At 37.8% G+C, this 243793-nt stretch overlaps 2 protein-coding genes across 3 annotated transcripts; one reads left to right on the forward strand and one right to left on the reverse strand.

Annotated features, from left to right (window-relative positions):
- Positions 1-95622: 95622 nt before the first annotated feature.
- LOC102225705 (muscarinic acetylcholine receptor M2-like) lies at positions 95623-175126 on the forward strand. The gene is made up of 3 exons (XM_023349931.1): positions 95623-95886; positions 128963-129113; positions 165992-175126. The coding sequence occupies exons 2-3, from the start codon at positions 129105-129107 to the stop codon at positions 167540-167542; spliced, it is 1560 nt and encodes a 519-aa protein (XP_023205699.1). The 5' UTR covers positions 95623-95886; positions 128963-129104; the 3' UTR covers positions 167543-175126.
- An 847-nt stretch (positions 175127-175973) lies between these two features.
- ptn (pleiotrophin) lies at positions 175974-220291 on the reverse strand. 2 transcript variants are annotated; one of them, XM_005799971.2, is made up of 5 exons: positions 220110-220291; positions 190811-190905; positions 189941-190114; positions 184691-184852; positions 175974-176828 (listed from the first exon to the last, which is right to left on the reverse strand). In XM_005799971.2, the coding sequence occupies exons 2-5, from the start codon at positions 190902-190904 to the stop codon at positions 176773-176775; spliced, it is 486 nt and encodes a 161-aa protein (XP_005800028.1). In that variant the 5' UTR covers position 190905; positions 220110-220291; the 3' UTR covers positions 175974-176772. The 2 variants fall into 2 exon arrangements, with proteins under 2 accessions (XP_005800028.1, XP_023205700.1); XM_023349932.1 differs by lacking the exon at positions 220110-220291 and adding an exon at positions 192648-192669.
- Between the last annotated feature and the right edge of the window lie 23502 nt (positions 220292-243793).

Raw genomic sequence — 243793 nt, forward strand, 5'->3', positions numbered from 1 at the left:
ATTCTCAATATTATGCACCTCTGAAGAGTACATTGAATATTTTTTTTATTTAGATCACAATTCTGCACAATTTGTAAGCAAGCCTTGATGTGTATTTCTCTGGGAGTTTTCAATGAAGACAGCTGAACTTTTATAGTTATCTTAACATTTTGTATCTCATCCCAGACAAGAGTCAACTCAGGACAAAGGAAACTCATTTAAAGACGGGAGTGACAGATAGTGTGAGAACCCAACCCTGAGGAGGCGGCCTTGGGTTTCATCTTTCTAACATCTACAGACCTAACCCGACAGTTTCATGGAAACTTGCATATTGAAACGTGACTAAAACAGTGGACGTGTTGGTTTCTTTGGAGATTCGTTAGGATCGTCAATGTCAACAACAACAACAGGGATCTTGATGTCCTCATTAGTGCTAACAATGGCCTTGTTTCTGACCTTTGCTGCCCTATTAAAAGCCTAATGCTTCCAACCCACGTTTCAGAAGTCACTTGGGTCAGAGGTGAAACATCTTCAAGAGAAGAAGCCACAGATGTCTGATGTGGATCTTTCAGATCAATTTGAGAAGAAATTTTGATCATATTTCACATATCATTGTGTCATGTGGCGCGGGTCTTGGTCTTGAGGTCTTGGGTTAGGTGGTTCTGACTACGTCCTTGGTTGCATGTAAATCTAGATTTAAATTGTGTCACAGAGAGTAAACACAATAAAAACATGCTTTATCTGTGGCATTGTTCAATAAATGTATTAAATGTATTGCTGATGTATTAAAATGAAATACGATAGGTACACTTGATATTGTATTAGCGATTAGGTGTTACATTAAGCAAGTACTTTTACTTTTAATACTTAAGTATTTTTAAAAGCCAGTACTTTTTTACTTTTACACAAGTACAAATGTAAATGTGGTACTTTCACTTTTACTAGAGCACATTTTTGTCTGTTTATTTGTACTTTTACTTAAGTACATTGTTTGAGTACTTTCTCCACCACTGGAAATGATATAAAAATATTTTTGCCTAGTTATCCTTTCAACCTCATCAACATTTTAAATGCATTCATTTTATCTTTTTGTGTAACACCAGTCAAGCAGGCCTAACAAGCTTTTCTCATTTCTTCATTTTCTCCTCGTGATCATCTAATTATGTTGCTGTGAGATGTGCTGATTAGAAAAATCACTTGCTGTGTTTGGCAATAGCCACACAGCTCCGGCTTAAAAACCGCCACTGCTTCAGAAATAACAGCTTCTTCATTTAAGCCAATTTTTTTTTTACGGCAATAAACAAACTACCAATATATTCATGAAATCTCAAAGAAAGAAAATGGGGGTGAGAGTCGGGTTCAAATCAAGAATGCAAATTAGAAATTTCTGATGTGAATTAATCTGTTAGATTACAGAGCAAGTGTGCCCATCATGTGGCGAGAAGCTGAAAACCGAGATAAAAAAACGCTTCTTTTCTTTTCTTTCACAGCAATTCTCCAACACACTTTGAAGATGAGACCCTCAATTCACTGGTAGGGTGAAATTTGGAATATTAACCATGCTCTGTGGGGGTAACGATACCTGTGGAAGGAAGAGGATGAGATGGAAGACGGAGACAAATGGGGAGATAAATGTGCTGGCACAATTTCCCTCTGGAGGCCCGGGGAGATATTATCGGGAATGCTCGCTGCTTTATGAAAGAGCTTTTACATAACGTCTTCAGAACCCTCAAAGTTCTCCATAGTGTTGCGTTTTCACGCTGTGATTTGGGCACCTCACGATCCCTGTCAGCAGAATTCGGAATGGAATGGGCATTGCCTTCGCAGAAACTTGAAAAGCGGTCTGACTTTTAAATACGTAATGAAAGCAACGCCCGAGTCTTGTTTTTTCTGCTCTGATGTCTTTGTCGGCGTGTTGTGCCTCTTTGAAGTGTACCACGATGTCGGAAGGTGTCATCATGGCGTGTTTCTTTGCTTGCTGATTTTAGCTGGTCCACAAAACACAGAAAGAAAGAAAAAAAAACAGGCTGTGTATCTGCTCCAAACATACTGCGCGAGCGTTGTTCTTCTGCGGGGATGGAGCGCTCCACTCCCAAGCAATCAATATTGGATGCACCTACAGGGACTAACCAAGCAAATGGCTCGAGGCTAGACCCAGTCCCTTCCTACTATTTTCTATATATAAAACTATCCTGGCATATAATGAAAAACATTACCTGCCACCAGAGCACATAACTCCTCTGGCAGCAGGCGGAGGAGTTATGGAATGTGGGCCAAAGAATGATCCAATTACACAAATAGTGTTTTTACAATAAAGTCATTCATCACCATGCACTACATAGAGAAATCACTGCTGCGCTTTGGTTTGAGATTTATTGAACAGAAATCACTCAATAATAACAGATAAAGAGCAGCGGTCTCACCTTCCTGGGTTTTAATGTATGTGTGCATTTGTCAGTGTGAGTCAGTCTGTAAAGCAGCCGAACTGCATCACCCCCTTGAGATAAAGAGTAGGCTTTCGGCTCAGTCACTCGAGAGGATTGGTCTCTCTCCTGCTGTGGCTGCCTTGTTCCCGGTAAACAAACACATATGACAGATGTCAACATGTTACCAGTGAGCCCTGCTGTGTGCCGCCGTCTGCTTGGCATCCTGCTTATGTGAAGTCACTGCGGAGTCGAGTTCCTTCGCCTGGTCATTTACATCGTAAAGTGAAGAGATGCGGCACACAGAAACCTTCCTACGTTAGAAACTTTTCCAGAAAAATAAAATAAGTTTATATCTAAACTATAGTGTTGTAGAAAATTAAACAGTCAAATGATAAATATGTGCATTATTAATGTCCTCTTAAGTGATTTTTGATGTTAAGTAAGGAAATGTTGATGTTGGCTTCAATTGACAATGTGAAAAGCATATACTTCATGTAGGACCAAAGTGCAGACAGGAGAACGAAATGTTTATATTAGCCAGTGGCCAAACTTTTTGACATCAGTGCCAAAAATGTCAAGTTGTAAGTATTCTGGGGCCGCAGAATTTTTCCATTTTCCTTTTTAATAATAATCACAAAATATGTTATGTTTTTTATCTTTACCTGCTCAACAAGACAGTATCTTAATGAGTTAATCATTGTAAAAAAACATACCCAATTTTTTTCAGGTTGATCATATTTTCTAGAATTTTTTAAATGTTCATGCCCAAGTCTGCATTTTAGCAAATTTCACTGGATGTTTCTTTTCTTCTTTTTTTATTTTTATTTTTTACTATAAAGAAAATAAATTTAAAAAATGGGTGAATATTGTGTTCCACCTTTTCCATTTGCAAGACAAATCAAAATTAAGCCTTTCTTGAATTGTGAAAACTCAAGTATAACAATAAAAATCAAAATAAGAAAGCTATACAGGGAAACAACAAAAGCAGAAGTGCACTGCTGGAAAGGCTATGACAGTAAAACCCGTCGTCTACTTTCTGAAAACAAATACTTTAATACCTGCTTCTATTTAACATCAGCATTTCCAGTCCCTGATAACTGTGTCTAATTTTACATCAAAGTTACCCCCCCCCCCAAAAATAAATCATGCTTCAAGGTTTTTTTTATGCTTGAAACATTAGCATCTGACTTTTAGTTTAGTAAGTAGCCTCAACACAAATAGGAGCCAGGTAAGATCACTATGTTGTGTAATATAAAAAAACAAATCAAAGAAGAAATGACTTAAACAACGCTAGGCAATGCAGGCAAAGATACTAGCGAGATATCAGGAGGGTAAAGAAGAATTTGGAGGATTTCTGTAAGAACTGGGATAAAAGACACTATTCAGTGATTACTACTAAAAAAATGTAAGTTGAAAGTTCGTAGAAAGCCCCACCTCAACAATAAACCAACACACATTTTTCTTAATCTTAAAAGTATTTAAGACTGGGTATCTTACATATTTTTATATAGAATACAGAAGAAGAAATGTTAATTGGTTGAAAAGTATATAAGCTACATACAAAGCACACATCAAAACATGGAAGAAATGCAGTTCAACCACAAGCTTAAAGGAGCCAACATGCTTAAACATTTAATCCTCTATTCAGTGGTGTAATTGCTCTAAGCCATGTTAACATGTCTGATGACAATGCAAACTACAAGATCTTTGACAGCTCAATGTTAAAGTTATGGACTAATCATAGTATACTATGCTTGGAAGAGAGCCAGCTGTATTATATGTTTTCTTTGACTGCGTGACAAGAATGTTTTAGGCTGCAGGCGATGTTTGCTGCCACCGACTGTTGCTCCAGCATTCTTGGTGACAAACATTTCCGTCAGTTTCTTATTCATCTCATCAAGGCAGCTGTGCCCTGTGCATTCAGAAAACTTCACATCGAGTTGTTTCTACTGCTTTATGATTCCACCTGCAGCAACATCCACGCAACTGGTGTAACACAGCAGGTCAAGAGGTTTTACTGCTAGATTAATCACAACGCGGCCTAGTCAAAGGTTAATTCCTGACTCATTGTATTTGCAAATAACATTCATATGGAGTCACTAAAATGTGTGTTTTTGTAAGTGGAAACCCCAACTGAACTTGGTCAAGTTACTTTAAAGTTATTAGCTGTTTAATTTGTTCAAAAAGTCAGAGGGAAAAGTATACAAAGCTAGAAATGCAAATATAGAGGAGATAATCAGGAACACAGTCCTGAAAGTCAATGAATGCAGTCCATGTAGTCTCTAAGACAGTAAAGATACATACTGTAAGCAATAACGTCCTCTTTCTGTCCTTTGACCAGCTGCTGTTTTACATTTGATGTAACCTTGCACATCACCTTGTGCAGAACAAAACGGTCCCTGATGAACTGGAAAATGCAAACTGATCAGTTCAGCAGAAATATACAGAGACTGTGGATACCTAAAAAAACCAACACAATTTAAAGTTTGTACCATTTGTTCATGTTACAATCTAAAATATTATATTTTAGTGGGACTTTGTGTGACAGACCCACACAAATAATACATAACAGTAAAGTGAATAGATCGCTACAAATAAAACCCCCCAAAGTGATAAGAAACTTATCACGATAGAAGCAGATATCACTGCAGCTGAAATGATCATGACCTTGGAGAAGAGACAGGAAATACACAGACAAGCCTGAGAAGAGAAAACACGAGTTAAGCATTAACTTTGCTTTGTTTAAGAAAAACACTCGGGCACTAGGTGACATTCATGAATCCAACAGTAAAACGTCCAGATTGTGCTGTCCAATTGGTCACTTTGTGTTGGTCAATCACAGGTCCAGTCCACAAGAGATACTGTCCTGAAACTTTTTAATGCATTTCTGCTTCAACACACCTGAATAAAATGGCTGAATTTCCTAATTTGCATCCCGACATTCAGCTCAGCAGAGGAGTAATGAGTCATTGATCTGAGTAAAGCTTAAAGAAGCTCTCAAATACTGGATATAGGCTCACATGGGTGCATTTCCTCAGTTCATTGTTTGTACACTCAGGTTCTGAGTTGTTGTCTCAACCCAGTTTCAGAAAAACAACACAAACAAGACAAAAAGCCCTTATTTAAACTAGAATATAAAATAAGAAACTTGTCTCCTATAATTAAAGTGAATATTTCTTCCAGAATGTTCTACCTGCTGTTATACAGTTGAATGCAAATGAAATGTAGAGGGGGATTTATCTGTTTGTACAGAGAGGGAGAAATAAGGCTTTGAACTGCTTGAAATGATCTGATTGCTTTGAAAATACTTTTCCAGGCTAGAATATTTTTTTCTATGTAAACATACCTGCGGGTCATTCCTAGAACTGTTTAATAACGTCGGCATGCTGAGCAAAAAAATCTACATCATGTTGACATTCTCAGTTTCCTTTTTTGATGCTGTTTGTCTCTAAACAGCAGCATGTTTTTTATTTTACCTCAGGTAATGGTATAATGGTTTAATGCAGTTTAAAAGCACAAAAATCCCATATGCATGACACAGTATTTAGTGTATATGGATTATGTTGATGCATTTTAAACTGAAAATTACGTCAACATAAATGCATGCTGGGGCGGAGATGTGCTGAAAAGTTTTGGAAGGTGTGGTTAATGTTTCTTCACACTTCATGGGCCTTTCCCATGATGCAACTGAGCGTTGCATATTGCTTTTATGATTCTGCATCAGCAATTCAAGTAGAGCCAGCGTTAATGTGGGAAGTGGGTTTGAAGGGGAGTGATTTCAGTGGTTTGAAAAACTGTTGTGAGCTTCTCCCAGATTGTTCTTTCATTTTAAGCCTGTGTGTGTTTCTGAGGTACGTAAAAAAAAAAAAAAAGATTGAACTCCAAAATACTTTAGATCCCGAGTTTTTCAAAAGTTGGCTGCTGATTTGACTTCTGAGTCTCCAACTTGTGTTTTTAATCTAAGCTTCAGCACAAACTTCTAAAACTTTGTTCATCTGGAGACAAACCCTCAACCAGCACGATATCAGGCCTTTCTCAAAACTAAGTATTCTCGTGAAAGTGTTTTTGAACATATTTTAAAACAATAATCAATAAAATGGAGCAAATCTTCATTCATGGAATACATTTGATCAATAAAATACATATAAAGTTGCATTTAAAGATGCATTCTAGCATGAAAACACGTCATTAATTAATATGTACAATTCAGGAATACGCAATAAGAAAATAAGCCGCATAAGGAAATGTTTTTTAGAGGTTGGCTGCCTCACAATGCAACAAAAATGGCAGCTAAAACAGAAATGTCGAGTAAACTGGGATCTGAATAGCAATGACATGTTTGTAGCATTTCATAAATGGGCAATTAAATCCCCAACAGGACTGCAAATAAGATTCAGTAATATCTAGAGTGGCGGAGCATTGTGGAATACCTAATGGAATATACAAAATAGCTCTTCATATTTTGTTCTGCCGCCTTCGCCTTCTGCTGCTTTGTTAAAATCTCTAGCAAGAAAGAAATCAACTGGAATTTTGCTTCGACGACAAATGCAAGTTACTACTGGATGTGAAAGAACTGCACACGTTCAATGGGTCAGTAAATGTCTGCAGAGCTGCAGCAGTGGCTTTCTATACGAGAAGGATCCGTCTCTCTGTGTGTCTCTGGTGGAGTGTGGGATGATGGGATCTTTCTGTAAATGAGCTTGGGGAGTGAGTGCAGGTCACAAGTGGAGAAGATAAGGCTTTGTGCAGATGAGGCCATTTTTCATGTGTTTCAGGGCCGGGATGGGACTGTTAGCTGATCTGGGCTGTTTGACACAACGTCATGAATATTTATGAGAAAACTCATAACTATTATTGTACTCTTGTAATTTTGCATAGTCAAACAAAACAAAAATACTTATAGCTAATCCGCTCGCTAAACAAATGAAAGCCAAAATCTGGTTTATTAAACTGGGATTCCCCCACTGGAAAAGTATTGGAGAACTTTCTATTTTTTAGTAGGCAAAAAAGCCAAAATACAACTCTTTCAACATATTTTATGTTCTGTGAAATATATTGATGGTAAAGATGCACAAGTCATCCTATGTCTTTAGTGATTTCATGATGCTGAAATTAAATTAATTAAATTTGTGATTTTAATCTGATTCAAATCCAAGTGATGTGGCTCAAATCCAAACTTCTGGAAAAGAGACGATTGAAATCCAGGGACTCTTTACGAGCAAAGGGAGAAACTAACTGGATATGATGATTAACACATTATAAAAGTAACTTAGCAGGATATAGGAGCTTGTTTTAAGTAAATTATTTCTTAATATTGATGAAAATGTCTAGTTCCATTGGCACATTATTTCACTTGGGGAAATTGTCTCCTTACAATTAAATTTACTGCCAATGTAACTGGTACTTCTTCATCAATGTCAAGTAATTATTTACTTAAAACAAGCTCTTATATTTTGCTGAAAAGATACATGCAAGTCACTGTAGTTTTGTCTTATTTCAAGTTTATAAAAATATTTGTACTAAAAATACTTGGTAAGATTTGATGTTTTTGCAGTGTAGAAAAGCGATTTATGAAGTAGTTTCTGTATCAAATAGGATTTTGTGCACAAATAGCAATATATTACTGTCTTAAAGGTGTTAAAAAACACCTTTAAGAGCAGTCAGGAAAAATAGTGTGAAAATGCAACTTGGTGCCAACACAAACAGTACAGATTTTACTTATAAACACTCAGTTAGTATAAATACAACTTGCCACTGTAGAGATCATATTTTACAGTATAATCAACATATCCGGCACAATATTTTTGCAAAAATCTTGGCAAAACATCCCAGCAATCTGGAATGTAAATAAATAATTTCACTGTGTAGGTTTACAAGTGAGCTGCATGCATTTCGTTACAATCAAAGATAATCCAACAACATAATTGAGTCTTCCTTTTTTTCTACAAGGCAGTTTCTTTATGCTTTTAAAAAGAGCCTGAACTGATCCATGACAAAAACTCTTTCCCCCACAGCTAATGTCAAATACTAGAATAAATGTTTTGTTCTGCTTTAAGATCACAAAGGTCACATGCAGTCGGAAGACACCCTTGAGAAGAGGACACAGACGTCCCAAATCTAAATATCTAATCATAACCTTCAGCTCTACTGTAGGGATGATGCATTTATGTGACAGACGTAATCGGAGGTCCAGAAGGGTCTGAGCTGAGGGAATGTACCACTGACACCCTTATCTGAGCCTCGACAGCCCTCCTCTGCAACACAATCACACTCCAATATACCCCCAATTTATTTCAACAAAACAAATGACATTTACAATTCCAGCAGATAAGCAAAGGGAGCAATGTGTGAACTAGACCAACAAACAAAAGGAGGGCTAGACGCAGCGGAGGAGTTAATCTTGGTCCGCGGCCGGATTAGCAGCAGGGCTCATGGTTATTTTTCTTGGCCAGTAATAGAAGAGCTCCTGGATTTTATGAATAACTTCGTCCAAAACAGCAGCACTTCTGGCAATGAAATCTGCAGAGAGTCGATGAAGAGGGAAATGACTCAGAAAATGGAAGGAAGCTTGTAAACTGATTGGGACCATATTTTTATTTAGTGGCCCATGGCAGCAGCTGTGGGCTTCCAAAATATATTTAGGAAAATTTCAAACTGCGACTTTCTACCTTTCTGTAAAGTACACTTGCTATGTTGACACTCATCTGGAGGAACTACTTTGTTTACTAGGAAGTTCTAAAATATGAACTTGGACCCAACTCACTTCTTACATTTTTAACAATGTGATAAGAAAAAGATCAACATCACCAAGTTTCATAATTCTTCTGCAGGTAATTTTGTTCAGAGGGACAGAGTGGGATGAGTTTGTTCAATCCAAATCTAATTGATAATTTGGAAAAATATAGTTTAGTGTCTAACCAATTTGACTGAGATTGAGTTATTTTGCAGGAAATGAGCATAAATATCAGCAGATGTGGGAAAACTGATACAGATATCACATGTTCTACAAAATGTTGAGTCAGGGCAGCTAAAGAAAAATGTATGCCACATGTTTTTGTATCTGTACAAAAAAAAGACAACTTATGATTTATTTAGAGAAATGTACTTCATTGTGAATTCAGAGAAATGCTTTTCTTCAATTTTGTTTTTAAGATTAGCCTTGGGTAACGTTGCAGTGCTTCAGTTCAAAAACCCTTCTTTTCTCTTAAATGATCCACAATTTCTTTATTTCATAAAATTTTACTCATTCGGTAATACATATAAGGCTTTTAATAATGAATTCAGTTACTGTATGTACAGGCGCTCGTGCCAAAGCGTTTTCTTTCCCAGCTTTATATCCTTCCATGCTACAAATTCAGGACAAATGAATCAAGCGCTGAACCGTCTTCTGACCTCTGAAGCTTTTCAGGATGATGGAAAACAGAAGGAAAACTGTTTTGTGTCCGTTTGCATTGCTGTCATAAATCAAAACGTGTGTCAGCCATGCAGCCGTCACGTTGGTCCGGTGGAGCAATTACCAACCCACCATTCATCTAGCGTAAGCACATTTGTGTCTAATTACAATTAATATAGGAGAAACAGTGAGAACGGCACACATTTAAGAATTCATGTTGGCAATAAATTACTTTGTGGCAATCTGTCTGATTAACGATTTGAAGACATAAATTCTGCGCTTTATATTGCTGCAATAATTTTTTCATGCAAGTCTTAAATCCAGAGTGATCAGCTAACTGGAAAACACACAACCTGAACATAAAGTAATGTTTTGATGCAGAATCGACGCCGTTTGAGACAAAAGCAGCCAAGAACAGCATTGATTCCTTTTTTATTTTCTGCTTTGGATTGATTGTAAATTTAGTTTTCTTGTGAGTTAAATGTATGTCGACTTCAGGCAATCGCTTTTTTTTAGTGCGTCAAGTTGGATTCTCCAAAGCAGTGGTAACTGGCCCAACAAGAGTTGGTCCAGCAGTAGATAGTAACATTTGGAGTGAAAGAAAAACTCAAGATCTTTTGTGTAGATCACATCAAATTGTCTCGTAGTCCCATAAGTTCAGTTAAATCAAACTTTTCATCTGGAACAACTTTAAGTCTGATTGGTTGACCAACGTCTGCTTAATAAGTCCACCCTGACAGTGAGCTCAACTAACAACTCATCAGAAAGGAGGTGATTGCTCTCTTCCCAATATGAGCTCATCATTTATTTTGAGTAAAATTTGTGTGAACTTGGTGTGAAGAAGGCTAAATTCAGGCTGTGTTCGCATTTTGGTGGTTGGAACCACATGTAAATCCAATGCCTGTTGAATGAAGGAGTGACATATGGGGCATCACTAATGCTACTTAGGAAAACTGTTCATTTTTCTTGGACGTAATTTCATTTCCTTTCAGAAAGCTTTGATATTCATTAGTTCAAAGTCAGTGTTAGACCTCCCTGCCAGCACAGCAGGACACCAACAGCAGGGAAAACGACCTTCTGCTTGCCAATCTGGCATGCAGTATTTGTCCTAATGTCACTAATTATGGATATTGTCAGCTAATGAGTAGATGAAATAGGAGAATTACAGTTCATCGCTAATGAGTTTACCTAATTGGAGCATTCATTAACTCCAGAAGAGGTACGTCAGGGCGGGAACTTTGTTGCACGTGTCGTTTATTAAAGACAGCCAAAATAAAGTTGTGCAGAATGAGAGGGATGCATTAGGATCCTGTGTGACCCCCTTTAACCACACACCTGTTTCCACCTTAATTACTAAGCCACTTTGTTAGAAGTACATGGAAATATACAAACAACTGCTTTTAAGATGGTGCTGTCTGTGAACATCATGTGAAGAAGGTGATAAAGGTGCTGTTTAATAGACAGCGCTCAGTTGTCAAAGGTTGGTCTTCTTTGTAATGACTAAACACTGAATGAGGGAAAATCAAAAGCACAGACTTAAAGCAAAAGCTAGTTTTTTCTTTTTTTCAGATTTAGTTTAGTATCCTCAAAATTAACATAAAAGTTGTGGAAGTTTTTTTTTCTTCCTGACATATTTAGATTCTCTTGAGCATTTTCACATTTTGTCAAATTAAAACCACAGGCTTAGTATGTTAATTAGCCTTTATCCAAACTAATACATAATTGTGAAGTTTCAGAAGAAAGACAGAAGTTTGCAGGTTTATAACAATTTGATAAAAAGTATTTTATGTATTTGTATCTTTAGAACCACACCAAATCATTTCAAATCTTGAAACAGTTTTTTGTTCATCTGCCTTTTCAAAATGGCTCCAGCTCAATACAGGTTAATGTACAGAGTTAGTTTTCCACCACGCAGCATTTTGGTGATTTTGTTCTAGAAGAAGAGCCATACTTTAGCCATGTCTGGCTAAAAATGGGACTTTCTCCTCTCTGGTCTTTAATAAAGATCAGATTAGTGAATTTTAGGTCTTGACATTGATATTTTATTCTGTTTTTAGCAATTTCTGTAAGAAAAAGAAAACTTTATTCTCTCGAGCAAAACATCACCGGCATAGACATCTATACAATTTGACAAAAAAGATGCAGTGCTTTCAGACGTCAAATAATGCAAAGTTCATATTCCTTCATAAACAACAAAACTAATGTTTTAACTCAGGAAGACGTCAGAAATCAATATTTGGTGGAATTTACATGAGATTTTCAACGGGGTTCAGTCTCTTAATTTTTTCCAGAGCTGCATATCAAATTAGCGTTTGCATAATTTGTGTGTGCAGCCATAATTCCTCCACAATACACATTTATAAGCTTGCATAACAATTTGTCAACCCTTCTCTTTGTCTGGAAGGCTTGATAAGTGAGGAAGGATTGCAGATATCAAATGAAGGGTCAACCCTGTTCTATCTTTACCCTGGCTTTAATTGAATGGCAAAAAGCAGTTAATTAAATGATCAACACTGAGAACATGGGGGCTATCGCAGAACAAATGCTTCTCTGTTGTTGCCGCTGACCTTCCCTGGGGAAAAACTCTTTCAGCTTCACAACATGCGGGGGTCCGAGCCACTGCTGACACCAAAAGAATACCATTCTTTAGATCTCTGTTGTGAAATTTTGATTTAAATTCTAAATGAAATGAAAGAATGAATTTGTTTCTTTCTTACTGTAGGCATGAGTAAAAAAAAGAAAAAAAAGCTGAAGATTTTAAGTGATCAATAATGCATGACGTCAGGCTAATTTGTGCATTTGATGTATTTGTAGATCAAAGTGTCTTTGTGCTTTTAACTGAGAGCCAACTGAGGTCACTCAGTGCATGATCTTAACTCAGTTTCTCCAAACATGTAAATAAATACAGTCAGAAAAAAAAAATCTAATTTTATTAATAAAATCAAAACAAACAAACAAACAAAAACGGTTATAATTAAAAAAGATGGGGCTTAACTAGATTTTTATTTCTTTTTTTGTTTTCCTTCTTTGTGCTCACATTTTCAGACAAAGTAGACAGGACAAAGCTTCAGTAACTCGCTATAACAGTTGCTGTTGCTGTTAATAGTTGCTTAAAGGTATGACAACTAAAGAACTAAATGAGATTTTAGCAAAACTGCAACGTTTTTCAGCTGTAGTGGGGAAAGTTATGGAGAAATCCTTCAGAAAGTGGGTTTCTCTTCCCAGTTTTATGGCACTTGCTACATCCCTGTAACAACTGCTGACAAGATTCAATAACCAGACTATAAACTGTTGAGTTTACTGCAAAAAAAGGTGTGAGAAGCTCATAATAAAAACCAAACATAAACATTATCTTTGATCACAGGAATAAGTTGAAACTATAATTTTAAATTCAAATTTAACCTATTTTTAAAAGGATAAATGCATATCTAAAAACATAATGTCACCACTTCAGCTTTCTCGTGAAAAATTATACGACACAAACCTGGAAGTGTTTAGATGTGGGAGGAAAGTGGGGCACCCAAAAGGAATCCACGTCAACCCATGAAGAATGCATGAACCCCTGATGGAGAGGTGGCAGTGGGGTTTGAACCCAGGAACTTTATCATGTGAAGCGCTGAGCCACTGTGCTAAAATTAAACCTCAGACATTTACTACAAAGGTCATCCGGAGCAGCAGTGAGAACGCTCTGTTCAGAAAAAGTTTGATGCTACTGAGACACTTTTCGGTAAGCTTTGAAACGCCAGGCAGTTTAACAAATCGTGTCTAGTTAGAAAAGCTGCAAAACACAGATTTTCTTTGTTTTCTTTTTATTTGAATCCTGCAACCAGCTGCTCTAATCAGATTAGTTTGTGTACATCATGAAATGAACACTTTACACCCAATCTGTTTATATATACATCAAAGGTGACTTTCAGTTTGCTTGTGTTGACTCGCCTGGTTTGAGGTTCACTTTCTATCAGATAAATCATAGTAAATGTAGAGCTAGAGCCACAAAGTAAATGGTTTGCATCAAATTATATTTATATTTAAGTGAGCCAATCAGAGCCCAGACCTAAATTAGCTTGAGAATATTTGGCAAAAACGTAAAAATGAATGAGATAACCTTAACTTAATCTGAGTTACAATGCAAAGTAGAATAGGCAAACAAATCACTTTACATGTTCAAAGCTTGATGAGACATTATAAAAAAGTATTGAGTCAACACAAACCAGCTTGACATCATTCATTTTACTGCAATGTCCAACTTTATGTTGATCTGCCACAGCAAATGACATGGATTATATTGAGGTTTGTCCTTTAAATGCAACAAAATGTAGAGTAGAGATAGTTACTGCATGGATAACCAGCTGGCAACTAGTTATTTAACCCTGGATGATGCAATGAGCAGCTTCTCATTTCTACAATCAGTCATTCTGCATGGGATTAAAGAAAAACAAACATCTTTACCATCAAGAACCACTCGTTAATCCTGCTTCCAGTTGGATCAAATCAAAAACATAGGACTTGCATCATGTGTGTATTTAGATGGGTAATTGAATCGAGTCAACACTGCTGTTGATATAACCAAATAACTGATTGATAGGACCGACGTCAGAGAGAATTGCAGCATCAGATCTCATCTGGTTCCTCTCCTCACAGACGTGGTACTGCTTTACTCCGTTGGATTGTAATAGTTCTGTTTTAATGCCAGGTAGAAGAAGACAGCGGGTTGCTGTGAGCTTTTCGGTAGGACACACATGGGGTGCTTGTCGACCCTGGAGCCTGTCACCATAATGAAGCATCAAGAGAGAGGCTGTGATGCCATTATACCAACAGATGTGAGGGATGGGGGGGCGAAACACGCTTTGTGAACATGTGAGGGCGATGGGCGGTGGAGCTGCAGTCTGTTACCAAAATGGCATCAAGCAACCAGTGTGTCAGAGTTGAAAGATTGCATTTGTATTCTCTGTCTGTCATGGAGCTTTCATGACTTACTGTGGGTGGGAAAGAGGCATCGTTATTCGGCAACGAGCTTTGTTCAAAAGAAATATATCGCTTTTGTTTTATCCTGCTTTGGCATTAAAGGTTTGGTCAAGTTTGTTATCCTGTTTATGTTAAGTTTCTATAGAAAACGGCTGTATTAGTTTGATCAAATTGTGTTCTTTGCTCTTAATTTTGTGAAAATATTCTGTCACAGCCATTGGATAGATTTTTGAGTTTGGTAGCTGTTTGAGTCTTTACTACTACTAAAATATTTGTGTCACAATTTCCCGCAACTCACTATTTTCAGTTATGAGATCTTGTAAATCCAAAGAACAAGAACTGATTTTTATTTACATTGAAAACCAGGAAAGATGCCACCCACCTAAAGATTTCAGTATTTCCTAATTTGTAAGACTCGATTTAAAACCACAGAATCGGGATTTTTATAGAGCTACAAATACTTTTTCAGCTAAATAGATGAAATTATTTTGTACTTTTGGACAAATGTTAGCAAGATACACATCATTTAGTGTCATTCATTTAAGCGCCATGCAAGCACTCTTCATTTTCCAGAAATCTTTCCCTGTCAAATTTAAAACATATGTCTATACGTAACCTATAGATTCTTGGAAAGCACTTTGTAAGTAACAGAAATTTCTTTGTAACTTGTTTTCATGAGAAGTAGCAGATCAGTATCTGAGACGTTTGCTATACTTACAAAATAGTCTTACAAAAGAAAGAAGTGGTACTAGATTGTTTCTCTTTTAAAGTGGATTCACACAATCTTTTTTTTAATGATTTTTACAAACAAAACTCCACAAACTCTGTCCATTAGCAGCTTAAGTTCACCAAAAGTTGCAAAACCAGCAGTAAGGCTTCCAGGTCCTGCAGCACATGCAGGGTGTTGTACATCCTCAGACTGAAGGTCACCATGCAGTGACGAGCTGCTTCCGGAGATAAATGTTGGTTCAGAAAGTGACAGTTCTGGTGACAAGTTTCCCTATAAATCAAACTGAGGGGGAAAGTCAAAGCAACTGAGTGTGAAGAGGAAGGACTGATTTTGGAAGTTGGGCTCTAATCATTTTTGTTTGTCAGTTAATTAAATTAGCACCACAAGCTTTTTTATATAAAAAACCCTCACATTTCCTGTTTAGTGGAAATTGTATCACTTCAGTTAAACATTTGGAAACATTTATGCCAGATGTTCTTCTCGCAGCTGTCAGGAATAGCAATGCCTTATCTGTTTGACCGCATCATTTCTCAACGCGTCGCCCTCCTCTCTTCTCTAATGATAATTAATAGAACTCATCCTTCATCCGGCTTTAATTTCTGAGATGATGACGCACACGCCATGCACTTTCCACAAACTTTACTTCACTTTTCCAGCAGCCTGAAGCATGACAGTGACTGATGCTCGTCTTCCTGGCTGTGACTCGCCGTGTTTGATTGACACCTGTATCCTTCAACTGAAAATTCGGTTTCTAGTAAAGCCCGGTTTACATGTATAATTAATTAGGCTCATCTCGCAGCTGAGGCGTGGCAGGTAATTATTAATGACAACTGCTATTCTGGAGCGTTTAGGTGACTGAAGGAGAGGGACTCTGGCACATCACTCGCAAACATTGTACGGATAAATAGGGGGAAAAAAAGCTCAGGGATGAAAGGTGTCATCTTCTTGAAATCATTAAACAAGGTTTTCATTTTGTGCGGATGCTTCTTGGAGAATTTTCTTTCGAGTTGTACTCGGCTCAAACGTTTCACATGACTGGGTGTTGTAGATTAAAATCTCTAACAAGTATTCTCAGGACAGCCTCACATCTTTTGCCAAGCCATCTGAGTGTGGGTGAGCATGTGATGGGGTCTGCCTAATTAGACGGGGAACATCCTATTCATGTTGACTCTAAGCTGGAGCGCCTGTGTCTCTAAATGTCTTACTGAATGTGCATGGGATCTGTGGTGTGAACAAGTTTGACCGCTGTAACACATTTACCCACTAGCAAAGTCCTGTTTGCTCCAACAGATCCAACAAACTCTACAATTATTGCTGTATGTTCTTTCAGAACCGCGCAAAATATTTCACGCCTGTTGAACTTTATCCTGACTTAAAAATCAATAACTCTGTTTCCATTGACCATAAAATTGTGGAATTTGGGATTATGAAGATAAATTTGCTTAATGGAAAGACAGCAATTTTGAAAAAAACAACAAAAAACTCACATTTTACTATACATTATTCTGTTTAATCTGAGGAGACACTTTTAATAGACGGTAAATAACGAAAATAACATGCTAGATAATGAAAGTTACAGTTGTTATGGATAAATGGGCATATATACTTACTCACAGGACATTTAAAGGACTTGCTACAGTTAAAATAAGCAAAAATATCCAGGCAGAGATTTGAAACTTAGGCCTTAAAGGGTTAAGGAGCTTTTCGCTCCAACGCCTGAATAAGACACCAACCTCTCCTTTGACGAACGCTATCATGGCTGAAATATGAATACGTCTCATGTAAATGTTTAGATTTTTAATGACTTATCACGTGAACAAGATTGCATTTCTTACTCAATGGAAACCTCACAATTACAAAATTGTGCTTTTTCGACAGTATTCCTGTTGGTTCTCCAACGTTTGTGGACATTTTCATTTCTACTGAACGATTCTTTGGCTGTACTGTGGAAAAACTTCATGAAGTCTGAGTACCTCGACAAGTCTCTGTACATTCATTGCACATGTGAGATAAACATGAGTTGCCATTTAATCACAGGTTCATTGAACATGTGTGGAGCAGCAACTGTTTTTCACGCTGCTGCAATCAAGTGTCCCACGGCGTTGGATCACAAAAAGTAACTCCATGACTTTATGCAATCTATTAGTGAACTGAAAGGCAGTCTGATATTTGCGATGACATTGTGTGTTGGTGTTTTGCACGGCTGCATCACAGCATGAAAGCTGATGTAAACCCTGACTGGGATCGTTCTCCGTGAAATTAAATTAGCATGTTTTCCCTATGCATGAATATGTTTCTCTCTAGGTAACCTTGCCACTGCACAGAGAACAACAGATCTGGGAGTTATAAAACTAGGAAATGCACATTTATTTTGTTTCCAACAAAGTATAAACAAAAGAACATAATTTCAAAGGACGTAAATTAAAATCAGAACTGTTGAACTCTCTTTGAAGGAGCTGTCAGAGCATAGAGATCAAATTAATTCTAATTTTTCTAATTCTTAGAAAGATTTTATCATTCATATTTATTGGGGAATTATATTTTTAGGATTTTATTCCCACAAAGTGCTTGAACTACCTGTTCCAACCTTTCTTTTAAATTAGCGGAATTACCTGCAGGGGATGAAAAAAATCTCCTTGCATAAAAAAAAAACAAAAAAAGCCAAATCCAGTTAATTCAAAAATGTTGATCACAGAAAAAAATAGTTTAGAATCTATTAACACTAACTGTTGCAACAACGGATTTAAAGTAATAATAATAATTTCAAAACTTTAAACTTCAGTCTGTTCTACAAAGATGCCACCACTCAAGCGAGGATAAATCGAGGTTAAAGGAATTATCTTATACAAGTCTTATCCTTCTTTCATTTTGAGCTATAAATTAATTTCTTTGAGAACAAGGTTTGTTCAGGGTCACACTCCCCTTTTCGTGAATAACAGACGAGTTATTAAATGGCTGCACCACAGAAAAACAGCCCACTCATAAAGGAACCGTTTGAAGTTACATTGTGATGCTCTCTCATTGTTATTTAATGAACTCAGTTCATTTTTCCTCCAGCAAAATCCATTAAAATCAATCATTTTTTGCTTCATTTTTTTTCCCCCCACTGCTCTTTTTCCTCTTGCAAACCAAACTCTGGCACAGGAGATGAGAGAAAACTCTGAGGCACAGAGTCAGTAAATCAACTAATCTAACTGCAGCCTTCATTCAGATCCAATTTATTTGCACATATTGAGAAGAGGGAACACCACGTACATCAACAAGTCCAATCATCACCAACTCAAACACCTATGAATGTGTAAGACGAGGCGATATGAAAGGAGGGTAGATCACAGATACCCTTTACCTTTGTTGTAGATACCAAATGCCATTTGGATAAATGCTTAACACATGGTGCTGTTTTAACCCAAATTACCACCATGCCTTAGATCTCAGAATTGCCTAATTAACAGAGAGAATCCAAAAGCCTTTCAAGGTTTACACTTTAAACAAAGCCGGTGATCAGCATCAGGAGTCTGTTGTTCTTTTTTTGCACCTGGAGGCCTGAATGAGTGGTGACAGGAAGGGAACACTGATTGTAGCAAAGCAAAACCTTCTTCCTGTTCACTGCCTCATTTCCAACCTTTCAGAAACCAAAATGTGAAACTTAATGGTTTCAGAAAAAGACTCACAAAGACACAAGTAAGATGAGAGCTGGACTTTTGTATCTGTGTAAGTGTTGCAGAATTGCTGAGGAGGTCATGAGAGTATGCTTCTCCGGCAGATTGTGTGCGTTTCGTGGAACAGGAGCAGGCCTACGACCGAGCTCTCTGAGGTGTTTAGTTGGGGATCCTGCAGGAGTATGGGGGTATGACACTTGACATTTTGCTTTATATACGTCAAAGTCAGTCTAGGCAGGCGTTGAGAGGAGACTCCTTGGCATACGTGTCCCTCAAACTCTTCCACCATCTCCTGCATATTTTGTCTAAATATTTAACGCTTAAACGTGATTCAGCGTTTTTGCTGGACGGATTTGGATAGATCAAATGCGGGGAAATATTTTCAAATAGTAAAAGTTAGAACTTACTGGACATTCCAACTTCCTCGCTGATCCTCTTCAAAGCAAGATCCTTCTATTCCTGTCTCTGTAGTTGTGACTTGATTGGTCAGAGATTATAGGACCAGAGCAAACAGTGACAATTAGTTTAGCCTCCATAGTGTTTATTTCCTCAGAGGACATCAGAAAATACAAAACTACAAGTGGCAAACGTTCAGATTTTCCAACTCCAGTGTTGGACGCAACAAACGCTCCAAATGCTTCAAATCGCGCTGTGCTCGACGTGCTTCTGCTTTGACTCTGTATGTGAACCAGACGCGCCTGATGCTCAAAATGCATTCAGGCTGCGTTCACACAGCAGGCTGAAGTGACCCAATTCCGATTTTTTTTGACGTATTGCGACCTGTATCTGATCTTTTCATGACAGTCTGAACAGCACAGGTCTGATTTTTTTCGAATGCGACCCGGGTCACTTGGGTATCCGATACGTGTCCGATTCAAACGCGACCTAACGTCCAGGTCGCATTCATCCGAACTGAACGTCACTGATACTGGACAAATCTCACTATTCTGCATCCTGGTACACGCAAGAGGGAAGAACAACAACAACCACGACGGACTATAATGATGATTAAGTTGTTAATATGCTGCTCCGGTTGGACAACAACTTCAAATGTGTTGAAGTTAGCCTCCATGTTTACTTCCCCAAACACTTCTTCTTTTTATGGCGGTTGGCAGAACACGGAGAACGCTGACGCTATTGCGCCCTCTACTGCACATGCTGGGCAATTTCAGATCGTTTGCCCATTCAGGCTGCAGAACACATACAGGTCGCACATATGTGGCAGTGTGAACGGCTCCAGCAAAAAAATTTATTTGACAAAAAATCGGAATTGGGTCATTTCAGGCTACAGTGTGAACACAGCCTTAGTGTGAAAGCACCATCACGTTTACTTCCTTTACTGTTGGGTGGAGTAACACCGATGGGTTAACTTTTACTCCTCATGCCACTTTAGTACTGTATAAACCATACAGAGATGGCATTAAGACAGCATCTCAGGTCTGTGATGTCTAGTGAAAGAAGCCACTGCCTGAGGTGATATTTTACCTTTTTGGATCAGAGTGCATGTTGAAAAACACACTAGTTTCTCACACTGAGACTGAAATCACTGCATACCTTCTTATTCTTCTGGAATGCAGAGATGAAAAGTGTGAAATGAAAGCGAACAAAGGCAGAGGGTGAAATAAAAGTAAAATACCCCTTGGCTTCAGAGGACACATTTACAAAAAGCTTTGATGTTTGAAAAAAAAAAATCTCATTCTCTCATCCTCCTCATCTTTGCTCACCAAGTTCAGTTGATTTCTTTTTCAAGTGCTATTATATTTATTCCCTGCACCTTGGTCTCTAGTGGTTTCATCTGATAAGACGGCATTAAAGTAACCAAAACCAGCCGAGCAAAGCATGCAACAATGCGAGAAGAGGTAGAAATCAATCCAGCATTTCAACTCATTCCCCTCAAGGATGTTGGAAAAAAAGAATGACTGGTGGCAGCAGGAGTCTTAACATGGAAGAGCAACCAGTTAATTGAAGGGAGAAAAGCTCAGCACCTAATTCTATTATCAGGCTGTCCCTGTAGCAGACAACGTGTGTGTGAACTTTGGAGTATTGAGGGTGAAAGAGAAACACTTTTTATCACCATCTCAAGACTGAATAGTAATATGTTTTCAACATTAAAGAATCAAATAAATAAGTTTTTCTTTGATTGCTTGTGGTTGGATCTTTTTATGTACTATTATACTCTTGTGTTTATCTAACTTTCCTCATGTCTTAACATCTGAAATGACTGATAAGGAAAATAAACTACAGATGATTAATCAGAGAAAGATTTTCCACCATTTTATATTGGGTCCCATTTGTTGTCAGTTCTGTTGTCTCTGACTAACTGATCCTTCATGAATTTGTTTGTTGGAACCCAACTCCTTGTACTTGTATCTTTAATTCATACAAAACAGCTATCTAAAGCTACTTCTGCTAAGAAGAATGACGAGTGTGTGTGTGTGTGTTTTTGCAACAATGTTTAGTTTCACAGTAAAATTTTAAGTAATGTCCAAATGACTTGGTGGGAAGAGGCAGCACTGGTGTAGTCCAAACCCAATGGGAACCAGACCGGTACTTTATCCCACAAATGAACATGTCTCACTGACTTTGGCTATTGATGACTCTCAACCCTCCACAAAATACATCCAAGGACATGATGTTTAGTTTTCAACAAAGGGTGGGCTGTCAGACTTCGATGTTTCTATTGATGGTTCAGTGAGAGTAAAAATCTAATCTTCTGTTCTGTGGCCAGATAAAAAGCCAAACTGCTTTGTAAGAATTCAGAAGCTCAGTTATTTCTCAAAGTCTCATTCAAGGACAATACAGGAACTTTTCCAGGGAGATTAAAAGTTAGTCTCTGCCATGGTTTACACTTACTAAATGACCCAGTCATGAAGATTTAAAGGCCTAGTCATTTAAGAACTTCTGGGTTTTGTTGTTTTTTTCAAGCCATGAACTGAGCATGAAGTGGCTACGATGTCTGTCATCAGCTGCAAGTCTATGGAAACTGGTATGGTTCTCATATGGTAGAATGTGGACTGCTTCCTCCAGAACCAGAACTTGCTGATTGCAACACTGTGGCTAACGGTTTATGTGTAATAAAACACAGTGAGCTTTGATTCCGATTGGACTGAATATCTGCAAATTACTTTCCAATTACTCAGACTGACTCATCAATAAATCCTGCATATATATTAAACTATCAGACATTTGAATATCCTCATCTTCATTTTGACAGGCAAGAATTCAATACCAAAGTCTCAAACATTTGATCTAAAATTATGATTAAATCTTTTCTATTTGATTTAAAATCCATGTGGCACCATAATGAGCCTCGGAGGGTGAAGCTTAAACTGTGCATAAACATGCATTTTTAATTTTGCAATCTGCTAGAGCTTAATTAAATGTTTTGTTGCTCATTAACACGTCTTACTGCTGACTGGAGTGTTTAATGGTTTCTCAATGCATATTTTAATCACAAGAGTTTCATTTTCAGTTGCAAAGAAATCAGTTCGCCACAATATAACAACTTTATTCGCCTCACCATAAATTTTATTTGTGGCACTTTAGTCTATATATTTGCAAGTAATATAAACCATTAAAATGAACACGTACAAATAAAGAAGATAATATAAAATTTGATTAAAAAAGTGAAGAAAGTTAAGCTGCTGTACAACAGCTGTACTTTTTGTCACATTTTGTCACAGTAAAGCCACAAACTTTATTCCAGTTTATTGGAATAAACAACACAAAGAAGCACATAATTTTGATCTGTAAGGAAACAGACTTCAAAAATGGTTATAAGTAAAATGCGGAAGATTTATTTGAATCCAGTAGAACCACTTAAGCCTCCAAGTCATCCAGGACATGACAAGTACTTAAATACGAGTCAACTGTACTTTTTTTCTCTTATCCAAAAGGTTTCTTCAGTTCTTAACATGGTTGGAAATCAAAGGCTAATAATCTGTTCTGCTTCGGCCTCAGAGGTTTGTTGAAGAATACTAAGCTGCATATCTCACTATGTATGATGGTATTTTAATTGTTTTATGGATCCTGAAGAGGTTTTCCCTATATAATGATCATATTCTGAGTTGAATATGTAAACTGGGATCAAATGTTTGTTTTTAAACATACACAGAAGCCGTCTACAGATATTTTCCAGCCTCAATGAGGCCAAGCCATTTTTGCAAAGAAGAATCAGGCAAACCTTTCAGTTAAAAGTACAAAGTATTGACTGAATTTTAATAAAATGGCATCAGACATATGTAGCGCTTTTTTAAGACACTCAAAGATGCCTGACAATAAATTCAGTCATTCACACTTAAGAGAAAAATGATACGATTGTACTAAAAACAACCACTAGGACGCTACTTAATTATTACTATAATCTAAAGTTTTTTGAGTTTTACAAGAGACCACTTTATAACAGAGCTCTCATGACATGTTGTAATAACATAATGCCTCTCACTTTGTGCAGAGCTTTGTGATATAACACAACGTTGGCCACATGTGAGTGAGTGCTGACAAAGTAGATGACAAAATGTCACACTGAGAGTCACGGTGAAACAGCATCTCTCCATTTCCTCTCTCCCCCTCAAAACAAGCTAAATAAATCCGTAAGCATCATGTTGGAGCTCACTTTTCTACTGTCACCATCACTTTATTCCCCCGTTAATATTTCCCCTCCTTGCACCTCGTCTCGCTCTCGCTCTCTCCCTCCCTCCCTCCCGCAGGCCCTGCTTGCCACATTTGCTCCACAAGCATAATATCCACCTGGTCCTGTCACAGCGCCTGACATTTCATTCCCACAACGGGGTAGATAGGCAGGTATGGGTCGTAATTTAAATTCCCAACAGAAAAACTGGGCGAAAAGGTGCAGTACAAGTGGAAAAAAAATGCCTCTATTGAGGAGTATTACGCCGGTCATGTGACTCTGAATTTATGAAGTATGCAGATCTTGTGTAGCGTATGCCACCGACTACTTCTCTCTCTTCAGCTGTAGAGAATGGGATGACTCAGCGATGAAGGTTATGAGGCGATCTGCTATGGCAGAGAAGAAAAATGACAAGGAGGTACAAAGCAATCAAGCTGCTTCTCATCAGAAATAGAAACAGAGCTCCAAATAACGTGATCTTTATGGTGCTGCATGATAGAACATGACGCTTTATCAAGTTACATTCAATATTTTGAAGTTCCACTTTGCAAAAAAGGCTGAAGTGGTTATGTGTGTGGATGAACCTGAATAGGATTAGTCCTTAGATTTTCCAAACTAACCTAGTAATGACCCTTTGATCATATTTTAACGTATGGACACATATTAAATATTACATTCACTTTATTAGCTTAATTGACAATCAAGAACGCTGGTTCCAAATAAAAATATATTTAATCCTACATAGGAGAAAAACGTAACCATGTCTTTACATTGTGGTTACGTTTGTTTTGTCTTGTATTAGATCACTTTTGGAGAAAACTTTTACAATGCTAAATCACTTTAAAAAAGCTCATTGAAGTAACAACACATTACATTTTTCAAAAGTATTTATCAGATTAAACAATTTCAATTAAATGTATTTTATTGGGGGTTTTGTTATAGAACCAAACAGATTTGCACATACTTATGAACTGTTGATGTATAGTGAAAATTGACCAAATCTAATACTGAATAAGGAAATAAAAACAGTCAGTTAATAACACCTGATTATCCCTGTTTTCACCATTGGTTAATCCCAGACCAGGAGTCCCAGTCAAGTCTCAAGTCTTTAGGGAACAAATCTAAGTCAAGTCTGAAGTTTTATAAAAATAAAACTTGTGACTTATGCGATACCTTGAGTCTGATTCTCAAACCCAAGATCTCTTGTCGTCTCGTGTAGCGATGGGTTTAGCAAGAAACACTATATTATCATAATCATGGATGAACAATTTGGAGATGTCTAAGAGTTTCACTGGTCTTTTACGCAGTGGCGTTTAAGGGTTTTGCATTTGGGATCCACCTTTACTTCCTTCGCAAGTTTCTTTCTGCCGTCTTATGGCCTTCTATGTAAAAACCTCTGGAAATGTTTGACATGACTTATTTCAACTGAACAGCTTGTACTTTTGTTTAGCATATGCTTAAAATTTAACAGGTATTAATCCGTGTCTTATCTGCAATCCTGAACTGCAGAAATGGCAACTTCTCTGTTTTATGTTTTATTGGCCCAGACATCATGTCTTTTAAACCACGATGCTGGTGACAGATTTAGGCCTAAACTCTTCTTACACACAGAAAACTTGTGAGGCTGTTAAAAGTATGACTTGTCTCTTAAAAGCACTGAGACCTGACCTTGAAGCAGTTAATTTGACTGATAAGCGCTCCCTCTGGGTTGTGATTGCCTCCTAATCCTTATCATCTCATGTCCACCTGATTGTTTCAAGACGGCTGGTTGCTTTCTGTGATTGAAGGGGAGGGAAAGGAGGGACAGTTATGAGTGAAGCACCTTTAAATAGAAGCACGGCTTTTCATTTCCCTTTTCAAGGAATATTGACGACCACTTGGGTGCACCAGCTGCTGATTTAAGACTTGAGGGTCATAATGTGGCTGGCCAGGGTAGAAAATGATGCATTATTTGGTTTTGTGTATGAGGTAAAAAGGTTACAATAAATGCTCATATATTTCTGTAATGCTTTGGAGTTTTATGTCTATTTCAGCAGTTGGTTAACTTGTTTTAAAAAATAGCTTGTGCTGCAGTAGGTCACCATATCAAACAGTAGCTTATTGAGTAATGTACAAATCAACCCTAAAAAGAATTGGGAAAATACCATCACAACTCTGTCTGTCACTCTTCTTCTGTATTCAAATCCCTGCAACAGTGTTAATATTACATTTATGCAAAAAATCACATAAACATAACATCAGTTTTTGCCTGTAACTGTTGTCTTTATACATGTGAAAAACTCAAACAACATAATCAGCACAAAAACAGTAAAAAAACCACAAAGATTTTTCTGCACAAGTATAGATTTGTACATTACATGGAATTTTGTAACCGCCCAGAAAAAAACAAACGAACGAACAAAAAAAAAAAAAAACAGGTATATGTGTTGTTAAGCTCTAACTGTAATGTGAGGTTAAAGGTCAGATAACAAAAATGCTTGCAGGCAGAGCCATTTATCAACTTCACTTTTATGACTGCTTAAACAGCTCAAAGGGCCGTGACTTCAAAACAATAAGCAATACCAGTTTGAAACCGCAGTCTGCTGGGAACGAGGCCGACTGGCGAAGCAATGATATTTCATGGAGCTTTTTTTTAAAAAATAAGGTTGATGAAAATGCAGGAGCAGGGGTTTAGGAGGCGTAAATTATGTGAACCCCCTCTGGCCTGAGCTGCCATGGCCCAAAGCTAGCTACTCATTACTGTCACCGGATAACACTGGGCAGGAAGAGAGTTTCACAACCTGCACAAATTATTACAAATAAATCAAGATTCAAAAACACTCCTCTGGCCTTCCAACTGGATAGTTTTTCTAAATACATTCTCCATCTTATGATGCAGAAATCCAGAATCACTATCCTGTTCCCAACACACTCTAACCTAAGCCGCTTTGATTGAATCCACGTCTGCACTTTCTAAAGTTACCTCAACTTCCATTTTCCAATCACAGACGTCTTTGTAGTGGTCTTCACTCAATTTCTTTTCAGAATTTACCTGGTACCATGACAACAGACAATCATGAAGGTCGGAATAAAATAATACACTGGGATGTCATTTGGTTGCGCTTTTCGTCCTTGTACACAAAGCTAGGGGAAACGTGCAATACTGTGCAAAAGTTTTAAACCAATCACGGTTTCTTTATGTGTTTTAATTTTAACGGAAACCGCTTGTCTATGACGACTAGAGCTCGTCATGTTGGTTTGTGAGAAGAAAACATATTCAATTTGTCAGCAAAAGCAATAAAGCCCAACAAAAAAAATACTATTTTGGCTAATTGAGGCACTAAAATGTTTTATGGGGCTGACTTAATGTTTTCTACAGCTGTGATTGCAGGTCAAATTTATATTGTTGGATAAACAGAAACTATGGTTCATTGTCTACTAAGGTGTGAATTAGTGGCTCTAGGCTAAAGAAATGTTGCCTGAGACAGCTCAGGTTCCTCAGTAGTAAAATAAAACCAAACATTTTTTGATAAGCTGTGTAAATTCTATTATGTCCTCAATGTTTCATTGTTCTCTCTTATTTCGTCTCTATGAAGACGCTGGAGTGCAGTTCATTATCTGTAAACTCAGCCAAAGATATTAGAAAAACCACGCTTACTGCCGTTCCACAAATCAGTTCAAGGAGCACCAAATTAGCTCCAGCGGCACAACATTCAAGCATCTGATCATGGTTTCGCTAACAAAAACAAACAGATAATAAATCCACCCACAGTAAGTCTGGATTTGGATCCCTACAGCAACACACTGTCTTTCAGACTGCCAACCAATGGAGCTAATCAAACTGTGCCGCCTGAGAAAATGGCTTTCATTTGCCAAGTTGACCTCAGGGATGGTAATGTTCATTCAGAGACATCTAATTGTTGACTTCCCTCCCTGAAGAGTCTGCAGCACTCCTCTAAGAAGAGCACAGGGTTAGCCACAGGCTGAGCTTAGCATATGTATGAAATCACTAATGTGGCAATAAATGCTCTGACTGAAAGTCATGAGAGCAGGAAGTCCTGAGGAAGCAGAAACAGCAGCACCTTTGCGACTGCTACACTCTGTCTGCATGAAATTATTTCACAATGACCGTTTATGGCTCAGCTGTGACTGCAAAAAATACAGCAGCGGCCTCAATCACTCACTGTCTCAGTTTATGGTTTAAAGCATCACAGGAAGTCGCTTTGATCCCTTTTATTGTAGACAGTTGAAACTAAATACGTGAACTTTTAAAAAAAAAATTCAGATTAAACATTTTCTCTTAGATCAGTTTGGATGACCCAGATTGCTAAAATTATGAGTGAATGTATCAGGTTGCTGCTGTGATTGGAGCTTAAAAGCATTTGAACAACTTCACCTTGTTCAGTGGCAGATGAGTTTGTGTGGCATCGAAAAACAGAAAAAGTCAGAAGAGAAGCCAAGTGAGCCATTGGAGACGGAGCGTTTCTGCAACAAAGCAAAACCAGATGTTTTACATTCTCTACAAGTTACGTTACATAAAACGCTGTTAAGATTTGCAGCTTGAGGTTTTTTTCTTCCCTGTTTTCAGCCAGGTTGCTTATCAAACATACATATGGGCGTCACAAGCAGTTCTGCCTGCAGCTGTTCCAGAGGAACCCATCATATCTGCTACTTGTTTCAATGTGGAAGCCAAGATTGTGACTGTTTCCAAGGTGTGAAGCTTTATGTTATAGCAGCATTATTCCCTACTTCTTTTACAATCTGTAGATATTTTAGTGCAATTAATGATTCAGCTAGTTCTTGAGAGGACTTTTTTTTTTTTCTTTAGAGGAGTAGGCATTTATCGTATCATTTATTGTTTTTCATTAGAAAATGTATTTATTTTTGACGAATAAATTCAAATTGATGATGTTTGAAAACTGAAATGGAGTCAACAACCCCCCCCCCCCCCCCCCCCCCCCCCTCCCCTGCTCACAATAAGGTTATGGTGAAATAAAAATAATTAACCCCCCACCTTCCAGAAATTCAAAGAAATTCACAACATTATTTTGTTGCTTGATCAACAAGGACATCAGTTTCACACAGCAAAAACAGACTAAAAGTTTTGAAAGGTTAAGATTCAGTCTGCAGTTAATTATAAGGGATCAGAAGCAGAAGTCACAGAAAAATTAATTTGAGTTTTTCAGGAAGTGACAAACATAAAACAAACGGTGTCTGCCCCAACAAGCCCTGCACTCCCAAAATACTAAAACAACATAGTTGACAGTCAGCAGCAGGATTGCTATCGGGGCAAAACACTTTGAGAACAAAGAGATGACAAAGTTAAGTTCAGTAGACCCTACTGCTACTGGACATGGGTAATTGTGATATATTGCATACACTTCTATATTCTAAGATTTTTTGAAATATTAGCGTTACAAAAATGTCACAGTTTTAATCAAACAGCAGTCACTAGTGACCACTGAATGGAGCACTGAGTAATAAACCTTTGGACAAAGCAGTGGAGTGGACAGCTTCATTTGGCTTCACTAGCGCAGGGAGTCTACAGGAAGAGTTGGCGCCCCCATGAGGAGAACTGCATAGACTGCAACAAGGAGGTGAACACAGAAACACTAGCTAATTCCCTGGATCATAGCAGATTGTCATGGTTTATATCTGGAGGGATCCTTCATTATTCCCATTGGTTTTAAAATTTATAGTCCTGTTTCCCAGCAAACATAGAATTTACACTTCAATTATGAGAGAATAAAAGAGCAGAAACACAAGTACATATTCAGAAACAATTATGCAACTCCTGGACCTTCCAAAGTCATTAATGCATCGACCATGAAAGAGTTCATTCAGTTCAGCTCAAGTCAGGATTTGTGTAGATGGACATGGAAGTAGGTTGATTATGAAGAATCCTGGTTGTTTGTTCTGAATGATAAATATGCTGAAAGTAAAGCTGGCTGGTTTGAGTCGATTATTGGGACTTTCTAACTGAGGCCCATCGTCTCCATTAACCCGGATCCAATGAGCGCTCATCCTGGCTGCTGTTATGTAAACACAATGAATCAGCGCCATCAGCAGATTCACCTGGTTTTCCTACATACTGGAAAACCAGGTGAATCTGTGTTTCTGTTAGCAGAAACAGTTGCTAACAGAAACACAATGGACTCAGCAGATTCACTCGACTTGGTTACTGACTGGTTTGCTTGATATTCAGGCAAGGACTTACTGGAAACACTGCGGACTTAGAGTCGGAGCTGGATAATTCACTGCATCTTTCAGGGAGCTCAAGAAAAAAAATATAAAAAATATACTGATACAAAATACATTTGTTTTGTATTTTTAGTTTTGACTCAATTGATCCAAATCGACATCCTCAAGTTTAAATACTTATTTTTGTCACCAGGATTTACTCCTCTGGTATAAAGTTCATGACAGAATTCATGCCAACAAGGTCCAATTAAAGACAAAGCCTTTTATTCAGACACATACCTTACCTTATACACACATTTTCAGTTGTTTAAAGTTTGAAACTGCTTATGTGATTGTAAATATGGACAAGTTAAGAAAATTATGGATTTTATGGTGCTAGATCAACACTCATCTGCCCCACACGAAAGGCATCTCCTCTCATCTTTCCCCATTTTGTATGAGTCTGTTTATACCACAGAAACACAGTCAGTGTTACTAGAAACTCTGATTACTGTAAGAGTTAGAGTATAAACTGGAAAAAAAAGCTTTGGATATGTTTTGTAGCAGCAGCAGCTGGTGGCGCCAATAATTGTCAAATCAAGTTGATTTGTATAGTATATTTCAGCAACAAGACAATTCAGAGCTTTACGTAATAAAAACATAATAGTAAAAAAGAAACATTACATTGTGGAAACATCAGAAACATTTACTTGCTACCACTCAAAATTTTCTCCAACTGAAAATGAATTTTTATGAATGCAGATCATAAGATCATGCCAATACAACAAAAGATCAACTTATAACAAGGCTTTTTATACTTATTTACCATTTATGTGTTCCAATAAATGTGGAGAAAGCTGTGCAAACAGAGCATCCAAGTGAATGTGGCTCCTTTTAAAGAGCAGACAAGGAAGGGGTAAACCTCCTGAACGACTTCAACAAATAGTTCAGCTGGTTTGGATCGCAGAAAATCTCTTCATACAAAGAACAAGACTGAAAACAAATATTAAACAGCTTCAATATTTGGGTCATTGAGTGAACCTGCAGTAAAATTATAGCATCGTCTCAGGAAAACCATTAAAATTCATCGCAAACTTGGTAAAGTGACTCGAAAAACTATTCATGCTCCATGAAAAGTTTAACATTTTTGCACATGACAGCCACAAACGACAATGTTTTCTTTTGTTAAGGTATATTTTTGACGGTCTAAATGCAAAAGCACAAAGCCAGATAAGGTACAGGTGAGAAATTTAAAGGATATTTTTCTGACATTTCTGTGTTTTACAAGCATTTGTTCCTGTTCAAACTGCTTTTAGCTCAGCAGAACATCCTCCCACTCAGATATAATTTTCACTACAGCGTCATGGGGGTAATAATGCACTGGTTTATACACCGTCTACTCAGTGAAGAAGAAAAGAATTGAAAAATAGAGACTAAAGTATTTCCTACACAAAATATTGTTGTAGTTTTGTTCCCCTATAGAGATAAATGATCTAAACTGGTAGAAACAGCAAATTTCTCTTCACTTTATTTCTGAAAAACAAAACCTTTGGGGTATTTTCTCCTCATATCTGACATGTTTTCTGCTGTGCGTTTGGTGCAATTCTTTAACTGGAAAAAGTACTGCCTGTACTAACTAGGAGGTATGACCTATGACCTTTAGGGGCAGCTGAGTTTCATGATGCCCACACAGCTCCAGAAACATTATGGCAATATAATACAACAATCATCTAAAAGTAATTATTTTGCTTTGAAAAAATATGCTCTTATTTTGCAACGTTTCCCAATTATTGTTCCTTTTTCTGAAGTTGAACAATTAATAGAGACTTTCTGGAATTTATGGGTTATATTTTGGATAATTTTATAATTTACTCTAATGTAGAGTAAATTTATGTTCTTACAGAATATATATGGAGGTATGTTTGGTTATCAGGTGAGTTTTCACAGAGGAGCAGAAAGTTGTGGAGGAATCCCTCTAAATGAGACGTTCAGATAGAAATGAGGTAAGCAGCCAAAAATAACTGTAAACTTAGTTCTTACAGCACTCAGTTATCACACTATTGACAACTTTCAAGCTGAGTCTGAATGTCCTGCTGCTCCTTTTAAGCAGAGTCCTTGAGAGGAAAGACTCCAGCTGGAGAGTTTCACAGCAGCAGCCGCCACACCCACAAAGCCAGCAGCATGAAGAAAACACAGGCAAAAAAGCAAAAAAGGGTTTTTTGGGGGGATTTACAGTGACAGATCAGAGTTTTTTTTAATACGTGTCCCCAAAAGCTGTACATGTTTAGTTATATCAAATGAATAGTTATTTAGGCTGATAACTGTGGAGTATGAATCCTGTCAAAATTGGCAATAAATATAGAAATAAATAAATAAATAAATGACTTTATAAAGTAACTAATGAAGAATATTCCCAATGTGTCATTATGCAGTGAAACATAAGTCAATATTTATGGTATTAATTTGACATATTCACAGTTAAATCAATTTCCATTGTATTTTCAAACATATTGTTTTATTAGTTTTTTTTAAATTCATAATTTATTTATTTAATGTGAATTTATTGTCACATTTCATTTTTTACTTTATACGTTTTAATTTATTGTGACCTGTTTTTTAAATTATATATTGATTTATTTTCTGCTTTACTATTTCCTCTTTGCATTCTCTCCCCTCCTTTTTGTTCCGCTTGTCCATTTATTTGTAGATTTATTCTTACAATATTTGTATGTTCGCAAAACTTCCTTTCTTCTTACTGTTCCAACCTATTTACTATTTATTTTATTTTTACCAGCGCCCCCTTTCTGACCTTTCCTGTTGTGTTCTCACAGGTGAACTTTACTCGCTAATTAAGTTGTTTGCAGTCCATCTTATTCAAGTATATCTCAGTAAAAGCAACTGAAATAAAACAAAATGAAAACTTGATTTGTAAAGATGTAAAATGCAGGTAAGATCAACATTTTACTTTAACATAAAACTCATTAACTACTTTGTATTGCAGAGATGCAGTCGTGATCTGCTAGTTAGAAAATGTGTTTCAATGAAATCACCTTCCAACTGAGATCAAGAGCAAAAAATAAAAAATAAAAGACAGTCAGAGCTATTGTACCTTTGGATTATTATATCAAAGGCTGTTCATGAAGACTCCCAGACACCAAATGAACTTAACCATAATGCAACTTTTTTTCAATTCCATTCTTTCTTTGATTCATTGGCAGCGAGCACCAATTAACTTCTGGCCTTCAGCAAGTCATGAACAGCATGCTTGAGCCAAATACTTAGTTATGCACCCATATGGTGTCGGTTTTTCCCGTATTATCACCCTGGGGGACAATAGCATTAGCTAAATGCCTTGAAAGCAAATACTGACACCTTCCAGTAAAAAGCTCAGGTCCACAGATTCATAGGGAGAAGGGAGCCAGCTGGAGGGACGGGAAAGGGGCTAGGATGTTAAAAAAAGAAAGCAAGAAGGAAACGTGTGTCAAGTTATTTCCTCAGACTTCATGGAACTGAAGCCAAGATGCTACAGTAACCAGATGGACTTCCTGAGAGCCATATTTTAGACTTCACACCATAACCAGTCAAGTTTATGAAGCACTGCTTTGACAACATCTGGTGGAAAGACTTGACAGTTTGGAATATGTGCAGATTTTGTAAGTACATTCCCAAACTCTGCTCAAGCATCATATGCTGGACTTAAAGTTCACTTTCTGAGCAAAACTTCTCCTTGCTGGCACATCGTCTCACCGAGGGGTTCTATTTCTGTTTTGGTGCAGAAAGCTCACTAAGCTCATCCTGGCTGGTGACATCCTCAGCCTCACCACTGTGGAGCTATATCGAGGTGGACAGACGGTTGGTCAGCACCAACCTGGATGTTTTCTACCGTTCTGATTGGGCAGATGACACAGATTTGGCAGGACCAGTTTCTGACGACTTGGTGAAAGTACATTTTCTGTCTCCCCCCCCCCATTTTACTTGGTTGGTTTTTCTTTTAAAGACATCATCATAAGACGAAGGCGAGCTGCTGTCTCAGACATCAACCATAAACTCCTCGTCTGCTGAGATCACCTGCAGGAGTCTTTTGACTTATTGGAACAATCTGAGTGATGCTTATTTATGCCGACTTTTTAATGTGGCCTTTCCCAGTCATACTGCTTTGGGTTTGCCCTTCCTTCCTTTTTAACCATCATTCCATCTAACAAGAGATATTCTCTTGGAAACAGATCTCTTAGTACAAACTATTGGTTTCAAATAAACAACTACACTGCAGAAAGCAATATAAAGAACAACCAAAATACACAAGAACTTGAGACCTCCTCTAAAAACACATAATGGCTTATTTTATAGTTCAAACACCAAATATACCCTATTATGTATTAAAGCTATTTTGACACTTCTGCACTTGAGGGTAAAGCTAATCAGTGATAAGGAAAATGAATAGCAAAAGAAGCATTGTGCCAAAGGATTTTAGATTCACAAAGTGCATTTTTGACACGCTCCATCAAAAAATCCACAAATTTTCCTCAAATAATTCATTATTACGTTCCACAGAAAAATCCTTATACATGTCTTACTATGCAGTCAATGGGATAGTGCCTATGTATTGAGCTTAAAATGTTTTTTTAAGTATAATTTAGAGATTACTACTTGATGCTAAATGAACTATTTCACTTTCTTTTAAAGAGCATGGGGATCTTTGTACACCTTTAGCTTAAGGTCAGATTTTAAACCAACATACTGAGGTTTCCACAACTTACAGAGCACTTTTCAATCTATCACCTAAAAAAGTTACGTTTTTCAACTGAAAACCTCGAAGTGCAGGCTATGGGAATGGGTATTTCTTCAACATGAGCTGTGAGGCCAGACAGAAGAAATGAGAAGATGGATGGAGTTAAATGCAGGGCAATGCTGAAAGAAAACCTGTTAGAAACTGCAACACTGGACACACAACCGAAGCTCATGATTTAAATCAAAGTACAGTAAACCTGTCCATTCAGTTCGGATCTAAATCCAAAGAGAATCTCTGAAAATTGATGTTAATAAATGCTCTCAGTTCAGTCTGACTGACCTTGAGCTGTTATGCAAAAAACAAAAAAGAAAGGATAAAAGTGTCTACTGATGTGCAAAACTGATAAAGACAAACCCCAAAAGGACTGGGGTATCGGTGTATTTTTTCCTCTAGGTCACACACAATAACACACAAATTGCCTTCTGTGCTGTTGTAAAATTGACAGAAAGACAACTGTGAGGTAATTTGGTCGGCGGTTTGCTGCTCAGAGGACTTCAATAGATTTTATTATGAAATAGAAACCATAAAAACCTGTACTTATTAATAATAAGCTGCAACTTGAGTTCCATTAAAGCTTCTGATTTGTCTTCTTCAGCAGTTTCATGTCATCTTGTTTGTTACAAAACCTAAAAGCTACAGAACCTAGCAAGGCTTTATGCGGCTCTGATTACTAATAAACTCTTTCTTTCTTACATCCAAATAATGAAAAAGACAGCAGCATTTTTTCTAGCCACCACCAACTGTTCAAAATTCTGTTTGACTTCTTCTGTGCACTGCTGCTTCACTTTCCCCTTCACTTTGCCCACTGATATGGATTATCATGGCAATATATAAAGGCTGTGAAAATATGAGATTCATCTTTCTTCTGCACATTTCTAATAAAAGTTATATGCAAAAAAAGGGTTGTTGCTTATGCAAACATGTCCAAAGTCAACATAATAAAGTGTTTTTGAAGCACTTCTGTTGGTTGTTAGAGTGAAATAATTCTAAAAACAGATCGGTTGTATCAATAGAAATACTTCCAAAGCTATAATTAAGGTTTAAACCACAAACTGTAATGTTTTGGGGATGCTGGACCACTGCGCTCAGAGTTTATATTTTAAATAAGTCATTTTCTAAAACTATTTTTGCTCCCCAGAACAGTGGTAGAGGCATGCTAATTGTAAATCCTGTGTTCCCACTTAGTTTTGAAGATGAGGGGTTCCGCAGGCAGCTTCCTCTTGCCATATGTTCAGCCGACTCAGCTCCGTCTTGCAGGAGCCGCCTCAGCCCCTCGAGTCTGCAGAGGAAGCCGACATAACAGCCCAAAGTCATAAATGACACAAAAACTCCCTGAAAAAGACAGAAACTCTGCCAAAACCGCTCCCAGCGTCGGAGGGTTTGTCTGCTCATGCCGTTTTCAAGGTGTTGGTGTCCTAAAATACAACGGCATCCAAATACCTTACGAACTATGAGCTTCATTCCAAATGTATCCACACCTCTTGTAATTTTTCACGTTGTCATATCACAGCCACATTCTCCAGTGCATTTTATGTTGGCTCAGTGTGATAAGCCAACAGAAACTGGGAGGAAATTACAGTTTCTTTCTGTACATTCTTCTTGCACAAGTCGCAACTTTTTAGAACCGCTTTTACTGCACCAACAGGTCTCAGTGTCTGGGAGTTTGTGCATTTTGAAACCGGAATATGTGAACACTTTGATAAAAACCTCAAGCTCAGTCAGATCATATGGACAACATTCAATTTCAATTCAACAGCTGTCCTTTCTTTGCTGAAGAAATGGACTAAAAGCTGTCCTGTCAGCAGTTTCTCACACTTGTGCAAGCCTTCTGCAACAAAAAAAGCAAACTTAACATACCAAATTATGAAAAGGAGGCTTCATAGATGCAGATCAGAAAATGTGGAGGGAGTTCAAATCATCATCAACAGTGTCTCCAGTCAGAGGCCTCTTCAGATTTGTCACAAGACCAACAGCTACTGGAGATCCATTGCTATACCCAATGACTCTTTGAAGATACTTTGATTGCACAAGTTATGGCAACAGTTAGTTTCCCTGCAGGATATATAAAACATTTTTGACTTGAATTGAAATATTAAGATGGAGATGTTTGGATCTGTCATCTGCCTTCATAACAGGACAGAAGTGTTGCTGAAGGAGTGAATATCAAGAATGGCTGATCATCTTCATGCATGCCAGATTGCTGGTGAGCTGAGAGGAAAAAAAGTGATAAAAACACGCTGGGTAAATTACAAAGCGCGAGCGTCCATTGTTCCATAATTAGCACCAACAGCTGGTGTTACACAAGGAAAAGTATCTATTCACACTTTGCACCACAACAAACAGTAAAACACCCCTGATTCTAATAAGTTTTGAGACTCAGTGTGTATTTGAATTGATTGTTACCTGGAGATCAGAAACACTAAACACAACAAAAGCTTCTTTATCTGTTGGCATGAGCCTGTTTTATCTCTCCATACCGAGCTTCCTCATCGCATCTTCTTACACTCTGAATTGAATTGAATAATCCTTTATCAACTCCTCTGCTTATCTATTGTCAATCATGAATTTACTGAGCCGCTATAGCAGGTGACTGTTTGCCACAGTAAAATAATAAGGAAAACTTTGCATCTCAGCGGGATGACAAACTGGATGTTAGTGTCCCTGAGATCCTGACAGCTCAGGGGAAACTAAGCCCAGCTAACAGGCAAGACTTCAGCTGCTAGAGCTGCACAGAGGGGAGTAAATGAGTGCTTAGCCTCATTTTGCATCATTTTATGAATGTGAATATTAAACCCATCTGGACTGAATTTCCTAGCTGTAATATCTTGTGAAGTTTCCACACTTGCACAATGCTTCCATCACGTTACAGCTGGGCTTTTAGATGTGATAATTGTTGTGAAGTGAAAGCAAAAACGATTGTTTTTAAACAATTATTTTCCAAAGTCTAAGCTAAGACGTTTTGTGTCCATATCAATTGAAAATATATACTGTACATTTTCAATCAATTTAACTAAACATGAGGTAGCATGGACTGAATACAAAATACACACAACCTTCCTGACTTTTAGCCACACAATTTGAAAACTTGCATCATTTTCATTCTATTTCAGAACTTTTCACTGCTGGTTTTGTCTTCCACATGAATCCCTCTGTCACCTTCTTTTATTGTCAAAATATAAACGTTTAGTTTAGCCTGGATCGTCTTTAAAATTCCTCCATTACAGACCCCGACTCTGAGCTGGAGTCGGGGTCGTAACACTGTAATGCAACATTTACAGAACAGAGCAGCCACATTGCATCTGTTCAGAGGAAATATACGGCAGGGAAATGGCTCCGTGAAATAAGGGTGAACGGCAAGAAACTAGAAAATACGACTCATTTGTTCAAGGAGCAGAGTTCTCAGCACTTGCATGTGATTGTGAATTATAAACGAGTCAACTGCACTCCTGCGTAAGTGTTTGCGGGCGTGTGCGTGTGTGTGTGAGATGATATTTACAGAAAGGCAGCAGTGACTCTTTCAGAGTGATCAGAGTCCTGCAACTTGGAGACGTATTGCTGACATAGTGAACTCCTCTACTGTAATGAGGATTCTATGTATACAAAAACATAAGCTTACTCAAAGCATAAGTGTATCTTATGCTTTGAGTTGTATGAAATGTCCCATTAACTCGAAGTGACATCTGATTTATGGCTATAAATGTTCAGAAAGGGAAAGATGAGTCAGGAACAGGTTGGTTAATTCTAAAGGGACGGCAGCGCAGGTTGTCTCTGCCACAGAGGAACACATCTGCCTTTTGGTTGCCATGTTTCACATCCATGGATTCTTCCAGTGTTGTCCTCAGTTTAGTAATTTCCATTCAGGCGTGTACAAAGGATTGATCTCTCTTCTTAACAATTAGAACACAGATCAGTGGAAATCCTGAGCGGTTTGGAGGTTATGCAGGTAAATTTGACCTAAAGTAGAAATGCATCATCCACCTGAAACCAAACTGTTTCATAAGGCAGTCTTATGACAATGTGTGTGCATTTGGGCGGCTGTCTTGTCTTCCTTTCTTGGGATCCAGACTGGGCCTCTGCAGAGGAAAAGTGTGAGAAATAACGCTGGTAGGCTGAGATGAAGCGTTTGTGTGCAGAGGCCAGTTGGCAGTTTGCTGTAGCTGCTAGATGAAAGCTGAAGAAGACCACTGATCTGCTGTGCAGCACACTGCTGCAGGAGAAGGATAGCTCCCCTCTCTCTTCTATTTTCTCCCACTTTGTGTTTCTCTCCTCCATACCCAGAAGCAAGTGATGCATCAGGGTCAGGCGTGGTTGAGCTTTGGGGGAATCTAACCGGCCGGCGCCTACTCATCGAAGCTCGACACACATAAGGAGCTCAGGAAAGGAGAAAAAGAACGATGCGATGCCGAAAAAATGAAATCCGAGTAACACATTGTATGTGACTCCATATTTAGTTTTTACATAACACAATTATGAAAGCATTGAAATTATGGTTAGAATCCGACAGTGGAAACCTTTTCACCTTTTCTGCAAGAATGTCCCGACCTGCCGCATGTAACATGTAATATGAATATAATGGTTACTCCACTTACTAAGTGTACAAAGTCTTTACAAGGATTTGAATCATTGCAGCAGCAATAAAGAGATATAAAAGCTTTTATTCATTCATCCAGTCTTAATAAAATTAAAAACAGACAATAATTGAAGTATTTTTGACACTGAAGTTGAATCAGTTGTCAAAACATGCCTGCTTCAATGTTTAGTCTTTAAACTTGGGCCTTAAAGAGAGTCCTGTCAACGTAAACAATTCATATTCATTCCATCTGCATGTCAGGTAAAATTTCTGCTCTTCAGTTTGGAGCAGTGTGAACTGTATCCTCGTCTTCCGGGCGTTTTCCTGCTGCAGCCCCGTTGCTTCAAGGTGCAACATTTGCTTTTGGAGACGGTATTTCACATGCCCTGGATGTAATGACTGCTTATTTGAGCCACTGCTGCTTTTGTCATCTCAACCCAGTGGCCATTCTGCTCTGACATCAGGAAGTCGTTTTCCTCCACACAGCTGTTGCACTGCTCTCTGTAAACCAGGGAGATGGCTATGTCTGAAAATAACCACATAGATCTGGAGTTTCTACAATACTAAGAGCAGCCATGCAACAAAAGTCACTTATATCCCATTCCATGCTTTTTAAATTTCTTTTTAACAGCAAGTTGACAAATTAACTAGATGTCTCATGTTTGGCTGATTCACTGATAATGTTAACAAGAAACTAAACAGGTGTACCTAAAACAATTCTAGTGAGCGAATGTGGCATTGTAGTATCTCATTATTTATGGACAAGGTATGGCCAAATGTCTGATTCCAGATGATTTATATAAGTATTTGGTACTAAGAACCTTGGTGAGGCATTTTTACTTACATCTCTTCTGTGAATCTAGTGTGCAAACATTGTCTTTACTTCCAGTGCTTGTTTAAATTTAGACAACATAAATGGTTTCATTAACAGACTAATAAAATTTACAGTTGGGTTTTAAAATAAAATGTTTTTTTTTTTTTTTAAATCTTTATTCAATGAGTTTGGGCTTATTCACTTAACTCTACATCCATTATTCAGTGCTGAAACAGTCGACTCCCAATCGCTTCTTATAACCTATTTTTATTCGTTGGCATTTACTTGAGGCTTGATACTGTGCCAGTTTTCTCTTTTCATCAACATATTATTCTATTGTGTTATTATTTTTAGACAGCACTTTGGAGCAGTTTTAGCCTGTTTTTAAAGGTGCTATATAAATAAATTTAACATTAGTAGTACATTGAGCCCTTGGGTTGCTGGTTTGCAAAAAGCTCAATCCTCCAGATGTAATCATTTCTAAAACATTGAGAACAAACTGTTTGTTCCTTGAACGTGTCCTTACTATTTGGCAGTTTGGGAAAAAACTATGGTATCTTCTGGTTTATTTTAGAAATCATTGTGTGAACTCATTAGATGCATGATCTTCTCTCTCTGACTCACTAGCCAGGAAGCTCAGCAGGAGGAGAATGCGTCCTTTCAGGAGTTACTCTACAATACCAGCTATCTGTGGAACGGCCAACAAGATGAATGGAGAAAGGAAGAGATTTAGCGGCAGAGATTAGAATCTCTGTGAACGACCTTTTTGCTGTTCAATTTAGGCAAGCTTTAATATTTACATTCTTATTTTCAGAGCCTTTCACATTTTTATCTCATTTCTCAGCAGGCTTTTAAAAAGGATGACTTTTCTGGAGAGAAACCTTTTCTGTCTGAGTTTACAGGTTTTTCTAATTCTTCAGGGAAAACAAGAAAAAAAAAACAGTGTTCAGTTTTGCATTTCAAAGCTCCAACAGAAGGGTAATGAATGGTTCACAATGTCATAGGATCGCGAATATCAGTGACAGGGATCTGTCCTTCCTATTGTTTTTCTCCGCTAATGTCATCAGTCACTAATTAGTAAATAAGATCAGTTGACATGCTGCAGCTTGGTGCTAATGAACACAAGAGGTGCTAAACCACAGGAGATTGAGTCGCAGCTATAATGTGGAGGTGGGTGATGAAAAAACTAAGTGGTTGTGTTAAAGCATGGATTGTCATCACGCTTTGCTTTTTATGACTGGATGATTCCGCATAATAGTGCGTAATGTGGCTCTAATGCTCCTCAAGGACGTCAGGCTGACAAAAGAACTCTGATTGAGATAATAACTGGTAAACTGTGCCACGTCCAAGGAAGGAATGTCTTTCAGGAAAGGAGAGCGGATGTTACTGGGGAGGAGGAGGAGGGATATGGGCGGGATTTGGGAATCTGTCAGGTGTAGAAGAGCAACACAGCAGTAGCACAGAATGAGGAACAGGGCTGCCTGGGATTTGAGGGAAAGACATCAGTCCTTGGTGACAAGGACAGAGGTGAGAGAAAAAACGGGCTGCATTCTGCTGGACCAGCAGAGACACACACAGGGGAAATGCTCAACACTTTGTCTACCACCAATGAAGAGACTAAAGACTTTGGTGTGGATCACCTTTGTGGGTTTGCGTTTTTGGTCAAATACACACCCTATTTCAAGCCCAGAACATGTTGGTTTCACTTTGTTACATCTTTTTCATAATCCCCCTGGAAAATGTGTGAAACGAGTTCTGAAGGTTTGTGACTCGCTTCTGTGACTGAAAAAAACTTTGAGAAAAACGGCGAGTGACTGAGGGTCATTGCGCATAACATGAACCCTGTAAATTCTAGACACCAACAGGTACCATAGAATTGCACAAAAATCCGTGAGGGACGGCGAAGTCTGTGAGCGAAATTCCGTGAAAGAGGTGTACGGAGCCCCGTACCAGAAGCCCATTAAAATGCTGCCTACATCGTTTTAAACTGCGTGATTGTGAGCGTGAGTGGGAATAAAAATAGCAATAGGTATTTTGTTCCATATAACACAGTAGGTGTGTAACAGGTAAATCTTCTATGGATGCAAACTCGACTAAAAACCCACTTGTTTAGGATTGTATTTGAAACGTAATCAATTACAAATTTATTGATGGAACTTGACTTGATGTCGTGTTTTGATTGTTGATTCTATGTTGCATTGTGTTTCTGTGTTTGATGTGATGTAAAGCACTTTGAAATGCCTTGCTGCTGAAATGTGCTATACAAATAAAATTTGATTTAATTTTGATTTGATTTCATAGAAGAGGCAACCACATACCTATAAAATATCCTTTACGACCATTTGAACTCTGTGTGATTGCATCAAATCTGAAAAACCTACTTTTAGAGTCAAGTCAATTACTGTGCTCTTAGTATTTCATCCTAACATGCTGCTTCCTCCACAAGTCAGGTCTGCTCCGTTTCCTCCTTATCTCCAGAATTTTCTAATAAGTAGATGAAGAGGATGGAATATTTTTCCCTGCACAAATCAAAACAATGCTTGAAGCACATTTTCCCAGGATAATAAAAAAACCTTTTGGCTCCAAGACCCAAAACTGAGGTGATTTCGTGGATGTCCTTTATGAGGTAAAAAAAAGTCAATGTTTTACTTGGAGTTTTTTCTTTTACACTCTCTGAGGCATGTCAACAGACTGCTCTCCTTTACTCACACTCAACACGTTTTTCCTCTGTGCCTGAGCTAAATTAATGAGGAAAAATGGAAGTGCAGTTGCAGCCTGATTGTGTGGAATTATTTTAACGTTCCTAACATCAAACATGTTTAGCATTAGCTTGAAGTCTCATTTTAGGGCCAGACTTATGGGGTTTGACTGCAGAGACAGAAAATATCTATAGAATAATGTCTTACTCAGCATCACAGTAAAACTATTACAAGCAAAACACAGACTGGTTATATTAGGCACCCTATAGTTTGCCTAATATAAGAAATACTCAATGGTGACACAGTTATTGAATCAAACTTGCTTATTCACACCTGTGTGAATAAGCAACATAAGTGCTTATTTACCTGTGTTTAATAAGCACAGGTGAATAAGCACTGCTAGCCAAAACTGCTTGTCAGTTTTGGCTAACAGTGCTTATTCAGAATGCTAGCCACTTTTAATGCTAGCTAGTCAGAATGCTAGCCAAAACTGCTAATTGCTTTTAATTCCCTGGTTGGGGTGCTTGTTCGTCAAGTCTCCAAGAAATTGCATCTTTAAATTTTGTTGTCCAACTTTGGTGTTCTGCACATATCATCTATCTTTATCATTTTTTGGCTTCAAAATCAGTGTTGTTGTGATCCTTTTCTGTAAGTTATATTTCTCAGTTTGATTATCATAGTTAATTAAAACTATGATATACTGTATATCTTTTAACTTAGACTTATATGAAACAAATTCCATCCTTAGTCAGTTTGTTGCATTCCTCACAGAGGTTAACACCTTTGCTACTCAAAGTGACTAATCCTTGTTTTGTTAAACAGACAATTATGAGATATATTTGTTTTGCTTTGATCTCAAAAAGAAAATACATGTAGTAAATTAAGTTATCTGAGAACTGCCATTTTTAGCAGAGTTTACATCCTAATGGATCAATGGGTAATGTAATCGTCTAAGTGAAGATTTTTTTACTAACTGCTGCAAACACATCCCTAATCCCGTAAGTGATTTTAGTAACAAATAGTGTAAAATGTCCAAATTGATATGAAAAACCATGTTGATCTTCTTAATTATGACTAACAGGAAAATAAATGGCAGTGCAACTTGCCCGGTCACTGGGTCCTCGCTGAAGCATCATCAGTATTCTAGACGGGTACTTGGCCTGTAAACTGAAGAGCAGCCTGTGTCTATAATCTGCGGTGAAAGCTGAGTGCTATGAAGGAAACATCTCAAGCGTTCAGTGGGTGACGGCTGCCTGCACCTTTTGCTACAGTCAATCTCTCGCTTGACTCTTTCCTCCTGCTCTGATGGTTATAGTATGTGTGCCAGTGTTTCAAAGAAACACGAGTACACCCCGACTGATGGAACACACGCACACACAAGTACAGAAAAACTCTGTGAATCATCCATGCAGGGTGAGTAAACCCGCTATGCTGCTGGTGGGAGGGCGCCAGCTGGATGCCCGTAAGTTGGGCTGAGGTGGAGTGTGAGGGTTGTTCGGCTGTAACGATTTGCTTTGGCTGACTCGCCCTTTCAAACTGTTTCAACATCTGATTGATCAGTCTTCAAATGGAGCCTTTATGAGGTCTAATAACACTTATTCAGAAAAAGTTTGAACGAAGTGGCAAATGGAAAACTTGCCTGAGGGCAGATTTTGGGAGATTTTTCTGCTTCATAGATTTTTCTCCTTGAGCTGACACCTGGGCTTTCAAGTTTAGTTTTCCTGAGTGGTGAAAACATGCTGAACTATGGGAAATTGTAAACTGATGTGCTGCATTGTAATGTTTGGATCTGAACCAGCGACATTTCATAACGTATACCGAGAGGTGGATGGTAACTAGGAACATTTAGTCAGCTAAAATTAATTGATTAACTTTTCAAAAAATAAAATTGTCTTTGTAGAAGTTAATTTACTTTACCATACTTTTTACTTTTACCTAAAACTGGAGTAACTGTAATACACATATAAAAAAGTTTACATATTTGTTAAAATTGCTAATATGTCGTAAAAGTACAGTATGGGGAAAAAATAGAATCTGGTATCTCTCAGAGATACAGTAATACAACCAATCAGAGCCAGGAGGCGGGTCTTAGCACTGCCAATCATGCTCATGTATGTGCAGCTCACAACTCCCCATCTGTCTGCTATGCTACAGTTCCTTTCTGATAGAAAAGCCAGCTCCAGGCTCAGGCTAGTTAGCCTTAACAATGATGGCGGATAACAACACTTTCTCCATGTTAAAAGTCAAATAATCTAGTTGAACTGAAACTTTTTCATCAATATTAAGGAATTATTGAATGAATGAAAGCTTCTACATCTTGCTGAAGTTCAAGTACACTTAAAATAAGACAAAACTAAGATATTTTGCACTAGAAACTCGGCTAAAATACGGCTAAAACCTGTGCATGAACAGGGAGACGTGGAAAAACCAAAGCAACATAGCACAACATTTAAAGGTCCGTAAAGTCCGAAATGCAAAGGGTAGGAACATTTACATATATGCTCAGGTTCTTTGACAGTTTTTAACAATTGGACAGATGAGTTTTCTAGAAATAAAAAGCAAGCATGCAGAACTCATAAGCGAGAGCCGTTGAAAAACAAATATGCAGGTACTGAGTGTAAACCATGAGGTATGAAACAAATTCAATGCTGCCTGCATGTGTAAAAAAGCTGGCCAGCAGAGAGTGTTGGAGACACCCAGAGGGACAGGCAGGACAGCTGGAAGGAGATCACTGTGTTACATTCACAGCGCAGCTTCTAGCAGCTGGCCACCTCTTTGCTATCTGTCTGTCTCACACACACGCGTTGGCACAGAGGTAAGCCGTGTGTATACTCAAGAGCAGGGAGACAATCTTACGGAATCAAAATGAGAAGGAGCAGAAAATTGCGCAATATGCCTTACAGCAGACACAGATGGTGGTGCTAGCACTGAGATGAAGTGTCATAGTTTAGCCTTCTGAAGAAAGGTTCAGCCGAAACAAAGATCCTGAGAAGACGGTGAAGACAGGAGGATGTTAAAAGAACGAAAAGCCATAATACTCCACTCCAATTCTCAGCACTAAACTGAGTGGAGTAATGATTTGTTCACCATGAAACCTCCATGGAGCTGACATACGCAACCACATGCTACTGAAATCACCAAATGGTTTTCTTTCACCTGTCAACCTGACATCAAAGTCAGCTTCCCGTGTTCATCCTGTCTGAAACGATCTCTCTTATTTCAGTAAGAAGACACACAGAGTGAGCAGCATGTGTTCTGTGTCGACCCTGCTGCCATTTTCAATATGCCTCAACGGGAAGCAACTGTAACTGATAACGTAACTCACTGGTCCTGCTGGGTGTAGACTTCATTTCAGAAAGTGGTTTTAATTTAATTAAACTAAAGCAAAACACTGAAACTAAGTTCCACATTTGGATAATACTGTGAAAGAGATACATGACATTTTTTAAAATATATAAATTTGATAAATGACCTTGTGCAGAGTTTTTAAAGTTGACCTGTTATGTTTCCTTGAGCAGGTTAGGATAGGTCTGTGGGCTTTACAAAATATGTTCATTATATTTTTTTGCACAAAATCAGTCAAGATTTTAGTCTTGTCAGTTCTGCCTTCCAGAGTGAGATGTTTTAGGGCGTCTCGTCACTTTAAATGTAAATAATCCACGCCTCCCAACTCAACGTTTACACTCGGACATGAAAATGGCTGCAAACAGATGCACAATTATACAACCGCACATCTTTGAAAAGCAGAAGTGGAGCCTAATGCACAACCAACAAGAATGCAGCAAGTGGTTTCTGGATGGTAAGTCAACAAGAAAACACTTTTCTCCAGCAGCCATTGTACAGCGCATGCAGCGGTAATCCAGCTGACCAAATGTGCTAGGCTACTAGGCAACAGACTGGAATTGCTGGGGGAGTGGCAGTGCCTGCTGATTTGTGACATTTTTGAAATGAATTATTTTCTAGAGAGCAAAAAACCATCAACTTACTGCCAAAACTGGCTGGGTGTTGTGTTTTTAAGTGATTGGGTTGTATTTAGAAGCAGTAGAAATCAAAATGGAAGAGCATACATGAAAATATGTGAATTTTACGTCATACTTCCTATTTAATCATTAGGATGAAGAATGGATGAAAAACAAAGTCACTAGATGCGTTACCATTGATGATACAATTGCCCAAATTTGATATTTTGAAAATAAATTTGGTTAATGGAAACAGGACAATTTCTTTAAAACAAATTCTAATCTTTCAATGAGAATTTGCGGCACTAGGATGCGGTGCACCATTAGACCCTGAAAACATTAAATTTTTACTGAAAGGTTATGAAGCCACAAGAATTTCATGAATGCTCATACATACTTCAGACTTCTGTCCAAGTTTGAAAAGTCTCTCAAAAGCATACACTATTTTTGAGTGGGCTGGTTTTTCCATATTTCTGGCAATGTTGCCTGAGTAGATTTTTTTTAAGCACATTGGATGAGTTAGGCGAATTGCTCTCTTGAGAAAGCTTAAACAAAAATATGCTTAAAAAGTAATTCTGGCAGTAGACTTTGTGCTTATGCTGCTAAAATCAGTGATGAAAGTAAAGAACGGCTTTTGATTGTATCAGATCTTGATTTCTGAGCTCTTCTGTTCACTTCTGGGTCATAAGATAATTCATAAAAAAATCATTAAGAAACTCTGGCAGACGCTTTGGCTTTTTGTCATAAACTAAAGGTTCATCACTCAATGTTGTTTAAGGACTAAAGAGAAGAGAGTCTGTGCATAACGGCTAACAGAACACTCCAGTTGAAGCAGGATTCAGGTGTAAATCTCTGGCTTGTCTGAAGCAAGAAAAAGGAGGCTGCAGTTTGTGAATTTAAGGCAAATATCTGATTCTGGGAAGGAGAGATTGAGCTGCAAGGTAGGGGAATGGTAAAGTCTCATTGTGAATCTGGGTACTGCAAAATACAGCACAAGGCGAAGGGAGCAAGTTTTTCCTTGTAGACAGAAGCAAGAAAAGAGTATAAATTGAAGAAATGCTGACAGCACTACTGAAAAGCAAAAAAAAAAAAAAAAAAAAAAAAAAAGGCTAGCTGGAGGAAGGAAAAGTGGCCAGGAAAGGCTGGATCCCACAATTGCAGAAATATGGTTGAGATGAGGCCAGAATATACAAGGCAGAAAGCAGTAGCTTTCTTTAACTTACGCTGACGTGTGTGTGGGCGTGCGGGTGTGTGTGTGTGTGTGTGTGTGTGTGTGCTGCAGTGAAGCCTGAGGCTGTACCCACTGAGAACAGTTAGACTGGGAATCACACTGCTTGTTGGAAGCAGATCAGCACAGACTGCTAGAGATGTATTCATATAGAAGCCTCTGAGAACATGCATCGTATTGCACGACCACTTAACGCACAACATGGCAATAATTTCTCCACATCAAGCAGTCATTTACATAAAGCAAAGGTTTTGGACACAGTATTGCTTACTTCTAAAAATACTCTGTGCTGTGTGTCAGCTAGCTAGCTTGGAAACAGATAAAAAACGGGTGAGGAGATGGAAGAGAAGGAGCAGATGGTGTTTTTGCATGCAGGACTGTGTGCGGATTTTGGGGTTTGAGTGTGTGCAACTAAAAATATCTGATGGGGGTCACTGGTAAATGCATTATTAAAAAACGTGAGCATTAACACCTGTCGCACAGCTAAGTGCTGTAACAGATAATTAGACAATGGTTAGATCCCAGGAGAAGGACCAGTAGACGGAGGAAGTGGTTATGACTGAGGTACAAGTCAAAGATATTTGTTGGAGAGCTTGGAGGTTCCTGGTGCAGCCTGTGTTTTGAAAAAGTCTTCATACCAATGGGCCATTTTGTAATGTTACAACCACAAATATAATTCTTGTTTTGTAAAATGGAGCAACAGACAGTTGTTTATTCATGTTTATTATAAAAGACTGCACTGAACCTCCTGGTTATTCCACCAAATACTGATTTCTGAACTCTACCTGAGTTAAAATATTACTATTGTCGTTTCTAAATGAATATGCACTTGTTTTCTTTGCATTATTTGAATTCTGAAAGCCCTGTACCTTTGTCGGTATTTTGACCATTTCTCGTTTTCTGCAAATAAATACTAAATTGTTCCTTGGAATTTTGGAGCCATGTTGTCAGTAGTTCATAGAAGAAAATAATGTTTATTTTACTCAAACGTAAACCTACAAAAAGCAAAATCAGAGAAACTGATCATTTTAACTTGTCTTTATATTCTTTTACAGAGCACGCCAATTAACACGCCAATTTTGAATTTAAAAAAAAAATCTTGTTCTTCAATAAAACGTTTTAGTGCTAGGATAAGGTGTTTTTTTTGGCTGTATTTGTTTATTTTGCAATAAAAACATGTTTTTCACATCACACAAGTCATATGACCAACAACTGGATGTTTCCACTGGCACAAACCACAAAGAAAATGACAGAAAGTTCTTGGAGGACCATGGCGCTGCATGTTTTTTGATAACTTATTGTTTAAACTTATTCATGTTTGATTTTAATTGCCACAGCAATTGCAAAACTTTGTTTTTCCACAATAGGGGAATACTGACAAAGTTGTTTACCCATTTCTAATGGTAATGAAACTTGTGACTGACTTTTTTTGTTTATTCTTTTTTGCAAAATACCTGAAGCTCAGTCATTCTAGGTGGAAAACAAATTGTCGGATTCTTAATTTTCCATTCTCTTTGGATTGCATTGCAGCTCTGATATGTCTTGTTAGTTATGTTGTCCTGTTGAAAAGTCTGAAGATTTTCATTGCCTCCAACTGGTTTCCTTTCTAAATTTCCTGTATTGTAGGCTAAAATATTCCGTTTTGTTTCTGGTGACCAGAACATCTTCTTCCACATGTTTGTTGCGTCCCTTATGTGAAGACCTAATCATTCTTTAAAGTTTCTCCCTGATCTGCCTGTTGTGTTCTTTGTTCTTTGCTGTTTGTTCATTAATATTCTCTAAAAAACCAAAGAGGTCTGCTGGATTTATAATATTAGTAAATTAAACAACAGTGGAACAATTTATCTGTGACTTCAGAAGAATACAGATCATTCTCCATATCTTAACAGCAGCATATGGCATGGCGTTACGAAGCTATTTTGCTTCAAACCTTGATTTATTACACACTATAACAATCTGGCCACCCTTATAAATATTTTATGAGGCTCTCTGAAGGAAAATATAACTATCACAGAATGAGAAAAGGTGTTAGCAGAAATAAAAGTGGAGGTAGCTCCTCTTCTTTATTTTACCGGTAATTCTGTAGCAATAATTACATGTCCCTTGTATTTCTTTCTTGTACCAATTTGTCTCACCTCTGAACTCTCTGTTGAGGCAATGCCAGTGGAAACAGTGACTCACCACAACATAGAGGTTTAAAAAGAAAGGAATACATGTGTAGCAAAGTTGCTCGGAAGTTGGGTTGACAGTAATTTAGGGCTCATAGAAACTGTATTTTTATTCAAATATTTGGGAAATTCACTTAGTTATGCGGAATCATCCAGTCAGTGTGCACAAGCTTTCTAATAAAAGTAATATATATTACTTTGGATTGATATTCTAAGTCAGAATGCGGAGCTGACAAACCAATTACTGAAAAATGTAAGCAATGACATGGTGTGTACATTTCCTTTCTATAAGATTTTGGCTCTGAGGAACAGATATTTATTATATTTATGCTTTTCTACTGACTGATCTGCTGGAACTCAAAATACGCAGCATTCCTTTTTGTAATGTCATCGTTAATGGATCCCTGTGGGATCACTCATCTCCCATCGTCTGGATTCTTCTAACCAACGTATAAGGCAAGAAACCAACTGACTGGTCATTTGTAGAGTTATAGCACATGAATTAATGAGAAAAACAATAAAAAAAAGCAATAAATGACCAACAATGCGATGTCAGAGTTTACTTGTGCTTAGTGAAACATGACTGCAGGTCCAGCTGAGACCCATTAATGAAGTCAGTTGGGTCAAAATCTCAACTTTCACATTTTAAAGTTTAGAGCTCGAAATAGCTGTTAGAGTTTATTTGACTTTAATCCCAAAACAAACTCAAAAAGTTGTAGACAATTGAGAAGTAATTTCACTTTTCAACAGTGAGACATTTCCAGTTTTTACCTTAATGAAATCTACTCTATAACTTATGCCTCTCAATAAGTTAGAAAGACAACATTTGTCGTCTTTTCTGCTAATGAAAATTTCACTTACGGGCATTTTACTTATTTTGTCTAATTAAGAACCAACTCTTTTCACTGTGGGATACAATAATAAAGAAACCATCCACTGTATTAGAGCCCTTGAAATGAAGAAATCGGCATCAACTGTGACACCGTTTGGCTCTTCCAGTGCTGCTGTTGCTAACATTAGCTCCACTAATAATGCTAGCAGCATTGAGGCTTGAATTGTTGGCTTGAAGTGCCGTAATGATGCTTGTTTCAGAATTTAAACACAACTACGCTCTCCTAAGGTGACATCAGGAAGTTAAAAATAAAGTTTCTGCCTAACAAATCCAACAAGGTATTCTGATTTATCGTCAGCATTATAATGAACAAAATTATATGACAAGTCAGAGGGAAAGTCTGTGACCTGTGACATTTTATGCAACAAAATGCTGCTGCAAATTTTAATTTAAACTGCAAAATAAAATAAAAAATCCTATAAATATCCATTTTAATGACAACAATGTCAGTGGCAGTTGGATTACAGCTGTGTTTAAAAGCCGTTTGCCTCCAGCTGTTTGCTAAAAGCCTTATGAGTTTATGATTCCCAGTGAGGACTGGACTCGGCCTGAAACTGAATTCCCCTCTCCAACTACGAGCTCCAGGGTAACAGAGAAAACCATGTGATAACTCCACAGCCATGAATGATTTATCAGCGCACACCGACTTGATTTCTGAATGTCTAAGACTTGAACAGCAACGTTGTGGGAAATATTCATAATAGCATTGATAGGTATTTTTCCTTTCGAACCTATATAAAACAAAGAACCACAGACAACGTATTATGAATTTTATAGCCAAGCTTTTGCAAAAGGAGAAAACACAGAGAACTGCTCCTCTGACCAGTTCACCATGTGTTCTGAAACTCTGCAGTAGAGCTTGTCTTTTTATTAACACAAAACAAAAGCAAAGGGGGCTGGTGCTGATAAGATTAGGAGCCCCCGAAACGAACACAATCAAACACAGTTTTACGACTAAGGAATTTCTACCTAGGGGACAGTCAGGAAAAACAACAAAGGTCGTAAAACTTCTGATACAATCAACTAGCAACCCAGTTCCTAGGTGTGATAACTAATCAAAGGTCTGAGAAACACATTGTTAACTGTTTCACATGAAGATAAACAGACAGTAGTGACTTCCAGGTCATTTAAAGAAGAGAACTTTTTAAACAGAAAATCACTTTAAACAGAAGATCACTTTAAACAGAAAATCACTAAGATCTATAGACTTAAGGTGAACCAGAGTAAGAATGAAATGATAATACCAAAAAATCTCTAACATTCCCCCCTTATTATCATTTCATTATACGCTTAAACCTTATGCAAAGGCTATGCACAGAAAAGAAAAGAAAAGAAAAGAAAAGAAAAGAAAAGAAAAGAAAAGAAAAGAAAAGAAAAGAACCAATAAATGCAAGAATTTTTTTTTTTTTTTTTTTTTTTTAGCGAAACACAGAAAATACACAATGAATAATAGGAAAATAATGCAATAAATGAAAAAAAATAAAATAAAAGAAACAGCAAAAAATCAAAAGCAGTTTTCTCATCCTTAACACCACTTGTTTAACATTTTCAGTGTAGGAATCATTCAGCAAATGAATTTTTCTGTTTATTTATTACAGGACTTCATCATTGTTCAGAAAATCGTCAGAAACTTGAAACAGGTCATCTTCAGTTGTCTCATATGATGCCTTTGCCAACTGATAGCTGATAACAGTTGTGTTAATTGTTTTAAACATCATTTTTCGTAGACAAGGAATAATGCAACCCGTAAAAAGGCAGAACAGAACTAAAACAACCAGAATAGGTGTCACAAGCTTTAACAGCAAATTCCACCATGGTCCAGATGTAAGCCATGAAAACAAATCAAAAGAAGTTGAGCCGCGTGTTCCACTTTCTACATATTGCTTTAGATCTTCCAGCTCATATAGAGCATCAGAAATAGTTCCTCCAGTACCTGTTTCATCAGGTACAAAAGTACAGCACGTTGGGCCAATGATTTTACAGACCCCTCCCTGAGGGGCCGTGAGGAAATCCAGGACAACACGATTTTGCATAACCATGTTTCTCAGTTCAGTCAGTTCTTCCATGGTGCCATTGGCCAGCTGGTATGTGATGTTGATTAATCGCAGTAATCCGTACCTGTTTATCTCAACGTGGTCCCGAATCTCACCTATTCCAACCCATGGAAACAGGCTTTGCATAAATTTTTCTCCGCCGTTCCAAATCCTGAATTCCCATGGAACTCCAGTATGTGTTGTGAGGCCTCCCCATCTTTTGACCTCTGACATAACTGTTCGTTTGGAGCGGGTGTGTGAATCATCCTGTGCTTTCCTGATGAATGCAATCGGGTTGATCAAGGGAACCACAGCACACAGTCCTCCCCAATTTTTCGGCAAGAACATGTACGCTTCATTTCCACATATGAAGTACCAATCTGATAACATCCTTGAGCCATAATCTCCTGGCACTATGGCGCTGCACAGTGTTGTCTCTTGTCTCCTCTTCATCTTATGCGTGATGTTGAAACTCCTCTCCTGAAGCAAGTTGTCACAGTCTGGGTTTTCCTTCCAGCCTTTGCAGTGTGGAGCCATCCTTTGACCCCTGCAGGCTACGCAGGTGATGTAATCCTGTGTCGGTTCGCAGTAGGTGTAAACTCTGTTACACAAGTTCCAGGGCAATGTCCCTAGAAAAACATTTCCATTATTATAAACACAGTTCCCCAGAGATCCTGGTTTAGCTCCTGCTAACGAAATGATCTCTGGTATTTTCCGTACAGTTTGTTGAGATGACGAAAAAGGAAGTACATCCTCTGCAAGTGAACAATTCAAAGATTGAAACAGTCCTTGCACAGCCTCACCCATCCGGAGGTCAGCTGAATAATCCTTCTCACGTGGTCTGTCTCCCCTTAGGGGCGGGACGCGCCGTGGTCTGGTGCTTAGAACATAGAGACACATCTGTTTGTCGTCTGTAATGTTACCTGGTCGGAGACCTGAGTTGTGTATGGAAACCGGCAGCTGCGCACACACGTAGCAGTTCACAGCATGTCCTTCATAAGCAGTTCTATTCATCAGTTTCCACCACAGGTTGGTGCTGTAGTCGTGTGGGTGGAACTCAGGCTCACTTCCTTCTCCAAACATCAAACATACAGCAGTCACAGCACAGTAGAAGATCCATCTTGCATATGGAGTCCCCATTACTGCTCGGCGTGCAGAGATGTCAGAACCCCCAAACTAAAAGAGTGAGAATCTTAGCAGTTCTTCACTGGGTTTGAGACAAACTAATACTAAAAATTAGAATGCCTGTGTAGCCCAGAGGCTAAAAGCCCACCTTCCTCCCTACTCCGAATTAGGGGTCCAACACTCTCTGCCGCTTACAGTGACTAAGATGTATCCAGCTGGGTCTTTCAGCGATCTTTACAGCTGTTGGTGTGGTCATCAGCACTTGGAACGGTCCTTCCCACCGTGGACTCGTCCAGTTCTTTCGTTTGATGACCTTTATGTAGACCCAGTCACCTGGCTCAAGTGGAATGGCTTCCTGTATAGGAGGAGAATCAGAAGGCAGTAAATTCGCACTGGACACTTCCTTCAGTTTAAGAGTCCTGATCATATAATCTGCTAATGTCTGTTCTTCATCAGCTTTTTGTACGTCTGGAGCAAACAGAGGCAATCTGTAAGCTCTCCCATGAATTATTTCAAAAGGTGTTAGACCATCAGCTGTTGATGTGATTCTCATATAGAGCTTCACCAAGTCTAAACATTCTGGCCAGGATCGGCCAGTGTCTGCCATGCACTTTCTTAATCTACTTTTCACAGTAGCATTTGTTCTTTCCACCAGCCCTGCACTCTGTGGCCGATAGGCACAGTGATTCTTTAATGTCATTCCCAAGTGTGTAGCCATGTTTTGTATCACTCGGTTTACAAAATGTGGTCCATTGTCACTATAAACAGTCTGTGGGATGCCATGTGTTGGGATGATAGTTTTACAAATAGCCTTAGCTACTGTTAAAGCATCTGCATGCTTTGCTGGAACTATTTCAACCCATTTAGAAAAAGCATCAATCATCACCAGACAATATTTATATGGCCCACTTTGTGAAAGTTCAATAAAATCCATGTGCATAGTTTGAAAGGGATAAGATGATTTTGGGAACCTGCCTCGTTTTGGCCTTATGTTTCCCTGAGGATTGTATTTCACACAGACTGGACATGCAGTACAAAAAGATTTTAAGTAAGAATTTAAACCATACGTTGTGAAATGCTGTTTTATTATGCATTCCATCCCCCCAGTTGACACATGGCAGCGCCCATGTGACACAATTGCTGCTGCTTTAAATAAAGACTTAGGAAGCACTGGTTTGTCATTAACCTCAAAAATGTTCCCGACATTCATTTTCGCACCTTTAGTTATCCACAGCCTTTTCTCAGCCTGTGGTGCATTGTCCTGCATGTCTTTTAGTACTGTTTTGTCTATCATTTGTTGTTCCTCTTCAGTCTGTGCTGAGAAAATACCTTTCCCATGCTTCCCTGCTGCAGCTTCTTTAGCGATTTTATCAGCTAGTCTGTTTCCATTTGAAACTTCATCTTTACTTTTTGTGTGAGCTGCGCATTTACATACAGCTAGTTTAGTTGGGAGTTGTATTGCTTGTAAAAGATCTTTAAGCAAAGATGCATGTGTTATTGGTCTCCCAGTAGAGGTTGTCATTCCTCTACGCTCCCATTGTTTCGCAAAATAAAACAGTGTAGAGAAAACATACTGGCTATCTGTGTACACTGTCAGGTGCTTGTCCTTAGCCAGTTCGCATGCCCTAGTCAAAGCAATCAATTCTGCTGCTTGTGCAGAATGAGTGCAAGAAATTCTTTCTGCTTCTTTGAAATCTGTGGCTTCAACAGCCATTTTGGTTTTGTTACCCACATCTGCCCATGTAATATTATGCGGCTTATAAAGTGAAATGTATGGGTTTGCAGGTAACTTATACAGCTTTGTTTGACTAGTCGGAAGGAGCACAGTCACAGCTGCATAAGACCTTCGGTCTGTGAACATTTCAGTCACAGCAAGTGTCACAGGATTTGTTTCTAAAAACGTTTGCACATAATCATCCTGTGGATCATTTAGGATGTTCATTTTTACATGCAACTGATTATAGTTCATTTCTGTTTCAGGTGAGTCCAGCTGTCCTCGAGCTTCTCTAAGAAGCTTTCCTGGGACATGAGGATTGTCAGCTGGCTTTAGATCATATGAACAGTAGATTTTTTTCATCCTTGTGAACTGTGTACAGATCAGAATGTTTTAGTCTGACAGCTCTCATGCCATCTTGTACAGGGACTACTGCTATCCCTAATTTTGTCATTAGGTCTCTACCTAATAAATTTGTCGGACATTTAAGTGACATTACAACAGAAGCTTTTATTTTAATTCCTGTCTCAGGATCTTTAAAAGATGTGCCTTTTGACATATGTTCTCTATGTGTTTGTCCATCGGCAGATTTCACCCAAATGGACTCATTTGTGGGGTTTACACCTTCTATTTTAGTTTTTAAAACTGTTTTGCATGCACCGGTGTCACATAAAAATTCAACTTTTTCCCCGCAAACAATCAGTGTGATATAAGGTTTTTCTTTTAATGCATTTAACATCTCCCAAGCTGCACATACATCCACTATTTCATCAATTTGATCTGGTGTTAAGTTTTGTTTGGTTGTGGAAAAGTCTAGTCATGCTGAGGAGTTATATTTTTGTTTTTTCTCCCATCTGCCACCCTTCCGGTGATTTATTTTGTTTTCTGGGCAATGTCTTGCCCAGTGGTCAGGATGACCACAAGTCCAACATCCATCTGGACGTTGTGGTTTTTGAGGGGTATAGTTTCGGGGTGGCTGCCCATAGCGACCTCCTCTGCTGCTGTTTTTCCCTCGGCCTCTTGAGGAGCCGCGGAAAAAGACAGAGGTGTCTACTTCTCCAAAATCCTCCAGATGAAAAACATCTGATCCTGTTTTTGGTTTTTTAACTACTTTTTCTGCATGACGTGCCCATGTCATCAGCTGTGGGACTGAGGCAGCATCATATTCAACTAGGTGTTTTTTAATCCAGCCCTCAATTTCAGGGCGGAAACTTGACATTAAAGCGTTTTTTAGCTGTTGTTGATATACACCCTCTGCTCTTGCGTCATAAGTAATCCCACTGTGAACTTTGAACTCCTTCTCAAACCGCAGACGAAAATCGTCTACGTCTTCTCCAACTTTTTGTTTAATTCCTGACAAATGACTATAATTCGCCCTTTTACGGAAATTTACTCTAACTCTCTCACACAATGGGTCCCATTGTGCTTTAAATGCATCAGAGAGAGCAGGGTTGGCTCCTGGAGGGTATGACATTGGAACTAACATATTATTATTATTAGTTTCTTTCCCTGTATAATTTCCCCTCACTTTTGCCCAATCTTTTCCTAATGAGGACATGGCTGCTTCTCCTGCTTCCACTCCATTTAGTCTATATGAATGGATTAATCCAGTCATATCTTCTACCCACTTATCGGGGTCCTCTGATGCAGGTGTTATTCCTTCTACCGCCTTTCTGGCCTCTTTCAAGGTCCAGGGTCTAAAAACATAAATATGTGGCGACTGGGCATCTCTAGGATTAGGATTTGGGACCTGGATCATTGGATATTGTTCTGCCCCTTCAGAACTGTACATAACTCGAGGAGTTCTGTACTTTCTCAGATCATATGAATGTCCCAGACCACTTGGACCTGCACTTTCTTCATTATATAATGGGGGTGGAGAGACTGGAAGAGGAGGGTAAATTTTGGTAGGTGTGTGAACTGACACTGGGTCTGTGGTCAGTTTGATACTTGGGGCTCTTGCTGGAGTGAGAGTTGGAGGAGCTGAGGGTGGTGGAGGCTGCATATTTGGAGGAGGGGTTTGAACTGCACTAAATATGGGCTCATTATCTTCTGGTCTTACAAATAAGATAGTGGCTTCCTCACTGATATTAAAAGGTGCACTCGGCTGTCTATCCATCGAGCTTGGTGACACTGAGACAAGGGCAGACGAATCTGTCGCAGCGGTTGGGGGAGGAGCAGTCGGCCGTACCTGCTCTCCCCGTCCCACCGAGGCATTCCGCCTGTCAATATCTGCTTGCCTTTTGTCTTTAACCTTTTTAATTTGTTCTTTACGGTCTATGGCTGCTTTTAACCATAGTTTTGCACACTTTAGTTCATCTTCCTTTCTAACTTTTTTTATCCCCTTTTTTCTTGCTACACTACTCTCCAAAATTCCCACAATTGCTTGCCATTGATCAATTTTTAGCTTCCCATCTATTTTATATTTCTTTTTCCATTTTTTTATATGTACAATGCTGCCAGGAAATCTGGATATCATGTACTTTTCATCCCCTTCGGGGCCCTCAATAAGTGAGGAATTACAGGAATTTGTGTTTCCCATTGTTTAAAGTTGTAGCTTAAAAATACTAGTATCGCGTGCTCTCTCAGAGAAAGTGCTGTAAGTCAGCGCTCAGTGCCTCCTGAAAAACAGGCTTCTACTTGGAGCTGAGCTCCAAGCGGTTTTTCACTTTGGATTCTAATTCCGAAGGCAGAGAGTTTTACTCCCAGAGAGAGAAACACCATTCACTCCTTCATGCACACACAGCAACAAAACAGCAAACAAAACCAATAGCAGCACAGCAAATAACAAACTTTCTATCTATGTGAGGACTTTCCCTTAAGAGGCGTCCTCTAATTAAGGAAGCTCTAAGAGCCTGTCCTTTTGCCTTTAGTTGAAACTCTCTGTCAACTGGGACTCTAACCCTTCATTATTCTTTAGTCAAATTGAAATGTTAATATTTGACAAGGACTCAAACCTATATTTCTTTAGTCAAACTAATATTTGACAAGGACTCAAACCTGTATTTCTTTAGTCAAATTAATATTTGACAAGGACTCAAACCTGTATTTCTTTAGTCAAATTAATATTTGACAAGGACTCAAACCTATATGACTTAAAATTCACCTACGTTTCTGTAGTTTTCGGGTTGTCCAATCGGATCTCGTCACTCCGCCGTTAGCAGACAAAGTCGGATACGTCGCTGGCCCAGCGAAGAATTTGCTTCCTGGGTTTTCCTTTCCAGGTCCAATTGACTCTGGCCGTGCACGGATTCAGCGCGTCTTCCTCTGCCTGACAGCGGGGGAGGTGAGAGATCCCGGGTTTCGGCACCAAATAATGATAGGTATTTTTCCTTTCGAACCTATATAAAACAAAGAACCACAGACAACGTATTATGAATTTTATAGCCAAGCTTTTGCAAAAGGAGAAAACACAGAGAACTGCTCCTCTGACCAGTTCACCATGTGTTCTGAAACTCTGCAGTAGAGCTTGTCTTTTTATTAACACAAAACAAAAGCAAAGGGGGCTGGTGCTGATAAGATTAGGAGCCCCCGAAACGAACACAATCAAACACAGTTTTACGACTAAGGAATTTCTACCTAGGGGACAGTCAGGAAAAACAACAAAGGTCGTAAAACTTCTGATACAATCAACTAGCAACCCAGTTCCTAGGTGTGATAACTAATCAAAGGTCTGAGAAACACATTGTTAACTGTTTCACATGAAGATAAACAGACAGTAGTGACTTCCAGGTCATTTAAAGAAGAGAACTTTTTAAACAGAAAATCACTTTAAACAGAAGATCACTTTAAACAGAAAATCACTAAGATCTATAGACTTAAGGTGAACCAGAGTAAGAATGAAATGATAATACCAAAAAATCTCTAACAAGCATTTTTTTTTCTTCCTATCAATAAATCATGTTTTTTTAGCTGTATTGCTTTTGTCACATCTTGATTCGTTTTTAGGCTCAATATATGAAATACTCTCTTTGAGACTAGCTTCAGATTCACAGCTGATTCATTTCTGTCATCCTTTATTACTCCGAATGGTTCGGTACTGATTGTTTATCAGAGCAAGATATGAAAAGCCCCCGTCATTTTTTTTATCATAGGCTAATATATCGCAGCATACAGGCATCCAGAATAATATGCCAATTCTGACCATAATACCCTGATTATTAGAGAGACGGTATGAATGGAGACCAAACAGGAGATTTGTGTCTTAAAGGTTCTTTGGAGGCCTGGAGGCCGCGAGAGTTTGTCAGTTTATATGGCGCCATTTCTACTGCTAGCATGTCAGAGCGCTGGCTGTCCCTGATGGGCAGCAGACGACAGCGACTGAAGCTCTGCTTCACTTTAGAAATGAGTGAACGAGTGTTACCGTGCAGAACATGTTTACTGAAATGCCACTAACGCTTTTGGAGAACTTGAGCTTCTTAGAAACAGAATCTGTAAGGGTCTCTATGCAAATGTAATGGCTTCCGGGATTCCAAACATTGCTTTACTTACGATGTCGTATTAGAGGGATTGTAGACAGAATTAAAAGTTAATTTACGCCAAAAAAGAAAAAGAAAAAAAAAAACCCTCTGAGATTAAGAAATTTTCCAGGAAAGACAACAAAATTCCTGAGCTCCAAAAGTTGAAAAATTGTAAGAAAAATTCAGAAATGGATCTCTGATTTTTTTAAAAAGAAACTTCAAAAGTCAAAATTTTGTAAGAAAAATCCCTGAAATTTTGAGATTAATCTCTGAAATTTCCCATTTTTTTCTTGCAGATTTTCAACTTTTGGAGCTCAGAAATGTCTATGTTTTTGCGAGAAAGTTTCTGGGATGAGCGCAAGATTTCTGAGTTTTTTGGTGCACGTTTGCGCCGCCTTTTAATTCTCATCTACAATTATCCAAATATGCTGTCATATTTACCAGCAGAAAGAGTGAGGGCTCCATGAAATCATTCAGCAGCTCTGGAAATGGCAGTGATTCCAGTGAGCACAGATGAAGGATTTCTAACTGACCTTTTCGTCTATATTTAGACCCTTCCAGTGACTTTTTGAATATTCTTCTAATTCATCCCATTTATCCACCTCATCATCCGTTGCTGTACCTGTTTATTTTGGCAGGTGGATGGGAAGTGATGCCTATCTTCAGCAATCACAAAGCAAATAGCGGGTACAACTGGCATTTTGTTCTTTAGTAAACAAGAACGAAGAATATCCAAAGTTAGAGTCTATAATAAATCATTAGTCTTGTTAGATGGAGAAAATGCCCAAAAGCAGAGGGTGGAATAAACTTTCATGTTTTTCTTTCTTATAATGGCTCTAATTCAGTTGAAACTTGCAGAAGCTGCAGGAAAAGTACTTTCAGAAGGGTGAGCTTTTGCTCTCTTTAAAAAGTCAAAAAGTTTGGAGCCCAAAGAAAAGATTTAAGCACCAGAAAGCTCCAAAGATGACAAGGGAAACAGAACATTTAAAGGTTTGGTGGAGATGTGCATATGAGAGGCAGAATTCTCCAAGGATTGAAAGAAATCGTCTGTAGCTTTCTGCATTCTCTCTGCGGTTTGGAGATCTTTTGCTGCAGTTCACAGATTTATAAATCAAGCTTGAAAAGCGGAGAACACATTAGTCCTTAACGAAACGTTGGAGAGATGAATTGGCCAATTCTGTGTCAAGTTGACTTTGAAATGGCTCACAGACGAGCGGAAGAGAGCTGGTGTTTCTGAACAGCCATCAAGTACAACACAGAGTTCTCCTAAATGACTTCCAAACACTTACTGGAAGGTTTTTCATCTACCATCAATTTTTACAAATGCTTTTGAATAATATATGAACTTTACGCCTACAATCTAACTCCAAAAAATAATCAGCCTTGTATTTATTGTAAATCACTTGAAAAAATAAAGTTTACCCAAGCAAAAATGTCATTTTCTGGAAACTTTTGCAAGTATTTTTTGTCTAGTTGCTAGTGCAAATATCTTAGTTCGGTTCAAATCAGACAAAAGTAACTTACAAGAAACTTTCAAAAGGAGAAAAGAAGCTTGTTTTCAGTCAATAAATCCCTAATCTAAATATTTTTTTATTGTAAAGTATAAAAGTGACACGTCTGATGCCATTTCATTAATATTGATGAAAAAGTCCTAGTTTCACTAACTGATTATTTCACTTGTAACATGAAGAAAATGTTTTGTTAGAAGTTAAATAATCGGCCACTTATAACAACTTTTCCAGTCAATATTAAGGAATTTTCTACTTACATCAAGCCCCTGTATTTTGCTGGAAAGTTCCTTGTAACTTAGTTTGGTCTTATTTCAAATGTACCAAAATATTTGCAGTAGAAACTAGAGCAGAAATACTTGGTGACATTTTGCGTTTTTGCAGTGTATACTTAGTAATTCTGTAGACGTTTCACCCTAGCTGTGGTTTCTCATGATTGAAATGTTTTTACATTACCAAATGGTCTCCCTTGTTTTGAACCAGACCACTGGCTCCATTTAATGTGGGTTTTATGTTCGCAGCCACCTACTCAGAAACTAATGGATGAGAAGCTGGCTGTTCCCCACCGAGCTGACGGGTCGCCTTGAAAGGAGCCGGCGAACCCAGGCAGCAGGTCTGAGGAAATAAAGATGATGGTCATTATCTCTTCAACACTTGCCATAATTGGCAGATGTCCAACGACCTGCTCTGACAGGTGCGCTCTGCCTCACCTACTCTCCAGCTCCCAGCTGTGAAGGAAATGAACTGTGCTTTATATAGTCGCCTCGTATCAGAGAGTCACATCAGACAACACGCTCTTTTTTTTTTTTTTTTCCAAGGCTGCTGTTTTGGCTTTGCACCATTTGAAATTCACCCTACCAGAACTCAAAATAGATCATGTTATTTTTATAATGAGGCAGTTCCTATTCAGATTCCCACTGTGCGTGCCTTTTTGATGCTTCACAACAGTGACAATGCAAGCAGGACTATCAGCGGTAAGAAGATTTCCTTTTGGCCCGCTGTGAGGAATAAACGGCCGTGTGCGGGGATTTTTTCTTCTCTGAAGGGAAAATGAGTCACATCGATAGGAGGAGCTTAATTTAAGTGTTTCAAAGCTAATTCTTCTTTTGTTCTTCAGAGGAACAAAATTGAAATGGTAACAAATGGTGTTGCTAGGAGACACCGGTGGTAGTCCACAGATAGTGTGCCAGAGGAAGAAGTGATGAAAGTTGGCACCGACTTCTGACCAGAATCACCAAGTGATGGGTTGGGAGGATTCAAGTCCAATAAGGAGTTCATACAATCCTCATGGGAAAGCATTTCATTTTAATTAAAGGCTTTTAGGTATTTAACTAAGCTGTTTTTCAAGGTTGACATCTTGATCTGCATTTTGTGACATATTTCTTCCGTTGTAATTCAACTTGAAGCTGGAATTTTTTTTCTTTTGGTTGAATTATTATTATTATCATTATCATTATTATTATTGTTATCCAAACCATTATGTTTGGATAACATAATGGTTATCCAAACATATATATATATATATATGTATATATATGTTCCCTTTGAGATTATTATATTATGTTTTAGCTAAAGCACAAAACCAGCTCAAAAACTGCTTAAAAAGATCGTACTAGGAAATATGTTAGATAGGTCAGGTGTCTCAAAGACCAAAAATGCTATTGATATTAAAATGTATAAATAAGTACACATTTAAGGTTGAGAATGTACAGTAAGTGTCATTCAATGTGGGAATAACTTAAGAGTTTATCTGCTGTGGGGAGATTTAAATGTCTGTTGGTTGATGAATATCCTTTTCGATCAACTAATGTAAAATTGCACGTCAATGGGCATCATAAATTGTTTTCATGTTTGTTTTTACTTCTTGTCTGTTCAAATCGAATAAGTTCATTCAATTTCATTTTATAGACTCACCACAAAAGCCACATGTTTAATGAGATGCAAACTTCCAAAAGTGCAAATAAACAGTTTATTTTGGCCACTTTCACTAATTATTCATGCAAACAGCCATATTGGGTACTAAACTGTTGAGTTCCCATTTTCCTGTTGTGATTCCTCCTTTTATGCTATTCTTGCTTCGTTTCTGACTGGGAAATTGTAAAATCCATCGTTCGAATGTGAAGAGAATGCATCATAAAACGCTGCTCCAGCCCTGAACTTGTGCTTATTTGACAGCACCTATGAAGTTTCTTGGTTGCTACAAAAAGGCAACGGTCAAAGTGCAACTTGCTAAAAAAAAAAGTCCATCTGTATATATGGAAATTAACAGAAATGTTTTAGCTAAAAGGCGATAGAGGCAAGCAACTGAACATAACGTAGCCGATTCTAATATCTCGTTGGTTGTTTATTGCCGACTAGCATCTCTTAAATCCTTCACTCAGAGGAATCAAAACAAACATAAATTATTCAGAGTTACAAAATGACTCACACGTAACCATTTAATGAGATTTCCTGCCATCTTTCTTGTTCCACTATACTTGGGTGAAAATAAATTCCAGTTTTGACCCAAACTATAAACTTACATAACTTAAAGCTTCTGAAATAATTGATAGCTGCTCATTAGATGGTTCTTTATATACTTCCCCATAAAAAAAAGGAAAAATGCAAAAGCAGATTGTGAAATTATAAGAAAAAAAAATTAAAACAAATGTTAAAAGTCCTGGTTTGTTTCTGTCTAGCTTTGCTTTTTGGCACATTGTGACTGTTTAAAATTCTGAAACAAAGCCGAAACTGAAGAAATATTTAGGAGGATAAATAGTTCTTCATGGAACTGTAAAGTTGCGTTCATAAAGAAAAATATGAGAAACGTTTAGCAGCCATGATGTTGCTGTAAAATACATTGACTATAATAACATTTCTGAATTATTTTTCCTTAACTGTCCACCAATAAACCATGTTTCTCGGAGTACCTTTTGCTCTTAGCACATGAGTTATAAAAATTCTCATATAGAAATTGTTTAGTTATTGACTAGATCCTTATTGTTTTGGAACAGAAAAAGGTGGAAAATAACCAAACGCCACCTCGCCCTGGAAAACATCAATGTGAATACAGGAGGCTTCAGTTTGAGGTGGTCTCTTTATGTTGACGCTGTGGGGAAATCTAAATGATTAATCTCATAAAGTGAATGATGCATGATGGTATAAATACATTTGCTCTGTTCAGTGTGTTGCATAAGGCTCCATAGAAACAAGATGGTCAAAAGTTGTCATTTTATGTGACCTCAATAGCAGAAAAAACAGCTTTTTTGTGGTTAAAGGTGTGCTTTATATGGAACAAGCAGAGAAATTGCAAGCAATTATGTCAGGCTTTAGTGACAACCCTTTCCAGTTTTCTCCCTCTCTCTTTTCTTGAGGGAAACATGGAAGCTTCCAGCCACACACTGACAGATGATCCCCTGGTCTGTAGAGGTGAATCTGCAGGTCTCTTCTGACAGGATACTTCTTCACATGCCTGAGGAAATTTAGTCTTTGCTGGGTTTGTTTTATGATGTGGTCTGGGTAGATCTTCTATTTCAGTGTTACTGTGTGAAAGTCTCAGGGATGTTTAGAGAGTCTGTCATGTGTGCAGAAAAATCATCTCCCGGGGTCCACAAACTACATGACAAAATATGAAAAAATTCTTGCTAAATTCAGGTCTCGGACAGCCTTATGGGTAAATATTAAGCAGAAACCGACTTTTGATCCAATTCGACTCAAATTGCCAGAGATGTTGGCGAATAGAGGAGGCGCGCAGGTTTGGTTCTGATTAGATGGAAACAGATACAGCAGCTCTTGCTCTTAGCTGCGTTCAGTGTGTGGATAAAATCTGAAACCAGGTTCAAACTTGGCTTTAGGCAGGAAAGGATTCTTTCCAAACTTTTGAAATTTTCCGGGGATGTCAGTCAGACATTATTTTCAGGAATGGTATGGAGAATGATAACGTGTTTACTTGAAAATTAAACCAAAGACTGTATTTTATCAGAGCTTACTTTTTTATTAACCAAAGGATGCAGTTGTATTTTCACATAATACCAAGTTGGTTGGGGTAGCTTTTTCTCGTAAGAAAAAAAGTCATTTGAAAACAAAAAAGGTTAAATTTTATCGTTTAAAGAAATTACTCATTTAAATATTACTTGTAGATGAAATGCGTCTGTAAAAGCATTTAAGTTTTAATTTGTTTGGGGCTGTACAGAAAAAATCTTCACATTTTGGAGGGGAGCTTTTTTCTCATTAAACTAAATCATAAATCAAACTCGAAGCACAGCAGTGTTAAAAGCTTTCAAACTTGTTTCTACACCAAGTTAACTGTGACTGGGAATCAATAGAAGGACTTCCTGACAACAGCTTCAAAACATTTCAGTAAATAGATGTGAAAGGATTGTAAAGGTTTCCTCATTCTCAACAGCCTGCCATGCAACGCCCCATCTACCAGAATAAAATAAATTCAGTTCATATGACAAAAAAAGTATGGAAACGTATGAATTCAGAACGGTTCGTAGCGCTCCAGGCTCGTAGGGAGTTTGGAGCAGAGCCTATCAGCAGTCAAATGATTAAAGGTTAGAGGTCGCTCTGGGTTGGCCATCACTACATCGTAACAGTGACACTGAGACAATCAGATTGTTTTCTCATGAGTTTTCTGAGTGATCAGGTAAAGATTTTATGCTAGCATGATGACAGCTGATTCAAAACTCTAAAAATAGAAAGATGAGAAAAAGTAAAAATGCATTTATTTAGCAATAAGGACAAAGTTACTATTTTATAAAGTGCAGAGTATTTCTTATCTTATTTCAGGTCTTGATTCTTAAAGATTTTTTTCTTTTTTACCAGCTGCGGCCGTCCAAGGTGAAGTCTTTCATGATTCCCTACACTACTTTCTTCACATAAAAATAACTCGAGTTAAACTAACTTTAGATAAATGTCTTTGTTTTACGCTCGTTATGGAACGGTGATGTCACTTCAGGTCGCCCTTTAGGATTAGGCAGGTGCAATAAATCGAAGGGTGGAAATTATGTCACAGAAAGGTAGCAGCAGGGTTTTTTCTTGAAATGTGTTTTCACTGATATGAAACCATTACCATCTCTTTTTCTCCTTGAGAACGCTACAATTCATTTCTCTTACTTTTCTCCCACCTCGTTCGCTCGTACATCTTTTAGGCGCCTCACATCTTCCTTGCTTGTCTTGACATCCTTCGTTTAAGCTGCACCTCTGATGTCTTACATGGCCAAATTTGAAATGCATCTAAATGTGCATCTGTAAACAGTTTGTTCTGCCTTTTGTTAATGTAGATAACGAAACTCATTTTTATCACCTCTTGGGCTGCAGCTTCAGAATCATCCTACAGAATAAGAAAGCTTTTTCCTTCTTTCCCATTGTTCTTGTTTTTAAATCAATTGAAACAGTTTCACTTAAAAGACGTTTTTAAGCCACGTGCATTTCTCACAGGAGAGTGTAGTTTTAGTTTTTGAATTGCTCTAAGATTTTGAAAGAGCAGATGGAAACTGTTTTGGAAGAAATGAGGCAGAATATAATGACAGAAGTTCTCATTTTTACCACCAAGGTATTTGTGATTCAAAGGGATTAAAGCCCTACTGACAATGAGCGCTGAGGTCAACATTACATTGCTTATAGTCTGACATTTTTCTCTACCAACAGACGAAGTGATTAGAAACTGAAGCAACAGACTGTATGTATGAACCTTAGAGTGTTTTAACTAAAATTATTTGACATGACGTAACCAAAATTTGCCACCAAAGCAGCATATAGTGCTGTGGTACACTTAATGGTTAAGAGTGCATTCACACCGGCCCTGTTTAGTTCACTTTAGTCGAACTCTAGACCGTTTGTCTAGAAAGTCTGGTTTGTTTAAAAAGTTTGGTCTCTGCGTGATTTGAATGCAAATGTGAATGCCATGAGGACCGGAGCAGGAAGTGGACTACAGCGCAGGGCATTCTGGGTAAATGCAACCAAAGCAAGGTTAGCGTTATCGGAAGAAATGGCTCGTCGACTTTTATCAAAAACAAAAGAGAAATCCTACAACTGCTGAAATCTGATTCTACATTTTGTTAAGGAAGAAGTTGCACTCATGTCTTCTTCAGAGGTTTTTGTGTCGTTTCCTTCTGTGGTGTTTGGTGCAGCGCCCCCTCAGGCGATGAGGGGTGTGAACTCCAATTGCATTGTATGATTATCTATAGATATATTTCTCCATTTTACATTTTAACAGGTGAAAAAATACTGTCACCATGGAAGAGTCCAACAAAATACATTGAGCTTTTAGTGTCCCAACAAACTTTTACAAACTAAACTACTTACACAGTAATTATATTTTATGTCCAGCTTTGTTCCTGGATTTGACATCAATAAGATAAGTGAGAAAGAAAAATTGGATTCACTGAACAGGTTTTTATTTGACATCATCAAATTCAGAAGTTATAAATGGTCCACAAGCGGCTTTGTTAATGAACACATAAAATCACTCTAAAAAGATTACATTAAATGTCATTCTATTCAAACCTTTATCCAGTAATTAATTAAATTACATAGTTTGTTTCCTGACTGGCTTTTTAGTTTGTACCTATAAGGTCAAGTGTGTATTTAGGAAGCCTATTGGTGTAGTTATTCAAGCAGCAGGTTTGCTACCAAATTTCTTTTCTGTCAAGCTTTATTTGAAAGTGATGCAAATACAGATAAAATAGCAATCTTGGCGTTGATAGCAAATGCACAAATTTGCTCCTGTTCCTAATTGAAATTAGTTCAATCTATGTAAAACCAACCAGAAAATCATGAGAAACATTTTTCAATTGAATTCAAAGTGAAAACAATCTACTGACAAAAAAAATCTGGGATTTCCTCAGCCTAAACAATGGTGACACTGGCTGATCTACCCTCATGTTCTGCAATGAATAAAATAAAATAATGCTTTTGCACTAAGCCAGCTCCATGTTTTTACACTGCGCAGGTACAGACAGAGAATGGCAGATGTATGCTGGCAGAATTTGATTGTATCCCCGGAAGGCCTTTGAACCTCTCAGCTTGCACAAACACACGGTTTTAAAAAGAAAACAGCAACACCGCCCGGGGAATTACAGAGAAAACATATCTGTATTGACGGTGAGTGGAGATAACAGCGGTGAGCAGGAGAGAAAATCCAGCTATTCAGTTTGTCATTGCACTCAAATGTTCCACTCAGGGAGCGCTGAGCTCAGAGACACACGGCGCTCCGACCAAAACACCAGCTGCTGGAACCCAGCTAAAGATACAGAGACGAAGGAATCCGGCTAATGGCTGCAGAGCAAGGCAAACAAATAAAAAGAGGAGGGAAATGTTTGACATTAAAACAAGACATCTTCATACAACTGCCTTTCCTTTATCTTCACCGACTATCCAATCATATGAAACTTTTTTGATTGTTTTTTTGTTTGATTAGAGGCTAGTTCCAACCTGGATTCTGTCTCCTCTGCTGTCCTCATTTAAATTCTCCATTCAACTCAAAATCATGACGAGAAATTTTGTTTAGCTGCTAATCAGGGTAGAACAAATTGTATTGATTTTTCTATATATAGTGCAAGAAAAAACCCAAAGCACTTAGACAAAACCTTCTGAATAAACATTAGTGATAAAACAAGACATTTGTTACTCCATTATGTACGTCTAATCTATTTTTATCCTCTCTTTCTTCTCCAGTAGGATAAGAAACTCAACCACACAACTGTTAACTGTGTTAAACTTGAACAACGCACCAGAAACTCCCAGCTTTGATTTACTGGAAAAATAACACCTATAATTGCAGAGCATAGATTTTTTTTTGGTGTGTGTGTGGGTGTGAAAACTCTTTTAATCATTGCACTGCAGTCGCAGAACGTTGCCCGGTTCCCCTCGACACTAATCATGCATGATTAGCTGATGGGCTGCTTGATTGGTTTCTGTGAACATTTCTAAATCCACAAATACAATCTGTGATGCAATTCCATCCATTCCTACTATCGGTACAGATTCTTCTTGACTGCTGCAACTCAGTTTTTGCAGTAATCAGACATCAGCCACTGCTGGACACAACGGGAAATAGACTCACTGCATTAAATCACCCTGGGTATTGAGTTTCTATTGCTCATTAAATGGGAGGAAATGCACTGATATTTTATAGAATATGCTCTAGTGATGCAGTTCTTAGAGTTGACAGTATAATTACAGTAAATTAATTTTATATTGACACAAAACCTGAAAGAAAAACGTAGAGTACAAAGTCAAACGTTGTTCAAATTGTCCCATAGTGAAAATCGCACAAACTGCTAAGATTCAGATGAACCAGTTTTAGGAATAAGCCAAGTTTTTCCTCTCTGTAAAACGTCATATCACCTCACTGCAGACATTTGACCTGCACTGTAGCATTGAAATCACTCAAGCAGTTTGATCACTCAGCCTGCAAGCCCTAGTGAACCGACAGAGGTAAGTACAGAACCCCTGGAGCCAAAATTCAGAGATCAATGCATGCTCCTTCCACTTCTTGCAGTTTCATAATTTGCCAGCCAGGTTTGATGAAGAGAAGTGATCCAAAACGTTTTCATGTTCCTTTGGCTGGCCAAGAAGGTATCGATCGTGAAAATCTGGGCTGGACTCAAGTATAGTTCTTAAAATACTCGCATGTCTGCTTCACATTAAGATCAGACTTTATCAAAACACTGCACTGCAACATATGACACTGTGCAAAAACAAAGACTGCGCAATGTCAAACAGTTTTCTAAGATTTAGAAGTAGATCATTTCCCCCTGTTGTTCCTTTAAATAATACAGGCATGCTACTTACATAGATTTCATACCTTAGTAAATTAAACACTTTTATGTTTTTGCTTAAATTGCAATAAGATCAAAGGTTTGACTTCATTTACAAAGGCCTGTTACCATGTAACCTGTTAGTGAGAAACAAACCTTATTATTCAGCTCTGGAAAAAATGAAGAGCCCACTGCACTGAACTGCATTGAAAACCTCCTGGTTATTCCACCAGATATTGATTTCTGAACTCTTCCTGAGTTAAAACATTGGTGGTGTTTCTAAATGAATATAAACTTGTTTTCTCTGCATTATTTGAGGTCTGAAATCACTGCATCTTTTTGTTATTTTGACCATTTCTCATTTTCTGCAAATAAATACTAAATTTTTGCTTGGAATCGCAAACACGCGTCAGTAGTTCATAGAATAAAATAACAATGTTCATTTTACTCAAACATATAGTTATAAGGAGTAAAATCAGAGAAGCTGATCATTTTAAGTGGTCTCTTAATTTTTTCCAGATCTGTATGTTGAGCTGCACTGAGTGTTGCCTCTTACAGGAAAGTTTAAAGTCTCTGCAAATCAATTGAAATCTGTCCCAAGTGGTTCTGTTCACACAGGTAAACGAACACTTCAGTATTCAGGAGGTCTTCATAATAAAAATGTTTCTTTTATTAACCAGAGTTTATAGAGATAAAGAGAATGGAAACATGAGTGTGGAGAGAGGCAGCAGCAACAGAATCCAGCTCTAAAATAATAACCATCACAGGTGTGGATAATCAGACCAATTAAGACAATCAAGTCTAAAACTAGGGCTTTTTACATCACAGCTGATTTTCTCTGTCTGTTAGAAATAGGAGAATAAAAACTTTACAAAGGAAGGTCATCAGCTCATACTTTGACACCGTTCTAATCCCTTTGCCTATGAGTTTGGTTTTTATGAGCAACCGTCTCCTTCTCTTATTTTTTCTGACCAAAACAAAAACCTACATGCTCTTTTCAAAACACGGTGAGAAACTCGAAGCGCTGAAAAGGCTCAAAATAAAGCTGTATAGAATATTGCCAAAATACTGTCAAACAACCCTTAACATATTTAATTTAATAACAAAGGCCCATTTAGTCTTTCATAAAAATTCATTGAGATGTGCTGAGGCAGTGCTTAGCTGCAGGCCTGAAGGAAAAGCTGGTAGATACATGAATTATAAACACTCTGAGATGAGCCATTTTCTCGAAGCTCCGCAAGAAGAAATGTGAGTTAAACAAACTCCTCTATGAGTTTCACTCCTTTCTTCAGGAGCTGGTAAAGCTTGGGATTCACTCAGTGCTGCTTGGTATGCACATGCTATTCCAACACTTTTATTATTATTACTGTCCTTCATGCTGGATGCCTGTAGCCCAATAAGACCATCATGGTAAACGCTGCACAGCGTTAATGTTATATAACCTCCTGCTGTGATAAATGCTGACCCACAGGGAAATTTCAGCATAATATCAGTAATATTTTCCTGTATATGCTTCTAAATAATTGAGGCATTCAGTACATATTGTAATATGCTAATGTACTGTTCAGCAAAAAAAATGTTTGGAACATTGTTATGTTTACATCACCAGGTTTTAGATGATGCTTCCTTTTAGTCTAGGCACATCACTGATAAATGTATCTTCTTAAATTAAAAAAATTTTTATACAAGGCAAATTATTTTTAATTTTATCAGCTTGATTTGTTTTTGCTTTCATTTTAATTTTATAGCACAGAGGAATGCAAACATCAATAGACGTTTTATTTAAAAGAAAGACGCGGGCGTATGGGTTTTCAAAAGAAAGTTTCCCTTGACGCTTCTGTAAATACTTCAAAGGTGTAGTAGTATGTAATTAAAAAAAATTCAGAATTACTATATTTGGATCTCCTCTACAAAAATTTGAATTTATATCCCAAACATATTGTGTTTAATTCCTTGTTGAGCATGTAAAAAAAAAAAAAAAAAAAATTTCACAATAAAACTTCTTATCTTTTGTATTAGGAAAAATGAATATGGCCACTGAATACTTTCAACTTTTTACTTTGCGGGGAAAAAAAGGGACACCACTGCTCTAATGTTTCAAATTTACAGTTGATAATTTTTCTAACATTTGTCTATTCAAATGTTGAGTTCACATCATTTTCAGCCTTTTTTATAGGGAGAGACGACTGAAAAAAGATTCGGCTGAATGGAGTCGACCAGACACACACATCAACTTTCCAGTGTCAGTTCTAGTTGCTCAGATTTTCTAAGAATTGTTACACATACACATGAATGTTTGCTCTAATTTGACTAGGAAAATATAAACAACATCAACATTGGACGTTCCTTGATTGGTGCTGTACGTTGGAATCAAACAATACAGAATCGAGGGATTGCATGAAAACACATTTTGTTTGATACATTTACAAATTAAAACAGCAGGAGTTTTCAGTGTTGACACATTTAATTACCAGGAAAAATAGCCAACAATATTTCAGTGTTTGATGTGCCAACCATATAGTCACAGCCAAATGAGAAAAATCTAAAAATCCATGGAAAGTCTAATAATACTTGCATCAAACAATGACTACTTCTATTATTTATTTAACTTCTGACAAATAGTTGAAAACTATAAGACAAAATCAAAGAGAAACCAAAGACAATCATTGCAGTTTAGCAGAGGAGCAGAGAAGAACAAGGTGCTAAATGAGAACTATAAAGCCCATGTTTATTTCTAAAAGATGTAATAACACCCAACATAAGTACAGAAGAACCAAAATCAATTAATCACATTTATGAACTAAGAATTGCATCAGCACAGAATAGGAGATGAAAACCGTTTCCTTGATCTAGAATATCATAATAATGAAATGAAAGAATTAACCCTTAAACAGACAGCAAGTTTGTTTTTAGTGGTAGGGTGTTACTCTATTGCTCACATTATGTGCAACAGACTGAACAATTACTTTATCTATAACAGTTTATTAATGTTGAAATATGCCTCAATGATTCCTGTGGGTGCTAAACTAAAGAACTGTCTAATTGTTTACGTAATATACCTTTTAAAACCACCAAAATGAGCATTTAGTGATTTTTATTTAGCATCAAGACCACCCAAAGATAAAGACAAGTTTGGAAACAGTGACACTTACACTTACCAAACCACTGACTAAGTTATAATGGAATGATTATAAATGTATTTAAACGTAATTTGTGATGATGGGGTATAGTCATATTCTGTGGGATGGAAAACCTCTATGACATTGTGGTTCCAGATTAACTTTCAAAATCCAAATCGTCCAAAACTGTAATCAGCTGAAAAGTAAAAATTTACAACAGGCAGTAAAAGGTTCATTTCAGCACCTGATCTTAAATACAACATATCTTGAATTTTCAACATTAATCATAATATTAAAATGATTGGTGACCCCCCTGTCTTCTACTGTAAGGCAGAGTACAGTAGAAGTAGAACCAGGTGTAGACAATGGATCATTATTAATGATAATAAAGCATCAGTTTCCTTATTTAAAGCATTAATCAGATGCAAAGTTAGACAAGAGTACTTCTTATGGTGCAGAAACCATTTTGCTGCTTAACTTTCATGGAATCCAGCAAAGTTATTGAGGTAAAAACCTTAGTCTCACTCAGAATCCGTCCTCTGCCATCTTATCTCTACAGAGCGAGAAGAAAAGATGCACGGTTCAGTTTTTAGCCCTTAAACCAGACCTGAAACTGCATCACAACAATTAACCGTCAGGATGGCGCTGATCATTAAAATATATTGACAAAACTTTGGACAAGCTGCATGCTGAGCTGTTATTACTCACCCTGGTGACTGTAATCATGTGGACAAACAGGAACAAATGATACAAAAATCCTGCAAATTCTGAATGCAAATCCTCAATGCCAAAATAATAGGAGCAATCAAAAGCTACACATCTGAATGTGCTTTTCATTTTACACATTTATAACTACTAATGTAAGAAAATAAGGAGTATATACTATAGACTTGCTTTTTCATGTTATTCATATTGATGCACAGATACACAAAAGCAGAGTAAAAGCCTCCACATCCAGCTCTACTCAGCCGCTTCTCAGCCAATCAATCACCTCCTTCGCCTCTCAGTGCCGGCGTGTGGGTGTGTGTGTGTGGGTGTGTGTGTGTGTGCGTGTGTGTGTGTGTGTGTGTGCCTCTGCTTGATTGCTGAACACAAAGCAGACTGTGTTCTTGATGCTGGGCCACTATATTTTCTTCCTTAACTGTAGATGAAAAATCTTGTTTAAACCAGCTCACAGACTTGGAGAATGTATATTTTTAGTGTCCAGTCTGAACAGAGTCCATTGTGTTTTACCATTTTTATTCCCCAACAAAATTTCACATACGGCTTACATGTTGCTATATTTACAAATAAACAGGAATTGTTTGACAGGGTTCTATGGAGAATTTTAAACACACAAAAAATACTTTATTGGGCTGAATTTTCTGACAACTCAAGGTTTCTGCAAAGCCTTCAAAGGCAAGTAAAACCTACAGTTTGCTTCTGATTCAGACAGATGAACTGCAAAAAGGCAAAATAAAATGATAATATTGTTTTCTTCTAAGAGTTGTCGAAGGAGAGTCACAGAATAAAAGTTTGAAGCTGAAAACAGGGAGATTAGATTCCCTTTCAAACATGGAGCTCTTATTCTTTTTGCATAATTTCCCCACTTTGGAGTAAATTACACTTTTCAGGCTACATGGGTGATTCATGCTATTAACTTCACTATTTACAAGAAGGAGGGAGATGAGTAAATCTGAAGTGTAGATAATAGCTTTATGTGTTATTAACATTAACACAAGAGGCACAGCCCATCATGGACTGCTTCAAAATCTGACTTTATAATTAAAGCGTGATGCATTCTGCAATGTTGTGTAGTCCGGGCAGCCATTTTCAATTTTGCAGACTCAAGAAAGTAGACATGAGGCTTTGGCTGACTATTTACACATTGAAGTTTGTTTTGTAACAAGACTAAAATCTTATGAAGATTAATGCAAAAACTGGAAATGAAAACAACAGAAGAAAGACTAATGCTCCTCTGGAGTATCCATATTTACAGTGTATTGTTCTGTTTAGGGTTGCAGAAGGATTGCCGTCTGTCACAGCGGTCAGCAAGAAGTTCGTCCCTGCTTGATGGCCAGAACATCAGAGAAACAAATAATAACACAGACACAAGCTAGCTCCTGCAGTCAATACAGGGCTGTAACTTAAGCAGACACCAACGCCTTTAGAAAGCAAGAAGCAGTATGACAATTATCTGGGATCTGAGTTCAGAAATCACTGCCAGAGCACCAAGGAGGTTCATGTGGTCACATAATGTTAAATCATGTATAGAAGGAAGGTTGCTACTTTCCTTCACTTTGTTTGCAGTTAAAAAAAAATTAGTTCTTTGTATGCACGTGTTACGGATTAGTCAAAGTTCATGTGTATACAGCCTCTACTGTTTGAATGTCAATGAGTTACAATCAGACGTTTGTCACAGGAAAAGAAAATGTTCTGCTTTTGTGTACAAAATCTCAGCTTTCACAATTCTGATTTACGTTCTATTGTTTGTTTTTAAGATCATTGTTTTAAGATATCGAGTGTGCTAAATCTAAGTTTTATGACATGTATATAGCAACAAATAATTGGAAAAATTGAGGCTAATAAGTTACAGTTCAGCCTGCTCCCAATTTCTATTAGCAAAATAAAGTTTTTGGTTCTGAATCAGATTAAAGGAACTTCCTGTCATGATGACTATAGTTCACCTTGACTTATTTTACCAGCATGCAGAGCGAGCAGGGTGGTAATGAACATTAAAAAAATCCAGCAGTAAGAAATGGAAGAAAAGAAAAGAATAAAATACCTCAAGACATCCATTGGATGCTGTCTGTACAACAACCAGTTGCTGGGACAGAATGCCAGAAAACAGTATTTTCAGTCCCATCGACCCCAGATGGACATGTTGATTTTTTACTCTGCAGAAGAAGTAACAGATTTCTAGAAAAATAATGATTGGGATCTGTAATTTTAAAAAAAGACAACAGTTCGCTCTAATTGCCTGTGTAGGATTCTGCTCAAAGCGGCAAAGCATGTCTAAGTATAGAGACGCAAACGCCAAACGCACCACAGAGAAACCAATCGCCTCTGTGGATCACCATTTTCTTTCCCCCTTTCCAACTTGTTAAATGACACCTGAGAGGTATGACGAGTGGGTGTGCAAAAGAAAGAAAGACTTCAACACACTGATATTAAGTAAAAGGAGAAACTCCACACAAGGGCTGCTTCTACTGGGCCTATATAGCTTCGTTCTAACATAGCTAAATAAAAGCGTTGAAGTAGGAAGGTGTGAAAAGGATGGAATGGTGTTTGAGACTTGTTGCAGGAAATTGGTATTTATTGAAAAACTGTGCAACAATATGTGCTTTCACACCTTATTATGTCATCTCACATTCATCACATCCACTGGCTGGTCAAAACATCTGAAACCACTCAACAAGGAATCCACTAAAATAAATTATTAAGCAGCTAAAAAGGTAAATAAAATAACAAAACACTTAAAATGAAGCGTGTTGCCGCAAAGTTATGTTAAAGCCAGTTTATAAAAGCAGAATTCAAAGTAAAATGTTCATCAGCACTGGGTGAAAATAGCGTAGGTATAAGAAGAAAAGACATTTTTCAAGATCAATGAACCGAATTCGAGTAAAAAAACATCGATAGTGCCGACTAAATCAAATATTTATTGTGACTGTTTTTGAGCCTTTTCCCCCTCATAGAAAGAGAAGCTTGCACATTTTACTGTAAGTTGTTTTGTATGTTGCCAGTTAAAGCTGGACCTCAATCAAACAGGGAGACTGGAAACTGGATGAGCTACAGTACAGTAAACAAACGTGGGCGAACACCAAAACAGACCAAAAGCAACCCAGCATGCAAACAGACTCAGCATGCAGACAGAAGCAGGAATGACCCTGGATCTGTTTTTAGACACGGTTTTAAAAAAAGAGAGAGGATTTGTTGATAGGTCACAGTTAAGCATAAGCAATTTTCAAAAAATGACCAGGATATGAAGAAATAAGAGCAACTTTCTTATAATCCTGAGCTTTGTTGTTTCTAAACAAATAATTTAAATGAATTTTTGATTTTCTGCAAAGTGAAGCTGCTAACTAAGATTTTTTAAAATACCACAATAATCTGTCAAATGGATTCTAATATAATGAGCTGTAAAAGAAACCTTTGTCTTCTGGTTTGTGCTTCAGGTAATGAGGGTTCATTTTATGGTTGAGCAGCCAGACCTCAATGCCCAAATTGCCATGCAAAAGCACAGCAAATAAAACTTTGTGATAAAAGAGAAGAAGAAGGCATTATTCGATTTTCAGCAGCAATAATTGTTTATTGAATTGGATCAACTTTGCTTCCTTGTGCAGTAATGAGAGATATCCAAATGCAACTTTTCTCAAACATTTTAATCTTTTCTAAAACCCTTTAAAATAACTTTGATTGACCTTTTAGATGAATGAAAACATATCACACATCACTGAATCTATAAAATATGATTTTTAGTGTAAAGAAATCTTTGAATGTGTATCACGTGCGATCACATTACCAATATGCAGATATTGTTAAAAGATATGTGATTGGCTAACTCTAGATATTTATATGTTTAACTCTGAAAGGTGAGTTTGTACTTTTATTGAATAAATTCACTGTGAGAGATAAACTTTATTAGTGCTACTATGACTAAAATGCTTTCTGTCTCTACAAGCAGACTTGGTTTACACTGTGTTTAAGAAAATGTGGTGAAAAAAGACCAAATATTTAATCTTTTTGATTCGTGGAACAGCAGAACCATTTCCCACAGTTGCTTTCTGATTGGCTGATCAAAGACTCGGACAGAAACGGGAAAAATAAATGGAGCAGGAAGCGGTTTTGTCCAGTTAAATATGAACAATTTTCTAGATTACATCTATCAATCCGGGGGAGCAAAAGGCCTGAAGTTTATTTTCAACTTATGCGTTTCTTTTTCTCCACATCTCCAACATGTTCAGCATCCACCAGTGACGTAAAAAGCGTGTCACCTGATTCCAAATCCAAAGCAGTGCTTCAGACAGTATGTATTAAAGAGTTCTTCAGACATTCAAAAAGCCAGCAGAGGAAGAGGATTGCCTTTTTTAGAAGCAATCTGGCGAAAAGCAGAGCAGCTACCACCAAAACCAAGAGCTGGTCTGCATGTCTCATTGAAATTAAGGTGTAAAATTCAGTTGATTAATAAGAAAATAAGTTTTCCTGTCATCACAGCCACTCAAATTATTTATCTGAAGCGATAAATTATTAATAAATGAATTAGAAATGATTGTTTCCTAATCGTAAACAGAACATCTGCATGACTTAGCATGAGATTGGCTAACACGTTTGGGCCATTGTCTCGCATTTCAAAGCAGTGGTGGACATGTCCACTGGATGAGGCGTCTCCTTACTGCTTTGTTAATCTCTTGGATTACGATGACATGTCACAAACTGAGGCAGCCCTGCTGACAGGGAGATTAAATTACATTCAGATTCAGAAAAATAGAAAACGAATACAGAAACGTCATTTACTTGAAGCTACTTCCTCACATTTACCATTGAAAAGCAAAGCAGGAATGCAACAGTAAAGTGAACCTGTGTCTATTTATGGTTCAGTATTCAAGACTAAATTACTGAATTAAATTTACTTTAATGAGATTCTAATTCATTGAGTGTTTGTAGTTTTTTTTTTCTTTCAAACAAAAAGTGAAGTGATGCAAACCATTTTTTGTCCTACTTCAAGTAAATCTTAAAAGTTGTGTTTGGCAGTAGTCTCCTGCACCTCTCACTCTCTTCCATTGAAGCTCGCAGCTTTCCCATCGATCTTGTTTCTGTGTCAAACTGTTTGCACAATAAGCTGATAAATCCTGCTGGAGTTAATAAAGATCAGAGCTCAAATAGACAGACTGAGACGACAATTCATGGTTTCAAATAAATAAGGAACATGGAGGATTGCATGATGCTGCATGTGGCCCAAGCAAACAGTGCGCAGACCGGGATGTTATCAAAGTATTTATTCTCAGCCAGCAGGAAGCAGCTTCTAAATATGTTGTGTTCTTGTCCAACAGTTTAAAGATGCCAGTAAATATATCTGTCAGCAGATTAAAGAGCAGGTTCGTGTGTTATTCTTTTGTCAGTATTTGTTTTTCTTTCAGAGAGATTTCATACACTGTTCTCGTTTTATTGCCTGTATTTTGTGTTTTGTTTTTTTTTTAACCAAAGTGTTTTGGTCATTATAACCTGATCTGAGTGTCTCCTAGAATGAAGAAAGATGAAGCTGGAAAAACATGAAAATGAATAAGAGTTTGCCAAAGAAATAGACTGCTGTGATGATGGAAAGCCAGAATTAAGTCTAGAAGCACAAGTGCTGAAAATACACCCAGAGACAACAGGCAGCACCAATTAGCTCGCTGTAAGAATAATGCCTTTCTCTTGAGTTTTCACATCGGCTTCAACCTTTCGGCCGCTCATCTATAACTTAGAAGCCATTAAGTACCTAACTACAGAGAGCCTCCCTTTATCTCACCCTCATTATTCTGAAATATTCATTGTGGTTGGCTTCTAAAAACAGCCATAGGGTCGGTAGACGCTTTTTTATGTCTTATCTACAGAAGTAGAGGTTCCCAACTGCTAGCTTTGGCACAAATACTTAGTGATGGACGTGGGATGTAAACAGATTACAGTCTTGGTGAATCATCTCTCAGGAGAAGCTTTGAAACGTTAACATGTGCAGAGCAACGTGAGAAGTTACGTCACAACTAATTTTTTATGTTGGTTCTTCAGATATTCTTCTCATCTTAAATCAGAATCTTGATTTTTTTTCTTACATTTAGTCCGATTAGGAAATGGAGGCATGGTGATATTTGTGAAAATCTCCCTTGGATATTTTTACCAACATGGTCCTTCAGTTTTTAATTTTTCTGACAATTACTTGAGGCTGGTCTATTATCTACAATCCCAACAAAAACACTCGTTGGCCCATCCCTCCTCCTCTGAAAGGACTTTGAAAGCTTCAATCTGGATTTGGATTCATAAATGTATCCATTTGAATTGATGCAAACTATCAGAAGGCTAAAGTTTTCTATGTAAACAGAAAGTCTGACATGTCCTAAAATAAAACTACAAAACCATCAAATATTCTGTAACGAGTAAAAATACTTCCTTTCAGAACCACAAAAAGGTTGACTTTGAAGTAAAACCTTTCATTAACCTTTCATTACAGCTGTCTTAATCATGCCTCGACTATTTAATAGTTACATCTAGTAAATGATTTATAATACTACTATTAATATTGTAACATATTAAAAGAAAAGCTGCAGTTTAATGGAGGCAATATTTGCCTGCAAGGAAGAGTAAAAATTAATCACCATTTCCTCCCCAGCATATTTTATACTGAACAGCTTGTCTGTATTTTTAGCTGATTAACTCCCTTTAGAGCTTTGCAAAAGGCATCAGGTATGTTTCCCATCTGCAGACTTTAACTTATTGATGTGCGATGCCAAAGTTGGATTTCTTACACCCAAACCACCTTTGCTGGAGTTCCTTGGCAATTCTGGACTGAACCCAACAAAGATTCACCTTCTTTCAGAGTTTCTTCTCAACACTTGCAGCAAAATGCAGTCAGCTTGAGAGTTTCACTCTAGCAGAGTTTCTGTTGACCAAAAAACTGCACAATTTGATATTTCAAAAATCAATTTATTTAAGGGAAACTCTTGTTTGTCCATTAAAAAAGTTTGGCGCCAAGACGGGGTGGTTCTTTTTGGCTGAATCAAGATTGGTTTATTTTGCAAAACTGAAATGAAAAGACATTTTTTGTATCACAGGAGTTACATGATGAACAACCAGATGTTACTATTGGCGCAAACCACGAAGAAGAAAACGGGAAGTGGCTGGAGGATCACGGCAAAACGTGTTGTTTAATGACATTGCGATTTCGATGCGATTTTAATTGCATTTCTTATTTAACGGAAGAACTGCCAGAATATTTGTGCACATTGGTAATAGAGATGCTACTGAATTGAGTCTACAGTGACGTCCAGTTGGTCAGGCTGCTGGTTCACTTTTTATCCTGTCCTTAGCTGTGAGTGTGAGAATAGGATAAACTGAATTTTGGGGTTCTGAAAAAGTATAGGAAGTCTGGCAGTTGACTTCAGTTTGACAATGGAAAAATATTTATAATTCTTCCTACATTTTTTTAAGCTATCCATCCCTCACCTCCATCCCTTTTTGTATTTGTAGTTTTTGTCTAAAAAGAGTCGCTTGCGCTTTGACATTCTGCGTCTGTAGAGGCAGAACTTTTCACTTGAACAGTTTGCTGGAGCCCCGTTCAGAGGATACTGGGGTTTAGCCTCAGAAAGCGCCGATCAGAAGCTGTGAGTCCGGGGCTCCTCTGGATCGGAGGGAGTCAGCTCAGGCATGTGCATTAAGACCCCTGACCTGCATGCAGATCCTGGTGTCCTCCCTTCTCAGGTTGTTAAACATCCCACAGGGTTGATTCAGGATTCTACGTGTCACTTCTACCCTCGGAAAACTCCAGGAGGCTTTGGACATCACTCCTGTTCCTAGCCCTGGTTAGCAGGTTTTCTTTCAATTGATAATTGTTTTTATATTCAAATTCAAAACGACATGTTTAAACTATCACCTCTTTAGAGATACAGCACTTTCAGCAGCTGGAAGAGCCATTCAATTGCTACATCTGTCCTCTCTGCCAAAAATTCAAGCTCCTTTTCTTCCCCTGTGTTGCAGTCGGTGTATTGGCCCTTTGCCAGCCAGCACTTTGCACCGCTGCCTTTCCTCTTCTCCTTTCACAGGAACCTCAATTGAGCCTTGAAAGGCCTTCAGTGGACTTCTACTGCGTACCTTCCACATCTAAAGGAGATCGCAATTACAGTTTATTTTAAACACCCAACAATGTCATTTTCAGGGACATTTAGGGGATAGAATTTGACATTTATCAGATCTTATCAGTTTGAGATAAGATCTTTAAAAATACGTCATACTTTTGCATATATATATTATATTTTTGCAAAAGATTGTAAAGTCATGAAAGTAGTCCCCGTCAAAATTCTACATTCTCTTTTAGGTTTACAGAGTTATTTGTGTAAAACAAATATTTATTTTCATCATTTTTAATTCTCCCTTGGGTTTTCTTTTTTTGGTATCATAATCACAGGAAGTTCAGCCAGACATTCATCAGCTGTTCTCAGTTACATGGCTTCTTTTCAGATTGGTAAACTTCACCATTGTTATATAAAGGTCTTGCTCCACTTGGCATAATCAATTTCAATTTCTTATTATTCATAAACAAAGGGATCCGCGCTCGACTGATAATCTTCGATCTGGTACCAGTTTACTGCGAAGTCCTTCATAATTTGCACCAAATTACGAAGACCGGCCTCCCGGCTCCGTCGCTCTCCTCATTTTGTCGCGCCAGCTGACGGTGCTCATCACAGGGCCGATTTGATTACAAGAATGAGAGGACTTCTCTTAGCTGAAATCTCATTTTGTGAACAAAGCGGCATATACAAGCCAGCCTTTTGGAAATATGATGTGCAAGCCTAATTTCCAAACTCGTTATTAGCACAAGAGAAAGGAAAGAAAAAAACTCAGAAAACATACATTTGTTATTGCTCAAGCTGCCATGTCTCATATAATCCTCCCTAAACTGACAAGTCATTTTTTGAGTTATTTTTTCAATTGTGTTCTGACTTGTAGCTCACAACAGAAGCCAGAAGTTGCAGAAGAATGATAATTTTATGTACCAAAACACCAAACTGTGTGAGCTTTAATGGCTGCTCATCAAAAATGTCCTGACAGCAAAGTCTCCGACATGAAAGCAAATTCATAAAACTGTATTTACCCACAATATTAATGACTTAATATTCAGATAGAAATATGGCTGGAGAAAAGCAGAGAAGTTCTTACAGGGTAATGCTGCATTCACAGATTTTATGGAGACAAAAACTTCTGCAACCTTGGGACTGTTTTCCATTCTGATGACTTCACAGCTCATACCCACAGAGTTTTAACTATAATCATACTCTAAATGATAAGAGAAGGTTCCTGTCACAATCAAACAGCTAGACTTGCTTTTTCAGCAAATTACACTTCATTGGGGATATAGGGGTGGAGCTGCAATTTTCCGATGTGAAAAAGCTTAGGCAAGAAAAAATGTAAGTTTGTAAAACACTGAGGGGGATAAGATGAATGATACTTAAAGAAACAAATGTTTAACTTTTAAATATCATCCGTCTGCTCACAGGGAATGTGTTTCTGTTCGCTCAAAAGATTTATAACTTTTAATACGAGTATTTTCACCTCAGCTAGAGGTAACAAAAGGTCAAATTGCCTCTTAAGGCGCATTTTCCTTTTAAATCAAAGCAACTGTCCTGATGAGTTATTGCTGCAAAAGGTTTTCAGATGCTACAAAAACCATCAGCAGAAACAAAATGTAGCGGCTCATGGCCGGTGCTTTGCAGTCACAGGTGGACACGCTGGGAAAAGGAACCAGAGTATCTTCGACAGCGCAGACCTGGAGGAGAGCCAAACCAGCAACCTGTGCAGCTAAGACAAGTGTGTCCTGTTTTCTTTGCTAGCCTTTGTTGTGAGAGCAACGAGAAGGTTGGATGGGTTCCAAGAGAGGGATGACTGACCACGTCCATTCACAGGGAGCCACTTTTTCAGCTCAAAGGTTACAGATCAAAGCGGCGTGTGCTTTAAGCATCAATGCCCATAATTGATGTTAATTTTGTTCCCATTCAGAGTTGTCACCACTACAAGTGAAGGCAATTTGTCTTGCAAGAATAAATCCAGAGGTATGCCACTTTCTGACTCAGACCAAGTTTTAGCACTATTTATGTTTTAATTGGCTGATCTTGAGCTTCTCTTTCCTTTCAAGCATTTTATTTAATTTTATTTAGCGATTCTCTGATTGTGATGAAAAATATCATCAAATTATTGCACAGTTGAGTCCAGACTTCTTTGAACGCTGAATTCGTGAATGTTACCCGTCACAAAAAGCTTCAGAGATGCATTGAAATATTCAGACTGCAGTTTTCGGCTTTTGTAGGCAAAATCTTTTGTTGCGAAAAAAATCTTTGGTCTAAATGGGCTGAGTGACAGACTGGCTGACAACACATTTTACACTAAATGACTCACAAGGAAAATCTTATTCAGTTTTAGAAATCTAATGAGGAAAAAATATATACATCACTTTCTACCTTCATGTCTTAATTTTTTTTGTTCCCACATATGGACACATCTTCACCGTCATAATTTTAATCTAATGGCGTTAAAACCAGTCTAACTTCAGTTATTCAAATTACATGAAGCAAAATTCATGACATTAGGCTTTTTCAGGGAAACGACGACACAGAAACCAGAAAAGTTTACAAACTATAGACATAAAACAACCCAAAACAGCAATAAACCAAGAGATGCTACCAAAAGTTGCAGCAATAAACAAAAACTGTTTGAAAATGAAACAATAACTAATATTTGTTGAAAACAACAGGCGGCAAGACAGATTAGAAAAACTTAAAATGCAACACAAATAAAAAGAATTTCAATAGTGACAAATCCACAAATAAATTAAGAAAAAGTCCAGCAGTCATTGTGTCAGTTTGACCTGAAGACAATAGGAGAGTAATCGCTTCGTATATTAATGCACCATAAATTGTAAGGCAGTTATGAAGATACATAAACCATAGAAACAGAAAATGTCCTTACATTTCAATGGAGTATGAAGATGCACCATAGAAACAACACGTCATGCATTAGTGTGATTGCATATTGGAGTAGTAAATGATTATTATCCTCTTCTAGACGGAGCAGCAGCATTAATGCGTTTTTTTAGTTCAGTTCTTTTATAACTATTGATTCTTGGTACTTTTATAAATATTTGGCTTCGAGTGCGCAGAAACACTTTACAAATATGAATCAGATTATATTCACCATCACAAGGTTATGGTACAGGATCCTAATTTATTATATTTAATAAGGTCCGACCAGCTAAAGCAGGAACTGCCACCAAAATTAAACAAAATTTGAGATTGTAACATTATTACAGAAAGTAATTTGTGATACTTTTGCATTTGATAATTGGTCAGAAATACGTACCTACCAAAAGTATTCAATTAATTTACCTATGCTGAGGTTAAAATAATTGAAGAGATAGTAATCTCAATATTTCTTGACACTACGTTTCTGTTTCTTTTAAACTCTGCATGTCATTCTGTCTGCGGTTAACTCCCGTCTTCCTGTGAATGAAGCTGGTTCAGCGGAAAGGTTTGGGTCTCTGAGGCGTGACACACCAAGTCAAATCTTGCTAGTTTGCACAATTTTGCCACAGCTTTGCTGCACATCTGCACTCTGGAACTGTATTCAGCGACGTCGCAATTATCCCACTTATCTAAATAACAAAAAGCGTTTCAGGCAAATGTGTGGTGCCCATCTGAAGCCTTCGCACAAAGAGGGGTTGGAGGCTTTTCTTTTTCCTTGAGTGTCACCATTAATGACATATTCATGTATGCTACACCCTGTGCAAAGGTTTTGATGCTTTGTCCACCAATCCACTAATACCATCACTTCACTTAATTACCCTCAATTAAGACACTATAAAAGAATTGCAAAGAATTGCTAATGAACTAATTTGGAGACGTGGAAACATTCAAAAGCAGATCCTGGATTGAGAGCAATTAACCCCTGGCATTTTAGATAAACCACTTCAATCCCTTTGCCCCTTTCTTTATAGAGAAAAGGTGAGTTTAAAAAAAAACACATAGAAAACACCTTCCTCACTCAAAGATAGAAAAATACATCTGTTGTAATGAGCATATAAAATGCCCAGTGGATTAAAAGTAACAGATTTGTACTTGTATTTACAGTTACATATTACTGTTTGGGGAATCCGATTTATTCTGTAAGTGTAAGTCATGATCTCATTTCCATTTTCAGATTCCATCTTTCTTTTATAATAAAAGTGACTATTTCATGAGACCAAAGTGGAAATAATTTGATCTTATTTGCTCTGAAACAAACACACTGACTAAGAAGTGGTGCACAAAAAAAAAACATTCCAGAAAACTCTTTAGCATCAAATAGTCCATTTTTACTGGCAAAGACAACAATTCCTATTACATGAATGGAACTGAATCAATATTTTAACTCATACTTCATTTCACCAACACATATAATAAAAGAGCATGTTAGTTACAAAGTTTTGCATCATAATGTCAGTAGTTGATGCCAAAAGAAAGAAAACTGCTTTAATGTCACAAGCTTAAATAGGTGGAGTTTGTCAAATGTTTCTGTCTCCAACACTTCAGATGAGTTTAGTATGAAACAAAAAATTAATATGTGGCAAAGAAAGAACTTGGTACCGACCTTTAGGTGCAGGAGGTCTGTGGTGTCGTTTCTCTTCTACATACCTGGGATCTTTGTTCCAAGTGATCCAAAGCACCTCGTGGAATCAACACAGCACAAAATCAACATTCCTCCATGTAAATCCAACCGAATCCCTTTGAAAAGAGCAGAAGAGAAGAATAAGGGAAAACCCAGAACTCAGAGTGACAGAAAGGCAGTACCTGATCATAAGTTTTGTAAAATACTGTTACCTCTTATTATGAGATATTGTTGGCCCATTACAATTCAAGGTGATCGGATTTTAAGGACTTTCACAGATCTATATCACTCTACACATTTCACTGCAGTGGTCACTCTCATTCAACTCAAAACAACGTCTCACCCTCTCCCACTTTTTTATACTTCAGCTGATCAATCAGTGGAAACTTGTCCTTTAAAACAGATTATACTGAGACTTTATAAACAATTGTGATGCACAAATACAGGAGTTCAAGGTTGCTGTATCTCATGTTTTTTTGTTTTTTTTTTACAAAGGGTTTTCCTTTTGCAAACAATCCCATTTCTTTGAATTTGAATAGTTTTTTCATGTTTGATAATATTCAATGTTTTTTAAATATAGAAATATTTTTATCATACTAGCTTGGTGCTCATAGGGGCCCCCTGGTGGTGTGAGGGCCCTAAGAAACTCACAGTGCCTTAGGATGGTCTTAGGTCCAAAACAATCGAATCAAATGAATTGTTCTCTTCCTTAGCCTGCAATCAAGTTCTACAGACTCTGTCTAATGACCAAATTATCATCAGAAATGCATCTAAAAGTTGAAGAACAGCATCAAAAAAGAGAGGAGAAGGAAACCCTTTCTCCAGAGGTTTTCCAACAGATTTCTCTGCTGCAAAATGAGACACAACCACAGACATTTGGACAAAAGCTGACCAGGAAACCAATCAGCTTGATGTAGGAACTGAAAGCTGGGTAGACACGACGCGCTCTGTGCAAACCGTCAAAAGACTTCATGAGATTAACAGCAGAAGTCATAACAAGCTGTACTGACATGGTTCAGCTGAAGAGGAATACCCACAAATCGAGAAATTCCACCGTCGTCTGTTATTTGAACAGACCTCTGGTTAGAAATATAGTACAGTGGTGTGAGAAAATACTCAAACCCAGTTTCACTGTGACCGTGTGGCGCTGCTTTTCTGCGGTTTGCCCTATTTGAAGGAACCATGAATTTCTCTCTTTGTGGGACAAACATGAAGAAGAACCTGAATGTCAGACACACATGGGTTATGCAGCAGGAAAACGATCTGATGGACATCAAGAAGACCCCACTCTGACTTCAGATTTAAACCCAACTGAGATGTTTCGTCATGCCCTTCAAACTCAAGAATCATGCAATGTGGCTGAACTAAAACTAGAATGGAAAATGGAGTGATTTACTGCTAAGTACTGTAAATAATTGATTACAATTGTTGCCACCAAGACTGAAAAACCCCCAACAGTTTTTCTAAATTTGGGATCATAAAAACTTATCTGTATTCAGAGATAAATTAGATTTTATTACCTGAAACATTTAGGTGTGACATAAAACCAGAAAAGAAATCAGTAAGAAGGTAAATATTTTTTTTTTCACAGCAAAGTACTTAAGTGTTTTTTTTCTGGATTTTTTTTTTTTTTATATTAAAAAGTGCTAAAGTGTTTTTTTACACCACATTTGGTTTAAAAGTGACAGACCTTTCCATAGGAACTAATGCAGTTTCTTCTTTTCACAATATGGTTGTTTAATTTGAACAGTTTGCTGCCACCTTGCAGGTGTTTTTACCCAGTTAGAGACAATAAGAAGTCTTTGACTAACATTTCAAGCTAAACATAGCACTTCTGTTTTATTTAGCCAAAGCAGCAGCAACCCTGTTGGTTGAAACAAAAACTAAAAAGGAAAGAAATAAGAGGGGTTAAAAGTCATCTCTCATGCTAGTTATAAATGACAAATTTCAAATGTATATACAGTCGTGTATTACAAACTTGAGTAATGTGCAATAGTGGGCTAAATTAGTTTTGGTATTGAAAGGAAAAACGGAGGGAAAAAATGCAACGAACAACGTTTTTAGGATTCCTGGGCGTGTCTGGGGTGTCGGGTCCTGATGAAGTGGAGCATTTCCCATGCTAATGGGCCTGCCAAACACAAACATTCAAAAGCTCAGCAAATCTTAGACAAGCAGGAGACAAGTCACCATACTTCAAAATGGCTGATGCGTATACAACACTCCCTTCACTCAAAGGACGGCAAACAGGAAACGGAGGTAAGAGGGAAGATTTGCACCCAATGACGAGGAAAACATGTAATTTCTGAGAGCGAACAACGATGATTATGATTCAGAAAAATGAAGACTGTCATTTCATTGTTGAATCAGGAGGGTAATTAATTAGCTTGCGCGTCAAATTGTGTGACAGTTGCTTGGATTGGCTCTTCTGTCGTCTCAATTGGTTTTGTTTATTGTATTTCACCTCCAATATGTCCTCTCTTTTCTGCATCTGTTTTTTGTTACTTTTATCCAGAAAGGATTAAAAAGAACGACGAAAGTGATTTGCCAAAAACCAAAGAGCACAAGATGGCCTTATAACAAAAAATCCTACCTTTTTTTAATCGATCAGAGAAGAATGTTTATTGAAAACGTGTGCTTTGAGTGCTGGTGAAGTTAAAAAAATCAATTTCTATTTGAACCTCTCAGTTTTAGTAAGTATAATGAAATTGATTTTAACTGTTCAGCAGCTGAGAAATAAAGCAACTTTTCTTCTGAATCCCTTGAAGCTAAAGTTCCCCTGAGAGTTTGGTAGTTTTGAATGGACGCTGCGAGTGTGTGGACCGCCACAGATATTTTAAAAGGCCATCTGGTCGTTGTGTAACCAAAGCAGCACTCCTCAGCACAAAGACCAGCTTGTTCCTCAGAGCTGCTCCTCATGACCTGTCCATCCGCTGAGTGGATGGATGAAAAACTATTTAAATAGATCCATTAGGAGTGTATTGTATAATTTTACATCCAGCAAAATTTTCAAGCGAATGTGTTTCAAAGTTTAACGCACTATTTTCTGGTTGCTAAAATTTAACATTTACTGAGACCTTAATAGTATGTAAATGTCAAACAAAAAGATAAAAATATATCTTTGATATCCATGGGTCATAATTTGCTAAGTTGTTGCGAGGACGCAACAACTGTTGCCCGGTTGCTGACCACATGTGGCACGAAAAACGGGTTTCCATTGCAATTTCATTACGGCCCAAAAAAATAAATATAAATAAATAAATAAAATACCTCATCTAACCATCAAAACTTTTTCCAAAATTAGAATGTTTCCAATATGCAAATTTATTTTTCAAATGTCAAATTGTGCAATCATATGATCAGTGGAAATGCAGATTGTGACAAAGGCAAGAACATATATACACACTGGAGCAATCAAGGAGATAACAAACAGCTGGAACTAATTACAGGTGAAGGACACGAGACCGAGAGGAAAATAAATAAAAAAAAATAAAAAAATACAAACATAGAGGAAACACAAAACAACCCAGAACACTAAGCACATCAAATTCTGGTTGGAAAATTCTCCAGAGCTGTTTGGGCTGAAACTGGACGACGTGAAACGGGAAAATCAAGTCCAACTTAATATTTTAATTCAAGCAAAATTTGGAAAGGATATAAGTATAATTTCTAACGTACATTTATTGGTACAATGAGGACAATTACTGACCAGTCTGATTTTTTTTTTCTCCAACCAAAGATGCTCCTTGCCAGACTTCAGGACACTATACCTTTACTGTTGGAGAGCTGCTCCAAGACATCATGAGGATTATTTCCTGGCATTTAATAAACTGGCACTTCATGCTTTTCAGCCTCATGTCGGAGTCCCTTGACGGCTGTGCATTGATGGACAGCCCAGTAATCAATAAGCGCTCCAAATTGCTCGTTGTGACTGGCAGCAGACTTTAACTTCACTTCAAGTAGTTAAGCTCAACGATCAGTGACATTAATGCAGATTTGAAGTGTAACAGCTTAAATGGAAACACTCGGAGACGGAAAAAAAAGAAAAAAAAAAGTTTGAAATTTGGTTGTAGTTTAAAAAAACAAACAAACCAGGTGCTCAAATGCAGGTAGCTTTTACACCACATCATGTTTTATCACATTTAAAACCATAAAATGAGACATAAATTTCACGACACACCCAATGCTAACTTTCCTATTTTATTCTTTATCCACTAACCTCTTTCTCGTTCAAGTCAACTTCCTGAAGGCAACATTCACAGAGAGCAGACATGATGACAGGAAACAAGTTCACCTGAGGGATTCCTCTAACATCCACCTGATTGGTTCAGACCAGTCAGCTAATTATGAGGGTGGAGGTGAACTGAATCTTTGGTTTGATTTCACTCACTTTGTTTTTAAAAAAAAAAATAATTATCTGTATTAATTTGTAGTCAGTAGATATTGTTTGTGTAAAATAATTACAGTGGCTCATTGTATTTCTTTATTTGTAAATACACTATTCAGGTCTTGAAACTAAACTTTATCAGAGATTTTTTTTCCCCCATCTATTGAACTAAAACTTTTTGTTTTTGTAAAAAACTGTAATACTGACAGAACTGCTGATGATGTGACGTTGGTGCCAGAGAACTGTTGAAAATACTTTTTCAAAATTAAAAGAAAAATCTTCGGTGCTCTGGAGAGCTGCTGAAGCCTGTTGTCTTTTTTTCCATCATGTGATTCTCTTCATGACCGCTTCATGAAATGTCAAACAAACGGCTCTCCGTTTGTTTGACATTTCCCAATGCTTTGAGAAATCTTCCATAAACCAGGTTGCATTATTTATTGTTAATAAGACACGAATATTTTTTGAAAACAATAAAAGACAAAAGAAGTGTTCGGTCTTCTCTCGACTCGTCTTCTAATATTTCTAAAAGTAATTCTTACAAACAGCTCAAACATCCACAAAAAATGTGTTTCAACATATTAAGAGTGTTCTTGTTTTTCAGATTTTTGACTTGTGCAGAGTATCTTTTGGATGGGAACCATTATGTGGCTTATTATGGCGATAATATAGAGATTTTAAACTGCTTGGCTAGTAATTTATTGTGAAAACGTGGTTCCATATCAAAATAAATCTGTTCATTTTGTTTAGCTTTTTGTTCCTCATGAATCATCTTATTTCCAGAATCAAATCTCAGAATTTTTTTCTGTTTTACAGTAATTTTAGCAAAGGTTTGGATGTCTTTATTAGTTCCAAGCCTGTGAACTTATTGTTTTATCTATAGCGTCTATTTGTGGTGTTTCAATTTGCAAATGTAAAGATGATTTCTGTCAAAGACAAATCTCCATCTCCGCGTTGATGAACAATAAAGACATCACTTTATCCGGGATGGAACGGCTGGAAAAGATCAAAATCTACAAGTTGAGCAAAAAAATAAATAAAATAAATGCTGCTGTCAGTTTAAAACAAATGTCATCGGATCAGATGAAACAGTAGCCTCAACAATTCTGATGCCATAAAAGAAAAGTACATTAGCACTTATTTTTACATATGCACATATCCGATGTATTTCCCATTTACATGATAGTGCACAAGATGACTCTTTGTTCACCGTGTCCCTTAATTTAGAAAAAATAGAGTCCATTAAAACTGTGATTTTCTCTAACTAATTGCAGTGCACTCAAGCCGGCCTTTGAGGCCGTCATGTTCATCAGCATAACACAGGAGCACATGATCCATCCACGGCCAATCAGGTGACTGTTTTCAGTACCAACATGCACACATACACACACTTATATGAGCAATGAACATTTTGTGTGCCTAAACAGTGAGTCATGTGCTGCAGATGTATTGTGAATAGGATGTGGTGGGTGAATTTGCTGTGTTTTTGGCTCTGGTCTTCAGGTTTCCGAACGCGAGCAGACAGGTCTTTTTGTCATGTTTATAACATTCGGCGTCACCCTTCCTGGAGCTGCTCTAACGCTGTGAAAACACGTCACAATGCGTCAAAACATCTGTGACAAGATGAGAACAACCTGTACTTTGTGCATTATTTAATTCCTCATTTTTCCCGTTTTACATCCAAGCTGTCTTCATTTCAGAAAACTGAAGACTTAGATTTTGTAGCTACATTGTTAAATAGTTGAACTAAAGTATACTTGCAAAACTTAAACAACTTCCACTTAATGCATTTTCTTTTACTGCTGACACAGAATGGCACGTTTCAAAAGTCACTTTTTTTCTCAAATCTGAATGCATATGAATTTATATTTGTTTATATTTTGGAGCACATTCATTAGAATAAAACAGAAATGTCCTTCAGATGAGCTCCGACTGAGAGATTATTAGTTCTGGTGCTTGAAACTGACTAACTATGAAAGGTGAATATTGTGCTCAGGAAGGCAAAGCCAGAGGTCATCACAGAGCTCAATAAAAAAGTTATCTGCTCATTGTGAGCCTAGAAAGTTTCCCATTGCTTTTTTTTTTTCATTAGGTAATGGAGGTTGGAGCTCCCAAATGAGAACATAATGTTTCAGCTGTTCAGAAATGAGGCAGGAACTGATCAGTGGCTTTCATCTTTACATAGGGTGAAACATAGTGGTGACAGCATCATGCTATGGGGATCTATCTGCTGTAAAGTGCTCTGGCCCAGCACACGTGCCCACTCCTCCACTGCTGTTTCTGTTTGGCACACGCGCATACAGGGGGAAACAACAAGTTCTCCCCCAGTAGATGTCAGTAAAACATTCTGATTATTTTTTCACTACTAATCTCGATTTGAGCAGTTTTTAAAATAATGAAAAGTAAGCGGGAATAAAAAAATCAAAAATTATATATATATGGATGTGGTGGGTGAATTTGCTGTGTTTTTGGCTCTGGTCTTCAGGTTTCCGAACGCGAGCAGACAGGTCTTTTTGTCATGTTTATAACATTCGGTGTCACCCTATATATATATATATATATATATATATATATATATATATATGTAACCAACTAGTGTAACTTACGAATAGATAAGTTGAGAAACTTAGATTTCAATGTTGAAGTTACAGTTAGTCTATCTTTCTAAGTTCAAAAAGGAGGATAATAAGTACAAACAACCATACTATCAAGAATGAACAGATTATTTAATACAACTTGAAACAGAATATTACGGTACAGTTTTTTTTGTTCCAACATAAAGTGTCCACCTTTTTTATCAGGCAGTGTATTTTCTTTTGGTTCAGATTCCTTATAGTTCAGTTCGTCCTTTGGAAGTTTTGTTTTCTTAGTTCAGTAATTTAAGTCAGTCAGTCAAGTCTTTGTTAAATGGCCATGTGTTTCTTTGGATCCAAAATCTTATCTTATCCAGAGCAAAGTAGGCAGCGGATCCAGCAGTCCCAGGTCTTGGGTTGAACCCTGGAGCTCAGCAATCCAATCCAGGCCTGCGATGCTATGCAGCTGCACAGTCTTCAAAGTTGCATGGGGTTCTGAAAAAAACCCACCTGCATATATATAGAACTTAATTAACTATTAAGTTTCAAAAGTATGCAGGAAGCAATAAATTCCATTTATCACAAAAATAACATTCAACTAATGGCAAGCTTGCAAAACAAACGTATCACACTGTATCCGACCTCTTAGTTTGTACATAACAAAAAAATGCAATACAGTGAAAATCATCATTTTAATCTCACACATTTCTCCGATTGGTTTTATTTACGTTTCTCTGTTCTTCCTTGTCGGAATATATGAGCAGTAATGCCTATGACGCCAGTTAGCATTAGCTTAATTTCGGTTGCAAAAACACGTTACAACACTCACCAGAGAAAATCACAGTAAAAATGTGTTTTACTGCCAGGGATCAGGTCACGGATCTTCTTTTTCTCTTAACCGTTACCGGAATTAATCAAGAATTTATCTTATAGCATGCAGTAATTCGCACAACGTGCTACTGCCAGCTACGGTTTTCTTCTTCTTCTTATAATAGTTTCCTGCTGTCTAAACCAGAGTGTAACTCACAAGCCACCTGCTGGCGGTTTCTGGTATGACAAGAAAACTCAAAATGAAAATATAACTAAATTGCTGGGAACATTAAATAACAAAACAAAATCCTACAGAAATAAAATACCACTAACAGTACCACACATATACATGTGGGTTACATCTATATATATATATATATATATATATATATATATATATATATATATATATATATATATATATATATATATATATATATATACCAAATGTTATATATATATATATATATATATATATATATGCGTGTGAGTTTGTGTGTCTGTATATATTTGACTTTGTCATAACAACTTAATTAATTAAAAGCAATGTGTTTCATCAAACCAGAGGGAACAATATCCACTATGGAATAGAAATAATAAAGCATTAGATTTGAGAGCTTTCTTGTTGGGTGCAGTTTTTTTTCTACAAGTTTAATTTCTATTAAATTGTGATTTTGCGGGCAGGATTTTGACCAAATCTACTTCACCTTTGAATTGGTTTATTTTAATGACGCGCCGTCTCTACTTCCTTAACATAATAACTGACTCATCGCAGTCTTGGAAATGCCTCCTCACTTTTCACATCTCCCCTCTTTTCCATTGCGCTCTCTCTCTGCCTCCAACACTCCCGCCCCCCCTCCTCCTCCTCGCTACTCTCTCCTGCGCAGCCGACGCGCTTTCGTCTCCAGAACCTCGTCTCCACAAGCATGTCCTCAGACATGCAGCCACCGTGGCATGAAGCGACCCAAAAGACGCCATCGGGACAGCATTTGCGCGGGTAAGCTTCGATCTATTCCCCCTCACTCATGTGCAACAGCCGACCTGCATCCTGACGCAGCCAGTAACTGGTTCATCTAAAAGCTCCAAATTGAGCGTTTTTTCCCCCTTTCTGACAGATAGCGTGGATCATTTCTACAGGAGGATTTAAGGGTTGAAGCTCAGACTTTTTAGATGCTGACCGCCACATTTCTAGTTTAATTAGCATCCATGGTAACAATGTCGTGAAGAAATCTTGCAGAATTTCATAAAGTTGTTGTTCTTCTCCGTTTCTCGGTTGTAACTTACCTGAAAAAACACACAAAGGTGTGCAAGTTTTTCCTGATCATTTTATTGATCAGATGATCAGAAAAAACGCGGCTGTTTGTCCGTTTAGCGGTGATGTAAGTGAAATATTTGATGCCTGATCCTCAGCTGCCTGACTGTGCCATTCGGAGCATCTCCGGGACTCCAGTGATGGACGTGGTGCATTTTGTGAATCTGTGCAAATGCGAATTTTCTTTGCTTATTATGCCTTTGCGCTCTCAATGCGCTCTGGATACACGCGCCCTCGCATCTCCAAGAAAAACCAACTTATTTTGTCCTGAACCAATTGGATCAGAATCAAGTTTTCATCTTTTGGTTTCCGCCGTGTCATTAAACCTAAACCCATTAATGTACAGCAGCCGAACACAGACACAGAAAGCTTAGTGGTGTTTAATAAGATATATATATCTATATAGATATAGATATATATATCTATATCTATATCATTCCAAACAGACGCTTCAAAGAGACGCGCAGACATTATAGTTTCCGTTTATGCAATTGATTAAATCCGCCAAATGTTCGGCAGTGATGGTAAATTTTGTACCAAGAACCGTTAAGCGCGTTTTTTTTTTTTTTTTTTTTTTTTAAAGATGGGATAAATAGGAAAGATTTGCGTCGCAGCAGCGCCAGATGTGCGTAAAACGGCGCCACAGACTGGATTTGGAACAACATGTCTTTCACATGCGGTTGTACTTGTTTATCATAAATATAATTTCTTATGCTCGAATCTTTAAAGTCACGCACTAAAATAGATGACATGTATTTTTTTTATGACCCTAATAGGGAGCAATATTCATTTTCACTTAGATGTATGTTTTCTTCGTAGCGTCATCGTGCTTGGCTCCATCGCGTTTCACTTCTTTTCTAAACAAAACATCAACTTAGAGCAGCTTGGTGGTTTCTGGCGGAAGGGGGCAGATTTCTCGTTTTCAGTGTTGGCTGCGATCATCAGAGCGGTGGGGTAACTAGTGATGGCTGAGGTAGGTTTTAGAGTCTGACCATTTTATTTCCCTGAGATGCTAAAAGAAAATTGAATTTGCATGATTCAGTGGTTTGTATGGAATTGATGACTCTTGTTGCTGTATGGATGGATGGATGTGGAGAGGAAATCATTTCTGCTTCTACTGATAAGAAGGACAATTATTCTGTTACTCCAACAGCTGCTGGGGCATCTGACGAAATGTACATTTGAATAATTTGAGGTTATAATGCTTTGCTTAGAAGAGCTGTACAGCAGAAGCAACACAGTATGTTCACTTTTATTCAGTGCTGTGTGTTTAAATGAGCTCTCTGGCTTGACTTTGAGTTCCCAGCTGTAATTGGACTTATTTGAAGAGTGGGCTGGTGTCGCCTTGGTGTCTTACGGATGCATGTCAGGTGGGAAGGTCGATTCTGAGTTTCAGTTCTGCAATTTCATGAAAGGAATAAGACATTTGTGATTGGAATACAAATTTTATGCTGTTAAGCTGGAGTTTATGGTCAAGAAATCCAAGCTGCTGCAATTTAGAACAATGGTTCTAAAGTTGGGGTCGGGGGGCCAATTATGGGTCATGAATCAACAAGTTTGGGGTCCTAGGGGCCTCCTCAGAATTTGTACCAAATACAAACGTGAGATGAGAGAAAGTGCTTGTTTTTACAAAAGTAAATATGTAGTAAAAAAAATCTGCACTTAGCTAAATAAATTCTAAAAAAGTAGTTGTAAAAAAAAGAAACACTAAAAGTGATCACTTTTATGTGTTTCAACAAATAGAATTAAAGTGTCTAAAATTTCTAATTCTGTTTTCAAGAATTTGTAGCAAGCTTAGAATAATCAACTTCAGGTATTTTTGTGTTTGAACTATAGGTTCACAAGAAATCATATAAAATCTGATACTTATTACTTTAAGTTGGGTGCAGGACAAATAAAGTTTTAATGTACTTTAAAGTTTTAAGAAATTGATAAATCCAGGATTTATAAATTTCTGAGTAATGGTATGGTGAGAATGTAAATGTACTTTTCTGTACTATTTGGTTAATACTCAAATTGTCAGCCACAATTTTTAATTTCCTTAAAGGTCATTTAAGTGCAAAACAAGTAAACTTATCCACTTACTTTATACAAGTTAAATTTGTAACCAAAATGACTTCATATTGTAATTTCAAAGCCTATTAGCCTCGCGAGGATTAGCTTTACGAGCTAGCACCAAGGGACTCGTTAAGGTTGCTGCTCTTCCTAAACCAAGTTCCTGTATTTACAATCAAATAGATTTATAATTATCTATAGCTGGAAGACATTGGCCACCTAAAATATAGTTGTTTTTATGTTTAACTTTTTTTTTTCATCCTAACTGCAACATATTTTAGAAATGTTTTCATCTTTCTTTAAAAAGAATTACCCAAAAATGTTGATGCAACTGTACCAGGAAATTTGATCATTCCCAATCAACTTTTAATCTCAGACATTGGTTGATATCTTTGGATGTTTTGGATCTTTTCTGGGTATGTTCAAGAAAAATTTTGCTTTGCTTTGGTTGGGTTAGAGGAAGGGCTTTGACATCATTAACTAAATTGCCTCTTGGCTGTGATCTATTACTTCTGTAAGCCTTTGCTAAACTCCAACCCACGTCTCACCACTGCATTTCATCTCTGCTGCTTTCTCTCTGTGTATCTTCCAATACGTATTCTGGACTTTCTGCTGTCTATTTTCACTTATCGTCCTGTCTTCCACGCTGATAGTGATGGATTAGGTTTGCTTGCTGCGTGACTGTAGAGCTGTTTGATTAGTTTTCTGTTTTTGTTGTTACAGACTTTGTAAACCTACTCAGGTTTTCCAAGGACAGCTGTGTGATTTGCCCCAATTCAAACCTCCTCCACCGACTCAACTCATATCACTAAACAGATGTTCTACTCTGACGATACTTGTGTTAAAAATATTTTGGTCATCACTGATCAAAGTATGGTGACGATTGTCATCATCTGCCTGTTTATGAGCCAAACATGAACAGAGCCTAAATGTGGAGCACATTGCCCCCTGTGGACAAAACACATGTTGGCAGGTTTGAGTTCAGTTTTATCATATGAAGACGTCAGCCGTCATTGTGCTTCATAATAGCCAAACGTGTAAAGAGTGCAAATTACTTGCTTTCTTGGCAACATTCATATGGAATACAGAGAAAAGAGACAGAAGGAGGAGGCTCATGCCAAAGCTGCTACTTACCATGAATGCACATTGAGCACATATTTCTAAATCTGTGTTTTTGGCAGCTGTGGAATCAGTGTTTGAGACCAGGTTGCTTTTTGCAAAAGTTAAATTTAGACATTATTCCATGGACACGGGCATCCCGGTTGTGCTCAGTGCACATTAGCGAATCTTTGTATCTGGCACTCACAGAAAGGAATCTCTAATTATCACGCTTTCAACCACAGCAGGCATCTCTATTCGCTACCGAGCTCCTGCTCTAATCGCTTTCTTTTCCTGTCATTACACCCCTGTTTTATTTTTTTACATAATTAAAATGTTATTTTTGCCTTGTGTGGATGAGTTGGGGGGGGTCTGTTCGCTTTCGACTGGGTGTTGAATGAAGGTTCACTTTAGCAGAAGCAGAAGAATGGCTTGACTAATGTATGGAAATTCAAAGGGAGAGATGAAAGGCGATTCTGTGAAGTGGTTTACGTAACAGTAAACATACCATTCACATATATGTGGAGAACTGGATGAGGATGATGAATATCTATCTGCAGTTCCACTCGTTTGCATGCAGAGGTTATGATCAAACACACATTTAATAAATTCCAAAATAAATCCTAAAAGAAAGAAATAGATGCACAAGACCTCACAGAGTGAGGTACATACAAGCTCAAATAGACATATTTTTCTATTATTATTTGGTTAAATGACCCTTTAAAAAGTGTACTTAGATCACATGACTATTATATTTGAGATCAAGAATTTCTAAAGGCTTAATGTTCCCTTACTTTATCGTTTCAAAAACAATCATTGTTCTGTTGGAGAGTCCAGTTTTGTCCAAGTTCCAGCGGGAGAGCGGTAGATTTGAGGTAAAGTTAATAAATTAGCCAGCAATCCTTTTATATTCATTATTTCACCTAGTTTTTGTAATTATTAAGTATCACTGGCAATAACACAGTCCCACAGAATGATGCTGCCACCACCATGCTTGATTAGACGTCAACAGGTGTGAACTGCCTTCTATTGACTTCTTCATACACTCTTCTCCTTATTTTCGCCAAATAACTCAGTCTTGGTTTTGTCTGATCATCCAGAAGACTTTTAGCCTGTCTTTATAAGTAACTGCAAATTTCACCTTAAATGTGTTGATTCTCTTGAACAGGGACTTTTTGTTGGTCTTCACCATCTCAGTTCAGGCTCACTTTATGATGGCTAACGGCACTAGAATTTCAGCTTCTTCCATTTTCTGTGATCAGGTTTTGCATTATTCCAAACAGAAAAATGTAACAAAACTGGATTTGGAGCAGAAAAACACAACTAGAATAAGGTTTTTAGAAGCTCTAACTTGTGTACAATGCTTTAAAGTCAGATCAGTGATAGAGGAACCAACTGTGGGAATGAAATTTACAAATTCTGCCAAGAAGGATAATTAATATCTCAATAGTTTTTTGAGGGGTACAAAAAGTTCATGTTTGAGGTGCAAGTTGCTGAAGAGTATTCGACTCGCTGGGATGTTGTGTATTTTTGAGCATATTGAGTGTGCTCCGGTCTACTTGACTCTGTGAAAAAGTAATGCCTCACTAAATATTTTAGATGATTATGCCAACTTGGTTGCAACAACTGCCTCAAAGATGAAGGGTGTTTTAAATCACCATGAAATTTTCACCGATTCTTCTTCAAATAATTGTTTTTACTCACATTTTCTGCTAATCCATCTATTACATCAAGTATTCCAGGTCAGGCACAGCAAAGCAGTCTAAAATCATGACATTATCTCCATAATTTGATTGGGGACACAATATTTTTTGGAATTACCGTGTTAGGTTTGCATCAGATGTTACGATCTGCCAAAAAGTCCCAATTTTATCTCACCAGTCTACATACTTTCCAAAAAGTCTGGAATTTCAAAAGTATATTATACTACCAGTATATTTTTGGCAAATCTTGGGACATGTCTTTTGTTTGTTTTATTCATTTTTTTGGTAAGCAATTGTTTTTGCCTTAGGTCTCTCCCATTGATGTGATTTCTGCCTGGTTTCTGTTTCTTATTGTTGAATCATAAACACTGAGTTTAACTGGAGCAAATGAAGCCTGCGGTGCTTTGGATGTTGTGCTGGTTTCCTTTTATGGCCTTCTGGCTGAGTTGAGTCATTTTGATATGCCTGTCACTCTTGGAGTGGTTCGCCACCGTTCCATTAGTTTTTCTGTTTTTGTGGATAATAGCTCACATTGCATTTCACTGCAGTTCCAGAATTACTTTGTTGCACTTTTTTTTGACAGATATACAGTATGTCAAAAACGTTGTTTTTATTTTTGTCTTTAATTTCCTTTGAAGTTTTTATGCGTTTCATTTTGAGATCATTTAACACGTTGCCAGTAAAGTTTATGTCAATTCTTGATGCTACAGGTTATGGCCTCATCTATAAATTGTATTTTATTTTAACATTTCTTTGATGATTTCAAACATTTAAGTGCCAAAACGTTTTCATATCGCTGTATATTTATGTTCACATGTTCATTCTTGCAATTAATTGCAACTTTTAAGATTAAACAACATTGTCTGCTGTTATCAGTGTAAAATAAACGTCAAATACATAATTTCAAAACCACAATTTAATATGCTTCAATGATAAATGTCAGAACTGCAAATGGTTTTTTAACCCTAAATATTCACATGGTGAAATTTCCTCACTTCAAAGCATTCCGATTTCCGTATGCTGAGGCCGTTTTTTCAGCTGGAAGGACAAGTGGCCACTGTACCCTTTGTTATCCTCCTTATCAGATGCTGAATGACTGCAGAGCTATGCTATATGAGGTGCTGCTAAACCACTGCATGAAGTGGCATTGATTGGGAAGGATGGGAGGAGGGCGATTCTTCCTTAAGGTCATTATCTTGTAGACAGAGAGCGTTAGATGAAACATACACAAGTAATTGCATTTGGAACAAAGGACTTGGGATTGGAGGAATAAGAAGTACTTAAGGACTCAGTCAGCACATTTCACCTTCATATGAATAGTTTCAGTGGCGTAAGAATTGCTCATAAAACCTTTTCGTCATCTGATGAAGTTTGCTGTCAGGATGAGCTCATGCGAAAAGACACAATTCCCCAAATACATGAAGCTCACATTTCAAATGCAACATGTAGAAGCTTGTTTGCAAAATGGTGCTTAAGACATGATTCACCATCAGTCTGTGAATAAATTTACAGGTAAGGAACTGGCTCTGTGATTAAACTGGTATTCATGGCTCTGGAACCAATTCAGACGTCGTAAATCAATACTTTCTCATTAATTCAGACCCGCGTTAGCAGATACTAATTCCACATGAGAGCAACAGCAGCAAGTTGTAAACAAAGTGGCCCATTTTAAGCCTTAATGTTGCACTTTCAGAATATTCTTGCAAAAAAGAGACCATATGGACACACTGAATACATTTAGAGGTAGTAATTCTGTCCAACTTGTAGATTCAGATTCGATAATAAAACTTAACTTCAAGTAAATTACATTCTACAGTAATACTTATTTTATACTATATTATCTCCAACTGTTGATTCAGTTTCTTCTTAGGGTGTCTAGGAAATCTGCTATTAAGCCCACGTTCACATTTATGGATCACTGTGGATAAAAACATTAGTGGATATTTTACATTTTTTGGCACATTCTTTATTTGATTTTACCACCATCTGCAGGATAAATCAGTTCCAGCTCCATTTTGTTTCAGTAAAGCTAAAGAAAAGACCAATGTTGACACTGTGATTTCACTAATTCTCATGGTTTGTGGAGGTTATGGTGGACCCAAATGCAGAGAGAATGGAGTGTTGAGTAGATGGTGATATTTAAAGAAAAAAAATATTTTTTACAAGAACTTACATACAGTCTGGGTACCAGGAGGAAAATGACAGGATGTAACAGGAGGAACCAGCAAGGAAAACAGAAGAGGAGTATAAATACAACAGACCAAAGGACAAGTGCTGATTAGCTAATGGATTGCAGGTGTGGAGGGAGAGAGCAGAAAGCAGAAAGAGAGGGAGAATGACACCAGGGGGCGAGGGAGAGTAAACAGAAGATTAGGAAATGAATCGAACACTAACAACGAATAAATATTCATAAGGATCATCATAAAACTTAATGAAAGGAAAACAGAAACAAGGCTGATCTAATCAAAGGAACATAGAAATAAACACATGACCAAAACTACCCAAGACCCTTACACTAATTGAGTCTTGAGCTGTAATATGAAAGCTCAACATATTTTATTACAAGTCAAACTCAAATTTTACTCTTAGTAAAGATTTTCTTTGCTGCCACAGATCAGTCAGTATAATAAAATGATAATACCAAAAAATCTCTAACACTAGTTGTTAGGTAGAAATGTGGTAAAAGGGCATAAATTACTTGGTAGGTATATGTAGAGGCTCTTAGTTGAACAATGTACCTACTTTTGTTGAGAACCTTGTTAAAAATCTTTTAAAATTTCAAAATATTACTTGATGGTTATGCATTATTGGAAGCCTGGAAGATTAATGCCTAAACACCAAATATAAAGTATTAAAAAGGCAAAAATTAAAACAATAAAAAATAACAATGCCAAGCCTGGTGGGGACACAAGAATAGCTTGGTGGCCGGCCAGACTTATAATACACAGAGGGAAACCCTGCTAGTTCTTTGTGTTGGTCTATTCATAATAACACTAAAGTTTGTGGAGGTAACTTGATAAATCCTAAAAGTGCTGTATACAACTAACAGTGAATATCGTCAGAAAACACTGGACATCAGTACATCAGTCTCATTCTGCACCATTTCGTAACACAGCAGCTCCACCATTTCCTGCCAAGTCCATTTACCTTTACAATTTTAATTTTCCACATATTGGGATTGTTTCCACAGTGGCAGCCTGCAATTTCAATGAAAAGGCAATCAACTGTCTCACAATGCAACTTTGCGTTCAATCAACGTTCTATGTGCCTGAATTGTCTTAAATATTGTATTGAGCTGAAAGGAACTGCATTATCATGTTCTGTGGGATCATTACCACCACTTAATCCATTAACATGATCCATCAGTTAGAAACACTGTCTACTTCCACACCATTGTTTAACTAGCCTGACAGAAAGAGATAATCACAATCTTCATATTTATTCATGTCTTTAAAAAAGAAACTACATTTTTCAGAATGTATATATTGTAAATAAATGATAATTCCATAAACAGCTGTAATAAAATAGAAATACATTCAACCAAATAATGTTTATATTGTCTTCTATGTGCAAATGTTTATAAATGTAAAGGTTTGGCATCTAAAGAGGAATTTAAATGGTTTAATCATCCATTAATGTTTGATAAAACAACTCATACAAACTGTTTATATTTCTAGAGTGGGTTTATAAATGCATGCATATATATTTAAACAAATCAGGGTGGCAATATTTTGAGAGAACTGTTTACATTTCAGATAGGTTACAGTATAGATTTTTGAAGTTACAAATTACAGCTGAAACATTTATTATGAAACACACATCATATTTGTGTGTGTGTACGTGTATAAAAAATTGTAGGTTTGGCAATGGCTCAAAGAAGCATTTATATCAATGATTAGTGCATGACTGTGCTGTGATATTGAATTGCAGGACATGGAGTGAAGATTCTTTAGCGGTGCCTCTTAGACAAGAATGTAAAAATGTCCCAGAGCTTCAAAACATTATAATCTGTTTGTCCTTATTATTCACATCACAGAGCCGGGTTTTCTTTTTAATCAAACTTGATGCAGATCGTCCTTGGCGGAGGAACTTTGCTGAACTGGATCGTCCTTTCTCTGCAGCATTTATTTTCTGTATCTACACAGCATCGAAGCAGCAGCAGCAGAGGCAGGATTCATAGCAACGCTCTAAAGATCTCTGGAGGTTCCTCCAAATGTGATGTACACTCCAAAAACCTCAGGTGTTCCTCAGTCTTGCCGCTCATCCGGCATTAATGTTGGGCCTCCATTCCCAGTTCCCAATTACTCGGAGCCTCACTGCCAGAAAATTCCAGACGGCCACTTCAAGTGTTTGGCTGGACTGTTATCATTTGTTCCATGAAGCATTCAGATTTCACTAGACCAATCTACTGTCACCTGTGCTTGACAGGGAGATGCGATTACAAATTGCCAGAGAGCCAACTACCTCCACGCAGAACATTCAAAAACATTTGGGACCAAAATAACAGCACAGCTTTTAACCAAAGAATATAAACCCACTTAGGCTGCATTTACACAAAAAGTTGTTTTTTTTAACAGTTCGACAAGAGTTTAGAAATGAGGACACAAACTCAAGAAAGGATTGGGTTAAGATTGGGATGTCTTTCTGATGTCTAATTTTTTTCCGTTTAAATTTCAACAACAGAAACCCCAACTGGTTGTCGCAGACTCTTGTAACGTAAATGGCACAAACATGACAGAGCGCCTTAATATCTCAGTGAGTCGCCGCAGATGCTGCGTGCGTGGGCGTTTTTGAAGTAGCCCTGTGTGACTTTTGCTTCTTGTTGCCCAGGAGCACTAACAAGCAATTAGCCAACAGGGAACGAGCTCGGTATTTCAGGGGACGAAAGCCAATCATAAAAAGACTTTGGTTACTTTTCGTTCCGATTTGACAGAAGCTTTGGAGTTGATCTTGGAAGAAAGAAATGACATCAGATACAAAAGATGATTCAGAAAGAAAAACAAGGCAGCAAGGAATCTTGTTGCACATAACATTCGATTTACAATCAAGTTTTGATGATTTACCACAGATTGTCTGACAGTATTTGTGACGCATTGCAATTAAACCAACATCAATCAATTTACTTTTAAGTGCAACCAATGAATTGATTTCTTTTGAAAAGGCAATAACAGTCAAACTGTCTTCCTGGAGGTATTGCTGTTGTAATTACCGGCCTGGCAGAAGCCGATAAATAGGAATGATCACCCAATGAAGGCACTTTATGTTTTTAATGCATTTCTTGGTTCTCTTCACATAGATTCGCTTGTTCTGCCTGGATTCTGTTGATTTCTTAATTTCTTTCTTTCTTTCAGACTGGTAATTTAAGTGTCTTTTGGATAAATTGTCATGAATTTCTGTAGGAATGTATGTTCATGAAGGTTTTGTGCTAGCATCTTATTGAAAACATGAAAACACTAAAAAGGGGAGTAGTAAAAGTAGTTAGTCGCAAAAGCTCTATGTGCAATGAAACCATGTACATCAAAACCACTGAATGAAATAAAGCTGGGGATTTTTGGTTAGTCACTGATACAATACCACATAACACTCAAGAAGACCCTATTATAACAGATTAACTTGATTTGAGGTTGATCAGATTCTCTTTAATTTAAATAAATGTGTAACAAGAAGACTGAAAGCACAAACTGCATCAGAAGTTGAATTATCAGAGTATTAGCTTAAGGGTGTGCACATTTATGTAATTAGGTCATTTTAAGTTGCGCCATCTTGCTCCAACAGATTTATTTGTTGTTCATTTCAGTTGTACAAGATACAGCAGGCTACAGTAAAGGTGTGAAAATTCTAAAACAATTCATCTTTTGACCAAAACCTGGCATTTGACTGGGCTGTGCACACTTTTTATATCCACTGTAACTTGTTTCCCGCTGCTTTAGATGATCATTAATCCAAAAAAGTTTGTGTCTTTGAAGTTCAAAATAAGCGTGAGAGAAAAAAAACACACAGTTGAAATTTTTCCAGGCGTTTAGAAATCGCCCAGCACAGTGTGAAACAGTTATGCTTTTCACATCTCCAGTGAAACAATGGAGCATGTGTGATATCAAAGCTGAATTAGAGCTGCTGCCTACAAGGCAGATGACTTGACACAAAGCTTAGTACTGTGTACACACACATCAGATTAACTCCCGCTCTGACCTTGGTTATTGTGGATAAAATCAAACGGCAAACATTCCTGTCACCTTGAAACTTTGGTGCATAATCTTGGACAACTGGTGGAGGAGAGATGGGGTTAACATTAATTAGTCCAGCAACAATCACTGTCACTTTTATTGCAAACTGGGTCAGCTCTTCTTTTGCAAATCAAGGACCTGTTTATGCCCCAGGTGTAACCAAGTTCACCCAGTGTTTGTTTAATAGTCTCAGGTTTTATAAACTATAGTTACCTTTTATGTGGTTGGCCGGTTTAATTCATTGACTCTGTCAGGTCTGTCCTTTTAAAGTAAACTTGAGACAAAATCCAGATGATAGTAGTAAATACCACTGACTTGTTTGATGGCATTTGGTGGAAGTCTGCCTTTTTTCCCCTTATTTGAGGTTCCCTAGGGACAGTTGTAGACATCACTGGAATAAGAAGATGTAGAGTGTTATTTAATAATGCGCAGGAAATAGGGTCAAGCAACGCGTCCACAGGATAAACAGCACTGCATTGTTTACAAGACAAAACATAGCCTGAGATTACTTGCACACTTGCTAAGGCAATGCGACGAAGTCATCTGAGACCTGGATGTCTCACCTTCCCTCAGGCTTCACTGTAAGAAGTCTGTAGACACTGTACTCAATCCGAAGCTTTGTACATAGACGTTGTTTAGTCTGACATTCTCAAAGACAATCCCTGAAGGTCTGTGGAACTCTTTCCAGGTGAATGATTTGACATTTAGAAGAAATGCCAGCAAGAAAGGAAAGTGTGCACTTTTTTTTATTTTTTATATTATCTGAGCCTGGACTTGCCTGTGAGCTGTTGAACTTGCAGGGTTTCTATTTGCATTCTGCTGCGGACATACGCTTAGGTTTGGTGCATTTTACAAGCTCTTTTTGAACCCCTTTGGCCCTCTGTTCACCGTGTCAGAGAGAGAAATGCTTTTATTTGACTTGACAGGAACAGGACTCCTGACAGAGTCCAGAGACAGAGCTGTATCAGTGGAACACAAACAGACTGTGGGATGGAATCACTGTGTGAGGCACCCGCCTCCCCTGTGTTCACACTCTCTGATGGCCTTTTTTGACAGCCTTGTCACAAACAAAGCAAAGCAGAAACGAGTCTGATCATATGAAACATCTCAAAGGTTGGAAAACAAAACAATTTCCCACTTTTTTTTTCTGTACCCGCACTATCGAAATGGAGAGCTTGATTGTCATTGTACACAACAAGTCCAGCTCCAAGTGCAATGAAACTATGAACATCAGGATGCTGTTCAATATAAATGTATTAAATAACATTTTCAATGTCCTATTGTGTTTTTGGTACTTGTAACATTTCACTGGAAGACTGTTTTTTAATTACAATTACACTCTACACTTCATTACCCAAGTGTGCAACATTTTGATTCCCATACATTATCACACACCAGGGGTCTCCAGATCTCATTCTCTAGTGCTGCTGCCCTAAAACCTTTGGATCCATCCCTGCTCCAAAGACACCTCTTTGGCATGTCTTCCAATGTCTTCCAAACTTCCAAAGGTCTGGCCATCAACCATTCATTTGATTCAGGTGTGTTGGAGCAGGAATGTGTCAAAGGAACTGGAAAACTGGAGTTGAGATCCCTTGTCATGCACAATTTTTAAGCAATAATAGGCATGAGGTAGTTAATGCAGTCAATGCATACAAAGGTTTTACAAATGTACAGTTTTCAAAACTGGTTCCTATTTGACTTTCAATGTATTGGTTTAATTTATACTTCCAGAATCACTGCATGGATAATTTTTTTTTTTTTTTTTTGTAAAACGTGAAAGCATACTTATAAAACATTTTCATATGATGTCATCAAGCTGGGTGTGCCCGTGTTGAAGGCATAGAAAAAGCAGCCAAACAGCACTCTGTTCCTTCCTGAAGTCTTATTCTTTTCATAAAATTAAACCACAATTTGAACTATATGCACATGTGTATTTTATGTCATGTAAATGCTGTTAATATTATTTCTTAGGTTTTAAAGGCAAGGCAACTTTATTTATATAGCACCTTTCAGCCAAAGACAATTCAAAGTGCTTGTACAAGAAAATTAGAAACATTAAAAAAACAACTTAAAAGTGTTTAAGTTGTATGTCTTTACCACATACATGATCTGTGATGCCATGCATCCACTGCGGTCTGTACTGTTGCTCTACTCTCTGCTGCAACATGTGGTTAAAATGTTTCCATCTCATTATGGTCTGCAGAGGACCCTCATTGATGGGTTGAGTTACATCTAATGTGTCGAAGTAGGAAAAATGAATAAATCATGCAGGAAAGTGTGCTCTTCCTTCCCTTTGCATACATGCTTGTAACCATTTGGTTTCCCTGCTGGGGCTTTGGACAAAATTCTTGTGTGCACCCTGTTCTACTCTCATGGCATACTCTCACAGTTTCTTACTTTGCATGTCTGATTTATTTGTTTACATTTTAATGGGCTCTCAGTTCTTTAATAAATGACTTCAGGTGCTCTGAGGGGTAGGGAGTTATTAAATATTGGTTAACTGGAAGTAACCAATATTAACTTCCAGGAGAGAAGCTCTGAGTCCAATCAATCTTCCCCTCATATGGATCTTTATTTTGGATAAAATGTGGTCTCTATAACACTGCTCCAGGTGCATCTCAGTTAATCTGGTACTTTTGATTTTGAGCATTTTAAAATATCCTAAAAACTGTCAGTGGTCAGTCTGAAGCTGTTTTACTATTCAGCATTATCGTCTCCATTCACGGTGGAGTTGATGTGAAAAAACCCCCCAAAACATTTATATATGTTGGAATGACCCGTTTCTTGCTCAGCCGTTCGTAAAGCAAAAGCTACACCTTGGTGTTTAACCAAAACAGAGCTGCACATTATGCAACATTCAAAAAACTCAAACAACATGACAAAGATGGACATGCAATCCCCAGCAAATGCACTCCGAAAGTCACATTCTTTTAAAACTGAACACATGAACACATTAAGATGAATTGAAAGTTGTATATAATACATTGGCGTCTAAATAAATAAAATATTAATAATAAGGAGCCTGATCTGGAGTAAACAGACACTTCTGAGCTCTTTGAAAATAATATTTTATTCAGTTTAGGCCTGGCAGCAGTTCTCTTTAGCTGATTTAGAGAGAAAATATTGTCCAACAAGCTGAAAGATACATATAAAGCTGTTTCATGAGGAAAATACAGAAATAAAGTTAACATCTGAATTAAATCTTCTAAATTAACAGCTAAAAAGTGAAGGTGCTCCTAAAATAACCCATTTAAAAGCTAGAAATGGTACTTTGGGCTTGTATGGACAACAGAACATGCATGCTGGCATTATTATTAGGGGAAACTGTACTTGAAGGAAAATCTATGACCTGTCAGCCACTTGTGGTACTTTAGATTTAATTTTGAGTGTAAGCCGTTGACATAATTGGTTATAAAGTTACTGCAAATGTTCTGTGCAAATTTCAGCTAAAACGGTTGCCTCATTGATTAAAGTGATATGGGGCCGTCTTATGAGTTTAGATGTCTGTTACTGAATGTTAGTAAAGACAGAGATGTGCCAAAGTCTCCCTCTCCAGACAGATTCTCCAACTCCTGGTTCATTTTGTCTTTAACGCTTTTAACTTGACAGCCTGACAGCTCAAACTGCCTGCATTGCTATGCAGGTACATCAGTCTCGACTTTGTCAATCAGGACCAGCGTACAAGGTCGTCCCACTTCTCCGCAGTGTTACACACTTTTCTGGTTCGATCAATACCGTTAAAAATAGGTGGAAAAAGAAAGATATTGAGCTGCTTTTCACGCTTAAATGTCCAACATATTTTACAGTTTCTGAGTTAATTTTCTGCTTTTTCTAAAAAATTGTTACACAAGAGATTTGCTAAAATTAAGGAGAGAAATCTATTTTTTAAAGAAAGCAGGTCATTGTTTTTCTTGTTGCATTTAAGATTAAGTGGAAAATTGACAGCAGACAGAGGTAGCTTGATGAAAAAGGCATTTGTTGAAATAATTTTTAGAGGTCATGCAGATCATCCTACATATTGTAGCATTGTTTGTCCTTGATTAAGTACAATTAAATAATAACTTACAATGAAGGAAAATGTCACTTGAAGACTCCAGAGCTGTTTAAATCATTTAAATCTGTGACCCAGTGTCTTCTAAAAAGATTTTATGCCCTTCTAAAGAATGACACCTCATGTTAAATATTATCATATGCTTTGATTTTACACAAAAGGACATGTTGATTGTCTAAAAATCCTAATATAGAAAACTCTACAATGACCAATTTACAATTGGTTGGTAAAAAAAAGGTATAATGATAACAATGATTCCAGGACAGAGTGCTTGGAAATGTCACATAGCAATTAGCATTACATTGTCAGTAAAGGTCAAAGGAGCCTTTTTTTTTTATTTTAAAGTTACTCTAAATGGCTTCAATTGTTTCCTCTGAGTGTATCAGAGGGTTATAGAAACCTTATGGTGTTGGAAAGCATAAGTCACTGTGCATATTTACATTTATTTTCCTTAATCCACTCCTTAATTCAGTATGCATGACAAAAAGGAGATTTGCCTACATCCCCTAAACACCTATTCTTTAATAAAGCAGTTTTTGTGCTAAAACCAGGACTTGAGCTAATTCTATAAAGCATAGAATAAAATTTTAAATACTCTATTTTCCCACAGTGGGGAAAATTAGGTATTCTATTCACATTCATACTGGTAAGAAATATAAAAACCGAAAATAACAGTAAGAGATTGTACAGTGTGGACAAATTTGCAACACAAGACAAAAAAGTACAGCTTTTTAAAATAACATCCTGATTGGAATGTGCCACTGAGTAGGATCATTAAACATGTAGAAGGTGTATTAGTGCATAAAAAACTATTACAAGAAGTTTAAAAAATTGCACATAACAACAGGGGTATTATTTGAAATAAAAAAAATAAACTGCGCAAGTTTGTTGGGAGGAGTGGTAGTTATAGGAGGAAGGATATGCGATAGCAATTTTTTGGGCATCTAAGATGCAGCAGTTTGTCACTGTTTCATGCACGGGATGGGAGACATTGTCCAACGCTGATGCTATTTTACTACAGTTCCAACCAACTACACCAAAGAAGATGCCGAGTCAAAAAGGTTTTGATGATGGTAGAGTGGAGTTTGGTTTTTCTCAAAAAACAGCTTGAAGCTGCTTCATTATCCCTCTTAAAACATCTCATCTAGTAAATATTTGATCTTCCTCATGTTCATCTAAGTGCAATTACACTGTTAAACTGCACAAATCACACTATTTAACTCAGTACCTCTGCAAACAGATGCCTGAATAGCACTAAGCTTTTTATAAACGCTGCTTAAATGATAGGCATGTTTATAGATGCTCCTTACAGTCCTGACTAAATACAGTTTTAATGTCTTTTACCGGCAACGCTTCAAACAGGAATTACTCTGTTATGAAAACTGACAATATCAACAGCGTTTATGCATGGTTTTATGATTTTTAATTACAAGGGGAAGTGGTTTGAGCACTTTCAGAGCTCACAATTTGAGAACATTTAAAAAGCTTGATGAATACCTGCTTTAAAACACTTGCGTAGGCTTTATGAAGAATGTGAAATCTTAATGAGGTTGGAAATAAATGCAGGGGCATCTTTACTGCCTTCATCTAGCACAGTTAGCACAGTTAACAGTAATTGCTAAAGTTTCACTTGCATCATTGACATTAAAAAGACTGTGAGCCCTATTGAGGACACAAAACAAAATTCAATGCTTGTTGAGTTACTGTCTCTTCTGATTCAGATTTTATTTGTGTCCTAAATGGGCAATTTACAGTATGTCACAGCAAGTATAAAAAATAAAAGACAAAGTATCAAAGTAAAACAAAAAAACTATAACATATGAAACTTACGATCATGCACTCTAGTTTATGGATCAAAGATTTTGAAACAAGTCTGTTTCAACATTTGAATAAAATCTAAATATTGTGAATAAAAACACACATTTTGTAGAATTTAAATAGTTTGTGCATGTCTCTGGCTGAATCTGTTACCATTTCATGAGAGTTGCACTACTGAGCGCCAGAGCTGCTGCCAGTGGAGGAACTAAATAGGTTGCATGTATGTGAGAAACTGCAAGCGGCTATCAGTCTCACACAGTTCTGGATGGCTTCGAGATCCCATTCTGAATTCCATCAAATTTCAGGGTACATTATCTTCCTGGCAAAAATGAGTGTCACACATGGCCAAGGCTTTTCACCACCGACTGCTGCTGTAGAGGAAGAGGAGCTGACTTTATTATTTCAGGAATAACTACAATATATAATTAAGGTTTGGCATTAGGACATGCTTTGTTGCTCAACATTCTTTAAAATGTGTACATTCCTGTCAGACAAAAAATAAAAAATAAAAAAAGCATTGAAGGGATAGTTTGGATAGTTAATTGACAATATATGGAATTCTATCATTAATCTAGCCGTCTCTAAATAAATAACACTTGCTAATTAAGCATTGCAAAACAGTCGGGCTTTACATAAATCAGATCTAACTTGCACTCTGTTCTCAAAATATTCTTCCATGCCAAAGAAGCTGGAGCAAAAACAGAACAAAGACTACCTCAAACTTCTCATCTAATACATCATTTAAGTCATGTAATCCCAATGAACATACAAGTCAGAGAATGTTCAGCAAAACACACGAGAGGCACCGTAACTCACTTCTGCATGTTGTTCACTTTGAGAACAGCTCACCAGACAGTTGTCAAAGCTGCCCAAATTGTGAGAGCAGTCCTGTTGCAGTCATAAATGTTAATTGGTCTGTGTCATTAGGTATTCAGCTCCGTCAGATGTTAAGATGATGCAATGACCAGATATATCGCTGAAGTGCTGCCCCTCTTGATGCTGCCCACTAATTTCAGCCTCTTGAAATGGGAAATTTAGTCCTTACAGAGCAGCACCGTCACATAAGTTAAACGATAATTATGTTTCCTCCAGCCCAACAGATTCATTACAGCAAACATCTTGTCAGATATGAAATTCCTGGAAGAAATCCAAAGGGAACAAAATCCCCATTCCACATCTTCCAGTTAATTGCAAATCATGGTGTCACTTTTCATGGTGCAGCAATCCTCCCTTGAGTGCAGCTCGTCCAATTATCTGCCGGCCGGTGATTCATCTGGTCACCTCGTTTTCCCCTCACTTCCCACACTGGCATCCGTCATTCACTCTTCCATATTCCCTCCCTCTGCTTTATCATTCTACTTATCCCACACCCTTGCCCCTCTCACCTCCCCATCTCCTCTCTGCTCACCATGTTTGGTCTCTATCTCTGGAGTGGTAATGGCGTGGTTCACCATGCCGGGCCTTGGTAATGAAGCTGCTGTCCTAGAAAAGCCATGTTAATGTGGACTGTGGGATCAGATTGTGCAGCAAGATACAGACAAGTGACAAATGGATGCATCAGCTTGAGCCAATAGAGTCAAATAAATAACAGGGAGAAAACCCGAAATGAGACTTGGGAGATGAAATGGTTTGCAGACCGATTAGTGTCACAAAAACAAAAAAAACTCTAATTTACCCATCAGGGAATTTCTGACGGAGCTGTTTTCATGTTTGTTGTGAATATGCAACCAGAATGAGCATATTAGGACATGTCCAACTGCTGTAGTACAGCGTGTTAATAAGAAAAGTAAAATGCTGGATCCCTGAAGTATTGGTCCATCCATCTGATTGTCAGCAGCACTGACAAGCTGTCTGCCTGCTCCTACTCTGCCACTCTGACCTCCATTGACCCCCATGGTCTGATCTGACAGGAAGAGATGTGCTCTGTTCATGAAGAGGTGTGCGCGTCTGTCCGTCGGCCGAGTGCGGATTGGCGTGCCAATGACCCAGGTTGACGTACATAGAAGAAGAAGAGGAGATTCCCGATTCTGTTGTTCCCACGTTCCTGCTGTCAATCTGGGCCTATCCAAAGACCGCTGAGCAGCCGTGCATGTCTTACCCCCATCGCAGAGATAGTTGCTATCTTCTTTGCCCACTCATGTCTCTGTAACTAAATGTGTAACCAATTGTAAGTGCTTTGAAACTGAATTAGGGCTGTTGGAAATGCAGCTCCTAAGGCAAACCCTAATGCAAAGCTCCACCATAATGGCTGTTTGGAAAACTACAATGTCCTTTTAGGGGGTTTTCACATTTTATTCCATTACAGCCACAAATGTTATTGAAATTTATTGGGATTTCATGTCAAAGACCAACATAAAATAGGAAACTCTGAAGTGGAATGAAAATTATGCACACATTTTCAAATATTTTTACGAATGAAAATCTGAAAAGAGTGATGTGCATTTCTATTCACCCCTCTCACTCTGACTAAATGCCACCCAGAGCAACTAACTGCCTTCAGAAGTCACCTAATTAGCAAATAGAGTCTATCTGTGAGTAATTTAATCTCAGTATAAATCCAGCTGTTTGTTGAAAGCTTTAGTGACCAAACAGCATCATGAAAACCAAAGAACACAGCAGACAAATCAGGGAGAAAGTTGCGAAGAAATTCACCATAAACTTAGGTTGTAAAGTAATACTCCAACTTCTGAACATCTAATTAAGCACCAACCCATCCATCATCTGAAGACAAAGAGTACCAAGACATGATTGTCTACCTAAACTGACAAGAATGGCATTCATCAGAAAAGTAGGCAAGAGTCCCAGTAACTCTGGAGGTGTAAAGACACACACCTCACATAGATTAAATTGAAAAGACAAACTAGTTCTGCGCTCCACAAATGGAAGTGTGGCTAGAACAAATATACATTATGTTGGAAAAAAAGCAATAAACTGTCCTGTTTTAAACTTAGTCACAAGTCGACTCGCAGCAAATGTGAGGATAAAATGCTGAAGTTAGAATAGAACAAAATCAATCTAGTAAATTAAAGTTTGTGGTTGCACCATAAGAAAATGTGGATAGATTCAAAAGGTAATATCACCTGAACGAAGGATGTTTAGCCTGGCCTTCATGTTTGCACATGGTTTGTTTTGGATAGTGCCTTATCCAAACAGCACTCAGGATTGGTTCCTAAGCAGCATATAAATGTATGTTGACCATTTAAATCAGTATTGACTTGCTGACACCACTCATAAGGTCTCAAAGTCTGCAGATGTACTCCACTTGGACCTTGCTCTATTTTTTGGTTAGTTAAACTAAATGTTCTGAGATGTACATGTTCCACTCCAGGAGGTGATAATGTGCTGGCTTCTGATACTTCGCCTCAGGAAAGAAGAAAGGCAAACTGAAATGCCGATACACGCTGCAGTTGCTTTGTGTGTGTTTTCACTAAGAGACATAGATGCGATCCGAATAGATGACAAAATTTACTATTCTTCACTTAGAATTTGTGTTACAGCAGACTGGGAGGTGTGAATTTACCTTTTATTTGCAAGTGCGCAGCAAAGTGTCAACTGATATTCCGACAGTGGCTTGAAAAGTGTAAGCGAACAGTTTGGTTAGCAACTGTTTTCATTTTAAGACAAAACATTATGAAAAATGTCATGTAAGGAATTGCTGGTAATTTCCTAAAATAAACCAATAGATTTATATTTACAAATTATTGCTAAACCTTTAAGGCTCATTCTTAAAATTTTAGGGAGAAGAATACCTAAGCAGAAGTTGCACCCAAGTTTGGTGCCAGCTGTCATGAGCCCAAAACGATATTGAGTTATTTCTAGCTGCTGCCTTAGATTCCAGATGTCTTTCTTTGGAATGTCAGATAAAAGGATTAGCAATATTTTTACTGTTTAAAACAAAGGAGATGAGTGGCAGATAAGCAGTCAAAGCTCCACCTTTTGTCTTTGAAAGAGGTTACCCAGAACTGCAACTATCACTTGGTCCTGGACAATTTCCAAAAAACATAACAAAAAACATTTAAAGCGTTGTGCACCAGTTGTGTAATTATTCACATTAAAACACTCAAATTAACAGAATAACTGAAAAAAACTGAAGCCAGTAGTTTATTGTGCTGGAAAAAAAAAAGAAATGAAACTTGCTGATGCAGAAATGCAGCACACTGTAAAATGACAAAGAAAATGATTTTTGGGGACATGAAAAAGAAATGCCAGCCAAGAGTATCGTCCTAAATTCTGTATGCAGACTTCGCCGTCTCTGTCTCAGCGGTTCACTCTCACAAGAGCTGGCAACCTAGTTATTATGAAAGCGGATGTAAGAAAACCCAATCAAATGCAATCCAGACACATGAAACTTATATTATAGGAAAATATATATAAAACATTATGCTGACCTAAATTGATAAACATATTCAGGAAATTAGGATGCGTGTTCCACAAAGGCTTGTTTGCGAGATTATAAGTACTTTTTGAAAATAACTTTTAAGCAGGTATTTAGCATGTTTTCAATTGAGCCAACATTTCTGTATTACAATATATTTTTATTGGCCTTATTCTAATATGTCCTGTTTTCATTACCTGCATTGAAAAAGTGAAAAACACAAAGCAGTGCACAAATGGGAAGAGGATAAAAATGGTTTGGTTTTAGAAAGAGATTAGAAAAGTGTGGTTCTTTTCTAATTAAGAGCTTCTTGTTGTGCCTAACTGCATTTGTAGTTTGGTAGATGTGACACAATATCTCATACTTTGTTATTTTTGTTATTTTTAAAGGAGTGTAATTGGTTGAATTTGGTTTTATTTGGTGCTTTCAAAGTAAAGGGGTCTAAATACAAACGTATCCCCCAATTTTTTTCAGTTTTATTCATAAGAAAACAGCACAATGCTGCCACCATTATGCTTTTTTGTGTTAATGTATTAGATAAAATCTAAAGAAATTACAGTACACTGTACATTCTAGTTGAAAAGTGATAACATTTTCAACTGACTACTAGACTAACCCCAGTTTGAGACACATAGCTTCTGCATAATTTATCAGTCCTTTGGCTTCAATGGGAATGCTTTATTCTAAACCTGGCCGACACATGGGTAACATTTTAGAAATCAATTGCCAACACTTTTTATAGATATAATGAAGAACCAGGAATCCATCGTGGATAAAAGAGCTGTCGGTATTGAGTAGCAGTTTGCTTGGCAGCGAAGCATGAAACGTAGATAGGAGCAGCCTGACGTTCTGTGGCATCCACAGCCAAGAGAGCGGCATCCATCATGCAAAGATCATCTCCACCCTGTCTCTTTGAAATAACGGTTAAGATCTGCTGTGGCAACACGACTTCAGCCACACCATTTTCTACCTCAGAAAAAAACACAAGCATGAAAAGGTTCTGCTCCTCTGGAGCTGCTTACTGTATATACGTCCCTGTGCAAGGGGAATGTAAAATGTCAGGAAACCAGGTGTAACATGGCCAAGTCAATCAGTTTCCAATTATACCAAGCTACTCAGTCACCTATAATTCTTTTTAGCAAGTGGCTTTTCATACAGGAGAGGTACTTAACCCATAGTGGCTCAGTGTAAAAGGTCAGGGTGCAGGAAGAATTAATTAAAAGAGGCAAAATGTCAAATGGATAACGCTGATTTTCTCTTTTCAAAGTATAGAGTTAATGTATTATAATGTAATCTTTATGGTAAAAAATTACTGACTCTTTCACTAACATCCATTCCACTCATTTACTGTAACCAAACTCCAGAGACTCATTGTGTCCCTTCACTTGCCCACGTTCATAATTTATGACTCAATTCTCGCACAAAGCCTAACCGACTCCCAGTGGAGTCTTACAGGCACTTTTTTGTCTTTGCTGCCTCCGAGTTTGTTCTCTTCTTTTGAGGACTGGATATTTCTGAGTGCTGCTCAGACACATTGCAGGAAAATCCTTTATTCATCCAGACAAACATGTCTTTGGGATTAACATTTTGCGTTCAACAGAAAGGTGGTCACAAATGCAGGAAAACAAACAAATAAACTGTAGCAGTAGCTACTGGGAGCTAATATTTAGGGGATTTAAAAGCCAAACCATGTATATGAAAAACAAAAACAGCAGCAACTGCGCAAAAGTTTGTCAATATTCCCTAATGTCAAAAAATTACAATTTCACTATTTCAGTGTCTCTTTTAAATAATGCAATGAAAATAAGATGTGTGAATAAGATTGTCTACATGACAAGCCATTAAAACATGCCAATCCTTGTACCACTTCCTGTCTTCTTCTTCGTATTTCCCATTTGTAGTAACATCCGGTTGTTGATCACATTTGAAAATGCCAAAAAAAAAACCCACCTAATCCTATTCTGTAAAAATGTGAAATTGGCCTGTTTCCATTAAGAAAATTTATTTTCCGCTCTTCTATGGTCAAGGAAAACAAAGCTACTGATAATATCAAAATCAGTTACAATGAGTGAACTCTTCTCTTGTTCCATCAAATTTAGCTTATATTTCCCAAAGCAATCAGTTCTGACAATTTCACATCCCTTTGCACTATTTTCCAGCCTGCAAACATTGCATATATAAATGGCAATTTTTCTTGCAGAAGTTCATTAAGTTCCTGCAGGTTGTACTGTGTATTAGCTACACATAAATATAGAGACAAGGAGGTAATGAAACAAGCCGATTCCGTTCTGAAGTGAATCATCAACTTTATAATTTTCACTACAAAGCAGATGATTTATTAGAAGCATTTTTTGATGAAATTTAACTAGAAAATAGCTTTGCTGAGAAAAATGGAAGGGAAAAAATTGTTCACAGGGTTTGGATAGATGTATTGAAATGGTTCATTAGTTGTTACCACTGATAACAGAAACAAGGTCTGAGTTAGGTTATAGAGCACCAGTTTTCTATTTTCTATTTTGAAAGGTTGTCTCTCAGAGAAATGGAAATACATAATGAAAATGGCATCCAACAAATACTAACATGCTTATGGCTCAGAGGAAGATTGGGGAATAGAAGAAAGGAGAGCAAGAAAGCCAGGAAAAGTGACCAATAACCTACTTAGAAAATCAGCATGCAAGCACTTCATCTTTTTTCTTCTGGTAGCAGCAGGTCTGTGTGCCATCAAACAGGCAGTGGAAATGTTTATTTTCAATCATGACTAATTTATAATAAAGCCATTTGAGCACCACAATGTTCCCTGTTCTTCTAAAACCTAGAATCTGCTGACAATCTAGAATAATAATCTGTCCCAAATTGGAGGTAAGCTCTGGTTAAGAATTCACTGAGCTCCAATTCAGGATGACCGCTTCAATTTGTTTAAAGGTAGCAACAAAATAAGATCGCCGATAAGGAAAGCTCATCAATCAGGGTCATTGTAAGCCGCATGCTGTTTATTTCCCCTTCCAAGAGTTTTCACTCCTTTGAAAAAAGAAACTCAAAGTCAATTTAGAACAAATATCTGTTTGGGCGGAAACATCGCTGCATGCTTTCATAAAACCAGCTGCCTGAGCACAATGCGTGGTCAAATGCTGAAGTTATCAGTGGAGTGCAGGAGTGAAGGAGCCCCTCCACCACTTTCCTCTATTCATACCTGCTCTGAAGGATTTCAGCTCATCGGCAAAAGACTTCTGTGACAACTATTCTGCTGGGTTGAGATAAAATGTAACGCTGGAAAAAGAAAAAAAAGCTAAATAATCAATTCCAAAGAAACGCCTGGGTATTAATCTAGAGCAGACCACAGAATGGTGCCGCCAAGGGGATTGCAAGATGATTTGCAGCGGGATTTCTGAGATGATTCATGGCCTGTAAAAAGCTACAATGTTCTTTAAAATTATTTCTTTTTACTTCATTGTTAAACTTGTGCAATTACAGATGAGCCCTGAGGCTTTTCAAGTGAAACAACTGTAAAAATAAAGAACTTGTTAGCCTCCACTTCAGCTACAAACTCTTCTGCTGTGCTAACAAGCACATATTTAGTTTCACCATTATTATTAGATGAGTTCTCTCATTTAGAACAAGGCAAAAATAGATTTTATAGTGGCATTTAAGTGGAATCTACTCAGCATCAACATAAAAATGGTATGGTGAAGCGAGTCTACTTTAGCATAGTGACAACGACTTGGGGGTTAATTATACACTGACCTTAAAGGAAAAGCCAACATGTCATATTGGGTTCACAAGAAAAAGGCAAAACAGATATTTATTTTTGAATATATATATATATATATATATATATATATATATATATATATATATATATCACATCTGTTTTGTTTTTAAAAGTAAAGTTTCACAAATCCAAGTTTATATGGAATTATTGTTCAACTTTTTATTAGCAAGTATTAACACTTTCTTGAAGTCAGAATTTTACATGCAAGTTGTTTTTCACTAACCCAGAGTGTAAGAACTATAGCAAAAGTAAACAAATAAAAAAAGTTATTGCAAAAATGTTTCACTTATGAAGGTTTGTGTCCTATTTAATCTTTTCCAATTACAATATATACATGTTGCCTCAGTTTCTGAAACTGCATTTTAATCAGCTTGTCCAGTGGATTCATTTAATTAGGGCTTAATCTTATCAAAATATCAGTTAAGACCAGCTTTTTCCACAGTGCATATACATTTTAACTGCATTGTTCCTATAAAACATGTTCACCCCCTTAGATAGTTTATCCTTTTTGATAATTTTATAAATTAATCATGAGCAACATTTTTTTTTCACAAAAAATGGCAAAACTTTAAAGTAAGACAGAAAAATACAAACTTATTCTTACAAAATAATCAGAAATAAAAATATGTGACATAAAATAAGTGATTGCATAAATATTCAACCACTTTATGGTGACTGACCTAATTCATCAGAGGTCCAGCCAATTGATGGTAGTATTCTCACAGTGAGTGGAATGGATTTTACCTGAGTGCAGTGAATGTGTCTCAAGTGATTGTAGTATGCAGACAGATGTCTGGAATATGCATTCACTGGTTAATCAGGAATCCTGGCTGCCATTACAGCATGAAGATATCAGAACACTCCATCTATTCAATAGGGGCAGTGTATTAACTTAGGATTAAAAGGATATGAAAGGATTGCATCTTTACAAGCACACAATGCTTAACTGTAGTTTTTTTAAATCCCTTAATAATGTACCAAAAGATCTGAAAATGTAACACTGCAACTCTAACAAAAGACAAACACAGAAAGGAACCCAGTGAAAGTAAATACTACCACACCTTTCTATCGATAATGGCTCTGTTCCTTTTCAATAAAACCTAGCAGCAGTTGTTTTGATGCCTAAAAAGCCTCTGCACTGCAATAAGTGCTGAAGTGCTGCCATTTGGCAAATGCTGAGGAAGTAAAACATTAATACAAAACGACTGAGTTAAAAATGGCATTTATGATTTATTTAGCATGTAGTTAGTTTGCACAACAGCCTTTGTTAAGAAGTAGCAGAACATTTGCAGAGAGAATTCAGAGAGTTAAAATGTGTTGGAGAGTTTCTCTTAGCCAGAGTGTCATATTGAAGCTCAGATATAAAAATGGTAAAAACCATAATTGTCAAAGAAAACAGCCTTCTTTTGAGTAGTTAATGGAAATTATTATTATTCCAGCTAGTCTTGTTTATTTCCTTCTTAATACTCTCCATAAGTTCAGATTTGTTTTCTTTTTGCAATAAAGTCTCTTGCAAAGCCACTTTTTGATGCTCTGGGTTTTCCAGTATATTACCAGAAATGTATGACGTTCAGTGGCCCCATATGAAAAGGTCCAGTCAGTCGTCTGCAGGATTATTGTTAAATCAAAGAACTGTTGAGTTTCATCTGATCCCTGTTTCTTAGGGGCATTTTACTGTGAACCTTTTATCTAAGCAAGCCTTGCTTTGATCCCTGCCTCCGTCTAATATGAGCCTGCCTGTTCTCAGAAGTCTTGCTCTGTTTACTTTGAAACATTGCCCTGCACTTTTTTCCACAGAAATAATTCTCCTCCTTTGATAGAATTTTGTCCTTGACCAGAAGGAAGATGAACTATAGATTTAAGGAATTGACTCTGTGGATTCCTATATAAGAATAAATGATATTTTTACTCTTTTCACTTAGCCTTCTGACAAAATTAAACATCTTTACATATTATATTGGTGTTTTTCTTGCAATTTGACCTTTAATTTAAATCTCTGTACACAGGTCAAGCTAGGTCATTGGAAGAAATTAGTAACAGGGCATTGCCAACTTAACATTTAATCTCCTAAGGAAAACTGCTGTGATAAAAATACAGTGAAACGTGTACATGGACTTTTTGAGTCGAGTAAAAGCGACATTTTTGTCTAGAGATGTAGAATGATAATGTTCTCATGTCCCAAGATGTGATGGTGCCCATTTGCTTGCCTTTTATTTTTAAATAAATGAAAGAGGAGATGAAACAATGGGATTGTTGAACAAAGTTGGTATATCTAGAGGTGAAGTTAAAATGAGCTGGCAGAATTAAAAACAAATCCAGTCGGCAAGAGATGCAGGTGGAGGAAGAACTGAGGATGATGGTTCCACTGGGAAACCCTATGCAAGCTCATAAAAACTGTTTACACAGACAATACACTCATAAACATTGACAATTAGACTACTGACCCTATAGTTCATGCAGGAATAACAGTAGTTGCTGAAAGACCTTTAAAGAGCTGTTTGGTTCAAATTCAGCTCCAGTCAGTCCAAATAATTTAGTATCCAGTTATGCCGTCCTTACAGTTTAATTTGATCAGGTGATCTGAACAGAATTTGGACAAGTTTGTATTATAAATAACTGCAAACGTACCCAGGGTGTTTGTGAAAGTATACACAAACACCTTGGGAAGATTTTAACATCTTCTAAAATATTCTCCCCCCCCTTGCAAACATCAGATAACATTTATTTCATTTTTACTAAGATTTTGGACCAAAACTAATTTTCTTACATACAATTGGACTACAAGTCATTTGAATTTCACCTTACCGTCTTTTTGTGTAAATGTTAAAAACTTAATTTGGCTACAATGAGCAGTAAAATTTGCTTCTTAATTTAGTGTAGGATCCACTTGTCTTGGAGACTCGGTTCAAACTCCCTTTTTCGTTTTGCCTCTGAGGTTCCAGAAGTAATTTATCACAGCAGATACTGCAAGTCTGTTTTATGGCACGAGGACAGTCTTCTGTTCTCAAGAGAAAAGGAAAGTGTGAGCAGCGACACTTTCACAAAGGATGTAATAACATTCACAACTCCGAACAAAAATGAAACTTATACTTTTAAACTGACCTGCAAAAGTTGTCAACCTCAAATTAAAATTTTTAGATTACAAACACAAGCCTCAGTGTATTATACTGGACATTTATGCATGCATTATTTCAAGAAAATCCTGGAAGAGAGGCTGCAGAAGACTTAGGTGGAGGTTTACCATGAACCCACAGCAACAATATAAGGATTTACAACAAAGCCTATCCTTGTGTTTGAATGGCCTAGTCAAAGTTTGACTCTGAATCCAACTGAGAATCAGTTTCAACTTTCTATTGGTCTCATGGTATCTCAGCAAATACAGGAATGTTTGTAGATGTAAGATGAAAGCATATTTTAATAGATATAAAAATAGGAAAATTGGTGTGGAGTAAGAACAAATTCCAGATTTAAAAGAATGACTTATGAAGCTTCCTTAAGTTTGAGTTGCGAGGACAAAACCCTTCAAGCAATTCATCAAAATTCGCTTTCATTCAGAGCCGAATAATGAGGCTTGTAAGCTCAGAGTCGCTCTGTTGGGACACAATGTTCAGAACTGCTGGGGGGAAAGGACAAGAGGAAGATATCGCTAAACAAATTCTGATTTAATTCCTGGTCGCTCTGATCTGAGGTTAAACAGATCCACTAATCTCTCGCGTGTTCATTTGAGGCTGTGAATCCATATGTGGATTACTTAGAGCGTTCAAGCAAAACGTCTTCAAATGTCAACCCACTAAAAACACGAGTGATAACCACAATAGTCAAGATATTGATTTAATGCATGCTGGCACTTGTCCATGCATGTGTCGGTGTTTAGATTTCTTGTCACAAGAAGAAATGTAGAAGAAGATCCTGTCGATAGATCAATCCGCAATATTGGAACCATAATTCTCAGACACTCCAAAGAGACGCAGAAGCAGCAGAGCATTGATGCATCGACTCTTACATGGGCAGCCACTCAGACGGTTACATAATCCAGATTTTTTATCCAGACACACGTCCCCCTGCTGGGATGTTAGCTGGGAGCGGATAATGAAAAGCCAGAACTGATGTCCACTGAGATCTATGACCAGGTTCAGGCTTGTATCAGCAATCCCTCCCGCCTCCTGTCATGATGCTGATGTTGCAATAAAGCAGCGGCCCACTCTTGAACGGCGGAGGGGGGCAAAGCAGTTGCAGTCAAGAGACAAAGACTACGAGGAAACTGCATTACAGACGCTCCCTTCGGAGTTTTAAAAATGGAAACAGTGGAAGGCCCGTTATTGCCTATGCTCTCGATGAGCTCTCTCCAAACGCTTTCGACAGTTCATGTATTTGTTATTAGACGGTTAAAACAGCGCTCCTTGGGAGATCCTTAAGAGATGCGGAAGTCATCATACATAAAACAGCCATTTCACAGAAGAGTATTCTGAGGGGAAGTTGTGATACGTGAAAGAAAAAAATGGTAGGACTGGTTTCATCTCTGTGGATATCACATAGAGCTAGCAAACACTTTTCCTCATTTTCCATTACCTGCATGCCACGTCCTTCTGCTCAGCTCTCTGCTTAATGGAGTTATATTAGATTTCTGTGCACAAAAGTGTGACATATTCATTTAAAAAAAATCCAGAAATATAGCTGAATCTTAGTTTTGCTGACATCCAACTAAAAATCTGACTACTTCTAATACATGGCTGAAATTAATGATCCAGTAATATAATCTATTAACACTAGCATCAAACACTAGCCAAACTTCAATATTTAAATAAGTGCTTTCCTCATTTCAATTATTTTATGAAGTGCACCCGTCCCTCCTGCAGGAAAACACATCCACAACATGATCTCACCTGTGTGCTTCAGATTGCATTGTGTTCTTAAGCTTCCAAACTTCTCCCATTTCTCCTGAATGTAGAAGTTGTCATTGTGGTAAAAAGAAACTTAAATTTTATTTTCATCAAACCAGAAATATGTCTACAAATACTAAGCTCTTTGCCCAAACTACACTGGGAGGCATTCCTCCAGATATTAAGATCTTTGTCCAATCTACAATCTGGCCTTTATATTATTTTTGGATGAATAGCTTCTTCCTCTCTGAGTACAAACTCAGTATTCGGTTAAATATTAAAATATTTAAAAGGTACTACCATTTAAAAAACGAAAATATAAAAGAACATTTGAATACAAATAAAAAACAATATTTTTGTAATATCAATGTAAAATTTGATTAAGATTCTAAAGCAAAATTAATCTAAAGCCATATTCTTTTTTTCTTTAGTCTAACGAAAGCTAATAAAGCATTTCTTTCTCATTTTTTCCTCCGAGAAACATTGAAAGTATAAAACATCTTCAGCAAGTTTGTTAGCATGCTCCTCGCCAAACATTTAGTGCTCTTTAGTGATGACAGTCCACAGTGCAGACTGGACACTTTATTAAATAAGACTTCCTCTCCCCAGAGGCCCTCCTCGTAGGAGATTAAGGTGATAGAGTGCAGATAAAGACAGACGCTTGGGCCTGGCTGTGCCATCTGAGAGCAGCTTTTTTTTTCTAAACTTGATCTTATGTTTTCCCTTACCATCACACACACACTAAATCCAGAGTAAATCCACTGCTTGCAGCACAGAAGATACTCATCTCAGGCCGTGCTATCCAACAGCCAATCGGTCTGAAGGATATCTATGAGAATTAGGAGTAAATGCAGCACATTCGGTCATGAGGGAATTAACAGTCGGTTGGAAAAGGAGATTTACATCCGAAGCTACCTATTAGATATTTTAAGTGCTTATCTTTAGAAAACTTGATGAATAATTTTCATCATCTTGCAACAGAATTGCTGGGAGCTTCTACATCATCCTCCTACATGATTAAAACTCTGAAGTACACTTAAGTTTATGCAGTGTCTGATTAGACTGGCAGCTTTGGGATAATAAGTGATTTAGCCCGCCAGAGACAAAGATCATTAGTCAAATTTTGTCCAAGAGGAAATCATATGGACAATGTGCAGTCTAGCTATGTGAGACTAAAGTTAAGTTCTTCAAAGTCTGAATGTGTTTAACCTGGAATTGTACTAGTGTTTAGTACAATTCCAGGTTTCTACAAAACCTTTAATACTATTGACGCATGTTTTTGTTGGTGTTCTGTAACTTTTTTACTTTTTCGACCACCCAGTAGTGAGTTACAATGTGTAAAGAGCCAACAGCTCCTGTGCCTACACAGAGCAACATGTCATGAGAAGTTGTTATCATGGCAGTAGATCTGTTCGCCAGCACAAGCCAGCTTAATGCAGTGCAACGCTGTGTGGCCTTGGGGTTAAGGATTTATCCCATTATCACCTGCTCCTGTCTCTCCCTCCTCAGCTTTGGCACAACTTATTTCTCAGTTTGTGCTCAAAAGCAGCTGCAACATCAATTTATTATTACTTGTTTGCTGCGTCTGTTTGCTAGTAGTGTTTTTTAATAACGGGGGGGAAAAAAACGTGTCAAAGATTTATTAAGCTCTTGCAAATGACTTAAAATAGCTCTAATACATCAACATTGCCTGTTGGTGCTTCCTCTGTGAAGATGGAGGGCTGCAGCTCTCTGGCATTACAGTTAGATGGCTGTTTCCCATCATGCATGGTGTGTGCTTACAGTGAACCTGGCCCACAAGTGAAAGCTTTCAAATGAAACTTGCAGTATATTGAGAGCACGATTATATTTAGGAGACATTGACTCAGTCACTGTAGCATATTGTGGCCATAGAAATATACACTAAAGTTGTGTCACCAGTGTATGTATTAAAGGGATACTTTAGTACTTCATAATTTCAAGTAGGAGGAATAAAATGACATTGAAAAAAAGTGGTGAAAGAATAGAGCCTTGAGGAATCCCACATTAGTTTTATTTTCTCAAATGTATAATTGCCCGAAAGCAAAAAAAATAAAAAATTGGCAAATACAATCTTAACCATCTAGAGCGGTATCAGACAGTCCAATCCTGCAGCATAATACTTTGTTTGGGTCAAGAAGATTACTTGTTTTACAAACACTTTGGACTTCTTGCTGTCAATATTTATTTGCCGTCACTTTCTCTTAATTATCACCACTTGTGTGTGTCTTTGCAAGCTAGATATGATTTTCTACATCTAATGAAATAAACTATTTCATCTATATACACTCTCTTTTTTTTCAATAATAAAACAATAAATTACTAAAGTTATTAAAAAGTGAAAACCAATTTCAGTTTACATTTTGGCTGTGCAGCCCTGTTCTTTTTTTTTTTATTATCTACGTCTACCTGCTTATTTACATAGACTAACTCATGCTGAATCATTTCAGAAAATGTAATTAACAACTGCATTTCTAGAGTTTGCACAGCTGTGTTCCACGGGTCCCTAAATGAAAGCGCTTTTTGTAATCGTCTGAGACAGATGATACAATTCCTACTTTTTGCCCTCTCAGGATTGTCTTACTTCACCATGTCCTCATTTCTAGTGTTTATAGTAGGCTGAACTAACCATCTGCTGGCTGTTTATTATTCAGAGGCTAGATAAAAGAGCGGTATCAACCTTTTCATCTACATTTTAGTAAGAGCTGATAAGGTAGCACTAACGTCCATGTGTCCATTGCTCATGCTGCTTTATCTCCTTTTCTCACAGTGGCCATGGCTATTAACCATGCGGCTGGAGCCAGATACGCCCATCGTTTCCGTCTGTCAGAGAAAAGTCTCTTTGGTGCTACTCGCAGCGCAGGCCCTCTGAATGTGCCAGCGAAGCACAAGAAAATCCTGCGGACTGCTTAATGCTCTCTGTAAGTAGAAACACTTCACACCAACAGTCTGTTTACTCATGACACTCAGACCAAGTCAAGTCCCATTAGAGATCAACTCAACCTCATTTTTAATTTTTAAATGAATCTTTTCCCCATTAGGCTCTTATTTCTCAAAATATTTAAGGCATCCACAACATCTTTACGTACACAATCATGCAAGATTTTAGTTCTAAAATAGCAACATGTTTTTGATGATGAATAATCTTTGCTACAGTGGGTGAAGATGCACAGTTAATTTCAAGAATCATAGATGTAGTTTTGTACTTCAGCTTCTTTCCCTCCAATTCTGCTCTTTTATGCACTTAGCCTGTAAATGGTTTTCTGGAATCACTATTAAGTCATGTGTGTGTCACATCAACCTGGCACTTAAAAGCTGTTACAAGAGCTCATCCCGATCAGTAGATGCAAATGAGCTCTTTATCATTAGGTGTAAAAGTGAGGTGGAAATCTTAAAGGTTTATTATGTGCTAAACTGAGCCAAAGCTTGGTGTGAGAATGCAACTCACATCAGATATTTTCCTTTTTACTGTTAACTTTCTTTCACAAAACATGACAAATTGCTGCTTACCACTCAGGTACAGATTACCACTCAGGTACAGATTTTCATCCTGAGTGCTGTTAAAATGAGTATAATATTCCCAATATAACATATACTAATAAAGTAAGCAGCTCCCGAACATTTTGTTACCTTCTCTCTGGAGGTCAGCTGGGGCCTCTCCCAAAGTTCTGCTTTAATTAGTCAGTTGATGGTTCAGAGATCTACTTGTACTTATTTTAAGAAGAGCCAAACATTTCCAGTGGGAAAACGTTTCAAAACTGTTACTTGCTGATGTTAGCAAGTGAGAGTGGAAAAGTCCAGCAAACAAACAAGCTATTTTAGACTCACCGGGTGTGGTTTCACTGGCGTATGGGGGATAAGACTCCCTTCTCGATTTGGATTTTGTTACATTCACGGTTTCTGCATAACAACTTGCATATTAAAAAAGCACCTGAAAGAAAAATAGTCCCTTTAAAAGCAAGAATAGAATATGCCAAGAGCCTTTCTAGTGATGTATATTCTTTTGACTGCTTTCAGTTACATATTTTTATTCAAAATCAACAGGTTCCCATTGATGTCGATATTAATTCGCAAAAACCTCAAAGACTATATTTCTGCCAGCCTGGATCATTTAGCATTTTTGCATATCTGACTTGACATAAATATGTTCCTGACACTGTGCATCAGGTTCAGATGTTTCAAAAGCCATCAGATCAGATGTCACTCTGCTACACCAGACAATCTCTGCAGACGAAAAGGAACACCATGTATAGCTATGAGCAAACACTTGATATGAACAACCTCACTTCTCACTGGAGGATCGTGTCGTGTGTGGACTTTATCAGCACATGTGGCATCTGCACGTACACGCACACACTCTCACACCACCGTTTGAAGCTGTTCCACCAACAACACTGTCAAGAGCGCTCCCTCTTCATCATACTAATGCTGTCCAGAGTCATATCTCAAATGGAGCTGCTGCTCTTTGAACTGAGATTTTATGTGGATGTGTGTGTGTCAGTGTTTTTTTCTCACTGCATATCTGTGTCTCATTGGCAGTAGGGATAATGTCACTTGTGTATGTGCTGTTGAATCTGAGTGAAAAGATTAATCTAATTTTTTACCATATTTATATAGAGATTTTTCTTTTTTTCAGTGATACCCCAATGAACTGTCTGGCCAGTTCAGCATCTAGCAAATAGAAACTCCAGGCAAGGACTAACACAAGAGAGCAGTGACTGCAAATGAAGGCAAGAGTGGAGAGAAAACAGTCAGAAACTATGATGATGGGGCTAAGTACTCAAGAGAAGAGACACAGAAATGTCTCAGAATAGGTTCACTGCACACTCACTCTTTATCTGGTAGCCAATGCATATGCTCCATTTCACCAAACATGGGCCTATTGCAGCATGAGGGAGCTAAGTACACTCCTAGAATTAATAAATATACATGTCCTAAATCTCCAGGGCAATTAATACAATCGTTTTCTGAGCCAAGCTCCTGAATTCAACTCGGTCGACGCTCTCTACAGGCTTCTTGGATGTTAAGGTGCATTAATTTTCAGGCACGTTAGTCAGAGGCTTGCTTTTATGGATTGGCTCTCTTGAAGTCAACAATGGGTCTTTGGGATTTCTCCTCACTGATGTACAAAGCTTCTGGGAGTTATATTTGTTGCAGGAGAAACATGCTCAAAAACATAAAACAATATTGGGCAAATTGAAAAAAAATTGCTTAGAATTCTCTTTGTACCTCTTCAGAAATATTCCAGTCCACCTTCCATAGCAGTCACTAACACTGATTAGATGGAGAATGTATGTAGTCATTTATTTGTCAATCTTGTCACAGTTTCCCCAGTTCATTTAGGTTCAGATTAAGACAAAGTCACTTAAGCATATAAATATTCTTTGATCTAAATAATTCCATTGTAGCTTTTGGTGTATTTTTAGTGTGTATCCGCAAACAGGTTTTCTTCCTATATTGCCCTGATTTAGGTCAGGCAATCGTCCCGTTAGCTCCAAGCAGCCTTATTATCTCCATTTAAAAAAAGGTATTCTTACAATAAGATGCTACCACCTCTATGTTTAACCGTCGTTATGATGTCTTCAGAGGAAAGTGCAAGTTTTGTTGTGCCCAGAGCATCGTCCTCCACAAGTTTGCTGTGTTCTTTCCCGACTAGTGACTTTGAAGACTGACTATTCTCATAACAGTTTTGCATAAAGTTTTTGTTTGAGCCTTCAAAAACTTAAAAAAATATTATTTTCCTTCTACTTCACCATTATCCACCCTTCTCTCTTAGACTGCTGCATTAAATATTAGTAAAATACCATGATGTCTGTAGCTGGAGTGTGGAAAACGTTTATACTGTCTAATTACTTCTGAAAGGCATACAATTCATTTCTGTTTTCTTGCTTTGCTGCTCCCGCAGAGTTTGTTGTTGTCTTCAGTAAATTGAAAAGCATTTAATTCTTCCTCACTTTTTTTTGTTGTTGTTGCCTCTGCTGATGTGTTTGAGCCTACAGTCAAATATTGATCAAAACGTTCAGCCCCGGTGTGAGGAGAGAGATGCAGTGAGGGCGAGGGGCTGATATTCAGAGGCATTCGGTTGGTGGGGAAGCGGTATTGATCGCACTTAAAGTGACAAGATCGAGGAGGCCCACTTTGACACGTTATCCCTGCTGCCGCCAACAGACAAAGCGTGGGCCAGAGGAGCCGGACCGATTGATTTCTGTGATCATGAATGGCCCGAAACCCGTGAATCAGTCATTCAAGCCAATGCAGCTCGAAAAATAAGTCACCAATTTTTCATAGCGCTGTGATAAGGACTGACAGCCTATTTGATTTAAGATGACAAGTAAATGCTACGGTAATGAATCGGCCTCGTGTACCATCTGACAAGCAGAGGAGTCCTCGCAGCTCTGGCAATTATACCCAGCGTGTGAAGCACACAAAGTGGTAGTTTATTTGAGACGGCAGGTATTGCAGGGCAAGTCGATTCAGGCATCTCTGGGATTTTGTTGTGCATAATTCAGCGGTGAGGCATGAAGCTGATATAGCCTCCCCTGGCCTTATGATCATCCATCAGGTAAAATTGCTTTCTTCTTACATTAGGCTGTCAAAGGGAAATAACAAATGTAGCCATGCAGAGCAACACATGATTACAGGGTAATAATGTCCTGAGGTCAGAGGGATGTGACCTGCTTCTCAGCAGCAAGTGAAAATATTCTCTGAATAAGACAGGGAGCCTTTGGAGAAAACCAAAGTCTTTATCCGGCTGGCTGTCAGTCAGGCTGCAAAATCAGTTTTTCCATGTTTCATTTAACTAAAAATAGTGATTTTTAGGAAATTATCCAAGGCTGTCATTTGAACTTTTTGACCACTAGTCCAAACCATCCTTTCCCCCGCAACATCCCGGTATCAGAGGAGCATTTCGAGACCCACATTTGCTCTGATTGATATTGTGTAAATCCATCACTATAATCTTGCAGGAAATTGCACCGGCTTTTTCTTGGTGTAATCGAGATATGGGTGCACTCTCCCGCCGAGTTAGAAGTTAGAACGAGGAGGGAAATTAAAGAATGGCAAGACTGAAGGGAGGAAAGCGACTACATCGCCACACAAAAAAGAGAGAGAGAGATGGTTCGGGAGATCATGATGCATTTTTGAATGGAAAGAAATCACAAAAATTAATAAATAAATCAGATGCAGTCACTGAATGAAGGAGAGAGGGGAAAAAAGGTCTGACATGCTTCAGTGATTGCAGTTTCTTCCATCCCCGTGTTGCCTGCAGGTCCCTGATTCCATGGGTTGCATAACCAATTACCCATGAAAATAAGATGGGAAAACTCGGCTGCAAATTATTAATACACACAAAAAAACAAGTACACTGGTCACAGAAATGGGGCAGCACTTGAAAAGACGGGTAGTAAATGAATTTTCATAATGGTAAATGGAAAGAATATGAGAGCGACAATAAACCAGGTAACGGCTTTATTGGAAATTACTTTTCTCCACCGAACGTTCAGATTGCCACAAAAGAAGGACCTGTATAGCTTATCTCAACAAGTACAATATTTGCACATGCAGTTACAGACGCGTTGATTGTATTGTGAGATCTTGGGCTTTGCAAGGAAGGACACAAAAGGACATTTGAATAAATAAAGATTACAAAATGGAGTGGCTGCCTCAGCAAAGTGGAGAACATATTGTGTGCATCAAACAGCTACCATGGACCTCTTGTATGCTTCACTGATTATTGTTTTCTTGCCCAGTCTGCCAATTTAGGTGAATAGCAATGTCTTGCTAGCTTTGATAAGCTCATATGTTGTTTTGTTGGTTAATCATTTCATTGTATTTATTCATTTGCAGCGGTCGAGAATCAACAAACAAATTTTGTAAGTAGGACAACTTTTGTAATCTTTACTGAAATACAATCACAAATAACATTTACGCTTACAGAATGCTTTCTTGCTCTCTAAGGCAGATCTGTTATTATACAATAGTGATTATCTATAGAGCAAACAATTAATAAATCATTCTTTCACAAGAGCTAAAATCCTCTGCAGCTTCACTATATCTGTAATCTATCATTTGCATGTTTTTTTGTGAAATTAGTCAGCACACTGTCTGTGAAAGAAAATGACAAATGAGATGTGCAAAACAGCTCATCCTCTAAAAAGTCCTTTACTCTGAAACAGCACCGCTCATGTCCACTGTTTGCCAGCAAAAGTGAAATACTTTGCTAAAAGGCACATCTGTGTTTGATGAGTTCAATGTGACAGCAGCTTGTTCAGCCCTGGGTACCACAATCTGGGCTGCTGAACAAATAACAGCCTGATGTGCAAATATACATGTACTATACTGTCTGTATGTTCTGGTTCAAATCCAGCTATGATCATGTATTTTTGGGAGAGCTCTGACATCTCCAAATTCAAGTAGACATGAAAATTAGCAGATTTTCAACTCTGGTGATGCTGTTGCATTATTTTAGTTGAGTTTAACAACCTGTGTCTAGCGAGAATCTGACCCCTTATAGGTCATTTCCTTTCTTGCTTTTAATTAGGTTGTAAATGTCAACATATGAACGCTTCTCTTCCGCCATATGCAGCATGGGTGAAGGACTGCTGTTTCTAAGCCTTTGTCACATGTTGACTTGGACAATTAGAGAATGTGGATGGCCCAAAGCTAAGGCCAAGAATAGCTACCTGAGGCGATCCTCACTTCCTGACCTTTATCACTGCCTGAGTGCATTGCAACAGAAGTGGCAAAGGCTTGTCGTGGCAACCAGCAGTTAGGACTATATCACCTGGTAATCATGGCCATGTGAGTTTCCATTGCAAAAATCCTGATATAATAGTAGCATGAAACTACTGTGATGTGATTAATCAAGTTTGAATTGTCATCAGGCTGTATTCATTGTGCTTTCAGCTGGAAATGTGTTGCCTAATCCTGCTTTATCCACGCAGACCAATGCATTTTGTATTTTCCCAGATCTGTGTGAATTGTGTTGCAACAAGTCTAATGAATAGGTTACAAAAGCAATGTGAATTATTCGTGTCATATAATATTGCCCTTTTTGTTAGAAAAATGCTAAAAGCATCACTATACAAGATGGTAACACAAGAAGAAGAACACAATGATGGTTCTCAATTGGAAAAACATTCAAGTCTACTAGTGAACAGTACATTATCTTAATTACACAATTAATAAACGCTGTATGATTGCTTTGAGTTGCTTTAAAACTCCAGTGTAGCTACACTGGAGCTTACATATGAAGCTCCAGTGTAGCTTCATATGTAATGTTCATATGTAATTTTTGAGCAGTTCTATTTTGGACAACTGTGGTGAAGGGCGATGACGACGTACACTTTTTCATCATGTCTTGTTGCTTTATAATAGATTCTCTTCAGCTCTACTCTTAAATTGATTGGGGGGGATGAGGAAAGAGGAAAAAAAAATCATAACTGGAAGTTGCTGCCACCACAATTTTGAAGACAGTTTGTCCTTTTTCAAGTTTCCAAAGTGGAATCCGACTTATACAGGTGGTGACCAAAACTGGTCCTCAAAGGCCGATATTCTGCATGTTTTAGTTCTTTCCCTGGTCCAACACACCTGAATTCAATAGCATTGTTAGACTCTGTAGAACTTTGGTATGCTCAGGAGGTAGTTGGACCTACTGGCAGGATATTCGCCCTTGAGGACTGCAGCTGGATCCCCATGGCTTACACCCAAGTGCAAAATTAGATTTAAAGAGGAACTGATCTATTGTCCTGGGTACTTTCGTCATAGAGTTTTCATGTTATGTTCAGAAACTCTGGCTTCCTCCCACAGCACAAAAAATCTTTACTACCAGGTTATTTTGTCTTCCTGTTCACCTAATTACTCTTTGACGTGAGTGTGTGAGCACTTTTGCTTGTGTTTGTCATGTGTGACTGATGATCTGTCCAGGATGTAGCCCGCCTGTTGCCCAAAGACAGCTGGAAATAAGCATTCAGACAGAACAATGACACAGACTGCACAAGTATGCCTTGTTTTAAATGGTTGCCAGGAAAAGCCTATTTTCCTTAAAAGAAAATTGCTGCACAGATTACTTTTGAAAGGCTGAATCTGAATCAGGAGACTTAGGGAACAATACCTTTTGGACAGGAGGGATTACAATAGAGATGTTTGGCCATAATGCACAGTGCCATGTTTGGGGAAAAAAACAAACTCTGCATCTAGGCACATATAATTTATACTAGCTGTCAAGCATGGGCACCATGAAGGGCACCTTGAAGTTACTGAGATCCCCGAGCGTGACATCCTCTGTATTCCAGAATCAAATTTGAAGCCATCTGTTTGACAGCTAAAGCAAGCTGGATCATGCAGCAGGACAATCCTGAGCATACCACCAAACCTAACACAGAGTGGCTAAAAAAGAAAGGATTCACTATTGCAATGGCCCAACTGGAGTCCACACTCATCAGATTAACAATATGGCAGAACCTTAAAAAGGAAACTTATACCTCAATAGAAAAGGTAATATTGTTGATCAAATTTCAGCTGGTGTGATGTAACAAATGTCCTTTTCTTTTGGCCCTGTTTATATCTGTAAAATAAATTTACCAGACATCAAATTTTCTACAATGTCCGGAGCCACTCCTGTGAGAAATGCTCCATGAGCATCAACCAGGAGAGGACATTAGCAGCCCATCAATCTGCACTGCATTCTTGTAGTATAATGACAAAAGGTATTATGCTCATACACCATTTGCCTGCAGGAGGGTTAAGAATCACATAATGTGTGACTAGTCATCTGAGCATTAGCAGTAGAAAGAAAATAAGGTTGCTGTCTCAGATCATTACCATTCATGGGGGCTATTATCAGTCAAATAGATATTCTCCGGAAGAGGCACACGTTACATTTCAGTGTACATACATTATTATGTATACTATACATATATAAAAACAACCAACAATCATTTACTACCAACCAATGGTAGAAGCAACCCATTTACAAATTTGAAATGGGTTGTTTCCCAAACGGCATTATTTGCATACATGTTGCAGGGAGTTGGTATGCGAGTAAAATGTAAAAATGCAATTTTCTGCTCTACAAGAACTCGATATCAGAGTGCGTGCCACTCCAGCTGTAATTGCACTGCTGCCGACAAAGCCTATAATTTTTACTGTTGGTGGTAAAGATTTAAATTTGCTTTTTAAAATGGGTCAAACCTCAGTTGAAAAGACAGCTTTTCTTCAAAACTTGTTTTCGTGAATAAGAAGTTTTACATTCTTCCATCTTCCTTTTTTCTTCCAGAGCACTTGTATGGCTGATATTCTAGTTATAGAGTCATTGTCAATTGGGAAAGCATATTTTATAGGAAGAAAACTTAATCTCTGAAAGAATGACATAAATCACAACTATAGATACATGATTTCAAAATACCACTTTGGTGACACAAAACTAGCCATTAGAGCCACTAAAATGGAAAGACATTACTATATATAAATGATGGCATGCCATCTGGAACCACAGAATGAAACCGGCTGTTGTAAACATAAAACAGATTGTTTTCCTGACAAAAAAAAAAAAAAATCTAATGGAAATATATGGAATGGATGTGTAGCAGCTTAATGGAAGCACAGAAAAAAAATAGACTGAGCACTATTACTTTAACAGTGTCTCTACTTGAAACACTTTTGCAACAAGACAATGAAAGAAAGCAGAACGACCCAAAATTGAAAAATACCAACAATATGACATGTACTTGAATGCGGACATTTTTTTTATTACTGTCAAAAGCTGTCTTTCACCACTGTGGTGAATTACAGGTAGATTAGTTCACTGCAGAAAGAGTTTTGAATGATTATCAAAGAACAAATCATCATTTAAATCTTTATTTTTCTGAACTTACATTAGAATTGGTGACATTATTGTTACTTTTGTCTTGATTCGTCATCCTGCTGTCCTAGACATTCCTTTTTCACACTTTGACATACTTGTTTAGTTCACTCTGTTTTATCAAAGTTTTAAGGCAAACCTAACTTAATCATGCTCCTTCAATAAATCAACTTTTTTATTACATCATTTAAAAATGTCAATTTAAATTTAATCTTTTGTATTAACCCTGCATTTCCTGCTTTAACTTACTTATTGTCTTGCTAAATTGATGCCCTTCAGTAAAGAATAGATTGTTGCTCTTTACCCTTTCACTTCCTGTCCTCTAACTCTTTCCTGTTTCAATTATGTTCTTGCAGTGATTGCCAAACAAATAAAAAAGGGGTTCAAATAACAGCAAAAAGTCAAAAGAAGTCAAGAGAAGTCAAGAGAAAATGACTGGAATTAGACCAGAGTCACATCTGTCTTTCGATGTTTCCAGATACTCAACCATCTGAAAAATTCACACACTTCAAAGTGTTCATGACAACCCCGTAAATGAAGGCCCCCTCTTTCACTTAATTACAATACATTTACATCAGTGACAGACTCTGTTCTTGGTGCCGACAAGTCTTTCTGGCTGCTTGTGTTAGATCAATGTTTTGATACGGATACAGACCCACAGAGAGTTGCAGTCAGCCACACTATGTCCAAGATGTTAAAATTTATGACAGCTCTCACCCCTATGAGGGTTTCGATTTCACACATCAATACTACTCAGTAAATTTCTAAACAGAATGAATGAGTGGAGAGTGGGGAGTCTAGAACAAGAGATAAAGTCACAATAAGCTTTCTCGCTGCACATCCTGTTGCATTTCTGCAACACGATTATTTCTGACGGAGCAATACAGTAAAATGTAACTTTCTTTCTTGTGAGAAAGGAAAACTTATAAAAGCACTTCATTAATGCATTTGTAAAAATAAAAAAATACCTGCAGTGAAATGGCTAATGTTGCAGTTTGATAAGAAGCTTCAACACACAGACAATGAGCTACATCAGGACAATGACTGGGTTTGGTTGGGGAATAAAGGATACATGTCTCTGTTATGAATGTAAGGTGTCAGGATTTGATTAATGTCTGACATCATAATACATTTCAACTTGAGTAAGCAGCTAAACTGTGAGAGATTACTGGCTACCTTCCTCCATGATAGATCCCATTTCTCATCTGAGCATTCAGGTAATCCTGAAACACCCTGCAGATTGATTTGGACATTAAACCTTTATGTGTATTACGCCCAATGTCTTGGTATCTATTTCACATTACATTTTCATGGAACAACAAAGACTGGATGAGAGTCAAAATTAAACAACTAATTAGTACAAGACAAATGGGCAAGGTCTTGTTTAAATGTTTGCATACAATCACCATGAGCCTTAGCGTAAGCCATGTTTCAAGATACTTGGGGACTTTTTATAGTCAAAAAAAGGTGATCTACTGTTCTTTATGACAGAAGACTTAAACCCCCCTATAGTCCAATGGGAAGTTAAATCAAACATACATAACCTCACCCATTTAATACATCAATATTGGTCAAACAATACAATTTAGGGGGCTGATAAATGGTGCTTATACTTGGCTAAAATTGGGATTGACATCTCCTAACTTACATTTTTCAGTCTAATTGTGAGAAATTTCCAAATCTGATTTTTATGTTGATCTATAAAAACTAAAACATATTTGGGATGCCACTCCCACCCCTCTACACATTCCAGTCAGCACAAATTTCTCTTAAGAGAACTTACTGTCACTTTCATTTACCCCAAGGGCACGCCCGTGAGGAAGATTTACCTCATTGTGCTGGTACTTGCAACTGATTTATAGTGATTCCTGGTGAAACTGAGCAAATTAACTGTCAACGTGAATGTGTCACGTTGAGAAAAGCTCAGAGTCAGGGTATGGGGTTATAGTAATATCTTAGTTGACTGTCATGTTTGGTGAAACAGCAAGTCAGCCTAATTGACTTGGTATGGGATCTCTGTATTTATGTTTTTAGAGACTTGACTGAGGAAAAGAAAAACACACAAAAAAGCGATCGATAGTCCCAATTTTAGTGACAATTCTTGGACAAATGTAATGTGCTGTAGGTTATGGCCACAGTCTGAAGGCTCATTATGAAAATAAGCACAGTGGGTATGTTTAGGGCTTTATTTGTGCACGGCTCACCACAGTTCTCCTCCCCTTAATCTCTGTCGCACACCTTTCTCATCTGCTCAGTGTAAAATTATGAGCTACATTCAGACAGCTTGATTTGCTGGTAATCGTGTTAAGCAATCCCACAACTGCAGCAGGGCATTGTTCAGGAAGGTTTTCAGAGACGCTTTGGCTGGCAACACGCCACATATGATCCTATTCAAGCTTTTTAATATCCTCATTTTTGGTACTCAATGTCAGTTCACCTTGATCAGGTCTGAGCAAGTTGACAGCTTGTGTGAAAATGCATGGCCTTTTCATCGGGACAATGTTTTAAAAAAAAGAAAAGAGAGCTTTCTTCAGCCATTTCAGAAAGACTCACATGAAACAGCACTGCAGTGTAATAAATAAGGAATCTCCTTAACCTCACTAAACTTTGCTTGTCATTTAATAATAAAATGTGACTAAAATATTGTCATTAATGCACATTTTATTTTCTTCTGAGAGAAATCTGTATAATTTCTTAGAAGAAACAAACTTCTTGGTTGAATGAGTATTGGATAGTGTGTCGGGTCTGAAGTGTATGACAAGTGCTTTTATGGCATTAAACCTTGATGTCTAAAAACACAAGAAGCATTTCCATTCATAGGGAAATGCTATTACGGTAGTTATTATTAGCTATTATTAATATAATAATTAATATAATATAATAGCTATTATTAGCACGCGTTCATCTGCTAATTAACATTTTTCCAAATGTACAATCTAATAGGAACCCTGTATCCATTGTTTTCTGATTTGTTTGTGAGTGGAACAAGTTACATTACCACCTTCCAAATCACAATTTTACTCACAAACAGCCCGTTTTAACATATCGCTGGTCATCCACAAAACATCCCACTGAGATCGGCTATAAAAGTACACAAAACTCATTTTCATGTTCAAGGAACCAGCTTTATAGATTTGAGCGTTGTGACATGGCGAATTGTCCTGCTGGAAGTGACCATCAACAGACAGACAAAGATTAGTCATAAACAAATTGACATGGTCCCAGGAATATCACAGTCCACTTTCATAAAGAGCCCAAAGTATGCCAAAGAATTACCCCCATCCCATTAAACTATCATTCCCTGCAGCCTGAACTTGAATGGATCCATGCTTTCATGTTATTAAGCCACAATTATTACCTATGCATCTGAATGTTGTGGCCATAATCAAGATTCAACTGACAGGGCAACATTATTCCAGTCTGTTACTGGTTCCAAGTGTAGCCTCAGTTTCCTGTTCTTAGCTGAGAAGATTGGTCTGTTGTTCAAGTGGCCAATGTGCTTCAAGGCTGGACTTATTCGTTCATAAATACAATTTTTCCTCATATCTTACTTTTAAGGAGTGGTTATTTGAGACACAGTTGCCTTCCTATCAACTCGGCCTAGTCTGTCCGTTCTCCTTTCACCTTTGGCATTTTCATCAACACCACTCTGGCTCACCGGATACTTTCTCTTTTCAGACCATTCATTATCAATCTGATAGAATGTTGTGCATGAAAGCCAATTAAATAAGCCATTTCTGAAACTTGTGGACCTTACAGTCTGGCACGTAAACCTAATAAAGTGACTCCTGAGTATAAAATAAGAAATTGAGAGATCAAACCTACATAAATGAGAAAGAACCTTGCTCTATTCATGTGCTAATTCTAAGCTAAATGCTTACATAAAAAAACACAAAGGTGAATCTGGACAATGAAGCACATTTTAGTCTCCGACAGACTTAATTATGCTGATTGTTAGAATCATTAAATCTGATGCTAACATTACCAGCTAAATTGGGTATATCTTAATGGAGAGTTTAACACTTAAATCACTGCCTAAAACATTTGTGTTGTTTAGCATGAGAATAAGAATACTACAGTATTCTTATGCTGCAGAGGATAAGGTATTTCTTGGTGCCGTTTGTTAGATTTCTGCTGCAGTAGGAGGCTTTTAAGGTTTTGCCTATACTAAACGAACAAGCATGCTGCATTAATTAGATGTGATCAACGTTGCCCAGCTTGGTCATTTCTCACAGGCCTTCCTCCCGTCTCTTTCCTTCAGCATAATGTAAATTACGGTTTCCCTGGCCATTATCCTTACACTCCCATTCATCTCAGCCAATTTAAGGGCCAGCAAAGAGAAGAATCTCCTATCTAATCAATATTCCAAGGGAGGCAGAGAGTGCTGTCACATGTCCACATCTCAGACATTCGTCAGAATAACCTAGCCTGACTTTGTGTCCTTTCCTTCTGAGGAATTGAACATGATCATCACTGCATCACCTTTAATTCCCATTTTCAGAATTTAATTCTCTGGATATTTAATAAGCTAGAGTTCAAAAAAAATTTCTGATAAAGTGATTGTTGAGTTCAGAGTTTCAAACAGAAGCCAGAATTATTGCTTACGGTGATTAATCCACCGGCCTTCATTTCAGCTAAAATTACAACCCCCATTATAAACCCTGATTACACTCCTGTCAACAAGCCAAAAGTGGAGCATATTTCACATCACTTTGTTATCAACAGTTCAGATAATGAACATTTCACTGTCACCCAGCCTCTGTTTCAAAACACGAAGTCCTCCTTTTCTTACTTTAGCTGTCTTTGGGGTGAATAATTCAAACCACAAGCTGATTGGTGACTTTAATCATTCTGTTTCTGTCAAATTAGTATCAGAGGCCACAGACAGAATCATAACACCAGAACCACAGCATAATTGCAAATTATGATCCTAAATGGAACTGTGAAATTGCCTTCTGTCTGTGACAAAATAGCACCAAAGGGGATGAAATGTTATTAGTGGTAATACATCATTTAAGTATACTTTTATTCCTTATGTGTACTTGGGTTTGACACAAAGGTTTAGAGAGGATATTGCTTTGAGAGATACCCCATGCTGTTGTGTTTCAACTATGTGGATGTAGAATAATAAATAAAATGGATTCCAAAGATGAATATGTGGTTAGTGTAATAAGTTTAAAAAATGTTGCTCAAGGTTTTACATAAGCTCTCATTTTCATTTCTAAATTGGGCTCAGGATTGCTCTTGTAGCAGCCTGAAACACAGCAGGCGCATAAATGACCAAGGAGAAAGTTATTACTGTTCTACTGCAAAATCTGTGTTAACCATCATAAATTCTAATCTTTTAATACTACACAGCATCCAGTATAGTTTTAAAAATGACTTAAATTAATGTGTTACTTTTGAATATGGATTTACTGGTCACATTATGGGCACATTATGTTTATATGCAAAAAAAACTTTTTTGTGTCCATGTGACCTTGATATTCAGAGATCAGTCAAAGCAAAGTCATATAGATCCACATCATGGATGCTAACCATCACATTTTGTGCCAGGAACTATGACAGCAGTATTTTTGTGGGTTTTTTTCCTACAGCTAACGTGACTTGTCCATGGCCGTCTGAAAAATGAAAATACAAGTCAAAAAAAGGTTACCTCGCTAAGAGGTAAAGTTGTTTTAGTAGAGTCCTATAAATCTAGCCTAACACTACTTTAGCAATGCCCTTTTGAATGTTGAGGTCAATATTGATTTAACACCACCTACTGGAACAGCAGACGTACTACTAAAAATGAGAATAGTTTTGAGAGCAGGTACAGATCAGTGTGTTAGGACACATTTTTGTAACCAGAGAAAATGTTGTTTGAAAGAAAAACAATCTCACCTCCCTCAGCAGATTTATCTAAATCCTGGGTATATTTCATATAGCTATATTACAGACTGTCTCTATAAGTGTACTTAATGAAAATATGATGACAGAAGACAGAAATGCATATCAGCTGGTTTAGAAGTGCAGATCTTTAGTCCAACTAAAGATGATTGCCAGCATAAAGCAACTGACCCTGAAAGCAAATACCATAAAGAAAGCCCACATCTCTAATTTCAGAATGGCTTCCTACTTAAATTCCCCTTTGCCATAGCAATTTTTAAACATATCAAATTTAGCTTTCAGAACCAAATACAGGTGTGAACTTGGTAGCAAGGAAAAACCATCATTAGATGAAGGGAGAAAGGAAGAGAGAATGCACTGAGGAGCGCTCTGCTAAGGCTGTGCATTGACCCATTACTAAAGTTTGGCCTCACTTTCTACACAGAGCAGCCTCTACTGTCTGAGGCACAACGCTGCTTCTGTTATTACCGAAGGGGTCATAGATAACAGCCCTTTCATGACTTTTTGAGATCTGCCTAATGCTCACAGACAATGTGGTTGTTCATTTCACTTTACTTGCTAACACATAGGGGAGGGATTTGACATGCATAATGAGGCTTTAAATATCATCCTGGCTCTTAGCTAAAAACTTAGTTGCAACTTCGCACAAGTCCTTCTTTAACAGCATCTCTTCAGATGCACAAGAGGAAGACAGCCTCCAGCATTCGATGCAGCTGCTAATCTGGAGCTGTAAATCAAATTGGCAGAGCCACTCCCTCTCATCCTCCGTCCCACATAAAAGCAGCATAGCTGAGTGAAGCATATTGATGCCAGCCCCTGGAGTGTGTCAACAGTCGTCCAACTGGACCAACGCCTAGCAGTGCTTCTGGACGCTTCCTGCCATCGCAGGCACAGAGGGCTTAGCAGCGGCTCATCAAACCCACTGTGCTGTGAAAAGATGACAGCGTGAGGCCTGTAGATTAAAACCACTCAGCGCTCTGACGTCGCAAAAGAAGACCAAACGCACTCCACAACCAAAGATTTAACAAAAATCATCTTTCTGGGCCATGGCCGGTCTGTTTGCGCGACTGAACTCAAAGAAATAACCAAACGGAAATAATATCTGTTCTCGAAACAGTGAGCTCTCATCCATATTTGATAAGTTCTACTTGTAGCATTACCCATTTATTGGACAACCAGAGCTAAAGTTCTCTGTGAGCATTCATTATTTGAACTTTCACATTTTCTGAGATTAGAACCACAATCTAATGTGCATATGGACCAATGCAAACTAGCATATAACTGTAAGGTGGAAAAACTACAGTTATCAAATGTTTTGCAAATAAAAATCTGAAAAGTATGATGGGCATTTTTCTCAGCCTTCCCGTAGACTTAGTTTTTAGAACCGCAACTTTGCACAAAAATCTCACGTAAGAAAAATTGATGGATCGTTTGTTTGAATATCAATATTCAAATCTTTCCACAGATTCTCAGTTGAGTTTGGATTTTGACTGGGCCATTCACACTGATGGTTATCCTTTGGTCTAAACCATTGCATTGCAGCTCTGGCTGTACGTTTGAGGTTGTTATCATAAGAGTTAACAGCTTTCTCTGACCCATTATATTTTCCAATAAACTCTGACTTGGTTCACAATCACTGTTGGTGGAAAGCGTCCCTATTGCATGATGCTGCTACCACCTACCTCATCCATAAATGGCAATTTGTTTGACTAATAGTGATTTTGTTATAAAAGTCTTACATCTGAACTGTGAATCTGTCCAACTGTAGCTTAGACTTGTTCTTAAGAGTTACAAGACAAATCACGTTAGCAAAGTGCTCTTGAGAACTACAGCAGAAGAAGCTAATCAGTTACACAACAGGACTCCAACCTTTTCAGTGAATACTTGTACCCTTTAACAGCTCTTGTATGCTGGCAAGCTCCATTATGTCCCGCCGTCTCATATGGGAGTAAACAGATCAATAGTCTCACCTGAGACGTAGATGCTCACCTTCTCCTAACAGCGGTGATCAAGCAATATCTGTAAATCCCCCTCCTTTCAGCTGTAGCCATAATGACACTAATGGGCAGCAATGGTCCCAAGTGACCCTTTATTACAGTGATTAAGCCAGCAACCTCAAATATAATGATCTAATCTGATTAAGAGATGGACACAGATAAATGGGAGAAGGGCATGGAGGGGCTTGTAAATCCAGAGTTCAAATTGGAATGATCTGGATGTCCAGCCATTTTGATGGTCAGGAAACGTGTCCTCAAATGTGTGCATTTTAGTATTTGCTACTAAAATTTAGGCCAAAAGTGAATTCTGATTATGTTGATTTCTGCATCACTTTCAAAAAGTGGATGTCATGTTTTCAGATTCTTTCAAACCAAAAGAAATATAAAATATTGCACCTCGGCTGTGACATTTATATGATGCAGACCAGCCCAAAAATCAATCCTCTCCCCAGAGATGGAAGCTGCAGTGACGGATACCATCCTCCCCCCACGCCTTGCTGTGAGACAAGAGTGCCACTTTGTGTGTGTGCGGGCGTGTATATGTCTGTGTGTGGAGATCTCACTTCATTTAGCACTGCACCACAGGGGAGCCATGGAAAATCACAGAGAGACACGGAGAGAGAATAAACAAACAAATCAAAAGCATTAAACCAAGCAAACACAACATAGGAGGCTTTTTTAGGGACCGTTAAACCTCCATTATCTGCTTGAAATTAAATCTCTTTTTCAGTCGACTCCTGTTTCGGAGGTGTACCGAGTTCAGGTTTCAAATTAGAATGTGAGAGTATCGACAACGATGTTATTCTGCAAAACCCTTGTTTTGCTTTCAAGGTAATGCAGAAAATGTCTGGTCATTTACTTTTAAAAAAACAATCTCTCCACTCTAAGCACTTAAGTATTTATTCATTTGCTTGTGCTAGCTGTAACCAGAACACTTTAGCATTTAAACACTTTAACGACAGTCTACTTCCACCTAAAATAATTCTTTTTTTAGATGATTAGCACTTTTTCAAAGAGAAAAAGTCACAAAAATCCATGTCTTTCAAACATTTGGGAAGTTCTGTCCTGGCTTTGTCAACTTTTAATTAACTTGCAGCATTTATCAACAATGAACTTGTATGTAGGCCTGTCACAATAACAAATTTTGCTGAGCGATTAATTGTCTCAAAAATTATTGCGATAAACGATAATATTGTTTGAAGACCTTTTTACACTTATTTAATGGAAGTGATGTAATAATTCATGCGATATCCTGCCAAAGATAGATACACTTTATTTTCAAAAGAACATTTAACACTGGAGCTGATAAACAAAATAAACAAAACAAAAAAATAAATAAAATGGATTCTCAGTCTCCATTAATAAGAAATGTACCTGAATAAAAACTAAACAACATAAAGCCAAAGTGGAAATAAATACTGCATTCAACCAAAAGACTGAAGTCTGTATATTATGTTGCCCTTCAGTAATAATTAGATTTAGATAGAGAAGACAGGCACATCGACTACCTGATGCAATAGTTCACGCTACTTTTTTTTGCCCAGATTTTACCCCCAATCTTAGAACGTTGGTCGTTCTAAGATTGTAGCTTATGATTTCATTGCTAACATTTTTATACTATACTGTCTAAATTTATTTCCAAATAGAAGCTATTGCCCTGAGATCTGATCTGAATATTTTAATATTTGAGCGAATGTTGATTTTTAAGTATAATTTGGCCTCAGTTTAACTTACAGCTAAATAAGTGTGTGGAAGGAAGACTCTCTGCAGACGGATGAGTTTTACAGCAATCTGTTTCACTACTGGGTCTCCACAACGTAGAATATATTTTGAAAAGGAAATCTTTTTTAAAAATCTATCTTTTAGCTTCAATAACATGGAACATGTGCAGTCTATGTGACGTTTCTGTTCTGTGGGAAAGTGAAGCTGTGGCTGAGTAGCTCAGGTGCATTTATATTGTGTCACGCTTTCATGTTCAGCTGGGTTATCTAATGACTGAGTGGCTGCAGCTGTGAAATGGTGGGTGGGATCAGATCAGATGCAAGTTGCACAAAGAAAAAGCTTGAAAGACATTTGACAAATTTAATTCTTACTGAATTAAAAACATACCTTAAAGAATGAGTTTTTCCTTCTTTGTTATTGTTAGTCATTTTTACTCTAAAGTCATATTTTGTATCGGCATGACGAATATATTCTGCTGTTACACGCAAACCAGAAACCTAAGGCTGAGTTGTTTGTATGCTTCTGTCAGAAAGCAGAGTGCAGCACAGATCTGGTATTCTAGGATGACATTTCAAATGAATAGACTGAAAACGACCATAGAAAATGTGAAGGTTACTCTAAAAATAAATAAGAAAAGCTCTCAATCCAGATTGTGGAAGATGAGCAAAGTGCAAAAGTCAGTTAACACATTAAATCACAACTGTAGTTTATTTTTGATCGTAACTAAGAATACTTACAATCAATGAAACAACAAATAATTTGTGACAAAGTAAATGCAAGGCGATAGTAAAAATGAATTAAGATCCATTCTTGTAAAAGATTTACTGGGGCAAAAATATTGCTGAAATATTTCAATAGAACTCAATTCGGTGCAACAGTCACTTTCTCAGTGTTTCATCATTTCTCGCTGCTAACAACTTTTCTCTTTCACAACTAATAAAGAAATGGCTTATAATTATTAAATGTAACAGGCTGCAACACTGACCCAATTGCGTTATATTCTGCTTTCTAAACCCTTTCACTTCATTATTGTTAGTTTATGTGAAAGTTCTGCAAAACAAGACAAAATGAATAAGACTAACTAAAATGGTTTTACTTTAAATACCATGAAAAAAGTGCAAAAACACATGGACACAAGTTCAGAGAGTTTGATTTCAGTGGTAATGCTGGAACATTTTTCTATGACTGCTTCTACTCCTTTGCACTTACCTTTTCAATTTGATCGACATTGTGATTGCAGCACTCTGATGAGCTGACAGTTTTGAATCTATTCTCCAGAGATGGGAATATTCTTGGCCTTTCACTTTGATCAATTATCTTTTGAATGTGTGTGTGTGAATGAGAGAGGAGGAATCTGGTAGCAGTCTGAAAAAAAATACCACAAAGGGAATAAGAATGAACCTCAGTCCTGTAAAAAAAACCCAAACATGAAGAATAATTTTTTTTTTTTTTTTTAAACTGAGATGAGCTCACGGAAGTTCATCAGAATTTTTTATTGCCGCTGTCAAACCTGGACATTTAAGTACTTGGAGTCTGAGCCAACTCTTTGTCTGGAATTTGAAAGGACTTCTTCTGGTTTTATGATTAGATTTATTCCATTAGTTTATCTTATTTGTATAAGACAAACATTTGCATTTATTATTAATGCAGAGGCTTTTAAAAGCCCTTTTATGTGGAAAATTGTTTTCACATAACTACTAGCAATAAAGTGTTTCTTACTGCAATAAAAGGTAAAATTTATGTATAAAATTTGTGCCAGACATTATAATCAAACCTAAGCCTCCTAAGTCAGTGGTAACAGACTGAGTTATTATACTGCAACTTTTAGATTCATCTCTTCTCCAACACACCTGAATGAATGAATGGCTCGTTACCAGGCCTCTGCAGAGCTGAATGACTGCTGATGAGCAAATTCAGACATTTGGTTCATGTATTAGAGCAGAGATCTGAAAGTTGCATCCATTAAAATCAGACCGTTATTTAAAGGCGATGATGTCCCTAGCAAATCCCCTCTCTCATTTGAATCAGGGTCAGTTTAACCTTTGGCAAAATGAGCCTGCTAAAAAAAAATAGATTGTTCTTGAGAAGTTCATTTATTTCAGTGACTCGGTTCACTAAGTCATAGATTAACTATACACAGTGTTGTTTTTAAGCTTTGATTTTGTGAACTATGACAATTTTCTGTGTATAGCTAATGAAGAAACATTTAAAAAAATCAAAATGTTATGCATTACCCAGGCGAATTAAAAAAAAATCAGAGAGATTTATAAGGTATTCTTGAGACCACATGGCAGATTCATGCAGTGACTTAATCTTTGATTAAACGTAAATCAATCTGAACTATAACAAGATTTATAATATATGAAAGTAGGAAAACAATTTAATGAAATTGAGACAATGGCTCGATAAGGAACAGAGGATGTCTCTGCAGTCACATTCGTCTTTTTGTATTTTAGGACTCAGATTACAACCAGAATGGTGTTTCTGATCCTTATGATGATCCTTACAATGTTTGCCCACATCTCTACAATTATAGTGGAGTTTTAAATTCTTTCTGACAACAGATTTGAGACATCATTATGGCCATATCAATTCTAAATCTGCTAAGTGCATTTTGTGAGGATCAATTTTGCATATGCCTGGCTCTTCATGAGGCTTTTTCCTGCTGGCTGGAAACAACATGGATTGTTAAGCAGTTCTCTCTTTTTTTGGCAAATAATCCCTTCAATATATCCTCACTTGCTTCATTAAGTTGGACATGTCCAATCAAGATAAGGGGAATTGCTCTGTTGGATCAAAACAAACAAGAGTGCTGCAACAAAGTCCTTTTTGCAATTTAGTCATCAGTGTGTAAGCTTAGAACTTAGCAATTGTATTTTAATGACTACAGAAAGCTGTAATATTAAAGAAAATCCAGTCAATTTTAAATTTAAAGGAGTAATTGGATTTGCTATTAAATAATTCCGAACCTAATGTAATTGGGTGGGTAGAAGTGGATTCAGCCAGATTCTGAGAAGATGTTTCTGAAAAGTAAGGTGCACTGGCAGAATGAGTGTTTTAATTAGGTTAATTTTTTTTATGTAGATGATCAATTTGTAACTGCTTTACAATGATGCTTTTATATGCACCCATTTGACTACATCAGTGGCTGAATCCAACACACAGACCGAAGATAGTTACTGTTCACAGACACCTTGAGAAACGATGCCAGGTTTATCCACCTTGTTCCAGGTGTTACCATTAAGCATTGCATATGCAATTTATTTTAAGACAGAGGACATTGCTGTAAAGTTGGGTGTGTTTAAATATGTAAACACTAGCAACTGGCAATGCAACGTGTAGTCGATATCCAAGCAAAGTTTAACTTGTGAGTTGAACAGGTGTGTGTCGAACATCCACCCAAAGTGAAACTGTTCCTGTGATGTTGTTGAATCAAGATGGATGTGGCTGAAGAATCGACATCTAAACATTGCATGCTTACTCCAATTCAGTGTCAACAAAAACTGTACAGAGAAGAAAAATCATTTGCCCAAGTTGTGGTTGAGGTGTTAATGACCACAAGAGTAAAAATCTAACTCTATTGAGGAATAGCAGCCCTAGTGAGAGTAGACCAATCATGATTTTTGAAGTAATGGGGAATATAGTTATATTCTTTTATGATAGTAATCTGACATATTTTGATCCTTATTTGTCATTTCAAATACCCTTTCTGTAAATCTAAGAAAGCTGGTTCAAAGACTGCATTCATATTTCACACAATTTATAATTGATTTTAGTAATAAAGTGGACAACCAACATTTTAAGCACAAATAAATTGGTTGATTTGAGCAAAACTCCATTTTCATGAGGAAAATACCTATAAATCTTAAATCCACTAATCTTACTATTAATCTATTGAAATTTCCATGTTTTAAAGAAAATTTGTCCATGCAGGGAACCAAAACAAGTCGTACTCCAGAGACCCACGGACTTCTAAAGTCTTTCTCACCTGTGGAAGAAAAGTAACATGTTACCTGGCAACGTTGGATGGGCTGAGGGCAATATTGTCGGTCCTCTCAACGTGTGGTGCTGTGATACAGAAAAGATGAGACACACATGTTGAGCTTCCATTAGCATTTAACACCTGACCAACAGCCAAGCAAGTTAAACTTTGCTTGGCTGTCGGTCCAACTTCAAACAGTGCAACTAGCAATCATGTTCAAACACACCCGACTTTACACAGACGTTCACTTCACTTCTGTGTAGTGAACATGCTCGATATACAATACTTCATACACAATCAAATACTTCAGGTAACTTCAATAGAGCCCTTAGATCTATTGCATCACAAATGGCCATATTATCTGTTTAAACCAAAAAAAGAATTCTCTTAACATGCTCCATTTAACATTATGAATTTTATCAAATGACAAATCTGTTCACAAGTGGCTTTTAATTCTTTAAACTACAGTAGGTTTTGTAGTTAGTGCTTTAACAAAAATACATTGTTCCTTTATCGCAGAAATTTTTCTGAGATAAATTTAGATAGATTTTTATTTTTTCAAAATAAAAATATATGAATTTGTTTATAGCTATTTTAAATAGCTTTAAAAATGTTTATTCTTCACAAATAAAATATACTCTATTTTTTAAGCATTTTAACTTTTATTTGTGTCACTGTTTTAACAAAGAAATATTTTTACCCTTCACACAAAAACTGAGGACAAAACTGAAATATATGCAACGCTCCTTTACTGCTAGGTCTCTTTACTAAGATGCTCACATATGGTTCCTCTGGTTTTTGCAATAACCCACAAAGATATGTCCATTTTACAAATAAAGAGACCAAAACAATGTCCTTGGTGTGAGAACAACTTCAAAATGTGCACAAAAAAACCCCAATAAGTTCAAAATGAATTCAGTAGTCGTTCAGCTGTTTCTCAGCTAGCATAGCACACATGTGCAAAGTCGTTCAGCTGTTTCTCAGGTAGCTTAACACACATGTGCAAAGTCCGCTAGCATTGGCATCAACTAGTCTCCAGAAATATCTCCTGTTTTCTGCACAATACTGATCAGAAACAGTATGAGGTGACTCACTAGTTGACTCTCCAGTCTACAACCTCTTCATCTCTAAAAGGTAATCAATAAATATTAATCATAATACATTTTTACTGACCTGTGATACAGAAAAGACAAGCTTCCATTAGCACCTAACAGGAAGGTTTATTCTTCCTCTGTGTGCCCAACATTCTAAATGCCACCAATTCGACCGGTGCCCCTAGTGGCTATATGTGGAATCACACTGAATAACTGAAATGACACTAAAGAACTTATTACATTGATAAATTACGGACAGAAAAAGAAAAATAATGTTGGGGAGAGTATTTATGCTTAGTATTTTTATTTACTTATAACTTGTCTTCACCCCTTTACAAATACATCAGCATTAAAATGTATTTCCAGTCAACCAGTAAACTCTTTTTGACCCATTTTGACACAATGACTACATGGAGAGTTGTTCTCTTGTTCTGAGAAGATGCTTTGGTGAGAGTCAGAAAATAAATGCACAATTTGCAGCTTTAGCTTCAAAGAATAAATAGATATACTGTATTTTTAAGCCATCGACCCAAAACATTTAATCATTTGTACTGAAACATTGAATTTTAACGTGTTTGTCATGTGATTGTATTATTTTAATGGTGACAATACAAAGTGCTTAAAGATCACATAAACTAGAAATAAAATGGTAAAGAAAAAAAATTTTCTTTTACAAAAGTCAAGACACATTTGTATTCTAACTTTTTATTTTATAGTTTGATTAAAATATTGTCTGTTCAGTTTCATCATATTATAAAGGATGAAGATTTTCAGACATTTTATGTTTACATAGATTTTGGTTACAGGCAAGAGATGGAATTCAAAAAGTAATGAAGTCGAAACTGATACCAGATTTTTTGGGGGCTTCTTTCCTTTTCATAAGTTATTATCAACCAAATAGCCATTATGGTGGCAGGTCTGCTAATGAATGCTTATTTGAGGGGATCTGATTTGCTCAAGGCGCAGTGTTTTCATGAGATGCGGGGTGAGGTGCAGTGTTTCTGGTGAACTACAGTAGATGAGAAACACCAATTAGCCATGTTTTAATGGCAGAGAGAATAGCTTTTGAGAACAAAAGTCCAGGGGCATGGTTTCCACAAAAAATAAAGCTGTCAGTCAGGGCGCATGGGAATAAAACGCTGGAAGTACAGGGAGGACATACTAAACAGGGCTAATTGCATAGCTGACATTTCTTCCCTTCACACATCCCTTTGCAAAGCAATTTTTTCCACATTTTTTTCCTCAATAAATCCACAACAGTGTTTTTGTTTGGATTTTCAAAAAAGTATGTGATATTTAACAAACAATGCAAAGTTAAGCTATTTCCTTTGAGAACAATGCAAAAAGGATCAATGCGTGATCAATCCCATTTCAAGACCTGCTAAAACATCTTTAAGAATGCCTCATTAATTTTCTCTCTAAAAAAATACAAATCTTTGACAACATGCCAGCAGCACTTATTGTGATCCTTTAGTAGGAAAATGAAACCCTCAGAACATTAATTATTATTTTAAACATCACTGACATAATTTAAGTGAGCAGCTACACTCATGACTCCAGGTGGGACGTCTTCCTATGGTAAAACAAATGAAAGAGTCAATCAGGAGTATTTAACATACAATACAGAATGTATAATGGATGTCTACTGCATGGAAAGAAGTAAGTCAATGGGAGAGTATTACAATTTCCATTTTGATAGAAACTACGGGTTTATAATAACATTCATCCATCTATTGTTATCTTCTTATCCGACATCGTGCCACACCTGTTTTGGGGTAAAACTCTTTCTTTGCTCCAATCATTCTATCTGTCTTGCAGTTCCATCATGCCATTGCTCATATCCAAGAAACTTGAACTCTTCCACTTGAGGCATGGACAAACCTTGCATGGCAGAAGCTATGTGCCTTGAGTTCCTGTTCATAAATACCAAAATAGGATTAGTGACAAGATTCAGCGCTAGTGGAATCCAACCTACAAAAGGGACTAGCTTGATTTCTTTGCCAAGAATTAGTGTACCAAATGTCCTGAAACATTTGTTGAAGTTCAACATTAGTTTCGCCTTTGTTTCGGTCTTGGAAGAACCGGTCTTGACTCCCTTCTTGGCTAAAGCCTCTCAAGGTCTGAAGTTGTAGACCACAGTCAGAGCTTACCCAGAAATGTTAAGAATAGTTGAATCAAATATTTAAGTCCCCTTTCTTAAAAATTCTGGAGCACTGCATTGGTCTGCCAATCAATAGGTAGAGCACTTCAATCACAAAGGTAATGTGAAAAGCTGTCAGAATAGCATAGACTCTCTTTAGAGAGGATATTAGGGTGAGACAAGAGATGAAATATCACAAGTCAGATATCATATTACATCGAACACTAATCCCCTTCCATCAGCATACAAATGAAAGAAGCTGACATCCTCATCTAATCAGGAAAGCCACATAAGTGAATCCTGTTGAAATTCCCTGTCTCTATAACAGCCTGGTTTGACAGGTTGTCAGGTTTGAACACCACCAGTTTTGGCCATGATGCATCTGTTACTGGGATCAAGGTTGACTTTCATGGATTAGCATCTGTCAGCTTTATTTTGAGCGACACCATGAGGCTTCAGAACCCCGATTACTGCCTGCGATGCTGATGGCCTCTTGTGACTGGCTCTGGCATCCTTGTCTCATCTGACAGAGCTGAAGTTGCCTCTTTCACAGGCAAGTGAAAAACCACATAGTGTCTTCATACATCAGTGGTTCGAGGACTGCAAGTCCCATAACACCCCCCTGAATTTGACAGTTTGTTAGAGTCTTGTGGCTTTTTGCTCAGCGCTTCATTTCAGAAACACAGAAATGTGGAGAAATACTCATCTCCCATTTAATTGTTGGTGCTCAAATGAATGTATCTTTATGTAAATGGCGTAAGGTGAAAATCTAAAACACTAACTGTAAATTGAACAACCTGTCCAAAAGTGACAAGGCTCTGCTTTTTTATTGATAAACCCTGAATCACAGGAGAAAGGGGGACAGAATGGGGAATGTAGGAAGGAGAGGGCAGAGGAATACAAAAACAATGAAGTGGAACAAATCCAACAGGCACACGGCTTTATCTCATTCCCTCCGCTTTCGCCGCCTTTTTTTCATTTTTGCTATCTTTCCTTATCTTAATGAGCACCACAGCTTTCTATCTAGGGATGGTGCCAGTGTGATACATCACAGGCGGGACACATACAGAGGAGCGAGGACAGGACAGTAGCAGGGTGACAGTGATGGTGCCATGGCGATTAAGAGTGCTTAGGTAGTCCCACTGATTCAGTGAGGGCAAAAGAGCACCATAATGCTTACCGAAATGGCAGAGGTGAACGTTCTTTTGTCGAAAACGTGGAGTGCATGCGTGTTCAGAAAAACAATTATAAAGACAAAAGACTGACTGAATAAAAATGAGAAAGCAAAGGAGGCTTGGTGTTATGAAAAACCGCAAACTAAACTGACACCTAACCACTACAAACATTCTTTTTTATCTTTTATGAACGTACTGGTTAAATTCGATGAATTAGTTTACACATTGCACCAATTTAGAACAAATGTCATCACAAGCTTATAATTTGTGTATATAAAAAAAGAAAAAATCAATTTAGTACACATTCAATGATGTAAAGTAAATTAATTTAAATTCCAATCCAATCTTTCTCAATTCGAATCCACCGACAAACTGTCTAATTCTTTTTAATCACAATACAATAACACCAAGCCATCCCAAAAATAAAAGATTGGCCTGTCCAAGGATGCTCAGTTAATTGCATTGAGACATTGACATGGCTGCCATCCCTCACTTTGGGAAAACAGTAGTGTAGCGAAAACATTTAATTGTTCTAAAGGAAGGAACTTCAGGCTCAGATTCAATGACCATCTGGAAAATCCAGCAGGGAATGGAGATGAGTGGAAGGAGATATATTAAAAAAACACAGGGTTAGCAGTATTTTCTAGGGAAAAAGCAGGAGCGCTTTCTATGAGGCAACAACAAAAAAACAGAGTAAACAAAGTTAATGTGAGCACTTGCTACACCAGTAATTACATCTTCAAAAGGGACAAGGCTACACTCAGTAGCACATTCCTTGGATCCTGAGTATGAAACCCTATGTTGTTGTTATTATTATTATTATTATTATTATTATTATTATTATTATTATTATTATTATTATTATTATTATTATTATTATTATGTATTTTAACACCATTGGAACTTTTGTGTGAACCTACAAATCTTGTTGCTGCTGTTGCACTTCAATTTCTGCTGTAGGACAATAAATCCTATTTCTATTCAATTATATTCTATTGTATGTTGAAAGAGAACAGGACCAGGGGTAATGTCTATGGAAAAATATAAAGTAGGGAGAATACAAGTAAATGGCATGGGTACTTCTAAGCCCTTCCAAAGCTGCTATCGGTCTAAGCAATGTTCTTCTAGTGTCGTTGCTTCGGCCAAAACAACGACACAAGATACTTGCTAAAGGGCAGAAACATAAAGAGGACACAAAGAAAGTGATCATCTGTCAAAGACAGAAAGGAGACAAGGCTAAACAAAGACATATTACGTCAGAAGTACTTTCTATCTTGTGGAAAACACACAAGGACTGTCAGAATAAGCTTTGTCTGCCTCCACACACGTTAGAGACACAGCTTGAAACAAGATCAATGGGTATATTTAACAATGTCTATAAGAAGCATCCATCCTCTTGGATGTTTTATCCTTTTAATTGCTTTTACAAAACCGTCATGATCAACAAAATATGGCTTTATTAAAAAAAAACATTTAATGTGAAAGTGAAAAATGATTTCTACAAAAGGACAAAATATTTCATATAAAATAAGCGTCTTCATAAATATTCACACTTATCACACACACTCAAAGTTGAATAGCCTTTGTATCATCACATGGAATATCCTCAACTACCCAATTTGTATGACATATGACCCTCTAAACTATTGAGAGTGACATGAGTGACATTATGTTTATACAGCTGAGTACACTTTAGTGGTAGAGTTGGCTATAATTGCCTATTGGCCAGAGTTAAAATTGTCTGGTCATAAAGTCAGAACCACTCACTGCCCAAAGTCTGAGTGTTCACTTGCATAATGCGATCTCATTACTCAGAGGCGACATCGCACTACATTAATAAAAGGTGACCTTTCCATTTGTTTGCAGATGATTCAGCCTGGCATAATTTCTCTAATTCATTCATGCAGTCTCAAAATCTCCAACAGATTAAAACTGAAGTGTGCATATCCGTCCTTTTCTTTGATTTAGATAACAGCAGCTGAAATAGTGTTCCCTAAAAGCTCCAAAACAGAAACCTTAAAAACTTAGAAACTAACAGACAAGAGTTCCACAGAAAACATTCATTTGAAGGGAATATTTACATGTTTAAAACAAAATGGAGAATTTTTTTTCTTTGGGATTATCTCTTCATTCTGACAACTGTTTGTGAGCGAATCATATGTGACAGCAAGTGAACATGGTGTCCACAAAGTTGTTGTGGTAGAAGCAGAAAAAAATGGCCAGGAATAACGAGCTGAGCTGGTTGTGACAAGACACAAAGTGTGACTGCAAGTTGACTGGATCATAGCATCTCCAAAACTTTATTTTGTTTGGTATTTCCAGCCTGTGGTCAGTCATTGTGTATCAGAAGCAGACCAACAAAGCAACAATGATGGACCAGTGACAGGGACATAGGCTGTCTTGGCTTGTAAGATGTTTCTGTTTGCACAATTCATGACATGCTGATGGGCTAGTGGTTTGCACCAACAGACTGAAACCATTGGAGAAGCTAAAGCTCTTTCTGAGAAATATGTGCGCATGGCGCTTTGTAGCAACACATGTCAGGATACCCATTTTGGTCATTATGTTATGACTGGTGAGTCTATCACCCAAGACTGGGTCAAATGTGCAATAAATTTACACAAATGAGACCTTCTTAAGTCACATAGAAACACAACAACTCCAGTTTACTGGTGCCACTTTACGAACAGATTTTAATTAAACGAAATGCAACCGCAGTGTACATTGTGCCTCAACATGATCCAACTAAGACGATTAATGAAGCATTATTTAAATTAGCCAACTCTGAAGAGCACTTTTATGCATTCAGTTTCATGGGAAGTTGGTGGAGTGCCAGAAACCGCCAGATGAAACAAGCCAGTCCTCATCTCATCATGGACAGATTAATGAAATGAGGACAAAAAAAGAGCTCTTACTGAGTCTGTACAACCTGGTTTACTGTTTTCAAAACTTGGAAAAAAATCTTGGTCTGCAGAAATAGCAAGAAATGCATTATGCTATACTATCATGCTTACAGTTGTTCTCCTGGCCAAGAAACGCCAGAAACGAATTACTAAGGTTTCTTAAAAGTATTGTGAGTCAGAGCTTTGAGTGTTGCACCATGGACAGTAAGGCATGCGCTGCACTGTGCAACAACAATCGTTGCTGTTCTATTTTTTCCCACAAGATTTAGATTAGATAATCAAAAGTGGGCACGTCTTTATGGTACAACAAATGGAAATGCCAATACACTTATTCATGCTCAAAGGATTTTTGTATGCACTATAAAGAATAATGGAAAATAGTAATTCAGACAGAGAGGACTGGAGACTTTTTTTAACCTGATCAGATCATTTAAATGCCTTTAGGCTCACACTAATATGCAGGCTGTTGCAAACTGCCGTTGTTCCGAAGAATTTCTCCAGAGATGTTACTCTGACGAGCAGATGTTGCTCAATGTGTTTGTCTGATCATGAACATGCTTCAAGGTTGCTGCAAATGTCCTTGCGTGCCAAGTAAGAAAAACATTTGTCATATATCAGCTTGGATAAATTCCTCAAAGCTAAAAAAAAAAAGAAGAAAAAAATATATGTTTTGATAAGCAGGAGACATGGATAATGTTAGAAATACATCTGAAATACTTTTTAAAAAATCTATAAAAAGATCCACACTAATCAGAAGGTTATAAGGTCATACCACTTAGCTTTAGTTTGAGAAACAGTTCAGATAGAAAAATGAAAATCTGCTAAAAAAAAAAAGGCCAATGAATATGAACAGGATCAGAAAATGTTTTTTTTATGTGTATGAAATAAAGTCTTTAATGTGAAGTGAGAGGGAAAAGTGTGCACTTTGAGGAGGCAGCATGAAGGCGTTTGTCAAGTCATATAGAAGCTGCAGGCTCTCTCTTCCTTGTCAAGGGAAAATTGACTCGTCCCCACTTTACCTTATCCCAGCTAGCTTGAGGACATCGTACATTCATTACTGGCTGAACTCCAGTTTTCCTTTTTTTTCTTTAATTTTTGCATCCCAGAAGGCCTGTGATGTTTTCCAGACAGGGTGGTTTCTGAACTGTCAGCTGCAGTTACGACAATATATGATCTTTTCGTTGAGCTGGATCTGTTCAAAAACAAGTTGGCCCACGTGGCTATTTTAATCTCTCCTCCACAGATAGCTAGAACATATCTTCAGACATGTTTATACAACAGCTTTCTAGAACAGCTGCAGTTGAATGCAACACTTAAGATGTGTAGAGTTCACTATTACAAAACTCAAAAATTAATAGAGAATTTAATCAACATTCTCTAAAGGTTTATAAGAGGGACTTTAAAATGATATTCCTGGGGATCTTAAGTCAACTGAATTTAAATAAGCATGCACAGTCACTGGAAAAAGTGTGGATCCCCTAAATGGACACTGAAGGATAAATAAATAAATAAACTGTCTTGTGTTCACCAGATAAACTTCCGCGTGCACACTAGGTAACTCATGGGATCTTTCAGATTATTTGGGACTAGCTGTGTTTACTGAAATGGAAATATGTAGTATACTTGCCCAACAAATTGCTTGCTTGCTGAATTGTCAGAGGTGACTGAGGTGCAGAGATTGACATAAATGAAAAGTAACTATCTGCTGTGCACAGAAAAGTATCTAGTGCAGAAAGTTTATCTGGTGCTCACAAGATAGTATGTGGTGCACACAAGATACTATCAGGTGCACATGAGATAGTATCTGGTGTGCAGCAGAAAGTTAGGGTTTTTTTTTCAATGTCCCTTCAGGGCCTCCATAGAAAAGTACTCTTTAGCATGGTTAGAGGGTTTGGTAACGAAGACAACAGAAAATTAGAGCATGAGGAAAACAGGACTAGGAACTGGAAGCTCACAGTCCTTGCATTCACAAGAAATGGGATTAATGACATAAACAGGTGAGTCTTATTTTGGACAATGTTGAGCAAGAACTAAGCAGTGGAGACTGAGGGGAGGGGACTAAAATACTAAGATATCTAAACCAAAACACAAAGAAATGACAAAACTGAAACTAACAGATAATAATTTAAATGCACAAACAGAACATCAGAATTAAGAAGCTAAACTTAAAGAAAAGAATAAAATTACAGGCTGAGATGAAAAGAAAGCCTTTCAGAGGTTACCAATAGTGGTAGCAGAATAAATCGGGTTGAAAACTGTATTATTATCTTCCACTTCACAATGCTCTGAAAACTTCAAGAGTTACATAAATCACTTTTGACAGACATTTTTTATATATATAATTCATGTATGGTGGCATCTAATGGTGAAAAGTTGATCTGCGTTCATATGTTCTAGCAATATAATTTTATTTTTATGACAGTGTCATTGTTTGCACTTGGGGCACAGTGACACATGGCCACCTACAGGCTCTCAAGGGAATCCAACTCTTTGGCTCTGCGGATTAAAGCTTGTTTTTCTCCACCTGCTTGAATGTCATTTCCTGCTTGTTAACTCTCTATTATCGTCTGTTACCTCATACCCACTTGACACGAGCACAAAAGAGAGCTCAGGCTTTTTCAAGGATTTGTCACACCTGCGCAAGAGAGGTTTTACCATTAATTATGTCATGTCAGGCAGAAGGTTTCCATCCGAAATGTTGATTAAAGTCCACTGTGACATTCATTTCTGAGAGCTCACATCGATAGTGTGTCACATTATTTATGTGCATCTCTCTGACAGTAGTTTAAGTAAATGGTTTTGCTTCGATATATAGTCTTTAGGACCCGCTTCATCCAACTTCTTTAAGTAAGGGTGAGCTTAAAATGTTGTGCTTTCACTAATATAAGTACATACAAAATTTAAGTAAAAAGAAAAGAAATTAAGAAGCTAAAGGCTCCAGTTGCAGAAACTCTAACTGATAACTGGGCTCACTAAACGGTAAAAATAATCCACACCTCACAGAAGAGAGAGCTCGAGGAAATTAATGCAAATTCATAATTAGTCTCCACCTCAAGACTCAGATTGTTTAGCCATGTTTCATCACCTCACAGAGATGGGTAGAGTATTGGTTGGGTACGTAAGAATCTCTCTCTGCTTTGATGGTTGTCAGGACAGTTTTAATTTCCTGTCACGTTTTTTTTTTTTTTTTTCAGAATATTTGCACAAACTTGGATGCCTCAGCGCCGCTCCTTTAGGATTTTGTTACAATCCCTGTCTGGATGACAGGCCAACAGCAGCGTAGCTTATAAGCATTTTAAAAATAATGAAACAATATCCTGCAAGCGGGAATGTAAAAGGTTTTAGGTTATTGTGCCAAAAAATAGTTACATCAATTGTTTACAACCCATTATTCTTATTATTCTTATTCTTATTATACATCTAATTTAATTTTAACTTTGAAACAATGCACTATTCTGCTTTGTCTAATGAATTAAATCCTTAAAAATGGGAAAAAAATTCCAAGACACTCTCTTCATTGGACACCAAACTGAAATATATACTTTTGGTATTACATGTAAGTATTGAGCCAATGTTGTGTAAGTAATGATTAACACCATTCAAGTGAAATGTAAAAATCATTCAAAGGTTCCCCTACAGAGATCCTGTGCAGCAGCAATGATTTGTTTTGCATCACAAACACAAGCTAGATGAGGGCCCTAAGCCTGCACACTCCTGTGGAGCCTGCCAGCAGGGAAAATGCATGTAATCATCAAAAGCACTGGCAGGTGCTTTGGGCGTTACCTGTTCAACAATGACAGATAGGATATGAAAGGCAGTGAAGTGCACACGGCAAAGTGAAAAAACACAGATGCCACTAGTGAAAATGTAACACCTATACATACTTAAAGCAACATCATTTGAAACGTCTAGTTTTTTGACTCAACTGCTGATATGTGACTTTTAAAAAAGTGAGCTTGCTGGATGTTCTTGTCCATCTGACCAGCCTGGAATCCATTACAATAGACAGAGTCAGGACAGAAGTCGTGAAAAATGGTGAAGTTGGCCTTCTCCGTTTCCCTGAGGGCATAGGCAATTTTCAGCTCTAGTGAGCCTGCTCCAGCAATACCCAACACTGAACACAGAACAATATTCAAGCTCATTTATTCACATCCTCCCATGGCAGAGACTGACTGTCACAAATTTTACTCAAAACAAAAAAGCTGAATTTAGGATTACTGTATGGAGGGCCTTAAATTCAATTAAATTATTTGTTTTGGAGTGAAATGTTTGTAGGATGGATGGTTAAGGAAAACATTCAACTGTTTGTATTTCATAAACTCTACTGAATTCTGTATTATTCAATGAAAGGTGAATATTAATGGTGACGCCACTCATTCTCTGATAGTGCTCTGCCAGATGCAGAGGCACCGACTGCAGTTGTCCTAAAACTTTCAGCTTCATGATTGATAGCTACACTAAGAATGCCTCTGCTGCTGCTCTCTGCAGGTGATTACAATTGCACTCAAGCTCAGCAGGTTTCAGTGCCAGATTTAAAGTGAGGATGATTTTGTTTAGCGCCAGTAAAACAGCTTTGCAACTTGCAGAATCATAGGCAAAACAGGGCTTGACGGCTATGGAAAATCAAAGCACTGACTTCCCATGTCGACTGCTTGTATTTTCTCGTTACATCAATGAAACATAGAGTAAATATTCTCCACACTTTTTGCACATTTACAGCTGTCTACAGTTAGCTTAAATAGGATTGGCGTGTTAAAGCTTTCTCTGACTTGTGGCAGAAATCTCAGGTGTGGGACAAAGCTTATGGAAGTCAGACTTGGACGAAGAGCTGTTAAGGGACAAAATGATCCACTTCATTTCTCTAATCCATGCGTCTCATTGGTATTGTTCATGTTTTTGTATGTTAATCAGTGGATTTATGCTTTTTATGGGGATTAGGCCAGTTTAGCTCCATGGCTAATGCAATGATAAGGGATTTCTGGCTCAGCAGATAAGTGAATGCTCACTAGTTACTCAGCAACTAGCCTCTTTGGTTTAAGACTTTGTGTCAAAATGGCAAAACCAAGCCACAGAACAATCCTTCTTTTACTTTGACTTCATGAAATGTTCACTGGGAAGCTAATATCACTCTGGAAGTATCATTACTTTTAAATCAAATAATTTAAAATAAAGGTAATCTTGGAGAAATATGCAAAATCACCAGAAGACCCTGTCATGTGATGCTCTGCTTTGAAAACTGTCTTTTCAAAGACGTGACTTGCAGTTTTCTTTAAGTTACTAGAGGAGTTTCCCACAGATTGTTTCTGAGTCCTCCTCCATTTCATCTTGTATGCAAATGATTTTCTCTTCATTCCTTTTTTATGCAGATGTTGCTGCGATACCATCATAATAAACAAATTAGAATGTTATTAGAAAGTTAATTTAGAGTAATCATTCAATTTACTAAGAGAAACAGATTATATAGATTATTTACACACAGACTGATGTTTTCAGGCCATTTTTTCTGTTAATTACAAGGATCTTCTGTTTACAGTTAATGAAAACACAATATTCAAGATTCGAATATTACATAAAACCAATGAAAACAATATAATAATTTGGGTTTAGTGAAAAGTAGGCTTAATACCTGGTTAAAGGTACCTTTAATTTGATAAACAAGCTTCATTGGAAGACATATTGTAGTTTACTAAATAGGATTATATGTATAATCTGTTGAATCACATCTTTTTTTATATTTAAAAGGACATGCTACAGATTATTACCAGAAAGGTAGAAGATAAGACATAATCAAAACAGTTATACTTGAGTGACAGGATTACATTTTGATCAAAAATTATGTTTTTGTTTTTCTTTTTTAAGTTTCAAGTCCAAATATTTGGTCTTTAGATGTGAGCCACAACCTAAAATCACAAATCTGGTCTGGACCTCTGCAAGTAACTCAGATTGTTGTATTTGAGAAACAAATACAACAATCTAAGGTCGTGTTCCTGTTGGAACACGACCTTACAGGAATTTATGTTCACTTTGAGCTCATGTTGAACGGCTCTCTTAACAGAATAAAGCTCATCTAGGAGTGAAAGGAGCGAAATGAAAATAACTAATCTTTCAACAAGATGATATTTATGGCAAGTAGGAGTGTGATAAGTCTCCACAACAACTAAATAGCTCAGCGTTTTGACCATACTCAGGGCAAACCACATCAAAAGCACCACTGCTTACATCAAAGAAGTCAGTGGCAAATAAACACAGCAGTACTTCTTAAACTGAAGGCTTATTACACAGACTATCTGTAGGGTTTCAAGTAAACCTGCAGTGATCACTCTCCTTTTATACATCAATTGGCTTCCAATGTTGTAATCTAATATCTGACAAACAAGCCCAATTAGACCCATTTTCTAATTTATCCAATTGTCCAATAAATGAAAAGCTAGATTTTCTAGAAGGATGAACTACATTTTGTGTTCAGATGTGATGTAAAATGTCAACACCATTCATTTAAATATGACCGGATGTTTTAAATTGTTTTACATGACTTTTTTAAAAATCATGTAATTATCTGTTATCTGTTTAGATGATAACCTTTTAGTTTTTAGTTTCCTTTAATTTGTTTTTGTTTAAAATGACGCAGCTGCCTAATGGTGAGATGTTGATTGAGTGATTATAAAAATGTGCCAGATAAAGGTGCCTCTAATCATCATCGTCATTACCAATTTAAAGGCCAAATTTATTATTGTTATTTGGTGAATTAAATGACTAAAAGCCCAAAGCAGAACAAGGTACAATGCTGATTCAAGTGGATTGATGTAACTCTAGGTTTTTTTTTGTTTTGTTGTCCTTTTGTTGAAGATGATTTTACTTACACCATTTCCTGTCATATCTTACTATGAATAGATTCACTACAAGTATTCCCAGTTAGAAAAGCTCATATTGTTGTTTTATCTTAACCTCAACAGTTTAGCTACATGTAGAATTTTGTGGCTTGTGTCACAGTCTTTAGCTTTTTCTAAGAAATTCTTGTGTCTGTTGCTCTCTTTCAGGTTCCATCCGAGTTGTACGTGGCAACAAAGAAACCAAATGCCATGGATGTCTTTAATTTTACATCCTGGAATGCCTCTGAAGGCAATGAGACAGAAGTCGTGGAAGAGAGAGACAGTCCTTACAAGACCGTGGAGGTAGTGTTCATCGTGCTGGTGGCTGGTTCCCTGAGTTTGGTCACCATTATCGGCAATATCCTGGTCATGCTTTCCATCAAAGTGAACAGGAACCTACAAACTGTCAACAACTATTTTTTATTTAGCCTTGCATGTGCTGACCTAATTATTGGACTGTGCTCTATGAACTTGTACACAGTATATATAGTAATAGGCTACTGGCCACTGGGGCCAGTCGTGTGCGACTTGTGGTTGGCTTTGGACTATGTTGTCAGTAATGCTTCTGTCATGAATCTCCTCATAATAAGCTTCGACAGATACTTCTGTGTCACCAAGCCCCTGAGCTACCCTGTAAAGAGAACCACCAAAATGGCAGGAATGATGATTGCTGCTGCCTGGGTCCTTTCTTTCATCCTCTGGGCACCTGCTATCCTCTTCTGGCAGTTCATTGTTGGTGGGCGGACTGTGCCTGAGAAAGAGTGCTACATTCAGTTCTTTTCCAATGCCGCTGTTACTTTTGGAACTGCCATTGCCGCCTTTTACCTGCCTGTCATTATCATGATTCAGCTGTACTGGCAAATCTCGCGAGCGAGCAAAAGTCGAGTGAAGAAGGACAACCGCAAGCCATCAGGATCAAACCCAGAACCTTTGTTACCGGGCCAGAGGAGAGAGAGCACTCCAAAACCCAACAACAACAATGTTCCTGGGGAAGATGGAGCGCATTCCCAGAACCAGAGTGCAGATGATGGAGCCAACCAGCATGATGGAAAACTGCAGAATGGAAAAGGGCCTTCATCATCTACTGCCGACGTAGAAATGGAGGGTGACAGTGTTGCAAAGGAGAACTGTGCTCCTGCAGAAGAGAAGGACAGCTCAAATGACTCCACATCCGGCAGTGTGGCGGCTTCCAACCAGAAGGATGAAGAACCAGTCGCCTCTGCAGTAAACTCCTGTTCTGAGGCTACACAGCAGCTTCCACGGCAACGAGCCAAAGCTGGGGGCTCCAAACTGACCTGCATCAAGATCAAGACAAAGTCCCCAAAGGGTGACTACTACACACCATCAAATGCCACAGTTGAGATTGTGCCAACCACAGAACGTCAGAACCACGTGGCGAGGAAGATCGTGAAGATGACGAAGCAACCACCAAACAAGAAGAAGAAAGGAGCCCCGTCGCGGGAGAAAAAAGTTACCCGCACGATAATGGCCATCCTGGTGGCTTTCGTAGCTACCTGGACTCCATATAACGTGATGGTGCTCATTAATACTTTTTGTTCCAGTTGCATTCCCAACACTGTTTGGACTATTGGTTACTGGCTGTGCTACATCAACAGCACCATCAATCCAGCCTGCTATGCTCTGTGTAATGTCACGTTCAAAAAGACATTCAAACATCTCCTCCTCTGCCAATACAGAAACATTCGATCAGCCAGATAAATACAAGCCCCCACTGGAGGAAGCACTGAAATGTGTATATGTCGTACGTATGGGTGTTGCGTGTTATCCATGTATACATGTTTATGTGAAAAATGTGTGAGAATGAGACAAGAACGTTTCAAAATCACTTTCTACCATTTCATCATTCGTTTTCCTATTTCTCTCAATAAGCTGTTGTAGCACTTTACTCTTATTCAACTGAATTCAGTTGCTGTCACTTGTGTTGTGCAGGAGCAATGTATAAAACGAGGGTTGTAAAAACGTATTTAGATTTGAAACCTTGAAAAAAAGATCAGCTAACATAAGGAGTGTAACAGAGAGGGGTGCTGAGCTGATTGAAAAGAAAGCAGGCTAAAAGGCAGAAGACGATCTGTGCCGTATGGAAAACGCTTCAAAATGGGAAAATAGGGCTGACTGAATTTTCAAACCTTTCCAGTTTGAAATTCAGTAAAGATATTTGTAGATATCTGTATATAAATGGTGTATATTCTATTTCTGCGTGCACATGTGGGTGTGTGCTAGCTTAGTGTCTGTGTTCACACCCACTTGTGCTTCTTTGCTTGCCTTCTTTCGATGTGTGATCATCCTCATCACAGCTCTTCCTACCAGCAATATATAGAAAACTGAGTGTTTTGTTTAGGTTTTCACTGACAGGTTCTCATCCTGATTGGTAGTCATCCAATTTAACAAAAGGCCTCAGTAAAAATCAATAGGCAAAACTTCATGAAATATTAATGCAATAAAGTTCCACTTGTCAAATTTGCACACAAAAGAGAAGAACTGAATTTATTGCTTCAAATAGCTATTGTGATTTCAGAATAGCTGAAAATAAGTCTATTTCACTTCAACATTTAATCAATATTGTTCACATTTGTGAGGTGTTTGGAAGATTACTATACAAAGTTCTATATAAGTCTCCTAACTTTGATCTCATTTTCGTTGTTAAAATGACACTAAGCATTTTGCCACATTAAATGGACATCTTGAGAATTGTGGGTGGTACAAAAACATCAAATTTTATGGTTTCAAAACCACTTTCTGATGATGGTTCAAGACAATCAACATTAGGGATGCAGCAAGAAATCAGCCAGTGACTGAAATTTGAACATTTTTTCATTTGACCGCTGTTCAAATCCCATCCCTGGGGCAAGGAGCCCAGCATGTTAGAAATGCTCTAACACAGCAAAATCACATGGCTAGATGACCTTCTTAGCATGATATCAGGTTCTGTATTGGTCCAGTAATGACCCAATTGGTTCAATCACATGTTGAAGTAGGAAAACATCTAAAAGATGCAACACTGCTGGAGCTAAACGACTGGAAATGGCCAATCTGCCCTAAAGGTTATCTGGGATGTTATCTCTAGATGGGCACAGCATGCACACCTGTAAAATATGCCATTTGTAAAGTGAAGTCCCGAATTTCTGTATCCTACTGAAAATGTGTGAACTGTGGATAAAAACATATGAAGTTCTTATTTGCATGATCCGCCATTTAGGGCATACTCAACCAAATCTCACAATTTGGACCTATCAAATTAAGTATAGTGAGGATTATAGTAAGAGATTATGATTATGTTACCGCCTCATCATATTTCCTGCAAAGAATCTAGCTAATACAACTTGTCATGTACTATTAAAGTGAAAGTCAAAGTGAATAAATGAAAACATATTGACCAGACAACCGAAGAGGGAAAAAAATAATATTTATATACGGCATGAAATCGTTCAGTCGCACTTTTTCATTTGCCGCAGTCCTCGTCACTTCAGCTTTTACTGCTGACAGGATGTCAGGTGTTGATTTTTATGGCAGCTATTAAGATATTTATGTTTGCTGTCAGGTTACTAAGAACTCAGTGAGTCAAACAGGAGGTAGGAGCTCAGAGCTGTCCTGTATTAGGGTCTGTGGGAGGGCATTTTGTGGTGTGTGATGTGTGTGAGCGTGCAGAGGAGTGGATAACTTTATTTGATCTTTCTGATTCATTGATGGACGTCGCAGCACGTATCGCAAGGATGAAATTCGTGAACTTCTGGATGCGTGTGGGTAAACCTGCTGATGTATGCTTGTGTGCTCCAAGTGTGGAGTTTACTTCTGATCACAGGCCTCAGCCTCGTGATTTCAAAAAGGGCTATTTTTACGTCTCCATACGCTTGTTGCGACTCCTCTCCATTTGATCTCGTAACTGATTCCGAGTCATTGTAGTTAAATTAAAAGTGATAAGTTGCTGTGTTTACTTTAGCGCCAGAAGAAATGAGCAAAATATCAATTTACCAAGAGGCATGTTCCGTGTTTTCATGCATGTCATCCATCACTTCAGCCTATTAGACCATTCTCAGTTACAGTAATGCGGCTTGCTCATTGGAGTGATGAATATGCAGCAGCGTTTGCCATCAGGAGGTTGCCACAGTGGCTGGTAGGGGGGCTTTGCTGAGATTTACGCCTGCACCGGATAGCTCCTTGAGGCTGTCGGCTTTAAAGAGAGATCTGGGACAGATCCTATAATGAAAACTCACCATGAGGCTGATCAGATTACGGGCCGATGTGGAACACCTACATTTTAGATTAAAGGCTGCCCATTACACGCTCAGCTTGTGGTTGCATGCTGCAATCCAATGCCCCACTTATAGCATGGTTCTTCTCAGACATTATCTTTGTATGGTCTCTAATTTCCATAAGGTCATGAGTGTAACATAAATATCACATGTACAATTGTGTTGAGCACCCTGTTACTTGTTAATGCTTTGCCCCTAAAAATCCCTCTCCCAGCTGGATAACACTAGAAATACTATTTCTAGAGTAAGTGTTTAGTCTGAGCTTTTCATTGAGGTTCAGTCCATTTATATTTTCAAGTCAACTCCAGTATATTGCGTGGTATAATAAATATTACGCTTTAGTTTTTGTTACTTCTGTCACATTACAACCACAAACTGTTGTTTAAGAGGAGAATGTATGTTTTGAACATCAAGAGAAATGGCTACCCATTGTTCTATGAAAAATAGAACAAAATAAAACATTTAAGCGTAATCAGACTGAATGGAGAGCAACATGGAGAACATCAATTTCCAAGTCTCGCTTCAGATTCTCAGTTAGATTTTGCTCTGGTCGTGACTCGACTACTCAAACACATGAACATGCTTTGATCCAACTCATTCTGAACTCCTGACTGCATGTTTAGGGTCATTGTGCTGCTGAAAGGCGACCCTCTGATTCAGCGGCTAGTTGGTTGCGACCTGAAGTAGGTTTACTCTGTATTTAGCTCCGTCCACCTTCCTGTCAACTCTGACTATCTTAAACAGCTCTGCTTGGCCTTATCTAACTAGAGCACCTTCCTCCATATTTGCTGTGTCCCCTGCATGGCTTATGGCACACTGCAGATAGTCACTTGTTATGATGTTCTTATAAAAGGCCAGATGAGTGAAGTGTAGGTATAGTTGTGCTATAAAAAGGATTTCCTCACTGCTGCGGCTCCTCGTGAAATACCACTGGGCTTTTGACTGTAAACATTTCAAATTTACACACAGGTGGACTTTTTTTTTTTTTTTTTTTTACTAATTGAGTGAACTCTAAAAATGATTTTATTCGACTAATTTTATTATTTATTTGACAAAAATTCATATCCATATAAATTTTGTTCAAATAAATAAATAGAAGTTTGTGGTTGTAATCTGACAAAATGTGAAAAATTACGTATAATGTCATATAAGAGAATGAGAGGATTATTTTAGCTTTATGCATCAAGATGAATGAAAGGGGTCGGAGAGGGAATTATTTTGTCTTTTTCTTTTACAAATTTTATATTTCCGTTTGCCTCCACTGTTTCAAAAATATCTATAGTGATGTTGACGAATTACACACAAGTGTATTGTCAGTCTTACTGATCTTGGGAAGAAGATGGCTTGATTTCAACTGAGTATAACTGAGTTACTTCTTCCTTGGAAAACATAGAACGGAGCAACTTTGCTAGATTGTTAATTACTGACTGAGAAAGTGACTCATTAGTTTCAAAACCATGATTATTGGTTATTCAAGTGGATGGAAAGGAGATGTTAAATAAATTCCCCTGTGAATTTACATCCTTCACATGGAGGAGTGGAGCTCTGTCTTTCTGTCTGTCATCTGTCACACATCCAAATAGAGACTAAAAAGCTTTCCGAAAACATTCGATTAATCTCAGCCTAGCTGTTGCTTGACAGATACCAGCAGGAGAGTAAGTGGTGGTCGGAGGGTCTCGGTCTGAGGGACGCGTGATGAAAAGCGATGGCATTTTATCACTTCCTGCGACGGTGTAAGGGGGCCAGGCTGCATCAAAAAAAATAGCAATGCTCACAGCAGGGACTGACACTCTTGTAAACTATTTTGTTCACTTTGTGGTGAAGGTGAAGACAAAGAGGTCTTGTGTCGAACTGACTTTGAAAGACGTGCTCTGATGGCAAAAGATGAGAGTAGATGTTTGGCGATGATAAAAATGACTCCCATCCATGCAAAGGAGAAACTATGTTTATAACATTTTGTTGTATTATAAGTACAAACTGTAATATATTTTATTACTGTTTGGGGGCCAACGAACACAAAGTAGTGCTTAGCTGAATTGGAAGACATGGCGGTACGTTTGGGGTTTTGTTACTTATAAAGGGCAAATGTCCAAACAGGTTTTCTTCCAGGATGTCCTGTGGACCCTTGAATCAGAGTTCAGTTGGCAAATTCACCAATTTGCAGATTTGTCTGTGGAACTCTAAATGATCTGTGGATCTTTTCATAGAACATATCCAAGATGATCAGGATAAAAAGTAAAGAGCCAAATTTAGGTGCAACTGACATTTGCAAAGCAGCCAATCCAGAAGAGGCAGTTATTTTCCTGGGTGCAGATTGGCTGTTCCCCTGCCTGTGTACCAAATTACACACAAACAGACTCTTTTGATGAATTAGGTGACTTCTCAATGTAATGGGTTAGATTTTTGTTCAGAGATAGTTGATAAAATAGATATGTTGATTACAATTTTTGGAATTTTATTTTGCTAAAAAAATCCAAAATCCTTTGTATGTTTTCTTTTACTTCAGTTATGAACTACATTGTGCTGGTCTACCACATAAAATCCTAGTAAAGTGAAACAAAGTACACAGGAGACCGGAGTTATGAAATGACAAATTGTGAAAATGGGATGTGAATACTTTTGCAAGGCACAGATGAGCAGGAAATGTGTAGAGAAGTGCAGTTTGTCAGAAACTTTTTCCAACTCTAAAGGCAAGTGGACCATGTTTGGAGAAGCCTTAGCTCCGCCTTTGGAGGGGTCAGCCAAGAATTTTAATGTTCCAGGCAAATTCTTCCATCTGGCGTATGTTACACAGTTGTTTACCGTCCCTCATGCTCTTTTTACTGAGGCTCCTGCAAACAGAATTTCCTTTTTTGTGGTTTTATGGTCACAAGCTTCGCATTTTATGATTCCATAAAAATGTCCATATATTCGTTTGTCTGTCAAATAGTACTGAAATAAACATAGTGTGTGTAGTCATCAGATCATAATGTGCCGTGAGAGCTAGCTGGGCTCCTGTTCGTACGGCTTATGTCAAAGGGCTACTGCACCCCTTTTACGGAGAACCTGTGACACTAGCGTTAATCAGAGACAACTTTCTCTGGCTTTTGTTCTAGAAGAAGTGGGTGTTGCTGAGAATATCCTCAACAATCTTGGATAGAGAAGCACTTTCTCCAAATTTGGAGATTTCTTTTTTTTTTTTTTAACGTTTAACAATGGTATATCGCCGGATTGTACAGAGCAATTTCAAGTGCCTTATCAAGAGTGACAAGAATAAATTGCTCCTTTTATCTTCCAATTGTTGTGGCATTTTTTAGTGTGAGTTTGCTGAGACGTTTGCTGAGCATTTAGGAAAAATCAAATCCAGTCTTCCTGAATATAACCTAAAGAGTTGTTTTCTTTTTTCCTGTTCCAGCTCTGAGCTCCTATTATTTAGTGTTAATTTAAGTCAATGCTGAGGAAATGAAAAGATGAAACTGAACTAGAATAATAATCGCAATGGATTTAGATTTATCATCATTAAAACTATAAAGAGTCATGGGGGTGAAGAATATCAGTAATATACTGGGCTGGTTTGGTCGTGTTCACAAGGGGTGCACTTGAAAATGTGCAGGTTAGTCGGGTTGTGTGTGTGTGTGTGTGTGTGTGTGTGTGTGTGTGTGTGTGCGTGTGTGTGTGTGTGTGTGTGTGTGTGTGTGTGCGTGTGTGTGCGTGTGTGTGTGTGTGTCATCATTACAGATCCCTTTGAGATGTTTGTGGTTGGGTGTGAAAATTGTTTGCTGTAAAATATTTTTAGATTTCTTCAGTTTTGGTCATTTTTTCATAAATGGCACCCTCTGTATGAAAACATCAGATTGGATAAAATAAGACACAAATCAAGAAAGATCTCCAATTTGTCCTCATTCTTTTCCGCTGTAAAATAATGTCGCAGTAGTAAAAAAGCTTCCAAAGACTCAGTTTTCTGTGCTACATGTAGTTACACAATATTGTACATTTTCTATCACATTTTGTAAATCTGCGACTTTTATCATTGTATAGAGTGGAATTGTAGTATTGAAAATATATCTGTGTACAACCCGTTTGTTGCTTCTGTTTTTTTTTAGAGAATGTTATTTTGAATTTATGAATATTGTGAAATATGAACGATATAAAGACAGAGGGTATAATTACATGTGCATTTCTAGAGTTTCATGACTTGCAAAGAAAAAAAACAAAAACATTCTTGCTGTGCAATATGAAAACTGTACCGTAACTTTTCCACATGTGAGCGCAGGAGTCCAGGGGATTTGAAGAATGATTTCTGCAGTCAGAAAAGAAGTGTGAGAGCGAGAGAAAACCCTGGAGGATGACAGAAGCTAAAACTAGTTTCAGTGTGGCTGAAAAGCCCAGAGGCGATGGCTTTCATTTTGATTTTCACCTGTAAATTTATGAGTCTTCACCCTCACCCTGGGAAGAAGCCGGTTCACTCAATGGACACACTATATAACTTTTTGCAATTTCACAACCTTTTTTTTTTCCATAAGTGGTTGTGTGCCCTGGTCTGAACTTCAAGGGGGAGGGGGTGACAGAACCCACCTGCGTTTCAAATAAAACTTATCAAATAAATCCATAGCCTGCTGCAGATGCTCAGCACACATTCAAGTGTTAATTTTACATTTTTCTTACATATTTGGATGTTCATTGTGTATTCAATCACTGTGGCTTGTGGCTTCTATTGCAATAGGAAAAAATAATTCAGCAGTTTGTAGTCTGCCTTGTATATATATATATCTTTATGACAGTACATTATATGTAACTCTGATGCGGTACATTTTATATGTACATACACGTGGTATAGCTACTATCTGAATGTCCCCCTCCCCTCCGCTATTAATACTTTCTGTACAGTAACATTGGTATTGATTTCTGTTTTAATGCATTCTTGATTATTTGTTCTGAACAATGAATCTGGAGTGTTTTTAATCACTCGCCACCTATAAAACTGTAAGATGAACTGCATTAAGTGGTTACATTGTATAATAACCTCTTCAAATAAAATTGACATTAAAATATTTATGTTCTCAAGACAGTTGTTTTTTAAAGTTCCGTTTGACTGACAAACAGCCACACTGTGAACGTGTAATGCTTGTATGTTTATTTTTTTATTTATTTTAAAATTCTCTAGAAGAAGGGATATTTGATCATCTGTATTTAATGCAATTTGCATTCAATTAATGTTAATAATAAAAGGAAATGAATAAAAAGGCCTGCAGCCTGTGATAGGCTGATTTTCAGTCAATTTGACATCAGCGCTGAGCCGATTTCCACAGCATGACGTTGCCACCATCGTGCTTCACAGTGGGAATTCAAGTTAACCTGTACACACATTGCATTTTACAAGCATGTCTAATCTGACCAAATATCACAATGTATAACAAGCTCTTCAGATAAGTTAAAATGAACCATGTATGCATTCCTTAAGAGATTCTAATTTGAAAGTTACTTTATAAAGATGTAATGCCGTTGGTGCTTCTCAAATTTTGTTTTTTTGTTTTGTTTTTTTATAAGCAGCAATTATGCATTCAGGACTGAGCTAACAATGTTCGTAAATCCTCCCACATGTTCCCTGTTGGATTTAGGCCCAGACTTTGACTTGGCCGTTCTGACACATCAACATACTTCAATCAGAAACATTTCATTTTAGCTGTATCCTGATGTTCAGGCTCGTCGTGCTGCTGGAACGTTGAACCTCCTTTTTGTTTTCCAGTATTGCATGTATGCTACACCAGGCATCTTCTCCATGATGCTGCCACTACTATACCTTACAGTGGGGACGAAATAAAGCATTATTTATCACAAATTTCAACTGATCTCATCTGACATATGATTTTGAGTTTAAATAAAATCTGGGTAAAATATGCGTGTTTTGAGATGTTTATTTTTTATTTGCATTATGTTGACAGAGGTGACATCAGGAAGTTTAAAAGCTTTTGGTATTTTTTTTTCTCTACATTTTATTCACTTTTTTAGTATCGGAAATGTAACAGGAAGCAAAGGAAGGGATAACCTCAAGCAGTCCCGATATATTAGAGGAGAGCGTTAATAATATATGTGAATTAAGGTACAATAGAGGAAAAAGACATTTTATATGCTCATGGCGAAGTTCTTAGATTAAATTATAGATGGAAATTTACCACAGACTAAAAAACATTCAGTTAAATTGGGATTGCTAAACATTGAAAAAGCTGATTTATTTATTTTTTGGCAACTCAAATTAATTAGGTGAAAATGTTTGAGGACTTTCTTTAACAAACTGCCTCATTAGAGCACAGAACAAAGTTGTTCTTTTGTTTTTTTAAAATTCAAATTAGAGTTGGGGTGTGGAACAGTAAAACAAATTGTGGGCAATTTGTACATCAGAAAGTAATCCAAGAGATAACATAATTAGGTATAAGCACTAGTAAACAAATCATCTCATTATCCGTCCCTAGCACATTGTATTATGTCTACTACAGCAATATGATTCTTATTGGGTGCTAGAAAAGAAAAAAAAAGGTACAATATGGCTCTAAAATTCATGTTTTTACTGGTTTCATCAAAACTACAGAGTGTCCTAAAGTCAGCCTACAGTACAGATAAACAGGAAGCAGGTTGGAATGGGGCAGTGGACGTCTTCCCACAGTCTTCTTCCATTTTGCTGGCATGAAATAAAAACAAATCTCAGTCCATTGGGGTGCGCTCTCGCTTCTTCCCTTCCTTCTTTTGCTTCTTTGCATCTGCAAGAAAAGACAAATAGAGTAAATGTAGTTATAGTCCTTCCCATAACAGCTTCACCGCCAGAGGTGACACCTTTGAAATGAGAAAAATCCTATTGTCTCCATGAAGAGAAGCCATGCTCCGTCTCTGATCGTAATAACCATACAGGTTTTAATCAGCTAGTTTGCCTCTGTGAATGTTTTGTACTGTGACCCACTTTACACTGATGAGACGGATCTACTGGGTTTATGTAAAATAGAGGTTTAGTGTTGAGTGGCACCTGGCAGCCATGTCTTTTACTTTGTGAGCTCTCTGTTCAAGTAAACAGATAGCGACCTTCGAGTCATTACCTTTAAGTTTGTTACTACATGAAGTTTTTTGCATGTCATCTTATTCCAATTTCTAAAAATTAGTTTATCTAGAGGCAAGTGACTTTATTACCAGGGAAATATAAAAAGGAATATGTAAAAAGTTTAAGTCCTGTACGTCCAATCTTAAAAAACACACAGACATTTTATGGATGGCAAAATGACGTGCATTAAAAATAAATCCACTTTTTTTAAGTTTACTGGTTCTGATCTCATGCAACAAAAATACCTGGCTGCAGTACAAAGGTTTTACCACAATACATCAGTAAAATTAATGTTGTAAATGGGGATTTCACAAAGTTCTATGTCGTATTTTAGCTTTCCAATTAATGAGTTCTTACTACTGGTGGAAACTCAGAAATGCATAGAAAAATTCACTGCCTTTTGTTTTCCAGAATAAAACTCTTTGAGTTTGCTGATAAAACTGCCAATTTATTTAAATCAGTTGAACTACAAATATTTTTTTGACCATTTTGAATCTTTTATTTGCGCCACTAACAAAACAGAGAGCACTCTTCAAGCACCACTCAACAGTGTTTATAATATTTTACTATACATTTTCTACTGCAATGTTGGCATTGCAACGTTAAGGAAGGACTGTTGTCTGTATCCAGTAGCTACACTCTGAACTAATCATCAGGCAGTAACAGACAAATAACAAATAGGACCAACAACTATGAGGACACCAATGGGGATTTAGAGTGGTCTGACCTGACTGTCATGTTTTTGGACTGAGAGCAGCTCAGGTGAGAGAGCCTGAAAGGTCTCAGCTAGCACTCTGAGAACGGAAGACCTTCCTGCTGCGAGGAAACAGTGATAACAACTGTGCTACTGCGCAGCATCATGGAAATTGCTTCTGCATCCTCTCCCCTCTTTCTCCTTCCACAGGGAAGAAGGGCATCTTCGCACACCAGAAGGTGCGCACTAGTTCTGGACTAACATGCAAATAAGCAACGGAAAACTTGTTCAATTAAGGGCGAGTCATAAATCACGTTGAACAGTTTATTTTCTTTTTCCCAGCACTCACATCACCCGTGGGAAGTGAGATGGCGAGTAATATTGCCCTCGTTCAGGACCATCACTGCAACAGAGTGTCACTTTGTAAACTGAATGCAACAAGAAAGTCAAGCACAGAGACAAAGACGGGACAAAAGCAAATGAAAAAAAAACAAAAAACACTGACATTCTCCATTTGGAGATCTGGATACGACTTTAGGCAAGTTTGGTTACAGTTGTTGCACAAAGCAGCTACTTGAAACAACGTTAACTTATGACAAAGCCAGTGAGAAAGACCTTCTACTTCAGAAACTGTCATGGCGTCGCTGAGGCTGCCTCTCCTAACACAGGTGTCATCAGATTTCTGTCTGGAAGCTTTTGGTGTCAAGACTGTCACCTCATAAAGATCCGCCGTGTTAATGCTCTTCGATCGACTTCAGAGACGTCCAAAGTCAGTCCTGGGTCGGTGTGCTGGATGTTTCAGTGGTTTCTATGGTCTGGGTCACTAGCAGTTCCCTGCAGAACTTGACGATTTAAATGGCTGAGAAGTTCCTGCAGCCATTTAAATCAAAGTTTGAAGTGGCTTATAAAACACGGAGAACACTGCAGCTTCACACCACAATCTGTTTGAATTCCTTCAGCATACTAACATTTTCTTTTAATAATGATTAATCCTTAAATCGCATCTTCCCTCTTTAATAATTGTTTTACCAAAGCTAGCACAAACCACTGGCAGATGAGTGAAATGCCAAATGAGTCACTGTGTAGTACTTCCATTAAGGTCTTTTAAAGTTCCAACTGGCAGTGGAATAAATTGAGCGGATCTAATTAATGAGTTTCAATCTCTAATGAAAGATGATGATGTATGGAATCATCTGGAAACATGGTCGTAATATATAAATACGTAAATCCTAAATTAATGTTCATATGCAGGGATTATGTTGAAAGGACACCTTCACAACTAGCAAATCCTTTCATAACATGCTAGCAGGCAGTTTGGAACTGCAACAACTTATGCTCCGTCAGTGAGATTTAAGCAGTGGTGCCTCCACCTTTTAACATTCTCAGCCTGCGTCGCTCAGAAAATCTCCAGGAAATCTTTTCTTTTCGGCTGCCAACTTTCCGCGGGGAGCAGAATTTAGATGCACAAGATGCTCTGGAGCATGCAAATACTGAAATTGCTACGGCGTCCCGTTTGATTGCTTGCTTTAATTTGTTGGAATGTTTTCAGTACCTTTCTTCCCCCCTCTCGTTTTTTTGTGTCAGCATATTCTGCTCCCCGGAGAGGGAAAGGATTCGCTCTCACTCGTTCTCTCCACTCCGTGTGAGATAGGGACTCTCACTCAGGAGGCTCGAGTGCATTCTGCCACATTTGCAAGTCGGATGTCACAGCTCCTCTTTGCTTTTCAAAGTGGGAGTCAAGATGGTGTTACCTTTTACAGCTCAAACATGTCCGAACCCAGACATTTTCCTCCTGTCGTTTCAGAAAGACAAAAGTAAAAACTGGACATTGTTTACTTGAATACAAACTATTTTATGTAGACTAAAATTCTTTGAAAAGTGGCTCCGTCTTATTCAAATGGTTTTTGAGAAATATCTTATAAAGTTCTTTATAAAATCTTGATTAACTTTGATTGGACTGATTAAACAACATGTGCCAACACCTCCAGAAATTGTCAGTGACTCTGAAATTACTGACAACCTCAAGCAAATTAGATTCTGTGCTTCTTGACTCTTGTCTTTCCTAATCCTCTCAAGGCTAAATGTTATCTTTGCACCTTTTTCTTCCACCTAACTTTCCTTGGCTCAGCAATCTGAACCCCTTGTTTTAATGGAGTTTGTCTGCTGGAACACACATATTGACCAGTTTTCAAAATTACTGTGTGCTACAACAAAACATTCCTATATTCATAGTTTCTTTATTGGTAATAAACAATATTTTTGTTGACGTGCGAGCTACTAATCAACTAAATTGAGAAAAAATAAACCCCTAACGTGTCACTTTTTGTATACTGATTTAATATGTTCCACTTTTTGAATCACTGAAATCTATTCATTTTCAATATTTAAACTTACAGATTTTTTTTATTAATAGACTGTTGATTTTCATAACTTTAAAACAATCATCCATTCACATTATAGACAGTTTAAAATATGAACATTCAAAGATAAAATTATGCAGTTCTGGGGATATTAAATGTCCATTCTCATCTGTTGGTCATTTCTTTTCCTATAAACCCAGTTGAAGTGCTAAAAAAGATGTATTTAAGATAACATGAACCATTTAAATGAGCAGACACGTGCTATAGCTGCAGTTGCTATAATTTATGTTGATCACCACTAGACTGTCACAGTCAGGCAGGAGATTAGAGCTAAACCTAAGTGCCAAATATAATTAAAGGCCAATTTAACTGATTTATAAATGTAAAGTGGAAACATTTGAGCCTGAACTTTGCCTTAACAGGAGCTTTATTTGCCCCCCCAATGGTTCCTTGGCTCTGTAACTGGAACATCACATCTATTCATTACAATAAAAATGCTTTAAATGATGTAAAAAGAAGTTTTCTAATATTGATTACAATTAAACTAGAGCTTTTATTACCCCTCTTGGCAGTTTCCAGGGCCATGGCTCACTACCTTCTGTAACCAGGTGCTCTGTAAGCAATGATACAATGTGCATTGGTTGTGAAAGCATGTCTTTGACTTTTAAAGTCTGAGCACCACCTGCTTATTCAGAAGGAGGCACAAGTGTGCTCTGCACAATTTTTAAGATTGCCATAGTTATCCAAACAAAGACTTTAGTTAAATCTAAAACCAAATCTGGTGTCCAAATGTTCTCCCCCACCCCATGCTGTGCGCTCTCCTGTTCAGCTGAATGAGAAGAAATTTCTTCAGGAATTCATGTCTCATTTCTGTCAGTGTCTGTTCTTTGTTTTTTCTCCATGTGGTCTCTCTTTCACTTGGAACGGACAGGAAAGATGTGCAACTCTGGGTCTCATACGACTCCCGTGGGACACTCAAGCATATTCTCCTTTGGAGTGTGCAAATGACAAATTTTGCCCCCTTTCACAGCAACCTGCTGCTATCTCAAAAACCCCAAAGTTGATGCTTAGAATCGTTGGTTTTGCGCAGCGGATCTGTCCAGCTGTGGGAAGCCAAACATTTCATTTTCTTTTTCTGATCCCACTGCCAAAGATTATATTTGTAATATCCTCACACTCTTTTTTTTTTTCTTCTTTTTTAAACAAGTAGCTTCCCATAGCTTATCTTCCAACAGGCAGTTACAAGAAATCACACTTCCTGCAGACAGCTTCCCACCAACTGCATCTCTTCGTCTGGACCTCTGTCATCCCTGCTTTGCTTCTCCTTTCACCTCCGCTCTCACACCTCTAAGATTGTCACTTTGCATCCAGGCAGTCGGCCCTCACGAGAAGTGATGTTAACAGGTAAACCTGGAGTGTAACACAAACTCAAACTCAGTCTGATCTTCAGTCACACTTACGGGCATAAAGAAAGGTTTACCTTTTCTTTTCCCAAGTTCCAGTGCATTACAATATCCTGAACATGCTCCTCTGTAATTTAGATGGAAAAATAGGTGCATTCTCAATTCATGTATTAAATCTAACTCTGTGTTCCACTTCGGACCAATCTATTTACAGAGATACATTGGAGAAACTAAGAACCTCCTTGCTCCCACTGGCTTTAAGTAAAAAGAAATAGCAGTCAGGTAATGCTTATGAAAGGACGTAGTAACCCTAAAAACATTTTTTTTTGTTGTTTCTTTTTTTCTTTCGCAGTTTGAGAAACTGTTACCAATCAGCAATGATCTCAGAAAAGCAATAAAAAAAAACTTTCCACCAATCTGTGACAAGTTATGAGATCATTGAGAACTTGGCGAGAAGGAAAAGTAACAGTACTTTGGGACTGCATGAAAAAATAAAATAAGGCTTACAAAGTCAAACCAGGATTCTACAAGCTACTTAATCAGTGGGTGTACTTAGTTTTTGGGGTTTTTTCCACAGAAACTTTTTCATGCTAAAGTTTCCCATATGTTGCATTTTTATGAAAAGAAAAAGGGGAAATTACACAAATGGCAAGTAGATCAAATTTCCTCAAAAGCGTCTCAAACAACATGGCCATAAAACCCAACCCATCTGAACCCAAAGAGGACAGACGTTAAATGGCTCACAGCTCTGCAAACTGCCACAGAAGATTTCACATCACCTCGGATTTGAAATGAACCTCCCTGATTGTGGTTATTTGATGAAGCGACAGTAAGGTTAGGCAAACTCTTTGTGCAAACTTTGTGTCTGCTCTCGTCAGCTGCTGAGCGTGATAAACCCGGCTTATTGCCGTTGGCAACATTTCCAGACTCATAATAATTCTGTTTAGACAATGGGGCATTGGCAGTGGCTAATTTACATCCTTGTTTGCAGAATTTACAAGCAGCACTGACCCACAGTGAATCAACTGCTTCTTACCAGACAGTAATGTTTTCTACGAGTGTTCACATGATTGCATTTTTACCCATTAGGTCAATACTTGTTGCTACTTAAGTTATTTTGATTACTCTCCATTTACCACAGAAAATCACAAGTAGAAACTCACATTGTTCCAGAGTTCAGTGACTTTGACATGGCTGAGGAAAGTTAAAAGCCTGTAATTACAGCTGAATAGTGAGTTAACTATCTCAGTCCGGGTTTAATCCTGTCACTCAAAGCTTCAGCTTCACAGTAAAGAAGGAGGATTTCCTTCTGCGTGACAGAGAATTGAATGTGAATGCAAATCACACATGACATTGCCTGAGATTAAATCATTTGCAAGTGTTTGTTGGATTTAGCAAAGATGCAATCAGCATGCGATGTCTGAGGAGACAAGGCGAGAATCTACTGAACTCGCACAGTAATTATCAGGAGAGATGATGGAGGTTCAGTCCTGATGCAAGTTGCTACATATTCTGATGCATAATCATTCTAATTAAAAAGAAATCCAGGAACCTTTTGACCGACGTGTGATGAGCAAAACAAAACCTCGTCATAAACACGTCATCAGCAGCCGTTGCTCAGCACTTTGGTGGAAGAAAGAGAGAAAAACAAAAGGTAAACCCCACTGACCTAACATTTAAAATCAACTACAAAATGTGGAAAATCCACTATATTGAAACTTAATAGAGATTCATTCATTGTATTGATATATTCACCTGTAGAATCTAATTCAATGAAAAAAGAGATTTATATAGTTATGTATTATCCTATATGTCAAAACAGCTTCAGTCAGGCAGTGTCCTTTGTTCCTATTTGAAGTGTTGCTCAAAGTAAGAGTGATGTAACACTGTGGTAAACATGGAACAGTCTCATATTTTTTAATGTGTTGTTGACAAAAATATAGAGTAGGAAAATATTTTCACAAGAAAAACAACAAAATTTCTTAGTTTCAACATTGACTATGTCTATTGAAGTTGACAGATTTTAAACAACTTCCAAACCATCTGTTTGCTACTCTTATGATTTAACCCTTTTTGATAAAATGAATAAATGTAATTTAAGAAATAGATTCTCGCTCAGATTAAACACAATGCTGGACTTTCACTCTTTTTAAAAAGGTGCAAATTTGCTTTATTGTGGAACAACTTTTTCATGTGGTCCACTGTAAGTTGACAACCAGTGTCGCTTCTAGACCAAATTTACAAGCAGGGGCCAGCAATAATTTTTCCTATTATTCATAGGAAAAAATAATAATAAAAAAAAAACTACCAGAGCTGTAGGTTCTGATCTCACTGGTAAAATCTCAATACAGCTGCAGCTAAAAGTGCAACAATGTTTAATTTGATGTTAAATTAGAACTGTGAAGCTAAAAATGAAATTGATCCATGGGATTATGGTTTCTGTGCCAGCGCAAATAATCACAAGAGAATGATTTAGTATCATCTCTTCAGTACAGAGGCTGTAAGTTGGGTCAGGACAGATTCTACAGGGGATAGTGGCCCCTGTTGGCCCCCATCCAGGACAGCTCGTGTTGACAACTGATGCTACCAGCACATATTTTTGATCCATTTAAAAAGTAGCATGATAAGACTTCAGAAGTTCATTCCAATGGTGTTACCTCTTGATTAGCTCTCAATAAAATAGACCCATAATTATCCAGCTCTGGACAATCCCATAGTTCTCCATACTTTTCCTACTTGTACAGGATGCCTGTAATTTTTATATCACTGGAGACTGAAAACCTCAAGATGCTATAGAAGAAATGCAAATAAAAGCTAATCTTGCACAATTTGATCAATTGTTTTGCCAAGTCAGGTTTCTGCAAAAGTTCCTTCATTTATACATTCATTTAGATTCCACCCAAGCTTCGTTTTTGCTTTTGAAACTCAGCAGTAACCTAATTTTCTTTTCTGCCAGAGACAGACATTTGTTCCACATGATTTCTGAGAATCATTATAGCTTCTGACAGGCTCATCGTGTCCAGCGAGGGCTCCCATTTTATCCAGCAATCATTTCTTCGCTTCCCCAGCTTACCTTGCAGCTTGGGCTTGGAAATTTTCCCGCATGGCTTGGTTGCCGTGACGGTGGCAGTGCAGGTCGCATCCATGAGCGCTCGCTTCAGTACCCCGGTCCTGTTCTTCTTCCCCGACGCCAGGTCACACTCCCCCCAGTCCTGGAACTCGTACTTGCATTCCCCTGAAGCAAAAACGCAGGAATCGGATCTCAACATTTCAAAGAGCAAATAAGGGAGAAAATCTGGTAAAATAAAATTAATTTGATTGAAAGAACCTCTCAGAGCTCGTGGATTTGTGTTTAATGGCTGCTTGATGAGTAACTGGTCCAGAGTGACCTCGTGGAGCTCTTCTCGACAACAAAAGATGATTCCCAGTGCAGAAGCAGACGGGACCTCTGTGTTTTGATCTTACATTTGCTATATGATGAAACCTAACAACAGATGGATGTAATCAAAAGCAACCTGGCTCCACCTGGAGAAATAACACAGATGAAATCTATAGCTACAGCCCTGTGAAAGCCTCTTTCTATGAAAGCAAATATTTCAGGGACCATTTAAAGATGCAAGATTGCTTCTGAAAATGCCATTAGCTGCTGGTGTGTGTTGTAAAAGTGGGCTTACAGAGGATGTGTGTGTGCGCAGTGTGCACATAAGTGTTTGTGTTCTATAAGGCCAAGCTTCTCATCTCTCCTCTTGCATTATTTTGCTGCCAGTCCAGCCAGGCTCCCTTGAGGCTGTGACACTCATTCGTCAGCTTCCTCTCACATGAAAGCCCGTGTCACCGCAGCCGAAATCCCAGAGTGCTCATCAGAGCGGGGGGCAGGCGGGAGGAGAGGAGAGGCGAGGCAGCGCAGGGCAGGAGAGCAGAGAGAGGGAGTGACAGGGCCTTTGTTGCAGGAATCCAACAGGGACTTCCTGAGCAACCAACTTTGAAAGCCGTGTTCCCCTCACAACCATAATTTATGTCAGAGACAGACAGAGATATCCCACTTGTACCGAATTTATCAGGAAGCTGTGCGACATTCCGAAGTGCCACGTGAAAAATGCTGGGTTGTAAAGGTATTCACACCTCTAGAACTTTTTGACTTTTTTTTTTTAAGTAGTGCAAAAATGTACACTGAGAGGAAATCTGTAAATTGTTTAATTTTCGTTTAGATGCCCCTGCCGTTCTGAGTTTGTCTCTATAAGCTTTGCACATTTTGACACAGAGGTTTTTCTTCCTATTTTATTTATGTATTATTATTTTTTTTGCATAATAGCTCAGATTGCAAGAAGACTATCTCAGGAGAAATCAGTTTTCAAGTCCTGGTCTAGATTCTCAAATTCATTCTGAATTTTCACAGAGCCAAAATAAGACATGAATTGAAAAGACAGTAATTTATTTACAGTCATTTTACGACTAAAAGATGGCGTCCTTCCGAAGCTCAAGTCTTTTAGATCTTGTAAAAGCTTTCACTTGAACTCTGAACAGCTTCCCTGTCTCTGCCGATGAAAATCCTCCCCACAGCATGACGCTGCCACCACCAGTGTCACCATAGAGATAGGGTGGAGGCAGCGTCATAATTATGGTCTGTACTAAGCTAGGCATCTTCTGTCATACATTTGCTTTGTGATATTACCATTTATAAAAACTTTGTGGTGGTGGCAGGATCATGCTCAGTTTCTAAGAAAAGAAATCAGAAATACTTTACACCCTTTTTGTATCATATACCCATCATTTAAATCAAAGATATTGGCAAAGATACACTGCTATTTCTGAATATATGCTTCATAACGCTGCCTGTTTTTTCAATGAAGAAATGAATTAAAGGTTTGAAAATTATTAAATATGATTTGTTGAGTACTTTTGTTGTACTTTACATGCCCGTATAGTTCTTTATTTTACCTTCATGAATGTAAAATATGAATGCAAATGTTTTTCTACAGTTTTCTGACAAGTACTTTAATATTTCTGTTTTGCCAAAGAGTTTCTATACCTCTGCCTCTAAATCAGTGAGTAATAAACCTTTTCTCTGCATGTAATTATTTAGCTTTGCTGATCTAATCTCAAATTAAAAAGAATTCCATTATCTTCTTTTAACTATTATATATCATAAAAAGTTAAATTGAAGTCTATGAATGAATGTTTGTTATATGTATATAATTAAATGTTGGGGTTAGGAAGTTTGTGTTCACTTTATATTCATAGAAATACAAACCAGGAATACATAAATATCATTACGTTTAAACTTTGTTTTTAAAATTCATAGAGTGGCGGCGGTGCATTGTGTGAGCGATTTCTCTCTGTACAATGCATTGAGAGTGTTTGTAACCTCTGTCAGTAGTCCCAAAGGTGACTCCTTATTTTGGGTTCACTTAGTGAAAACAACGACTCTGCAGAATTATTAACAGCTGCCTCTTTTGACTTTATGTCGTGTTGTACTTTTAAAAACTTTAAATGTCAATTGTAGCTTAAAAATAAAAAACAGCAGCCATACAGCAGGCAATAAAAATGGCAATAAAATATCGAATAAAAGAAAAGCAAAAACATTAAAGTGGATATTTATAACAAATAGGCCAACAGGGGAAAGATGAGATGTTCTGCTTGTTTTAAATGGTAAATATGTTGATTAAAACAGACAGAAAGTCAATAAAACTGATTATATTTTTGCCGCTGCTCCTTTGTAAACGACTTTTCCTCAAAGCTGATATGTTAAAATAAAAAAATTAACCAGCCTTTGCATTGGAGTGATTTTGACAAAAGGTAAATGTCAATGGACTGACAGCTGGTCAGTATCTCCGAAAATGCAGGTTAAACTGCAGTTTTGGAGATCCTGTTTAATAAATTAAGTTCAGATTTTCATTGTCAGACAGGTTAAAGACAAGTTTTTTTTTGCTTTTCATTCTGTCGTATCTGGTTATGCATGCAGAAGAACTTAAAGTGACTAACGTTAGCTTTAAAAGGCCGAAGCCCATCTGAAATAAGACTTTCCTAGGGGTTCATTCATCTAGGAAACCACCACCCCTTGAAGGCACAATGAAAAGAAATTATGATGGTTTAAAACTTTTGCACATATTACACTCTGATGAGAATAATTTGCTTAGCAGCATAGAATCTAAATGCTGCTCCAGGCTCCACGGTGGAATTGCTGACTCCAAATGTATTTTTTTTGTGCAAGCAGGACTGGAATGTTGTAGTATATCAGAGTAAGTGGTGATAGTTTTACCTTCTGTATGTGTGTGGCGTTAACATAATGGTAAATCCTGACCCTGCAGGCACTTCCAGTTCAGGCCAAGTTGTTTAAAAAACCTTTAAAATCCAAATGTGTCTGTGGACAAACTTTGTCAAAGTGACAGCATCATAGCTGTGTTGAGCAGAGCTGCAAACGTTCCAGGTCAGGATGCCGCCATGTTGACAGGCCTTCCAGCTGGGGTGACCCCAGTGCCACACACTGGTTTTTATCATAGATATGTTCCAGTAACTGCAGCGACTTTACCACAAACATGGGAATGTTGATCTACATCCACTTCATTTTCTCAAGCAACCTTCCTCTGAAGTCTGGATCTATGTAACTTAGTGTTATCCTTTCAAAACTTTTCCTACTCTGTTCATTTCTGATGGTTTGCTTGCAAAGCCTTACAGGTTTTACTTTGGGAACAAAAGTCTCCCAAGGTTGTCACTGTTAAGAGATTTCAGCTTCAGAAAGCTCACACCGAGATCTCCCTTGGTGTAAAAACAATGTGTTGGACAAATTCCGCTTTAGAAACTGCTGTTTAGACGAGCTAGAACTATGAAAAGGTGAATGAATGTGCCTTCCACAGCGGCGACACTTGTGGATTGACAAAATTTGTCCAGAGATTTATGAACCTGCCAAAACCTATTCATGGTGGTTCCATTTACACGCCCCCACAAACAAGGTAAAAACAATGCCTGCTACTCTGTTGTGCTGGCAATGACGATGTTGGATGGTTATTTCCATGACAATGTATCATATTCTCAGCAGACATTTCTGTTCTACCTCTAATTAGCTAGCTTATGCATTCCTGTTCTGAAAATGAGGCCATTGTTTGTCTGAATGACACGCAACAATGGATTATGAGGAGGAGTGGAGCAACAAATGGAAATCATGTACTTGTACAAGGGTGGAATTCTCTGGGTACGGTAGTCAATAACTAAAATACTATGAATATTAAGCTGTTTTTTTCTCCACAATTTTTAGATTTGATGCCAACACAAGTAAAAGGTTGTGGAAAAAAGCCTTTAAAAGAAAAAATCTTATATTTTGCTTGTATTTTCTCAAAATAAAAATCAACAGAAAATTAATTCAGCAGAAAATACAAACAAAAATCCCTTGTGGCCAATGTGTTAGTATTTTTAATAATGTCATAGTAGGTTCTGGATGATGAACAATAAGTCAAGATAACAGCAGATTATTATGATGATTATTATTATTACTTACAGACATAAACATGAAAGGACCCAGCAATTAGGCGCATATAGGACAACACGTGCAATAGCAAACAGCAGGAACTGAGGAAGAGGAAGTTCATAAAAGCTGTGGAGGTAATTAGAAAAACTAGAACCAGTTGAGTCTAATCAAACGGCTGCAGCTGAGTGAGAGGTAAAAAAACAACAAAAAAACAAAACAAATGGACGACAGAATGAACAAAAAGGGAATCTAAGAAATATACAAAAAGGAGTAAAGAAAAAACAGACACAATAAAATACAAAAACCAAAATACTTGAAATAAATAACTGAATATCAAAAGTTAATTTAAAGTATAATTCTTACTGAGGCATTTTTAAATTTATATTTTACTTTAACTAAGTTGATCCAAATTTCCCAAGGTTGCCTATGACTTTTACAATTTCCCCAGCCTGTCAGAACATATTCTGATTTATAACTGTAAATATTATAAGGTCTAAAAAAAACTCTGCTGGGACTGCAAATTGATTTCTTTGCTCAGGTAAGACAAATAATTTTGTGGGAAAGCACTTCAGGCCCTCTTTTAAGGGCCTTTTTTCATAATCTTATTAGATTTGGATCCACTATTCCCTGTCCATGTAGTAACAGCAGAATTGTAAGCAATTATTTTTTTAAAAGCAATTATTTCTCAGCAAAGAACTGAATAAATGTGCGCAAAGTAATAATTGCATTTTTCTAAATGTATTGGCGTGAGATAACATTTCTGCAATTAAAGATTAATCCATTGTAGGGCTTTGCATGTCTTTTCCACTGATGCTAACAAAACTGTCCACATTTCTAGACTCTGAAGAAGAAATATTTCACCTCCAAACTTCTTCTTCCAGTTGCAGGGGATCTTGCAGCGTTGGGTCTTGATGGTCTGCTTGCAGTCGGTTCCTGTGCGCGTTCCTTCCCTGGTGCCCAGGCCGCAGTCGCCCTCGTTGGCGACGCACACGCTCCACTGCCAATCCCCACAGTCAGATTTGCGTTCCTTCTTTCCTGTACGAATAACAGATGTCGGAGACGCAGATATTCTAAACTCTGAGTAGTTTCTCGTCTGAATTATTTTGTGGCACAGTGCAACAAAGCAGGAGAAATCAGATTGAAGTCTCGTTTACAGTTTTGAAGTAAGTAGTTTTAAATTGTATATTTTTGTCCATATCCCTTCCAAATAAATGCACTTATTTCAGCTTTTAATTTGTTTATTTTTAGCAAAAAAAGGATGTTCTTTGACATTTTTTTTTACAAAAAGTTATCCAAGATTGAAGTTTTCCTTGTTCATCTCTAACTTTCTTCTTAAGACAATGTTTTTAATGCTCATGTTTTAAAATGAAAATAAAAACAGCATTAATTTCCTCTGTTGTATTTTTGTAATTGCTTCAGGTTTTTGCACTAATTTCCAATGCAAATAAACTTTTTCCCTCTAATTTAAACCAGCTTAAATTTATTTCCTTTCCCAGAAGGAACGTTTCAGACTTATTTCCGCTTTGTTGCAAATTACAATTTATTGTAAACTTTCACAAGAGACCAATTACTTCAACCTAAAACTTCTGGGGGATTTTTTTTTTAAGTTGTGCCCTGGTAAATTAATCACCCAGGAAGTGGAAGCCCTGCATGTGTATTTCTTAATTTGAAGTTGCTCGGTCCAAATTGCTTCGTTATAACACAAGTGTGCTGACAGGTTGCAGTAATCACCTTGTTTTTCTGCTTTCCCTCCTATGGCTGCCATCACCGTTAGCACCAGGAGGGCCAGTACAGCCACCCGTGTCCACAGCTTCTGTCCAGGCATTCTTGAAAACAGATACATAAAAAGTATTTTAACAGCCTCCCCAAAGACAAACATGGACTTTAGAGGGTCGATGTTTTGGAGGAACATGGAGGTGAGCAGAGAAGCGATAGTTGTCCAAAGTCTTTAGAGATCAGAGGAAAGCCTGGAGAGTTTCCAGCTCTCCGTCTTATCTGGAGCCACCGCCACTGTGCCAGCCTCTAACATCAACATTTTGATTGTCTGCACAGCAGTCGCAATGACAGTCACATGTGCGTGTTTGTGTGTGTGTGCTGTCGATCCGAGCTTGTCGCTGTCAAATAAATCCATCACACCAGTCCCATTACAAACCTTTGCCTGCCCTCAGGCTAAATGGAATGTAAGAGTTTAAAAACTGCATGAAGTTTTGGGTTGTATCGGTTTTAATCCGGTGATGTTGGAGGCGGCTGGGTGGAGGCTCGGTGGTTAGCACTACTGCCTTACAGCAGGACTGATTCTGCAGGGACCTAACATGCTCTCTCCATGTACCAGAGCTCCTCGCACAGCCCGGAAACACAATGGCTAAGTTAACCAGTTAGCGTAATGGAACATTTTACACAGACATGAACCATTTAACCATTTTACAAAGACAAGAATATTAATAGTGAATATTAATAGCCATCCATCAGCATGGCTGATGGATGGCTATATAACTTCTTAAGGAAATAAAAACAATAATAAACTATTTTCAGTACCAGAACAAAAACCTTTTAGGTCTTTGTACAACCAATTCAAATCGAAGATGTGTTATTACGGAATATTCAATTAACAGAAATACACTTCATTTCCCTCACTGACAAAATTATATTCTGGGCTGATCACAAGCGTCAGATCAAGTTTCTAACCACAGCATTCTTTAAATTGATTGGTAAATCAGTTTTTTAAAAGAACTCAGAAAACTCTCAATCCTTGTTCCTCCTACTGTCAGTCACTTAGACTTACAACTGTATTTTTTAAAAGCCTTGCCTAGTTTTGTGAGCAACATTTGCAAAATCGCATCGCAGGCCAGGTGGGTTATCTTGCTGTTTAAAAGAATATGAGCTTTCTGACCTTTACGATAATTTTTATTGTGAAAGAGAGACTTCAGAGATGTTAGAAGCTTCAAAAGATTTCAGTTTGTGGCAGAGTTTCAACTTCCAGCACCTAAACATACAGCAACAGCTACTGTGCAACGCTTTAGATCGAAATATATTCATGTGTTAGAATGTTCCAGTTAAAGCTCGGACTTAAATTTGATCAAAAATCTTTAGCTAAGACTTCACAAATGCCATCTATCCAGTCTGACTGAGTTTGAGGTGTTTTGCAAAGAAAAATGAGACAAAATGCGACTCTGTAGCTGGTAGAGACACAACCATTAAACAGGATTGTGAATTATTGTTGTGGTAGTTTAAGATATGGTACATTTAATATGTATATTCCTTTACCAATAATCAAACCTAATGACTTGCCCGTCTTGGCTTATTGCATACAACAAAGTGCAAAGTAGCCGTGAGGTTTAAGTATGTCGGGAGATTTCACAGGTTTGGCGTCCAAAAGGCTCACTGACCCGTTCTGCTTTTGCTCCAGGAAAAATTCTACTGCCACGGCGATGACGACAGAACCAGAAACATCGAGGAAAAAGCAGAACGCATTTGGATTTATGTCCCCTAGTTATCCATCAGCCAGGATTACTCATTTACAATCCGTCAATTAAGGATTCAGAAATGAAAACTGCAGTAAATCCCTTACCTTTCTTGATTCTTCTGTTGATTTTGAGAACGCCAGGAAGCTGCTAAACGGGACTGCCAGAAAGAATCTGCTGCCTCTGTACGTACTGCCCTTTCCTTTTTCCTTATTTGTTCTTTTCTTAGTAAGATTCTCCAGCAGACAGGGCTCTCTGAGAGGGAGACAGCATGGGACTCGGGCAATTACCAAGAGTCTGACACCAAAAATGCTCTTTTCCTTTCATGTTCTTGTAGAACAGTTGAGCCTTGCAGGGAAATAATGTGCATTTGTCATTTTTAATCCGTCAAGAGCTGGGTCTCAGTCCTTTGTGATTTCATTCTAGCACTTTGAATAGACATTTGACTTTTTGTTTCAAGGATTTAGTCTGACTATGCATATATTTAAACCTCAAATTCAATTATTGCCAGTTCTTTAAGCACACACTCTCATTAGAAGTCAGGAAACTCATATTGCACTGTAAGGTGGCGCCGGGACTTTTTCTGCTCCTGAAAAGCCATTTGAATCCTCCGTATGATGGAATTTATTCTTTTCTATTTTTGGCAGCTCACAGGAAAATCCAGCTTTGATTAAATACTCAGGCTCTGTCTCCTGCTCTTACTTTAATATTGACTGTAACGTAGTCCAAACTGTTCTTCTTCATAAGCAACAACAAAAAAAGGAAGCATTAAACTCCAGTGGAATGAAGTATATAAAATGACTTCTAAGAGTTTCATATAAAAAAATCCAATAAAAGACTCCAGATAAGGATCCATTTCTATGAAAAAGGAATTTAGTCTTTCAGAAGATAAGAAAGCTTTTCCTCAGTTAGTCACAAGCAGAGCGACAGAGGAGGAACAGTAAGGGACGACAAATAATGACTTTAAATGAAGAGAGTGAGTTCTGCATATTACTGCTGCAGCTGGAGAGTCCCTCAAGGTTACAAGGTCTCCTTCTCAATTAGGTGAAAGTCACCAGATAGTTTCCATCTGCAGCTTTACCACCGCAATAAAGGATGAGTGAGTGAGCTGACATTCACCTAGTTATAAATGTTTGACAAGAGACACGAGAAGGTGGATTTAAAGGACGTAAACAATAAATGTTTATTTAAATTTTACTTCACCATCAGAAACTCCTACTACCTGTCAAGCAGGTGGCATCAGGCTGCTTTCACTGCTGTTATTATGGCCACTTTAGTGAAAAAAGGCAGTTTTTCACTAAAAAAAGCATTTAACAAAGTTGGTGTTCGGATCACACAATGTGCTGAAATATATCGAAATGCCTCTCAGAAAGGAAAAAGGCAAGAAACCAAACTGTGTGTACAGATGAACCTATAAGATATTTCCTGTAATCTACACAAAATTATGTTTTTAATAGTAAACAAGAAAAATCAAATTATGATTGATGCTGAATGGTACATAAAAGAGGAAGAATAATTTGTTTATTCTGAAAAACCTAAATAAACACCGAAGACATTTTCCTGATTTATGGCTGGAAGTTTTTTTGTTTTTTTTTTAGTTTGTCCAGAGTTTCAGCCAAGATTCTGATCTAAATCATAACTTGCTAAGATATCCTAATGACCTGCCTTATTTGATACCCAACAAGCATGACACAAGATAACCACACTCATTAATCATGACTAAGGTTTCTGTGGATCCCAAAAAAATATAGGAAATTGCTGCAGCTGAAGGTGTAGCAAAGTGAAACACTCATAAGTAAATGTCATTGAGTTTCCTGAAGATTGCAGGAAGAGAGAAAACTTTGGAAGAATTTTCACAGAGTTTATGTAGATTTTTTTTTTCTTCAAAAGATTTTCAGAAAGTCAACCTTTTGTTCAGAAAGATAAGAGACTCTGTATTCAGGTGTATATATATTACACATTACAATGGTCTGAGGCAGATCCAAGCAAAAACCCAGAGCTCATTAAAGGAAACACTGATAGCATGACTCCTGGGGATGTTCTGATCACAATCTGTTGCAAAACAAATTGCAAAAACTAAAAAAAAAGGAAAGAAAAACAAAATGTTGCCTCTCCTGCTAACTCTGAAAGTAGGAGCCACAATCTGAAACCTAATAAATAGTGTTTACATGCCACAAGCACCGGAGGCTGAGACATTAGTTTTGCGCTGTTCATCCGTGGCCAATCGACCGGACTTGCAGGAGAAAAAGCACACTTGCACATCTGAGTTATACGCTCCCTCTGCAGAAGTTCATTCTATTTTTCTTTCTCGCCTTTTGAACCTAATCTAAAACATTTTCGTGAGGCTTTCAGTACAACAGAGCTCTAAATTACAGGAGGTGGATTTTGGCTGACACTTGCTCCCAATGCAAAAATCTTGACCATATTTTGCCATTTTAGTGACTTCAGATCAAAATTGAGATGCCCGTGAAAGAAAACTGTTCTTTTTCTGTCTGGTGAATCACTTCTGTGTTGGTTTGACCATTTCCCCCTAATTTTAAAAATTCTGTTTGCTGCTTAGCAAGCTGTGCATATGGTGAACAACCTACAGGATCGGCACCATTACTATTCTGAAATCTGCTAAGATCCAGCTTGAAAAGAACGCCCTCAACCACCTGGCTTCTTCACTACAACAGCTGCGTTTATGCAGTGCAACAATGTAATATTAGATATTATTAGCAATGTCTGAAGAGACAACAATCAGTAAAGACTGAAATGTCTCTGTTGCTCTGAGGAAAGCAAAGTCATCGTTCTAAAACTGAACAGAATCAAAATGTCATATTCAGTGATCATTAGGTCGTTGCTCATCAAAGTGTCTTCTCTCCTCCTGGATCATTCTCAGCGTTGCTTTAGGGAACATGGAAAACGACAAGAGGGACAACTCACAAGCCAAACTCTTCAAAATGAACAAGGACTGCCAACAGCAATAGATAGTACACTGATCTGATTTAGACTACGTTATGACTCGAGACACGATAATTGACTGAAGAGTTGGGAAAAAAAGCGAAATACATGAGTCACCTGCTAATTCACAGTTCTGATGCATCACTAAAATAAAGCAGTAAAACTGATAAAACAGGCCAGATTCTTTTTATTTAGCACAATAGATAAATCATTCCAAATGATCAGTGACAGGTGTCAAGAAATGCTGCAGTAATTTAACAAAAGCTCATAAAATCTTCTGTTTATGACAAATCTAAAGTTAAACATCCTGTTTTTCTTATTAAGAAATCCTGGATGGCAGATCACCACACTAGTCCTTAACTTTAGGAAACTGGTGTGCTGAGGTTTTATGATATTAAGTCACTCAGTGGATCATATTTTATTCCTGCCAAGCAAATCTTTATGATTTGTTGTCAGGCTTTAAATGGATAACAGTAGTGGGGAATATATTCTCTTTGGGAAATCAAGAATTTCAACAATGTGTTTGTGTCCATGTCTGTTACTGTCTCATCATCTTGATCATTAAAACATGCAACTGTTTTAGATCTTAAATATAAGTATATATTTGTTTGATGACTGAACTTTCTTTAACATTTTTGGTGTGTATTCTTGGCAGACTTGGAAAGAATTATCATATTCACATGTATTTTAATAGCAGAGCCTCGTCTGTTCGTCTTCTTTTACCTTTGGAATGTATTTTCTGCAAAATATCCTAACAATAAGTCTTACACCCAAATTAAACCACAAAAATACTCCACAGTAGATTTTTACAAACCATTTCTTTGACAAAACCCAGATAAATCATATTTTGGGCACAAAATCTAAAACTTCAAGCACTAATAGATCTAGTCAGCAGTGAAAGCATTTCACTTGAAAACAGCAGCAATGTTTTCCACCAACTTAAGTCTGTATAGATGTTTCAGGTACACTTGGCCAGTCATTGTCCATCCATCCATTGTCTTTGTTTTTAAGTTGTAGGTAACCTGGAGTCTTGCCTAAAGAGTCACTATTAAGAGGATTACCAGAGACGCTCCGGCTCATTCTGAGGAACCCGAGGCGCTCTCGTGTCAGAATATTTAGTACCTCCAGTGAGTTCTGAAGAAACCTCCCTGTCACCGTCAGTGTAAAAGGCTGGGCCACCTCCAACGGGTGACATCCATAGGTCATCATGATCAGAGACTAAAACCATTTAGCTTATTCCTTCGGATGCAGAGGAGCAACAGTTCTGCTCCAAACACATCCTGGATAATCAAGCTCCCTCCCTTATCTGTAAAGCTTCAGCCAGACTACCAGCTTCTGCTTCATTGTAACAGAGATTGCAGTGCCTGCGTTACGGTAGACAAGATTCCCATCCATTCACCCACTTCTCACTTAATCCTAGGCTGAGTGTGAACAAAGATCCAGGATACTGGAACTTGACTTGAGGTAAATGTTCACCCCCGACCAGGAAGGACCAGTCTACATTTTCTGGTGTGATTTTTGTGAACCAGATGAATATAAACTTCCATCACCTTCCAGAATCTCTTGGGGGTTAAAGATCAGGATCATTTTCCCACAGGAAGCATGTGAAGTTCACTGCTCCTCCTGAATCCTGCTTTCTAACAAACTACTGTAAACCTTTCCAAAGTGTTTAGAAAAAAGAAGTAATGAGGCAAAAATGCATAAACTGTTAGGGTAACAGCTGCACATTTGTTACACTCAGGCGGGCATTGGCCTTCTAAACAGAAAAGAAGGTTGCATCTTCTGATGGCATAAAACCAAATGTGGCAAACCAATCAACCAACATGATTTACTGAGGCATCCCTCCAAATCATTTAACTTTTGTGATCCAATCAATTCAATGGCCAGAGGTATAAAAGTTATACCCTGAATGCAAAACGCTTCTACAAACTCAGTGACTATATGTTGTACCTTTATAGGATGTGAGTAACCTGCATTTTGTTTTGTCTCCTACTTGAACGATAAATTAATCGACCAACTTATTTGCTTTTGCTCTAAAATTCTCCACTCTCATTTTCTAAAACATTCTTATTCACCATTTAGGAATCTAAATGCAAGTCTTCTAAATAATGCAAACATTGAAATAAACAATTTTAATATAAAAATGTTTATTATATGTTTAGTGTGCAATAATTCAGCATAATCACTGTCTACTTTTGTCTCTGCTATAACAGTTTTAATTACAGTGCATAGCAACAGAAAAAGATAAATAATAGATTTGATGTGTGTAAAATTTGATCTGGTAAAAAGGATCTTAATGCTTTACTTAATGCACGGCTGTTTATTTGCTGAATAAATTGCAGAATTCCCTTGTTATATGACGCCCGTGTGTCACATGAGAAATTACACTTGCCTAAGGGTGCTTACGATCAGAAGATGGATTAGTAAAAGGCAAAATAGAAATGTTGGTGTAGCTTTTATTGCTGTTGAAAAACAAAGGTCTTTGGATTGACGCGGGAGTTGATTGTTTTCTCCTCGACAGGTAATTTAGCCAAACAATATTGATTCAATTTGTAGCAAGATGGTGGTTGACATTTGAGATGGTTGTTATCTCCAAGCTGACTGCTAGATGTGATAATTGTTACACATCGTCTATTTAAGCTATTTTTTTTTTGTATGTTAGTGTTGCCGTGGCTCATTAAAATGTCAACTGGACAAGCATTTATCTTCTTTTGTGAGGATTTTTCGACCTTTAGAGAGTGATGATTAAATTAATGTGGATAACTTTGGGGGGGACAAAAAGGAAAAGTTATTTCTGTGGATGGCGATGATTTGTTTTTGTACCCCAGCATCTTGTAAAGTCACCTCTGACGTGCTGAAAAATCAAAATGAAAAGAAATCATTCATGCTAACTCGTGTTTTTCTGTGGTTCATTGTTTATCTTCATTTACGAGGAAGACAACAGTAAGTTCTCAGGGAAAAGTCAGGCAGAAACATCTAGTTATGAACAGCTCTCCCATCTCAGCTGTTGTGACTCAGAAGAAGAAAGAAAAAGTCTCAAAGATGTACAGCAGCAGGAACACTTATGAGACTTATTCGGCAGTATTTTCTGCCTGTGTCTTTTCTGAACAGAGCCAGCTCAGTTGAAACGGAAAGAATATTGACGACAGAAACGTGGAGGGTCTTTTGAAACAAGCAGAGGCGAGTAAAGTTGGGGGGAAAAAAACAGAAAAAAAGAGCAAAATAAAATATAAACGGCTGCATGCAGAGACATAGGGCAGAAATATAAATAACCATATGTATCATCATGTGCGAGAAAGCAAAGAAAATGCTGCTGAGTCCAATAACGCCTCCAGGCTTCATAATGACTGTCATTGAAGAAAACGATCCCACATGGGGCCGAGGGATTCCTTAATTGAGGCGCAGCACCATTTCTCATGTGTTTAGGTGCAGATGATTAGAGCAAAATGCCACACATTTCTGACTTGTGTTTTGTAAAGGTCAGACAGTGGGGGGATGGATGTGTGGAGAGGGTCCCCGCTATCTCTCAGAACAGCCCCTGAGGAGCCCCCAGGGAGTCACGCTCTGGAACAAAAACACCATGTGTGGCACGCTGTGTGTGGCACGGCGAGTATCGGTGTGTGTGAGTGTGTTTAAGAAGGCCAGGTGCTGAGAACAGAACTAAGTTTGAACAGCAGTGCTGGGCCTCTATAATGATGAAAACATAATAATAATAATGATGAAAAGCAGTCGGTCTGTGAGAGCATTGGAGCTGAAACGGCTGAAATTGAAAAGAGCTGGGTTTAAACATGAATGCCTCCATTTCGCTTATCACATTATCCAAACCTCCAAACCTCTTGTTTGTTTATCCTCACACTCATCTCAATGCATTTTTTTATTCCCAGCTCTATCAAGTTTTTAAACTTGCACTTTGTCTAATTTTGTATTGTGAACGCCATATCATACAGTTGAAACAAAAGTTTATTTAGACCCATTTCTTTTGTTTTAGGTCAAGTAAAAATACCAAAATTATTTTTATTTGCTAAATGCCACAATTTTATCAAAGATTTATTTAATAATGTCTTCAGAATCAGAAGTTTACATACCTTTCCTCAGTATTTAGAATTGCCTTTGAGCTATATGACTTGGGTCAAATGTTTAAGATTTCCTCATAAAAGCTTCTCATATTTGTTTGTTGGAGTTCTGGACAATTCCTGCTGCCAGAACTGGACTAACTGGGTGAGTCTGCAGGCCACCTCAGTCACACACACACACATCTTGTCGGATCTGTTCATAAATCGTCTGGGATTGACATCAGGATTTTGTCATGGTGAAGCCTAAACATTTACTTTGCTGTTCTTTAGACACTTTGTAACCACTTTGGTTGTATGTTTTATCCAAATGTGTCACATCTACGACACATGCTGTCTGTGAACACACTTTTTTAAACCTTAAAGGTTTATTCTGATACTCTGATCTGAATTTATGTCTGACTTTGGCTAGTCTGGTTTTTGTCAAATTCTGTTCCACTCGAGTCTTTTGCATCCTATAATTTTCCAACCTATGTTCAGCTACATTCATGACCTCTGACCCGTTTTTTTCTTTTGTCGATGCTGCCACGTTTCACCATGGAGACGATGTTTAACGTTAGCAGTGGTGCATGTAGGGCATTGATCTGATCTGATCAGAGCACCTTCTTTCGCCAACTCTTTATTTTCCGTCACAGAAAATGTCCATGAAATGCACCGAAAAAGAAACGAATACATTTGTGACTGTAATCTACTTCACTTTAAATACAAGGCATCAAATAAATTTAAGAAGAAGATCATTAAGTAAAGATGATAAAAACTTGTTAGCCAGGCGTTGGCAGTTTCTGTTACATTGTAGACGCTGCTGCTTCTACTGGCTCCATGCACATCATGCACCAAGTTCATCTACGACTGGCACAGAGGACCACTGTCCAATGTCCTTGTGGGAAATGTTAAGAGTTTCAATTTCTTGAACTAATTTAAAAAATGCAAATATTCCTCCACTATTTGTCCTCAAGGAAAAGTATTCATTGTGCAATCAACACACCTCAGTTGGAGATCTTTTTTTAAAAAAACAAACAGGATTCAGTCACAATCAACACATAAAATTTAAAAGCTACTCACAAGTTCTTCCCTCTGCACACATGATGCTGCATGGAGCCACTGCAGCGTTTCTGCCTGAAACTTTGACGATGTTAGATAACTGACATAGATGTGCCGCTTTTCAGTCGCCTATTTTCATCCTATCTATTAATCTGCATTCCTCTCAGTGAAGACAGCCACAGAGAGACACCTGTGTAGCACCTGGCTTCAGGGGACGTCTTATCACCGCTCTTTGTCCTCTTTCCGCCCTCCGCCCCGTCTCCCTCACCATTTGGATGCTCTTTGTTTGCTAGAAATAGCCGGGCTTGTTCCCTTCAGATGCTGGCAGGCCGGCTGGTGGACCTGCGCAGCCTTGATCCCCCCTGGCAGCGCGCTGACAGCCCAGAAACAGAACTCCATCCCACTCTTTTCCTAAAGCCCCCTCGCTGTTAGCATCAACAGTCACCACCCCCGTCTCTCCTCTCCGAGACGCTCTCTCCTGCCTGTTCTCCAAAGGCGCCAATTTAGAGGTGTCTGTTTAATTGAGTGGGCAATGTTTATCCTTAAGTGTATGTGTGCACGTTCCTCCCAGGAACCAACTGAAAGCACCTTGAGTCACTTGTTCATTAAAGAATGCTGGACGAGAAAGCTTTTTCACACAGCGTGGGCAGTCCTGTCCGCCTTTTGATTAAGCCGTCCGACCTCCCTCTCCTCATGTCTGCCTCCCCCTCTCCGGCTTCTGCCTCTTCAGTTCCTCAAATCTTGGGAACAAATTTAGCTGAGAATCATACATCAGCTGTCGCCTTCTCCACTTGGGCGCTGCAATGCAGATGTCTAATAAATGCTACCAGTAAATACACTCATGTTATTCATAGTCCTCTTGAAGGTTGGAACAGATCAATTGCGGCTGCGAACATTTCTCCCATGAATAAAGACAGTGGCAGGCATATTTATTGGCATCCCTGGTAAACATGGGGAAAAAGTTAAAATCTAAGTTTTAGGAGGTGTACATGTATGCAGTTGAAAATAGAAATCATAGTATCATGAGAATTAAGATCATATCCTTGGTCCAACACACTCTGAATCCCCCCATCAGCGTTTCTTTAGCTCTGTTGAGGTTTGATAACAAACCATTCGTTTGATTCTGGTGTGTTGGGGAAGGGATGCGTCTGAAAGTTACAGGATGGACCAGACCTGGGCACCTCTGCTCTGAGATATACATATGATATAATACAGACTCCTACCTCCCTTATGCTCAATGCAGAACCCGCATTTACCTCATCAAAATGCACAGAGAGGAGGATGGAAGGATGGATACGAGAAAAATAGTGAAGGAAAAAGACACGAACCAGGCAGGAAGGAAGGTAGCATGAATGGATGAAGAAGTGGCAAAGAGGAAGAAAGAAGAAAGGGATGAAAGAAGGACAAACAAAGAAGTAATAAATGTACAAAATAAAGAAAGAAATGAGGAAAAGTATAAAGAAAAGAAGAACAAAGAAAGTAAGGAAGCACAAGTAGAAGGGGACACAGAAAAGAAAGGAAATACACAGGATAGGAAGGAAGAACAATCGCTGTCCTAATCCACACTTAGACAATAATTAATTTAACATTCAGACTTTTCCAGACTGCACAACTAAATGTCATCTACCTGGTGCAGAAAAATGGTTTCTGTCCTATTATCACAAATGTAAACTTTTGGATTTTAATCAACACTAAAGGGTTGGTTATGTGTAAAACTAGGTAACGAGTGGTAGGAAAACACCTCAACTCTGTCTGCATGGTGGAAGATTTGTGACGTCATGGGTTAGTTTCTCTTCCATCCTTAGGAAACTTACATGTTGTACTCTACATTTTAAATAAATCTCTGGTTGCCTGCCAGTAAATGTCATGCTGAGATTTGGTGAAGGGCACAAACAGGAAGAGACATTGCAAAGGTGGAAACTAGCTGATTAAATAAAAACATGCATAAATTCCAGGAAATAAAAAATCCAAACAAGCTAGCATATAGTAAGGTTAAAATAAACAGGAGTCGTACATAATAAGAGGAACAGACCATTGAATGAATGACCTTAAAGAATATGAATAATTGATTATTGGTATGAAGTGGTGAATGTGGCTAAAGAGCTAATGGCAGACAACTGAGGAGAAAAACACAAAGGAAAACACAGAGATATGAAAAAACTAAAGCAATAACAAAACATGGCCAAAACAAAAATTACCAAATGTAAAACTTAAAAACAAAGACTAAAAGACAAACACAAGCAATATGACTAAACTGCAAAATCTACAAAAAAAGTCAAAATAAAGAACTGGAATGTATCAAAATCTATTCAAGAGCAATATTATGTAAAACATGTTTTAATGTAGTACAGTCAAGTGTTTCAAAGTGTTTACAATGGTACCATACTATTGTAATAAAAAAGGAACTGCAATGCAATTTGTTTTTTTACATATCTTTACAAGTACTGCAAATGCATGTGTTCAGCTCTGCAGGAATGTTTTATTTTTCCAGCAGCCGTCAACAGTCTGACTGTTCATTTGAAGAGGTCAGTTTCAAGTATCTGAGTAAAACCTCAGCAGGAGCATGAGAGGAAGAAAAGGCCACCGAGCTGAGATTTTCATTCAGTAAATTTTAGAATCACGATTTCTGTCAAATTTCCTGATTTCATCATCCATAGAAGGATTTGCTCGGTTCCGCAGAAAACAAAAGCTTTGTTTCAAACGGCTGAAGCGTGCCTCAATCCCCGGCTGCTGCCGTCCGAGGTCTAATGTTCTGCCTCACTCCTACGCTTTACGGAGAATGGAGGTTTATGTGATTACCTCCAGTTTGTGTCACCTCGTTCCAACAGGCTTCACTTTTTTCCACGTTCAGATTTCAAATTGGTCTCAATGAAACTCGGCGTTAGCAGCCGACGCAGCACTGCCACACATCATAATAAGCTGTTATTTCATTCATTACAGCACTTTTGAAGCCAACATGTAAGTCTTTGCATGGGAATGTGCTGACGCAAATTATATAACTCCCAGCTTGGAAATTTTGTGACAAACTTTCCTCTGGATTTGACCTGGAGATGAAAACCTGTTTAGATGAAGCTGACAGAGATCAAAAGTAAGGATTACTCAGATCTTTGGTAGATCATTAGCCACAGAGGTGTGTGTGGCCCCAGGAGAGTACACACCCTCAGTGGTTATATCAAACTATCACAGCTTGCATCAGTTTAATAAAATACTGGGCTGGAAAACAGTGGCAGATAAAGCAGGTTTTGCTACAGTTTCTGAATTCTTTTGCATAGCATTATCTATGCATTTGTCATTTAAACTAAAGAAAACAACTTTGATATAATTTATTCTGTTACAAACTTTTGGATTTGTCTCTTATAAAACCAATCAAAATTTGATTTATTTGGGTTTTATGCCAAGGAGTTATTCACGCTTCTCTCTCTGCAGTCAGTAAATAACCTTTAAATGCAGGACGTTTCACCAAAACATCTAAGTCACTACACCTGGGTAGACTCATTCATACTGAGTGATATGTTTTGTTTTTCCATCTCATTATCTGGGAAAAAATATAGTTTGTCGTACAGTTACGCAAAAAAACTTACAATGCAAAACTGTCAAAGAATTCAAAAATGTTGCAATTTGCCTGCAGAACTTCTCGTGTGTTTGCAGCAAAGCCAGGCAGACAGTCGATGAGGCTAAACGGAGACGTGTACTTGATGAGATGCTTTTTTTTCTACGTCGTGACGCGAGAGGAGGGAAAAAAAAAGAGAGAAAAAGTGAGGGTGGATTACGCTCGTTCACTTTAGCAAAACAAATGCTGTTGGACAGATTTGACAGCTCTTCCAGCTGTGTCAAGGAGAAGAAATGTTGACAATATTATTGTCACTGCAGGGAAAGACTTTAGAGAACGTGGGTGTTGTGCTTCATATATCTATCATTAAGACAATTTTCTTCTGAGACACACTGTGGTGCGTGTTGGAAGTATTTCTTTACATCCTCATCGGTTCAATCGGACGGTCTTCTACAGTGACTATCATTCTGTATTCTTTGCTCTTTTTTACTGAAGCACCATAACCTCATGGCCCGCTTTTAGATCATGTGGTAGCAGAACAAAGCCTGACTGAGAATTACAAAACCTGGACAGAGGCAAACAGGAGTAAACTTTCCTCCAGGCTAAGGCTCACCTCAGATCACACGGCACCAGCAGGAAGAGGGGGGAGAAAACCCCCCAAAAAACTTACAGCTCAACATCTGTGAAATGCACGTCACACATGCCTGACCTGTCGGACGCCCTGCATGTGGAGTCGAAAACACCCTATTGATTTTAAAACTACAGCGATGCATGCTCTCTGCAGCGGCGTGACAAGCTACATTATCTGAAAATCCGTTACATTTCAGGGATGGCCGCTGCCGAGTAAAATCTTTTAATGACTAACTTCAGTGATTTGGTGAGAGGAGCCTTTTCTTTTTACATTTGCACTTTTGTCCTCTTCTGTTCAGATTTTTGTACAGATAGAAAGAAGTCATAACCTGGGTAAAATGTCAGGGACCATTTTGAATTCTAAAAGAAAATAAAAGTGACAAAAAAAACATGCTAATGCTATAAAAATATTGAGTTAAAATACCACATGGTATGTAAGGATCCTGGTCCTAACTAAAACTGGTATATAGTGAGGCAAGGTGAGAGCCAATCAGAAGTAAAGATCAGTCCTGTGTTATAAATATTTGTTTTAAATTGCCTTAAAAAGGACAAGTTATGTTAAATATTGGGCAGACCAGCACGACTAGAGGAAAAATTAGTTGCAGGTGAAAGATATTTCAGCAAATATATAAAATAAATAAAATGTATTAAATACATAGAATCGTGTTGCAATCATGAGTAACCATTTCAATATTTATTTAAATAGTCTATTTTTTAACTGTGCTACAGTTAAGTATAAGTTAATGGTTAAGGATAAGTTAAGGTGGCTTGTCAAATTGATGTTAAAGACTGCAGTTGGACTCCTCTGGGTTAACCAATCAGATGTTAAGCGTCGTGTCCTGCAAGTTTTAGACGTGTCATTTGTCCCCACAGAGTTCATTTAAATGGCTACATTATCTCCTCAACATGTCTTCAGGTTCTACAGAGGACGGGTAATGAACCAATCACTTGATTCAGGTAAAAAATGGTAAATGGACTGAACTTATATAGCGCTTTTCCAGTCATTTTGACCACTCAAAGCGCTTTACACTAGAGTCACATTCACCCAGTCGCACTCACAAACACACACACATTTATACACCGATACGCAGATTGGTAGGCAATTTGGGGTTAAGTGCCTTGCCCAGAGGCACATCGACATGTGGCAGGAGGAAGCTGGAATCGAACCTACAACCTTCCAATCGCAAGACGACTACTCTACCATAGAGCCACAGTCTCCCCCACAGGTGTGTTGTACCAGTGTGACAACTAAAACCTGAAGGGCACCCGCTGGACACCACTGGGTTAGCCTGTGCTAACTGCAACTGCAGCTGCAGACCAATCACTTTGTCTGAGGTTGTGTTATTCTGCTGACTGACTACTGGCAGGTTCAGCTGGCAAATACATTAAAAGTACAATGTCCTACTGCTCTGTACAACATGATATTAGCTCCATTATTCACTGGTTTTAATCTCCCTTTGCATTTTCTGGTATCAAGATAATTAACATCTGTTTGGACTTAGTAACATGTAGCTAACAGATTCATTTAGACTAAATCTGTTCTGACAAACTCTCAGAACAGTTGAATCCATTCACATAAGTCTGTATCAAAACTGGCCTCTTTTCAGAAGTGCACACTCTTTGGTGCTTCAAGGTCAGCAAAGAATTTTATTTAAAACTTCTACCTAGTTTTACTCAAACTGAATACTAAATATGTAAGGCCTCTCAAAGTTAAAGGAAACCTTCAGTAGATAAGGGTCTAATTTTAAGGCAGAGACATTTTTTTATAGCAGAAAATCAGTTACATTTGAAATGAAACCTGTAAAGCTGCTCAGGTTCAGTTAATAAATGGTAAGAAATGACTAACTGGTCACTTGTGAAGACAAAATAAAAAAATTTAGCCTGTTCTCACTGTTACCTTCATCCTGTTATCTTCATCACCTCCACACCTCTCCAGATCAGTAAATCATTATTTCATTTCTTTTACAACACTGGGTGGGGGAAGTTAATAACTTCGCAGTCCTACCCCCAATTCTTCTGATGAAAGGTGAAAAAGCAACTAACTTTAGACAACTTATTGATGCAGAATTATCACACATGTCAAGTAAAATCTACTTTTCTTATTAATGTAGAGCAGGCATTTTACTATGAGGGGAGCTGGTTGGGATGTTCACTGCACTGGTCTCCTTAGATTTAGCTGTCAGCAGAGGGCTCTCATGATCTATCTGTAATGCCTCTGACCTCTTCTGTAGTAAGAGTATTGAACAGCACACACCGTCCAACATGCACACTTTCCCTGTCCCTGCTCAGACAGAGCACTATAAAAAGTAATTTCTAAGAGTATTAATCATTTTGGTTTTATTTGACACGAAAGGTTCAAAACTAGTTAAAATCTAGCTGGTTTCATTTTGTAACAAATCCTGTCTAAACATTTTTTTATCATATTTTAACATGTTGGTTTAGTCAAAAAAAAAAATAATTCCATTCATTTTGTGTGTTGTTGGGCAGTGGGGATGATATTTCTTATATTTACTGAGTTATTTTTTTGCAAACATTCACTGGTATTTTAAAAATTGTATTGGACTGACCACAACCCTGATCTGTTCTACTCCAAATTAAATCTGCCAGGTATAAGAATAATTTATTATTATGAGTTTGTGTCCAGTTTTAATTGCTACAGCAATTAGCTACAGCAGTGATGCTAAAGCTTGAACATGTTAGCATGCTAGTAAGTTTAACAGCTAACAAGTTCTTAACCCATAAGGCTCCTACGTACTCAGACGTACTGTCCGTTTTCTTTTTGTCTATATTTGGAGTCTGTTCTGTTGATCAAAGTCCCAATGGTTACAATATTTTTTGCAGCTTTATGTCATTCTGCTTCAGGTGTGCTAAATCTTAGTTTGGTTGTAGTGTCGAAATCAAACTCACTCAGTGACCTCATCAGCTACATACTGGCCTCCACTGGGGGAAAATAGTTACTGCCTGAGGGTGAAAAGCAGAGGAAATGCAGAACTGATTTTTAAGGGAGATTTTAAAAGGTAATTTCATCCGGTCTTTGTCGATGGAAGATGTCAGCCATATTAGGGCTTCATTTGAAAGTCTCCTCCATGTTGACAGGTAGTTTTAGGGTGTGCATCTGCACAGAAATGAGAAAACCGAGATCCTCCGTTACTGCTTGTGAACCTGTGCATCTTCTCATCTTCCCCCCAAAACACCCCTTTTGGCAGGCTTTGAATTATCTACACTCATCCCTGCCTAAATTGCTAAAATATGTTAGAAGTTGATCAAACAGAAACAGGTTTTCTTGGAGCACACAGCCAGCAGAGTTTCCTCAATTGGCTGGCGGGGATCAGACATGAAAACAGAGAAAGAACAAAGGCTTCCTGGCGGTGTTAAAGATGCCCAGACCACAGCAGCCCATCACAATTTATTCCATGAAAGACATGAAACACCTGCAAATCGCAAAAACCTCTCAAATGTCAACAATCCAGACTCTTTCACTAAAAAACGAACTGCAACTTGTAAAACATGAAAGAAGAGAATATCGGATGGAGATGCCACGACGTCCAACTTTGTCCGGCATTTGAAGCTTCACAAAGATCGGTAGGTGGCGCTTTTCTTTTGCTGTAAGATAGTTGACTTTAGCTAACTTCGTGTTAGCATGTGTACTCCGGGTTAAATTGGTGATGATTTACCATAAATCCGGTCCTTCAAATGCCTCCACAAATAATGTGCACCGTGTTAGCTCAGGAAGCCGGTGGATAGTGAGCGGGGCTCCGGAACAGAAAGCAGATTCTGGACCTGAACACAGGGAACAGAGTCTCTCTGTCCCATCATGATGATGAGCGGGTCTAGTATCATCTAAGGATGGTTGGTGTATTTGAAGACATCTACGTTGGGAAATTATATTGACAATATATTGTTTACTGCAGTCAGTGCATTAAGTCAACTGTTTTTGACTTAATGCACTGACCAGCGTGACTGTCACATGTCGCACAGAACCCATTTCCAGATTTCTATCATTTGAGATAAATACATATTTTAAAAAGAACAAATGGTCTATTATTTGAATTTTATGTATAATTGCAAATTATAAAAAAAATAAATAAAAACGACTCGAAATGACTTGAAATTAAAGGTTCCTGACTTGAGACTTGACTCGACTTTTGCCTGTCTTTACTTGAGACTTGACTCGGACTTGAGGACAAAGACTTGAGACTTACTTGAGACTTGCAACACAGTGACTTGGTCACACCTCTGGGAGACATAGATGGACAAGTAGCTCACTGATAAATAGAGTTGATTGAGGGACGAACGGACAGATCACAGTTCAGTCTGTGAATAGACTGAAATCCTCTATGATTCTTTTCATAGAGGAAATTTGAAATACTAAAAGGAAAACGTAGCTTGGAAAAGGTGAGATACTTTATTGCCATTAGCTGGCATTTGCAAAGCAGCCAATCCAGGAGCTGCATTTTGCTCCTAGGCTCTGATTGGTTGCATGTCTAACATGGATGACTGTAGATATTGTCTTCTGAAGGTTTCCACTGTCCATATAAATGCATATTAAGGTATTTTAGGTGTTTGAACTATTAAAACTGGCACTTTTCCGTTTTTTCATCAATTGAGACTGATCATCACAAATGTCAAGGGCATTAATTATTTTTACTTTTTCAGTTTTTGGACAAAGAAAATCCCCCACTAGCGCATTTTCTTTTGTTCTGTTTAAACCAGCAGCATCAAACTCGGATGCCAGCTTGGCCTGTTGCCTCGCTCTCAGACTTTTCCTGCCGTCCACTTTATAACCTGAAAAGTCACAAATGCCAACAGGATCTGCAAGGAAGCTGCTAACGCCGACTAAAACAAACAGTGAGCGACAATGCACTCATCAAATCTGAAAACGACCTTAACACACTGCTTTAAAACGCGGCGCTGTCTGTGTGTCTGCGTGTTTGTGAGCGTGTGGAAGTGGTCGGAGCGGTCACCCAGGAGGGCATGTGCAGCACCGCAGACATCCACCGCCTGAGGTCTTCTGACGTCAGCTGGACCGGCTGATGGGAATCCAATACAATGCCTCCACACTGCCTAATACATTCAACAATGAAATTGCCTGACTCATTTTTGCTTGCCATTACACTGATTGCTAGAGGTGATAAATTTAACAACAGGTTAGGCAAATAAGATTTTGGAGGAAGAAGAGTATTCCTGGCTCCTGAACTTTATATCACTTTGTAGATTAGAACCACAAAACTCAGTGGACTTTAATGGAACTGTATTGGATAAATCCAAACTGAGTGCATAATTGTGAAATGGAAGCAAACTAAGGCATTTTTAATTTCTTTCTTGGTGGAGTTTAAATACTTACTGACTACTGAAGTGAATCAATAACCCTCAAGATTTTAAGATAAAGGAGTTGTACACAAATTGTCAATCTTTTCAAATTTTTCCTTGTAAATAAATTTAAAAATTATATATCAACTCCAACCCATGTGCCTCTTTCTATTTAACCATCACATAAAATTCAGATGAAAGTTTAAAATCTTATGCTGGAAAAGAGGATAAAATGATTTTCAAAGGCACTGTATCTCTTTTGATTATCCCAAATAATTATTCCTCCACTTAAGGAGCCTATTAAGCATTTAAGAGTTAAAAAGTCTAATCTTTAAACCCCATTTTACATTGTAATTCTGAACCTTTAAAATTAGCATGTACAATGAGGCATGGCTTATTCTCTGTGAGCCAACTACTTTGCTGACACAGTCCATTTCATTGTTTGGAAAATTACACCTCACAGATGGAAACTATTCACCATTACCTTTCCTCTGGAAAAGCCCATTTCCTCTCATAAGTAACACTAACGGCCATATTCATCTGTCCAAAAAATATATTTGCTCCAGCGTTATTTACCAGACCATCAGTGAGCTCATGTTGAATGTGACAGAAAATCTAAATAAGTTGGGGAGCTTACTTTGCAGCAGGGACAGATCCAATCATTTTCATAGTAAAAGCAGCAGTTTCACTGTGTGGAAAATCTGAGGAGTTTCAAAACCTGACACGCACTGGATGGGGGTTCAAATGGTAGTCTGGATGGTAGTTTTATTATAAAACCTAGCATCCAGTAGATAATCAGGACAATGATGATGTCCATGTGTCAGATCTTTGTGTATTATTTAAGTACTTCTTTTGTCCACAAAAATAAGTGAAAAAGCAGCCAAACCACAACCAGTAAATCTAAATTACTATTGATCAAGCCCACTTTGAATGCCTGCAGCAAAACCTGACCCCTTGGAGCTAAAGTGTAATAAAGTATAATTTTAGCACAGGCAATTTTTTTTATATAAAGTCTGGAGAGGGGGTAGTTTGTCTTGCAGTCCAAAAAGTTGTGGATTTGATTGCAGTTTCCGCCTGCCACATGCCACTGAACCCCAACTGTCCAACTTATCTGTCAATGAATGTGTGTGTAACTGGGATAAAGTGGCTCTGGTGTAGAGAGCTGAGAGTGATCGGTGTGACCAGAAAAGAGCTGAATAAATTCAGTCAATTTGCCAATAACTCAGAGTGGAGAGAAAACATTTCAATCTGCCCCAATAAACCAGCAAAGTCATTAAAAAGCATTAAGTCAGTAAATCTTTGAATAATGCATCATGAACAGAGGGGCGTTCACGCAGTAAAGTCACCGGGTTCAATTCCCCACAGGAATGCAGTTTGCATGCTGGTAGCTGGAGAGCATTGATGTCCTTGTCACAGTCCTGACATGTTCTTCTGGTTGGTCAGTTTATTGTCTCCTGAAGCCAAACATGGAAGAAAGAAGGACCACAAGGGCTGGGAGCCCTTCAGATTTATGCTGAACTCAGATTAGCTTCTGTATTTTCAGATGATAAGGTCACTTTGCTACTAAATTGAACTTTTTAATTCTACAAATGAAGATTTTTTTTAAAAAGTTCACTTTGGTGGAAAAAAGAGCTGTAATGTTGCTGCTCATTTAGTGATATTTGTTCCAATGTTCACATGTATTTTCTGCACAAATCTTGGTAAAAAAATAATCAAACTTAAGTGGACGACTTTCACCACAACATTAGCAGTTCAGTACCAGAGGGGAGAATCCATGTTTATGTGAAAACACTACAGCTTGTCCTTTTAGACACAAATGCTATCAGAGATTGGAGGGATGCCAAACAAATACTTGTCGTGGTCTCATGTACATTTTCATGTAAAAGCACCAAAGGCCAATTGATTAACATTTTTCTCTGCAGGCCTTTTCAGTATAACATCTGCAAATACCGTCAAAGTTTATGTAGAAACCTTATACAACTCCTTAAAGGTGGAAAGATGTCATCACTATCAGATAGTGATAGGGGATGCGTATGGAAAAACTGCATTTTAAATATAAATGAAGCGGCGGTGAAATCTGACATTTGGCTGTTTACATCTTCGTTTTAGGATGAACACGAGAAAATGACCTTTTGAGCAAGGATGTGCTAAGGATTCCATGTCCTTCAGTAATAGCAAAATTATTCAATCAGAAGCATTCTTACACAGTCCATCTTCAAGATAAATGTGCATATTAGCTCTGTACAGTAAAAGCAGGAAGTTTAATGAAAAGATTAGCAAAGATGCGACGACTGGAAGAAAGGCAACATGGCAGAAGGAAATAGTGAAGCAGTAAAGAGGATAGACAAGCTTTTATATTGAGGGAGGATTGGAGAATGAAATGAGAACCAGACTAGTCAGAGAAAATAGTGCACAGCTGAGGAAGAATGCAGTCAGAGGCAAATGAGGAGATGAATAACAGCTGTGCAGCGAAGTAAAGTTCATTTATAAAGCACTTTTCACTGAGTTCACAAAGGTCCCAAAGTGCTGTGCAACATAAATCACAGTTAAGATATACAAAGTACTACACTGAAAGGTGAAAGGTCCAACAGATGAGGTAAAGAAATATAAAAGGTCTCAAACTAACTTTAATAACAGAAAGAAATGCTAAACTAAGGAAGCAAATGCAAAACAGAAGCGATGAAACACAAGAGAAAAATCTAAAATGGAGAGATCAATGAAAGCCCAAGTTCAAACACCAGCATTCGAACAGAAACCTACAAAAAAAATCTCATAAATTTTTCCTTTTATTTTTCACTCTTTTTCCATCTCTTCATGGCCATAAATGTAAAAATGCTTGGTTTCATTGCAGCCATTATTCCTGGCTTTGTGTGTCAGTTTGTTGATTTCTGGAGTCTATTTTAATCATCTCTCCTGAGGTTTGTGAGTGTGTTTGTGATTTATTTATTTATTTTTTTTTTCATTTTTTTAACTAATATGCTCCTCATACACATTAGGAACTGGTCTGAAAGTAAAACTACATACAGTGCCCTGTAAAAGTATTGATGCCACAGTCACATGTTGGCATGTTACAACCACAAACATCAATGTATTTAGTGTGATATTATTTGTTAATTATGAAAATAAATTTAGAACTTTTTTTTTACTTTTACAAAAATGTAATATTAGAATTCACCTTTGTGGATATTTCAGTATATATCCTGCTGTTTTCTAAAGCTCTTAAGGCAGATCGAAGCACAAGCAATAGCTTGGCAGATGCATGATGATTTGATCAAGTTTAAACATATGAAGGGTAAAGCATGACTAGATGAAGGACAGGACTCAATAGAACAGTCACAAAGGTGAGAACAAATACACACAGGACTAATGAAGGGGATGAGGAACAGTTGGAACTACATCCAGAAGAGACAAATCACTGGAGTAAATAAGGAAATAATCAAAATTCAAACACTGCTGAAACCCAAATACCCCTGAACTGTGACATGTGTACTACTTTCAGGTACGAATATTTTTGCAAGGGAATGTAACTCCTCCAAAGTTTTACTAAATGGGAATAAGTTTTAAAAGCCCAATTTTGATGGTAGTAGCTTATAGAAATTACTTGGTTTTTGAGTCAGGTCTAAATGGACATTTAAGCTATTACCTATGGGAATATTATGGTCAGATTCATTTATCATCCCTTTTGGTTACCCCCGCCGAGTGCAGACCTAAAATGATTCAAGGACTCAATAATAGAAATTTATAATATGTTTTTGCTTCCCTCTCCCAGGCTGCTGCACAGCCGTCGGCATGGACTCAACAGCATGTGAACCGCAGCTTTCCTTGCTCCGTACAACTCTAAGCTCCAGCATAGACACAGGGCAAGGTCGAAGCTCCGGCCCAGTGTTTATGGTCAGATGGAATGTGAACTCTGGGTGAAACAAAACGGAGAAGTTATAATGAGGCATCCCCCCTCTGTTTGCTGTTTGTTTGGACAGACCGGCTGTCTCACAGCACAAGCTGTGGAAGGAATACTAATGCACATGAGTAATGATTCGCTCTCCATTTCTCCAAAATCTTATTTGCCTTTCCTCTCATACTACTCTCTTTCTTTTTACCTTTTTCTTTCTCATGAATAAAGTGTTTACAAGTGAAGAACTGAAAATACATAACTTACCCATGACTATGTTGTGACATGCACGCACATTTAAGGGTATTTAGTCCAAGCCGATAACACACTTCTGCTAGATGGTCCTGTTCTCTGATCACTCACTGGTGGGTGGACATGAAGCAATCCTTTCTGTCTGGAATCAACGGCCCATCTAATCCTCCCTGCATCCATCATAGGTGTTTAACTAATCAAATCCTGGTGCCTCATTATCTGTGCTGCCCCACAGGAATAAGAAAACATCCCACAGCAACAGCAATTCCCCCAACAGGGATGATTAAAACCAGCTGAGACTTAAACAAGTATTACACCCCAGAGAGGAGGAATGAACTGTTTTTAATCTTTTTGTTATTAACTACTTCAGATTTGTCCCTTGAATGTGCCTTGAAAAAACTGTCCAGATTATTTAAAAAAAGTAAAAGGAGGGAAAAAAAGGTTTGAATTTTTGTCAAATTAGCAATCATATTTACATTACATGTGTTAATTGTAACAAGAAAAATGTTGCAGTAGAGTGGAATATTATTGGTTTAAAGAGGAACTATTTATATCATGTAATAATTGTCATTTCCTTTAACCTCAGCTTCATGCGCATGTGCTCTTTGTGTGTGTGTGTGTGTGTGTGTGTGTGTGTGTGTGTGTGTGTGTGTGTGTGTGTGTGTGTGTGTGTGTGTGTGTATATATATACAAGCATGCAAATGGCTAAAAGAGATGGAGGAAAACAGAATTATTTACAGAATTGTTATTGCATGATCAAAAATACATTTAGTCTTGCTTTGATTTTTTCCTGCAAGTTTGAGAAATTCTTGAATCTGCCATGGCAACCATTGAAATGTACCTAAACACTTGCTCTCACAAAGCACCACCTCTTTCCACAAAGATCTTCCTTCTAGTTGCAGTCTCCAACCGAGCTTTCACCACACAAAACACCTTTCACCCATGCATTCCCCTGTCAGCTCCTTCAGACTAGCGGCAGCAGCAACTGGCAAACACCTGATGGAACTGCACATCTGCTGTGCTCATCATACAAACGGCTCCTGTAAGAACGGTTGTAAACAACACAACTCAAGATAACAGGTACTTGATTATGCTATAAAATGGCACTACATATCTGGAAAAATACTTAATCCCATCCTTTTAATACAATCTGGTCATTTTTGTGATTTTTAATCTGTCTGTCTAGAAGCTCAAGAGGTTGAATTCTATCAGTAGGCACTGCATCTCAGTCTGAACAGCTTCAATGTAAATAGCTCCGTTTTGTTTTTTGCCTCTTTTATAGCCCACGCAAATTTTGACGCCTTGTGAGGTTAAAAATCTCTCTGCAGAAACAATTATAATATCACTAAAACTCTGCTGGTGGGCTGCAGCTCACTCCCACCTAAAAAGCAGTCACATTCTCCAAATTAAACAAGGGTGCATTGATTGTGCCGATAGAGTGCAGCAGCTATGCAGAGCTTTGGCAGCATATTGGCTTTATGGGGTTTAATACCTTTAGGGTTTACTTGTGAACAATTTAGCAGGGTTCTGCATTAGGAATTGCTGCATGCTTCCAAGTCAATGTCTTTGCAGCATTTTAACAAGAGCTGTATTCACAGAGGGGAGGTCACGTGTCCCATTAAACTGACTGTTACAGTTAATTTACTCTTACTCTTGGAATCCAGATGTTTTAAAAGTGATCTCTGACTGTATTCTTTGGTACCTTCTGTATCCCAGGTGTTTCCCACACTAAGTCTTAACCCTCACAAACAATATGGCAGCCCTTTCAGTACTTATATTATCCCCAGGACAGTTTTGCTAAAAATATAACCCTATTACATCCATGTGCGGTACTCATACTGCACGTTTGCTTATCTCAAACAGTTTGGATGTGTGCCCACATGAACAATATCACATCTTTGGCTGATATCTAAGTAGAAATTCCGCATATATTATTAAAAACATGGATCAGTGAATATGTCAAGAGTCAAGTATGCCCTGCTGTGTTCGATTGCACAGCTTCACCTGTGCAGGCTCACCGTTTTGTTTTTACAGCACTTCTGTTTGACCTCACTAGTCTTGTTTTCAGCAGTAACAAGTATTCAACAAAATAGTCTCTGAACCCCTACCTCTGCCTGCCAGTTATTTTGCCACAACCAAACAACACAAAGAAAAGTAAGTCCAAAAAGCCCAAATAGCAGTTTGCAACTTTATATTTGATGCCACAGCTTAAACTTTGGACATACAATATTTCTGCATGTTCTGATATAAAGTACAGACAGTTCAGCTACAGTCCTAACATTCTTTCTTTTATCAAACTTGTCAAGAGGTAGGAATTAATAAATATAGAATACTTTAGTGCTATCTAGTTGCTCTTCCAACAACACTTTTCAGTGCTCTTAGGTTGCATCTTCATTATTGGTTTTCTGTTTTTAAGAACAGAGAGACGACGTAATCACCTCATTTCAAACTAAACGACAGCCAATCCCTCAACCATCCAATACATTCAGATCGTGTTTACAATTTTCTAAATACTGCTTTTTCAGTATGCTCACTTGAGCTCACTTTTCAGTATGCTCAATAGGTGATTACGCTCAATAGAGCATATTGAAAAAGCATGAATTTTCGACCAGCACAGTGTTTCTCTGGTTAAAACAAATTAAACTTTCCCAATTCACTTCAAGCAGCTACAGACAGACCCCACATGGGGAATCTCTGAAAACCCTTTAAAACTCTTTCAACACACAGTCAGTTGTAGCTGAATGAGTATTTTGTGTTGAGACTGATGTCAGTGCCCAGAGCAAGTAACTGATTTTTAAAATCTAACAAGGAATCACTCCTTTAAAAGTTATTCAAACCTGTAAATATAATGCATGCAAGTCTTCCAAAATGTCTCCACCAGGTTTATAAAGACAAGAAGTGAGAGAGAAACTGTAAATTTCACCAGTGCAGTAGCCACTGATCTAGCTTTCTATAAATGCCTCCACCACAAAATCTATAGAAGCAAAGAATGAGACAGAAACCTTTACTTCATCCATCTTCTGGCAAAAAGAAATACAAAATTGCAATCCCAAATCACCCCAATTAAAAAAAAAAATCAATCAAAAAAGATAATGTGTGGACTACAAGCCATTGTCTTTCCAGATTGAAAGCTTATATCAGTCGACCTCTGTTTGAGTTGAAAGAAATACCAAAAAAGGGAATATATTATCCTGGTCTTAAAGCTTGCTCTCAAAAAAGAGAAGTCTGAGAGAAGTCCTTCCATTAAATGAAATTATACCAGTCTTAAACTAGGTTTGTCTGATATTGTTGGAAATGAGCGTTCTAATGTAACAGAAAAATCTAATATATTAACTAAATATTACATGCAGTCTTGAGACTTTTACCCTCTCTCTTTTTTTAGTAATTTTAGTAATTTATCTGGGAAGTGTTTGTCTGGATCTGGGCATGTGTATAGGTATGGGGCTGCAGAATGAACCACTAATGAGCTGACTCATTACAGAGGAAAGGAGTCATGACAGGGGGGGGGAAGCACCCTGGAGCTAATCCAGAGAGGTGAGGGGGTTAGCTGTGGGTGAGTTGGTGAAGGTTGATTACACATACTCAGTAGAATGCATCTATTCTAGTAGGTGAAAACCTATGATAAAGCGCTAGGTATGATTAAAAAATGGGAAAAGTGGAAAAACTGGAGATATTCTACAAAAAAAATTAAGTTGAGAGATAGCAGAGACTTACTTCAACAGGTACCCTTTACAAACACCTACTTCATGTGATTTTAAAAAAAAGTCAGAGCATTCTCACATTACAGCTTAAGACAATAGGAGATCAACAAGACAGCTTTTGTGGTTCAAGACACTCATTGTGTCACACTTGATCGTAATGATCAGCTGCTTAATTCATCTCTGAGAACGTCTAATTTTGACATTATTGTTAAATGCTTTAACAAATGTTCTTCAAAACAGTTCAGCTGTTTATTTTTAAAAGCACTTTTAAAAGCACAGGAAAGAAGATAAAGTGCAGACATTAAAAATTTGAACATGCTAATGAACCACAACTCTGTTTTTAAAACCCCTTTATAAGAACACTTAGCTAGCACTTAGCAATCCTTTTTAATTTTTACCCTTTTACAATGGGAGAATTTGCTTTTATTTTGGCCAAATGAACACAAAAAAGCAAAGAGCTGAAATATATTGTCAAATATTCTTTTAGTTCACAAAGCTTGCTTTTCCAACCCTGCTATTCTGTCATTTCTGCAGCATGTCTTTGGGAACTGGGTGCTAGATGGATGGCTCATTGACAGGTCTCCTTTGGATTTTTTCACCTCCTCCTTTCTTCCATTTCTCTCTTTTTCCCATCCTCCTTTTCGGTGGAGGCCCTCTACACCCCATTCTGTTCATCTCACATGTGAAGGGTCAGCGCTTACCTCACAAAAAAATAAACCAGTCTCTCAATGTGAGGACCTTTGTGTATATCTGGAGTCCGCCTACCCTTCTTCCTCTCTCTTTTTCACTTACTTATGCCCTATAGAGAAGAACTGGCTCCTTTCATGGTGCCTCCCTCCCCCCTGGAGTGGCCTTCTTTGGGCCCTAACAGCACAATTCTATGCCTTATTGCTCCGGCTCCTCCATGAAGACCAGTTCAATCAAAGGGGTTGTGAGAACACAGAAGGAAATGAACTGACTTTATGCTTAAACACATTGACATATAGGCAAGATCATGTGGTGAGGTATGTGGGGCAAGCTATTAACAAGAGAATAGACAAGAATGTGCAAAATGTCACTTAAAGGGCTCTGAGTGACCATCATGAAGGAAAAATGCCAGGACCTGCTTGGTAGTAAAGCGGTTTTATAAGGTAGAACTTGCTGGTTGTCATCCAGCTTAATCCACATTGTGCTCCAACTTCCTGTGGACCAAAGCAGGTTTCTCAATCTCATCTCCACTTCATGTTTAATCTCTCCCTGGCCTTTCATTAGGACCACACCATGTGTTGATTGTAAAGAAATGAAGCGAACACTTCATTTTAAGCAAGAATGAACAAGAGAAAGCTTTTGTCCCCTGAAGGAATGCTCATAAGACAGAGAGGAACCCTGTTTGGTCTGACTTTGGTTGTTTTACAAGGCACTGAATAACGCCATGGCAACTCAAGCAGAAGGTCTCCTGGATCACATGGCGCTGATGCAATTCAGAAGAGAAGGGTTTGTCATTCTAGTCAGGCCTGACCCAAATTACAATATCCTGAGAAAATAAAAGTGGTCTTCATCTACCAGCTTACATGCACAAACCGACTTAATTGGGTTTGCATATTTTTTGGCTGATAGCAATAATAAACAAACATATGGATGTTTGAAGTCTAATCACTGAGAAAAAGGGCCTGTTAATGATTTAACACAACACTCTTTAGCCCATGGCTGCCGGATTATTAGCTCTTTCCAATTGTTTACCCAGTTTGTCTACAAGCCATTCTCCATCTGCGACCGTAATTCTCAACATTTAAGCTTAATAATCTTTTATTTTCATGTGTTTATTATTTTGTATCAACAGCCTCAAGGATAAATTAAGCACGGACTAACAGCAAAAACCAATTAGCAGCATGTCCACACAGTTGACCAAAAGGCGAGACATCAGTACAGATCCACAAGAGAAACTTTCCTTGTTTAGATTTGGTTAAAGTTTTTTTTTAAGTAATTACGGACACGGTTGGAACATTGAAAATCTAAAAGTTTGAACACCAAGATCCAGATGGGGAGCCTTGAAACCATTTGCAAGAACCAAGACTTGCACAAACTCTTACACTTAGAACTTTTCTGCTTCTGTGGCTGGTCAAGTAACAATCTCACCAGCTCATCATACCTGTAAAAGCAACGTCTCTCTGTGTGCATCTAAAAGAAAAACAGAATCCACTTACTTTGCTCTAGAGGTCTGGTCGTTGTATGTCAGGGTTTTAAAGCAATAGCTTCTCAAGACTCTTTATCTGCACCTCTGTCCTGCTGTCCTTTCTCTCCAATACTATTTCCCTTTGTGGGCTGAGCACACGATGGCTGTGCAGTCTTTTTTTCCTTTTTTTGGTTAGTACTGCTTGGGTTGAGGGGAGGGTTCTGGTGTGGGGTGTTAAACTCTGGGTTTCCTGACTCGTGATCAAGAGCTCATTACCCCCCAAGGTCACTCCAGGGACACCCTGCCTGACACTCACCGAGACACCGGAGAGAAGACGGTAGAGGCAGGATGAGAGTAAAAACGGCAGCGAGAGAAAAAGGGCAGCTATGAGCCCGGGTGCACAGGGAGATCCATGGGGACCAGGAAGAAGGAGCTGGCAGCGAAGAGACGCAGATAAGCAGAGGGAAAAGTGAGACAATGAGCGACACTGATCCAAATGCCAATGGAGAGGGCAGATTGTCAGCAGGCGTGAGCAAACACAACAAAATGCTGCACGAACCAGTGGAGTCAAACCGCGCTTACATAAAATATGGTGTTGATCCATGGACAAGTGGGTGCCAGTCAATCAATAGAATATTGACCAAACAAAGAAAAAAAAACTGAGCAAATCTCTGGGTTTGTCTATGGATGGTCAGCACGAAACAAATACTTTGTCAAGTCATATCATTTTTAGTCAATTTCTTAAAATACAGATTCACAATTTTGAATTTTACATCAAGTCTCTTACAGGCACATATCCTGCAAAGTCTTGTCCCACTTTCTCATTACATTCCTCGTTGATGGCGAACCTCAGCTCTCAGGTGTTGACTGTTGGGACAGGCCTCATATAAGCAATAAGTGAGCAGGTGATTAAACAGAAATCTAGCATTAGATGTGATTTAGATCTAGCAGATGTTAGCAACTTAAATCAGTTAATTAAGTGAAATCGTGTTCATTCAGTTAGTCTCATACTTTGAGCTGCTTATTAAATGATCTAAATTTGCTGCTTTCATATATTTCCTCTCTTATTCCTTCCCAAAGATCTTGTAAAAGAAGCATGTCAATAAATACAGGATGCTCTCAAGGTGTTGGGAACAGCAGATGGCTGGAAATGGCCCTATAGAGCTTTTTGTTACAGCTGTGAAAGCCTTGATTGACAGATTACGACACACCCAATCAATAACATGTGCCATTAGCTCTGTCCACAAAGCCCAGTATACTGATGTCGGTTTGCCTTCATAAACTCTCTGAAGTCCACACAAAGAGGAACGGCCTCGTATATGGCATGATAAGGCTGTCTCACCACCCTTGGGGTATTGATTGAGTGCTTAGGATGTTTTAATTCTGTAGTGGATTAGGATGCCTCCAAGAGTCATAAAACACACCTCTTTAGGACTGAAAAATCAATACTGGCTAAGATTGCTCTTTAGAAGCTATGCACAGCTGTTCATAATGTAAATATTGATCACTATTGGAATTTGTTGTAATATTTACTGAAGTTGGTCTGAGATTTGAGACGTACATCACTCCCCATACATCACAATTAAAAATGGATTGTTATTTTAAAACAATAATCTTACAGTTGAAATATAATATATTTATTAAATGAGAAAAACACAATAGGAGATCATTTTTTTAAAAGCCACAAGTGCAGCAATTCTGGTAGCTCCTAAAAAAATAATGTGTGTTGTTATTAAAGTGATTTAGAGTTGGGTAATTCTTAATAAACTTGGTAAAAAATACTATGATGTACAGGTCCATTTATTCTGCTCACTCTTCATAATAGGAAAGAGAAAATGTAAGGCATTAGTGTGTTGATGTTTCTACAAAGTCCTGCAACAGAATTTATGCCCCTATGGAGTTTCTTTTCAGTTTCTGCCATGTTAGATCTAAAACATCCACATATTTTATTGCTGCTGTCTGTAACAATTACAGTGCAGCAAAGAGTGGCATCTAGGATATCACCAAATCTTTAGTCATTTTTTTTCAAGGGTGTCAATAATTGCGAAGACACTGCATTTTTTTTTTTTTTTTTAGCAAACTCAGGTGAGAATATTCTGAAGCCTTGATAACACCACAAAGTGTACACTAACAGAAATATTGTCATCAACTATTGTCACCTATTCCATCGGGCATCAAAGATACTGAGTTTTAACCACTTCTCAACTTTGTTTAAAAAACTTCTCATCAAAAAGATCCAACTGAGCCAATACACTGTAAAATAAAATGTAAGTTCTCATCACATAACCTACAGCAAACAGATTGTCAGTGAGACTTTTCAGCTTTATTTAAATCAGTATTTAAATCAGTTTTTTTCCCACGTTTATTTTTTATTTTTTGTGATTATTTAATGTGAAAAGGATTTAAAATATGATTGCATTAAAGTGGATTCTATTCCTCTTTCCAAGTCCTATTTTCTGCTATATAATTTTGCTGCTTTTACTATAAAAAAGTTTGAGGATGTTTGCGGTGAAAGTTGACGCCATGTATTTCAAGAGGCTTGGACTCATACATTAAAAAAAAAATTTAAAAAACATGAGTCACACCAGCTTTTCCCCCCTCAGAAATAAAATGTAATTTTGAAAGAGAGCAAAACAGGTGCAAAGTTGAAAAAAAATGTAATTACATGGCAAAAGGGCAGTGTCACAAAAATGGTGAGGAAGAAGGTGCATCCAAACAAGACTGCCCTTAACTAAATATAAAATGAAAGCAGAAATCAGGGTTAAACTGAAACAGCTTCTGACAAGATGACACAGATGATCAAATGGCAACAAAAAAGACATTTTCAGAGCTTCCTGAAATACAGAATGGCAGCTACTCGCTGTGTAGCTACAAAATCCATAACTGTTTACGTCCATCTCTAGAATCATTGCAAAAGATTTTTGTTGGGTGTAAATTGTGAAGTTGAGCTGTGAAAAGTGTTGGGAAGTGGAGAATCATATTGCACTGCTGGGGATTCCACCATCAACTCCATGATGGTCAGTAATTAGTATGACTCATACCCTCCTGCTAATAAACACACAATCATCCACACTTCCTGTCAACTCATACATTATAGATTTTAAAACCCCACTAAGCCCCACCAACACACACAGAGCATCTCAGGCAATATTTTACCCCGACTGGGAATCCCTGCTTTGTATTGACGCCACTTAAACCTTTTCACACCAAGGTAAATTACAAACACAAACTTAAGTGTACTTTTTGAGGTTGTAGAAAGTGGGCTGATTTCACACAAACTCAAAAACCAACCACTTACTCTCTCAGGCCTGCAGTTATGCAATTGCTTGGATTCTCTCTTTTATGATAATTAACTTAGCTAATGCAGGTTCCTGGCACTAGTTTATCATGAGGCTTACAAAGTAAGTCATAGAGAATATGCAGTATATATCTCAGATAAAGAGGTTTGATATATCCAGGTCCAAAGAGAAAAGAAAGGCAAAACAAGAAAATCAGAGCATTATATCAAAAGGACACTGCTAAGGTGGCAAAGATGCATCAGAAGCAAGAATTCAACCATCTTTTCCAAATCAGTGTCTGATGGATCACTTCATAAATTACCAACAATAGTCATTACATTCAACTAAATTTTAACAGAGTTTAATTTTAACACTACACACTATAAAATGTACCTATGGGAAAGCTTTTCTTCAGCAGGGGCAGAGGTGCTTGGAATGATTGGGAAACTAATGGAGCTAAATATAAGGTAATTTCAGAAGAAACTAGTTTTAAGTTGTATAAACAACTTAAAACAGAACTTCATTTTCTGGAAGGACAACAATCCTGAAGCTGCAATGCAGTGGTTCAAATCAAAGCAAATTTTAGAATGACCATGAAAATGGAACAATCAAAGCCCAAACTAAAGACTCTTGAGAGCACTTCAAATTTAGCTATCAATTTTTCAAACAATGGTGTAAACGTTCAGTCTCTGGTTGTGTGACAGTGACAGAAACATAAGACTTGTAGTTACATTATTTTGATTTCCTTTTGCAAATATGCACTACTTAATATTTTAATCTAGACTAAAAACCCACTTGTTTAAAGTTACTTTTGAAATATAATCAATGAAAAATTTAATGATGGCTTTTAACTAAATGTAATGTTTCAATTGTTGACTGTGTTCTAAAACTTTGCATTTTTGTGGTTTTATGATGCAAAGCACTTTGAAATGCCTCTTGCTGAAATCTTCTATCAATAAAATTAGATTTGATTTCTGTGAAAGAGTTTTCCTTTTTAGTCACAGAATGACAATGCGAAAAAGTTCACACTGTTTATGAATATGTATGCTGGGCACTGCATGGAAATGACAGTAAATTCATGAATAGTTACCATTATCTGCCTTTTTTAGTGTTTTTCTTGTATCAAAAGATCAAAGAAAGCTCCACCAGACGCTTTAGGAATAAAACTAAATACAGAAACAATCTTTATATTAAGTCCAACTGCTGCCTCACTTTTATTCACTCTTACTGGCTGCTGTCATTATGAGTCTGAACAGAGCGGTGGACGGAGCGTCTGTTAGGCTTCAGAAGCGCCTTTCATCCAGTACATGTCCACTGGCAGTTCAATAACAGGAATGGCAGTGACTGGGCTCCTCTTTGGTACGAGTCTGATGAAACAGAATGAAATCAGCCTGTCAAAGTCGCTCACCACATTCCAACTACAGATTCCGACGGCTCTCCCTCTTCATCCCATCCTTCCCTAACACAACACACAGATGAGAGTGCCAGGAATTGGCAGAAAAGTCATTTTTCTGTACCCTTTTTTTAAGAAAAAAAAAGCAAGTATTCAATTTGTGCAACATGTCTGGGAGGAAATGAAGATTGAATTTATGACTTCAAGAGAAAGGAAAAATAACTGGTTGAGAATCAAAAAAATGTTCCGTTGTGAGACAATCAAACGCAGCATATTGGCACCTCTTATAATATCATGCTTCTGTGGGATTCATTCACCGTAAGAACATTGTGCACAAGCAACAAATAGAGCAGCAAATGTCTTGATAGTTTGCCTCAAAGAAAGTAACATGCTGCGCTTCAAAGTACAGACGCTGACACACACACACACAAACACACACACTGATTATCTGCAGTGCCCTAACCGGCATTTAAATCATAGGTCAACCATATTCTGGCTTAATAAGACGAGTCAAACGCATTTATTTTGACTTTGATCGAAAGTTAATACTGAGGGGAGTTTCTGACTTGTAACATTTAAAGCAGTGGTCCCCAACCTTTTTACCACCATGGACCAGTCAAGGGTTGGCAATGTCACTGAAGCCCGGGTTGGGGGCTGGGGGTGAGAGGGCGATTGTCACAGATTGCCGCTTGCGATAATCGTAACTGATCCTCCTGTACTGTGAGGCGTGTCACAACTGATCTGGTCCAGTTGGTAGAATGTTGGGACCGCTCCGATCTAAAATCGGGCTTCAATAAAATAAAATCTTATTCAACATTGTTTAGGCCCGACTATCGCAGCCTGTGGGGTTTTCCCTGACAGTGAACGCAGCCTGTTAAATGTGACAGGTAGCCAATCAGACAGCGCAGTAACGTAAGAACGGAGGGGAATACCAAACAGCTGACATGGCGCAACTGAGAGTCCGTTCTATTGCAACAACCAGACTTAAGACTCACAAGCTCTACTCCTCTCCTCTCATCTCGACCACTGCCCTAACGCTCTCTGACTCTGGTTGCTATGGTAACATTTACACATCCCTTCAAAATAAGATACAGATGCGCCACAAAAACGAACATTTTACTTTCATGAAAATTTTAACTGTCGATAACGACAAATCAATGGGAACCCTGAGCTTATTTGTCTGCAAAGAGACGGACCCATCTGGGAGTGATGAGAGACGATGACACCCGAGGTGTGTTGCTTGAGCACAGGGTATTTGGTCTCTACATGGCGAAGCAGTTTGAAGCTTCATTGCCTCATTAAGGAGCCGGTCACCATATCACGCAGAACGGGGTTGGAATGTGGGAATCACCTACCGGAATAAATCCATTCTCCTGTCTCTTCTCTGGGCCGTTTCCCTTTCGCAAATAAACTTTCCAAGGAAATCTGATCTGTTTCTTACTCATTTTGCTAGTTTCAGTCTCAGTCTCAGTGTTTGTTGTGCCAGTAACTAATTTCCTACTCATTAAACCCTTAAGTGATATTTTACTTTTGTACAGTTTCATAACAATTACAGTTTTATGCCTATGATTTATAATTTGACTTGATTTCTTCAACTAATAATGCATGATAACTAACAAACACCTCAGTAAATGTGATATCCATCACAGCATAATAATTCTGAGTTCACACTCTTTATCTCCACCTATAGTCTAACACCTTCATCTAATCAGTAATAATCCCATTCCATTGTGTTCATTCAACTTCACAAAATCCTGAGTTTCATTAATAAATCACATTAAAAACATGCATCTTTGTTGGGCCCTTGCAAATAACAGCAAATTGATTGTTTTCCCAAATAATCTTTTCTGGTTTTTTTACATCCATCACTATATTTTGCAAAGTCAAAGACAATTAGATGTTGCAAACTATGACGCAATGAATCACCGTTTGTTCATTCAGAACTGCACGTACATTTATATTAAAATCTTTATGGGATATTTAACCTAATTTAAAAACAATTTAATGGTTATTAGCAATGACACACGTGCAACAGGTTTGCAATGGTGAACACCTAGTGCTTAGAAAGACAATCAGACTGAAACTAAACGACTGTTTCTTGAGTACAAGAACGTTTCTTTTTAAATGTCAGAGTCTGAAAACTTGTACCAGTCAAACTAATACAAAATCAATTCATGGTTCAATTTTCAGTCCACGCCTCAGGACTTTCTTAGCTGAATAATAATGCAGCTCAGACCAGATAAATCAAACTCAGACTCTCCCTGTACTTGTGTATAAGAATGTCAGGGAAGAAACCCTGTCCTGGTGAAGCCCCATTAAAAGAACACAGAACTTAATTTATGACTGACAATTAATCTGAAGGACCCAAAAAACACTCCAGCACGGGCGATGGAGCATGACGGCGCCGGCGAAAACGCCCCTTACTCGATTCGTCTCCAAGCCAACGCTCTGGCCCCGTCGCCCAGCATTTATCTGCCTCCATACGCTTCCTCGAAAAACTCATTAATCTCTAATGGCTTAATTTCGTGTTCCCAGTATGGCTTGCGTATGTTTTCATTAATGACTTTTCAATCTTACGGTGTGGAGCAGAGGCAAGATTAGAAAATGTCTTTTTTTAATTTTATTTTATAAAGTCATTCTGTCTAAAGAGAGTTTGTTCTGTATGCGAGGTTTCTTGGACATAATGATGATGTTGCGGAAATGAAGATAATCAGTGTGATTTAGTAGCCTTGTAAAAAAAAAACGAAAAATTTGAAAAGTAGGACCATATTATAAATATTACATTCTTACTGTTTAACAGGAGTTATTGGAGAACATAATAGGACATTTTTATGTGACACCCAGTTATAGTCTTGTCCTCAACTGTTGTTGGGAATATGGATCCTAACTGACCTGTGTGGCATGTTTTTTTTTTCTTTCTGTATTCCATATTTTATTTCATTCTGTCCAATTCAGAATTTCAGTTGTCAAAACAACCCGGCGCCTCAAAAATGAAAGAAAGTGCGTGTACTTGAATGGATCTCAGATGGCAGGTGCACAATGGCTTTGAGGCCTATTAGCGAGGGAATCGCTGTGAAAGAAAACACTACACAGACGGCATGACGTGGGCGACACTAAGAGGGAGGTGAAGAAAAACCTAAGTGACATATCATTTTCCCAGCTCTTTAAGAGTAACTTTATGTCATTCAAAAATAAGAAAAAAAACATGGAGCGCTGTTCTTAAGCTCAAAGCGCTTTGTGTGTTCTCGGCAGTCACCTTCAACAATAGGATTAGTGCCAAGCTGGATAGTGGGGAAAAAAAATAAAAAGGCAGGGGAGTCGAGGATGAAGAAAAGGGCCAGGGATCACTGCTATCACTGATGGAGCCTGAACCCCTCAGGGTGCTCTTCTCTCTCTTTTTGATTTGTTTTCTTGTCATCCAGTCTGTAGCCAGTGGGCTGCGATATGTTTGCTTGGCACTGGCTCCGGCCTTTTATCTGCCGATTGAGAGACAGAAGTAAGAGAAATAGCTCTGTGACCATGCACTGAACCTGTTTTGTCCAAAGTGGCTCTGACAAGAGATCCAGTTTGGTTGCTACAAATCTGATGTTCCTGAACCTTTGTGATGATGATGGGAGTTTTTCCTCTCACACATGCAGCGCTTTGTGTTTGTATCCCTTCGAAACCATTTGCATTTTGTCATATTTCTGTGTATCTTTTGGGGATTTTTGCAGTAAATCAACACAAGTAGTACCTCATTCATGACATCGCAACAAAAACCACTAAAGGAAACGACATGAAAACCTTTGAACGCAACTCCCTTCTACACAAAATGTATACAATAAAGGAGTGGCATCAACTTTTAGCAATTGTGCAATTTTCATGAATCATTTCTCTCACAAGTGCTGGAATCGCACGCTTGTTTTGGTTGTATTTGCCCAGAATTCCCTGCACTACAGTCCATTTCCCAGTCTCCATTCTGCTTGACATCCAGATATCCATTCTAATCCCACCAGAGTTCATATCAACCAAATTGAGTTTGGCGGACCAGAGTTTGTTCTTTTGGATCTGCATCAATACACATTTACACCTCCTTAAAAAAAAACAGACTTTCCACACAAACAAACTAGAGTTTGATTAAAGCAGACTAAACAGGGCTGGTGTGAATGTACCCTAAATTACACACAGGTGGATTTATTTAGGGGTATCTGAGTTAATGCACACAAACATTTATCGTTTTTATTTGCAGAAAACTTTCCTTATACTTCACAACACGTCTCTAGTTTATGTTTGCCTCTCACAGAGATAATTGTGGTTGAAACTTGATAAAATCTTAAGTTAAAGGAGTATAAATACTTCTGTGAGCACTTTATACCCAGTCCTGTGGGATGGAACTTGTTCTTACTGTGGCTTTCTTTTGTGAATTAAAGAAGCAGCAAATAACGTCAGAGTAAAATACCTCTCTCACTCACCCTGATCTCATTTTTTAAGTGCAAGGACAGCCATGCAACCTCAATCGATTGGAAAATAAATTACCAGCGACACCCTGAGCAGAGGGCTGAAGATTAACTATAACTGCAGCTCAATCTTTGCACAAACATACGCAACTTTGAAGAAAAATAACTCAGTTTTGTATCAGAAAGTGTTTGACCGATAGGAACTTTAAACATTTGTCTCAATTTTTGACTTTCTCTTGTAAGAAACATTTAGTGAGACAGCTTAACGGTTTGTGAATGGCAGGGGGCCGTCTGCCTCATTTCTCCACTTGTGCGCTTCTCTGCAAATCATCCAAGCGTTTAAACACACATCAGCTTAGCAGACGCTTGTCCTGCCCTTTGCAGGTGCTCACTGTCAGTTCAGGAAGAGGTAAAGTAAATAAAAGTCCACATGACAACAGAGCTCAGACCATCTGCAGCCAGCACTCTGCAGACTGAAGCCTTACTGTTCGTCCTTAGCTACACGCATGATGACATAGCGCGTCATCATCAAGTGAAGTGCATGATTAGAAAACAAAAACAGCAGGGAAGTGTCGCAAGCTATTAAAATTCCACAATGCATGCACGTCACGTCTACCTGCAGCATTTCAAATGATTTCCTCTAGTTGATAAAATATAATCAGTCTTGATTGAATGTTGTTTTCTTGTTTGTTAATTAGGAGTATGTTTATCAGCTCACAAGGCTTAATGATGATGCAAAGAGGAGGCCCTAAAGCAGCACAAAAATGATCACCAAATAACTACCCAGGCAACATTTCAGAAAACTTCAAACAAGTGAGCACATGCATGAACATTTGAGAAAACAAGAAAAATTCTGGAAGACATGAATGAACTAGGTAATATAAAATATGACGCTGCAAGAGGAAGCCAGAGTACCCTGTGAACTGCGACGGAGGCTGGAGATTCAGACTGGATACCGTCACTTTTCTGATAAGCCCATCACATAAGATGCGTGTTGCATCTGCACAGTGTTTGAGTAGCCTGTCTGTAGTCAGCCCCTTAACAGGCATGCTACTTGTAACTTGCTAACTGCATTTTAAAACAGTGTTACACTGATGAAAGTGACTAGTGTTGAACCAATCCTGCTTATTTAAGTGATCACACAAAACCTGAAAGTTTACTTGAACCTGTACCAGAAAGACAGAGTTAACTTGGAAATTCCCCTGAAAACCTTAAGTTTGGGCTTTTTTATTTCAAATAGAAAGAAAAGGCAAAGAAGAATTATAAAGCATAGTTTTGGGCAACAATTGAGGGATTAAAATATATAGATAAAGTCATACTTGACCAAAAGTAATTGATTTTCAAACAAAAAGTTAAAATTCAGAAAAGATACAAAATGTGTGGCGGGTAACAAACCTGTGAACTCTTGGTAAATGATAAACATCTACAGCTTTCTTCACTCCTTAAAGAAGAAAGCAGTCAGCTTTGAAGTAAGAACAGCTTTCTGTAATGATGCAGAAGCTTCTCAGACAAGTTCAAACAGATTGACCAAATTTCTAAAGAGAAACAGAAGGTGCTCTGCCACCTTACTGCCTTAAGTGGAGAAATTAAAGTCTTGTTCAGAATAGAGGGTAGAACAGACCAAGTTTAATTTAATGGGGGGTCAGATTCCAAAGTCTTCCATTTTTAATGGGTCCTCCTGAACAGAATTTAGCCCTGCACTAATGGGGTTCATCATCATTTGAAGTGGACGTCTTAAAATGGTCATTTTAGTGGTGATTTGGCTTTGACTGCAAAGTTAATTCAAGCTAATGCAGTGGAGCATGTTAAAGCTATTCCTCCTAAATGTAGCTTATGTTATTGAATTGCCTCATCTGGCAACAAAAGCATTTAGGTCACTTTCCGTTTCTTTATTTGTTTCTGCCTGAATGTGTGCATGTGTCTAGTTCGTAAGTCTTATTTCTAAGTTCTGTCATGCACATGAATATTGATCCCAGGATGAAAAATTAACCACCATACGCTACTTGCATTCAGACGTGACATTTTCTGATTGCCAATATATGAAAAATGGCCCAAACAAAGCAGCTGCAGGGATCTATGTTTCAGTCATGTTTTAGTTAGCTGGATTTCCAGCTGAGCAGAAAGAGGGGAGCGCCAGCCACATCAACGCCTCCCAGCATACAGATGAGAATGTGTCTGGTCTGAGCAGGAGCTCTGTGATTCTCTCTTAATGAGGTTCAGCAAAGCCCAAGTCCAAGCAGGTTAAGCTGGTCTTGTTGACCTTTACACCTCATAACCATCAGTCACTGCAGCCTGACAGACTGCAAAGAGCAGACCAACGCTCCAGACCGCTCTGTCCAGAAGCTTAATTGTGCTGATTTGAGGATAACCCAGATTCCATTGGATTTTACAATTTTCATACGCCTTAAGTTTTTTCCTGCAAATAAAAACCTGAAAACTGTGGTGTGAATGTCTTTTCCATCTTCCCTGGGTCAGTACTTTGTAAAACCAACTTTCATTTTAATTACATTGCCAGCTTAAATCAGGAACTGTGGTACCTTTAAAAGCACTCTGATATATGGATTGAAAACCAAAAAGAGGTTACTTTGGATTGTTATGGTTTCTTATTTTTATTGTAACTTCATGTTGTTTGTGTTATGCTATATGGGTGACATCTGTATTATAGTCTTTGCTTTCCTTTGTGGGACGTTTCTTGTTCTTTTACGTGCCTTAAGACAACGGATGAAAATTAGCTGTTGAACTAACTCTTACATATTCACATTGCTGACATGTTGATTAATGTGCATTGAGTTTTTATCTTGCAGTTCTCTCTGTTTAGCAAATGAATCACATGATGGTTGATTAGATAGAAATTCATTGAAGTAAGCCTCTCAATTCTGGTGCAATGCCTTGACAAACTTGTAGTCTTCCATTCTCACCTCAGCATCTACGATTCGCTCAGGCGCAGTCCACACAGACGGCTGCCTCAGGCGTCGACTGATGGAGGGGGCGCTGCTGCAACTACGAGAAGAAATAAGTAAATAGAATGAAATTAATAATAGCAGAAATGTGCAGTCCTAACTGATGTCCTTTTCTCATGGTCTGTATTGAAAATAAAGCATTTAAATAATAAAACCTGCCTCCCAATGCTTCTGTTAATCCTATCTGATGGACCTCCCACAGCTGGTAATTAAAAGCGGTGAAAATTGAACCTCTACCTATCATGACAAACCTGAAACAGCTGTGAACTGATGATGTCATCTGAGTAGAGTGTTTCCTCTGTGAATAGACTGAGAAGAAGCAACACCAGGCCTGAAGTAAATTAGTCTGAACAGCATGCGAGTCTGCTTAGCTTTTCTGTCAGTCAACCTCTTTCATTTCCTCCCTTTGCATAGAAATGTCTGAATAAAATGTTCACATCTTTAGACATGTGATCCTATGTTGTCCTTTTATTTATGTAAATCATCACAGAAACCTGCAAAGAATTATTTTTATTTCGGAGTTTGCTTTAGCATTAGTCTGTGTTTAATCTGCCAGTCTGATGAATAGTCATTGATAATGTTACTTTATGCATTCCCAGGATAGAAATGTATACACTAGAAACAGTCTAGTTCTAAACTGTAATCAATAATTAAAGAATCCATCTAGTATCATTTTTATGAATATTTTTCTTCACAAATGTTTAAAACAACAAATACCGTCAAACCGTAAAAACAAAAAACATAGGCACTTTTCCAACTCTGGGATTTATGGTGAAATCAGTGAGCAGGAATGAAGGTCTGAAGGGTTATGTAGTTGAAAGTATTAGTCTAGACTGCCTCATTCATTGATTCTTTATCTGACTGATGTTTGTGCAAGTCGTAGTCCATGACCCCAGTCATGGTGCAGATACTCTAATCCTTACTGGGCTCTGTATTGATAAATCTTTTGCACTGTCTATAGTTGTGCAAAAGCAACCATTTATTGGATTTTGCACATTGCCATGTTTCATCCTAATGTTGCTAATGTTAAGTAAATAATTTTGTCTTTGGTTTCCTAGTTAAACCCAATTGTAGGAAGACCAGAAATGGTGTTATGTTAAAGAGGATTTAATAATAAAAACTAGCTAAAAGACATTAGACCAGGAAAGTCTAAAAGGAGAAACGGGAAACAAATGAGCTTATAATTTATAAGAAAACGAGGTGAATATGATCCAGAGATGCAGAACAGCTGTGGAAGAGAGAAAAGCAGGAAGACAGAAGGAGCTGGACTGAGACACCAACATAAGAGAATAAACCAAAATGTACAGAGAAAATAAAATGACTAAGATACAAAACAATTCATGCACATCACATGTCCAAATGACAATGAACAACACAGACAAGTGGACAGCTGCTGAGGGGATAGAGCAGACACAAACAAGGAACACAGCGTTACTGAAGATGGCTGTCACGGTAATGGAGGAAAAGAAGCTAAATTTGTTTGTGCTTTCCACATTTCACTCAAATGGAGCAAATCGGTTCTCAAGGCAGAGACGATGCCTCCACATTGATCCCAGATTCTGCTTAATTATATCATGTTCAGTTGCAGAGTTTTAGCTCTAAGGCTCACTTTTAAAAGTAGATATTTTTTCGGCTTTTTCTAAAATCCGTGACTGTAATGGTGCTGATAAAATAAACTTATCAAAATAAACAGATCAGTAAGCATTTTTCCCCCCCGTTTTAAATTGGGATAAAAATATTCGTAAAACCTTTAGCTAAAGTGATAAATGTACTGTTTATGGTCGAATAAAAAAATGCATTTTTGCAATAAGGGAACCAGCAGAAAAAGATTAATATTCTTTTAACTGAAAATGTCTCCAAGTTATTCAACAGGAAAAAATAAAACCCAACTCTGACACTGTTGTACCAAGTCTGAAAACTAAAAAGAACATCTAAGTGATATGAAGTTATCAAACTTAATTTAAATTTAACATAAAACTTGCAAGAATAATCTGTTTATTCTTAGACATAAAATCCATACAAATCTGTTTTATTATCCGTTTATATTCAAATGAAATAGACAAAAAAAATTGCAGCTTTGTTTACAGATAGTTTTATTAGCAAATAGTTTTGAGCTAATTTAACAAACGTTGCAGCTGGACAAAAACAAAGTACGGTAATTCAGATTGCAATATAATCTTATAAAATTAGATTAGACTGCAATTTTAGGTTATAAAATGTACCAGTCCTCCATTGTCTTCCCCCCATTTATTTCAGAATAAGATACTTCTTAAGTATAGTACATGCAGACACATGCAAAATTCACAGCTGGAGCACCACATTCAGACATGATCAATAGCACTGCAGCACTGCTGTTGCAGAGCTGCAGTCAACCAAACACTCAATAAGTCATGACACATGTCCGAAGTGTATCGTCCTGATGCGGGAAAACCAACACATTGATTCCACTTGGTCGCTCATCATGCCTTACAGTTTCATCAAAATGAATACAGCCGCAAATATCTCCTTTGTCCGTGGATCAATGGACAATTACAGACCCTGCTGTGGTTAAAGCACCTCTCCCTGGACGACAAGTCCACTCCTTGCTGTAAGAGTCATGAGTAGATTGTGTGTATTATAGACTAAACTAAAGCTACAATATTAATGCAGCTGTAGGTCTATCAATGTCTATTTCACTTTAAAAGATGCCAGGTAAACTGCTGTGGTGGTATTTTTAGAAAGATGTAATGCAGAACAGAGAAGCCTCCTTCAACTAGATGTGACATTCATTAGGCTTAGGCTGCCATGCTGTTAATAATCTTTGAAGAGAAGAAGAAAAAAACAGAGGGACCTCAAAGACTTTCAATTGTTCCACCTCGCCCATGATAAACCTGTGATTTTTCAAGCCGAGCTCTCAGGAAAGCCTCAGGATAGCCTCATTATGCAATTTATTTCATCAAATGCTTTCAGTCAGGGCTTCTGTTAAAGACTTGCTGTTTCTCTTTGCCTTGAAAGAAACCACATTAAAAAAACCAAAAGTCTCATCAGCTTCTCCGCTTGCCCTACAATCCACAATTTCCGAAACCTTTTTTTTTCACTGTTTCATAAGCGTATTACAAGATGTCAAGACATGAAAATCATTAGCTCTTGCTGTCTGATATTTAAATGCAGCGAGTTCTCTGAGTCAGCCAAGGACACCGTCTTCTTCTTGTCGAAATGTCAGACTAATAAGGCACAAAGAGCCACTGTAATCCAATTTAGTGCTCATCTTTAAGCAAAGGATGCAATCAATACATTCAGGACATTCGTATCACAACAACAAGCTTCTTGTCTTGTGTCTTCAAATGGTTTTTGTTGGTTGCTGGGGAAAACATTTTTTATTTATATCAAAACACTTTAAAGCAGAACTGTTTAGAAATTACTGGGTTGCTTTAGGAAGTCAAGACCAGACAAGAGAATAAGTCAAAACTCACTCAGAAAAAGGTACGTTGTACACATTATGAGATTTAAAAGATTACATAACCTTTTGGCTGTTTGTTTGTAGCAGTTTTCAGTGCTACGTCTATGATGGCAAATTTGATGTACCAATTGTATCTTACTTTCACTGCAGTATCCTTAAATACCGGGTTGAAAACATGTATCCATGTCCAGTGTTCAATTACTGCACATATTTTCTGGCTGTTAGAGATTACTTTCCATAACTGCCAAGTACTTTCTGAAACCTTCCTAGCACGTTTACAGCTACCCTCTGGGACTTTGAAGTGACATTCCAGGATTCAACTATTGCCTTAGAAAATTTTCCTGCTACTTTTCTGGACATTCATGGAACTTGCTGGTTACTTTCCTGGAACTGATTATGTGCATTCAAGAACTGGATTGTTCTCTGTGGTAACTTACAGCTGAGCATTTTTAAGGAGATTACCAGGGACTTTCCTAAAACTTACCAACTAATTTTCAGAACTTACCAAATATGATTTTTGGACGTTTCACAACACTTTCTAGGTATTTTAAACGTTCAAGGAACATACAGGGTTATTGCCCATCTTTTATTGTCACAGTTTAAGTTTTAACATTTCAATTATTGTCCTGTCTGATGGTTTAATAATACTCTAGGAAAACAGCAGGTCATGGTTTGCAAATGAAAAGTACCAAGACACTCTGATCAACCTAAAAACAATGTATGTTTAAAATGTTTCAGCAATTCCAATAATTCTATAGGAAGTAATGTTTTTTTCTAAATATATTAGTGTGTGTTTGTGATGCTGCACTTCAAAAAGGAATTTATGTTAAACAGCAATATATATGGAGGGTGTTGTATCCATTTAAGAAAACGAAAGGCGTGTAGCGTATTATAAATAAATATGGGTGAAAAGTCGTGTAGTCCTTTATAAAAAGGCAGATTTTTTTTTTTACTAACCTCTCAGTGTAATAAAATAGGATTTTGGCTGCAAACAAAAGGTTGCTGGGATCAAGGTGCGAAATGTGAGTAGGTGGGATCTGATGACAGATGAGATGTGGGTGGTGGAGCTGCTAGTGGCAGCTGTGGCCTTAATGGCAGGTCAGTGAGGCGGCATTACTTCTCTGTTAGGTCCGTCTTGTACAGCAATAAGGATCTTTACAGTGCTGCTGACTGCCCAGATTACAGGATTACTTCTGTCGTGGACTGTTTGACACCTTTAAGTCAGGGGGGAAAAGCTCCAATCCTATTTCTGGCAATGGAGATTTATATTAGCCAAATCCTCCTTGCGGCTCAGATAAAATACGTAAATATAATCTCATAGACGTGACATTGGCAGAAATCCTTCTGATGTGTGTTGCTTCTCAGAAATGTCATCCAGTGCCAACCAAGACAGATGTTTGATTTATTTTGAAGAGCTCTCCGTCCTCTCTCCATGTGGATTTCGTGACCATTAGGTCACTTATTGACACAATGATGTGCATCACATGCTCTTCAGTATGTTGCCACGTGCTTTTCCTTCTCCCCATCAGTGTCACATACTGACATGTGAGCATATGTTCACTCATAGTGGACTACAAGGGGTCAGTCGACAGTGGGAGTGTGTGGCCTCTAGCCAGCAATCCATATCTTATAATTTACACCGCACGGTGCTATGTGGAGATGGGAATCCATCCCATAAATGATCTTATAATCATGTGACAGAGCACCTTTCGCTATGTTGCTTGGAAAGGGAGCACATCCATACTAGAAACCCTCACAGAATTTTGTGGAAACCAACAAGTTTATGAATTTAATGTGGATGGATATTTGTGTCATTTATGGACTCAAATTACAGCCGTACTAAGAGATACACATGGATCAGAAAAGGATAAATGGATAAAAAGTGAAAAACTTACAGCACATGAGAAGATGGAATTTAAAATCAGCAGTCACATTCAGCAGAGAATGACAGAAAGTGGGGAATTTAAGCACTAGGGAGAGTGATGACTGAACAAGGAGCAGGTGGTTGATTTGGAATCGGGTGCAGCTGGGAGGGAAGGCAGGTAACTGAAGTTCAGCTGAGGAGATGAAGGAAATGAATGATAGAAACACAGAGGGAATCAGGGATGTCAGGATGTTAGGTTGCTTTGATTTTATGATGACTCATTTTTCACATCAATGTTGACAAGTCTACCCCGATCTGAGCCTTATGATCCTCATAAACCCATATAATCAGCACAATTTTCATGTGTTCAGCACTGCCTTGTGTGGTTCTGAAAATATTCAAGTTAAAAGTTAAAACCGACTGCTTCACCAAGATAACAAAAAATACTGAGAACAGACACTTTCTCGACTATCACTAGAAATATTCTTCGAAATATACCACCAGAAAAAAATAAATAACAAAAATTTGGGTCATCCTCATCAACAGATTCATCCGGCTAAAACATAATTGTCATCACTTTGCTTTGCTGAGTTGGCGTTAAGAAGGAAGCCAGGAAGGGAAATGGGTTAGCAAAGAGATGCAGGGAGCAGCTGTGTTGTGGTGCGCTGCTCTGTCCCTGATAGGCTGGGCTTATTGGATTGATGTCACTCCTGAAAATTTCAGTGGGCTGGCCTATTGTGTGCAGGTGTTTATGTTTGTTAGCGGTGTGGGCACGACTTAGCGGAGGTTTTCCTGCAAAATCTGGAGGGCTTGGCGACCTTCCAGAGACTCAAGGAGCCTTCAGAGACCCCAGCAGCCTCTCCAAAAAGATCAAATTTACCTCCAATTCAGTACACATTTGCGTTTGTGGAAATGTCAGGGTATTTCTGCGTGTGTGTGTATCGACGTGTGTACTTTCACGTGTGGGTGTGTGTTTGAGCAACATGCAAAGTGTGTCTTTTCAGGCTCCCACATGCCTCCAAATAGATGCTGAAAATAGCTTGGAGGAAAAAGGCCTAAACTCTCATACTTCATCACACATGCCTGGCAGCGACTGCATGAGCCTTAACTAAGGGGGGAAATCAATGTGCCCAAACATAAAAAAAAAAAAAAAAAAAACATTACCTGGTCTTCAAGATGGCCTCGCAAGCTTTTGTGAAATTGTGCATTTAATCCAATTTGTACCGGAAACTCAATTAAAGTGTGAAAGCAGAGACAAAATGAAAGCCTCCTCTGATGAAATGGATGTGCAGTGAAGAGGCTCGCTGCTCATGAGTCATGTTGTGAAGAGCATGTAAATGACTTAGGTCTGTCACATTTTAATCTGAAAGGATCAAATATATGAAAAATAAACAAATTCCCTTCTTTCTTCTCTCGCGGGTGGCAATTACAGTTGTGACTAAAATCTGAGATTAATCTTATAAAGTCTTCTCTACACTCCGCTCTGACTCAGCTGATGCCTACTGGCTGTAATTGTTTGCACTGCAGTGTTTCAGTGTTCGGTGAAATGTTAATATCTAACACATATTTGTGAATCTAATTTCCTCAAGCAGCACTGTTTGGGAATAACTTGTGGCGCTGTGTGAAATATAGATTATTACAAAAAGCAATGATTGTGACTCTTAATAAATACATTTAAAAAAATTATAAGAAGTGTTCATTTGTAAGATTTCTGGCTAGGTGTGGCTAGGTGAAAAAAGTTGAAAAAGTTGGTCAACGATTAAAAATAAATTGACATTAATTAGCAACAAGTTAGCACTAATACTGAATATAAAAACTGCTTTGGAAAACATGTTACCTCAGTAGCATAAGCCAGTTTGTTCCTGCCTCCATAAACAGTTTAAATGTATGTTGATACATTTTTCCTACATTTATTCCTGATTTTTTAGGCTACAGCATAATATTTATTTCACATATTACCCATTTATGGGGCATGCTGTGGTGGCGCAGGGGGTTAGCACGCCCCACATTTGAAGGCCTTAGACCCGCGGACGTCGCGGGTTCGACTCCCGATCCCGACGACCTTTGCCGCATGTCCTCCTTCAAAAAATGGCGCTGCCTCAGCTGGCTGCCTGCAGACGCAGCTCCTGTCGTGTGTGTGTTAATCTGTGTAACTGCAAAAATAATTTCCCTGCTGGGATGAATAAAGTAATTCTTTCTTTTTTCTTTTATTATGTTGCGCCCCTTTTGGACCTCCATAAGTCCCACTGCTAGCTGGTAGCAGCCATGTCACACACTCGAGCTGCAACAAGCATTGGTCACACAGAGCTGCTCATAGGGAGCTGAGAAAACCTGACTTGGCAAGTGAGTGACATGGCAGCCTCCTCCTCCTCACTGCTTCAGTCCTATCAGGAAACACACACAGATGCTAAAACGCGCCTAAGCCCCTCCGAGAATGGTTTTGTGAAAATTGTTAATGGATGCAAATTGGTAAATTTAGATTTATTCACATGTCATCCAAGACATTTATTAATGTAACCAGAGAAACACGAAACAGACTAACGACATGAGGCAGGCAAAAACAATAAGGCAATAGCCCAGGGTGGTATGAAACTCTTCCTACATTTATTTTCTTTACCTTTAAGTATTATCCTAAGCTCTGCTTTATTTATTATGCTCGACATATAAAGTTTTCATCTAGAGGCACCTGGTGATAACCAATCAGCTGCTGCTGTCGAATGTGAACAGATGGTATAAACAGGAAACAGTTAGCTTAGAGCGTATAAAATAATTTGGAGAAAACTTTCAATTAAATCATGTTCTTAGAAAAAACTAGATATCAGAATGACTATGTTTTTAAGTTGGCTGGAGTTGATTATGTTGCTTTAAAGTAAATAATATTTAGTTAGAGAAACAAGGTTACCTGGTGCCCCCAAGAGGCCACTGCAGGAATTACAAAAGCTGATTTATTTATTAAAATTAGAGGAAATCTAAATGTGCAGGACTGAGATGCCATGTTGACACAAACCACATGTACTCATCAAGACAATAGGACAACAGTTTTTTGGTGAGAGACTAAAAAAAATTAAAGTGTTTTGACTTTGAAAATGTGCTTTTTTTAGTTGGAATGAGAAGATTAGCAGCTATGCTGGTGCTGCTCGTCCCTCCTTGTGGACCTTCAGGTGGAGAGGCAGGTCTCACACAGGTTGTCCGTCTTGTTTGTTTTCCTGCCTGTCCTCATTAGATGCTGAGAGATTGACACGGTCATCCCCTACGCCCCCATCCCCTCCCGTTCGGCTCACCCACTCCCCACAACTGAGACGGACCTCTCCGGCTCGCGTAGGCAATAATGAATCACTATTAGCGCAGGTCAAACCAGCTGACAACCAATTTACGGGGTAGAAGAAGCTTGACCTCCAGATAAATGTTGGGGTTTAAGCACTTCATCCTGAGGTGATGCAGATGCATTTTTAAAGTAAGTTCAGATAAGAGGTGAAGATTTCATCTCTCCATATTTACCTTCACCTCAGGCTATTAAGAAGTCCTCAGCATAAATACTTCAAATAACTTCAGCAACACAATCTACTCTTTCTCACTGTTTGACGCTTTTGCCACAAGTGAGAACATTCTGACACCTAGTGGTGTTAAATGCTTAAAACAGTTTTTACAACCAATTATTCATTCTCCTTGAATCTTTTTTCTCTTTTGACCAGAAACAAAAGAGAAAAAAAGTCATAGATATATGACATCCATGTCTTAATGTCATAGATCAAAACAAAGTAGTGAGGAAAGCTGAAAGTTATTTACATCTAGACTGAAACTTCTTCCTATCATTTTTTGCAAGATGGCTGAATCAGATTGGATGTAAATTGTCTGTAAATGATCACTTTCAAAGCAGTTCATTGATTAAAAGTAGGTCTGGACTTTGACTAGGTCATTTAAATACAGTCTAAAGTTTTTGCAGCATTTAACAGGTTTCTTTCCAGGACTGCTGGGTATTTATCTCCAGGCCAGGGTCAATAGAAAGAGGGGATGTGTGCTCATTATCTCTAGCACCTTAAACCAACACTAGATGGCTATTTAGAGTTGGTGTTACTGGCCAATTGGGAAACATCCTCAGACGTTTGGCACATATTGAGGGGCAGAGCAAATGGGTTTGCTTGTTTTTATTTAGGGATATCATAGCAAAAAGGGGTGTGATTCAAGCGAACAGCACACGTTTTTGTATTATTGGTAAAATAAATAAATGAAACCATTTCTCAATTTTCTCCCACTCCTCTTATGAAAGACAATAGCATTTGTGACTGTAATGTGATAAAAAAATGTAATAATTATGGCACTGTCTAATGATGTTTGTTTGATTAAAGATGAATTAATTTCACACTAATATGAAAGGATGTAGTTGACACATCAGAGAAAATATTATGTTGCACTTGACATATGGCTCATAAAGATAACTATAACCTTATTTACTATATGTAATAAAAGATTTGCTAAAGTTTTCTGTCATCTTCAAAAGATAATGCAAATAGGGTTGTAAAGACATGACAGTTTGTTTGTCGCATCCAAATCTTAGATAGCCTACCAATAAAGTTACCAGTTTTAGTGGCCAGACGAAGTTAAGCTCAGTCTGTCTCAAAAGCAAAAAAAAAAAAAGTTATACTTGGAGGAAGAACGGGAAGCGGAACATCTGCTGCAAAAATCAAACTCTCCTGTACGGTGACAAACAAGCCATCTGTGCTGCTTGTTTCAAGTCCAAAAACCACATATTTCCCATCATCGCCAACTGAACCAACAAAGCATAGTTAGCAGAACTTCTGGTGAGCTGAATGTGATGGCAGAGTTTTACTTTACTGCAAAGAGAGCTCCTTCATAGACAAGTTTAAGGGAAATGGTACGTTATGGTCTGCATATTTGGATCAAAGTTTCACATGAAAAAAAATAGCAACAAAACACCAAAATTTGCTATCTACTCATTGCTATTCTTTGTGGTTCTTGAAATTAAAACAAACACTTGCAATTTCATTTCAATTCATCACTTATTTGTGTTTTTAACTTTACTAAGTTTGGATTACAGTAAATAATGGAATGTTATCATAACTTTGTCATTCAGTAGGTTTCTATTGCTCTGGACATGTTGAATAAAACATGAATTGAGAAATGAAACATCTGGACTGCTAAAAAAATCAGTATCATGATTGTTTAAATCATATTGAGCCTGAATAAGTTATTTACACCTCAGATTTATCCTGCAACTTATTCTGCCAGACCCCTGTAGAACCTGGACCTCTAAAACACAAAGCCAGCTCTTTTATTTCAGCAAATATTGGCACATATTCGCTGTAAGACCGTTCACTGTAACTCAAGTGATTGTGGGGCTTACCTGTTGAGGAGTGAGCGGCGCTAATCAGACACCTGTGAGGGAAAACGGGAACGCGGCACAGCAGGTTCATCAGGCCTCAACTCAGCAACGGTGGCAATCAGAAGGAGTTCCTTCTGCTTTCACTGATGGGTGGGGGAAGTGAAACTGGACTCCTACCTGAGGAAAATTTAAAATAAAGACAGACACATTCAGCTCTGAGATTTTACCACACATTTATCAGGCTTTAACTACACAAAGCTATTTGGTACCAATTTATAACACGATGTTTCTTCTAAGGAGTAAACCAGTAATTGCTGAAGTTGTAAAAACTTTATCAAACATTAAAATGGAGCTAGAGAGTATTATTTGGAGAATGAGGGAGAAAGAAATGAAAAGGGACTAAAGCCTTGCCAGTGACATGAGAAGACAGTTATATCTACATTTATCACTAATTATTCATTGACATATTATTAATAATAACAGGAAAGTAAACATTTTTACTCAAATTTTACAAGTTCCTTTAGAGAGTCACTGTAGATGGTGTTGGCTGTAGGTAGGAAGGATAGCAGTCAGTATTACAGTAAGTCTGAAAAATCTTCTGACTGAAGACACTCTGTTGTTTCTTGACAAAGTCATAACAAGGATGCTCATTTTATGAAGAATAATTCTTTGTAAAATCAGAGGAAGTCTGAAGAGACTGAACTCTCCACAGCAGACTTACTGTTCAGAAGTAATGTCTGCTCTCTCCATACTTGTGGAAAGCTTCACCAGAATCTATTAAGGATTTTTTTTAAATGTCTCGACAGTTTATTCGGTTGCAAAATCATGAATTATTTATCATGAATTATTTATAAGGAGAGTCTGATTGTAAAGTGGTAGCAGTTATTTATGCTCCATTGTTGCAATAATGAGATCAACCAGGGAAAGAAACAGAGTACATGTGCAGTCTTACAACATGTTTGGATAGTATTCTCTCAGCCTTTATGTTTGGATTTTGCTGTTTT

Source organism: Xiphophorus maculatus, chromosome 17 (genome assembly GCF_002775205.1).
Source record: "Xiphophorus maculatus strain JP 163 A chromosome 17, X_maculatus-5.0-male, whole genome shotgun sequence".
NCBI lineage: Eukaryota > Metazoa > Chordata > Actinopteri > Cyprinodontiformes > Poeciliidae > Xiphophorus > Xiphophorus maculatus.

Coding starts and splice junctions, on each gene's coding strand:
- ptn (XM_005799971.2), bottom strand. CDS start 190,904: ATGCCTGGACAGAAGCTGTGGACACGGGTGGCTGTACTGGCCCTCCTG. Junction 190,115..190,810: donor AGGGAAAGCAGAAAAACAAG/GTGATTACTGCA, acceptor TTATTCGTACAG/GAAAGAAGGAACGCAAATCT. Junction 184,853..189,940: donor CTGGAAGAAGAAGTTTGGAG/GTGAAATATTTC, acceptor TTTTTGCTTCAG/GGGAATGCAAGTACGAGTTC.